Source organism: Microtus oregoni, unplaced genomic scaffold (genome assembly GCF_018167655.1).
Source record: "Microtus oregoni isolate MIOR12 unplaced genomic scaffold, Mior012 000022F_ref0000154, whole genome shotgun sequence".
Lineage (NCBI taxonomy): Eukaryota > Metazoa > Chordata > Mammalia > Rodentia > Cricetidae > Microtus > Microtus oregoni.
In genome coordinates, this window is record NW_024543081.1 from 32,048,585 (window position 1) to 32,336,942 (window position 288,358).

The following is a 288,358-nucleotide window of genomic DNA, read 5'->3' on the forward strand; positions in this document are numbered from 1 at the left end:
GTTAAGACTCAGGAAACAAGTGTCAGGTGTCTTAGGAAGCTCCTGCAACTTAAAGATCCGCCAGGCCCAACCTCAGGGTTATGCAAGCTATAAGGACTTCTGGAGGAAGAGCCTCTCCTGTCTGTTTATCTGTCTATCTGCCTGCAAGGCATGCACGGAGTTCCACAGCTGCAGCTTTCCTGAATCATCAGCACCCATGCTGGGGTGGGTTTTCCCGTAACTTCAGCTGCCTTTGAGTCACCTGTGTTCCTGTAAGTAACCCTTTACCCATACTCCTGTAAGTAACCTCAATAAACAGATGGGGTTTACAAGTAGAGGTCTGGTAGAATCATTGCTTCCGTCTGTCTCTGGTGCCTTGTCTGGTCTGGCTAGATTTTTACTCCTATCTCCTGAGGAAAAATTAGCGTATTATTTTCTTATACCCTATTGACTGCTGAGCTAACATGAAGCCCTATTGCGCTTTACAGTTCTGTACTTCTTGGACCAAAAGGAGCCCCAAAGAAGACAAAGTAGCAGATCTCTGCATAGAAAGGGCATGCGGCCAGGGACCCACTTCTCTGCTCCCGCGTTCCCCACAGTGTTTCAGAACACCTTGGAATCTGGGGAATGAGCAGGAGCCCAGAGCAGGACCCCAGAGACGACATCATGGACTCCCTTGGCCCGCATTCTCACAGCTGTTACTCACTAATGAGCAGGCCGACAGCAGGGGAACCTGAGCGCCACGCTCACTCCGCCTTCCTGGAATCCTTGTGCCCACAGCTCAAGCTGTAGCAGCTCCAAAACAGAAAGCCACCCCAGAAGGTCAGGTTTTACTGTTTAAATTGGATCAGGGAGGGGACAAAAAGAAGGCTCGGCTGAGGACGCTTAGAAGGGACAGCATGGCAGATGCTGATTTTACCTCCTGAAATGATGTTTATGAGAGCTTATCTCGTCAGAATCCATTAGCATCCCAGTCACCATAGGGAACCGTGACAAATGACGGAATGCCAGTGAGTGCTAATCACCTCGCATATATTACACATCTGTTAGTATCTAGGAGAAGGGGACAGAGAGAAGTGAGACTCGGTGAGCGCCTGGGGAAAGGTCAGTTATTTGGTTGACAAGCCATTAGTTGAGGCAGATCTAGAGAAAAACAATAGAACATAGGGAGTAGATAGTGGAACCTTGGACAAAAGATGGTCCAACTTCATATGCCATGTAGTGCAGTGTGGCAGGTTTTAGCTTTGGGGTCATGTAGTGATAGGAGCGGCGGGGCTGCGTCCCCAGCACCCCGGCCGTCTGGCTAGCTTATGCCCCGAAATAACAACACACAAATTGTATTCATTTAAACACTGCTTGGCCCTTTAGCTCTAGCCCTTACTGGCTAATTCTGATATCCGGATCAACCCATCTCTAATAATCTGTGAGCACCGGTCTTACCGGGAAGATTCTAGCCTACGTCCATCCTGGGTCGGTGCTTCATCGCGTGTGTCTGCCCGGGAGCGGGGCATGGCGTCTCTTCTGAGGCGTCTGCTCCCGAGAGGAGAGCTGTCCAGTCTGAGCTCACTTCCTCTTCCTCCCAGCATTCTGTTCTGTTTTCTCCACCCACCTGTGTTCTAACCTATGAGGGCCAGCCAAGCAGTTTCTTTATTTTTTTAACCAATGACCTTCCTCCATCAGGGTCAAGCAGACTGGCTGTAACATCCACTAATATTTATCATGGAAAAGGCAGAATAACTTCTCTATGCCTCAGTTTCCCCATCTGTGTCACAGAGAATCATATGTTATCAACAGAACCTTCTAGTGAACAATGAATGAGATGAAGCATCAGCATTGTAATACATGATGGAGGCTAAGAGTACTAGAAAATATTAATATATGATCTTAGTGGATAATTTCTTTTCTATAATTTCTTTACCATTTTCAATGAACGTTCTGTTCTCTGGAGAATCTTAGACTCCCTATGAAGTACATGGTTCTGGTATATCTGTGCTTAAATGTGGTAGAGAAAGATACTGTGCATTATGATTGAAATATCTAACTAGCTAAGGTACTGAACTTGAGGAAGAATGTTAAGATTCCAACAAAGCAATAGAAGGAAAGCAGTTTATTAGAACGTGACATGCAAGAGAATCAGGCTGCAACAGGAGAATTAGGATGCACACAAGAGAATCAGGATGCACACTGGAGAATTAAGATGTACACTGCAGAATCGGGATGCACACTGGAGAATCAGGATGCACACAGGAGAATCAGGATGCACACAGGGGAATCAGGATGCACACAGGAGAATCAGGAAGCACACAGGAGAATCAGGATGCACACAGGAGAATAAGGAAGCACACAGGAGAATCAGGAAGCACACAGGAGAATCAGGATGCACACAGGAGAATCAGGAAGCACACAGGAGAATCAGGATGCACACAGGAGAATCAGGATGCACACAGGAGGGTCAGGAAGCACACAGGAGAATCAGGAAGCACACAGGAGAATCAGGATGCACACAGGAGAATCAGGAAGCACACAGGAGAATCAGGATGCACACAGGAGAATCAGGATGCACACAGGGGAATCAGGAAGCACACAGGAGAATCAGGATGCACACAGGAGAATCAGGATGCACACTGGAGAATCAGGAGGCACACAGGAGAATCAGGAAGCACACAGGAGAATCAGGAAGCACACAGGTGAATCAGGATGCACACAGGAGAATCAGGAAGCACACAGGAGAATCAGGAAGCACACAGGAGAATCAGGATGCACACAGGAGAATCAGGAAGCACACAGGGGAATCAGGATGCACACAGGGGAATCAGGATGCACACTGGAGAATTAAGATGTACACTGCAGAATCGGGATGCACACAGGAGAATCAGGAAGCACACAGGAGAATCAGGAAGCACACAGGGGAATCAGGATGCACACAGGGGAATCAGGATGCACACTGGAGAATTAAGATGTACACTGCAGAATCGGGATGCACACAGGAGAATCAGGAAGCACACAGGAGAATCAGGAAGCACACAGGGAAATCAGGATGCACACAGGGGAATCAGGATGCACACTGGAGAATTAAGATGTACACTGGAGAATCAGGAGGCACACAGGGGAATCAGGATGCACACAGGAGAATCAGGATGCACACTGGAGAATCAGGATGTACACTGGAGAATCAGGAGGCACACAGGAGAATCAGGATAAAATGTTCATTGTATAACAGTTGGAGGGATCTTTAGGAAGCAGCTAATGTATTTTTTGGTTAGCACAGTTGAGGTTGTTGGAACTCTGCAGGTTGAGTAACTACCTCCTAGGACCTCTCTCAGGACCCAAAGAAACAGAGCAGAGGCTGTGTGAGACCAGAGACTCTATGCCCTTCCCTTTCCTATTGCATGTTTCCTGGGACAGCAATGGCAGTACACCAGTCAGAAACACTGGGCCTAGGAAACCAGACCGTTAACTTTCTGAACTCGAGTATTTTGTTGAAGTGTGTGATCTTTTGAGAAAGATCATGTAGCAAGCAAAGCACATGTGCTGGGAATCGAAGTAGAAAGTAAGAAGCATGATCAGTGTGCTGTGAACTTGATGCTAATTCATAGCAGCAGTTAGGGGGCAGACTGAAGCCTGTCTCAAAGATGGCATATGGGAACAAAGGTCAGACACCAGCAATCCTATGTGACAGCTGAGAGAAAAACTGAAATTATAGACGTACAAATGTTGGAGTGCAGTACAGTTTTGAAAGGGAACTATTTCCTAAACCTTCTCCAAGTGAACCACAGAGAACCCTCCACTATGTCTCGACTGACACAGCAAAGAATCAGATCTTCTGAAAACCCAGGTCTAGACTTCCTGTTTACTTAGGTAATAGTATATCCTTCTGGAGTCTTTGATGGCATTGAAGAATAAATAGATAGTTATAGTTTTCCTTAGTTATAATAAAAAATAAAGTATATATAAATATTGTAACTATAATTCATGCTTGATAACTGTTTTGTTATATGCAATTTTACTATGTTAAAGTTAAAGCCTTCCTTTTTGTTTAAACAGAAAAGGGGAAATGGTATGGGAGGTTCTTCTTTCTATGTATTGTTTGTATTGGTGAATGAATAAAGAAACTGCCTTGGTCTGATAGGCCAGAACTTAAGTAGGCAGAGAAGACAGAACTGAATTCTGGGAGGAAGAAAGCAGAGTCAGGGAGAAGCCGTGGATCCTCCGCCTGAGATGGATGCTGGTTAGAACCTTTCCAGTAAGCTACTGCCATGTGGCGATACACAGATTAATAGAAATGGATTAAATTAAGATGTAAGAATTAGTCAATAAGAAACTAGAGCTAATGGGCCAAACAATGTTTTAATGTACACAGTTTCTGTGTGATTATTTTGGGGCTAAGCTAGCGATGGGGTGTCCTGAAATGGGCTACTCTTGCTGAAGCCTTTGAGGATTTGGGAAGCCTGGATCCTGAGCTCCACTTCATCCCTGGAGCAAATGGATGTGGGCACCAAAATCCATGCATTTGTAAGGGTGGTGGCCCCAAGGATGTCTTTGATGGTGAGCTACAGATCATAGAGAGCCAAGTATCCAACAGATGTACAGATAATTAAGAGGCTGATTTGACCTCTTTTTTTTTTTTTTTTTTTTTTTTTGGTAGAAGCCTCTTTATATAGCCTGACTGTCCTGGAACTGGCCATGCCATGTAGAACAGGTTAGTCTCAAACTCATAGAGATCTGCCTGCCTCCACCTCCCAAGTGCTAGGATTAAAGACATGTGCCTCCACACCCGGCTACTAGGAAACTATTTGATTTGTGAAACTGAAATAAAACCCCCCTTTCCAGGAGACTCGCATACGTAAGTCATTCCCACAACAGAGACCCAACAGCCCCCAGAGCTTAAGAACCCACAGTTCTCTGGATAAATAGGAGGTTGGATCTCCTGAGGAGAAACCTGTGATACCATCATAAATATTTAAGAGACTCTTACTTCCCTTTCTTAAAAGGCCCTGCAGTCATTTATAGGGGTCAGCTTATTCTGGGAGGAAAAATTTCACCCCAGGTTTTAGGGCTTTGACACTGGCTTTGAGGTTATTCCTTTCCTACTGAAGGTTGACTCCCTGTGGCTCACATTTACCCCCGTTCTTTAGTATATATATATAGGAATAGATGGACTCAGCCCCTAGGAGAACCCCATCTGAGGGCTCTAAGGCGAGGACGTTATTGCAGGAAAAACCAAATGGAAGCTCCCAGAGCCACCCTCCCTGCCAGAAGAGTCACCTGAAAGCTGAAACACTCTTCTGAGGGAACTGCAGGGATTTGTGGTCTCATCAGAGACTAGAAATTTATACGTCTATCACCACCTTGGCGCAGACCATCACAGTCTAATCAGAATGATGTTCTTATTGCCCTGATTTGATTCACTTACTGCGGCAGATCAGCACAGACTCTGGTCCCTCGGGGCAGCCACTGATTGGGGAAGCGCATGCTAATCTGACCCAGTGAAAAGACGGATCACGAAGCTGTTTGCTTTGACCTATGAGACGCCACAGGCTGTCCACCTTCCCTGCTGCGTTACAAGGTTATGTTCGGTGCTCTTCCTCGGCCAGGACTCAGTACGCGGGAGACTTGACCATCTCAAGGGATTATATTTTAGTTTGTCACATCGATGGCATGTTGGAGAGTCTGGAGAGTAGAGAAACTTACATACTTACACTTTGAGGCAAGTAACACGTCTTGAGTGTCAGGGGGAGATTCCTCTCCATATGATACCTTAGTCTACAACAATCTGCTTAAATAGCAGGGGTCCGTGTGACCCAAGCTTCTCCTATGACAAACCAAGGGCTGTTGTTTGCCTAAGACACATACTTGGCTTAAGCGGAGGCCTGTGTGTCCCTGGTATGATTGTCCTACCAGGCTCTGTGTCATTTCCAAGAGCCCTCTAGCCCTAGTTAATACACGGGAATGTGCAAGAACTGGCTAGAAGAGCTGACGGCCAGGGCTGCTTATGATGTACTGGGTCATCTAGGGGGCTTCTTTTCTTCTTGAGTGTCATCTAATCTGGGCGGACTTTTAGATCACTAGATAAATAAATCTGGGGAGCTCAAACACAATAATCCAAAGCCACTTTCTCTATCAGTGTTAATTTGCCTTCAGTATGCCTAGCAAAGTAAAGTCATTTCGGTGCGCTGGTTAGGAGAGCACATTTGTTACAAGAGGGATTCGAGTTCAAATCAGGATAGGGCATTATATTAGTTCCCCATTGCCACCCGAGCAAGCTACTAACAAATCTGCCTTAAGACAATACAGATTTATTATTATTATTATTATTATTATTATTATTATTATTATTACCATTCTGTAGCTTAGCAGTACATCATTGATCTCATTGGACTAAAATCCAAGTGTTGGCCGGACAGTGTTCCTTATGGAGACTCCAGGGGAGCTTCGTTCCTTGGCCGCACCAGTTTCTGGATGCTGTCCACTGTATAAACTGACAGCATGATTCTCCGTGGTATGGTTAAGAGAAGATTTTCACTGTAGACATGAGGGAGAATACTTCCAGGGGCATCTGGAAGAGTCTAGATAAGAGAGAAAGTATAGACATGAATACGGCAGCAGACCAGGCCTGGCCAGCAGAGGTGGAGGAGCAGGGTGGAGGTGGGAGATTAAGAGAGAGGGAGGACCAAGAGAACACAGAGAGAGCACACAAAGTAGCAGGGTTAGGAGGAGAAATAAAGAGCTGGTGGTGGGGAGCTGGAAAGAATTTAGGGACAGTGATGAGATGCTCCAGGATGCCAGCATGGACTCTGAAATGTGTAACTGGTACTTGTGATACTGAGAGACACTGGGTCTGGAGGGGCAGCATGTGCTTTGGTATCTAATAGGTACCACAGATAACCATTTGTTTCTTCTGCCTGTGATAAGGGAAATGGCTCCTTTGGTAGAGGAGAACAAACCTCACAAGTTCCTTGGGAATGCTGGTGTTTCTCTAACACCCAGGATTTAGGAAAATGGAGTTTCCTTTGGACCTGATCCCCACCTCTCTTGAATCATGGGCTTTTCCCTACACCAAACTTAGCATTGCTGCGTCTCTTTGACTATTCCTTCACTTCTACAGCTCCCTCCTCCTCTTGTAAAGACACTGCTACTTACCCTGGATGTACTAAGAATATCTGGAACATTCTCCTGATTGTGTGGTCAGGTGATTAGCAACTTTCTTCCTCTCTGCACTTTTTTACTTTGCCACGGAATCTAGCATAGGTTCGTAGATTCCAGGGAAATGATTATCAGAGGGAGGCATTATCTTGCTTACCACGTGCACCAAATAGGTGTATTACTTTAGGCAAATTACTTAACTCCTTAATCCGTAAGCGCTTCTTTCGTCAAGCAGGAATAATAGGGGACAATTCATGAAATGACGTAAGAATTGCTTGAAGCAAATAATATACCTCACACATTTAGCTCAGTCTCTAACACATACTAAACGATCCTTGTAGTGTTCTCTCTTCGTTCTTGTAAACAGGCAATTACTGATGCAGAACTGCCACACGTGTGCTTTAGGCCATGATGCCTTTAAATGATGCTCGCAGACACCGCAGCTAGCAGCAGATTCTGGTTTCTACACCTCCTGCCTGCCTTGAGCCTGGTTGACACATGCCCTCCTTGTGATGGATGCCACACTCACCACCGTCAAGGATTTGGGCACTTGGCAGAGACTGTCCTGGGAAGAAAGTGCTCTTTTGTCCTAAGGAAAAATGGCTCAGTGGATATGAGCCTGGAAAACAGTTTCTGCTTCTGTGAATGGCCATAGACATCCCAGATAATGCATCCAGTGACATTGGCTTGAGACACAAACAAGCACACGGTGACATACACTGTTTCAGGTACCCTCACTTTCTTGGAGTCACTTGTTGTTTCTGACTTTAGCTCGTAGGAGTATGACTCTCGTCTTCTGGGGCAATTGAGGGTAAATCTCCATAGCATGAAGACATAGCTCATCTTGGCCTAATATCCCAATATTTGTTCCTGAATCCCTTTTAATATTTATGTATTTATTGTTTTGGTTTTTCGAGACAGGGTTTCTCTGTGTAGCTTTGGTTCCTGTCCTGGAATTAGCTCTGTAGACAAGGCTGGCCTCAAACTCACAGAGATCTGCCTGCCTCTGCCTCTGCCTCCCAAGTGCTGGGATTAAAGGCGTGCACCACCACCGCCTGGTTCTGAATCCCTCTTTTAGACCACACTTTCGTCATAGGGTTCTCAGCTAACAGAATGGCCTTATGGGAGTAAAGTGGACCATTTGGGTTTCACTTCCCCCTCTAACGGGCCTCCTCCTCTGCCCCCATGTCCAGAGCACAGCAGTCCCTGCCACATTCTCAGGCAGAATCTCCCCCCTTCTCCTAGGCTCCCTGTCCCTCCCACTTATTTGGACCTTTGTTGTGTTTGTTCTTATGCAGTTGTCTGTCCTTGGATCCTGATTTCTTCTTTAGTCTTCGGGATGAAGGGAGTTAGTGGAAAGCTAAGGAGAGAGAAGTTGATAGATAGACGTCTGTGTCAACAGTCTTCTGGGGCTAAATCTTTGCACCAGCTGAGAAAGCACTGCTAAGTCACGTGGGCATTTTGAAATCTTATGGTGTCATAAGGGAGCCCCTGGCATTCCATAGAGGGGACAATCATCCTGGTGTTGCCACCAGAGCTGTCCCATTGAATATGCCAATAGTTTCCATTGAAGGACATTGTTCTAACTGGATCATCAGTCTTTGCACAGTTAAAGGTTTGATGATCCTCGGATAACAAAAAACAGGTAGGTTATCTTTTATGTGCTTTTGCTGCTTTTTTTTTGAGTGTGTGTGTAATATATTCATGTGTATGTATAGTATGAGTGGTATATCCATGTTCGTGAAAAGCTGCATATCTTTCAACAAGATGCCTAACCTCACCGAGCCTTATCTGCTTCTTCTGTAAGGTAAGAATGATACCCCCCCCCCCCCACCCAATTCACTGAGTAATGATGGTAACAAGGACTTCCCACAGTGCCTGGCTCACAATAAGTGCTAATAAACAGTAGCTATTATTAGTGGTGATAGTGAGTCTCTAGTGGCTGCCATCATGGAGATTCTGGAGGGGACTTACTTTCTCTTTTTGCTCACCTTCTCTCATTTGCTACCAAATATGAAACTATGTGTTGTTTTAAACCCACTAGGAAGCTGTAGGCTGCAGGGAGGTGCTGTAGGAAAGGCCCAGTCCTACAGCTATATCCCATCATGACTGCTTGCCAGGAAGAAGGACCAGAGTGCTGACTGGATCGTCCTGGGATTGGTTGGAGTGGCATTGCCCCCAAGGGTCTCATCCTGTTTGACTGAGGAGGCCAGTCTTGAACTTTGGCATGTGTCAGAGTTACCTGGAAGGCAGGTTAGGATATGTGTTGTTGGATTCGCTCTAGCATTTCTGCTTCAGCAGGTATGGGACAGGGCATTGGCAACATTTTCCATAGCTGCTGTTCTTCCCATGAAGCCCTGTAGGCCCAGTAAGAATAGAAACCCGGTCAACATCCATGCAGGGATGGCATGGGAGAAAATACTGATGCTGTCAGTCCGGGGAATATATTTTGAGAACCATTGAGTTGGAGAAATGAGGAGGACACAGCTGGATCTCTCTGGATCATTCTGGTGAATTCTCCTTTTAAAAAAGAGTATCTGTCTTTCCTGTCACCTAATAAGTGCTTTGTGGCCTCTGCAGCTGAACCTTACTGCTAAGTGATATAAATTGAAAATGGCTGTAAGATACTCTTAGAAACATAGTTCCAACTTTGCTGAGCAAGCAGACCCTTATCTATGGGTTACATCCTGTCCTCCCAGGATCAGGCAGAGGGACTTCATTAGTTACTCTCAAATATCTTCCAAGGCAGAGCACTTGCTGGCATTCTAGGGTAACTTGATGCTAGTGTCGAGTTGACACCTTGAAGAATAGACCTGTCTCCCGTGGTGGCTGCTGGCAGGACAAAGTGGCCTTTGCTTACTGTGTGAAGGGCCAGACACTGCTGAGGTCTGGGCCACCAGCAGCTCCGCATTCGGCAGGTGCTCGGCTCCTTCTGGGTGACAATCTTTCTTGCCAGCATCTGACAGCCGCCTGTCAGCTCAGCCTCAGGTTTCAATGTTGTTTTGACTTTCCGTGCCTTTGTGACCTCTGGTCCCAGGTTGATCACAGGCTAGCTTGTCACTTCTGGGTACTCCCCATCGAGGTAACAGAGACTCCTCTGGCTTGCACACCTCCTCCCACATTTACCCACTCTGTGAGCTAATCAGCTCCAAGGACTGTGGTGTTTTTCCATAAACCTCTTCTGTGCCTCATTGTCCATATTAATGCACTTCAGAGACAGCGCTGAAGAAGCCGAATGATGTACCAGTCACGTCAGGGGTAAGGAGGATTTCCATCAGTTTGAGCAGAGCTGTGGGAGAAAATACCCTCTAACTTGAGGCAGATCCCCTGAAGTCCTGGACACAGCCTATGATCAATCAGGAGGACAGAGGGCTGTAACTCTGGCAGGATGCTGTTCTGAACAGTCACAGATAAGCTGCTCTCATTTTTCTCTAGGCTCTGCAGATTGATGCCAAAAACCAGGGCCGGAGTCTGCAAGGACTAAATAGCACAGGAGACAAATAAGCTGATTTCGCATCAATTGCAGCTGATTGGAGCAGCTGCATGCAGTCCCAGGTTCAAAAGCACCCTGTGAAGTCGGAGAAAAGGAAAACAGGCCTGAGCTTGTGTCTGATGGGCAGAGGCTGGCAGAGTGGCTTTTGGGCCGTTGTCATGGTTACCCACTTCTGTTTACAGTCTGCGAAATTAAGTCCTGGTTTAAAAAAAAAAAACGATAAAGGCCTTTGTCAGGTCAAATAACTGGTTGCTGGTGAATGTAAGAACTCATATTACCCAATATTATTACTTCAGTACATTTCCAATGTCTTAGGAAGGGAAGCTGTGGAAACCAGATGACTTCAAATCCCCAAATCCATAATTACCTGCTATGAGGCCTTGGGTACCACTTAGAATCCCTGTGATTCAGTTTCTTTACATGTAAAGTGGAGTAGAAGCATCCATGGCATTGTTGGGAGGTGGCATGTGGCCATGGCATGTGACTCAGGGCTTCATACACTCATGCTTAATGTCTTTCCTTATCCCAACAGTAAATGCTATGGATTATTTGGAAGGCCATTTTTGGAGGTTTTCTGAATATCACAGTGATGATTTGGCTGTGCAGATCTGTTTTCTTCCCCCAGGAGCTGAAGGCTTGGCATTAGATGACCTTCAAGGTTTCTCCAGCTCTAAGATTTTGTCTGTTTGTTTGCATGGCTAAAACCCAGGGCCTTGAGCATGCTATGGAAGTGCTTAGCCACTAAGCTGCGTTCCCAGGCCTTAACTCCAAGTCTCTGTGATTGCAAATGACTCTCAGGACTTTTCTCTGGAGCTGCTTTCATTAGCCCCGGAAGACCTCTGGAGCCTGACCAAGGTCATTCCAGGTATAATGCGTTCTGATCTCCATGTAATAATTTACAGCACGAGACACCAGTGAATTGCTCTTGCATGGTGGGATGGATTTCTTTAACCTTTCAAGGTCAGGGACTGACCTAAGATACCACAGTGTCCCAGCACCCTGTCCAGGGCATCACACGTGAAGGTGGTGGGCTCTATTCCCACGGCTATACTCCCAGAGGTTATCCACAGCTCAGAGAATTGAATTTTGCAGGGGTGCACAACTGGTTTGGCTTGTGAGTTTGAGACCCTGGCCCTGTCACTTCCTCTTCTGTGGCCATTCGACTTCCAGGCATTAAATGGGGAAGCAGAGAAATGACCCTCTGTCCTTGAGGCAGTAGCTAAATGGACAAACAGGAAAGGCTGGCACCTACCTGTGGGGCTGGACTGAGCTGTAACAGATCATCACGAATAGCCGTGTCTCCTCGGAAAGTCATTCCAGGCACAGGTGAACTAGAACATTCTGCCCCTAGGAGGGAGGGAGTGAGGAGATGGGGGTAGGCAGGACCCAGGAGCATGACACAAGAGAGATTTATAAATAGGAACATGGAAACTTGGGGGAGAAGCCAAGCAAGGCAAAGGAGAATGGGCAAGTCTCAGAGAGACCATTCTGAGAAGCAAACAGCTCAGCAAACAGAAGCCAGATTTCTTGGAGGACCGTTATGTAACCACTTCCCCAGCTTAGGCTGGAAGACGTGGATGGAAGTTGCAGAGGGAAGCATCATAGGAGGGCAGGCAAGCTTTGGTGCTTGCCGTGGCTCAGTCTCTATCCAGCTTACATGCTAGCTCCATGTCCCATGTGCATCTGATTCTGGATTAAGTGTAGGGAACACAGCTGTAATTAAGGCTCTGTCTCTATAGCCAGGGAGGAAGACACACATGGCTCATAGTACTATGAATGACATCACAAGCTGCTTTGTCTCATATCATGCTTTTTTCCCTTGAATGGACTGTTTCTCCACCCAGACCACTTCCATTCCTCCTTGAGAACATGCCATCCTTCTTTTGGGTGTATTGTTTTCGATTCCATTCTATTCTGGATAGGAAATGTCTGTTTCCCTCATGGGCCATCTCCAAAGGTGCAGCCATCTGAGTGTCTCCCTAGGATTCCTCTTTAGGAGCTCATGAAAGAAAGGCCATTTCTGCCCCAAGTGAAGCTCTGCTGGGTGAGGTCAAACGTTGCCCAGATGAGTTTCCTGACTCAGAAAGACAGACAGTTGAGAGGAATAAGAGTGGCAGCTAGGGAAAGGTAGAAACCACACACACGAGCATGCACGCGCGCACGCACACACACACACACACACACACGCGCAAGCGCACACACAACACACACGCGCGTGCACACACAAAAGCGCACACACACACAAGCGCACACACACACACAACACACACACACGCGCGCACACACAAGCGCGCACACACACACACCATGGAGAGCTGCAGAGTCTCTGTTGTGCCCCTGTGCTCTTCCCTGGTGCTTACAGTCAGTGCCTGGACTCCTATGTTCTCCTCTACTGAGTATAAAGGGGATGAGGCTTGCACTGAGTTCCTACTATGCCTACAGACCAAACAGTATTCTAGGCACCTTGCATGTAACTCAGTTTAATTCTCCAAACAGCCTGTGAGGTCGGGTCAGGAAGCACTTCTTCCATGTAAAACGTGAGTGAGGGTGCTTGAGCTACTCAAGGTCACAGCTAGGAGGTAACATATGTGTTGTCACTAAGGTAGAGGGGTCACTCAATGACAGGCATCCCCACAGCTGGGCTTGGTGGGACAAAAAGCCTGTGTGGCCGAGGAAGAAGAGGAAGTGGACTGAACTTTAGGTTTCTGTTGAGGGGATGGTCTCCCTTGGTGCAATCGTTCCAATTTTATTTAGAAAAAGAAGACTGGACCCTCAACAAGCAGCTCCTAGCTAATTAGAACCTAACACCATTGCTCCATTTTCATAGTAATCAGGTTCCCTTCAGCAGCTGCGAGAGTCACAGTGACAGGAAAAATCTCTCTATGACTGGTTTTCAATTTGTGGTGATCTGTGGGTAAGGCTCCTTTCAAATAGATCTAATTCGTATAGTGGACTACATTACATATATATATATATATACACATACATATGTATATATATGTTAGATGCAATATATTAATATACTAATTCAGTACACAATATGACAAACGTCTTGGAGATGTGAACAGAGCAACTGAACAGGAGAGAAGAGGGTGAATTTGACCGAGAGTGTGGCACACACCCTGAGGACCGAATGCTTTCTGCTTTTTCTGACCTTGGCCTCTCAAACTGGTTTATCAGGAAGCTAATGATGTGTTCTGGGGAGTTGCAGAAGGTTGTGAACAGCCATGTGGATGCCAGGAGCTGAAGCCAGGTCCTCTGCTAGAGCAGCAGGTTAACCCACGAGTCATCTCTCCAGCCCCCATAATTTTCCCTCCATACATGCACAATATTTTATTTATAAAGAATTTAAGAATAAGTTGTAGAAGTGATGCTCTCTTATCCTACACCCTCAGTATATACTTTCTAAAATAAAGACAGTTCTCTTACAGAACGGCAGCAGGTTATTCATCTGTGAAAATTAAAATGAAATTACTTACATTTTTTATTTATCTACCTTCTATCAACTGTCATCTATCATATTTTCATTAATTCTTCTACCATGCCCTTAATAGAAAGAGTAAATCTTGGGCCATTTGTTGCATTTGGCTGTCTCATGTCTTTGGATTCCTTGGATTTTTTAACATATTTTTTTGAGACAGGGTTTCTCTGTGTAGCCCTGGCTATCCTGGAATTTGCTCTGTAGATCAGACTGGTTTTGAACTAGACAATCTACCTACCTCTACTTCTCGAGCACTGGCATTAATGGTGTGTGCCTACCACTGCCTGGGGCTCCTTGAGTTTTGAGTAATTCTGGTCCTTTGCCACTCCTGACATTGACATTTTTGAAGAGTATGGGTCATTTAGCATAATGCCTCATTGTGGAATTAGTTTGGCTGGCATTTCCCCGTGATTAGATTCAGGTTAAAGATTTCTGGCAGAAATACAACAGAGGTACGTTGTGTTCTTTTTGGTGAACGAGCTTGAGAGGTACATCATCTCTCTCTATTTCTGTGATGCTAACCTTGGTCAAGGTAGACCACTCTTCCCATCAGAAGTTACATTCCCCTTTGCAACTCATGATTAGTTTTAGTGGAGAGCTCTTTGAGACTATATCAAAACCTTCTTGCTCATCCTTTTTTATTTTTTGCTCGCTGGGTTTAACATTCAAATCAATGGACAGTTAGGGGTAAATTATGAGAGTTGCAGATGATAGTTTTATAATTCCATCCATCATTAGTTGATTTTGTAATTTAATTGAGATTTTTTTTTCTGCCCAACTTATTTCTTTGGATCAGTGCGTTTGATCCATGACTTTGACTCTGTGTTGTGAGGCTCAGACTGTCCCAGGTGTTCAGACTCCCAGATGGGAGCATCAGAGAAGCCACTTCTTGTATTTCTTCCCAATTCCCCCTCATCTTCATCATAGGGCAGGGTGTTCTAGAACATTTGAGCTAAGTGTCCACGATGGGGGTTAAAATTCCTGACTTTTTGATTAGTAGGTTTTCATCCAGCCCTCGGGATTGTGCAGACCCCTGGATCCACAGAGCAGGGGACTTCCCTAACTCTCACTCCATCTGCGGGACTCCCAAGGCCTACAGCTTGCCTTTCTGTGAATCTATTTCCTCTGAGAGCATCACATTCCCCAGCCAAATGCATAGTGGGGCAGGGAGCTGCTAAGCAGCCACTCTGCACAAGACGGCCCTCGCAACACAGAACATTCTAACTCTAAAACTCAGAGCTGTTAGTGTTGAGAAGTGCTTTCTACTGACTTTTGTCCAAATGCTACATTTTCCCACTAAAATGCAGAGCGAGAGAAGCAGGAAGGTGGCCTGACTCAGCCCTAGACAATCCTCTAGGGCCGTCCACCTCAGAATGGATACCCTAGCACAATTTTTTTCACCCGATAATCTCCCACAGGTGTCGCTCATTGACCACACTTCAGAAGCTGCTCAAGGGCAGGCAGCTAGCTAAAGTAGTCTTTAGGGGCCAGCTTCCTGGGGTACAGAGTGAACAGAAGAAACAGGGCCAGCAAATTTGGAGGAGGACATGGGTTACCCCTTCTATCTTCACCATCGAGGACAGTGCTATTGGTTCATTTTTCTTATTTATTTATTTATTTATTTATTTATCAAGACAGGGTTTCTCTGTAGCTTTGGAGCCTGTCCTGGAACGGAACTCATTTTTGTAGATCAAGCTGGCCTTGAACTCACCGAGATCTGCCTGCCTCTGCCTCCTGAGTGCTGGGATTAAAGGTGTGTGCTACCACCACCTGGCTTCATTCATTTCTTCATCAGTTGCTTGGCTTCATAGCTGTCTTCTCTTAGGAGCCTTTCCCATGCTTACAGTTCAGAGGTTCAGACCGTTATCATCATGGTGGGACATGGCAGCATGCAGGTAGACATGGTGCTGGAGAAGGAGCTGAGAGTGGAGAAGGAGCAACGTCTTGATTCACAGGCAGCAGGAAGTGATCTGACACATTGGGCATAGCTTGAGCAGAGGAGACCTCAAAGCCCACATCCACAGTGACATACTTCCTCCAACAAGGCCACACCTCCTAATAATGCCACTCCCTATGATCTTATGGAAACACACACACACACACACACACACACACACACACACACACAGAGAGAGAGAGAGAGAGAGAGAGAGAGAGAGAGAGAGAGATATCAGAATCAGAATTCACAAATCTGTATATTCTGTTCCATCTCCAAGTTATCATCTTAGTGAAGCCCGCCATCCATACGTCCTCCCAAAACCCCGTGACTGCTTCCTTACCTCCAACTCATCTCCCACACGGTACCCAGGTGATCCTTTGAAAATGTAAATCACTTTCTCCTTTTAAGGAGGGCATTTCTGCAGAGTAAAGCTCCAACTCTTGATCTGCCTTGGTCTCTAGGTCCTGAGTGATCTGACCCTGAATTCTTAGTATCTGTGTGGGTCACCTCCCTTCCTATCTATCCCCTGGGCTCCCTATACACAGCCCAATGCAATTCCTCAAACCTGTTCTTTCTCCCTGGCCTTTTGCATAGATTGTCCCCACTGCCTGGACAATTTTCTTATGCTCTCTGAATAACTCAGACTCCAGAAAGTGTCTGATACTCCAGAAATACTCCAGAAAGTATTCTGATTGGATACAACTACCTCCAGGAAGTTGAACGGTCTCCATAGTGAGGTTTCCCACATCCTTGCACTCTCTTGTGGGCACCTTGTATTTTATCTGCTTACTGCTTCCCCTCCTCTGACGGACTATGAGCCCTAGGAAGATAACCCCTGCCCCATCACGAGCACCTCGTGTGGCGCACACAGGGCTGTGTTCCTGCTGAGATCAGTCATTGTTTGGGTGGAAGAATGGAGAATGGTGGACTATCGATGTCATGTGACCTGGTGACTTGGCTTCAGAGACTCTTGCTGCCGCCAACCTTAGGGAGTGAAGAGGAGACATGATGGATGAGAAGAGAAGAAACAAGAGGGAAAATTATAGACAACTTTAGCTACTAGAGCTTCCTGTATTCCGGCCTTGGGAACCTACTGCTGCCTTCAAAGAAGTTTTCCTGGGTCAGTCAGCCTTAGGCCAGCAGGCACTGTCCCGAAACAGGCAGAGTTGAGGTAGCACAGGGCAGTGGGAGAGTATGGAGCTCAGCTGGCATTAAATTAAGCAGAGTTTTGATGATCTTTAAACAGGTGGTGTACAATGGGATCTGCACAAGCTATAGATGGCAGGTGGATGCAGACACCAGTTTCCTTGAAAACCACAGATTGGGGTAGATGAGGAATGTTGTGTCTAGGAGTCCTTTGTCTGGAACTATCGCTTGGCTGGACAGGAAGATGGCCTTTTTGAAGTCAACATGATTGAGAGCTTCCGGCTGAGAGACAGATATTTCAGTCTTTCTGATCTCATCTCAGACTGTTGTTCTTGAGAGTCTCTCTGTAAGTGGGAAAGCAGCCGTCGTAATGAGGGGTGTGTGTGTTACTGTGAGTCACCTCAGCCACCCGCCCTGGGAGTCACTGCAGTCCTCTGTGCTGGCCATCTGTCTTATCTACTTGTCTGTCTGGCATGATGAAGGGCCAAGAACATTGTTGCTTTCTCATTTAAGACTGAGTTTCCTTTTCTTGGGGTACATTAAGGCCCTACCTATCTGTCATTTCTGTAACAAGCTACCTCAAAATGGATGCCTTCAAAGGGGAAAATGCAGAGTTTTACAGTTGTAGAAGCCAAGACTTCAAAGCCTGCTGAGGTCTCCGAGGAAGGGTCCAGACCTGCCTCTCTTCAAGATTTTGCTTACTGTCCACAGCTCTTGATGTTGGTTGCCTGGTAGACCTAAGCTGACCATCACAATCATCATTTTTTTTTAAAAAAAAGATGGATCTTGTGAAATTCAGGCTGGCCCAGAACTCACTCTGCAACCAGGACCAGCTTGACTTTCTGATCTTTCTGCTTCTACCCTCTGAGTGTGTGTGTGAGGGACTTTATGTATTTATTCTCATGCTGGTTTACACTGTGGTGGGGATTGAACCCAGAGCTTCATGCATGCTAGGCAAGACCACTGAGCTGTCTTCAGCCCCTTGGTCTTCATCTTGACGTGTTCTTTCTGTGCTTGTCTCTTTACAGGAAGGTCTTCCTGTAAGGACATGTCTCTATTGGGTGAAAGACACACACTATTCCAGTATGGGCTCAGATCAGTTAAGTCAATTACACTCTAACAACAGGATTGCCAAGTGAGATTAAGTAACTAGAACCTCAACCTGCCCTTTATGGAAGACACGATTCAACCGTGAAGAACAGAACAAATTTATTCCTAAATTCTGGCCTTATGAGGATCAGGGCCTCTGTGCTACCCAGGCTGGGCGTTGTTTTGGGAGTATCTCAGGAGTGCATTGGGATCTATGTTTCAGTTTCAACACTGTCCTCACGTGACTTTGCATGGAGAAACAAAAGGCACAGAGCACAAGCTCACCGCACACGCTAAGTCCTGGGTCTGCAAGATCACGTTGGAACTCCGAGATCTGGATTTGCTTGAGGCAGCAATCAGAATCCCAATTTAGGCAGCTGTTCCCTAAATACGCACCCAAAGCAGCAGCGACTCTAAGGACGGGAAGGAGTCAACCTGGGGGGATGGGTTTGTGGAGGCTGATGAGCTGAAGGTTTAGTGCTGGCTGCTGTGGAAACAAGAATGCTGGATCCATCCACCGCAGCTGTGTTTGTGATGCACTGGGCTCGATGTGCACAACACATAAACCCTGCAGGCTTTCCTCATCTGTGAAGTGGAGCTAATGTCTCCTATACCATTGCCTGGTATGAAAATTAAGGTCAAAACTGTGCCTAAAGGATAGAGGAAGGCAGTTGGCATGCATCAGGGCAGAATGAATAGTGACCAGAGAGGACACAGGCCCAACCTCTGATGGGAAGACAGTCCCTCCTGTCATCTGTTCTTTTCAGTATGGAGTCCCCATTAGGTGGGAGTATAGACAGAAGTAGGCACCCTAGTGGCTCATGATCAAGTGGAGGAGACAGTAAGGCAGGTTTCAAGGTACTGCCAGTCTCGTCTAGATCAAGAGCTAATCTTAGTGTGGACCCAGGTACTGAATGGAGCAGTCTAGACCCCCAGCTTGCTCTAGGTGGGCTAAGTCCATCCCCCGCCGCATGATGTCATGCTCCCAGGCTCCTTTCTCAGTATTTTGTTGGAAAGAAAGCGGATGAGAGCCTGTGGGGGCCAGGTTTTATACATCACCCCTCTGTTGTAGAATATTAAAGATGTGCTACATCTGTTTATACTATGGAACTTTTGTTTAATGTTGCAAAGATGTATTGCGTTCTTTTATGTTGCATTTGTTTAACTCTGTGAAGCTGTGTTACTTTGCCTGTCTAAAACACCTGATTGGTCTAATAAAGAAGAAATGAACTGCCAATAGCAGGGCAGGAGAAAGGATGGCCAGGTTGGCATGCAGAGAGAATAAGTAGGAGGAGAAATCTCGGAAGAGAAGATCAAGGAACAGGATAAGGAAGAGGACCTCAGGGGCCACCCACCCAGCTACCCAGCAAGCCACGGAGTAAGGAGTAACGAAAGGTATGCAGGATAAAGATAAAAGCCCAGACGCAAAATATAGATGGGATAACTTAAAAAAAATAAAAATCTGGCAAGAAACAAGCCCAGCTAAGGCTGGGCATTCATAAGAAAGAATAAGCTTCTATGTGATTTACTGGGCAGCTGGGGGGTGGGCCCCCCCAAAGAGCCAAAGCATAAAAGAGTAAATAACCAGCAAGACCCCTCGCCCAACCACCACTGGGAACAAGGCGCTGTCTTTCTAGAGTCCTTAACAGTTCGTGAAGTACTGTGTTAAGTACCGTGACCAGATGACCTCATTTCAGTTTGCGGTCAAACCCTTAGGACTAAGCCAACTCTGATACAAGCAAGGCCAGAACACTGGGCTGCCCAGTGAAGTCACTGTCCAGCTCAACCTTCCTTCCCTTATAGACGTAACGGTGATGGGATCCACCACAGTGCCCAGTTCATCAATGACACCAGCGTCTGGGGAACCAAATATTCACAGTGCCAGCAGCCAAGATCTTCAGCTGTTTTTCTTTTTGGGGTGTGGGGTAGATACCCAGTGTGACCCCAGCTTTGAAAGAGACATCCCTGGCACTACAGAACCACACACATTGCCATTTTTAAAACATTTATTCCAATGCCACTTTGAATGGTGCAGTGACCTGCACTGATGGAGAGACATGACACCACATGAAAATGACGTGGGCACCAGCTTCTGGCTCATCCTGATCCTAGGCTTTGGGAACAATGGAATCTCCAAAAACAGTTGCCTCCCATTTTCTTTCCCACTCCTACACACTCTCCAGCACAGGGCCTGGGAAAGAATAGGAGGCGAGGAAGAGGCCGCTCAAGCTGTGATAAAAGCAATGGAAAGACTTCGCATTATCTCACCCCAGATTTCATCATAGAACTTCTTTTTTTTTTTTTTTTGGATAATTACAGTTTGTTTTCTGCCTCTCCTCCGCCCCACAGCACAATCGGGGCTCATAAATAGCAATGTGCTGGGCTTTCTGCAGGATCCCTGGCACCCTGTACTGTGCCTGGCACTCGTGAGCTCATGCCGAGTAAATGGAATTGAACGATTGACTGATTGACAGCCATGGTTGTTTAAATCCTGACAGCGCCGAAGCTTATGATCCAACCTTCTAGATTCTCTCCTGGAAGTTCTATTCAGAAAGTCTGGCCTAGAGCCCAAGGAAGGGCATCTAGAAATCTCCATGCCTCTGGAAGGAGCTATAAGAAATGAATCACTTGGTGGCATGTGGGAGGGGGGTTGGCAGTTGGTGGCCACGGATAAGATAGGGACTTTTAACAGAGTACCACTTTTCATGACTTTTATTGCGAGTGGGGCATTATGTGCTCATAGAGGAAGAACAGTTTTAATTGAATATTACAAAAAAAAGCCCAGTAATTTTGATATGAGCCAGGATTGAAATCACCCCTGGAGACCAATTATTTCAAAAGAGTCCAAGTCCCAGACAATTTCCTAGCTTCATAGTGATCCTTGGGATGGTTTCTTGTTTAGCCAGTGGAGGGAAGGAGGGAGGTCTTTGGGGTTCTCAGACACACAAACGTGGGGTTTTCTGCTCTTTGTAACTGGGTTTGCCTGGCCATTGAAGGGCGATGAGTTCCTCCCAGGTTCCAGTACCAGCGCGCTAGGCTAGAATTGCACCGCCATGGCGACTTCCCCTCCACGTTGGTATGCTCTGGACTGTATGGACAGAAACAACCACACAGTAACTTATTTCTACAAGTGCTTATTCATTTACCCCGTGTTGGGAGGCCGAGCAAGGGGGCCCGCAACCCGAAGGTGTTCAGATCAGCTCTGACTCCAGTTTCAACACTTTATCCTCACTTCTTTCCATCATCATTATGAGACTTGAAAGGTACCAAGTCCTTTCTGTCTTTTCAAGCCATTGAAAAAGAGCCTGACCTTTGCAGAGCCCCATAGACGTTCAGGGATTCCACAGTCCTTGCGACGACCCAGGGTGAGGGCAGCGTGGATCGTGTGCTGGCTTCACATGTGTCTGGCTGGGCTCAGATCTTGTCTACTCACTGTGTGAACAGAGTAAATCTGTCTTAGAGCTCCAGCTTCTTAAGCAGAAAACTGGTGATTGTAACAGTCTATACCATTTAGAAATGCAAGTCTCAAGTTTGAGGAAGCATTTTCTCTTTTTTAAAGGTTGGCTCTGGCAGGGTAATATTTACAACAAACAAACAAATCTGTATGCATCGTTTGAAACCCTCCTCAAAAATTGCTAGGGCTGGTGAGATGGCTCAGTGGGTAAAGGTGCTTGCTACAGACCCTGACCACCCCAAGTTCAATCCCTGGGACCCACAGGGTGGAAGGAGAGAACTGACTCATAGAAGCTGTCCTTTGATCTGCATCCGTGTCGTGTGGCCAGTGCATGCTCTCTCTCTCTCTCTCTCTCTCTCTCTCTCTCTCTCTCTCTCCCCCTCTCTCTGGAAACTTTTGGGTTGAAGAGTACAGTGAAGCCAAACACCTCTCTTCCAGAAATGACCATGCTCAGTTCTGAGGCTGGCTGGGCAGCTTCAGGATACAGCCATAGGTAGAGCACCTAAGTGGCCGGCCTTGCAGAAGCAGGACGCAGAAACTCGTGTCACGTCTGGACGCCTGATGTGGTCAGCAAATGGTGCTGATGTCTGGAAACCCTCACTGTCCACTGTGACAGCACTGCCAGAGCAGCATGAAGAGCTAGCTGCTGGAGGTGGTCGTCACGTGATCACATCTCCTCCAGGGTGGCACCGAAGGCGTGTGAACAGTGGAGCAGAATTAGGGATTGAGACAGCCAGAAGCTGCGTGTAAAGCTACTGCAGATGCCAGCATTGTGGTATGAAAGTCTGTATTGCTGTCGTTATACCCAAACAAATGGAAGAATTCTCCTGTCAGGACTCAATCCTTTAAGTCATGTATAAAATTACAAATGCAAAAGTGTTCTTTTTATGAAAATTGGACAAAACGCAATTTATGAAAGTGTGTGTTTTTCAAAGCCAAGGGAGTAGTGCCTGTGATATCTCGTGGTTTATGCCTCTCAGGGGACCAGACTGGCTCTCAGTGTGTGTGACACAGCATATTCTGATGAAATCTAAGGACTTCAGATGCCATAGCCTGAAGAAAACAGTGCACACCAAAGACATAGGACCCTAGCTATCCTGAGAAGTTCCCTAACTACAGAACAGGTATCCATCCCCTTTACACCAGAGTCTAGATAGCTAAAGTTAATAAAATAGGAAATAGCATATATCAGTCAGCAAAGTGAAACACAGCAGCAATGAGAGACAGTCACTAGGTCGGATTGAAGGGGTTGGCTGTCCTTAGAGTCCCTGACTTAAGGACTGGAATAAAATACTGGAAATGAATGAAAATTATTATTATTATTATTATTATTATTATTATTATTATTATTATTATTATTATTGTCTTGCCCAGTCATCATGAAGAAAATATCCAAAGACAAAAGGTTACATTTATATATAAGAGGGAGGATAAAAATGCTGGGAAGAACTCTCTCTCCTCTCCTTCCTCCTCTCTTCTCCTGTCCTCCCTCTTAGGTTCAACCCTCATCATCTTGCACTCACCCTACATGACTGTCCCTAGGACCCAACTGCAATACAGGCTAATTATAATTTCCTAGTGACTAATTATAGCAAGGGACAGAAGCCCAGAGGGAATTCAGACTAGAGCCCTATGCGAGTGTGCACGTCTGTGCCTGTCCTCACGTGCAGGTGCACTCGATTTTGTGCTTAAGGAGATTAGTTAAAGTGCAACTATAAGAATGCTTTTAATTCACTCTCTGTGGTGACCAGTATCCATTCTTGATGGCCAAGAGACACTTGGCCTTTAAAAGAGACACTTTGTTATTAAAAGAGACACTTTGCTGTTAAAACAGACACTTTGTAATTAAAAGAGACACTTTGTTATTAAAAGCGCCCCCCCCCCCAATCCAGAAGCGTGAGAGGCTTCATGAATAGTAGCAGAACCCTGGTGGCAGCGAGACGTGAGACATGCTCCCACCGCCCCACCTCTGTCTCTGTCTGTCAGACCAGGCACTCCAAGTTCGGCCAAGTTCGGACCACTGCCTATCCCGGATAAGGAAGTCCCACCACACCTCTCTGTCACCTCAGGTACCCCTCCCAGCCTTCAATTTTAGCCTTTGTTGTCTTCCTTCTCCAGGAAACTCTTGACCATAATCAAACCACTTCACAGCGATGTCTCTTACAAGGAACCACGCGAAGGTTAATTTTTTGAAAATGATATACGATTTTTATGTCTCTATACTATCAACTGGAAAAATTACACTGACATCGAAAGTACAGATTGCTGCTAGTCTTGCATCATTTTCTATAATATTTCTGGATCTCTGAGAAGTGGCTGACTGCATTTTTAGAAGCTTTACTGTATCTACCCTTTTATAGTAGCTGTGTGTGTCTGGAAACTGAGCCTAAAGAAATAAGACGACAGAGGCTGGGAAGATGGTCCAGTGGGGAAAGGTGCTCGCTGTGAGCATGCAGATCTCAGGTTGACTCCCTAGAACCCACAGAAAATTGCACATGGTTGTGTCTGTAATCCCATTTTTCCTGCAGCATGATGGGGAACTAGAGACAGGAGGCTCCCGGAAGCTCAGGGTTAGCCAGCCTGGTCCATGTAGGTCAAACAACAACAACAACAAAACAAAGCAAAGAGACAAAAACAAATGCTGTCTCAAACAAGAGGGAGGGAATGTGAGGCCTGACTTCTGAAGTTGCCCTCTGACGGCTACACATGTTTTCACACACAGATTCAGCAAATAATGCAACAGGGACTGGGTGTTTAACTCAGCAGCAAAGCCTTCTTGGCATGTTCAAGGCCTTGGATTTCATCCTCTACACTGAAGAGACCATGATAAATGCTTAGCCACTTAAGCTACTTAATTCCATGTGTTCATAGAAGAAATCTGTGGGAAGATGCTAGGAGGATCTTGTTCCTCTAATACAGACAATTGGTTTAGTCAAGGCAGTGTATATAGGTACAATGGAATACTATATAGCCATTAAAACTGATGTAATCTATATTTATTTGCAAGAGATGAACTTTCCTTTGAAAGCAGATTATGAAACAAGATGGCAGAGTTTTGCATCTGGGAAGATGGCACAGAACTGGTCTTTTAAAATTATTATTATTATTGCTTTTTCTGCTACTCTCCTACTGAGTCAAACCAAGACCCCACCCATGGTACACAAAGCCAATGAAGAAGACCGAATGGAGAAAGCTGACAGGCTGCAGACGGACTCGAGACTTACAGGGCAGTTTCGCCATGATGCCCCTGTTGTTTTCCTCGTGTTGTTTTGATGCTGATTTGGCTTTTCCTCATATTTGTCAAACAGAAGTAATGAAGCAGCAACCAAGAATCCCCACAGGCAAAGGTATCAACTGTAGGAAGACCTTTCTCATTTTCTCCACAAGGCATCCCAGCAGGACAGAACACTTTCACACCGTGACTTCTCTCTGAGGCCAGATGTCACAGCATAAACTGTAAAAGCAAAGGGAGGGCCTGAGGCCACACCCTCCAGCTCTGTTCAGTTGTGCCCCAAGACCCCCAAAGACAGTGTCAGAAAAGGCCAAGGAGGAGACTTTGTTCCCATTTTATCCTTAAGGATGCCGAGTCCCCCAGAACATGAAGGCGTTTGCCGTAGTCTCGTGGCTGGTACAGTTTCTGTGCTGCTCAACTGCTTAACTCGGTGCCCTTCAGAGAAGTCTCTGTTATTACCACCAGCCTTGTTCTGGGTTATTTAAGGGACAGGAGAAAAATCCTCAGTCCTGGCCATAGGGTGGGGCTGCAGAAAGGCCCCACACATGTTCGTGGCTCCCCGGCAGCATACACACATGGTCCCTTCATGTTCACAGGGTCCTTCTCCATTAGAAGGGGCTGCTATCAGAAAGACAGCCACCACCAGCCCCTTAGCCCTGTCTGTCACTGAGTTCTCTCATCCACGGCCTTTGCAATGGAGCCGTATTCTCATGTTAGGGGTGGCCATGCACTCCATCCACCCGCAGACGGACAGAGGGAGGAGGTGCTTCTTAGGGTTTGTAGAAACACTTGTTTCTAGGTTGTCTGGGTCCAAGAGACTAGCTGCCAGTTGAGTACAGAGGCCAGCATGTTGGGCGCAAAGAAAGCTGGCCCAGACTTAGCAAGGAAGAAATCATACTCCCTTCAGGGAGAGATTGACAATGTTGGCAGGTCCTGCTGAATTTACAGGTGTAACTCCTTGCCCAGTAAGACTCTTACTTCTTTTTAAATTCATTCACCTAAGAGTTAAAGACAGACACCTATGAGAGATAACTCCATTTTTTTTTAAAAAAAGGTTTTTATTTCAATGAATACAATAAAACTCTTGGTTAAAAGTCAAACAGTGGATTTCCAACGTACTGAATTAGAAATGTCAGATCGTAGAAGAAGTCATAGATCAAATTCTGACAACCAAATCTCAAAGCTGAGCATCAGTGTCTTTGATCAAGATTGCCGGGGATGAATGAATGTTGCAAATTTTTAGAAGCTTTGGAAGATTCTGATCCCCACAATGACAGATACTAGTAGTTAGGGTAATTCCTAATTGAATCGATACGCAACATCACACCAAAGGTCCTATTGCTCAATGCATCGTGTTTAGCTTTCAGCAAAACACCATGTGTCATGTCAAAAGTCAAGGAAAAGCAGCCTGATAAGATGAACATTAGAACCGGACTCAGCGACGATGGTTCAGATGTCGGAATGATCAGGCCAACAGCACAAGAGTAAGTGTGAGCAATGCTGCTGATGCTGATGGGAGAAGCAAGACAACACAGGAGAACAAGTGGAGGATGTGAAGAAGATGGCTCGGTAGGGGGAGAAGGAGGCACATGAGAGGGAGGAAAGGGAAGGGAGAAATTGTGCAATTATACTGTAATGTCAAAGAAAAAGAGAAAAAATGGAATGTAAGAAACTCCACTTTGATAGAAACAAAGAGCAGCTTTGACGGACTCATCTGTGGATTGGATGTGGTGTGGGAAGGAACCAGGGAAGATTGGCCAATTCAAACTTTACAAGCTTAAATACGGTAAGGAAAAATGGAGCAAGAAACACAGAATAATGACAAAGTTAGGATAAAATAATTTGAAAATCAGAATTACATTATAGATTAGGAGGGATAATTGAGCTAGCAATAGCAGGAACTTTTCCATGCTATGCCCAGACACCAAATCCCAGATCCAGGAAGTTCAGAGAACAGCAGCAGAATGAAGCGAGAAAGCTCCGTGTAGTTTATTATCCTCAAACTACAGAGAATTAAAGATGAAGAGGAATCTTTGGACCAAACCTGAGGATGTTAAAATATGCCTTGTATTTAAAATACTAGGAATAAATATAAAAAATTTATATAAATAAAAATTGCAGCAAAATTCCCATCAGAACCCTTGCACACCAGAAAAGAACAGTGTTATATAGTGAGAGAGCTGTAAGACAAACCCACCAGTGCAGAATTCTTACCCAGTGAGAGCTTGGGGGAGCAGAGACTTCCTCAGCAAGTCAAACAAAAATGTATAAAATTCATCACCAATAAAAAGTTTCTGCAAGAAACACTATAACGGACTTTACAAAAAGTTGGAAAAAAAATGTTGTATCATTAACTATAAAGGGAGAGAACCAGAGAAAGAAAAAGCAAAGGTAAAAGAAAATATTTTATTGACATTTAAGTTTTATTTTTAGTTATGTGGGTATGTGTCTGTCCCTGCGTGGGTATGTGCGTCTGAGTGCAATGCGGGAGGAGGCCAGAAGAGAGCGTTAGATCCCCAGAGCTGCAGTTATAGGCAGTTGTGAGCCACCTGATTTGGGTGCTGGGGACCAATCTCTGGTCCTCTGGAAGAGCAGTACATGCTCTTAACCACCAAGGCGTCTCAAGGTCCTCCAACGAAAGTATTTTATTTTCCTTATTTTTAATTTATTTTGAAATAACTACTTGTTTAAAGAACTAATAGCAATAGTATATAAGATGATTATAGCATATGGATAAGTAAAATAAGTAACAACCATATCTTAAGGAATGGGCAAATAAAATAAAAACACTCTAATAAGGTATAATAAGGGCCAGTGAGATAGCTCCATAGGTAAAGGCCTTGGCACGCAAAGCCTCAAAACCGGAATTAAACCTGAGAACCCACATAAAGGTGGAAGGAGAGCACCGACTTCGCGAAGTTGTCCTGACTTCTGCAAGTGTGTCATGGAAGTTTAACATTTTTTAAAGGTGTCTACAATGCATAGGGAGTGACATAGCATAAGCTGAAAGGTGGATGCAGAGTATAGAGTCATTTTGAAAAGTATAGGGTCAACATTGCATTATACAATGTTAAACAATAGAATGGCACGGAGTAAGAACCGAGCACCGCTTCTCCTGCATCTCACTGCACGGTTTCTGGAGAGCAGCCATCGCTAGCGACCTACCGCGCACCTGCACGCAGCTTGGAGCAGGCTCACTCCGTGGTTTTTTTTTTTTTTTTTTTTTTTTTTTGTGCCTTATTTTTCTTCACTCGACATTTTTAGGGACATTCTTCTTTGCGTATTTAATAGAAGGATACCAGGTCATGCTGGGAAATCTCTCGGCTGTGGACGGTACAGCCAGAGAAAAACAGCGCACGGAGAAGACAGCGGCCAGGTGGGGTGCCCTTGTTGAGGGTGTGAGTGAAGGAGGCTGGGGTCTGAGCAATGCTCCTAAACACCTGCTTTAGGATTTGTTAATTCACCTCTCTTATCTCTCTGAGTTGGCTCTTGTCTCTCAAAGCAGAAAGCTTTGTGCTGCTTGAACTGGCTTTTTGGAGCCCATTCTCTTACTCAGCCTAGATATAGTGGGCAGGACCTTGGTCCTACCTCAAAGCCGTATGATAGACTTTGTTAACTCCCCATAGGAGTTAACCCTCTCTGAGGAGTGGATGGGTGTGTGTGTGGGGGGGGGGGGAAGGTGAAGGGAGCAGGAGGAGGAGAGGGAGTGGGAACTGGGTTTGGTATGCAAAATTTCAATTAAAAAACAATTTAAAAAAAGAAATAAAAAAAGTTTTGTAATGTTTTAGTGAAGCCCTTTGTGTGTGATGATCCACTAGGAGTCTCTCACCTCTACTGGAGTTAGAGTTAGAGGCAGTACAGACCTCCTCCACGGGAATTCCTTGGGAGAACTCTAGTATTGCTGGAGGTCCGAGTTCTGGACAGAATGTGGGACCAAGAGAGAATACAAAGTCTCCAGCTGTCAAAGCAAGGAGCAGCAAGCATACCTGGAACTCAAGGGCAGGATGGAGGGCTGAAGCTGAGCAGCAAGAAAATGGGGTCTCTTCAGCAAATAAAGGAGCCACCCAAGCCCTTAGGGCTGGATGTGTGGAAACAGCTGCTCCGCGGGGCCCTCGGATGTCCTAAAGCCTCTCCAGCCACCCCCCCCCCCCCCCACTTCAGAGAGGCGTTGTTTTCCGTGGGCGTCAGCCAAATTACAGTGGGGTTGACAGCGGTTGTGCTTCCATGACGTTGCCAGGAACAAAACAAAACGCTCAGCTCTCTGTGCAGGGAATCCTCACCGCCCACCACGTCACAGAGGGGCAGGGCGCTCGCACACCACACAGAAAAGGCATAAAGGCAAACACGGCCTGGGTAATTAGTAGCTTCAGGTTTCCTGGAAAGCACATGGTTTTTGATTTAGCGGGTTGACAGGAAATAGTCTAAATCACTCTTTGCCAAGCAGAGGGGTGCTAGAACAGAATTAGCCAGCTAATTCTGTATTTTCCCAAAGAACTGACAGAGCCAGATTTTTTTTTCAGGGGGGATTTCCAATCCAACTTTCAATTTGTGTTTTAGACTTTCCACACATGGATCTGCAGAACAGTTGTGTTCACTCTGGAGAAAGTAAAGGAGCCTTAAACCCACAATGTACTCTCTCGTTTTAATTTTAACATTGAAACATCACCAAAGCCGGTGATTGTACCAACCCTAGGATATTTTTGAAGACTATTTGTTTCTAGAGCATGTAGTTTTACTTGTGACATCATGGGAAAAATGTGGAATAATTAACAAGGGTTGGGTTTTGGGAAATCTAAATGGGCTGACCGCAAGGCACCTGTAGGAAAGAATTCCGCTGCCTTTTTGAACAAGGGTCTGCTGGGACTTCCTGTAGTGTCCTCTCCTGCCGGGTGGAAAGAGAGAGGGGAGTGGTAGTGTCACGTGACAGCAATCTATTGAACACCTGCTGGACACCACCCACTCGAGATTGATCTCTTCAGTCTTCTGTGGTTTTAGAGGAGATCTTTTGGGACTGGGCTTTACTCAGGTGCTGACTATTGGAAGAGGCCCCCACAAGGATGACATCCCCACAGTGAAGACGAGCTTGCCCTGTGTGTTCCTCTCCTTTCCTGTTATGAAATCTGGAAGGTAGAACAAACTAATTACAGAGAACGGGTCCGCCCCCTTCTAGCCTCTTCGTAGTGGGATGGCTACTCGCTGACCTGGCCCAGGGAACACAGTCACAGGCTGAGCAAGGACTGGCCTTCGTTTTACCTCCACCCAGTTCTCCTGCTGTGTCTCTGATCCAGCTGGCCTGGCACAGTGGCTATTAGATCAGAAGAAGGCACACAGGGACGGAAGCCTGGTGTCCCCAGTGTCTCTTCCCTGAACGCGCCTGAGTGCCGAGGGGGATGACCTAAGTCCTGAGTCTCATTTTTGTTTTGGTTTCCATTTCGGTTTATGTTGGATTGACACATCATAGATGCATTTATTTATTGGATGCAGCATGATTTTGAATACAGTCAAAGCAGAGTAATTATCACATTAATCACCTTGAATGTGCTACGGTTTGGATGTGAAATGTCTCCCAAGGGGTAACGTCTTTGAACACTTGGTCCTCAGCTGGTCGAGCTATTCTGCGAGATCGTAGAACTTTTGGGAAGTAGGGTCTGTTCTTGGAAGAGGACGAAATGGAAAGATGGGCATAAGAAGTTGGGAGGGATCTCACCTCTCTGAGCCCCAGCAATGCCAACATGAACAGCAGGAGACACGGCTCTACTGTGCCCCCTTTTATGACCTGGAATCCAGACAGCTTCCCTCTTCTCCACACTCCAAACTGGAAATGGCATTGTACTAAAATGCAAATTGAGCTAAAATTAATATACTTCTCTCCCCCAAGGGCATCTAATCCAGTTCCTGAAGCAAACAAATTTACATGATTTTATCCTAAGAAGAAATAATCTTTTAGCTTAAAAACAATTGAGCCTCCTAAGTGCATGTCTTTGCCCCTCTCCATTGTCTGTGAGCTGAGTTGTACACGTTGGCCAGGTCTTATGATGCAGGAATGTACTCAGAACACCTCAATGGTCGAAGCAGGAAGTGTGCAAGTTCAATGTGTCAACTGCTCAGTAAGCCTGTCTCAAACAGCCCAAAGGGACCAGGGATGCAGTTCATTTGCCTAACGTTTGTGATGCCCTAGGTTCAAATCCCCGTTAAACAACAGCAAAAATGATTGTGTATGTGAGTATTATTATATTATATATCTTTTCTTTTGGTTTTTTTGAGATGGGGTTTCTCTGTGTAGCTTTGGAGCCTGTCCTGGAACTCATTTTGTAGACCAGGCTGGCCTCAACCTCACTGATATCTGCCTGCCTCTGCCTCCCGAGTGCTGGGATTAAAGACGTGCATCACCACCACCCGGCATTATATTATATATCAATTCAAAATTAATTAGTCAGAGAAGAAACAAAAAAAATCAAGGAATTGAGTGTATAGCAAATACTGTCATGTCCTCTCCCACCAGAGTAAGTTACTGTTTTAATACGTGAAAACCATTGTATGATATAGTTGCCGGATAGAAGCCAGTTTTTATCTCATTGTCTCCAGTCAACAGCAGTCACAGTGTCTTAGTATTGTGTAATCACCATGCTCAAACTTTCAATGACTTAGCCTGTGTTCTCTTACCTCAGAAATCAGGGGAAAGCCCCCGTAAGGGCCCTGAGTACTGTAGATATCATAACTAGTGTTACCATTAATCTTGATGCTATGTACACATTAATGAAATGTTAGTGGGGAATGCACACGAAGCAGGCTGTTGTGCTTTGAATAAGAAATGTTCCCCACAGGCGTGTATATTTTAACACTTGTTCCCTAGCTGTTGGCACTGTTTGGGAAGGTTATGGGACCCTTAGGACAGTGGTTCTCAACCTTCCTAAAGCAGTGACCTTTTAATACAGTTTCTCAGGCCATGATGACCCCCAATCGTAAAATTACTTTTGTTGCTACTTCATAACTGTAATTTTGTTAATGTTATGAATTGTAATGCAAATATTTTGGGAGACAGAGGTTTGTCGAAGGGGTTGTGACCCACTATGATTGTCACCTCTGTTCATTTTCATCAATATTTTCCTCACAAGTATTTGTGATCTTTATATACACACATAAATGCATATATACACACATATATTCACACACACACACCATATATATATATTCACTTAAGTTTATTATGCCTCCTTGGTTAATTAATAGTCTTAATAGTATTTATGATACATGCTTGAGTGTGTGTGTGTGTGTGTGTGTGTGTGCGTGTGTGTGTATGCAGATGCACATACGCATGCACTCCTGCAGACAACAAAGGAGGACATCTGGTGTTGTGTTCTATCGCTCTCTATCCTAATCCCTTGATGCAGGGTCTCTCACTAAACCTGGAGCTGGGCTGGTAGTGCGTAAGGCCTCATGATCCTTCCATCTCTGCCCCCACAGAGGTTCCAGGGTCACGTGTGATCCACACTCTGATTTTTTTTTTTTTGTATGTGGGACTAAGGTTCTGAGCTCAGGTCCACATGCTTATGCTGCAAGTGCTCTTATCTTTGGAGCCATCTCCCCACTCCTACGGTGAGTACTTGATATTTAGAAATGGTCCGCTTCATCTCTAGGAAAACTGTTTATTTTGATATTCTGATTTAGGATGATCATACCAGTTCTCTCCTGCCTGATGTGTTCCATAGTTTTCTAATTTACATATATAATATATATAGTATATATAATATACACTTGTAGAGATAACATAATTGGACTTTGGTTTTTTGAAATACAATTTGATATCTGTCTTTTAATTGGAGTATTTGATCTGTTTTTATTTAATATAAGTATGTATAGAGCTGAGATGAAGTTTAACATTTTGCTATTTCTGTTCCATTTGTCACGTTTGTTTTTGGTTCCTTTGGGTCTTTTTAAAACTAAGCTAAAGGCAGACCAACTGGATCAAATCTAGACTTTTCTTTTTTACAATTTGTCAGGATTTTCTTTTGTTCTTCAGCGGGATGGTTGGTCGAACACAGTCTGGCCAACAACTGCCGAAAGTAAAACTTACCACTGTCATAGAAAAAGACCCATCCACACATGGCGCGCCCCAGCTCCCCCAGGAGATCCAGTCAGTGTAACTCACTGTTATACAACGTGGCTAAGGTCCTGACTTGCATTAAGACTCGAGCTCTTTTTTTGGCCTGCAACTCAGAAACACTTTTCTCCTTTTTGTGTTTTGGGAGGGTATTGAGAGAATGAATCCTGAAAACACGGACGTGGGGTCAGGGTTGAGGCAGTCTCATATCTCCCAGACTGCCTTTGAGATCTGATTGCTCTTCTTTTTACGGACAAGGGCTGGCATTATAGGTCAGCACCAGCACATTCAACTACTGTTGAATATTTTTCTGATATTTTTTCATCTCTGTGGGATAAATCTGCTTCGTCAATCATTATGTAATAAAGCTTCCGAGTCCATCAACCATTTTTATTATCAAGGAGTCTAACTCGTTTGGTTTAATCACAACATATAATCAACAGCCAACTTAATTTGGCTCTGCCTCTCTCTCTAAATATCATTTGTTTGGGCTGTAATTTAGCTTTAGCATAATACAGATTTACAAAAGCCTCCGGTGACGTTTTTAAAGATGAGACTTGAATCATCACCTGTCATCCAGACTCATCAGCTTGGTCTTATTTATGTTGTTGTTTTCTTGGGGTTGGAAGGAGAGGTACGAACTGAGTTATTTATTGGTCTTTAATCCAGTTGGCTTTGGGAATATGTGGAAATATACAAGCAAATTTAGTTTTATGCATCTGCAAAGAACTGTTTATCACTCTGGAGACTGAAATTATGGCTCATTTTTAGTTGACAAAAAGAGAATATAATTCAAAAAAGTATCCAAATCGAACTAGAAGGAGGATTAAGAAGCAAGACGCTAGTGGAGAGGGCGGAGAGGAGGGTTAGAGGCTTTGGGAGACCAGATTTGGAAGGGAAAGTCAAGCAGGCTGCAGTTTAGGAGAACTGAGCTGTACCTCAGAGTTTGGCTCTGCTGCGAGCCTCTGGACTGGTTTCATCTGTCAGTCAGAAGTACAACAAGGAAAGAACAGGAAAGAGAATGAGTCCAAGCCCAAGGGAGGTAGTTGGGAGATCTCTTTCCCAGGTGGCTCAGAGTGTGGATAAGTGGCGGCTGTCCCATGCTTCCTTTAAATGGACTCTCGGGCTACCGGACGCCTGCAGTCTTCCGTCTCTGTATTTCTAAAATGAAGACATTAATGAAACCAACCATCTAAGTCCCCAAAGTTCAAGACTTGAGAAGGGTTTTTAAGGTTTAATCCTGTGTTAGGAGTTGGAAAGTCCTTCCTGCTTCGTTACAGTCTACAATACTTCAAGAGACAGTGAATAATTAATCATAGTAACAAATGTAATTATGTTAATTTAATAGTATCTTGTTGGATCCTTCTGTGTGCTATATGAACATATAGAAGAGTAAGAGGTCATGTGTGCCTTTGAAAAGAAACAGGAAAATCAGCCAACTGTCAGCCAAAGTTGAATTGAATCTCTTGGGATGGGTTGAATTGAGTCAACGTGGGATCCTGGCCATAGTTCTGATGGTACCTTTGTGACATTCACCCTCAATTTCCTCAACCCCCAAATAGCATTAAAAATGTATCTTATTAGTGCTTGAGATTGTTTATTCAAGTCACCCGTGGCTATGTTGGATATGAGGAAGCCATCCATGAATGATCTTAGTCTGCCCCTGTGGAACATATACACTGGTTGGTATTGTGCCTGTTAGTCCTGTGGGTCAGTGTGACAGGATGGAGAGACAGATGGCCTGCACCCAGTGCTTGTTTTCTGTACCAGGGATTATGGGGGAATCTTCCAGGAGAGTGAAGAACTTCTAAGAAGCATTTAAAAGGTTTGGGGTCACATGCGTGAAAGCTTTACATTGCTATGCCTAACCTGTGGATGCAGCAGTCAAGCAAAAAGAGGAGGTTTGCAACTTACAAATGCACGCTATTGGATAAAAGATACTTGAAATACTTTGGGATCCAGAATGAGCCCCTAACTCATGATTGAAACTTAAAATTTAAACACAAGAATTTTCAGGAGAGGCAGCCATGTCTACCATAAATGAATAGTTAAAGAGCTCAAGTCAGTTTTTGGTATACAAAGGTGGATAGCAGAAGAATTATGGCAAAAAAAAAAAATCCACATGCACTGCTGTGTTATTTGTGACCATGGTCATTGAGACTGGTGTGATTTCCGTAGTAACTGAGCATGATCTGAACCCCTGTGAGATAGAAGGCACCATGCTAACCAAACCTTAGGAAGATGTCTCCACCTCTTTCCCTAGTCACCACTGAGACTCCTACAGTTTCATGGTGAGGGTGCTGTTACCATTGTCTATATAGTAAGAACATGGACTTCAGAACTGTTGAGTTACCTGCTGAAGGCCACGCTGTGAAAAAGCACCTTTGCCCAAGTTCCCATGTCATTCTCTCAGTTTGCAAAGTCCCCTTTCTTTTGACTCCAAGATCCACAGACCGAGATGCTTCAGAAAAATAGAGTTGCCTTTCTCAATTGCCCTTCACGAACCCGGTGTGCAGAGACTCCTGTTTTTCTTGATTGCAAAGGACCCTCTGCTGTGATGGAAGGCATTTAAGCATTACCAGCGGCTGATGCTGGATCTGGGTAGCTGAGCAGTGGGAGGAAGGACAGAATCCCAACTGTTCAGCTCCTGAGGATTTGAATCAGGCAGGGAGATGGAGATGGCTCCACTCACATACTCTCTCTCTCTCTCTCTCTCTCTCTCTCTCTCTCTCTCTCTCTTTTGAGCTAATTGTCCTAGGAGTCTGAATAGAGAGGGAAACATCTTGTCCCAGAAAGAAAGATGTCTGTGGCAGCAAGCTCCGCTGTCCTGCTTAGTTTTTCTTTTCTTTTTAATCAGCTTGACACAAGGTAGACTCATTTGGGGGAAATGTTACCAGCAGATTAGCCTGTGGGCAACCCTGTGGGGCATTTTTCTTGGTTAATAATTGATGTGGGAGGGGAGCACTCCACAGCGGATGGTGCCACCCCTAGGCAGGTGGTCCTGAGTGTATAAGAAAGCAGGCTAAGCAAGCCGTGGGGAGCAAGCAAGCCAAGTGTTCCTTCAGGGTTTCTGCTTCAGTTTCTGCATCCAGATTTCTGACTTGAGCTCCTGCACTCAGTGACCTGCTTGTGGCACTTGTGAGTCACATACACACACATGCAAGCACACACTCACATACCTGCATGTACATGATGATATGAGCACACAAACATGTACACACACATACACTCCAAAAGTACCAATTTTAAAAAGTAAATGAAATGTTTTCTCTCTGACCAGGGTGTCTACAATAGAAGTGAAGAACAGAGGCTACCGAATGGTCCCAGGGTGTGATGTCATATTGATATCCAGTCCTATAGGATGCTTGTGATTGCTTCTGGGGCCAATTTTGTCTTGTATTGTTTGTGGGGAAAGAATTTAAATGTTGTTTAAAAAGATAAAAAGCATTCTGAAATGCATTTAAACTATAAAAAAAAAACAAAGGTAGGGACTCATATCAACTTGGGAAATGGGTATTCTTTTTTTTTTTAAAAAAACTGGTTATCTTTAGGACTGGGGCTGCATAATTTGGCAGAACATTACTTTGTTTAGTTTTTCTTTGCAGGGCAGGCCATATGTGATATCCTATGTATAGAACACAAGCCATGGCTGACGCCAAAATTATTCTTGCTTACCAACTCCATCTCACACATTTCTGAAATGCTTCTAAGGCTTCTGCCACCAGGCTTTGTAGCATCTGGATATCTTTTGACACCAAGGAGAAGTTGATGGACTTTATTTCACTTCGAGGAATTACCAGATAATTTTCTTGTTTGCGTTATTAGCTATTTCAATGTTTTGCATCGTTTTGTTGAGAGTATACCTTCCAGAATTCACCAGAAAGCACCTGCCCTTCCATCAAAATTTATCTAAAAATAATAGCCCTCTTTCCAACAATGCCAGAAATGTATGCGTTTTCCCAAAGCCTCATCCTTGGAACACATTCGTTGTTCACTGCCTTTCTTGGAAGAACCATTATTTGAAGATAAAACAGTAATTTGGGGGAAGCTTCTAGAACACAAATCCTATGATAATCTGCCCTTGCATGCTCATCTCTGCTCTATATCCCACTGCCAACTTATGGGAGACAATAAGTATTTTTAAACCAACAGAGGTAAGTTTATGTTCATTAAATTTTTACATTAAAATACTACATACTTCTTACAGAAGCTTTGAGAGAAATAGAAAAATAGGAATGCAAAGAAAAGATTACAGTGCTTAGATAATCACTATTCATGTTGGTACATTTCTCTAGACATAGATGTGTATATATTTATTTTTACAGCATGCTGTACATAGTTTTCTAATAGATATACAAACACTTCTAATGAATCTAGTACATATGCCCTATGGCATCAAACATTCTGACCTCCCCATTAAGGATGGATGTACATTACTGCACTGTGGGAATGAGCCACCAATGATGTAGCCAATCTCACTGGGAAACACTGCCAAGACAGCACGCTCCTATTTCTCAGCACTTCAGGAACATGTGACCTACAATTGCCAGAGAGCATCCACAGCCAGAACTGAATGAGCGGTGCTCAAGTCTAAAACCACAGGGCCTGTCAATCAACCGTAGAATGCTTGCCGGGCACGCAGCAGGCTTTAGGTTTGAACACCAGCACTACAAGTTGGTATTCTTTAATGTCCCAAAGCATACTTTCTGTTTCTTGATAGATCAGGGACATTCTAGAATGATTTTCTTTGTAGGTGTAAGCTCCCTTGCCCTTAGAAAAGTTATAGCTAGCTATGCCATGGTGTTAAAATAGACATAAAAAGGTAAGCATGGAGAGGCGTGCCTGCAATCCTCACACTTGGGAAATGGAAACAGGGAGATCAGGAGTCAGAGTTATTCTTGTCTGCATAGGAAGTTTGAGATCCAAACAGACTATACCAGGATCAATCTCAAAGAAGGAAGGAAGGAAGGAAGAAAGGAAGGAAGGAAGGAAGAAAGAAAGAAAAGATAAGATAAGATAAAATAAATCCATAGTCAGGGGAACCCCAACTTAAACTTAATTTCCCCATTGCTACCCTAAAGGAAGAAAAATTTATGGGGGCAAGAGATCAAGACCAAACATCCCAGTTCTTTTATTTTCTCACTGTGTCTGAGAGAAGAGGCTCTCATTTCAACTCCCACTCTAGATAGCATGGACTGCAGGGACTGTGCTTTGGAGACCAGAAGTTTCTTTTCGAGACACACTGATGCCACTTGTCAAGAGAGTAAGCTATTATTTCTCAGACCGGATCTAACATTCTGTACTTGGGACTCACGTTAGGACCCAGCTGTCCTGCTGACCGGGATGAGCAGAGGCAGCGTTGGTCATACAGATTGTAGTCATATGACCGGTGGGGACTCAACACTTGGTGGGAGGCTGTATAGTTAGCAAATGAGGATCCCCACTGGGTGGCAGCGAGCCTGCCCTGACCCCCCATATACACACCATGATAGCCCATATATCTTATGACAAATTACAAGCACTCTGTTTGGAAAGTGCCATAGAGCGAATTAAAGTGAACTTCTCATAGCTCACACCTGCTACTGCACACGTTTGGTTGACTTTGAAGGTAACCCGGCTGCATCTTGTCTCTAGGGGTGAATTTCAACAATGAAGTGTTTTAGATGATCGATATACATTTTTGTGAAACCAATTTGGCAGCCTGAAGTGAACGTGTTCTGTAACTGTGAAGGTGAAGCCAAGTGATATTTGGGACATGTTAAACAGCTAGTAATTTGCTAAATACTTTCAATCTATTTATGAAGACATTTTATTTGAAATATGATGTTCTTAATAAAATCTTAGACTCAGAGTTTAACCTTTCTTAATAGAATCTAATACATGAAGAAAAGTTTCACTGAGGTCATTGTGAGGTCATTGTTGATTGGCCTGGATGAAAGAGTCATTGATTGTTCCAGGTTACTCATGAGCCATAACAAGATTTGGGACTTGGGGGTTTGAAGGATGATAGCAGGGACTGGGGCAGAGAGAGACTGCCGAGTCCAGTCTTCCCAGAGAAAACCTGGTTTGTCCTGAGACACAGGATGGTTCCTGGGTCCTTTCAGTCTGTCCCCTTAGCATTTGTCATAGCACATGATCTGGAGAACATTTGTGAAAAGAGGTCTGTGCTCTGCGTTGCCCCTACGAGCCTCCCACGACGATCCTCCGGCTGATGGCTCCCGGCAGGGTGTAGATGAAGAGGACCAGGAAGACGATGAGGATGAGCAGAATGAAGGCGATGATGATGTACTTCTTGTAGTTCCGCCAGATGAGGTGGTACAGGCACTTGAAGGGGCTCACGAGCCACGAGAAGGAGGTGTCTGGGCGGCTAGGGAAGAAAACAGGGAAGGGGTCATGTTCAAAACCCAGGAGTCCCAAACTCCCAAGGAATACTTCTTATACTGTCTTTCTGAGGACCCATGGGAGAAGTCTAAGAATAGGGACGACAGGCCATTCTACAGTTTACCAAGTGGTCCACAATGACTCCTTCCTGGGGTTAAAGGTTACTCTGAATAAAACCAGAACCTCATTAGAACCCAGCCCAAAGGCCACACCCTTCATCCCCCATCTGTCCCTCTACGACTAGCTCAAGTCCACCTTCTGCATGAAATCTACCCTAACCACCTCAGTCCATCAGGAACCCCCCTCACTCTGAGTTCCTGCCTCACCTTGATTGGCCCTCTTTCTGAGCATAGTATATTTGTCTTCTATATTCTCATAACTATTTTATGAGTCTCCTAAATAAATGGAAAACTTCTGGAAGATAGAGCTTATGCCTTATTTTTCTTTTGTACCCTCCAAAGTATTTTTTCATTTTTATTTATTTATTTTTAATTTTTTATTATTTAGAGAATACTTTATTAGTTTTTATAATCAAACCCACGTAGATAAGACCTTACATATTTAATACAGTGCATTACCCCTATACAAATGGGAAAAAAATTAAGTTCTAGACCAATATGGCTGTTAATTTCTGTACAATGCCAACTCAACATGGTAAACTGGGATACTTTTTAATTTATTTTTTAATTGAAAAAAGTTTCTCAGACCAATAGGATGATGATAGTTCTCCTCCCCAGCCTCTCCCAGATCCTCCCTGCCTCCCCACCCATGCCCTTTCTTTCTTTATTTAGAAAATAAACAAAAAAGTTGAGCCAGAATAAAACAAAGAGAGAAAGAAAGAAAGAAAGGAAGGAAGGAAGGAAGAAGAAAGGCATGCACAGAAAGCCAGACAGACAGACAGATACAAAATCCATAAAAACACAAAATTGGAAACTGTAATATTACAAGCAAAAGACCAGTAAGACAAAAAAAGTTCAAACAAAGCAATACGTGACCAAAAATTCTACAAAAATACCATTGAGTTGGTTTCATGTTGGACATCTTCTGACATTCATGGGCCTGCCCTGAAGTGTGGTTTATATACCCAGTGAGGCTCCACTGGAGAAAACTACTTGCTCTTTTGCAAGCAGGTATCACTTGTAGATGGCTTCTTGGTTAGGGATGGGAGCCTGTGTCCACTTCCCCCTCTCAGCATTGCAACCCCAGTTTTGCTCAAGCTTGTACAGACCCTGTGTGTGCTGCCATGGTCTCTGTGAGCAACGTAGGTTGAAATGGATGCTTCAATAAACAAGTTGGAGGTAGTGAGTAACTAAACACCTATTATGTTTCTAATGATATGAGAGGTGGAATATGGGTGCAGAGGGGATCCTGCACCCTGGGTCTAGGGAAGAGACAGGGCAAGCATAATTCCAAAAGTCATTTTATACATTTATTTCCTGGACATTCAGTTTTTAATGGGTACACAACCAAGAATCAAGTGTAATCAAGTATCATTATTTTTCTAAAAATTCTGATTCTGGGCATTTAGTTTTTCAAATAATGATGTGTCAGAAAGAAAATGTTTTCATCATTAAAAAAGAAAGAAAAATGGCAAAATTAAGTAGATTATCTGCTTGTGTTGTGGTGACCAAGTTGATGATGGATGGGCACAAGTTAATTTGGAATATTGTGCTATTCTCAAAAACCCTAACTGGAACAGCTATAACAATGAAGCAAAAGTTTCTGATCAAGTGTAAGAGGGTTAAGTCAATCCTGTAAATTTCGTTAGAGAATCCCTAAGCAATTCCCATGCACGTAATTGATGGAAAGGAAGGCTGGCGAGGCACATTACAGGTGCCTATTACTGCCCCTCTGCAAACAGTCTGGGATCTTTAGGGCGTTTTTCAATTAGAGAAACCATAAACTCCACAGGTTAGATGGCACTAACCTGACTCCTGAGTTCTCAGTGTGGTTACAGGAGATGCCAGGGCATTAGAAACCCCAAGGGGCTGCAGAGGTCCTGCCCTTGCCCCAGGTTTCCCACTACAGCCCAATCATACTCACTTGGGCTTGGCCAGGGGCTCGGGCTCCTTCCGGGCTTTTCCAACAGGGTTTTTCTCGGCTTCTTCTGCTGTGACCAAGTGGAACTCAGCTTCAACCTTGCCCTGCACCAGACAGAAACACCAGTGTCTAATCACACAGACCTGTTGTGGCAGAACCAACTCTCCCAATGTGCCATCATATCCAGGATTACCAGCAAGTCTTTTGAGAAGTATCTGTGGGTTTTGGTCCTGGGAGAAACCGTCTTGTGGGGGAAATCATAAAATCCCCAGGTGGGGCTGGAGAGACGGCTCAGTAGGGAAAGCATGAAGACTTGAATTCGGATGCTGATCACCCACATAGAAGCCTGAGCTGGCAGCATACATAACTCCAGTAGTGAGGACCCAGAAACAAGCAGACCCCAGAATCCCACAGGACAGCAAGTCTAGATGAAACTGCAAGTTTCAGGCCGAGTGAAAAGACCTTGTCTAAGGTAGAAAGTGACTATGAAGACACTCCAATGTCAACGTCTGCTCTCTATGCATGCATACCTGGGCACATGCACCTGCATTAGCCGTGCACACCATCACCACCACAGAGGCCCGTAACGACACTGCCCCTGAGTTTTGTGTATAGGAAGGGTCCCACGTGTATAGACAGATACATAGACACAGATATCCCGCGTGGACCACTCTGGTACCATTAACATGGGAATTAGTAAGATTAATGCTAGAAACTGCGTGGTCATCAGAAAGGTAGCTAATGACTCAAGTGGCAAGCCTCTTGTGCCAACTACTTCCTTTTCCATCAGTTCTCAAGAGAATATTGGCGGCTGTGACCCTGAATTTTCAGAACAGCTTCTCTGTCACCCATCATTTATTGTGTGTGTGCGTGTGTGTGTGTGTATGTGTGTTTGTGTGTGCGTGTGTACATGTGCTAATGGTATCAGAACTAACCTTCTATTTTAGAACCATCCCCTCCTCTACGGCAAACAGCCCCTCTGATTTGGAAGTTGTGATGCCAGGTGATTCTCTCAAACACCATGGTAAAGTTATTGACGGTGATGTAAATCCTGGACTGGAAAACTGCGGTGCAGAAATCAAGTCATTCTTTCTTGTTCAACTCTGCATTCACTACATGACAGGTCCTCTGTAAGCCAGTGCCGGTCCAGGCTCTGGGGACTCTGGTTTGCTGGAACTCCTGCTCTTAGTGGAAGAGACTGTTCTCTCCTCCTGCCTCCTTAGATTGTGAGCACTGAGGTCCGAGGTGATGTGACAGGGAGGGGGCAGTGGAGCTGGCAGGGGACTCAGGCATCATAGAAGCATTTTTAACAAATGCAGTCTCTGTCACAGCTTCTCTCTTGGGGTCACACGTGGACTAGAGATTATATGACTATTTGGCTGGTTTCTTATGCCACTCCACCATGTCCTGTGATTTAGAAATGTCTCTTAACTACATGAATATGTGTAGTCTCTCATTCCCATTGAGAAATTATGGCAACCAATGACCTACCTGCAAAGTACTCGGAAACATTTTAAGACTATAGGAAATAAATAATATATAGCTTCTATATGTTAGTCACTCTTCTATACAATTGTCAGCATATACTAATATACTGAATAGCTCAAATTGCGGTTGTACATCTTGTCTCTGGCTCATGTATTCTATTATCTCTGGGTCTGTCTCGAAACGAAGCAAGGTAGCTATTCTTTCTGTAGCTGGAGAACCAAAGCCAGAGATCAAACAAGGTTTCCAAGGATGTACATACAATAAGCCATCCAACTAGAATTTGAATCCTGGTTTGTAAGACAGAAAGACTCCTGATATTTCCATGGTAAGGAACTGTCTGGCAACTTATCCATTCATTTATTAGATACTGGATTAGAAGGTTTAAAATGTTCTCCTCGGATAATTCCATAATCTCTTCGTGATCACCACCTAATGGTGCTTGCCTCCTTCAGTCTTGATTTCCCCGTCTGCCAGCCACTCTAGAGTGAGCTGACTGTAACATCTAGAATGTGCTAACGGCAGAGTTAGGGCTCTGGGGAGCTCCTTAAGACTAGGTGATTGGAAGAAAGCTAAGAAAGCAGCTTAAAATTCATGGCAAAGTGAGTAATCTCATTACATAAGCAGTGCTTTCTTCCAGGCCTCTTTCATAGGCGGCCTAAACTCTGTTGAGCAGTGTTATGTTTTAAGAACTCCATCCAGTTGCTCTAATTTGAATGAGAGTCATCTTGAGAGGTGCTAGCCAATTATCGAGTTCTGGAATTCTTGGAACAGGGTGGAAATCAACAGGGAACACTCAGGATGAGGGTAGAAGAACCATAGCAGCCTTTTTATACTCTACTGCTTAATAATAATAAGCTCAGCTTAGAGCTCTGTAAGCTGATTGGTGCTCCATATGCCTACGATCCATTTAAAGTACCCAGAAAAGCAGACAGCATTTCCGTGTCCATGCTGCAGACAAAGAAAGCTTGGAGATGCTTGTTAATCTCTGTTCCAATGTTGTGATGTGCATCCTTCGTCCACTTATTTCATGACTGTTTGTACGTCCAAGTGACTCCTTGCTGAGAAAAACAGAGAACTCGGAGCAAAGTGCATGGCAGGAGGGAGAGAGAGGCAGATAAAAAACATGAATGAATAAGAGATGCGAGGTGGACTGAACTCAAATTATGAATTCAGATCTTGGGGCTCTCAATCAACCTTTGGGTCAATCCAAAGCAGCACTAAATGTTCTAGCATTCAGAAATGTTATTAGTATTGTGTGTGTGTGTGTGTGTGTGTGTGTGTGTGTGTGTGTGTGAGAGAGAGAGAGAGAGAGAGAGAGAGAGAGAGAGAGAGAGAGAGAGAGGAGAGAGTCAGAGAACAGCTCACGGTAGACAGTCCTCTTCTTCAGTCCCTAAGAGTCTTGGTAATTGCACTCAGCTGCTCGGGCTTGGCAGCAAGCATCCTTACCCACCGAGCTATCTTTAATATCAATTAATAACTGTACCTTTTCTGAAAAGATAGGAAGGGATTTCGCAGTCTTTGCCGCCATTCTGGCGTTAGTATATGTATTTGATCCCAGTTTATGGACTGGAGATGGATAGCTTGAAGATGGCATAGAACAGCACAGCTCAGCATGGACACTAGTTGAAGGAATATAACCTAGCGGTCTGCATTGAAACAATGTGCCCTTGAGTGAGCAGCCTGTCCTTTCTAAGACTCACATTCTAAGGATGTTCGTAGTATGAACGTACCGCCTCCACCCTCCTCCAGCTTCAGGCACACGTAGGTGAGTCCCGCAGGTCCAGAGTGTAACCGGAAATCACAAAAAGAAGGCTGAGCACATAAATTCTGTCCTCAGCATAGAAGTAATTCATATTCATAATCAGCTATTATGAAAAGCCTTGCTTACTCCAGCCTCGGGAAGGCAACAGAGGAGGCGTGCCTGGCGCATTCTGATAAACACTGCTCCTTGCCTATCTCCGCACCCAGAGGGCTTCGCTTCCTACTCTCTCATCAGTATTCAGCCGCGCACCAAACAGAGCTCTTAAGCTAATAATATCCTCCAGATGTAATTTAAAATCAGGGTTAGAAGGAAAGAGAAGAACCACAGACAGTTTGGAGAGATTATCCATTAACCTCATGACATCTGTGGATGGGAAAAACGGCGAGGACAGGTCCCCAAAGAGAGTGTGGATGTTCTGTACCATGGCTACTGCTTACAAACTTCAAACTTCAACAGGCCGGGATTGGCTATCAGGTAAGTGCAGAAGAGACTGCGTTCAAAATGGACACACCTTTCCCACCAATAATTAATTATTATTACTTATTAAAAGGCAACTCCACCGGTATTAAAGGAGTCATGTGCAAAACATATTCATGATGGAATGCGCATTGGTAAAGTACTTTTAAGGAAAAACTATACACTGAGAGTTCTGGCTTGAATCTGAAATGTCCCCCTGTGCGTTCATGTTTTCAGGGCTTGCTCCCTAGCTGGTGATGTGGAAGCTTCAGGAGGCGAGCTCCAGACCGTCCATCAGCCTCATCCTCTGCTTTCTGGTCCACCAGGACGGGAACAACCTTCGGCTCACATTTTCACCACTGTCTTCCCTGCTGTGATGGACTGAAAACTTCTGAAACTGGGAGGCAGAATCAATCCTTCCTCCTTGAGTTGTTTCTCACAGCAAGTCCATGTAGCTCATTCATATATGTGTGCACACTGTACACACCCATGTTCTCAACCTAGGAATCTCATTTCTGAGTATCCGAATTAAATCCTGATTCAGAATTCAGAAAAGGCTTTTGTGCTAAGCGTGGCGGTTATTGAACCAACTGCCCAAGCTGTCCTGTGTGCTTTCGCTAGGTGTCTCAGACTCTTCTTGGATTTTTTTTTTTTTGTAATAGGCCTGAAGTTCCCTAATTCTGGCATAAGATGATATCTCGAGCGATCCCTGCAGCCAGCTTGTACTGACTCTGAGGACGGTGTACTGCACACTATAAGCTGTGTGAGCCTAAATGTCTATATTATACAGTTTGGGCTACCGATAAGCAGTTTTAAAACTAGTCTGGCAGGTGTTGGACATTGTAAACAAATCCCTTCACCCCTGCCAGAGTCAAGGCACAAAACCACCCAACAGTCCCAACACTGTGTGGACATTGCATATACACACTTTTGAGATGGGGTGCAGTGGGGGAGCCCTCACTCTGTAACTCGGGCTGGTATGTAGCCTATGCCAGTTTCAAATTTGGAGCAGTCCTCCTGCCTCAGCTTTCCGAGTGCTGGGAGGACAGGTTGAGTCATCCTTCCCAGCACTACGAATAGTATCAAAGCCTGAGAGGACCACAAAGAGCTGGAATTTGAGAATGTGCCATAAGGACACCCCTAGGGCATCTACTTCAGCCCTTGAGCCTTAGAGGCCTGGAGGCCGACACTCAAGAGACAGAAGGTGGCCTGAGTGTCCCAGCTTTGCCTTTACCTGAGTTTAGAATGAAGTCACGTCACATTTTCCCTTTAGGATGCATAAGGGGAAAGACAGATTTTAAAAGACTTAATTCTTTCTGTTAATGACAAGGGGAAAAGACCAGGCATAGAACCATAGACCTGAAGGGTCACGAGTTCGAGGCCCACCTGGACCATATAGAGTCCTGTGAACAGCAAACAAACGAGATAAACCTGTCAAAAGGTTTCTCCTCTCTTTCTTTTTTTTTTTTAGAGCATTTACTTTAGAAGAGCTATAATTATAAGTACTAACTCTTCTCTTTGAAATGTATGCAAATGCCTTTGAAAGGCCAGTAGGCTTTATCCTTTAAATATTCAGGCTCCATTTATTGAGTTCTTTGGGGTTAAAGCACGCTGGCTTGGGAAAAGAAGAAGCAGGCTAGCTCCGTGACTAGTTGGAGCTGGTACCCTTGACTAAACTTGACCCTTTGGCGCTGGTCTCTGCAGGGGCAGTGACGCAGAGGTCAGAGAGCAGAGGCGGGGACTCAGGCTTCCACAGTAACACGTGATCTCCACACTGTCGGTGTGTATTTTCAGCCCTTCATGAGCTGTCAGGCACAGCCGACTGTTGTTAGCAATACTTGTCATTGATACAGACAGACCATGCTCCACTGTGTCAGCAGGAAGCTAGAGGCTTCCCAAGGGACAGCAAGCTCCTTGGGACCAGTATCAGCTTCCTATTCAACAATCAGGGATACCCCTAGGGAAGCCCGGTCAGGAGGACATTCCTTGTAACTACTGAGATAAAATGAATAGCTGATAGAATAGCTAGATGACCCATACTAAAAAAAAAAAAAAAAAAAAAGAAGAAGAAGAAGAAGAAAGAAAGAAACCTCACAGTAAACAGAAATGAGACACATGTAATTAATAGCTCTTAACTTAATAAAGAGCCTCGATCACAGATTGAAGAAGTCCGTTATCTTGGTCAGTTCACCAGAACTATTGTCCATAAGTGATCTGAAGATCAGGCCCCATGGCCATCTTTTCAGGCCGGGCACTTCCTGACTTAAGACTGGCAGGAACATATAAGAATGACCTGACCTGGATCTTGCTGTTAGAAGTGTGGGATGCCGGGCAGACACTGTAGAAGGACCTTCCATGTAACAGCTTCTTAGGGGATTCTTGTATATATTAAACTTCCTAAATGGGGCTCAGAGACTCAATGGTTTATCATAAGTTCCATGTGCAAGGTCCTGACCTAAGAGCATGTATTTAAATTTGGAAAGCAATTTTCTTTCTATGGGATTGTGGTGATTTGATTGATTGCCTTATAGGCGCTGGCATTTGAGCACTTGGTCTCCAGTAGGTGGCGCTGTTTAGGAAGGTGGTACAGCCTTGCTGGAGGAAGTATGTCACTGGGGGTGGGCTCTGAGAGTGTATGGACTTGCCTCACTTCCAGCACACTCTCTGTTTCATGTTTGTGGTTGAAGGAGTGATCTCTCTGCTTCCTGCTCTAGCTGCCATGCCTACCCCACCATGGCTGACACCTATCCCTCTGAAACCGTAAGCTAACATAAACTCTTCCTTCCACAAGTTTCTTTCAGCCATTTTAACGCAGCAACAGAACAGTAACTGAAACAGTGAAAATTCCAGTGGTCCTATTTAAAGAATTTCCACTCTTGGTTTCCGTGTTAGCCTGTTTCCTCATTTTCTTCCTCCATCTCTGCCTTTCCCTCCTTAGCCTCTCTGTCTGGGATTGATCATCTCAAACAATAGTCTCAACTCCTAATCTCTGGGTCCAGAACCAGCATAGAATTATAGTACAGTTATCTCTCAGTAAGTTCTCCAGGGACGTAGAAGACCCGGGGTGACTGGCACCTCAATTTCCTCACCAATACCAACAGGCCACAGGAAACCAAACTAAGAATAGACAAGAGAAGAAGATGCTTCAGAAAGAGTAGATACCAGGGCATCAGGCCAGCAGCTTCCAAGGGCTCTCTTGCTCACACCCACTGAATGTAGAGCAGAGAAAGGCTAGCAGGGGAGAGACCTGCTGCCTGCCTCAGTCCCTTGGTCCAGCCTACCCGACCACTCACGTCCACAAGCCCTGCCCCTACAAAGGACCAATGGGGTGAGGGGGTGGGGTTCAAAGAATGTAAAATAGAAACACCCTGCTCAATAGCTTTAAAAGATCATAGACTGCAGTCATAGGTGGGCTGATATGAACCAATAAACTGGCCATGCAGAAGAGAGAGAAAATGTACCCTCTTTTGGAAGTTGCAAAAGAATGGGCTGATGTTAAACTGGGGCCCATATTTGGAGATGAAGGAATGAGGAAATTACACCCGACTTGTGCATTAGCCACGGTTTTATGCATCATTTTGAGAAATGTTCAAAAAATTAATGCCAGGGGCATGAGTTCAGGTGAAAAGAGGGAAAATCACCCCAATGGAGACAGCTTATAAATCAAGTAGGCTGTGATATGAAAGGATTATTAATGCATTTATAAAGCTTTAGAAAGTCTAGCTTCTTGACAGAATCTTTGCTTCAAGGGCTCTAAAACGTCACTTCAAAGCACTTAACTGGAAGCTCACAAAATGGCTCGCCAAGAGAGCTCAGGGCCCCTGATCACCCCCTCCCAACCAGCAGCCCACCTCCTACAGCCGTCATTTACCGTGAGCTCTTTGCTTTTGGCAAAAGGCCACCAGCCGCGCACGCGCTTTTGCTGGAATATGGAGATCTTGTTCTCCTCGCTTGCGTTTTCAAACTTGGACAGATCGCAGGCTTTTGCAGATTTGGCTGCCCGAGGGAAGCTGTTGAGATTCATTTCCAGGGAGCCTGCGAAGAGATGTCCCTAACAGTTACGGAGGGCTTTCCTGTCACTGTGTACCAGCACAGACTCCTACGCTCACTGCCAGCCGTCCCCTCAGCCTCACACTGCACGAGAGATGTGCTAGCTAGATGAGCAGGTATAAATGGGATGGACACATGTGGCCACCAAGATTAATATCATGGCAGCGGCTAGACGGCAGACACAGAGTGTCACATGAAGCTTTGGGCTTCAGTTTGGAGGGTTGTGATTACAGGGCATCTTCCGGGCTCTACATGGAGTTCCCTGGATTATGGACCCAGCTTGACCAGGTTTGTCATACTTCAGTACTGATCTCCCCCATAAGAGTCTCCATACAGCATCTTGCAGGTCACAGTCAAAGTTCTTCCGCCTTTGCATCTACCCTGTAGGATAGAAGAGGGCCTCCCAGTTCCCCACAATGTTGCTTCAAGGTAAGAGAGTATCATAAAGGAGTTGTGTCTCACTTTGACGACTTTCCTATCATAAAGTAACATTTTTAAAATGTGAAACTTTAGAGCGTGTACATCAGCTTTATATATTATATATTTTATCTCATATATGTATATGCGCACACACACACACACACATATATATATATTCTATTATCCAATCTCACCAAAGTGACCACAGCTCTATATAGTAGTGCCTAGCCCCAGCCTGCCTGAGCCTCCTGTACATATAAATGTGCATCTTAAAGAAATAAGATTTTCTTCCCACATTCTGTTTTGCTTAGTGCATCTCCAACTTTCCAAATCACAGATGGTTTCAGTGTTTTTATGGTGGCAGCGTTGTTGTTTACTGAGTTTCTCCTGTATGAGGACCTGTAGTAGGCTCTTTTTCTTAAAGATTTATTCTATTACTTTATTTTACATGTTTGTGTACAGACTTGAACATATGGATGTGTACCATAGTCATGCAGGTGTCTGTGCAGGGCATCCAGTGCCCTGGAACTGGCGTTTCAGGTGGTTGTGAGCCTCCTGATGTGGGTGCTGGGAACCAAACCCAGGGACCTCTGCAAGCGCAGCATGTGCCCTTGACTGCTGAGCCACCTCCCGGGCCTCTCTGGTTGGTCATAATTGATCAGTAATGAACTCAAAAGTTTCACTGTTTCTTAGTTAAATAGAGACCAACTTGCCTGAATGTGTTAGGCACCTTTCATAAGCACAGACTATAATTTTGCCAGTTCCCCAGTAATGACTGGTTGGACTGCTGATAGTTTTGTTTTTTTTTTGGTAATCACAAATAGCACTAAAATTATTGTGCTCATAACAAAGTCACACTCAGCCCTCCAAAAGCTAGGGCGACATTCTTAGCATGAATACGTGCTTGAGAAGGCCACGGGCTTACCCAGGAAGTCATCCGAGGAGAGTCTTTCAAAGTCCCAGACCTGCAGCACCAGCATGGCCGGAGTCTTACACTCCATTTTCTCCAGGGAGAAGATGTTCTCCCGCTTGGTGATGACCATCTGCTTTTCAGCTGGAAGATACTGGAAGGGAAACAGGAAACGCCAGTTGAAGTTCCCTTCTCCAGTCAGGGAATTGTAGTGCACATCCGTCTCCTGCTTGTCGTCCTCCAAACCCTTGATCCACCTGCAGAAAGAGAAGGAGTGTGTTACTCGGGATCAAGAGTGAAGTAACCAGCCTGCGCCACAGCCTCCCGTCATAGGTAGCTGGGTTAGACCGGAGTTTCCATTTTGATATGAAAGAGAAAAACTGGGATGAAAAGGAAGACGTTCCAAAGCAGGCTGCGTAAGTGTCTTTGATAGTTTATAGATCAGACGCTCTGTGCAATTAATATAGAAAATAGGACGTGGATGTGCGGCTGGAGCCCCTGTCGTGCCGGGAGTCCTTTTTGTAAGGACGTCAGTCTCCATTCCAGAGTTTCGGAAAAAGATTACACTGAAGCCTCTAAAATTGGGTGGTTAGACCTGCTGTCGTGACTGGGACTCCGATGTCCCTCCTCCCTGGCTCTGGGTCCTGACAGTGCAGGGGGTTTGAGTCACTGTATACAGGGATAGGAGTGTATGTCAGGGAGTAGACGGGCTGCCCACAGCCATTCAGCTTCCAAATTCTGTCTGCACCCACTCCCATGTGGCCACAGGTCAGTCATCTGACCTGTTCGTGTCTTAGCAAATGTTGGGGCTTCTGGTTTACAGGGCTGGGGAATTACATAACACACCTCTTAAGAACCTTGGGGACTCAGATGATTTGTGATATTCTTTCTTCTCAGTATTATCCATTGCTTTTCCTCCATGCTAAGAATAATGCAAGCTATATGTAATATGTTCCCCTCGTCCTTCATCCATGGTTAACTAACTCAGAACACAAGTGTTTTTTATTCAAACTAATTGAGAATTCAAACAACTTGTTTTCTTTTTTTCCTAAAGACTTATGTTCATTGTTTTTCATTATGTGTATGTGTGTGTCTGTGTGTGGGTAAGCACATGTGTGTGCCAGTGTCCAAGGAGGCCAGCGGTGTTGAATTCCCTGAAGCTGAAGTTACAGGTTCCTCTGGGCTGCCAAATGTGGGTACTGGGAACTGAACTCAGGTCCTCTGGAAGAGCAGTATGTGCTCTCAATGCTGAGCCCAAATCACCTGCACACCCCCCCCCCCCCAGGGAAGATGAAAACCCTTCTCTTCACCCAGGAGTGGTACCATTTGGGTTTGGACACACTTAGTTAGCTAAAGACACAAGAAAATGACAGCGAGATAAAACAGCGGGATGAGACAATGCCTTGAACTATGAACAGCTGGATGGAAGGACCCTGAGCTTCCAAACCCTGAGAAGTGAGAGGCCAACGTAGGAGGAAACAGGAAGAATATACTGCTGCATGGTCGAGAGAGAGAGAGAGAGAGAGAGAGAGAGAGAGAGAGAGAGCCTGCAGGAGGAGGGGCAGCTATGCCAGGAGCTCCCTAGAGCACAAGAAAAGAAAGACTAATTAAAAAAACAAATCCAGGTGAACCATTGGAATTAGCAATGGAAGGCCTGTGTTTGTGCCGTGCTGGGGAGGGAGCCAGGCCCAGGCAGATGAGAGATAAGGGAGAGGAGAACAAACATGAACACCTTTCTATACATCTTAGTGGCCAGGACTTGGAAGTTTCCGAACTCTTCCAGAAGCCTTCCATATTGTGAGCAATGATAAAAATACCACTCTACAGAACACATTAATCTTTCCTGAATGTGACTGGAAAGCAATTTCAGACAATTTGAATTCTGTTCTTCAAATACTATTCTGCTACTTCAATTACTCTTTCTTTGTCATATTTTATTCCTCTATTCTCATTCTGAAAAAAAATGACAATTTTGAACCACCAGGCTTTGACTGCCAAGTGTATTTAGAGCAGAAGGTACTTCTTGCTCAAGAATGGCGGAGAACTGTCATCATGAGGCTGTGATCAGTTAAAATCTGATTCTGTCCTCACCTACTCCCTGACTGGAGCCTGAATAGAAGCTGGCCCCAGTTATAAGCAATATATTGAATGCTTCCCCCCAGGGTCCTAAGTGAGGATCTATTTTCAGTAAATAGTGCCAGCAAATGGGAAGGCCTAAATTCTAGCCTTTGCATTAGCTTTACAATCTGCTAAACACATGGCTCCTCCCTCTATAACACTCAAGTTGCCCTGCTTGTTTCAGATGAAAGACAGGTGTACTTTTAAGGACATGCAACTGAAAGATAGTTCAATAAGATTTACTCACTGAAAAATTACTTTTCATAAAATAATTCTTAGCAAAATGAACAAACAAGACAAAGTTCTCACACAGAAAGATGACCTTACCTAACTTGAAACAGGATAGGTCCTTCTGTGGAACGTGGGTAGCAGCTCTCATGAGGTGAGGCACAGACTGGCCAGAGATTGAAGAGGGGGAGATGGAGAAAGGAAGAATGGAACTTGTGGGGGACCTTACCCTTTGACATAAATATCACTTGACTTTTGACCCGTGAAGATATTCTCGTCTTCTAAGATGACATCTTCAGTATTCCAGATGGTCACCCTCAGCTCATATCTGGGGTGAAGAAACACAGCGTTAGGTAAACGACCTTGAAACAGAGCCAAAAAGCATTGCACTTTGTCTGGAAGCCTTGAGTCTGCCAAGTCCATTAGCATCAGCACTGGAGGCTGGTCTGTCAGAACCATGTAGCTCCTCTGGAGATCACATATTTACCAGGATATGGTTAGGGCAGGGTAGCTTCTCCTATGGGCCAGCATCATCCTGATGAAAAGCTTGAAATACAGAACCCACCGCCATCACGACTACCCATGCACCACTGTCAGCGGCCAGGTGGAGAGCGAGGTGTGATTGCTAGCTAGCCTATCATCTCCCATCTCAAACCCTATCATCTCTTACTCCAGGGCCATGGTCTCCTCCCCTCACGATGGGCAGACTTACCCTTTGGGCTTCCTTGGTGAAATGTCAACAGGAGGTCCAAGCTGAGGTGTATCTTTGGGAAATATGTCTACCCACATCTGAAGACGGCCCTTGTCAACAAAAGAAGATTTCCTTTAGCTTTGAGAGAGGGCAAGATGTGAAAATCGACCATTCATTGTTTTCAAACATCCTTTCAAAGAAATGGATGTTAGACATGATTTGGTGTCTTTGATACATGTGGCCTATTTGTTAACAACATCTCTCTCTCTCTCTCTCTCTCTCTCTCTCTCTCTCTCTCTTTCCTTGTTTCCATTCTTCCTCCCTTACTTTCTTCTTTGAGCTAGACCCTCTTATAGCCTAGGCTGACGGTGAACACATTATATACCTAAAGCTTGCCTTGATCTCCTGATACAGCTCCTTCCACCTTCCAAATTCTGGAATTAAAGGCACGAACAACCATGCCTGGGATAACTTATAGTTTCTATTAAGAATTTACTAATGCATTAGTTAAGATCCAAGGAGCGTCTACCCTGCAGCAGACATGGCACTGTGCACTTCATGCACACTGTGTCTTCAACTCTTCCTTATCAGTTAAGTTTCAAAGTTTCTCAAATGTCCAAGTTCTTCCAAAGAACTTTGATAATTCAAATTATAAAAATGAAAACAAAACAAAAACAAAAGCAGCACTTCCCAGTTAAGTTACAGACCCCTTGAATTCTACTAAACTTAAATATCATGCCAGGCTCCTTAAGACAGATTTGGGAGTTCAATGGACCCCTTTTATCACCTTCCCAATGTAGGCACATTTAATAAACCTTTCTCTGCTTTTCACTGTGACTTTGATCGATTTGCCTACTGAGGATGTGTCACCAACCCAAACTCCCTTAAGCTCTGGCCGTCATAAAGCTGGGAAAGCTACCTGCTCCAGTCCCGGCTTATCCTTGTGGTACAATGGTCGTGTTTCTATGTGCTCGGGAACCAGTTTACACCCGACCTCAGGGATGTCCTCCCAGGAGTGCAACACCTTGAGGGCCAAGTGTTCATAAGACTCCACCATCTCCTCTGCAGAGAGCAAAGACAAGGAAAGAGGCTTGTTAGATGCCATTCCTCCAAAGAGTGAGGGCTGCAGAAGCTTTCTTGGTTCTTCCTGTAACAATCTATCCTGGAGTTACTAGGGGATAGGAACAAAGAAAATGGAAAACACGAAGAGCTAGAGGCAGCATGGTATGAAGGAGAAAGACTGAACGAGGACAGAGACCTGAGATAAGTCAATGAATAGAAGACAGAGACAGCAATAACACCCTGAAGTGGGGATTCGGGGTGTGCGTGCGCGCGCGCGCACACGCGCACACAAACACACACGCGCACACACACACACACACACACACACACACAGACTCAACCAGATCCCTGGAGACCTCCCAGGCCAGAAAAGATAGATGCCAGACACTAAAAAGGGTATGCTTGATAACACCATGGTGAGAAGTCCTAGAAATCAGGGTGGCCTTAAATAAAATGGGGTACAAACTGTGTTTGTGGATGTCTTCACTTTCCCTGGGATCTCCCAACTATAAACACCTATACTTCATTCCACCAAAGGAGGCGATTCATGTTTTAAAGGTTAAACACATTGGTGAAAAGAATATCACAAAGCAAGACAAAGTTATTGAAAGAACAAAGACTTTTGACAAAGCTCATTATGGTAAAAATTTGATACAAGATAATTAAACCTGACTTTATAGAAAGGGACCACAGACACAATTGCCTGGTGGCAATAATTACATTGGTAAGAGCTGACAGAGTTAGACAATCGATGAATAAAATCTTTGTCTTAAAGTTTAATCCCTCAGGAACTGACCTTATGAACATAATCTCAGATTTTTAGTGGGAAAATCCTAACTATTCAATCATTGTTTAATCAAATGTAAACTTTTGGCCAAATAATTACATTACTGCAAGAGTATATTGTGAAGAAGAATTTTTTTTCAGCAGAAATCTACATCAGTATGCCGCCAATAACACTGTCTAAACAACAATAACTCCACAGGCAAGAACCTGCGGTGTGTTCTTGGATCCAAAATAATGAAGTAAAAAGAAATAAAATTGGTGGACGCCAATGGTGTGAAGCAGCCTCTACCACCTTAGCTTGACTCTGCAGTAAAAGCGTGGAAACTTTATACCAGAATTGTGTTGTGCCATTAAAAATGCCTTCCCCACTCATCCCAAATCTGTGGTAGCTTCTTTGGGATCTTCATGGTGTGTCCGTGATACTCGTGGAAAAACATGCATCTTTCGATGCTAAGACAGTTGGGTACAGCACTTGTGGGGTAGCGACTGGTACCCAGTGTTTTGCTCTGTATAATGTGGGGGTAGTGGCTGGTACCCAGTGTTTTGCACTGTATAATATTCACTGAAGGTTAATTGTTTGCTTTGCACATTTGCAAGTCCTTAACAATTAATGCTCACATGCGGCAGAGTTAGCAGAACTTTGTGATTGGGAGTGTTTGTCATTAACCTCCTTGGTCTTCCGTTTTTTTCCTTCTGGGAGCAAAATTACTTTTGTAATCAGATGACCCGGTGTCCCCAAGCCTCAAACACTACTAGAACCAGCCTCCTTTTTTCTTTCTTTCTTTTAAAAAACAAACAAACAAACAAAAAAAACCAAAAAGCAAAACAGCCGTGTTCTTGCCAGCCACAAGGTCACCAACCACAAGGTCACTGACCACAAGCACTGTGAGAAGGCGGAGGAGGGAACCAGAGCGTAGTGCTTATGGGAATGTGGGAAAACTAGGACAACCCCCAGGAGGCAGTGTGCAGATGCCTTCAAAGACTAAAATTTGAATTGTTTGATTCAGAAATCATACCCCTGAGCACATACACAAAAGAGTGAAGTCAGCACATGGAGATGGCATCTGTACCCCATGTCATTTGGAACAGCCAAGGAACAAAATCACCTAACCGTACATTAACTGGTGAACTGCCAAAGAAGTGTGGTATGTGTGCACCATGGAATAGTATTCAGCTGCAGAGGGGACTAAAATCCTACCAGTGGTGACAAAACAAAAGAAAAAGAACAGCTGCCATCAGCAGATCTCGGCCGGGAGTTACCAGAGTCTTCCTCTGCGAATGCCGTTTTCCCGGAAAAGACCTGATTGCCAATCTGTATCTTCCCAGGACGAAAGTGCGGCCCGTCCAGCTTGTTGTCTTTGCAGAGCTTGGTTAGGATCTCTGTGGGTTTAGACGTGTCCCTCCAGGCATTGTACCCTTCTCTGAGAAGTGGAGGAAGGACAGATGAAGTGAGGCTGATTGCCCTCTGGGGGATCATCCTCTGAGACCCCCCCAATGAAGGCTCAACTCAAGTGTGAGTGTGTGTTTTCCTTCACACCGGCTCACCCCTGTCTACACCTGGGCTAGTGTGCTTTTGGCCTTGTTCCCTTTTCTCCTCTTTCTAGTCAAGCATCTTTTCATATATATGAATAGCTTGTATGTCAGACAGGGCCTGTAAGCAGCTTGACCTAAGATGGCTTGCAGGAAATGTCGATTTTTGTTTTTTAAAAAAGTGATAACTCTTCTTAAAACAACACCGAAGTGAAATTCGCTCCGGCCAGTCTCTTTTCCTGCTGCTGTGGGTTCCAGGCAAGTTTAGCCGCGTGCGCCATTTAAGAGCAGAACCCAGCTTGTTACCTCACTGTCTCTCCTCCCGCCCTCTCCCTTCCGTCATACAACTTAAAGACTCTTGTCTCAGGCAGAAGGTTTTGAGTTACAGAATGAAACCACAATCAATGTCTATATTTTCCTAGCTGTAATTTGTAAGATTTTTGTTTAAAAATTATAATCAGATTCAACATACTTTAAAAAAAATTAAGCTGGTAGCCTACATTTAAAACTAAAGGAGAATTGCTAATTTTTCTAAAGAATGTTGGTTCCACTCTTCCTTCAGTTAGAAACTCCCCCAGCGAGTTCTGGGGGAACTCCAAAGCTCTGGAAACAGCGGGCACTAAGCGCATACAGCTGTTGTTTATAGAATGCTCAGACACTGAGGTTTGCATTGTATTAACCCTTCATTCTTCATCCAGCACCCCCCTACCCCAGGGAATCCCAACCACCGGACACAAGTGAACACACTTGCAATCTACAGCCTGGCTCTTTACTCTTGAAGAACCCACCCTGGCTTTTAAATCGGAGCTGCTTCCCCAGTCAGTCACATTGGCCCTTCAACACATGGAACAATTTCCCCAACCCAGCTCTGCTGATATGGTCTCCCTTCCTAGAGGTGGATAAACGCATGCACGGTCCAGATCCCCGCAAGGATGCGGCCCTGGGACACCCAGCGAGTCTCCAAGGAGAAAGAGCTTACATTTCATACTGGCTCTGCAGACCACAGATGGCTCTATGTTTGCTGTAGAAACGGTTCTCCAAGTCGATCTTGGTCTCCCCGATGAGGTCGTCTGACCCAATCATGTCATGGTCGTAGATCAGGACGGAGAGCAGGGACTCATTTGGGAAAGTGGCTTGGATTTCAAATGACCTGAGTCCAAGCAGAGGGCTGGGAGTCAGCAGTGTTTGGCAGTATGGAGCTCCACCAGCTTCCTTTCAGTTAGCTAACTCCCAGGGTGGATGCCCTGGCTGGACCAGAAATTCAGTCAGCACTGACAGGAATCTGTGTACTTTATTATCCAGGTACAGGTACTTATGGTTCCTTTGTCAAATTTCGATAGACAATGATCTGCCTTTTTACCAGCCGTATCTGAGAGTTGTTTATTCAGGACTTTGGCCTGATTTTCAATCTGATTTTGGACCTGAACTTTCTGGCTATTAAATATTGGGGATGTTACTTAAACTCTTTCACCGTCCTTGAATGAAGATGAGAAGGAACAGGACTTCTTTACAACACAGTGTAGTGGTTAGATGCAAGGCTGATCATACAACACACAAATCTCACTTCCTGGTTTTCAGCTCAGACCCAGTTAAGAATATCTTCATTCCTTTCTGCCACCTCTTTATCAAGGAATACCAGCAGGAGCTCTCAAAAAGAAAACCTTGCTTATGGAAACAAAGAATCACAGGCTGTCTCCGCAAGACTTGAGAACAGAATAGCATCCTCTGATTTTTGCCACACTGGAGCTTGCGCTTGGCCTGCAGAGACTACATATTTAATGGCTGTTGCTTTGAGAAATCTATAGCCAATCCCTCTACTTTGTAGATAAGAGAGTCAAAATCTAGAGAACCTAAGTGAAGAATCACAAATCAGCCCTTCCTGGAACTTGTGATGGGATCCTGAGTCTAGTGTAACAGAGACTGCAAACCATCTAGGAGACAATTACCAACACCACCATCCCCCCCCCCCCCAAACACACACACAGTGAGAAAAACAGGCGGTTTACAGTGCCAGGGATTATAACTGATGGAGTCGGCTCTAAAAGGCCCAGGCTGCACAGGTGCTCTTCCGGGATGAAACCCAGGTGTTCTTCATCTGTTAAGCATGGAGGTGCCTTCAAATCCTGGCTTCTAGGTTGCCATGGCTATTCTGGAGGTACATCAGGAAGCAAGCACCCAACATCCATCACTGAGTTTTGCTATTACCGTGGTAACCACTGGGAAGGGCTTAATAAGGGCTTCGCGGACCCTGGCAATGATGACAGAGTATGTGATGGCTCTGGGCCTTCTCATCAAGCTGTGCTCATGGTTTAACCTTGCCTGAATTTTAACTGGAGCTTTCATCCAAAGGCTTTGTGAAACCACCGTACTAAGATTGGATTCCTGGTCTCCCTGGAACTCCTAGGTTTACATCATATGGCAGTGATAATGCCATTCAATGTACTTGCTAGAGGAAAAATCACCACATGTGCAAAAGCTGAGGCAGTGAAGGTGTGCAGAGGTTCAGAGGTTCAAAGCACCGATGTCCCTCAGTTCCTTTGTCCCTTCATTCACTTCCTAACTTCTGGTGTTTGTCACACAGCCTCTCTGTGACAGACAGGTCCTAAGAGTGGAATAATTTCTAGTGTGCAGGGCACACAAGAAAGTGACAGAAGATGGCAGGAGCTGAGGTGGAGTCACAGGCAAAGTGTTGTGGGAAAGGGTAGACAGGCACAGAGAGATGTCCCTTCACCTGGAGCTAGACAGCAGACAGTTCTCCTGCCTCTAGACCTGGAACTCAGCCCCGCCCTTCCCTGTTTCTACAGGATGTGCAACAGTGTCATAATCCCCCATTCGTCTTTCTCTCGGTAGTCACAGAATCCCTGCAGACTGCAGAGAACCTGACACAAGATGGAGTCTCCATAACTGGGAGCGGTGTGTGTGTGTGTGTGTGTGTGTGTGTGTGTGTGAGAGAGAGAGAGAGAGAGAGAGAGAGAGAGAGAGAGAGAGAGAGAGAGAGATCTTCGGGGAACCAGGAAAGTGGGCAGATGAGGGTCAGCTAGGACCAAGACCTGCAGAGGGAAGTGAGCCATCAGAGTCAGTGAGCTATTTTAGTCACCCAAGTTCAGTAACCAGGGAGCCCATTGTTTGTTTCCAAGGTGATAAAGATTATGGGAAACTTTGAGAGCTGGGAAGAGCTGCCAAAGACCGTGGTCACACTCAGCGTTAGAAGGATGCAGTCCGATCTGAGCTCCCCATCAAATGAAGGAAGTTTTGTCTGGGTACCTCCTCTTTCCCTCGCTCATCCATTCTTTCACAATAAATACATATGATACAGCACTTAGTGTGTGCCAGGCACTCACTGTCTGCAGTGCTGGGGAGTAGCAGTGGCCTACGCGAGTTCAAGCACAGACAGATCTGACCTGGTAGAGAGAAGAAGATGGCGAACGAACACACACTCAAGTAGACCTAGGCCGGCAACAACGAAGGGGAAAGGGAGGCAGCTCAAGGAGCCAGGGTGTTAGCAGAAGGGGTTGTGACATCCTCGTATGAACACCCCAGCAGGTGGTCCCATCAGGAGGGGGGTCCCTAAGTCATGGGTTAGACACACCACCTTCTGGGACACAGGAGGATTGTGCCAGGAATGTGTGTTCTAGAGTAACTATGAAACATGAATCCCACCAACCATCTACGTCTGGACAGACTGTGAAAGTAGCCCCGTGAAGCTGTGTGCAGGTGGGAGGCACATCCGTCACACAGACCTCCGACTTTCCAGAGGCATAAAATCAGGCTGATGGAACAAGTCTACTTTACATCTAGGAAACCGTAACGGCAAAAAATGTAGCCGTGATTACATAAGTGGCAGATCGCAGTAAAGGTCATCTCTCGATCAGAGAAACAAGGGCACACTTCCCTGGTACTGTCATTTTAATCGTTCCCATTAATCCAGACCGGCTAGGTCGTTTATTGCCTCATTTCCTCAGCAGCAATAAAATCTAAGAAGCTGATGTTAATCAAATGCCATGGGGTCCAAAGCCAATACAAATAGATATATGAATTTATAATATTTCTTGTGGAGATTCATCCCGTGCTCTTCGTTCCTCAAGAAGAAGAATTTAAACTTAGTTAAGCTATTGCTACAGCATCCAAAGAGGAGAGGAAGGTGTGGATGTGTGTTGAACGCTGACTGTGCTGTGGATGTTTCACAGGTTCTTCCAAAGGAATCTAGAGTCAGGTGTCATTGCTGCTTTATAAAAGAGGAAAGCTTCAAGGAGACAAAGTTAGCTTCATAAAGTTCCAGAGTGTACATGACAATGAAACCCAGGTTCCAAGATCAGTGGTAGCCAGAGCCCAGACTCAGACAGGAGACACGTATGATATGCCATTATAAGGTCAACTGGGTGCGGCTGGAAGGATTGTTCAGTGGTTAAGGGTACTCGTTGCTCTTGCAGGAGGACCTGGGTTTGCTCCTTATAGCTCACATTTTTAGCTATTTTCTTTTTCTTCAGCTAAGGCTCATTGTTTCCAAATCAAGTTTCAATGCAGGATGAAGCAGTGGAAGTCATTATACTCTGTGACTTTCATAGACCATTGCAGTGAAAATCATATAATGTCATAAGCTAGGCTTTATGAATTAAAACTGCTTGTAGCTCAATATGTGAATTCTGTAAACAGTTACTGGGCATTTGGTCCATTATTTCAAGCTGTGTTTTAACAGTAATTTGCTTTGGAAATTTTTATGATTATGATCCTTATTACTCATTTAAATAAGCATGCTCTCTCAAGCCTGAACTCATATGCCCCTCTTGGGTTTCAGTTTTGAATACACTTCTTAACCTCTTTGTATTTTAGATGTCTTGATTGTAGGAAGAAAGCTCTCGATACAGAACTAAGAGGTGGCATCTGTGACCTTTCAAGGTACTTTTAAGACCTAGGAAATAGACATAAAACTACTTGCCTAAAGATAACTACATACCAAATCCCAAATAGGAAAACTTCCTACATTTTGTGGCTCTTTGGTGGCTGTTATCATGAGCACAAATCAATATTCAATCTTCAGCTGCTGTTTTACTTAAGACACCCGTCCACATGCACCCCATTTCTGCCCACCCTTCAGGAAGACAGCAGCAGCCAACGCAGAAAGGACAATACAACACAACTGGGATGGCCACTGACCTTCCAAACACTGGATTCAGTTGTTTGGGGATGTATTTGTCCCGGTCTTTGATTTCTGTTTTGCCAAGTCTGAGGACGATGTAGGGGTCTGATTTGCCATCTGGATCTGCTGGGCTGAGATTAAATGCCTGGGGAGGACAAAGAAAATGACTCTAACCCGGTGGCCTCAACCATGGCTGCACGTGGGGACACTTAGGTGCCAGGTTCTGTCTTGAGATGTTTCTGGGTCCTGAGCTTTGGAACTTTTCGAAGTTCCTTAGATTTTTAGAATGCAGCCTAAGCAAAGAAGCCCTGCTTGACATCCTAGTCTTGCTGATAAAAAAAAACCCAAAAACCATATTGGCATCATCTTTGTCTGCTGCCGTCTACCCAGAGGAAACCAGTCGTTGGCTCATGGTAGTGAGGAACACACTGGAGTGGGAGGCAGAAGACATGAGCCCATGTTCTAGCTACAAGTAATTATGTCATTGTGGGCAAGTTATTTTGTTTCTGGATCTTCCTGTGAAGCTATGGCCCTAAAAACCCTGCCCAGCACCAGGGGTTCCCAAAGTCATTACCCTGTGAGTCTTGCCTTTAACCATGGTTCCCTGAATGATGATGTGTTTCAGTTCATGAAGCCTAGTGACAGGCTGGCTGGGCCTGAGGCTGTCAAAAGCGGATGCGGTGGCTTCCATGGTAGGGGGCACTAAGACATGGCATCAAAACCAAGAAACTCGGAAGTGAAGAAAGCTGAGAAACAGCCCCACATTTGAGACTGTCTCCTGCAGACAGAACAGGATAAACACATCAAGCTACATATTTAAGAATGCTCTCTAGAGATTACTGAGAGCCAAAGTTTGTAAACAGGTCACATGCCAAAGCACAATCGAAATAAGTCACTCCCCTGTTTTCCCTTGTTGAATCACTGACGTTTAATTCTCTACAGCAGTGAACTCTAATACAACCTGTGTGCTTTGCTATTCCTTTGTTTATTTTTTAATTTATTTTTTTACTTTTTTATTTTTTGTTTTGTTGTTTTTTTGAAATCTAGTTTCTTTGTGTAGCTTTGATGCCTGTCCTGCAACTAGCTCTTACAGACCAAGCTGGCCTCGAACTCACAGAGATCCACCTGCCTCTGCCTCCCAAGTGCTGGGATTAAAAGCATGCACCACCACTGTCCAGCACCTTTGTTTACTTTTATGCTTCCACTTGGAGCTAGGATGTGGTCTCCATGAGAATGAGAGTTCTGTCCTGTTCATTGCTTTATCTCAAGGACACGGAACAGGGTCTTCTTAATATTTGTTGCACAAACAAGTGATCTTCTATCCACTCAAGAAAACAGCATCTGGCCACCAAAAGGAAAGAAGTCCTGTACTGATCTGGAAAAATGTCTGTGGTATCTTGTGAAGTGAGAGGAACAAAGTAAAAAAACTTTGATTTCTTTTTGTGTGCATTTTCAGTTACTGTTTAAGCACCTTTTTAGTGTTTATTAAATTATTTTAAAATCAGTGGGTTAGATAACCAGCTAATTGTGGTTAGATAACACACACAATTGCCACTAACAAGGTCCGTGCCAAACACCGGCTCTCCATCCTGCAGTAACTTTCTTGCTAATGAAATCTAGGCCAATCTTCTTATTCTGTCCCTTCAAGTCCTCCGTGCCCTCAAACTTCAGCCCAAGCCAGACCTCTTCCATGCAGCCCAGACCTGTCTCAGGGTGGAACCTGGTTCACCGCAGCACTAGACGAGTGAGGTGCAGCAGGCTTGCATCTCAGAGCGCTGCAATGCAGTGAGAGAAAACAGTGGGGGCCGGAAGTGGAGACAGCCCAGAGGACTTAGCAGCTCACTAGATTCATTTCCTGAATTCTCTGGGCCCTTAGTGTTCATATGAACTTTGAGAACCTCCAGAGTTGGAGAAAAAAAGATCAATCACCGAACACAATACTTCTCAAACTTACTCGAACACACACTCTGTTTCTTGAGGGATGTATATTCATCATCTCCCGGGACACCGGGAACTTGCTGAATGACGTTTGAAAAGGCTATTGTGGAGCATCCTGTAGGCGGGCATTTATTATAGGTTGCCAGCACTGTGTGAGATTTATCATAAGCACCGCCACACTTTCCAGCTAGACTGCTTTTATTGAGGCCAAGACTCCAGCACAACACCCCTGCCACATGGCTGCAAAATGATAGGGAGGAGAGAAGGGTACCCAAGAAGTGCACGATCAACACACAGGTCATTTTCTCTTCTCATTAATTGTGTTTTGTTCTTGAGACAGGGTCTCACTGTGTGCTCGCCTGGCCTGGAATTCTCTACATGGGCCAGGTTGGCCTGGAACTCTATCTCCTGAGTGCTGGTACTAATGGCTTATGCCACCACTTTGGGCAATTTGCTCTTCTTTTATGCTTTGTTGTTGTTCCTTATAAAGGATATGAGCAACACAAGGAGAGGTAGCACTGAATACGATTACTACAATCAAAGACCATCACAGAAATCAAATCCAAGCAACAAGTTAAAGACAAATCCATGACCCACTAGGATTTGTATAAGTGAACATCAAGTTCGATTTTCTACTTTCCCTATAAGTCAAAAGTTTCATAATTAAAGTTTTGTACCCATTATCAAAAAGGGAAACCTAGAGAACATAGTATTTTGAGTTTTTTTTTAAAAAAATGAATTCAAAGCTGAGAAGGGGTGGCACATGCCTTTAATCCCAGCACTCAGGAGGTAGAGGCAGGAGAATCGATGTGAGTTTGAGGCTAGCTTGGTCTACAAGAGCAAGTTCCAAGGCAGGTTCCAAAGCTACATAGAAACCCTATCTTGAAGAACAACAACAACAAAATTCACAATGAACCTTCTAACTATAGTAGTGCTTTAGCAAAGACATTTGGGGGGGGGGTGGTTTCAGTGCCTTGTTGGGTCCTGGGGACATTCTCGGGCTCCTCCTCACACTGTCTTCCCTGGGAGTGCTCTGCTTCTGAATTTGGTTGATAAAGCTGCTCAGCGAAGCCCTGTACACCAGGAAGTGAAAAGCCAGGAGATGCCATGTTCCTGAATAACCTTTACGCCCTATAATGGACTGATCTGGGTACTCTTACTGCATATGTTGAAGTCTAAAGGTATTGGACCTATGGTTGGCTACAGGCAGACGACCAAAGTCAATAATGTCATAGGAGTGAAGCTGTAAATTTCAAACTCTGCACTTTCTCCCTCCACCTCCAGAGGAATGGCCACAAGAAGACACAGTAAGAAGGCAGATGCCTACAAGCCAGCAGACACCACCACCACCAGGTAATCATGGACTTACAGTTCCCAGAACTGTGATAAATACCTTTCCATTGTTTAAGTCCATTTGTGGTATTTTGTTATAGCAGCGTGGGTAAGCTAATCCACCCACTTAGACTAAAGGAGGATGGCTCACCGCGACAATGTACACCCGGATCAGCACTTGAATGGGGTGATTGGGTGGAATTCCCTGCTGGATTCTCAGCTGCCCACTGTCCTCTGAGGTAGAATCCTCGGGGCTTTTGTAGATGCAGAAGGAGCCCTGGAACCACAGAACATAGGTCAGAAAACGGAACGGTCACATGACCCACGAAAAACCATAGTGAGCCCAGTGGTGGGAAAATGAGCACATCCCAAGTGTCTGAAGGACATGGGCTAGTGCCACCCTTTGTCACAAGGGAGGGGAGGTGTCCTTGGGCATTATACAAATGGCATGCCTCAGCTCCTATTCGTGGTGCACTAGTGGATGGGGTCAGTACGCTAATCAATGTGTTCATCGCTGGGCCATCGCATGAGGAGTGTGGCGATGGGACCTGAGTGTTCTTAGCTGTGAAATGCTGTGCCCAGGCTTCCCTACTGTCTCCTTCTGCCCTGAGTACAGTGTCCCTCTTTCCAGATACATCAACTGAAGCTTTGGGAGGTGAAATATATTGTTCAAGCTACAAGCTACTACATGCCACTAGCTACTATAATAAATCAGGTTCAAATCCAGGTTGGCAAACCGAGCCACTCCACTCATTTCAACACAAGGTGCAGCCTATTAAAGATCCAGCATGCAGTGGTGAACTAGATATTAGGGGCTGCTTTGTAAACGGAACCTCCAAGTCTGCCAAAAAATGGGTCTGTATTGTTTGATTTTTCTTAGTTTTTCAACTGGCAAGTCTGAATAGATCACGTACTTAATGTGTTATAGATGGGACAGCAAAGCAAAGGACCATGGTCCTTACAGGTAGTGACTATGTCTTCTTACATTCCGCAGAGTGAGTTTAACTCACTGGCCACAAATGAAAAATATCTCCAAAGACTGTGGTTGGTCCTTGTGGGGTTTCAAAGAAGGTGCTGGGTGGGCACTGAGGATGCTTCCCCTGCCCCGCCGTGTCCCATATCACAGTGTCATTGTTAGAACTGAGTTATGGCTGACATTTATGGAGAGAGACAAAGAATGGGGTCCACTTGGGAACCTGCCTTGAACTTTCCTATGACTCTGTCTCCATCTAGGCCGTGATCATCTTCTGTGGATTTGCCTCTGAAGAGTTCAAAGGTCTTCACCCAGTCTTCAAAATTGTTATACTCGCTCTCAAGATCACCATCGTATATCTGTAGAGAGAAGGAAGATGACACTCAGAGGAGGGAAGGTTAGTTACTCCATCACCTTTCATTTGCATTCAGAATTTGAAAACAAACGAAACACAGACAAACTCTTCACCGGGATGTGACAGGAACGGCCTCTGGCTCAGTCCCCAGCAGAGTCCTTTTTCCCATCTGAAACTCATGAGGACAGCCTTTCTTGACTACATCTCACCATTCTGGTCTTCTGAGCTTCACCAGAATGATTTCATTTCTTTGGGTTTCCTCTTCCACAGGCCCCTGACACCATGCTGATCTGTCCAAGCACACGGGCTGAGCACGCATGGACTGAACCCTCTGAAACCATGAGCCAAAACGAGCCCTTCCCCCAAGTTGTTCTCTCAGGTACTTAGATCTGAGTCATGCAAAAGACCTAATACAAAAGGGTTAGTGTTGGTTTAATGAGAAAGAGCAGAATTCTCAAAAAAAAAATGGCCTTGAAATATGCCCCAGGGACAAGGTAAGTATATCTTTAGAGAGAAGGAAGAATATACTAAGAAGATGGAAGGTTAATTACTCTGTCACCTTTAAATTCATTCGCATTCAAGGTTTGAAAACAAACAAAATATAGACAAATTCTTCACCAGGATATAATAGGAATGACCTATTGATTTATTAGTGTTGATTTATTCTTAGCAAGGAAAACATTTGGCTAAACACTCCTAAAGTTAACTACTATGCATTTTATAAAGCCCGTTGCATAAAAATTTTAATTCCAAGAAGCATAGTCAACTGAAAACATTTTGAATAGTTATTTATTTTTGTGTGTATGAATGTTTTGCCTTCACCTATGTATTGTTCTATGTGTATACCTAGTACCTGTGGAGACCAGAAGAGGATGTCAGAACCCCCTAGAACTAGAATTTTAGATGCTTGTGAGCTTCCAAGTAAGTTTTGGGAACCAAACCCAGATCCTCTGCAAGAGTATCAAGTGCTCTTAGCTACAGAGCCAAATTTCCAGCCCATAAATCATTTTTAAATGCATAGGTATAAACACAATAACCCTTTTTATGCCTAATTAATGTTATTGGCTATTAAATATAGACTGTAGTACCTTTGGGAAGTTGAAATCATTAATATTTATTAATTCTTAACACATTTAACATGACATGTTTATTTTTATTATAATGCATACAGACATAAAATTTTTCCAAGTGGAAAATAATATATAGACTTTAGAAATGCAAAGTAGAATTCAATTTGAGGTTTAGAAATATAATTAAAATACTCAAATTTCCTCTCAAAATGACTTACCCAACTTGATCATCTGTGTAAGTAATTGCTGTACTTCATATTTTTGTATCCATCCATATGCCTCTAGCTAATACCCACTCACTAATAGGAAGATTGGTCTGATGGAACTGGCTTTGGTGAAAGCTCCTGCTATTTTGAGTGCACACAAAATTGTGCTGCAAGAGGAGCTGAAGGGAACTTGTACACTGTGAATGACCTCCCGGGCTGAGGCTAAGCAATGTCCATTATACCCTTTCTGACTATAGGGCTGTGGAAAAAAAACAAACGAACAAGCTTCCTTGTCTTGGCTTGCATGCACGTGTGATTTTATTTCCCCACATCGGTAACTATAATGAAGACAGTGTGAGTGAGTGCTTAGGAAAGAGTCACTACAGTTGACCAAAGCACCAAGAGAAGCCTGGTGCTGAGCCCTGCACCCCACCGTGGAGACCCTGGGGCCCACAGACCTTCAAGACAGCCAGATTTGGGATGCCATCATTTCCATCATCTTTCAGCTTCTTCTTGAGCACTTTGTCTTTCTTCTTTTTGGGGACGTCATCTATATCCAACACCACCTCGCCTGGCTTGGCCTCTGTGGATATTTGGCAGAAATTATTATAGGATTGTTAACTGCGGGGTTACTACATACAGCCCTACAGTTTGTATCATCTGTAAATACGGTGTTTGTGGCTGCTGTGGGGCCAGGCAAAGTGTTAAGTGGGCCAGGTCTGAAGGTATGTTACTTTCTCTTTCCCCCAGCTAGCAGAAAAAAAGACCCTGAATTTGTTTTTGTTTTCTTTCTTCTCAGATGTCCTTGGGGTCTTGAGAGTCACCTAGTGCAACATGAGGCTAAAATGTGTTGAGAGTCTTATACAAGGTCATGCTAGTAATGTTATTTAGTAAATTATAGCTGCATTGTGTAAAGACAAGGTGACTAGAGAGGGATGTTGAGCTCTGCTCTTTCCAGCTTTGTGGCCCTGGATGAGTAACTCAACCTCTTTATGTCCCTGTCTCATGTGTACAGTGAAAATGCTATTGGAGATGTCTGGTCATAGGAGGAATGTGAGATGCAGCATGTGTGTATGTGTGTGTGCGCGTGTGTGTGTATGTGTGTGTGCATGTGTGTGCGCGCGCGTGTGTGCATGTGTATGTGTGTGTATGTGTGTGCATGTGTATGTGTGCGTGCGCGTGTGTATGTGTGTATGTATGTGTGTGCATGTGTATGTGTGTGTATGTGTGTGTATGTGTGTGCATGTGTGTGCGCGTGTGTGTGTGCATGTGCATGTGTGTGTATGTGTGTGCATGTGTATGTGTGTGTGTGTATGTGTGCATGTGTGTGTGTGTGCGTGTGTGTGTATGTGTGTGTGTGCATGTGTATGTGTGTGTGTATGTGTGTGCATGTGTATGTGTGTGTGCGCGTGCGTGTGTGTGTGTGCATGTGTATGTGTGTGTGTGTGTGTGTGTATACATGCACCATGTGCACATGTGTATGTGACTGTCCATGCCATCTGAACCATTCTTGGCTGCTTGGTGTGTTACTGCGGTAGTTAGGCTGTGACTTGAACTGAACTCTTGGTCATTTCTCAAGCTGCCTTTGTTGTCCTCGTGAAGTGAGTCTGGATCCTGAATCCAGATCTGTGCACTCAGCATTATTCACATTTATCTTAGTGTGGGCCCGTGCATCTAGCTTGATCCTATTTTTATCCTGCTACTTCTGTATGAAAGCGCTGCACAGGACACGAGCCAGTCATTCCAGAAATTAAACTGAATTACAGGCCAGCTCAGCTCCAATACTGACAAGATTTTCTTTTCTGGTACTGGGGGACTGAACCCAAAGCTGGCCAGGCAGGTTCTGGAAGACCTTCGGCATGCGTTGCCCATCTTTATGAGGACAAAGAAGGTGAACCACAACATGTTTTCCATGACTCCCATGACTCCACTTACTCTACTGGCCCCATTCTACACCCAAGCACCCCCAAATAGCTACTCACCTGTGGCCCCTTTCTCCTTGAGGTTGTTCTCCTTTTCCTTAAAAAAAAAAAGAAAGAAAAAGAAATAATGAGTGTGACATACAGAGAGTATGGACACTGCTCTGTCTAAGTTACAAATCCGGAGTGCTATCTGCCCTAATTGATTTCCCAGCTGTCTGTGTCCCCAGAACTGCCATTTTAAGAATATTAAATAGTCACCAAGAAGTCTCCAGAATGCAGTGTAACTGTGACGACATGGCTCCTAGCAGTTGGGTTGGCCTAACCCTAGAAAACAGGTTTCTGTACACCCAACAATAGTGTCACCCAGGTGGAGACCATTGTTCTCTGTGACAGGCTCTCCTCAGCTATAGGGAGGACAAATCTATCTTACACTTCCCTGGAGCACCCCACAGCCTGCCCCAGGAGTTCCTCCTGCTGCTATAGTGGGCCCTTGGGTGGGTACCAGGGGTTGAGGAGGGTTGTAGAGAGACAACAAAGGGTTAACTATTCATAGGAAGTAGAGACATCCATCCAGCAAAAGGAAGGGGGATGGAGGCAAGGGTTAGTGTTTGATTTGCTAATTCACTGTACACCGTTGTTTTTCAGCAGTCCTGGATGAAAATGCAATCTGTCTAATCTACAGAGTCCCAACAGCCTCAGCTATGAGAGCATGTGACCAATTCTTACTTTCTTTTTAACCTGGTGTTGATAAATCTTAATAAAATTGGTCCCCAAGCTGTAGCCTGAATTTCCAGGCCCATTCCCCACGGCTCTCTAGTGTTAGGACTTGATCCTTGTCTTAGTCCATGTTCATGGGACTCTGGGGCTCCTCTGGTAACCCACCAATTATTGCTATTTGCTGGGCCAAGATTTTCCTTTACTTGGGTCTGTCCCCCTACAAATGTAGACTCCTGTTGAAGTCCTGCTGCTCTGTGACCTGGGTGTCCCCCACTCCTCCTGCTGCTCCCTGTTGAGATCCTCTTCCCCGTGCGGACCTCCCTAAGTTTCTCAGGGATTAGAGCCTACAGATATGGACTGTATTGAATAGCCTTCAATGGTTCAACAGAGCTTCTGTACCACACCAGCTCTAGTCAGGAGGTGGGGATCTTGTATCCAGGAGCCTTGGTCTTCTATGCTTTTCCCTACTGCAGTTAATAGAAGCACATTTTAAAAAGTTAACCTTTTTAAAATTAGTTCTTTGACAATTTCTTTTTTTTTTTAAAGTGAAAACCAGATTTATTCAATGTGATCACATTGAGAAGACAGACAAAGAGACCCAGTGAACCCCTCAACCCCAAATCCATCTCCAGGGTTCTCAAGAGGTTAAAGTTTCAGTAGAGGCCAGAGCTATTATTAGTATTCAGGCATCTGTACTGGCCTGTCCTTGGGGTCCTGACAGGATACAACCTCAGCTGCAGCCACTAAGAGCACCTCCTGTGCCTACTTGCTGTGTTCCCCTATCAAAGGTTGAGTTTTGACTCAGCCCTCACCCAGCTCCATCCAGATCTATCCCTCCTTCTCTTCTCTCCCAGCTTTGTGTCCCTTTTCCATCAAGGCCACTGTGGGATGCCCACACATCCTTGGATGCTCGGCTCTCCAGGGACCACTTATACTGCACCCCTCCTTCAAAGACTCAGGGGTCGTTGTGGAAAAGAGGGGCGAAAGGGTGTAATAACCAGAGGTGGTGGATGACTAGTCATCTACCAAGAGAAAAGTACATATTCTGGACACGACAGGGCATCTGCACATGGCATCTCCTGAGACAGCAAGCAGAAGGCCTGTGCAAGTTCACGTCAGAGCCTTATAGAGAGGATTGGGTCCAATATAGAGAGAGGATTGGGACCTGAAATTCTGCCCCTAACTGAGGGCAATTGTTAGCGGTTAAGAGAGGAAGGACCAGGTTGCTCTAAAAATTTAGCCTCTGATAAGTTGACCAGACCACAGTGGAACACCAGACAGGATCATGTTTAAGCCCTCAGGCTCTTCATACTGAAATCTAAAGGGAGATGCATGGCCTTGAGGGAGGAGAAGAGGGAGAAGATGCCATGTTCTCCCTCGACTATCCCAGACAGGGGAGGCCTTACCTTCTGTGCTTTCTTTAGGGAGGCGTCATATTTAGACCACCAATCGATGACATTCTCAGCTGATTCATCTGCTATGGTCCTTTTTCTCCTTTTGGTGGATCTCCGGGAAGGCTTCCTGGGATCTTGCTAAGGGACGAGAGGCAGGTTACAAGTTGGGCCTGGTTCATTACATGTAGAAGCCAACTGGTTATCAGAGGAAGAGTGTATGTAGATGCCCAGTGAGAGGTGAACAGAGGTATCTGTTGGTTTTGTGGTGGCAGTTCTTGTTGCTTCAATAATTGAACATTTAACCATATCTTCAACCATCCTTGAATTAGTTCAGTCAGCAGTTACAAAGATGCTGTATACTGTGTTTGACTTTAGGGATGCAATGTGACTTCAGCCCAAACCCAGAAAGCTCCAAGTAAAGTGGAGGAGATAGGGTCCTAGACACAGAAGGGGTGTCGGTGGCAGACAGCCTTGGGTCAACAAGCAGTAGGCAATTACTATGAAATAGGTGATTCTCGGTTTTCTCAACTGAAGATGATGACACAAGCCTACTTCACCGTGGGAAAGTTCTAGTGACATGAAGAAGGAACTCCACAGTTAGCTTCATTTCTCGTTTAAGAAGGGCAGGGAAGTGACAGCTAATGCATAAGAGGTGGGAAGTAGAAGAGATTTAGTTATATGCAATGGCTAACAATATATATCTCAGAAAGGAGGCCTTTGAAGAAGACTGGTATCAGCAATTGAGCATGTTCCAGCTGCTATAGCAGCAGACACCTCCCAGAAGCCCACTTAACTGAGGATGGAGAGTCTTTCTCCTCTTTAGAATTCAAAGAACACATCTTGGCCATGTCTGACCTTGTACAAAGAAGGCTCTAGATGTTTGTGCAAGTATTCCTGGATGAAGAAACCTTTCCAAGCTAATGAATTTAGAAGAGGTTCTGTCCCATTAAAGATTACTGTCGTATCTGACTAGCACTTTAATTTCATACATAGTAACTTTCCAATCCTCCAGCAGTACTTTGAGGTAGACATCACAATCTTCATTATGAATGAGGAAATTAGTAGCCAGGGATTTTAAATTGCTGGCTCAAGGACACATAACTAGTGGCAGTCTGGATTTTTCCAGTGCAAATTCCCCTGAGCTTGGCAAACAGGAAGCAGATTACACTGACCCACCTTGACTTTTTCATCTTTCGGTGGTTCCTGGGATACAGGTTTGTGCTCAGGCTCCAGCATCAGAGAGGAGTCAGGGATGTCGACTAGGGTGGTTGTCGGAGCCTGGGCAGAGTCCGGTACCACTGTAGGTGGTGGCTCAACATCCACATAGATGTGATCTTTCGGGGAATCCTGGGAGGAGCTGAGTCCAGAAGACTCGATGGCTGCTAGTGAATCTGAAAAAGATGAATGAGAGAGAGTTCCTTCAGTCATGGAACACAGCTGGCTTCCAAAGGCAAGCTCTTGACATTTCTAAGCCTTGTTTTCCTTATTTCTGGGACTATTTTCCTGCGAGATAAAATGAGACCATCATTTATGGCATCTGTTGTACGATTAGGCAATCAACAAATGGCAGTATTAATTCTTCATCCCTTAGAGAAACTGTGTGGACATAAAAGCCAATGTTTAGGGCACAGGTCCTCTGCATTGATTGTCTCTCTCAGTGTGCAGATCTGCAGGGACTGAGGTTTCAGAAGTCAGTGAGCCCCCAAACGTAGGCAGTACATGGGGCATACGATCACGTGCGCTTAGTGGAAAGCAGGGTCAAACCCTGGGGTTCCATGAGATCCTGACTGGGCGGTTGACTTCATTACAGGTCGTAACACTTTTCCACACTTGCCAAATGTCCTCTGCATTTCATGTTGCACAACTCAGCACTGATGAGTGTTTTCTGCGGTTGTCAAGGTCTTCAGAGGTTCTCGTTCCTCTGGGTATGACTTTCACCAGCAGAGTTAATCCAACAAATTCCCATAGGTATCTATGCTGTGCTAGAACACAGATACCCGCACCGAAGGGGACACCCATAGGATAGCAAACCCCCAATAACCAAAGCAAAACCCAACCTTCCAAAATTGGATAGTAGGAGGTGAAGAGGAGGAGGTGGGGAGAGAGCATGGCGTAAGAAGCGGCAAAGGGGGGCTCCAACGGAGTAATAGGAAAGACGTAGGGTGGTGTAAATCAGCACAGTGCTCCAGAGCGCCCTCTGTCTGTATTCAGTGCAATTTCATGTGCACGTTCCCTGAGACCCCCTAGTCTCACTCCTGGATAAAAAGGCTGGAGAAATTCCCACACAGCATCTTCCCTTGGGAAACACACACAGGTACCTTCATTACAGGATGGCTGGTGAAAGCAGAGACTTGTGAAGAACCTAGGGGTCCAGTGCAACTCAACAGGAAGGGGAAAAGGGAACTACAGCAGATGCAATGGGTTGTCTTAAACCGCTAACGAGCCCCTGGCAATGTGGAGAGATATTAGAATGTAGCATTGAGTGAAAAGAACCAAAAACTGTTACAACACCATATCACGTGTGTAGATCAAATGTGCACAAATTTACAAGAGGGTCCGAAAAAGATTTCTCAGCTTTTGCAGAGGGCCTGAGTTAGGTTCCTAGCACCCACATCAAGTGGCTCACGGCCACCTGTGACTCTAGCTCCAGGGCATCTGGGGTCTTTTTCTGACCTCCAGGGGTCTTACACTTGCATGTGTATGCTTGCACACCACACACACACACACACACACACACACACACACACACAAACACAAACACTCATGAAATCTATTGGTGAGAGCTCTGCCCTGGGGAGAGGTCTGGCAGGCAGGCATCGGAGGAGAGTGGACATGACAGAGAAGACCCGAATAGCTCAATGACGAGGCTGCAGCATGGAACTGGGAGGTGTAATTAACTCTGAACACCTGAGAACCAAAAGCGGAACAAATTAAAATAATACCAAGCGTAAAGCCAAGAAAACTGGCAGAGAACGGGGGCTGGGGAGAGGAGCCTAAGGAATATTCAAGTGTGTCTCAGTGGAGGATTTGATTCCAACACGAGAGAATAAAGGTGTAAATTCACCAGAAAGGTCCAGCCAGTCACTTGAGTGTTCTTTCAGGCAGATGCCACTGTCCATGCCCACAGATACCCCATCTCTACAGTCATTTCCACTCTAGCATCTTGGATGATGCTCTTCCTACCTGGCCTGGCCCGGGCTCCATCCGTCTGTGAGGTCAGGGCAAGGGGCTCTCTGGATTTACACAGAAACTGCTTCAAGCAGTTGATGGTGTAGGTGCCCACAAGAGTGCTTCTCCCGAAGGCTCTCCAGTCCACCACACAGATGCTCAGCGGTGGGTGCAGGAGCTCATTCTCAGGCAGCTCCTGCAGAAGAGGTGGAGGGAAGATACCTGGGTGGCTCTGCCTGCTCGGGCCCCGCGGGCTCCTCTAGAGGTGGGCACAGCTGGATGTCTGCCTGACTTCTCCTTGCCTTGGCATTCTAGTCCTCAGACCAGCTCGGCAGTTTGCCCACACAGGGGGGACTGTCTTCCCAAGTCGGGAATAAGCGCTAAAACTAGGATGGATATGTTCTAATAACAATTCATTCCAGGTACCAATCCCTAAAAGATGTCAGTTGTGAAGCATCTGTCTCCCACTCCTGTATTTCCACGGCTGTGTTGTCAATCCTCCTATTCGCTATTAGTGTTTAACCAATCCCAATATGTGAAACAAATGAAGATCAAGCCACGAGGCATGAGGCTAAGCGGACAATGCTCTACACACTTTTCTTCCCCCTAGTGCCCCGAGAGGATCCATGACATGCATCATGGAGGGGTTCAGATACCACACACACTTTAGTGTCCCCATTGATCCCCTGGAACACATGTCTGTGGAACTGAGTGGGCTGGACAAAGAAAACTTTTCATAATTAGTTCCAAACCAGAGCAAAAAAAAAAAAACTCACGTGTGCTGAAATATTGAAATAAATAAGAGCACAGGTATCAAGAGACATAACTTACACACGACAGTCACTGACATTCTGAACACAGGGGACCTTAGTTAAATGTGGCCATTGAAGTAAATTTCTATAGAGCATTTTGTAGCCAGCAGTTCTCAGAAGCAACTGGAGGGTCTGTGCCCTGCTCTAAACACCTCTTTATTTGGTAGACTGGGCTAGACCTAATGCTGGGTATTTCTTTCTCATTTGGGGCGTGTAGGAGTGGGAGTGGGTGGTTATAGGGAATTGAACCCAGAGCAACACAGAGGCTAGGCCAGCACCCTGCCATCGAACGACATCTCCGACCCGCTCCTTACTTCCCATTTTTAAGACAAGGCCTCACTAAGTTGCCCAGGCCAGTATGGAACTCTCCTTGTAGCCTGTCTGGGCCTTGAACTTGTGTTCCTCCTGCCTCAGTTTCCCTGAGTAACTAGGATGGTAGGCCTATGTCATGGTGCCGAGCTGAGGACGTGCTGCAGGTAAGGCTGGTGTAGAGGAGTTGGGGGTTGTGCTCCAAAGATCCCTGCCCAGGCAAAAGTCTTCTAACTTCCTTTGATTTATTGTACACTCTAGACCTGTACATTTGCACAACAGGTATCCACTGTTTCTAATTCCGGAAGCCTGGCTTTCCACAATTAGGCTGCTCACACAAATAGCATACACCTGAAATCTTGAAGCATCTCCCCAGGCTAAGTTGGTGAAGCAGAGGAGCCCAGCTGTGGAAAGGGGGCTGAGCCGCTGAGGAAGGAAAAGCCCGTACCACGTCAAAGGCCTCTGCCTGCACGCTGAAATTGGGGTTGTTCTTGTAACTCTGGATCACACAAGACTTCACGCCTCGTCCCCCACATTCAATGAGAACCTGTGGCCGGTCCACCGAGAGAAGCTGTACCTTCTTCATTTCTCGGACACCCCAGAAGAGGACCTGAGGAGAGGGGTGGGCAAAGCCAGAGAGGAGCCTGGTGTATGACCAGTGGAGAAGCCAGGGTGTGACTCCTGGGAGGGACAGTGTGGTCTTCCAGCTGCAGCTCATGGTAGACTCCGTCTTGTCTAGTTCGGCTAGTGAGGTCTTCCCTGGGTCATCTGCCCATCCCGCCACACCTCCCCAACTATGCAGGTGGGACACCCCTCCTCTGTGTCCTAGAGGTCAAGCCTCTCCACTTCCTGAGCCATACCTCGACCCGGTATTTACTCAGCACTGGACGGATGTTGGCGGGAACAGGATAGATCTGTGTGATGTCTGGTGGGCCAATGGGAGGGAGACCCTGTAGTCCAGAAGAAGGGACCTGCCATACAAAACAGCCATTAGTGAGAGGCTGGAGAGACCTGAGGAAGGGTAACCAGGCTATGCAGCACCTCCCCAGCAAGACATCTTTGTCTCATCAGGACCCGGCAGCATACCTAACCTTCAATCAACCATTGATGATAAGAGCACTGATTGGCAAACATTAAGTGAGCACTCGGGGTGTGCCATGATATTGGGAAGACATAGCTTCCAATAAGCTCACGGTAGACAAGGGAGAGGCAACACCCCCACAAGTGTATAGATGTTCACAGCTCGATAAAATGACACACAGAATTGCAACAGTGCATGGGAAGGGGACTGTGATCACATCTTGGGCTTCTGACACTTAACTACCCTCTGCCTTCAGAGACTCAAGAGATCATGGCAGCCCATAGTGCACAGCTATGAGATCAAATTTAATGGAACAGAGACTTACTACTAAGTCTTCCGTGAAGAAGAAAGTAAAATCTCCTGAATATGGAACTCAGGAGAAAATGGGTCACTTTTGTGCCCTTGGGCACAATGAAACGACAGGACAATCACTGATCTTTGTAGAACTATCCCACAAAGAACCTACAGAATTCTCCTAAAGACAGGGAATTTCCCACAGGTAGCCCACGTTGCCATCTCTTCAGGACCAACCTCGCTGCCCATATCTGTGAAGAAGGCTTTCTAGACTGGATCCCAGTTGTTGTGGCCATTTTCCTGCCCTGTGACCATTGACTACATTGTGTCTTCTCCATAGGCACAGCAAGTGTGGGAATCGGGTGACCAAATGCAGAAAGCAGGCTTTCTGGAGTGACCCTGTATGAGTCACTTTCCTTCGCTGAGCCTCATGCACTGGGCTGGCCAACACTTCAGGTCTCCAGAATCACATGCTCTACTTTGGAGTCTGTGATCCGCCTCCGTGCAACTCTTGTCTGCTCGCAAAGTCTACAGAGCATGGCCAAGAGGACGTCTGTCTTTACTTCCTCTCATTCTCCAAACCCTCAAGCAGTACCACACATGCAGTGGCTTCTTGACAAGTGTTTACTAGATGACTGAGACGTTAGCTCCATCTGCCAGAAAGTGCCCGATTGCTCATCAAAACCGGCAACGTGCAAGTGTCCCCCATTTCACTGTGGCAGTCATGTTCTAGTTGGCCACGGCAGATGTGGTTAAGCTAATTACACGAAAGCCCGGAAAAAAGACAAGCAGACGCTACAAATACCAAATAGGCTGGAGATAATGAAGCTGCAGATTGAGCCAGAAAAGGAAGCTGGCACCAGGAGGACAAGTACCCAGCTGCCTGGTGGGCCAAGGTGAGTGGTGCTGTCTGCCAGCATGGCCTCACCCAGAAAGCCAGCTGCTCCTCAGACTTCACAGAGCCACACAAGACAAAGAGGCACAAAGACAGACACTGTGTGCTTTCTTTCTCTCGTTTGTATTTCTTTGAGTTTATATAGTTATGTAAAATCCTGTGTGTATGTAAGACTTGAAAGTCGAAGGGAGACTGTCTAGGTGAACAAAGAGGATTATGGGGAGGGGAGCAGGGAGAAAGGGAGGGCACACTGTGTATGTGTATGAAAGCATCCTTACGTAACGGTAGCCCTACACGGAACATAAGGAATAGGACAAAAACAGCTGAAACTGTGGTGGGCGGGGAGCTGCCTGTGGACATGCTTTGTGTTCTATTTTAATTTGATATATAATAACTATGCATACTTATAATGTATAAAGTATAATAGCTTTTTAAAATAACGTGGAATGATCAGATGGGGGGTACTTGGCGTACCTGTCACATTTCTTTGTGTGTAGGGGTTGGATATTCCAAACCCTCAATTTCTGCTGATCGTGTTTGTCCTACTGCCGCAGGGTATTAGGAATTACCCCTCCCACCCAACTGAGAGCATTAGTCATCTTTTCTCCACCCCACTCTAACTCTCCCCAGGCTCTAAGAACATTATGGGATATGCTTTTGTGAACACCTCGGGTGTGGGAGCTGCAGAGATGGTTCAGTAGTTAAAGGCACTTGCTTCTCTTGCCACTTGGGTTCCTGCCACCCACAAGGGAACTTACAACTCTGCATAACCCCAGTTTCAGGGGACCCAATGCCCTCTTCTGGCCTCCATAAGCACCATGCAAGCAGTAGGTGCACGTATGTGGATGCAGACAAACACTCATACACACAAACTAAAAAATAAAATCTTCTTTTTTAAACAGAAAAATATTTTTAAAATTCTTTTTAAAAAGTGAAGTGTGTTTTCTTATCCCAGGAGCTCTGAGATGTCAGCCTTGTCAATCCTCCAAAAGGGCATGCATTTATGATCTTAAGTATTGACCCCCAGCTCATAAGAGAACCCATAGTACGGTGGAGATGGAAAGACTGACAGTCAAGGTTAAGTTTCCTCATAAGTAAATGGGTCAGCGTGGCCTGTAGACATGGTGTGCACTTGCTCAGCACATGGGGCAATGGGAAAATGAGTCCAAGTGAAAATGAAGGTGAAATAACTCAACTCTGGAACAGCTGGAATAATTTGTTGTAAAGGACAAATTGCTCTAATATCCCAGGGAAGATGAAACATGAGAAACTCAAGAAGATCTGGCTGTACAACTAGGGCAAAGGTGAGGCCAGTGGGTCTCTGGCACGAAAATGGAAGAGCTGTTTCCTTTCAGGACCTTGCATGACCCTAATCCGGGCCCTGCACATCTGGATAATCACAGATGTTCAGAAACCTTCCTCCGTCATCCTCTGCTCATCATCTAGCCTTCAACTGCTTCTCCTGCTCGGCACAGTGATGAAGGACCAGGCTTGAGCTCCCTAGCTGTAGGAGCTGGGGAAAGTGACTTTGGATCTCCGACTCTCAGTCCCATCTCCGGTGAAGCGGGGACAATGCTCTCTTAGTCACAGAGTCGCTGTGAGGAGGTGCAGAAAGGCATGTCCTGCTCTGACATGCTTTCCAGTACAGAGAATTCCCTAGGAGGGAGGGCAAGCTGCGTTGGCCCTGCAAAGACCAAGGCTCAACTTTAAGCTATCTCTAGTTGGATAGAGTTGGTTCTGGATTGCTTCTATGTAGGGTGTACATGAAGTCCTGAGTGAGTGTGTATTGTTGGCACAACCACCACCCTGGAAAGGATTCCAGTGCCTTAGGCTCATGGGAATGGCAAGGCCTCCTCTGATCTGAGTATAGATGCCAACGGTATATGAACAAAGTACCAAACACAGCTTCCTCCTCCTAGAGCCTACAGAGTCCAGTCCTCGTGTCTGCTCACTACATAGAACCCTACTAAGATTAGCTCACCTACATCCTCACTCAGCAGTTTGCAACAAACACACTGGCTTCCTAGGCTGCTGCTGTGCCTCAGTCAGATGGCAACTGACTTCAGGGGATCAGCCCATCAGCATGCAAGGCACTGTGGGAGAATCTCAGATAGGCAAGACTCCAGGAGCCTCAGCCCCCAGAATGTCTCTTGCTACTTGGGTGTCTTTGCATGTTTGCAGCTGCTATTTCTCTCTGATATCTGGCATGGTGTGAATGGGTATGGGGAGATCCCGGCTGCCCTTAATGGAACGTGATTATCTCTTGGAAATATCCCATTCTACTGGGCATTTTGACTTGGGGATTATTATAAAGATGATTTCCTCTTAAGCCATACTGTTTAAAGTGTTGCCCCTTCCCCAGTAAAACAGGGGCTGCAGAGGAAAGAAAATAAAAACAATAAAAAGTCACACAGCTAGTTTCTCTAGCTGAGGAGCTGCATAGACTGTCGCTTAGCTGAGCGGTTAATAAAAACAATTCTTTCCCAGAAGTTAACTTAGCTCGACTAATTTTAATCTTAATGTTGAAAAGTGTGTTCACAGGTTAGTGTACTTTGTAGCTGAAACAAAGCTTTAAATATGAGTTAAGGTTAGGTTAAGATGTTTTTGCTAATGGGCATGAGGTAAACAAAACAATTAGGAAGGCACAGTTGAGTGAGGGGCTCGTTAAGGTCAGGGAACAGGAACCAAGTAGCCCAGTTACTATCAGCTGATGCACCTTTCTTGCTAGGATGGGTGGGTGAACAAAGGTGATGATTAATTCCTTGTACCTATGTCTGCCCTTAGCTTCTTGATATTACAGGTGAAAAACAAGTTGTTTGGATATGAACGTATGTGGGTCTTTAAAACAACTTGTTTTTCACCTGTAATATGTAAAATGTTTAATCATGCAAGGGATATAGAAAATATGTTTTTTTTTACTTGTATTTACTGTAATCATTTACTTACAAAATAGAATGTAACCACATTGTAATTTTTATACTTCCTGAAAGTTTTACTGGGTTAGGTAAGCTGTAAGGGAAAAATAAAGCCAGTTAGAAGGAAGACATCAAGATAGACAGAAGGGATACATCTGGATAGAGGTTAGAAAAGAAATAAAGAGAGAGAGATGAGATAGGATAGAGAAAGACCCTAAAAGTGTGTGTGTCGGGGGGCGGGGGAGGGGGCTGGAGTTAAGAGCATTGCCTGCTCTTCCAAAGGTCCTGAGTTCAATTCCCAGCAACCACGTGGTGGCTCACAACCATCTCTAATGAGGTCTGGTGCCCTCTTCTGGCCTTCAGGCATACACGCAGAAAGAATATTGTATAATAAGTAAATTTTTTTTTAAAAAAAGTGTGTATGTGTGTGTGTGTGTGTGTGTGTGTGTATGTATGTGTGTGTGTGTTCCAGTTTTCTCTGACCCTAGAGAGCTAAGTTTGGCCCTCTTGCCAGCCCCAGAGAATTAAGTTTTACTCCCTCAGAGAGAAAATCAAGTTGCGGGATAGTCCACCATGTCCGCTCAAGCTCGAGTTGCTGGGGGCTGGTCCTCACAGCGTCGATACATGTCCCACCCAGGCCTGGCTTTTCTCTGCGTGTGGCTGTCGGTTCCCCCTTCTCTGTTGCCCTAATTACATCAGTTCCAAAGCTGTGCAAGGTGAGACACTGGTGGCTTCAAAATAACTTAGAAAATTAAAAGGAAAAAAAGAAAAGCTAAAAAGTGAAACTGGGTTCCAATTTCACTGCATATTGTTAGGTACAATGTCCACTGTCCAATAAAACATAGTATGTAAGGAGACAGGACAATGTAGTTCACTGTCAAGAGAAGCAACAGCCATAGAAACAGATCCCAGGGGACTTTGGTAGTATCATCATTAGACACAAACTCTATAGTAGCAATACTTACGTTGCCCAAAACAAGACATGATGAAGGATGTCAGGAAAGCTAAAGTAAAATGGAAATTCTGTGACCACACATAGAGCCACCAGAAAACCTTGGTGAGTTCTCACCTTTTCAAGAAGCAATAATAAAAATAATACACTTGTCTCAGAGAAGAGAAGCCCAAAGGCAGAATAGAGTCTTCATAACACAGAGGGAAATTGTTACCAACCCTGGCAAACAAAAAGATCTCAGAGGAAATATATTGGGCCCGAGTTCAAACAGCAAATGTGTGTGTGTGTTCCTGCTAGACAAACACACCATAATCACATGGTGACACTGCAGCTGATCATGCTTCCCAGGAAGGAAATGTGAGAACAATCTCATCACTGTGCCGACATGTTAGCCACCAGAGGAGGCAAGAGTCTGTGATGAAGCTGACAATGAAGTCTCCCGAGGCCGGAGCAGAGTGTTCTGGAAAGTCTTAATAATATGCTAGAATCTTCCTTCTTGTTCTCAGGACAAAAATTCAGATCATTAGATCACTAATTGATAACTTTAGAGCATAAAGAACACACAGAGATGCTATGTAAGGTGAATTAGTTCACTTAGTTTAGGCTCCTAGTGGGGATGGTTGACTGAGCAGCAAACATGAAGGAGACTCTTACTTTGTTCAAGTCAGTGGGACTTAAGGAAGAGACTCTTACTTTGTTCAAGTCAGTGGGACTTGAGTGAAGGCAAGGACAATATAGCTTTTCCTTGTTCTATACCAAGAGACAAAGACTGAAAATAAATGAAAAATACAGACAATGCTCACGTGATGGCAAGTGAAAGCTCCCTGAGAAGCATCAGGATTTAGGAAGGCAGATCTGCCACATAGATTTATAAACACTGCACACTGAACAACTTCAGGGGGTGCTACTCGTGGAATTAGCTAGAAATGGCCCTTTCTTGGGCTGTGTAGTGAACTCACGCGGAAGTAAGACAAGAGAGCACTTTTGGAATTTGAAAAGCATGGTAGACAGATAATGGCAGCAAGATCTGTGTTTTGTCTGCTTAGGAACGTTCCTCGGGAACACACCCACACATAGGAGACACTGAATAAATACATGTTTGAATGTATAAATCCAAGAGTAAAGTGATCCTTGTCTTCAACAAACCGACACAGTGACGAAGGAGGCAAGGGCTGTTTCGATTACCTATAAACAATGGGCACGCATTGCATAGACCAAGAGGCAAAGAGAAGGATGGGCCAGGAGAGAACATCTGAAACAGCAGGCGAGCTTTCTGGAATCTTGATGATTCTCATAAACTGTCTCCGATTGATGGATTTAAGAATGTGTCACTGTAGCCGACTGTGACTTCCAGGCTACAGATAGGAAGAGAATTTGGGTTTGAATGCAAGTATGTTTAACCTAGTATTAACCTTAATATTAACACAGTCTCAGCTTCTTTATCATTTGGATATAGGAAGGCTACTGAGTTTTTTTTTTTTTTTTTTTGAGTTGGTCTTATATCCTGCCACATCACTGAAGGTGTTTATCAGCTGTAGGAGTTCCCTGGTAGAATTTTTGGGGTTGCTTTTGTATACTATCATATCATATGTGAATAGTGAAAGTTTGACTTCTTTTCCAATTTGTATCCCCTTGATCTCTTTTTGGTGTCTTATTACTCTAGCTAGAACTTCAAGAAATATGTTGAATAGATGTGGAGAGAGTGGACAGCTTTGTCTTGTTCCTGATTTTAGTGGAATCACTTTGAGTTTCTCTCCATTTAATTTGATATTGGCTGTTGGGTTTCTGTATGTTGCTTTTAATATGTTTAGATATAGTCCTTGTATCCTTGATCTCTTTAAGACCTTTATCATGAAGGGGTGTTGGATTTTGTCAAAGGCTTTTTCAGCATCTAATGAGATGATCATAAAGTTTTTCTTTCAGTTTATTTATATAGTGGGTTGCATTGATAGAGTTCCATATGTTGAACCATCCCTGCATCACTGGAATAAAGCCAACCTGATCATGGTGGATAATTTTTTGATGTGTTCTTGGATCCGATTTGTCAATATTTTATTGAGTATTTTTGCATCAGTGTTCATGAGGGAGATTGGTTTATAATTTTTCTTTCTTGGTTGAGTCTTTATGTGGTTTTGATATCAGGGTAACTGTAGCCTCATAGAAAGAGTTTGGCAATATTCCTTCTGTTTCTATTGTGTGGAACAATTTGAAGACTATAGATATTAGCTCTTCTTTGAATTTCTGATAGAATTCTGTGCTAAAACCATTGGGCTCTGGGCTTTTTTTTGGTTGGGGAAAGTTTTGATGACAGCTTCTGTTTCTTTGTAGGTTATAGTTCTATTTAAATTGTTCACCTGGTCTTGATTTAATTTTGGTATATGGTCCCTATCCAGAAAATTGTACATTTCTTTTATATTTCCCAATTTTGTGGAGTACATGTTTTTAAAGCTGAGAAAGAAATCCGAGAAATATCACCTTCACAATAGCCACAAATAACATAAAATATCTTGGGGTGAAAGACCTGTTCGACAAGAACTTTAAATCTTTGAAGAAATAAATTAAAGAAGATATCAGAAAATAGAAAGATCTCCCATGCTCGTGGATTGGCGGGAGCAACATAATAAAAATGGCAATCCTACCAAAAGCAATCTACAAATTCAATGCAATCCTCATCAAAATCCCAACACTATTCTTTACAGACCTCAAAAGACCAATATTCAACTTCATATGGAAAACAAAAAACCAAGGATAGCCAAAACAATCCTGCATAATAAAGGAACTTTTGGAGGCATCACCATCCCTGACATCAAGCTCTATTATAGAGAAAACTTGGTATTGGCATAAAAACAGACAGGTTGACCAATGAAGACCCAGATATTAATCCATGCACCTATGAACACCTGATTTTTTTACGAAGAAGCTAAAGTTATACAATAGAAAAAAAAAGCATCTTCAACAAATGGTGCTGGCATAAGTGAATGTCAGCATGTAGAAGAATGCAAATAGATCCATACCTATCCCCCTGCACAAAACTCAAGTCCAAATGGGTTAAAGACCTCAATATAAATCCAAACACACTGACCCTGAAAGAAGAGAAAGTGGGAAATAGCCTTCAATGTATGGGAACAGAAGACCACTTCCTAAATACAACCCAGTAGCACAGCCACTGAGAGCAACAATAAATAAATGGGACCTCCTGAAACTGAGAAGCTTCTATAAAGCAAAGGACACTGTCAATAAGACAAAAGGGCAGCCTACTGAATGGGAAAATAATCTTCACCAACCCCACATCAGACAAAGGACTGATCTCCAAAAATATAAAGAACTCAAGAAATTAGACACCAAAATATCAAATAACCCAATTAAAAATGGGGTACAGAACTAAACAGAGAATTCTCAACAGAAGGATCTCAAATGGCTGAAAGACATTAAGGAAATGTTCAAATGTTGACTCCCCATGGGAAGCCTTATTCTCTCGGAGGAGTGGATGGTGAATGGGATTGGGGCGGGGAGATGGAAGGTAGAGGGAACAGGAGGAGGGGAAGGAGTGGGAAATGGATTTGGCATGTAAAAGGAGAAAAGATAGTATTTTAAAAAAATAAAATGAAAAAATAATTAACACTGTCTAGCCCTCCATTTTGGTTAGAAATCTGTCTACATGGAGTCTAGAGTCTGATCTGCCATGCTGACCACATTTTGCCTTCTTATCCATTTCAATTTCTAAAGTCAATAGTTGAGACCAAAGATCTTGTTTTAATATCCTATAGCATAGAAATATTATTAATAATTAAATAATATGCATGGACTGCTCTGTACAAGACAACTTGGGAAAATTGAAAACATCCTACATTTTTAATCAGAAAAAGCCACATTATGACAAGTGGTAGGTCTGAGATTCATCCCTGTGGGATCCAGTCCCCCACCTTCATGCTTATCCGTGCTGTGTGTGCTAAGAATGCCTGTGAGATTCATCCCCGTGGGATCCAGTCCCCCCTCCACCCTCACGCTCATTCCTGCTGCATGTGCCAGGAATGTGTGTCTTCCTGTTTCTTTATCAAGCGAGTTGAGTTTCATTTTGTTTTGAATTGGGATTTTGGAAAATCAGGTTTTCCTATAGAAGATGCTATTAATCCAACGTCAAGTTTGGATTGTGACCCCACTATGATGACATTTGGAGGTTCAGCCATAGAGAATCCTCATGAGTGTGAGGATTATAATAAGAGAACAAAGGCAGAACATTATTCTCCCTGCCACATGAGGGCACAATGAGAAGGCAGCCATCTATAACTCAAGAGCTGGGCCTCCATCCAATACCAAATCTATCACTGCCTTTTTGGAATCCAGCCTCAACTGTGAAAATATCTAACAAACAGTGTTTGTTGTTGAGGTTGTTCAATCTTTGGCATTCTGTCCTAGCATCCTGCAGGGAAGAAAAAAGTTTGGCATAATCCAAAGGCAAAGTACCACCAGCACCTGGTGCTTAAAGATGTAAGGTCCAGAAGAGGAATTGAAAGATGAGAGACACCACAACCATAATGTCAGGCACAATGGCAAGTACCCCACACATGCTCAAAGCCTTCTTTTTCACATCCTTAAATGGTTTGATGGGATTGAGGAATTCTGCCATAGCTCAAACACTGATGACCCAGTCCTTGAGGGTCTTTCATTTTATCATTCTGGTTTGTGGTGCAGCAATTCTGGGAATAGCTCATGTTATCAAAGTTCCTGAATGTCAGCTTCTAGACCCCCAGAAGAAGACACTTACAGACATGGGATAACAGGGATGGACCAGGCATTGCCTCACTAAATAGCACATCCAAGCGAGCTACATCTTTGGCCAACCAAGGCCAAAAGACATCTGGTACAGATGCCCTGGACGCTTACCTGAAACAGCTCAAACACAGCAAGAAGGTCCCCTCCAGAGAGGTTACCACAGAAGATGGGGTGATAACACAGCTTGGGGGGTTCATAGTCCCGGTCAGCCAGTGTCACAACTGGAGCAGCCACCGTGGCACCCAAATATTCTGGCTTCCCCTAGAGAGGAAAAGAGTTTTTAATTGGCATCTACTTAGTTCTGACCAGCAGCATCAGCAAAAGTTGACAGCATCAGCTTTCCCCTCTTGTCTTCTACCAAGAACCTCTTCCCCAGTCCCACCCATGGCTTGAGGGTTAGAGGGTTCTCTGGCTCCCAGCGAAACACTAAGAAGATATAACTTTGGGGCCTCACTGCTCCAAGACTCCTTCTATGGAGAGCTTAATTAAAGTAATCAACCATGATAGACCATAAGGAAAAAGGAAAACCCAAGATAACAACAGACATTCTATGTCTCTATTGTGTACAGGATTGTGAGCTTTAGACAGAAGTAAACCTGAGTCTGTGGTCTCTAATCTGCCTCTTCCTAGCTTTGTGACCTAAGCCAGGCACTCAACTTTTCTGAGGTTCATAAATAAAACACTTATCTCTGTCTATGACTTTGTAAGAAGTAATGTAATCTTATAAATCATTTATATCATGTGCCCAATCCATAGTACTGGACTATTGATGCTGATGGTCATGGTGATGACTGAGGTCAAGATGTTTAAGTGAGGGCAGTAAAAAGGGGAAAGTACCTGTGTAAGTATGTACATATATGGGATTCAAGTTCCTTTAAGAATTATTGACAGCACCTGCCTCTTCCCCAAGCCAGCTTTCAGGCCCGTGCTCCTCTGGGAGAGGCAGGAGCTATAGAAGCTGCTCTACTTTTCTCTTTATCTCTAGAATCATGAGAATATATGTTTCATATGGGTAGGACTCCCTTCCTTCTTCACATTGCATCGTCGAGCCTGGGAATCCACTGAGTCTGCTGGGTGATAGCTGGTAGACATGATCTGCTTAGTCCAAAGACAGTGCCCAACTTCTATTTCGCTTTAGGTCAGGCTTCAGCAGCCATGCTACATTCCTGTCTTTGGATTCATAAGCCAAAACTCGCAGTGCCTCCAGGGAAGGAGCTGGAAACAAGGCTTTGGCTCAGCCACACTTGAAAACAAACATAACTGCCATCTATTGGGAGAATGGATGGAGTTAGGACAGCCTGGTATAAAATGAGTGTTCTGCTCAACAGTTAGTTTGCTAATCATTCTTAAAAGGTATGGTTAACTCAAAGGAGCCCTGGAAATGTAAGCGTGAGCATAAACCCAAGCAAACAGTTTGCCAAATGAAAAAGCGTTTCTTATAGTGCCAGTCAACACTCAGGGACCCCAAGCTCCTGGAGAATGAGAGAAAGTTCTAGACTGGAAACATGGGCCAGGAGAGTTCAAGTCTAATAATCTGATTGCCATATTTTAGGTTCAGCCTGGGGACATAAACACAGTCTAATGTGTGTCTCCACATACTTCTCCAGGAGAAAAACACAAACTGTCTGTGCTATCTTTCTTTCCAACACAACCCTTTTCCCTTTATATTTGAAAGCATTAGCTTGATTTTTTTTTTCTGTGAAGGAAAGGGCATCATTGAGCGGGGATCTGGGACTGAAACAGATAGTAATGGGGTAGCAGTGTAGCAGGGTAATAGTGTAGCAGTAATAGGGTAACAGTGTAGCGGTAATAGGGAAACAGTGTAGCAGTAATAGGGTAACAATGTATCAGTAATAGGGAAACTGTAGCAGTAATAGGAAAACAGTGTACCAGTGATAGGGTAACAATGTAGCAGTAATTGGGTAACAGTGTAGCGGTAATAGGGCAACAGTGTAGCGGTAACAGGGTAACAGTGTAGCAGTAATAGAGTATTAGCTAGGGTATCAGAAAACTCTGAAGATGTTGGATTCCTTTTCAAATAGAAAACAGACAGCTAAAATGGGATGAGTATTCCAAGGCAGAAGAGTAGAAGCGTATTTACTTTGTGGGTAAAATCTGCACTGCATTCTCAACAGGGAAATTAAACACATTCAGCCCCAATTTACAGCAGCAATGGAGGGGTAGAGGGAGGGGAGGCCATGCTCCCAGCCACCAACTGTATACTAAAAAGTAGACCCAGGAGTTGTACGTTCAAGTCCTGACTCTGCTTCTCTCTGTGATTCTAAAGGAGATACTCAAACTTCCTAGATCTGTCCTCCTTTCTAAAGAGCAAGAAGGGCAGGACAAAACTTTCATGTTTCCCATGGTCCCTTGTGAATCTCATATTCTGTTTCCTCTCTGACCTTGGCCCACCTCAGGGCTCTTGGGAGCACAGTAGTGAGGAGGGTATGGAAAATCTTTTCAGAACAACTTTTGTCCTTTATAGATTTGGGCTTCCTGAGGAGCCAGAGATGTCAAAGAAAAGAAATAAATCTTTGTCATTCGCTATAGACTTCTCCACTTAGAGAAGAATGCTTGTCACAGTCACTTAAAGTCACCAGTCAGCTTTGGAGTTGCCTGAGGTTTCAGAGCACAAATGTCTTTGGAAAGGTTTGGTTCATCACCAAAGAGGGCCGTGATGAATACATTGTTGCAGGGCCAGGCAGCAGAGAGGTAAAAGAAGCGGCCCAGTTACAAGGATGAGTCATGAAGATGCCCATGTAGTTCCCTCCCGCTAGGTAAGAGCAACACAGACCTGTTTGCAAAGGGCTTGGAGGAGATCTGTAAACAGCAGTAATATGGGACCAGCTTGGGGGTGTGTGGCAGTTGTGGGGTGGTTTTAGCAAGAATCACATCCCTATAGAAGTGAGCATTGACTGAATTTTGCTAATTTGATGCACTTTTGATTACAACGTAAAGGGAATTCTAAATAACAAACTGTAAACAAAGCAGCGACTATCATCAATGCATTTCTATATATCATAGCGTGCTATAGTGAAAGCCACCGCTGGGTCCTGACCACTCAGTGTCAGCACTTTGCTGACCTTCGAGTCAGTTCACGCAGTAGAGCATTCAGAAGAAGGGGCAGCGGGTGTTGCCTGGCGACACTTACCACAGCATCACTGTCATAGAGTTCCACCACCACTAGGGGTGGGGACTCCGCCAGCTCCTTCTCCTCGCCATGCAAAACCAACTCATTGAAGAGCAGCATCTGGTTCCAGGTAGGAGAGAGGGTCTGGGAAATGACCTGGAAGGAAAGAACACGGGAACCGTTTAGCTGAATTGTTCAACAGAAACCTGGAGAACAAGGAGGACCCATGGTGACTGTTTATTAAATACTAGGGGGTACACATTCACAGTCTCTGGAAGACTTTGTATTGATAATGTTTTAATAGTGGAGTACTGATTAATGTCCTACTTGCATAAATATCAATTTACCATGGTGCTATGATGACATCAGGTGCCCTTTATTGAGGGAGTATTGTGTGCGACCTATAGCATTGTGCCAGCAGCCAAACCTCAAAATCATTCTGGGTAGTTATTTACATACATGTTAAAGACCAAGGAAAAGGTTCACATGTCCAGAGTCTACAGATGATAAACTGAAATTCCATCTGAATCATCCGCGTTCACCAGGTAAATACCACTGACATCTCCATGTTAGGGTTTCCCTCCACTGTGAATGGGGGGATCAAATATAATCTTGTCATCAAAGGCCATAATGCTAACTTTCAAACCTCATATACTTTATGTAGAAGTCTACAGCTTTGTGGATAGGCATCAACGACTTTGAATAGACCAGAATCTCCAACACCATTTGACATGACATCTTTCTTTCACCGGAGTTGCTGTGGCAGCAAACAGTGACGTTGGTAGTGGACTGTACCCATCATACAGATGGAGAAACTAAACATCAGGGAAGGATGATCTCTTGAAGAACTGGTCCAGAACCATCAGGGTCTCATTAGAATTGGCCCGTAGCTTCCTTCCCAGGAGGCTCAAGAAGAACCTTCAGAAGGGAGAGTGTTATTTTCATTTGAATTCCCTTCTCTGTTTATTTGGGCATTTGGAGGGAGCCCAGTCTCACGGACAAAAGGATGAGTTGTCTGCAGGGTAGGGGATCCCACATCTGGGCAGACACTACCTCACCAGTGTGTGGAGCCTGTGCTGAATGAGTCCATGGTGACAGCTCTCTTCCAAGCTGTGCATTCTAACGGGTTTTGTAAGTGAGTGTGTTCAGCAGCTGCTGGATCCTGGGGAAAATTTCCACAGCACCTCAGAGCTGTAACTTGCCTGCCACTCTCAACTCCAGGAGGGCTGGAAGGAAGAACTGGCCTGCACTAACCCTCAGGCTCCCATAAAACCACCTGCTCAGTCACACATCCAGCCAGCTCCAGCTACACTGTTTGCACGGTGGTTCCAGAAGAAAAGCTTTATTGCTTTTTATGTAAGCTGTAAAAGTATTGTGTGCCTGCAGTCTGCCTCCCTTCTTGAGTTTTTTATTTTAGACTATTTCATGTCTCAGATATAATGAGGCTTTAAAACGCTTCTGAAAAGTCTGACTTTTCTGATATAAAAAGACCAAGGCTCAACCGAACGATAAACAGGTGTGACCCTGTTGCAATGCAAAGTTGTAATGATTTGTGTTGCTTTGGAAGAGACAGGCGAGCCCTCTGCAGCGTGCACCTGACTGACAGTGTAATGTCAAAGCTGTCAATCATCTTCACAGCGTCTTCCCGACAGGAGTGTTTATCACTTCCTCCCCACGTGGCTGGAAAGGCTGAATAAGACCCCAGAGGCCAGCATTCATCCTTCGTTCGTTCATCACATGCCTACGGTGTGCTAGACTGTATTCTCTGCAGAGTGGAAGCTTCATGGCCGTTTTCATGGACGGAGGAGGGGCCACTCACCTGACCTCCACGTTGCCACCATGTATAAAATGTCACTTGATCACTGTAGAGCGCTACTAAATGACTCGCCCAAATAAGAGTCTCCCTCGTCTTTGCTCAACTACCCACAATTAGCCTTATTCTTAAGGGCTTCCTTAAGGAGCCATGCACTGAACGGAGTTTAAGGCCTCTTTTACAAGTTCAGGATAAGGCTTAGCACTGCACACAGTTAGTCAGGGGTCCTGGACAGAATATAGCAGAAGGAGCAAAAACTCTAAATGGAATCCGGGCTTAATTCACTACCCGGGGACCAGCTTGCCTAGATGACTTAACTTCTCCAAGCCTGAGTTTCCCTTCTTTGAATGGACTAACACCCATCTTGTCTGAGGTAAGGAATAGTCACTGTCTGGCATACAGTAGGTGCTCAGTAAATGCTTGCTTCCCTTTTTATATGTACTCTATCTCAGTCCAGATTTGCTTATGAGTGAGCAAACATTTAGGACTGGGAAGTGGCTCAGGAGTAGAGTACCTGTCTAGCATTTGTCAAGTTTGGGGAGTACAATTCCTTGTATCACACACACACACACACACACACACACACACACACACACTCCCCTAAATACCTACTCGATGACAGCCTTGGGACACTGGCTGATCTTGCCTAACCATCCATGTCTTCAGGAATATACATTGGTCTCATTCTTGGTAACCTTAGGCTTAGCAATCTCTACCATCTAAGATGCCCTACTCTCCTTCTCTGCCTATTAGGTCCCCTCACACACATCTGGCTCCTCTCCTCATTAGCTCTCAAACCCTTTCTCTGTAAATTTCTCCCCTTTTCCTTTATCCTTCAAGTCCTATTTCTCCACAGTGTCTGCAATGACTGGACATCCCAGACCGTCAGGTCACTTTGTCAGGGACTGATGTGCAGGCTGCCCTTTAGGGGCTGGCTCTTCTACAGGCCAGGTGTGCTTAGTCCTCCAGGGAACCAGTGCCAGTCCACACAGGTGCTATCTCTGAATACCAGGCTCCGCTGGGCTTGCAGGGCCTCAGACTCAGCTTTCCCCAGTAGAAGTATGGAGGAGGCCTGCCAGTCATAGGCCAGGTCGTCTGATGTAACCCAATACGCACACAGGAGAAGAAAACCTGGAGCTTTGTATCCAAAACCAAGACAGAATGGCTGGGCAAAGGTGACCTCGGAATTGGAAAGACCTGGGTCTCCCTCCTAACCCACCGTCTCCAAGCTGCACAATCAGTGACTCTTACTCCTTTATCTCCAAGATAGGGACAGAAGAGCATGTGTCCCCAAGTTACAGTGAGGCTGGTAAACAATGCACACAAAGTACTTATTGTTGTGTCTGGCACGTGAGAGTCTTGAATAAGTGGCAGCAGTTATTATTAGCAAACACTGGGCCCTTGATTCAAAATTAGAGGCAGATCCAGGGTTCAGCAGAACCTATTTTCCCTTTCAGATGATTATTTGATAAACAAAGTCCATCTGTGCCTTTGAGATATGAATCTAAATTAAACCAGTGTGCTGTATAGAGATGAAAGCCAGCAGGATTGTTATGTGGTAGGCCAGCAAGCAAGCTCAGACTCCCCCAGGGTCACTTCAGAGGGCCCGGGATTGCATGGTTGAGGTGAGTGGATGGCCCTCGGGTCCACCTTCTGAGACTGCTCTTGTTTGGGGACGGCAGTTGCAATAGCAGCCATCATGAACAGTTGGGCAGAAGCTGTTTTTAAGCAGTGGGCATTTCATTTCCTCTCCTTTATGAGGGAGATGTATATGTTATTATCATGCCTACCACAGAAGAAGAAACTGACGCCTAAAGGGAATTCTGCTTAATGTCATATGTCTAGTAAATATGAGATATTGGAGTAGGACGGGGGCAACAGATCTCTACAGTTGTATATGTGTGTGTGTGTTTGCATGGGATTATCATGTGGACATGTGCAGGTACACGTATGCGGAGACCAGAAGGTGAACTCGGGTTTCATTCCTCAGAAGCCATTTATCTAGTTTTTTGTTTTTGTTTTTTTGGGTTTTTTGTTTGTTTGTTTGTTTGTTTGTTTTGGTTTTCTTTTTTTGAGACAAGGACTCTCACTGACCTAGGGCTTGGCTGGCTAGCCAATGGGTCCCAAACATCTGCCCATCTCCATTCAGTTCCCCAGTGCTACACCACCACACCTGAATTTTTTTAAACTGAAATTCTAGCAATGAACTTAGATCCTCATGTTTGCCTGGCAAGTGCTTTATGGGCAGCGCTCCCTCCTGGCCCCTGTCCAGGACCTATGTGCGCAATCATTGCTGTGCACGTCCTTATGTGCACAATCACTGCTGTGCACATCCTTATGTGCACAATCAATCACTGCTGTGCACATTCTCTCCAAAACCAGCAAAGAGGGTGGTCCTCTGCCTTCTTGTTTCCATTGGACAAGAGATAAGGATGGAGACACCTTCCTTCCTAGGTCTCTCTATACTACCTCTGAGACAGACTGAACCACCTCTCCAAGTACTCTCCAAGTAGTTCCTTAGGCCTTTGCACAACCACACACACAGGACTTGGCACAGTACAGCAGCCTGTCCTCCTGGAGGACCACATCTACGCCTGCATCATCCATCAAGCAGGAGGAGGGCCCACGCCACCCATTTTCTCCTAGAGTCCATGCAGAACCAGTCAGTACTCAGCGGGCACTGGCTAAATGGATGTGATGTTGTTTCCCATCGTGCTCTTGGCCTATATGTGATAAATCAAAATAGAGTCGAATCCATAAGCCGGCCATAGGGTTTGTCTTGGGGAAAATGTGTGCCCTCTTGACATCAGCCATGTGACGGCGGTCATTCATCAGTTGTTTATGTACTTAACTTTTCCCTTCTTCAGAACAGCTGTGTTAGAGTGACAGAACTGGGACCTAGTGAGCTCTTTGGAGAAACACAGTTGCTGAGTAGATGAACCAGAAGGTGACCTTATGTCCTTGTTTCCTCCCTCTCTGAGATGGCCAATTCTGTACGATCTTACCCTTCCCTGGCTGACAATAGGAGAATAAGCAAGGCTTTGGTGGGCGCAACCCAGTGTAAGATACCTCCTGCAGGACTCGTGCTGACGAGGAGCCCTTTTCCAACCTACTGCTTGATGTGTGAGACAGGAAGGAAGCAGAGGAAGCCACCATCTGCCTACCTCCTATGACACCGCGCCTGTCACCAAGTGGTGTTCTCCAGGGGAAAGGGGTTGAAGCATAGCTTTGGAAAAGCACCCTCACTGCTAAGTGCAAAGGTTAGAACTTCCTGATCAGAAAGCTAGAGCCTCTCCCCATCCACCTCAAGCAGATCCCCTGAGGTAATGACAGACTAAGTCTCAGGAGGGCTGCCTTGCTGGCTTCTCCTTTCTCATTCCCTCACTACTTTCTGTGCCTGGCACTCCTGCAGGTGCCGGGGACATGATGGGCTCCTCTTTCCGTTCTTCTTTTCTGCCCTGCCTTAGCTTTAAGACTTGCCTGTCTGCTTTAGGACAGTAGCTCAACAGGAAAAAATAGACCTTCTGAGCTCATCTTTCCTGCCCCACACTGGATTCTGAGTCTGGAAGACTGCATACTGGGAGATGCCACGGGCGGGGAGAGCCTCATCTTCCTTTTCTTGGCTGTGCTGTGTATCTGTGATGGAGGAAGGTCATTGGCTAATAAAGGCACTGCCCTGGCCCATTTTATTGGTTAGAGGATAGGTGGGAGGAGTAAACAGAACAAAATGCTGGGAGGAAGAGGAAGTGAGCTCGGAGACTGGACCGCTTTCCTCGCGGGAGCAGACGCCTGAGAGAGACGCCATGCCCTGCTCCCGGGATGAAGCTCGGACCCAGGATGGACTAGGCTAGAATCTCCCCGGTAAGCGCACCTTGGGGTGCTACACACAGATGATTAGGAATGGGCTAAATTAATATGTGAAAATTAGCCTAGAAGAGAATGGGCCAAGCAGTGATTAAAAGAATACAGTTTGTGTGTTGTTATTTCGGAGCATAAGCTAGCCATGTGGGCGGCCGGGTGTGGGGGACGCAGCCCTGCCGCCCCATATTACTACAGTTGGCGCCCAGACATGTGGACAGCCGAAACCCACTTAAAAAACCTGAGAAGGCTTAATAATAAGGGAGAGAGAGTTTAACACAGATTTTTGCTGTTTGTTGGTGTCGTGCTGTAGAGAGATTTCCTGATTCAGCAACAGTAGCAGAAAAACCACTTTGTCATTTTAAATCGCAACTTCCTGGGGCTGTGCCGCCATTGCGATCTCTGTCTGGCTCCTGCGGGAGACAGAGCTTTTGAATAGAGCATTTGGAGTAAAGTGCTACGATTTGTTTGATGGCAACTTGACTCGCTGTGTTCTCAGGTCTGCTCTGCTTGCTAGAGGCAAGCGGGCGCGTCATCTAAGAGAGGCTTCCTGACTCAGCTTTAGCTGCAAAAGCCTGCAGCTCATTAAGAGGTCCTGCCACGAAACACTTAAACGGTTAAAGCTGAATGCATGCTTTTCGGTTTTCAGCCATAGCAGGAAAAAAGCTGCGCCATTTAAAAATGCCGGCTTTCTGGGCTGTCCTGCCAGGACAAACTCTGACTCTTTTACGCAGGCGGTCCCTGCGGTTTGCAAACACAGGCTGCTGAAGCTCGCTTGCTGGCTACAGCCAGTACCTCAGCCATGAGGCTGGAAAGCTAAGGAATGGACTGGATCTAGCTGGCAAAGCCACGCCTTTAATCCTACCCATATTGCTCAGTAATTTAAAGGCTCGTGTGGTCAGAAAAAGAGAGATATATAGTAAAGAGAGATTCAAAGACAAAGAAAATTTCTAAATGGTTTGAAGTGTGTTAAAAATATATGCAGACTAAAATTTAAAGTTCTTAAAGTAACAAAAAAAAAAGGAAGAAAGTTGTGTGTGTGGTAGCACACGCCTTTAATCCCAGTGCCTAGAAGGCAGAGACAAACAGATCTCTGTGAGTTCAAGGTGTAGTAGTGTACACCTTTAATCCCGAATGCCTGGGAGGCAGAGACAGGCGGATCTCTGAGAGTTCAAAGACAGCCTGGTTTACAGAGTTACTTCAGGTCAAAGATACAGAGAACCTGTCTCAAAAAGCAAAGAGTTAAAAGTAAAAATAAACAAAATAGAGGTTAAAACAAAGCTGCACAAAGTTGGAAAATACACAGAGAATCTTGATACTGTATGCTATTATGCTCTCTTTGAATTGTTTGAATGCTGAGGAAGAAGCAACAACTGCTAAAAGATATTTATTGATAAATGCTGCTGAACTAATCCGACATAGATATTTTGATGCCTTAACTTTGAAATTTGGATCTAAGGACATGATGCTTTGGAAAGGAGTTTCTTATTTTGTTTTCACAGAGGATGAGACGCTGTTCATTTCTTCTATTCCGATTTGGTATGATGGACCACGCCCTCCTGAAGGGTTGCAGTGAACATCTTCAGAAAATTGCTTTGCTCAACTGCCAACTGAGATGAAACTAGCACACAGGTTATACCATGAAAGACCTAATTAACGACGCCCCCATTCAGCAGGAAGCAGTTTGGAGAGAAAAAACTGCGCCCATGTTCCCAAATATGGTTTATAAACGTCCTTTTACATTTAAAGGGGGATATGATATAGGTATGAATAATTTGCATTAGTATAGACTTTGCTTTATTGATAGAAATTTAGGGTCAATTTTGTTATATGTATATGTATTTCTGATTTTGATTAAGGTATTGTGATTGTGTAGTTCATTTAAATATGTAATGTATAATTAAGAAATATAGGTTGTTAATGGATAATCATTGTAGTCATGTTAGTTAGATTTTCTAGATATATAGAGATATATTTTAGATAGACATTCTTCATGTCTTTCAAAGATTACAGAATAGGACATTTAATGTTTTAATAACTGAGGACTTTTCATGACAATGAGACACTCTGCTCCTGGCAGCACCAATCTATTTCAAGAGGAAGATGGGCATCGAAGAGGCTCGTTATGGAGTTTTGATAGCCATTTGGGCAAGAAACTGCTCTTGCCTGGACTATTGCATAAACTGGACACAGAGAACCCGCAGAGAGAAGACTACTGAACTTGCCTAAGGTGAGATGATCTTTCGGGGTTCCTGATTCATTTTGAAAGAGTCTGCGAGACATTCTGCAGGACACAACAGATAGTGACTGAACTGACTTTGAATTTTCCTGCTTTATGGAAATGTCTGCTGGATACCATGGGCCTGAAGGCTGAAGATGGATGCCCCAACGGTACAGAGGAACTTTGGGTGACTGTCCAGGCAGCGAGATGTCTCTGTCATTTCTAGAGTTTTAAAAGTTGCTTTTTTCCTGTTTGCTTAGGTAGTATTGTATCTTTCTGGAGTCTTTGATGGAGTTAAGAATAGTTAGTTATAGTTACAGTTTTCCTTAGTTATGATAAAGATTATTGTAACTTTTACTTGATAACTGTTTTGTTATATGTAATTTTGCTATGTTAAAGCCTTTTTTTTTTTGTTTAAACCGAAAAAGGGGAAATGATGGAGGAAGGTCATTGGCTAATAAAGGCACTGCCCTGGCCCATTTTATTGGTTAGAGGATAGGTGGGAGGAGTAAACAGAACAAAATGCTGGGAGGAAGAGGAAGTGAGCTCGGAGACTGGACCGCTTTCCTCGCGGGAGCAGACGCCTGAGAGAGACGCCATGCCCTGCTCCCGGGATGAAGCTCGGACCCAGGATGGACTAGGCTAGAATCTCCCCGGTAAGCGCACCTTGGGGTGCTACACACAGATGATTAGGAATGGGCTAAATTAATATGTGAAAATTAGCCTAGAAGAGAATGGGCCAAGCAGTGATTAAAAGAATACAGTTTGTGTGTTGTTATTTCGGAGCATAAGCTAGCCATGTGGGCGGCCGGGTGTGGGGGACGCAGCCCTGCCGCCCCATATTACTACATATCTGTGCTGTGCATCAGCCTCAGCAGCAGGGGGGAGGTTTGTGTCTCTCTGGTTACCTTTGTGGTCTGGCACTGGGACAGGAATGTGACTTTAGCAAAGGGATCTGAGAGTCCATTGCTGTCAGCTGCGATGAGGCCCCGGGCTTGGTACATGTGTGCTCTCAACTGGAAGACGTGCTGGGCTGTGGAGAATCATGAAAGGGAAAACATTAATAGGCATTTAGGAGTAGTATGTGCGGATGTGTGTCTGCAGGTGGCAGGTGACCGTACAACCACAGAGAGACAACAGTGGCAGGAGCCCTGCTCTCCTCCATGACCAGGTGGAGAGGGACTGGAGCAGAGTCCCTTAGAAGAGCACATCCCCCTGAGGTTTTGCCACTGTGTTTCTTTCTGTTTTCACACTGTGTTTCTTAACCATCATCACAACCATGTGAAATACGTAACTGTAGCCCCACTAATAGATGAGAAAAATGACCCTGAATGAACAAGGTTCTTTCCCAAGTGTGCAGAGACCAGATGTTTCTTCTGCCTAACTCCAAAATCCACTCTCCCACCTAAAATGTCATATGTTAGCATGCTTAAATCCCTAGTAATCTCTTGTTCTCTGTGTGTGTATGTCCACATGAGCTCATATGGGCACAGGCATGCACGGGCTCATACACACGTATAGAAGGCTGCCTTATCAATAGCTTTTACTTCAATAAACTCAATAGACGTGTTGAGTTATGCATTTACCTGCTCTACATTCCTAGCCAATGGAATTTTGTGTGCCAACTACTTAGAATTTTGGTATTGGTCTCTAAGGCGCAATTGTCAGGACTAAGACAGTCCTTGCCTTTGGAAGCTCCCTAGAGAAGACAGAAGATAAGATGCGAACCCAGATCACAGTGATGGGAGGGTGTGGCTAAAGGGCCTGGAGGACAGCGAGCAGGAGTGAGCACTTGTTGCCTAGGACAGAACACAAAAGGACAGATAAGTTGGAGGAGGTCAGAGTTCAGTGGAGGACAGTGCAGCTGTCTGAGTCTTTGGTTTGTGGGTCCTCACCACCACTGGCTCTCCCAACTCACTTCTTATTTTCATAATCCCTTATTCCCTCTTGCCTTCTTACCCCCCCCCCCCATTTCCACATCTCTGAAAGTCACTGTATTAGTATAATCCAGGTCTTTGTGTTGACATGGGGACTTCTCTGTACTCATTGAAATAGTTCAGCTTACTTAAACGAAGGGCAGAAATGCCCTGTGAACATTCAGTTCACTCCAGCAACTTCTAGGCATAAGTCACACATGTTCACACAGGAACGGTAAAATGGAGGCTGACCAGAACTCCTCATACGGCTCTTACAGGAGGCTGAGGGCTGAGGACAGTGCCTGGTACTAGAGAATGGCGAGAAGATGCTGGTGTGCTGTTCCTATTGGTTGTGCCAATGCTGGCAGCAACCTCGGTATCACCACAGCAGGCATGGACAGGAAAAATGTGTGTGGAAGTAACGGCCACAGACAGCGGTAGTCATGTGACCTCAGACCTTGGAGATGAATGGATAGGAGAAACGGCAGGCAGCTTTTAAGCATTTAAAAATAACATGTTAGAAGTGTAACTAGCAAAACAGCAGGATCTCGAGAATCTAGTACATGGTGGGAAGGGAAAAGGCAAAGTAACACAAAACATAGTAAGTTGTTCCTGAGAAATAAGAGGACGTGCACACAAGAGAACAGTTCAGACACGTTCAAATACAAAGGAGCTGATTCTAGGGGTGGTGGCTCTGTCTTCTGAGCAAAGCCCCTCAGGATGGTAGCGTCTGGTAGGCAGCGATGCAAACATCAAGTGGCTGTAACAAGGATACACCCATTATCCTTGTTATAAGGATCAGTCCATTAAAAAAGTCAGTAACAGCAGGCCATTTGGAAACAAAAGTCTTGGCTACTTTATGTGGAAGTAAAAGTCACAAACAGAGATGGTCATGTGACCTCAGACCTTGGAAATGTGCATGAAGTATTCGAAAATGCAGTAGGTCATGTGGAACTCCTGAAGAGGTAGGTAGGTGTGTGTGTGTGTGTGTCTGTCCCCCCCTTCTCTGTGTGTGTGTGTGTGTGTGTGTCCCCCCCTTCTCTGTGTGTGTGTGTGTGTGTGTGTGTGTGTGTGTGGTGTGCAGGAGCAGATGATAACAGAGTAAGAGATCAGGAAAATAAAATTCTAGATCAAGCTATCAAAGGACAGAAGAGAAGATGTCTCTAAGGAGATATCAGCATCCCCTGGAGGTGAAAGTTTGAAAGGCCAGAACACCCCAAACTGGTGGAGGGATTAAAATAAGGACTAGGGAAGACTTTTCTACCCTGTGTGGATGGTAGAGAACTTGGCTCTGACAGACAGGGTGTGACGGGACAGGGAAGGCAGGATGTCGAAGGTAATTCCTTAGGTGACTCTTAGGAAACCTGAACATTTCTGTCTCTCTCCCTTGTGCCACTGTCTGGCTTACACGAGGACCAGTATGGAGCCTAAAAATGTAGCAACCTTCTCAATCTGCATTCTAATCCTGCAGCCAATTAGGAAACTTGAGCTGTGCACATGGCCCAATTAAGTCTGTGTCCGTTCTTACAGTGCAAGGCTCTGCAAACTCCGAGCACGTCAGCGGAATGAGAGAAGTGTTTCTTTGGGGACTCAGTTCTTAAGCCCTTCCTGTCTCCATAGACACCAATTAACTCTAATGTTGACAGGCTGGGCTCTGCCAACAGAGAGTCCCTTAAAATGACAGCAGTAAACAAAGCAGGGAACAGCAGATGTCACAGGAACAGACACAGTGACAGCAGTCAGCTGGGAGACAGCCATGTGCTACTGCACATCCAAGTTCAGCTGTTTTCTCAGGAAGACTTGGGAAAGTCCTGTCCTGGAGAGAATGCCCACCAGTGCCCTTGAGATGACTAACCCTGAGATTTTTTTAACAGCTCTTCCAATAGGTGGCACATTGCACAACCAACTCTAGGCAATGTCATTTACTTGGCCTACATTTTGGGTTTCTTTATGAACCTTGACTCTTCCCACTTCTGATCCTTGGAGTAATCTAGCCAGATTCCTCATGCTGTAGGGGTCAATGTCCTGTCCCCTGTGGTTCTTAAGGCCACATCTGGATGCCCTACTTGAAGCTGGGGTCACCTCTTCTCGTCTCTACACCCCCCGCCAGGTTTTCCACCAGGCCTTCCATATATAGATGCAAGGTAATTATTTGCTGAGTGGCTATCCTCTGGAGCATAAAATTCACCAGTTGGTATGGAAGGCGGCCAATGTCACCAATGCCAGGGCTCAGCAGAAGGTCATTAGGTGACTCTGTGAAAACGACAGGCTGCATGGCACCTCCAGAAAGCCTCTCCTCCCCTCTGGATTATTAGTAGCAGAAACAGTGGACACATCTGGGCCTTTGGGGTCTGTAAAGATGCTTGTATCTACAGACCAGGAGATAACTTGATGTGGGTGTTATTGCCCAAAGAGAAGAGCTCTCAATGGTTTAACAGAAGGCAGATAAGAAAGCCGTGTTTGGATATGATTTGCCCAGCGCTTCAGCCACTGAGCGATCTTGGGCAATTTCTGGGTGTCTCAGAGATGTACTCTCTCCATCTGTGAATTAAACAATCTTCCCGGGATTGAGTGAGCTCTTATGTGTAGTGTATACGACACAGTACTTGGCACTCTGTGTTACGTATTTTCCTCAAAGATAACACACTTGTGTTGACATCGAGTGCAGAATCTATGAGCTGAACCACTGTACACAAATTCCAGAATGCTGTCTTCTCTGACTATGGAACCACGAGGAATACACTAGCAGTTAAGGTCAACTGACGCACGTGACAGAAGCACGGTGTGCCTCTACTCCAGTGTGCACAGCTTTGGCGTGACTCAAAACTCAAGTTCAATAGAATGGAAGGAAAACTGCAGTTGGCTTTGTCTGGATTCAGCAGCTGGAAAAGCCCAAAAGTCAGTGATTTGAAAACAGAGCAAAAGTATATTAATATATACTTTAATATTAAAAGTATATTAATATTAATAATGTAATTGAAAAGTGTGTTGAAATGTGAACTTAATGATACTGGCAAAAGTAACTCTATGGATTAAATATTTTCATAAATACACAGCCTTTCTATAAAGAAGCAGCCAAGCCAGGAGCTGGTCTAGAGAAACATAAGGACCTCACCCATACCAGTTTGCACTGGGACACTGTAAGAATACTGACAAGCTTCAAACCTCAATGCTATGCAAAAAGGAAAACAAACTGCATTGCTCTCGTGAGTCACATCAAGACAAGATCTTTCTGCTCCAACCCAAACTTCTTTGAATGAAGTTCATCTACGAAGAGAATCCACGCTTCTCTCGGTCTACTCACAGAAACGCATAGAATTTATTCCAGGTGTAATACTTCTAAATGTGACCTCGCTTTCCATTAAGGAGGGGAGGAGGCTAGGAATTGTACTAAAGAAGACAGAAAGTAAGGGAGAATACTTGGCAATTGTACAAAAGATGCCAATGGAGTTGATCCCAACTAAAACACCACACGCATGAATGCTGTCCCCACCACTGTTCACACAGAAGCCCGTTAAACTGGTTCCTGCCCCCTTTGCCCTGTGAGTACTGTACCTTGGTATAGCAGGGCTGACGGAGGGTGATGGGTGCCAGATGCTTTCGAGGGCATTTCTGCTTCATAGCCCGCTGGCAAATTGTCCAAAATGGCATTGGAGTATCTGGTGGAACCCAGCCACAGATATATGTCAACTTTTGCCTGGACAGTCCAGCCAGCCGGTCGTTTCCCAGGAAGCTGGGGAGAGGGGATGAGGAAGGCGGTTTTAGCACCAGAAGGCAAGCATGGGCCCTGTTTTGGGAAACAGGATCCTTCCTGGACACATACCTCAAGGTTTGTACAGAGGTCTTATTCCCAGGCTTGTTTATATTATAAAATTTTAAAATATGGCCCCAATGACCACAACGTACAACTCCGGAGGACGGCGCAGGGGTGGGGGCCTTAGCTTTAAACGTACCCTCTGGAAATTACTGTCAGGTTCTGGACCACTTATGCTTAACAGGGGGGTGTGCTTAGTGTCCTGTTCCATGGATGAGGAAAGGTAGACTCAGATAGACTAGTGTCTGCGTCCCCTTAGTCTTTAACTGACACCCAAGACTGGAGGTAGGAATTGATGGTTCCAAATGTAGATTCTTGGCTCTGAGCCCACAGTCTGCCTCTTCACCATGCTTTTCAATTCGCCTTGCCTTCCTAGGACTCTGGCTATTGGGGTTGCAATCCGGGTTTCTGTCCCTTGACTTTATTCAGGAATGCCCTTGTAGTCCTGCCTGTTCACCCAGGCCCTTTTGCCTGGCAGACATTTCCAGTTCGTTCATCGCCTCAAGCAGTGTGGCTTGACACCCCCTAAGTTCTCTGCTTCCTCTCTTGTGATGGCCTCAGATGTAATAAGCATAGGGCATGGGGGAGAGGGAGGGAGTGCTTATGTGTGTGTGTGTGTGTGTGTGTGTGTGTGTGTGTGTGTGGTGTTGTGATGGGAGCAGGGAGTTGTGTGTAGGAGCAAATATATTTGGGGGGGGGTCATATACCCCAAGATCACAAGGACACAGATGGGTTCATCCAATGTGCCTCTTCTGTTTCTTACTCAACAGGTTTGGGATCTTCCTGTACCTTCTTGCCACCACCTCTGATGGTGCTCGGGACCTCTGATAAGCAGAGCTGAAGGCACTTAAGCTGAGTCTGAGCAGAGCCGATGACACTTAAGGCACGGCTACTTCTCCAGATCCTGTTGACTCTTGTAAGTGCCTCTTCACAGCGAGTTCTGGAATTGCCTCTCCGAAACTTCTCTTCTCTCTTACATCGAGTTCTTTCCATGGAGGAAGTTACCACAAGTCAGGACTTGTTCTGACAACTTCCCAAAGCATCCACAGAGAGGTTTTGACTCCAAGTTGAGCATGGCTGTTTGCCTTTGAAGCTTGCTCTGAAGATTCCAGAAGCAGATCTGCCACAACTCAATCAAACAGACATTGCAAGTGCCCCTGGGCTTCAGCCAATGGACTAGTGCCAGGGAGGAGCTTCACAGGCTCTGAGGCTTAGCCGGGTCCTCCAAGAGCTCAAATCTGGACACTGGCACTCACTCAAAAGAAGGATGGGTAATTTTTATTATCATTTTGATCAGATGAATAAGCATCTAACGGATTAATGATATACACCTTTGGGTGTGTCTGTGAGAGTGTTTACATAGGATTCAGTGGTGGGGAAGAGGGTAAAACACACACTGAACGCCCGGCTTCCCCATCTCATGAGCTGGAATCCCAGAGCGCATAAGGAGAGGAAAGAGCTGGGCCACAGCACTCATCTCTCTTCTTCCTGCCTATGGACAGAATATGACTGGACTAGCTACATCATGCTTCCCCTACCCCGCCTTCCCAGCAGGCTGCAGCAGACTGTATGGCTTCAGACTGGGAGCCATAAGCAAACCCTCCCTCTCGAGCTGTTTCTTGTTGGGTATTTGGTTATGGACACAAGAGAAGTGGCTAATACAAGTGAGAAAAAAGAGGCAGGTGGTTCTCAACCTGTGGGTCGTGACCCCTTTGGGGTCACATTTTAGATATCCTGCCTAAAAGATAGTTACATTATGATTCATAACCGTAGCAAAGTTACAGTTATGAAGTAGCAGGGAAAATGATTTTATGGTTGGGGTCACCACAACATGAGGAACTGTGTTAAAGGGTTGCAGCTTTAGGAAGGTTGAGAATCACTGGTCTTTGGGCGATGGAAGGATCATCCACATTCCATTCTTTCTTTAAGATTCAAATGCACAGCTCCCCGTGCTCAGCTTCCATCTCCCCTTCTGCACATTCAGAAGTAATAAATGAGAAAGTTCAAAAATATGTGATCGATAAGGCTTATTGCAATACTGACATAAATGTTCCATTGTATTTATTGTTATAAACTTCTGTTTGTCGATTAAACTTTATTATAGGTATGTGTTTCCAGGGAAAATAATATGTACACTGTAATTGCATGGAAGCCCCCCTCACTGGGTGTCTTGAACACTCTCAGTGGCTAGGAGGGCACTACCACACTTATGAGCATTGGTCAGTACTGTAGAGTAGGACCGGTCAAGAAAGCATCCCAGAAGGAGGAAGGAATGCACACATGGATGTGGTAGTAGGAGGTCATATTTAGTGAGTGTTTGTGCTCTGCCAAGAACGGTACAGAAAGCTTACTGACCAGAAGAGCTCACATCAATGAGCATGGGACCACTGCAGAGGAGTCAGGATTTAACCCTTCGGAAGAAGAATGCTGTTATTTACTCGGCTAAAAAAATAAAACAAACTGACTTTCTTTTAGGTAAAGATGACTATTCTCTAACCTATAAATTTTTAAAAATCGTAATAAAATAAATAACCTTCCTTCATAATTTCTCCAATCATTTGTAAACTTATTCAAGCAGATAAGTATTTATTGAGATGACTGAAGGTCTAATTCAGTGCTATACTGTTTGATCCACATCTGGAAGGCCCTGGGTTTGGTTTAGGGCATGGAATGAAAGAGAGGGAGGGAGGAAAAGAGGAGGAGGAGAAGGATGGGATAAAAGGAAACACGAATGACAATGTGACAGCCTAAGAGCATTTAGTTGTAGTAACTGCATTTCTTATGCTATTTGTAGCCATCACTGGGACATCAATTCACAAAGGCAAGGGTTTTTTGTCTGGTGTGTCACAGTGATGTTTCCAACTCTTAGAAAAGAGTGCTTGGTGCTGGAAGAATGCAGCAAATATTTGTTGAATAAACACTGTGATGCCCCAAAATAATAATACTTGACATTCGTTGAGAACTTTCGCTGGTCTAGGCCCTGGCCTACTGTTTCTTCCTGCAGAATGTTCTGTCACCTGCATGTCATTACAAGCACTGTTTCACTTGGTCTCCCAACAGTGCTGCAATACTTTTAATGAGTATATTTTAAAGATAAAGAGGATGAATGTCAGGGAAATAAACACAGTTATCTAACATCACAGAGCAAGACAGGATTAGAGTCAAGGCACACACAACTCTGTGCAGCCCACTCTGTTCCTCATACATGTTGTGTGTGTCTGTGCACATGCATTGCACATGCTGTGTGTGTCTGTGCACATGCATTGCACATGCTGTGTGTGTCTGTGCACATGCATTGCACATGTTGTATGTGTGTGTCTGTGCACATGCATTGCACATGTTGTATGTGTGTGTCTGTGCACATGCATTGCACATGCTGTGTGTGTGCACATGCATTGCACATGCTGTGTGTGTGTGCGCACATGCATTGCACATGCTGTGTGTGTCTGTGCACATGCATTGCACATGCTGTGTGTGTCTGTGCACATGCATTGCACATGCTGTGTGTGTGTCTGTGCACATGCATTGCACATGCTGTGTGTGTGTGTGTGCACATGCATTGCACATGCTGTGTGTGTGTGCACATGCATTGCACATGCTGTGTGTGTGTGCACATGCATTGCACATGCTGTGTGTGTGTGCACATGCATTGCACATGCTGTGTGTGTGTCTGTGCACATGCATTGCACATGCTGTGTGTGTCTGTGCACATGCATTGCACATGCTGTGTGTGTGTGCACATGCATTGCACATTCTGTGTGTGTGTGTCTGTGCACATGCATTGCACATGCTGTGTGTGTCTGTGCACATGCATTGCACATGCTGTGTGTGTGTGTCTGTGCACATGCATTGCACATGTTGTATGTGTGTGTGTGCACATGCATTTCCTGAGCATCTAGTTAAAGTGCAGATTCTGACTCTACAGTTTCAGGGTGGCATTTGAGCTTCCCTATGTCTTTCTCTTGGTGTTGGCCTGATGACATACAGACCATAGTTTTAAGTATTTAAGTTGTGTGGCTCTTAACATACTATGCTATATTTCTCCCAAGTAGGCTGAAATTCTTTAATGAAAAGAGAAAGCAAATATCATCACCTTCTACTGATAGTAAACAAACTGTGTGTGTGTGTGTGTGTGTGTGTGTGTGTGTGTGTGTGTGTACTTATAGTGAGGACCAAAAATCAACTCAAATCCTGTGGAAGTATTCCACAGGGTCGCTGCTATAGTGTAATGAATTTTCCACCTAAATGAACAAAGTCCCACCAACCTTCACAAATCAGAATTGCTCTCACAATCCAGGTTTGATTTATTCAACCTTTTGAGACTAGAATGGAGAGTCAATAAGAAAAATAAAGAATACTGAGGGGGCTTAAGAGGTGAGTGAACAGCCACACAGCGGGACACCCCACTCTCTAGGACCTCCACAATGGAACAAAATCAGGCTCCTCTCCCAACTCCCTAGGCTTTTCTAGCCAGCCAGCAGGATACCTTCCTGCAGGTAGGCTCCCCCAAAACACAAACCCATCCACCTGACCCTCCAAGCTATTATCCCCACACTGCCCCCAAATTCGCCTATCCTCAGTGGAGCTCTGAAACACAGTTTGCTCCAATACTGAGGGGACTTAAGAGCTCCCTACAGTACTGAGGGGACTCAGAGAAAGGACGATTGTTGGCCCCATTGGCTCTGCTTCCTGATCTCTACCACAAAGGAAGCCTCCCGTACAAGCCTTGCTGTCACAGACTCACACCAGTCACCCTTCCTTCCCCACCATGAAGGACTGTCTGCTTGCTCTGTGAATCCCGGTAAATCCTGTCTCCCTTAGGCTGAGTCTGCGGGCAGAGTGGCTAACACAGCGGTAAATAGATATTCTAGAGCAATGAATAGAAAAACCTGGCTTTCAAAAGGTATTTCCTGACTGTAGACCTTCGAGTCTTTCTCTGATCCGTGGGCACTGTGAAACCCCACGACTTCCCAGAGTGACGACCACAACCTCCAACAGGTCTTTAAACAGGGGAGGTTTACAAAGCCACGCAGCAGACAGCCATACCATAGAACAAACTGTGGGATTTCTGGCTTAGAGACTGTAGAGATTTGCAGTCTATGCCTTTTATTTCCACTTCTGAATTCTCCACGAGGAGCCCAGCATGAGACGGGGTCTCCCTGACACAACCCCGACTCTATTTATTTATTTATTTATTTATTTATTTATTTATTTATTTTCAGGCTTACTGTTTCAGGAAGGGGAAAAATAAAAAGAAGTGGTGGGTGAGAGGGAGGGGAAAAGGAAGGTCAAAGTCAAACCGGAAACAGAAGATGATTTTACTGAGTCATCCTTTCAAGCTGCCTCCTCCTATAGAAGTAACTGAATTCAAGGAGACTCAGAAAGCTACCATCCATGGCTATCCCAGCGGCAAAGGAAAAGGCAGATAAAGAAAACCGTAAACACACTGAAAAAGATAACACAGAGACTGGAAGCCTCGGCAAAAGCGTTTCTGCCGTCTCAACTGTATTGACGCCCTGGCCTGATGTCACAGATACTCTTTGCTCTAATTCCATACGGTGCCAGGATAAACACAATATTCAGCAGAGGGTAACTTTATACCATTTCTAGTATTTTTAGCATGGGGCCTTTGGAAGTGATTTGCTATTTTTAAGAAAAATCTTTCTTGCTTCTGTAGCACTCTTTGAATGGAGAAGGTTAAAGACAGCCTCTGATATTTGGGATGAATGACTTGGGTTAAAAAAATGTTGCCCTTTCTTCATTTACAATTCATAGGAGCAGATTTTAAAAGTTCTTTTACACACAGGACTGAAAGAGATAAGTAAAGCCACCGGGTTAATAAGAAAGGAAAAGCCAAAACCTTCCTTCGCTGCTGCGTCAAATTCCAGCAAGGGCAACTTCAGTAAAGAAGGACTCACTTTGGCTCATGACTTAAGGGATGCTGCAGTCAGCCATGGGTGGGAGGTGTAGAGGTGAGAGGGCAAAGCGGCTGTCCATCAGGTCCCTTCAGGTCCAATCAGAAATCAGAGACCAGAGATGCTGGTGCTCAACTCTCTCCCCCTTTCCTCTTTTCTATTCAGTCTGAGACCCCAGCCTGTGGCATGCTGCCACCTGCACTTCCAGCATCTCAGATACACCCTTCATCCATTCTAAATCCAGTCAGATTAAGCACCGCTAGTTCTGAAGGGGATAACAATGTCCTCTGGGACGCTGGATGCCCATTGTTTGAACACGGCATTTACTGAGTGATTTACTCTGCGTGAGCCACAAGTGTGTGCTCTTTGCTTGAATTTACTCACTCAATCCTCACAGCCGTATCCACGCAGTGGATGGAAAGTAGAATAAACATTCTTCAAACAGATGAAGAATATTAAGAAACTTATCATGTAAATATTTGCCCAGAATTCTGTGATGGGTTGAATTATGTTCCTCCCAGATTCATCTGTTTTAGTTCTTAATCTTCAGCACTTAGATTGCTACCCTATTTGGAGTGGGAGTCACTGCAGATGTAATTAGTTAAATGACTGCACTGGAATAGGATGGCCCCTAAATCTAGTATGACTATAAAAAGAATGTTCTCTGTCTGTCTCTGGCTCTCTCTCTCTTTTTTTCCTTCCTTCCTTTCACTCGTTCATTTTTTATCTTCCTTTCTTTTCAGCACTGGGGGTTGGCCCTAAGGCCTTGCATGTGTTAGGCAAGTTCATTCCACTGAGCTGCATCGCCTCTAAATGTCCATTCATTTTTTTTTAATTAAGAAAATTTAAGACGGTATCTCACTAAGTTGTTCAAGCTGGCCTTGAACTCATTCTGTAGCCAAGGCTGGCCTTGAAATGCCACAGATTCTGGGTATTTGGGATTGAAGGCCCTCATCATCAGGACAGGCTTCAATTTAAACAAATATATTAATTGTATGTATGAATGAGGTTCATTTAAAAATATAGACTAACTCCTGTGAAGAGATGCCTTGGAAAGTTTATACAGAAGAAAATGACAGGAGAACCCGATAGAGAAAATGTCCAGTCTCACTAACAACCAAAGGAGTGAAAATCTAAGCTAGAGAGTTGGGCATTAGATTGAGAGAGAAACCCACATGTGTCTGAAGACCTGATAATTGGAAAGCTAGAAGAATGCTCCGAGCTGCGATTTAGATCAAGAAACCTGAGGTCTCCCAGCTGTCCCCTGTTTCTGTAAACACTGGAAGGCGTTCTAGACATGCTAAACTTCTAAGCCACTCAGGATAAAAGGAATGGGTCGTCCTTTGGCCTCAAGTCAACTTACCTTGAGAAAGTGGGTCTTGATCTTCCCACAATGCTTGCCCATCTGCTCTCTGATCGGGGAGTAGAGCAGGTCTTTGGCAGCAACGCGGGCATACGCCACTCTCTTGTTGTTACTGAGCATCCAAATGAAGACATCCGGGATAGTATGCTGTGGCTGTGTGGAGGCGGAATATGATCAGATAGGTTGGTATTTAATGGATGTGCTTCTAGAGTTTACCTATTTCCCCCCCCCCCAAAAAAGCGCTTCTTCAGCAAACAGAAGACAGATGAAAAAAATGTAGGTATTTAAACACCTGTACAAACTAGGCAGTGAAGTGTCACTTCCTTGAGAAGAAAACATTTTGGTCATGCAGTAGGAATACGTGTGGCTCCCACTGTGCTTGCTGGGCCTGTGTTGGGGCATCTTTGATATACTAAACTACATTTCTTGATATACTAAACTAATGCTTTTCTACAGATTTTCACTGATTCTTTCGGAATGTAGATATTGACTTAACTTCAAAGCATTAGATTTCTTCAGACCTGCATAACATTTCCGGAACATTCAAATGAAAAGACAAGAACAAAAGTGAGCTAATGCCTTTAAACCATTTCCCAGTTGCTTTTAGGAAAGAGAAAACAAATCTAGAGGAACTTTATGCCGGAGATCTCGTTGCCAAATAGCTGACATCCATTTCAGCCATTTGGAGAAACTCCACTAAACTTTACAGAAATTGAAAAAATGAGCTATGCAACAAGAAAATACAGGCTTTCGTTTCAACCATCCCATGATTTTATGTGTGAAATGTACATTTCTTGACCAACATAACTACCAAAATAGGAGGCATAGTGCTTTGAGCTGGAAGTAGATGCTCTGTCTTGCTCACCCTTGGCATACATTTTTGATACTGAAGAGGGGCATCCATCCCTTCTAGCTGATGTGGAACCAAAGGCAAAGGTAAGGGACTCCAGCCAGCTCACAAAAATGGCTCTGGCAGGCCTTGCCCTTCTCCCCCATTCCCTCAGCCTTGCTAAAATCCATCAGATTACACCCCTAAAGCTAGCTACCAATGTCTGTTCTTTTGTTTTTGTTTAGACTACTACCAAGGTCCAGATAACAAAGTGCTGAGGTCCAGCAATCAAAAACCTCCTTTGACTCACCTAATTAACATGCCCAAATAAAATCAAATGCCTCTCCTAATACAGGCTTTCTCCTTCTACTTTGGTAAACTGCCATTTGCTTATTTGCCACGTCTGTCTCCAGAGGCGGTCCTTCGCCCCTCTATGACAAACATCCCTGTCCCCTCTCCCTTGTTCCCTTCCCCCTCTCTCCCTTCCTCTGCCTCCTGTCTTTGTCTCTTATTCCCAGCCCTTCATCCCTCTGCAGTAAGTAAAGCTCTTTGTGCTGAAAACTTGGTCTTGAGAATCCTTAGCCAATACCTTTCCTTTCAAAAGAATTGTCTTCCAGACACACGGCTGGTTAGTGACAGACAGGAAGAGCCAACCCCGACTCAAACCTTCCATGTTCATCAAATCCTCTTGTCCACTGTTTAACATTCCCTGCCCCACTACTTAATACGCTTCCAGGGAACAAATGCTCAAAGAGAGAACCATGATGTTCAAGAGTCAATGGAGCAGAAAAAATTTCAAGTACCTCTCCCCAACACCATCCCCACAACACCCAAAGCAGGAAGGGTATCCACACCTGTGGGCCTCAAAAATGATTCTGTATATGATACCTTTTAAAGACCATTCTAGAAGACACCAGAAAACATTCCTTACAAAATTCATTATTGAACATGAGTTTAAAATCTTTTATGGTTGAAAACCTATCAATGTTCCCATGTTCTTATTTGGAGTTCTTGTGTTAAGGGACATGCTTTTTATTCTGCTGGATACTCTGGCTCTATGAAAAATTAATATGCTTATTTATGTTTGATTTTATTTAAAATATTTTTCTTCCCATCACTAAGCAAATGTTCAACTCATTCACCACCCCCACCCCGGGAAGATTTCTTCCCTGTCTTCCCAAAGAGCTTGTCTGAAGGGTTGATTACCTCATCCACAAGAAAGCGGATCTTGTCCACAAAGCCCTGGGCTTCACTGATCATCTCCGCGAGAGATAACTTTTTCTTCTGTTGCTGAATGACCCCTTGGGCCTCCTTGAGCATTGCACCCTAAAAAGAAAAAGAAAAGAGTTGGTATCGATCTTTCTAGAAGTCTGGGGAACAAACATTGCTTTATGGCTGGAGTATACTGAAGGTGTTTGCAAACTCCATACAAGGACTGTTCTGAGTCTGACATTGTGCACATTGACCACTGACCAGAAATTACACAAGACTGTGGAGACGGTAGACACTTTCTTTGTTAGATAGATGAGACACTGAGATCTAGAAAGTGCAGAAACTTGTCCAGGCCATATGCGTATGAGACAGCATCTGAACTAAGCTTCCTAGTGTTTAATAATAACTGCAATCATGGCAACTAAAATTGTGTCGAGTTGTTACTCTAGGTACTCATGCACTATTCTCTCATCATACCGACCTAGAGATGAGTCTATGACAGTGAACTTGATTAGATTAAATACCATGTGCGTGAACGAGATACAACTTCGAGTGTGCACGCGAGGGTGTCTGTCTCTGTAGAGGTTTAGCAAAGAGAAAAGATCCACCCTGAATGTGGGAAGCATCATCTGTGGAGCTGGGGGCCTAGACTGAATAAACAAGAGGAAGCCCACTGAACACTACCATCCCCCACAGCTTCCTGATGCGTGGAGACGTGAAGAGCCCCAGCTGCACGCTCCCACAACCACAAACGCCACTGCACCTGCCCTGCCGTGACTGAGCGTTATCCCTTCAAATCCTGAGCCTAAATAAACTCTTCCTCTTGTAGATTTGTCCACTGTGGCGAGAAAGGAGACAGATACAAGGCACTATGAAGAGGGTGCCCTTGAGGGTTCGGTCCAGGATGGACAGACAGGATGGAGAGGAGGCACAGACAGCCTCTAGAGAACCAGAGCAGAAAAGTCTTACAGATGATGGAAGCCAGCCACCTGGGACATCCCGGGGGACAGAAAAGAAGTCATCTGGAAAGAGAGATGAAGGAAGTGTTTGGGCACCTGTGTTCACTCTCTAGAACTGGATTAGCTAGTTGTGATCTCTTTTTTTTTTTTTAAAAAAAAAAAGAATCTTCCTGAATCCTGTTCATATCTTTAAAATGCCCCCCCACCCCCACCCCGCCGCCCAAGTCAAAGACGGAGAGATTTTTCTTGGCAGAACTGTCACATGCCACAGTGCCACCCTGCTGTCCCTTAGAGTTACTGCTGGAATTGAAAGTTCAAGGTCAGGTATTTCAGGACCCGACTCAAGAGTGGCATTTCTCGGCTGTCACTCATTCCACAAGGACTTTAACCATCTTCAGGCACGGTGCTCCTGGGCCGTAGCTCCCTGTCCTCAAGAAGTACTAGCATCGCTTAACACGATTCTCAGTGGGAACCCGAGGAATTGTTACTTTTATTTAGCTACTCGGTTTGTGAGAGAGACATCAAGGTAAAAGAGTCTAAAACAGCATAGCCCTAAAAAAGAAGCGTTTTTGGCTGTATGTGTCTATGCGCCATGTGCAATGCGGGCTGAGGCCAGCAGGGGGCAACAGATCTTCTGGAGCTGGAGTCACAGACAGTTGTGAGCCTCCATGTGGGCGGGTGCTAAGAATCGAACCCGTGTCCTCTGGAAGAGCAGCTTTTTTTTTTTTCTAATCACCCAGCTATTTCTCTAGCCCGGGTCTAACAGTTTTAAGAAACTGCAAATTTCAGAAGAAATAAGGGTGATTCCGTCTGAATAAGAAGTGGAACTGCCCGGCTTCCAGCTCATCTCTGTGAATGTTCGATAGACGCCAGTTCCGTTCCTACCAACACACGCTCTTTTCCCACTGCTGCCTCTACCTCATAGAAAAACATGTTATTTAAACCTTGTCCTCGTCTGGCCTGTGACCTATGTGTCATCCGTGAGGTTTATTTTTAAACCACATGCTTTAACTCTGTTCAAAAATATAAATAGCTTTTCACATACCAGCTCTTGCCAGCAGAGCGTGAGCCGTTTCTTATCTAACGCAGTTTGGTTCAGCATCTTCGGTTTCTTTTCTGCTTCAGAGATAAAGGCGCTGAAAGAGAATATCCGTTTTGCAGCCTACTTAGTGAAAACCCATTTGTGTGATTCCAGAGATTTGCAAAAATATCTGCTTTCTGTGGCACAATGGAACGCTGATAGAGCCACAGAACCGAGGCTTTTAATTTAGGTTTTAACAATGGGGTGCTAACATTTCCAACAGATAACTAACTAACTAACTAAATAAATAAATAAATAAATACGGAAATGATACCCAGACCCTGTGTCTGTGTTAGTTTGGGGGAATTTATGAATTTTACTTTCTTTCAGTACATACCCATTGTAACTGCTATCAAATCTCAGAGCAAATTTGCATGAAATAATACAATCCTCTGCCTTACATATTTAGAGCAAATAACGGCTTTTCTAAAATGTTACATATCAAACAGATATTTTAGAATTAAGACTGTGATATGTGCCCATCTTCTTGAAGAATAATATTTTTGGAGATGAAATTTAAAATGTGTCAAGAAGGAGAATAATAAAGGCTTTGGATGCAATTCAAGAAGAAATGTATAAAAATTTGCAGAAGTAACATATTGTCTTTACTGATGACTTAAAATCAATGGTACTTCATTTGCAGAATTAATGTTATGCAAAATTAGTGGTGATATGGGAGAATATGGAAAAATGTATGCTGCTGTAGAAGTAACTGGTTATTTCTTACAAACTACCTGATAGCACCTATAAACATTCTAACATACAGATAATTTGATTAAAAAATTACACTAAAATTCTTGTTCTTTGCAAATAGGGGAATGATTTTGCAAGAACGTATTTGCTTTGGTGATTACATAAATGGAGCAATGAGCTATGGTTAAAGGCAAGTTGAACTTGTTATGATCTATCTACGTGTGAAGATGCCTGTGCTATATTTCTGAGAGCAGCAGCGACCTGCCGGACAAATGTCCGCTATCACTGGGAAGAAATAGGGTTTTATAACTGTGTGTATGTGAGGATGTGTGTCTACAAAAGCAGAGGAAAAAAACCAGTCCAGGAGGATAAATCAATCTCTTTTCCCTGAAAGCAGCAATGTAGAGAAAATGGGAAGTGTACTTTTAATGTCATGTCCATAACAGAAGTATGGGATATGGAAATAGACGTACATGTTATACAATGTGTATGTAATCCTTCAGCAGTGAAAACTAGCACAAAGGAAACCTGTAAAGTGGACAATAAGATGAGCAACCCCACACCCATGCTCTGCCAGACTCTCTGTGGGGATACTACTAATGCTGTATTTCCTATTCCTTTTCACATAGAATAGGAGAATTATATTTGGAGATGGGAACCTACTCGTTGCATCCCTGTGTTTACTAGAAGAACAGGGAACCCCGCCCCACTCTCCAGGATGGATCAGCCCGAGGAGACATGCTACCTTTCTAGGATCTCCCCTATCACACAAAGGCCAGTGGGGATACATTTCTTCCACATCCAAGTTTAGGGGAGTAACAAGGTGTGTGTGTGTTTCATTCATTCTCCATCTGTGAGACCCAGCCTGCTCTTTGACTGTGCACAGCCTCGTCACCCCTCCACGGTGAGAGGCTCGTCCTTGCTGTGCAGGAGACCACAGGAGACAAAGAAAGGAGCAGGAAGCAGGAATCCCATCTGACCTCAGATCCTTCCTGCTTTCTCAGACCTACCAACTACACAACCACCATTTTAACATCGACATGCATGCATGTTTTTCCAGTTGACTGGAAACATGAAGAAAAAGAGGGACCGTTAATTGTTGTCCTCAAGCAACCCCCAATGGAGAAGAGCTATTGAGCTATTACTTGTTTGCCAATACTTTCCAACATGAGAGATGAGGTTCTGAAGCTTTTTAAAGATGTTCCAAGGAAATTGAAGGTGGCACTTGGCTCACAGCAGGCCTGGTGATTAATATTGTTTTGTATTGAAAAATGAAGGCAAATAAAGGCAGCACAAATAATACATTTATTTCTTTGTTTACATATGTGTGTAGATTATATGAAGATAGATACATACACACAAATGCACACACACAGCAGACTATCTGGTGTATCTACTGCCTGACTACTGGGTTTTACCTTTGATATAATTTCATCTCCATTTGCTTTTTAATTCCATTTTTAGAAAATCCTTCATTTTTGCTTGTCTTGGCTGAGTTAATTTAAGAAATGGTCCAAGTTGCTTCCACGTGGGACAAGTTGCCTCTCAAGGCCCTGAGAGAGCACCTCCTACCTCTACAGGATCCCCCTGCTGCTAATGCTGGCTGCACTAGGGACTGGGTTCAAAGAGGATGCGTCAAGAGCAGTTAGACGATGCTTCGGCTGAGGCCCACTGTGATTTCCATCTAACCAACGTTCTCTCCAATGCTTCTCGTCTGTGCATCGTGGTGAGAGCAGCTTGGATACACCTGTGCAGCATTGGATGGAGGATGACCTCAAATCGAAAGCTAGCAAGGAACTGAACTGCCCATGAAGCACTGAATCCCATAGCTAGCCATGTGAGTGATTGGGAAGTGGATTCCTCCTGGCTGGGCCTAGAGATGACTTTAGTCCCAGCTACTCAGGGAGTCCTGTGCTCAAAAACCACTCCTGCATTTCTGTGAGAAGACTGTGACAAGCCCCTCGATGAGGGTAAATTGTTACTCAGCTAGGTCACTATACCCTGCTTTCAAAGTCTCTTATTATATTGTCTGCCACCTAAATAATAAGTTCTTAATTGGGTCTTTGAAGTCAATTAAGTAGCACTTGATGTAGCATTATGGATCTAACTGCCACATAGTTGCTGAGTATCTACCAAACGTCAAATGTCGGGCCGGGAGCTGATCCTGAGGACTTTTGTTCCCTGAAGAATCTTAGCAGTTGGTCCGTCTGGTTTTGGGTCCTCTCCTTTGGCTTATGTTGTTTAAGTGCCAGGAGGGGATACAACACTGTAAAGTGCCCACCCAAATGCACACAAGAGCAGCTGATTTCTCAAGGTCACTAGAAGCTGAGTTCACCGGAGCCGCCTGGGGTTGTCACCCACCTGCTTTGACTGATGAAGTCACAGAACACGGTCTTCATCTTCTCTTCCGGTGCCTCCTCTGAGACCTTGACCAGTTCCTTCACTTCTTCTATGCCTTCTTCCTGAAGACAGACCACAGAGCTGTGGGACTTGTGGGAATCCCTGATCTCCACATTCCAGAAACAACATTTGCCTGTCTTTGTCGCTGTGGGTTTTGAGAGGCAGGAGGAGCCCCCTCACTTTCTTGAGCTTAGCCAGGAATCACTGCGGCATTCCCACTTTGAGCCCCACTTTCCGTGGGTCTAGATGAGTCTTACTGAATTACTCAGAGCCATTGAGTCCCATTCCTACCTAACTAAGCAGCTTTCTGTGTCTCCCACCTTGTGGAAAACCTGATATCATGAGAAATATTTCCCAATTTTAAACTTTATACATAATTATAAAAGATTTCTAAGTCAATATTTAAGTCATCTTTGAAAAGTAATGTAACCCTACTGACATTTAAAAGCGATTCTGAGTATACCAGGCTCGGGGGCAGGGTAGGTTGGACGCAATAGTGGCTATATGATGATAGACCTAATAATTTTACATTTTTCTCTGAGCCAGAATTCTAGGATTCTGTTCAGCATCCCAGAGAAAAGTGGGGTCTGTAGGGAAATGCCAATGTTCCTCCTGCTCTGCTAGACTTTACAAATGCCGCATCTCCTACCACCTGCCAAAGGCTGGCGCCTGTTCAAGAACTCGAGAACTCAAGCTCTGTTCTGTGCACCTCCGATAAACAAAGAACAGGCATCACAGTGGGGTAAGCAGGCTGAGGATTTGGGATATGGCTTGGGACACCTGGGTTCAAGTCCAGGCTGCCACTAATTGGTAAAGTAATCTCATTATACAGAGTTTCTCATTTATAAAATGGGAAATTAATAGGAACCATCTATACCACCACCATAGGGGGAATAAACCTAATCATAGAAGCCACGAAGGGCTGTTGAGACTGAGCAGGGAATTAAAAGAGAGCATTAAAGGCTATTGCAGCCTCTAAGGAATATCTGGTGTGTTCTGTCATTACTTTTAGGGATAAACTATATCTATTCTGTCTGAAGAAATAACAAGGCCAGCCTTGCAAAGTCTGTGGCCTACACATTGTGTGAGCCTAGTCCAGGCCTCTCGGGCTATTTTCAGAGTCCAGCTCCCCAACACCTAGAATTCCACAGCCTGAATTACTTTGCTTTACAGAAGTTGGTTTGTGAAGCTAAGAGTAGAGAGATATGCATTCTCTCCTTAGTGTAGCTTCTAGTGGACTAGGAAGTTAAAATGAGAGCCGTCAGGTGAGCCTGAGGACAGTGAGCAGAGAATAAGAGGCTGTCCCTCCCCATGACCTGTGGGCGGGAAGGAAATGTGACAGCAGGGAAAGGACTAGTTGAAACCAGCATTTGTCAGCATTGTGAGGTGTCTTCCCCGCCTGCATCTGGGAGATAAGGAACCAGCCACTTGTTAGGTCCTGGAAGAGCAAATGGCAAAGAAGGGATTCTGATTTGGATAGTTTGATTTGCATTCCAGGGGTTTTGCAAAACGTTCTCATTCCTCTGGGTAATGGTGATAGAAGCCATGAAATAAGTACAGTAGCCCCAATTCAGGGATGTTTCACCTGAGGTCAAGACCCTGGTTGAATATAAAAGCATATCTTTATCCCAGTTCCCCAATATGCCACCTACCAAGAGCTCAGCCATTTTCCCCAGCATGTTGGACCAGTGCAGTCTGAATGTCTGGTCTCCCCAGGAACTGATGAAGGAGACACAGGGCTTCTTGGCACCAAAAGGCAAATAGTTGTAATTTCTGTGAAGGCACATGAGGTGTGGAAGTCAGGTATAATCAGTGGTTTTCAAGCAATTCCAGAGGTTTGTTTAGATTTTATGTGTCCTTCAGGGGTGCAGAAGGGTGGGGGCAAAGCTGCTAGTGCCATCCTTAGAATATAATTGGAGATCTGTGGACAGTGAGTGATGAGTTAGGTGCTGCCATGGAAGGGATTGAGAGCTGCCACCAAACCAATGCCGAGATCCCAAGTGCTGTGGAAGCTGGAGGAGAAAGAGTTCAAAACCATTCTCAGCAACATAGTGAGTTTGAGCACAGTCGCCCGGGCTACATGGAACTCTCAAAATCAAACAGACAGAAGACATTATTCTCAGACATAGGGTAAAACTTAGAAATCGTCACCAGTGTGTAGAATATGTTGGACAAATCTTCCTTAACAAGATTACTTTTGTAAAATGTATATTCTGAGCACGTTGTATTGTATATATTACTAAAGGGGATACAGGCATACACCCCAATCTAAACCAGTACTTGGTGGCTTAGCACCATTCTTTCATCTGTTTGTCCATCCATCCATCCATCCATCCATCCATCATCTATTCATCCATCCATTTATCCATCCCATACTTGGTGGGCACTGGTGTCAGTAATACAGGTGACTTGCTTGGCTAGCAAGTGATAAAACATATAGCCAACCAGTAAAGATATGGAGCCCCAAGGAATGCCTGAAGGTGACCGTGGAATGAATATCCTTTAATACTGATAGGAAAATCTCATTAACAGAATTAAATGAAAGCCAGAAAAGATAGGACTGCTGTGTAGAAGGGGGTTAGGTGGGTGTGGAGGCAGGGTCAGTGGAAGAGGCATAACCACCTGGGGAAGTTCCCTGGCTAATGACAGCTATTTTAAGGGTCAGAGTTTTCCTAGTCCCCCTGTAATTTTCTCACAAGCATACAGACTGTAAAGAGAAGTATGGATGGAAGGCAGGAGCAAAATGCTTGGGGTGGGTCTGGTGCTGACTTTTGAGAATGTGGACATCGTTTAGAGAAATATATTTATGGTAGTTTGGAAAGAAAGGGACAGAGAGAGTGGGGAGGAGAGAGAGGAGCAGTGAGAAGAGGAGGGGAGGGAAAGGGGGAAGGAAGGGGAGAGGGGAGGAAGGGAGGTAGAGAAAAGGAAAGCACTGTAGGGGGGAGAAGAGGAGAGAAAAGGGGAGGAGAGGGGAACATCTTTTGTTATCCTCTCCAACAAAAGCCCTTTAGCCTGAAAGACTGGATGTTCATTTTTAGCTCTCCAACCTAAATTTTTCCGGAAGTGTGACAGAATTAGCAAAGGCCCCCTGTTCTACTCTGTAAAAAAATAAACAATCCAGCAGGCGATCACTCAGGAAAGTAAGTCAAAGAGGTTCTTGGCTGGAAACAGAAGTTGTTCTTTCAGCAAGAGGACAGCAAAGACAAAAAGTCAGAAACCAAACTACTCTCTGCTTTATCTCTCAAATCATTCCACTGAGAACCCTGCATCTAAGCAAGCGGCCACACGCTGTTGTACTTCCTCTTGGGTGTTTCTTTGCTTTGGGTTAGCATGCACTAATGGCACTCTGAGCCTCTGTCTCTGTGGTCCTCAGAGTTTTGTTGCTGTGTCTCGAGGATCAGGCAGTCGAGGCTCATTGTGTAAACCATAGTCCAGATGGAAAAGCAGCAGATGAGAGGGTACCCGGTTGCCCATGGAAAGTGAAGACTGCCAGGATGAGCGAAGGGCCAACAGAACAGCAGCTTGTGACAAACGTGCAATCCTGGGGATGCCATGATGAGCCTCCACTGGGCATCACCTACTCTGATTTAATCCTCACCTCTACCCAGCACAGACTGTGTGCAAACACTTTGTAAAAACAGAAATCCCGGAACACACGCACAGTGGAATTTTATTAGGAGTAATAGACATGCATTGTGCGTTCATGTTTGTGTGTACCTATGTGTACCTGTATCTCTGTGTGTGTACATCCATAGGACTACTGTAGATATAAGATCTTCCAGTGCCTCTGCTGCCTCCTTGGCTCACTACTATATGGACAGAGAGCCTCAATACAGGCTAATAAAATAGAAATAAAAAGAAAGCTCAGTTACACACACACACACACACACAGAGAGAGAGAGAGAGAGAGAGAGAGAGAGAGAGAGAGAGAGAGAGATCCCTCAACATCACATCATAACTTAGACCCAGCTGCAGCCAATTGCCCAGCCCTAGCACAGAATCCGTCCAAGGGCACCTGGAGACCATGCTCTGTAAATCCTTCCCACAGAACACCCCCCGGAGTCCCACTGGCAATCCACTGGGACAGCCCATCCAGGTGGAGAATGTCTGGGGATGCTGAGACCCTTGGAGTAGTCCCAGAAGGTCTTCCTGAGCTGCCGACCCTAGGCGCAGGGATTCTTCCCTGGCACTCTCACGCTGTAAGCTGGAGTTAAAGCACAAGGAAGCTCCGGGTTCTTTCCAGTGTGTGTGGAGATGGGGAGCCCTCCAAAGGTGACCCATGGAAAAGGGACAAGGTTTAGAAAATGCAGAGAATACAAAAAGCCAAGAAAGTAAATAACTTTAAAAAAATAGTGGTATTTTTGCAACAGAGTTTCTCTAGAGCCTATTCTGGAACTAGCTCTTGTAGACCAGGATGGCCTCAAAACTCACGAAGATCTGCCTGCCTTTACCTCCCAAATGCTGGGATTTAAAGGTGTATGCCAGAGACGCACAGAGGCGCAGCGGCGGCGGCGCCAGACGCAGTGGAGCGCGGCCAGACCCAAGCGGCTGGGACAGGCATGCAATAAGGAGAGCAGATCGCCCTACTACAATTGAATCAAAGAGGTAGGCCTTTGGTTGGCCAGGTCACTGGCACAAGGGGAGCCTGGTCCTGTCCTAAAGATCCTTCGGAGGGGTGAGAGGGTTCTTGGCCTGCAGCAGGTACCACGAAAGAGAGTGAGGGCATTTTGTAAGCGGAGCCCTTGGCCAGCAGGGAAACCTGATCCGGTTTCTAAAGGATCCATTGGATAGGATCAATAGGAGGAGATGGGCAGGCGCCAAGGCAAGAACTCACCCAATAATCCGAAAAACAACATGAAAACATCAGAACCCAATGATCTTACAACAGAAGTATTTGAACAACCTAACACAGAAGAAGTGGAAAAAATCGACTTTATGAAGATAATAGAGTCCCTTAAACAGCATGTAAAAAATGCCCTTATAGAAATGGATGAGAAGTATAACAAAAAGTTTGAAGAAATGAGTAAATACGTACATGATACCCTGGGAAACCAAGAAAAAACCATCAAACAGGTAATGGAAACAGTTCAAGAATTGAAAACTGAAATGAAGGCAAAGAAGAAAATACAAAATGAGGACCAGCTGGATATGGAAAATCTAGGCCAACGAGCAGAGTCTACAGAAACAAGCATAATCAATAGAATACAAGAGCTAGAAGAAAGACTCTCAGATGCTGAGGACACCATAGAGAAAATAAACGAACAGATCAAAGAAAACAGCAAAGCCAACAAATTCTCAACACAAAACATTCAGGAACTATGGGACACAATAAAAAAACCAAACCTAAGAATAATAGGAATAGAAGAAGGAGAAGAGTCACAGCTCAAAGGCCCAGAAAATATTTTCAACAAAATTATGGAAGAAAACTTTCCCAACTTAAAGAAAGATATTCATTTAAATATTCAAGAAGCATACAGAACACCAAACAGACGGGATCAAAGAAAAACATCTCCTCGCCATATAATAATCAAAACACAAAATATACAGGTTAAAGAAAGAATATTAAGAGCTGCAAAAGAAAAAGGGCAAGTAACTTATAAAGGTAAACCGATCAGACTTACACCTGACTTCTCGATGGAAACTATGAAAGCCAGAAGGTCCTGGATAGAGGTTCTGCAGAAGCTAAGAGAACATGGATGCAAACCCAAACTACTATACCCAGCCAAGCTATCATTCACTATCAACGGAGAAAACAAGACATTCCAGGATAAGAACAAATTTAAACAATACGTAGCCACAAATCCAGCCCTACAGAAAGTAATAGAAGGAAAATCGCAACCCAAGGAATCCAACACTGCCAACACTGCCTACAATAACCCAGGCATCTAATGACCCTTCACGAGCACATCTCAAAGAAAGGAGACACACAATCTCTACTACCAAAAGCAATAAGAATAACCGGAGTAAACAACCACTGGTCATTAATATCACTTAATATTAATGGGCTCAATTCACCTATAAAAAGGCATAGGCTAAAAGATTGGATACGAAAACAGGATCCAACATTCTGCTGTTTGCAAGAAACACATCTCAACCACAAAGACAGGCACCTACTCAGAGTAAAGGGTTGGGAAAAGGTGTTTCAAGCAAATGGTCCTAAGAAAAAAGCAGGTGTGGCCATACTAATTTCTAACAAAACTGACTTCAAACTAAAATCAATCAGAAGAGACCGAGACGGTCACTTTATACTCATAACAGGAACAATTCATCAGGAGGACGTCTCAATCCTGAATATATACGCCCCCAATATAAAAGCACCTACTTATGTAAAAGAAATATTACTAGAACTCAAGGCAGACATCAAACCACACACACTAGTAGTAGGAGACTTCAACACACCTCTCTCTCCAAGGGACAGGTCAATCAGACAGAAACCTAATAGAGAATTAAGAGAATTATTGGAGGTAATGAAGCAAATGGACTTAACAGACATCTATAGAACATTCCATCCAAATAGGAAAGAATATACCTTCTTCTCTGCAGCTCATGGAACCTTCTCAAAAATTGACCACATACTCGGAAACAAAGGAAACCTCCACAGATACAAAAAAATATCAGTGTCCACCTGTGTCTTATCAGATCATCACGGATTAAAGTTAGAAGGCAACAACCACGCTGCCCTCAAAAAACCGACAAACTCATGGAAACTGAACAGTCAACTACTGAACCACACCTGGGTCAAGGAAGAAATCAAGAAAGAAATTAAAGTCTTCCTTGAATTTAATGAAAATAAAGGGACAACATACTCAAACCTATGGGACACAATGAAAGCAGTGGTAAGAGGAAAGTTCATAGCACTAAGTGCCCACTTAAAGAAAACGGAGAATGCATACATTGGGGACTTAAAAACACACCTGAAAGCTCTAGAAAAAAAAGAAGCAGACGCGCCCAGGAGAAGTAGAAGACTGGAAATAATAAAACTGAGGGCTGAAATCAACAAAATAGAAACACAGAAAACAGTCCAAAGAATCAATGAAACAAAAAGCTGGTTCTTGGAGAAAATCAACAAGATCGACAAACCCCTATCCAAACTAATTAAACGACAGAGAGAGAACACGCAAATAAATAAGATCAGAAATGAAAAGGGGGACATAACCACAGACACAGAGGAAATTCAGAGAATCATTAGATCTTACTACAAAAGCCTGTATGCCACAAAACTGGAAAATACAAAAGAAATGGACATTTTTTTAAATAAGTATCATATACCAAAGCTAAACCAAGACCAGGTGAATGATCTAAATAGACCGGTTTCTCGCGAAGAATTAGAAATGGTTATCAAAAATCTCCCTTCGAAAAAAAGCCCAGGACCAGATGGTTTCAATGCAGAATTCTACCAGAACTTCCAAGAAGAATTAATACCTATACTCCTTAAGGTATTTCACAATATAGAATCAGAAGAGTCATTGCCAAATTCCTTTTATGAAGCTACAGTTACCCTGATACCAAAACCACAAAAAGACCCAACCAAGAAAGAGAATTACAGACCGATCTCACTCATGAACATCGACGCAAAAATCTTCAATAAAATACTGGCAAACCGAATCCAAGAACACATAAGAAAAATTATCCATTATGATCAAGTAGGCTTCATCCCAGAGATGCAGGGCTGGTTCAACATACGCAAATCTATCAATGTAATCCACCATATAAATAAACTGAAAGAAAAAAACCATATGATCATTTCACTAGATGCGGAAAAAGCATTCGACAAAATTCAACACCCCTTTATGATAAAGGTCTTGGAGAGAATAGGGATACAAGGGTCCTACCTAAATATAATAAAAGCTATTTACAGCAAGCCAACAGCTAACATTAAATTAAACGGAGAAAAACTCAAAGCCATCCCACTAAAATCAGGAACACGACAAGGATGTCCACTCTCGCCATACCTCTTCAATATAGTGCTTGAAATTCTAGCAATAGCAATAAGACAACATAAGGAGATCAAGGGGATTCGTATTGGAAAGGAAGAAGTTAAGCTTTCATTATTTGCAGATGATATGATAGTGTACATAAGCGACCCCAAAAATTCTACCAAAGAACTCCTACAGCTGATAAACAGCTTTAGTAACGTGGCAGGATACAAGATCAACTCCAAAAAATCAGTTGCCTTCCTATACACCAAGGATAAGGAAGCAGAGAGGGAAATCAGAGAAGCATCACCTTTCACAATAGCCACAAATAGCATAAAATACCTTGGGGTAACCCTGACCAAGGAAGTGAAAGATCTACTTGACAAGAACTATAAGTCTTTGAAGAAAGAAATTGAAGAAGACACCAGAAAATGGAAAGACCTCCCTTGCTCTTGGATTGGGAGGACCAACATAGTAAAAATGGCAATTCTACCAAAAGCAATCTATAGATTCAATGCAATCCCCATCAAAATCCCATCAAAATTCTTCACAGATCTGGAGAAGACAATAATCAACTTTATATGGAAAAACAAAAAACCCAGGATAGCCAAAACAATCTTATACAATAAAGGTTTGTCTGGAGGCATTACCATCCCTGACTTCAAACTCTATTACAGAGCTACAGTATTGAAAACAGCTTGGTATTGGCATAAAAACAGAGAAGTCGACCAATGGAATCGAATAGAAGACCCTGACATTAACCCACAAACCTATGAACACCTGATCTTCGATAAAGGAGCTAAAAGTATACAATGGAAAAAAGAGAGCATCTTCAACAAATGGTGCTGGCAAAACTGGATGTCAATCTGTAGAAGAATGAGAATAGATCCATATCTATCACCATGCACAAAACTCAAATCCAAATGGATTAAAGACCTCAATATCAGTCCGAACACACTGAACCTGATAGAAGAGAAAGTGGGAAGTACTCTACAGCACATGGGCACAGGAGACCACTTCCTACGTATAACCCCAGCAGCACAGACACTAAGGGCATCATTGAATAAATGGGACTTCCTGAGGCTGAGAAGCTTCTGTAAAGCAAAGGACACTGTCACTAAGACAAAAAGACAACCCACTGACTGGGAGAAGATCTTCACCAACCCTGCAACTGACAAAGGTTTGATCTCCAAAATATATAAAGAACTCAAGAAACTAGACCGTAAAAGGCTAATCAACCCAATTATAAAATGGGGCACTGATCTGAACAGAGAATTCTCAACAGAAGAACTTCAAATGGCCAAAAGACACTTAAGGTCATGCTCAACTTCCTTAGCGATCAGGGAAATGCAAATCAAGACAACTTTAAGATACCACCTTACACCTGTCAGAATGGCTAAAATAAAAAACACCAATGATAGCCTTTGCTGGAGAGGTTGTGGAGAAAGGGGTACACTCACCCATTGCTGGTGGGAATGCAAACTTGTGCAACCACTCTGGAAAGCAGTGTTTCGGTTTCTCAGGAAATTCGGGATCAACCTACCCCTGGATCCAGCAATACCACTCTTGGGAATATACCCAAGAGAGGCCCTATCATACAACAAAAGTATATGCTCAACTATGTTCATGGCAGCATTGTTTGTAATAGCCAGAACCTGGAAACAACCTAGATGCCCTTCAACGGAAGAATGGATGAAGAAAGTATGGAATATATACATATTAGAGTATTACTCAGCAGTAAAAAACAAGGACTTCTTGAATTTTGCATACAAATGGATGGAAATAGAAAACACTATCCTGAGTGAGGTAAGCCAGACCCAAAAAGAGGAACATGGGATGTACTCACTCATATTTGGTTTCTAGCCATAAATAAAGGACATTGAGCCTATAATTCATGTTCCTAGAGAAGCTAAATAAGGTGAATCCAAAGACAAACACATAGGCATCCTCAGGAATATTAACCTTCATCAGGCGATGAAAGGAGACAGAGACAGAGACCCACACGGGAGCACCGGACAGAAATCTCAAGGTCCAAATCAGGAGCAGAAGGAGACGGAGCACGAGCAAGGAACTCAGGACCACGAGGGGTGCACCCACACACTAAGACAATGGGGATGTTCTATTGGGATCTCACCAAGGCCAGCTGGCCTAGGTCTGAAAAAGCATGGGATAAATCCGGACTAGCTGAACATAGCGGACAATGAGGAATACTGAGAATTCAAGAACAATTGCAGTGGGTTTTTGATCCTACTGCACGTACTGGCTTTGTGGGAGCCTAGGCAGTTTGAATGCTCACCTTACGAGACCTGGATAGAGGTGGGCAGTCCTTGGGCTTCCCACAGGTCAGGGAACCCTGATTGCTCTTCGAGCAGATGGGGGGGGGGACTTGATCGGGGGAGGGGGAGGGAAATGGGAAGCAGTTGTGGGGACGAGGCAGAAATCCTTAATAAATAAATAAATTAAAAAAAAAAAACCCAAGTTTTGAATACTCAGAGCCACAGCTAGATCACTGAATACCTGGTGTGGTCCCAGCTGGCTAGAATAAAGACTTTTGATTAAATAAAACAAAAAAAAATAAAAAAAAAATAAAGGTGTATGCCACCACCACCCTACCTAAGGTGCCCCAGTTTGCTCTGTGTTCTCTATCCCTGAAATCCCCTCTTCTCTTGTAAGATGTTAGCTTCTCTACGACTGTCCCAATTCTTTACGTCCTCCCAAGTAGAGTTAGTCACCCACTCACTCTCTCTGCTCCCATAGCACCCTGTGTCCACAGCAGCTCCTTAACTCTCTGAAAACCAGATAGAGTGTGTCCAGTGCAGAGATGGGCAAAGATGAGGTCCCTGCCCTCAGGTGCTCAGTCTTACAGGCGAGAGAGACAAATGAAACCATTGTAACCTGGCATGATTGGGGCTTGCTAAATCCCTAAAGAGTACAGAAAGCTCAGTCAGACTTGTTACAGGGAAAAGGATCCTGAAAGACAAGGGAAGCCAATAGCTAAGGTGTGGGCTTGTTGCCAGGCCAAGAGAGAAGTGTGTTCAAAATCCCAGGAGCAACAAAGAACAGTATACAACTGGGGCTCTTTCAGGAGCGTTGAACAGCTGGATGAAAGGGGTATTTGGGGGAATGGTGCCCCCAAGCCAGGTAGGGGTGTGTGTGTGTTTGCTTGTTTGTGTGTCTGTGTATGTTTGTGTGTCTCTCTCATGTGTGTGTATGTGTGTTTCTCTCTCGTGTGTATGCGTCTGTCTGTCTGTGTATGTGTGTATGTCTGTTTGTATATGTGTGTGTCTCTCTCGCGTGTGTGTATCTGTGTTGTCTCTGTGTGCATGTGTGTGTGTCTGTGTATGTTTGTGCGTCTCTCTCATGTGTGTATGTGTGTTTCTATCTCATGTATGTGTCTGTCTGTGTATGTCTCTCATGTGTGTGTGTGTCTGTTTGTATGTGTGTGTCTGTGTATCTGTGTGTGTGCTTGAATACTAGGTGGTTGCCAAATGCTGATGCTGTTTTGAAAGGTTGGAGACCTTTTAGGAGCTGGAGCCTCATTGGAAGAACTGATCATCAGATGTATTGCCTGGCCACACTTCCTGTCCACTCTCTGCTTTCTGACAGTAAACACAACATGACCAGCTGCCAGTCCATCATGGTGGACTGTATTGCCAGAAATATAAGCCAAAATAAACCTTTCACCTCCAGTTATGTTCGTCATGTATTTTTGTCACAGCAATGACAAAAACATGGCCAGAATTAAGAAAACAAAAAATACCTAAGATTTATACTGACCAGGTCTTGTCATTAACTGGCTTTGGACAGAAAGGAAAAGCAGAACTTGGGGCTAGAGGGATGGCTCGGTCAACCGAGTGTAATGTTCTTGCAGAGAACCTCACAACCTTTCCTGTGGCTCCAGGGAACCTGATACCATATTCTGGACTCAGCAGGCACTTGCCTTCACATGGGCACCCCCCACACACACACACAGACACACATGTGCATGTAATTCAAACTAAATCTTTCGGATATGGAAAAGAAGAAGAACTGACAACCCTGAGCTGTGAGGTGGAAGACTCCGAGTGGAGGGTCCTGTCAGAGATGGGAGCCTAGAGAAAGAAAGAAGTCTGGGAGTGGTTTATAAACTACCCTAATGGGGCATCTGCTCAGCCTTTTAGGAACAGGACTGTCTGAGGGAACAGACTGGGAAGTCGGTTCCTAGGGGAAGCATCTGGGCTGAAAAGAGTGGAGGCCTGAAGAGCAATGATGTGGCCTTGATGCAGCGGAGAAACATTCTCTAGATTCCAGTCTCCTCCCGTGCAGAATGGGCACGGCAATGGGCTACCAGGAGAATCCACGGCAGTGGAGATTACTCACGCAAATATCCCAAGACGGGGCAAAGCAAGACCCTTGCACGTGTGCTTTTGCTTCTTCTCATCAACCTCCTGTGCCATGCTTAGCGGTGCTTTCTCTAAAACACCTCTATAATTTTACTCTTATTATTGGCTGAAAATGAGCATGAATTGAGGAGTCCCAGCTGCTAAGATGCTCATTGCTAGGGTCTCACCATCATTCTTTAGTTTGTCAATTACCGTGGCAAACTTAAGGTCAGAGATTCCATGTTCAATAATCCTACCCAGTCGAGTTTACTTGGTAGGGCGCTGACAAGAATGATAAGCATCAGCTGGGTTTGGGCTGAATCTTGAAAGCCTCTTCCTAGCTTCCCATGCTTCTAAGTTAAGAGTAAAGGGGGCTTCGTGTCTGGTAGCCATCGTGACTGCTCTGTCGTTGGAGGGATTCCCTGGGTGTGTTGTTAGAGGGTTGAGGTTATAAGATAGAGTGATGGTTATTCTTGCTCCCCCTGTTCGTGATGTGTTCCCAGCACTGTGATAAAATTTGCGTTTTTTTTTTTTTCTGAAAAACTGAATGAAACAGTCCCAGGAATTGATAAAAGTCCCACCCAGTAGAAACTTCATTCTCACTTGCTCTGTTCCTTTTACCTGTTCCCTTCTGTCACCAGAGGCTTCTCTGGATGTGTGGTGGAGGCCATGGAAATGGCAGAGTCGTGGGGCACGTCTTTTTCTCCTTCATGCAACAGAGGAAGCACATCCTCTTCAGTCGGCTCAGCCGATTTCTTCTTGCTCCCATGATGAGAGCCTCCATCAATCAGGTTCCCGAAGTTCCCTGCAAGAGATGGCAAAGTTAGAGTGTCAGCAGGTGGGACCAGCCAGCTTGGCATACCACACCCTGTCCCAACAAGGAAATAAGGTCTCAGGATAAAGGCAGAAACAACAAACGACGGAGAACAAGAAAATTAGACTGACGAAGCCAACCAATCTTATCTTCTTGTTTGTAAAAGCTACACAAGTTGCAAATTGAGAAAGACAGTTAAGGAAAAGAAAATCCACTGGAGATTTTAAGTTTTTAGAGCCGTGCTATTTTTATCGATTTTAACTTTATTACATTATTTTGGTTATGTGCTTATACTCAAGAGCAGGTATGGAGGGCGGAGGACGCATGCAGGAGTCGGGTCCGCTCCTTCCACTCGGTCATCAGGCTCAGCAGCAAGTGCTTTGCTCTCTGGGCTATCGGCCCTTCCAACACCTTAGTGTGTATTTCCTACCAAAACTCATCATGGAGACTTGATAGGCTACCATTGGAACCTTCTCAAAACTGTTTTGTCTCTAAGAAAAGACTTCTTGTCTGAGTACCCAAAGGCTACATCACATGTTAAAAAGTAAGAGGGAGTGGGTATTGACAGAGATAGAGAATGGTGGCAGAGGTGGGGTGGGGGTGAGTAAGGAGGAGTTCCGAATAGGGCCCCCTTGTGCTATACACATCTCCACATAAGATAAAGTCTCCCCAGCATTCACAGGACCTGCACAGGTCTGATCCAGTTGGGGGTCCTAGACCTGAAAGAAGTGGACATGGGCCCCCATCCCTAACCCAGAAGCAATCTCAAATTGATAACCACTTTCTCACGAACATTTCATTTCCTCCAAGTAAGTCTTACTGGGGAAACAAACTAAGTACTCATAAGGGTACTGCGTGCCCAGGTAGTACATCTCCAACAGAATGGGAGCTCGGTGGCATCATTGGAACTTCATTTGTATCATAATGACATATCAGGACATTTTCTTTTCTTTTTTTATTCACCTTACTATTTTTATTTTTATTTATATATTCTTATTCTCTGTTTTTGCTCTACAGCCCTTTGTTGTGTGTATATGGTTTAGCGTTTTACGGATTTTGTGAGCATGAGAATGAATGGGTCTCTGTTTCTTTGTGTCTCCTCTTAGACTCTTTTTTTGTTTTGGCCAATGCTGATGTGTTAATTTTTGCTTCATTATACCATATCATATCATCATGTCATATCATATCATCATACCATATCAGATCAGATCAGATCACTAATCCCTTAGAAGCCTGTTTGTTCTCTAATGAGAGACAGAAAGAGGGTGGATCCAGATGGAAGAGGAGATGGGGGAACTGGGAGGGGTAGAAGGAGATGGATCATAATCAGGATGTGAGAAAAAAAATCTATTTTCAATAAATCAACAAAAGGCAAAAACAAAGCAAAAGCCTCTCTTGTCAGAACTAACTTCCACAGATCTAACAGACATCTGCACCCTGTGGACATGCAGACAGGGGACTCTGTGCCAGGACTCCAGCTGTGTGGCTCAGAAGGACTGAGTCCCATGGTCTCCAGCTGTGTGGCTCAGGAGTGAGTCCCTCTTTACTTCCCTCTGCCCTGCTGCAACAGAACTGCTCGAATGTGACCCTCTCTTCACTGATGCCATGAGTCCTTTCAGCTGAGGTGCACACTACCTAAGGACGATGGCAGGGAACTCTAACCATAGCATCTATAACCAAGGACGGTGGCAGGGAACTCTAACCAAGCACCTATTGAATGTGTCATGTTTCACGTCAGTTTATTAAACTCACAGCTCTGTGAGGAGTTACTGTAGCTCCCATTTTATACATGAGGGAAACCAGACCCAGAGAAATTAAGTCAGCCCAAAGTAATGGAGCCAAGATTAGTCATCTAAGTCCCTAAACCCAAACCTATAATTACTGTTATACAAACAAAGCAACCAAACCAATAGGAACACATCTACTCTTTATGTGACATTGGGTAGAAGAGGAACTACCATTCCTAGATGAGGTGTCACCTGCCATCTCCACCAGAATATAATCACCTTCATGGAAGGCATTGATCATTTATTCAAGAAATGAACACGTGTCTGCACTTACCAACAGAAACTTCAAAGCTGATGGGCTTGTCTCCAATCTTCCGGTCAATCATGGTAGCTTCAAAAAAGGCTCCAAAGAGTAAAAAGTCCTCATATTTTTCTGGTACAATCTACAGAGAGAAAGAATTGCTAGACAGAGCTGGCTTCCTTTTCACACTAGAAAGCCAAGTTAGTGAAACTCATCTGGTCTAGTGTGATTCATTGATGCCTGAGTCTCTGCTTCAGCTGGAAATGCCAGGTCTTGCCACTAAGCAAAGAGCTATCATGGCCAATAATCATAACTCCAAACCCACTGGTCTAAAATGGCACAGAATTACCCAATGAACTACTAACTTAACATGCAAAAAAAATTCTCCTTTCATGGCAAAATATGAGCTTGTGTGTCTTCCCAAGATGCTGGGGAGGACTCAGCATAGAACAGGTTTGTAGAGCCAGAAAAATCAAAGATGAGCTGCTGAGTGTCACCGCACTAAACCCTTACACGTGACCTAATTGCATTGGGGGCTCACGTACATTTATTATTCGTTCTGTGTAACAACTTTGGGAGTTTGGACTCCAGACCATTCCCATTTCACAGAAAAGGAAACTGGAGAAATGGAAGCTTGTGTTGCTTTCTGCTAGAATTTCTTCCTTCAGGAACCCTCAGCAAAACATTCTAAAAGATGTTGACTCAGATTTTGAAAATCTTATCGAAGCTTCTTTCTTCTTGGATATCCCTATCCAAGCTGGCTCACAGCAAGAATGGTTTACCAGACAGGCAGATGTAGGACATATATGCTTGAGTGACCACAGCATGCCACACAAGCTACCCACAATGTGCAAAGTCAAGTTTCCAATGTTGGCTTATATTCTGAACACACACACACATAGTCCCATGCAGACAACACCAACTCCAACCCCAACAAACTGATAATACACATCTCCAGAGAAAGTATCCCAGATGTGAATCCAAAGAGATGTGTGTAGGTGCTGAAGAAGTCAAGACACAAATAACAGGTGGCAAGCTCTAAATAGCCTCTCCTTGGTGGAGAGAGCAAGCCAAGGATAACAGCCATAAAGACACGGCAAGCCTCACCATGTGCATGCTAAAAGATCTGAGACAGTTTGTATACACGTTCTCATCAGCCCTCAGAAGCTGTCTATGACAGAGCAACCTATAAGACTTCAGTTAGCTAGAGAATAAAGGGCAACCTAGGGCAGTAAAACTAATGCCAGGGTTTTCAACCCTGGCTCTGAGTTGTCCCCGGTGATATCTTAAGAACCGAGGTGGAAAAATAAATAGCTCTTCTAAGGTAAGGATGACTCTCATACTGCAGTGCTGGGGTCTGCCCAGCCTCCCTAGGAACGGACAACTCCGGACGAGCAGCTATCATCCCCCTTGGATTGACCCGGGAGATGACATCCCCCTTGTGGTGACCTGGGAGATGTCCCCAGACACAGAGTTAGCTAGGTTCAGCTGGAATCAACCCTCTTCTGTTACTGAGGACACGCAGAACTCACTCACTTGCTTGACTTCAAATCACACAACTAGGATTAAAAAAATGAGAGGAGAGTCGTAGCTGATGTTCATCTTGACACCCCAGTCTCTTGCCTGTGCTACAGAGCTGGGCTGGGGAGATGCTGATATTTTAATGGTGGGAACTAATCGCAGATCAGCATTCTGTGGGATTGTGGTTTCATCCTGGGTAGATGAAGCTTCTCCAGTTCTTAACACTCAGCTTGTGGCCTATTCTTCTCCCCTTTCTTCCTCTTTCTATGTGGTCTCACATCCCCCAAAAATGCTCCAACATAATGCAGCTAAACAAAGCTAGACAGCAGAGTTTACTCATCCCTCCTACTATCCACTCCCTCCAAGGTCTCCGACTACTTTTACGTTTCCTTTGAGTTCCCACAGGATCCACACTTGAGAGATTTTGAAGTCTGTCATGAGCATATGGCCACACCACTTGCAAGAACAGAGGACACACCCCAGGGCTCAGTACTAGGCCAGCACAATTTTGCAGGGAAGATGAGACCTGGACAGGAAAAGGCCTTCTGGATCCCTGGCAAGTGTCTACCTCTGGCCTGAGCTCTCCTACATCAGGCCCAGAGGAGCGATGCTCACACCTACCTCTGGGGGCACAGCAAAAGATTCCACCTCCACCTCCATGGAGTTAGTCTTGTCCGCAGCCTGCTGGGCTTTGCTGTCATCTGCTTTGTCAGCCTTGTCCTTACTAGAGCCTTTAGATTTGGAGTCTTTGTCTTTGGAAGACAGCTTCAGCTCCTTCAGAGCCTTGGAGAACTTAGACTCCTGGGCCCCACCAGAGAGAATTTCCACAGCAATTTCCACCAAGATCCGACCCCTGAAGGCCACACCTTCCCCAAAGCCCTCATTCAACTCCTGGTAGTCATCCATCAGACTCTGGTTCCTGGGTGAGCCATACAAGTTGATCCAGGCGGGCCCAAAGGTGGGAAGAAAGCCTAGGGAGAACCCAAGCATTAGGTATCTTAGTGAACATTCATGTATATCATATGTTTGTTTTATAAAAGTTGTATATAAAAATATATGACATACAGATAAAAGAAAATATTTAAAAGGCATCCTCTCCAAAGACAATATTTTGCTCAGTTTCCATCTGATCTTTCTTTTACACGTTTACTCTTTCCCCTGCATACTATAGAGGGCACTACGTGCCATTTTGTCAACATTTAGTCATCAGATGATTGTTTATTCCTAACATGAAGTAAGCAACATGCTAGGTGTTTACATTAATATTTACACTGTAAACACTCTGAAGGGGCTACATGTGGTGTTGCAAGAATAAAGAATGGGCTGATGAGCACAGAGGAACAGGGTAAAGAGGCTGTGAACCAGCTGCAAAGAGTAGTATGGAGAAGGGTCTATGAGAATAATTTGGAAAGGTGAGAGGCCTGGACTTGTTATAGATTTTGCTCACTATCTTAGTGTACTTACATGATGTGGGATTTCCCTATGTATGCTATGATTATGTTTTATTACCATTGGTTAATAAAGAAGCCGCTTTGGCCTGTGGCAGGACAAATCTAGGTAGATGGGAAAACTAAACTAAATGTAAGGAGAAAGAAGGCAGGGTCAGGGAGACACCATGTTGCTGCCAAAAGAGAAAGACACCAGAAACTTACCGGTAAGCCACAGTCTAGTAGTGATACAAAGATTAATAGAAATGGGTTAATTTAAGATGGAAGAGCAAGCTAGAAATATGCCTGAGCCATTAACAAAACAGTGTTACAATTAGTATAGTTTTGTGTGATTATTTGGGTCTGGGTGGTCGGGAAACAAAAAAATCAGTCTCCATTTACATCAAAAATATTTTAAAGGGATTTTTACCAAATAGATAATGTAACCATGTCTCTTAAGACCATTATGGCTACCACGTGAAGGCTTGCCAGAATGGATTTGGGCAAACTGCTTTGGGACCCATTTTATCCTGAAAGCTAAGTTCACTGTAGCTTGGACTAGTAGGGTAGGGTGGTAGAGATAGTAAGAAAGGGATGTTCTAAAATATTTCCTAAACATAAAACTGAAAAGACCTGGTGATTTTAACTTATGCCTGTCATAAGTGGTTTTTCTTCTAAATACAGAACATCTGGGAAGAAATATGACATCCGTGAGAACATTTGTGAGCACAATGTCCCTTTATTTTTCAGTGCTGGGAATCAAACCCAAGGCCTTTCACTTTGTAGGCAAGTGCTTTTCCACTGGCCTGCCTATACCAATCCCACGCATGTTCCTTTGTGAAAGGCAAAACAGCAGATGTTTCTGAAGACTCGCCTGGGTGGGTCAAATCCCAGCTTTGGGACTCTTCAGCAAATTTTGAAGTATTTTGTGCCTCAGTTTCCTCATCTGGAGGAAAAGCTAATAGTGCCTACATCAAGATTAACAGGATATCTATTAAGTGCTTCATCTGGACTCTTAGTTCATGCCCCTACTATGAGGAATAAAGAGGGAGTCATAATTTGCTTATTAACTTGCCCATAGTTGCCAAGTAAATGTGTTCACATATTCATAGATATCAAACCTCTTTCTGCCTAACTGTCTCTTTTCTCCCTGACTTCTCCAGACTAGATTGTATCCTTCAGAGTCTGCTCTCCTTTGAGAGAACTTAAAGAAGCAGGGAAATTATTGTTTAAAAGGATAGAAAGAGTTTATGGTCCCCGGCGTCTACTTCTAAAACACAAACATCTTTCTTTCTGAAAACCATCAAGAGGCTCCTAAAACGCTGTGAATAAAAACATGTTAGCATCTGGTTGAGAAAGTGTAGATGGATGGGTGTGTTTTTATTGTGCTGCCGCAGTATCAAGAAATAGACAACACACGTTCATTGAGGCTTTCCGTAATGTCAGTCTGTGAAAGACGTAAAAATATACCAGTCTCTGCTCTTGGGAAACATCCATCTAGTTGAGAAAAAATAAAGCAGTTAAACTAATGTCATCTCTACATGACATATGGTTAGATATACTTAACATATGTGTGTGTGTGTTTATATTTCACCATTTAGTTATATGTTTGTGATATGTATATGTAGGTACATATGTATATATGTATATTTTTCAATAGGCATACATTTGCGGTGCAGAGAAAGATTGCTATGAATTTAAATGGGGGTTTATTTAGGAATTCTTGTACACTAATATAATTTGGGAAGTGGAGTCATATACCAAGGAGGAGTTCTTTCCCTGCCCGCCACCTTCAGTACTTTGTGAATTACCCGAGGTTCTCCCAGCTCACTGAGGCAGCAATCACCACAGCCCCTGCCATTCTCATGCTGCTGTGTTCCCATGTGACTGGGGACATAATTTTTATGTAGGGGGAAAACCCCAATCATAGAAACATGCAAAAACTGTTCATACAGAACCATACAAAACCATGTAACAGGATAGATTTGGCCTATAGATTTTAGTTTACTAAACTTGGGTTTTATCATAACTCCATTTTCTTAAGAGAACAGTGACACACTCCAGGTAACTAGCAATGGTCATGGAAGACCTAAGACCAGAGCTTAGTTCCATCCACTGGCTTAACCAAGCTGGGCCACAGACCTCAGAACCATAAAAGGTGCTATCACATGCCTACGTGGCCCTCTCTCTTTATTTTTTTATTTATTATGTATATAGCATTCTGCCTCCATGTATGCCTGCATGCCAGAAGAGGGCACCAGATCTCATTATAGATGGTTGTGAGCCACCATGTGGTTGCTGAGAATTGAACTCAGGACCTCTGCAAGAGCAGCCAGTGCTCTTAACCACTGAGCCATCTCTCCAGCCCCTGGCCCTCTCTCTTTAAAGGCGACTGTGTCTTTGAGACCTCCAGCCAAGGCAGACACGGGCAACGCTACCTTTATCTCCATCCTGCTCATTGGAGATCTTCTTCAGGTCGATGAAGTGGGTTGCCAGGGCCACGTCGTTCATGCTCCCCTCATCCCACACCTGGATTTTAACCCTCCGGCACAGGGGAGGGAACATTTCCTTGAAGACCACCTGCTCATGCCACACGGGGTCAGCACAATTCTTTTGCACCGAGGTTCGCCCCTAAAAGGACAGCCAGGAAGATGTGAGCCATGAAAATAAATACCTAAAAAAAAAATGCTTCAAACCTCCTGGAGATATAAAGGGGATATCAAAGATGGCCCTGCTTCCCATGACACCTGTGAAAATCAACTATACCCCCATTGACATTATTGATGTCATTATTGATATGCAACATTGGGGCAAAGGTGAATGATTGTCCTTGGGAATTTCTACTTAACAGACCAGTGTTGGGGTGAACGCCTTTGTTAGGGATATGAGCTGTTCTATGCATCTCCAGGAAAGTGTAGACATAGCTAGACCCTGAGTTCATGCCTACATACAGACCCAGGTGCATGTCACATAGGACCTTGAGTGAATCAATGCTGCAGCCTGGGCTTCAGTTTTCTGGTGGTAAATTGGAATGATGTCCCATATGGCCCCCAAATTCAACTCAAGATAGAAATTCTCCAGCATTCACTCCTGCTGTGGAAAGGGACAGGGGCATATTTTAAAAGTATAAAATACATTCAAAGTTTCTAAGTCCAGGAAGGCAGAACCCAGCGTTGGCCTTGAACCTAGGCCTTGATTCTTCCAATAGCCCTTGAGAAAGGAACAGAGGTATCTAGACATAGAAGAAAGACTACCTCGAACATTGTGAAATGGGTCAGGGGAGAGTGGCAATTATTCTACAGGGCCAAGGGCCTGGTACTTGCTTAGAGAAGTAGCCAGATGTAAGGAAAGACATTTTTCTACCTGGCCCTAAGCTGCAACATGTCCAGCCATAGCTGCCTTCCACAGTGTCTAGTGAGGCATGAATGGGCAAGCCTCCTCTACCCCAGTGAGGCGAGAGTGTGCAAGCCTTCTCTACTCTAGTGAGGCGAGAGTGGGCAAGCCTTCTCTACACTTCCCTTTTGTGACAAGTTTTCTCTGGGCACTTTTAACCCAATTTAATTTGATTAAAATGTTCTGTATGCAGAGCAGGACCTACTTGTCACTATTGGTGACAAAGTTTCCTCACCGTCTGCCCAGCAAAGGACACCTCCACGAATGGATCCACAAGGTCCTTGCTGTCACCCACAAATGCTTTGGTGACATTTGCCATAATGCTGGAGTTCATTTTGGGTAACCCTTCTGCTCGATAGAGCCTCACATAGAATCTAGCCCAGGGTCTCTCTGATGGAAATCCTTGAGGGATCAAAAGGTTCCTAGAGGGAAAAAAAAAGATTTTTAAAATTAAAAAGGTCTGTCACTCAAGAGTAGAAAGAAAGGGCAGGTGTCCATTGGTGGCAGAAAGAAAAATATGGATATAGAAAAACACCGGAATTCATTACTAAACCAAGTTTTCTTTCTAGTTCTTTCTAGAATTTAACTCTTCCCACCTCATAAACCAGTGGTTGAAAGTATAATTCTTTTGAAGAAAAAACAGCTACATGTGGATAAATCATATAATCACAGAATGACTTATCTACATAACGCATACACTTAAGACTCAGGAAATGTGGAAAGGGGCGGGGAAAAATACCCCAAGAGCCAGAGGAAAACTGCTGTGGAAGTTTTCTCTTTAAACAGCAACAAAAAGGACACAAAGTGGGAGGCATAGGGAAGAGAGGTTTGAAGTGGGAGGGTTGGGAGTGAGGAGTGGGGGCTAAATATGAACAAGATATAAAATTCTAAAAGAATTAATAATAGTAATAATAATAACAATAGAATGGTTTGTCTAAAATAAAGTGTCGCAGGGAAACAGTGTTCTTGTCCCAGAATCAGAACTCCCAAAAGAGCCACAGCTTTGAGAAGATATATTCAGGGGTCTCTGACAGAGAAGAACCTCTGAAAGATGAGGCATGAGCTTGGCAGTGCTCATGCACCCATATGGAAAGAGGTGGACCAAGAACACATCAGAAAAGTCCATCATGATCAAGTTGGCTTCATCCCAGAGATACAGGGGTGGTTCGACATACGAAAATCTATCAATGTAATCCACCATATAAACAAACAAAAAAATGATCATCTCATTAGATGCTGAAAAAGCCTTCAACAAAATACAACATCCCGTTATAATAAAGGTCTTGGAGAGAGCAGGGATACAAGCGACATATCTAAACATAATAAAGACAATATACAGCAAGCCAACAGCCAACATCAGGCTAAATTGAAAGAAACTTAAAGCGATCTCACTGATATCAGGGACAAGAAAAAGTTGTCCACTCTCTCCTTATCTATTCAATATAGTTCTTGAGGTTCTAGCTAGAGCAATAAGACAACAAAAGGAGATCAAGGGGGATACAAATTAAAAAAGAAGAAATCAAACTCTCCTATTTGCTTACATAAGTTTACATAAGCAACCCCAAAAATTCTACCAAGGAACTTCTACAACTCATAAACACCTTTAGTAATATAGCAGGATACAAGATTAACTAAAAAGAAATCAGTAGCCCTCCTGTACACAGATGATAAAAAGGCTGAGGAAAGAAATGAGAGAAGCATCTCCCTTCACAATAGCCACTAATAGCATAAAATATCTCAGAGTAACTCAAACCAAACAAGTGGAAGACCTGTATGATAAGGACTCTAAATCTTTGAAGAAAAAAATTGAAGAAGATACCAGAGAACGGAAAGATCTCTTATGCTCTTGGGTAGGTAGAATTAACATTGTAAGAATGTCAATCTTGCCAAAAGCAATCAGGAGGTTCAATGTAATGCCCATCAAAATCTCATCAATATTTTTCATACATCTCAAAAGAACAATACTCAATTTCATATGGAAAAACAAACAAAAAAAACCCAGGATAGCCAAAACAGTCCTGCACAATAAAGGAACTTCTGGAGGCATCACAATCCCTGACTTCAAACTCTACTACAGAGCTACAGTACTGAAAATAGCCTGGTATTAGCATAAAAACAGACAGGAGGACCAATGGAACCGAATTGAAGACCCAGATATTAATCCATACACTTTCAAACATCTGATTTTTAACAAAGAAGCAAAAAATATCAAATGAAAAAAAGAAAGTATATCCAGCAAATGGTGCTGGCATAACTGGATATCAACATGTAGAAGAATGAAAGTAGACCCATATCTATCACCATGCACAAAACTCAAGTCTAAATGGGTCAAAGACCTCAACATAAAGTCAACCACACTGAACCTCACAGGAAAAGTGGGAAATACATTTGAATGCATTGGCACAGGGAACCACTTCCTAACTATAGCCCCAGTAGCACAGACACTGAGAGAAACAATTAATAAATGGGACCTCCTGAAACTGAAAAGCTTCTGTAAGCAAAGGACATGGTCAACAAGACAAAATGGTAGCCTACATAATGGGAAAAGATCTTCACCAACCCCACATCAGACAGAGGTCTGATTTCCAAAATATGCAAAGAACTCAAGAAAATAGTATCAAAAGAACACATAACCCAATAAAAAACAAAGTACAGACCTAAACAGAGAACTCTCAACAGAGAAATCTAAAATGGCAGAAAGACACTTTAGGAAATATTCAGCATCCTTAACCATTAGAGAAATGCAAATCAAAACAACTCTGAGATTCCATCTTATACCTGTAAGAATGTCCAAGATCAAAAACACTGATGACAACTTATGCTGGAGAGGTTGTGGATAAAAGGGAACACTCTTGCATTGCTGGTGGGAGTGCAAGCTGGTACAGCCCCTTTGGATATCAGTGTGGCGATTTCTCAGAAAATTACGAAACAACCTTCCACCAGACCCAGAAATACTACTTTTGGGTATATATCCAAAGGATGCTCAATCATGTCACAAGGACAAGTGCTCAACTATGGTCATAGCAACATTGTTTGTCATAGCCAGAACCTGGAAACAACCTAAATGCCCCTCAACAAAAGAATGAATAAGGAAAATGTGGTACATTTACACAACGGAGTACTACACAGCATAAAAAATAATGACATCTTGAATTTTGCAGGCAAATGGATGGAGCTAGAAAACATCATTTTGAGTGAGGTAACCCAGACCAGAAAGACAGTTATTACATGTACTCACTCATAAGTGGTTTTTAAATATAAAGCAAAGAAAATCAGTCTACAAACCACAATCCCAGAAAACCTAGACAACAAAGAGGACCCTAAGAGAGACATACATGGATCTAATCTACATGGGAAGTAGAAAAAGACAAGGTCTCCTGAGTAAATTGGGAGCATGGGGACCATAGGAGAGGGTTGAGGGGGAGGGGAGAGAAAGGAAGGGGAGTGGAGAAAAAATATATAGCTCAATAAAAACAATTTTTAAAAAATGAAAGGGGTGGAGAGAGGAAAAGAGACATAAATTAGGGCACAAAATTTCTTTCAGGGCTCTGGATGGGTTTGTCTCACTTCTCTATCTGCTCATCAGCATCGAAGATTTTGGGGTTGGTCTTTAAGACGTCGCCTTTCCCGGTTACACTGATGTCACACTTCAGGTAGCCCTTGGTGCCAGTCCTGATGTCCCCAGGGTCGGTAAGCTGTGCCCACTTGTCACAGAACTGATGACCTATGAACACAGCTTGTGAGTCGTATTCTTTGCACATGGGCAGCGACTCCCTCATCCCTTCCCACTCCAGCAGGCTCTTGGTCCCCTCTGTCATCCGTTCTAGATAGTAGCCATTCCTGGATGTCCCCAGTCAGTCCCCCAGGCTACCCCACTCTCCTCCTTTCTCTCCTCCTCCCTTCCTTCCAGCACTCTTGTGTGACTTTCTTCTCCACTGACTGTGGGTATTTGAGAGACCTTTGATCTAGAGAACCACACCGAAAACTCCCAGCTCGACAGATCAGAGAGTAAACCGAAGAACGGTAAGAAAGCAAGATGAGGGGAGGGGCTCACTTACCAGGCTGGTTGTACACTGTTCCCACATCCACTCGGAAAGAGCCAATCAGGATGCTCCCTATCAGCTTGTGATGTAAGACCTACAAAAGATGGAGCATCTGTGAAAAGGACCCATACTCCACCAAAGGGGCTCCTAGGACTTGACCCTTGTCTTGGTTTAACCTTGTCTGGAGCACACTAAAATTAGTCATTAAGGCACAGGATCCTAAGTGACTTCGAGAAGTGTCTCATCTGTCCTTTCTCTAGTGGCTTTTCTGCTTATTTGCTGAAGGATGGATGGCACTCTCGGTGCCCCAAAGGTTTCTTTAATTGAATGGATCATGGTAAGCAACCCTTCAATGCCCACTTCTTCCTACTCCAACCTGACCCATCCTTCAGTGGCTAGAGCCAGTTTCACCTCCTTCAAGCATCGTCCTTGATCTCTTGAGCTGCCTACTGTTCTTTCTTTCCTCAGCCTCAGAAATATTCCCCACAGCTTTCTTGAGAGATTATCATGCACAGCCAGGAGCTGATTTAGTGCTGAACAATAGCCTAAGCTCTAGACAGTACAGAGTGTGTTTGTCCTGATTAGAAGTCAGCAGAATGTCTAGCTTGGTTACGGCGCATGCGGAGAGGCTGGCATCACCAGAAGGAAGTCATAAAGAAAGGTGATATAGTTGGTGCTATATCCAGACATCACAGTGTATGAGAAGCTGATGGAAAACCTGGAGTAGTTTAATCTTCAATCCAGAAAAGGGGAGCTCTTAGGAAGAGGACAGTGTGACAGAAGTGTCCTCAAATTTTGGGAATGTCATATCCAAGAAAGGGGCCAGGTTCCCCGCATGGTTCTTAAGTAACAGGTTGAGATTTCAACTCAACTGGGGATGCTATTTCTTGTGCTCATTAGACTCTCTCAGCAATGAAGGGCTCATTCTCCAGAAGTAGTGACATCCCTGTCACTGGAACTGGAGGGTCCCAAGAACTCCATATCATCCTGGAGGTGCCTCTGAGATTCCTACTAACTATAAATCCTATTGTTGCCTTGATTAAGGGTAGTGCCCCTTTGCATTCTATCCACTATGGCCTCATTCATAATGAATATTCAATGCATATTCAGTGAGTTAATGAATGGTTTGTAAGAAGGGTGAGTGGCAGGCCCTCCTGCTGCTTCTGAAGAGCTTTTTGTCAGAATCAGAAAGAAAAAGTAGTCAGCAGACCTCAAGAAATGACAGCCATTCCTATTTCTCTCCTGTCTCTCTCTCTCTCTCTCTCTCTCTCTCTCTCTCTCTCTCTCTCTCTCTCTCGCTGGGATTTTCCAGTGTCATTGTCAACAGAGGGGAAGCAAGGACAGCTTGGCTTCAGCAGAGTTGCTATTTAAGACTGCACACAGAAAGCTGTTCCCTGCCTCATTTTCTGTGGCTAACATGACTTCCCGAGGCCTGGTTCAAGTTCCATGGTGAAAATGTCTCTGTGAAAAACAGAATGCAAGACCCTCAAGTGGTTTTTCCAGTCACACAGGAGACCTCTTTAAGGCCTATGCCTACTGGCTGAGGGCCAGCCAAGCCTACAGAAGTTGGCTGTGAGATTACTAGGTTCCTGGAGATGCACCATGCTCAGCATGCTGAGGTCCTGGGTTCCCTGGGCAATTGTTAAGGAAAATAGTCTATGGTACCACCAGGCCTAGTATTATACCCTGGCTGTCCCAAGAGCATCTAATTATAGTCACCCCTACCCCACCCATTTTTAATAATATCATTAATTTATTATTATGAGAATTTCATGCAAACATACAATGATTTTGTTCATATCCACCTTCATCCTCCTCTGACCATCTCTTTCTGGAACCCTCTAGCATGTCTGCCTCCCAAATTTATATGTTGCCCTTTTTTATATCCCACTGAGTCCAGTGAATGCTGCCCATATATGCTTGGGTTTGGGGTCATCCACTAGAACACACGCCACCTATCAGTGGCCATACTCGCAAAGAATAATAACACTGTCTCCTCCAGAAGCCTTGGACCGCCCACAGTTCCTCAGCTGGAGGCGGAGCCTCCTGAGTCCTTCTCCCATTCACACTAGAATGTGACTGGCTGGCTCTTACCTACACAGCAGTTTCACGACTGTGATGGGAGCAGCCAACATTTTCTGATTGAATTTGAGGACTGCTCCCCCGGAGAGTATTTATGCCTAATAATATAAACCTGGTCAAAAGTCCGTGGATGGGGAAGTGGCAGGCCCTAGAGCAGAACCTACTGCTGCTGTTTTGCTAAGCCACCATGCTGTCAAACTGCCTTCTAAATACTTAGGATTGTACATATAAATCTGTGCTGCCCTCTGCCCTGGTCAGATAGTGTTTTTGCAGTGGGCGGTGGTTGATACAAGGACTCATAGCTGTCAAAGTGCTAAGAACACATGATTACGGGTCATCTCTCTTTAGCACTGAATTCATTCTGGGCACACTGGCTTCCAGTTAATGAACCAGCAAGAAAACTGCATTGAACATGAGAGGGAGGGTTTTCCATTAACATCTTTGATGTCTCCCCCTACGAGTCATTTAAGAACCACACAACTGTCTTCTCCCAAAGAAGAGATGAGGCAGGCAAATCAGCTTCGATCCTATGTCTAAAAATGTGTGTCCCTCCCTCATACAGTCCTGACTCTTGCCTATGATGGGGCTTAGAGGCCTGGTGATGAACTTCATCCGTAACCTAGCAAGTCCCCTAGGAGCTGCGACAGGGCCAGTGTCGTCAGGTGACAGCTACAGTGATGGCACCATGTCCTGGGAGCCATCCCAGCTCCCAAAATATCCTCTGCATCCTTATCATCACACTCAAAACTCAAATGCTAAGAACGTTTGCCCAGCGACTTTCCATCCCTCGGGAGTCGTGTTCTTCAAGTGCTCCTGGGCAGTGTAGTGTCACACGGCCAGAAACCATGCCTGACGAGGGGACGTTGTTGACGTCCAGCTGCAGTTAAGGCCATATCCCATAGGCATTGATCTAGTGTGTGAGCAAGTGACAAAAAGACAGGCCAGAAAGAGAAGAACAGGAAGGAGACTTCCAAGACAAATGTCAGCCTCACGATTCCCATCAGAGTTGGTTTGACTGTTGAGGGAAACATTCCCCTCATTCTCCACGCACTTTTACATATAAAATACGAGTTCTGTTCTTTGAGAAGGATTTGGAAGACAGCACCTACTCACTCTCGGACACACCCAGCCTCACACCCCTCTCTGTGGAAGATGTGGCCACTTTCTGAGAGAGTGATAGACGTGATCACCTGCCACCCACTGTCCTCTGTCGCTTTGCTGACGGCTGTGCAGTTGGTAATGGGCCCAGTCTGCCATTTCCACTCTCGTTTGGGACAAGATGACTTCAGCATTTATACTTCGTCTTCCCATCCCTGCTGTCCATGTACCGGGTAAGCCAGGGGAGTTCACTCTTTCTACTCTGCGGTCTGCATTTGCGCATAAACTTCCTGTCCCTGGAGAGGCCGAGGAAGGTCTGCGCAGCAGCCAACTCCCCCTGCAAAGATCCCGAGGTCCACCCTCGTGGGTAACTTTGAAGGATTCCAGAATACTCCAGGTGATTCCGCTGCTCCTTAAACGTTATCAGTAATGAGATGAACCTATGCTATCCTTCCCCAGTTTCTATTCCTGTTTCTCTAATTACCGCTAACTAGGAGAAGAGATGGTTGTGGTTAATTAGTGTAGATCTCATCCAGATAGAAAAGCATCACATTAGCATGATTAAAAAAAATAACTGAAAAACGGAAGTCAATGAAGATGTCAATTGTAACATATGTTTCGTATCCCATATCCAATTAGCAGAAGTTCACTGTCGTTTATTGCTGGCTTCCAAGAAGCAAAGGTGGGAATATCGAGCTTTAGCCTGCTACTTCTGCAGTCACTGGCCCATATTTATCCTCCTAAACCCAGGTATCCGGAACGAAGCTGAGCTGTCCCAGAAAGTTCCCTGTGCCCAGAGTCCCCCCTACCTTCTCCAGTACCACCACCTGCAATGGTCTACTTACTGAGATTTTGATGATCTTGTCGAAAAGATGCACTTGGGGTCCAATGAAGTCAAACACAAAGTACTGTAAAACATGAGGTTCCGCTTGGTCATCAATCCCCAGTTTACGTCTAAGAAGGTTGTTGCTGGAGTGGGTTAGATCTGCCTCTTTCTAACCCAAACCCGCTGCTGCTGCTTAGACCTTATTGGCACCAGCAGCTCATCGTTTGATTGGCTTGTCCTCTACTGAAGATCATTTAGGTTGTTTGCATTGTTTTATTTATTCTCTACATATTATATTCAAAATGCCACCAACTGTATTCTTGCATAGGATAACTATAATTATTCCTCTAAATTACGTATAAGTAGAATTTTTGGATCATGGATTGTATGCAGGTAAAGTTTTGATAGTATTCAAAGTTCCTTCCTGGGAGACTAATAATACTATTAAAATTTTACATACACATAATCCGTGATCCAAAAATTCTACTTATGTCTATGAGTGGCTTCTCTGATTTTATGGTAAAATACCATGAGCAAGGCATGAAAAAGGAGTCTATTTTGGCTTACAGTTTCCAGGAGAAGAGAATCTGTCATTGTGGGGAGGCTAGGCTCTGGGGCAGAAAGCTGAGAGCCAAGGCAGAAGGACAAAACTGGAAGTGGCACCAGGATGTTCATCCCAAAACCTGTCTCCAGTGTGTGTGTGTGTGTGTGTGTGTGTGTGTGTGTGTGTGTGTACATCAACTGAGGACCAACTGTCAAATATCTAAGCCTATGGGGGACATTCTCATTGAAACCTCTACACAAGGCATTTTACATCTGGCTTTTGCTGTGGCTTTCCCAACCCTTAATATTGTTAGCTCTTTACCTTTTTGGTTTCTTATAAGTGAAAACGGTATCATGGAGTAGTTTTGATTTTGAGTGAACACATTTAAAACATTTCTCAGGTTTTTTCTGTTTCTAACATTCTTATAAAATTACCAAGACTAACCATGGGAGGAATGAAAAATGATTTTTCCCATACTTAAATTCCAGAGTTAAAGAATTACCCTGGGAGTGGCAACGTGGCTCTGTGGTAAAGGTATTTCTCTAGAGTCCTCAAGGTGGAAGACGAGAACTGATCCTGTAAGCTGTCCTCTGACCTCCATATTCATACCATGAAATATGCACACATGTGTGCACATGCTTGCACACAGATGTAAGAATTGTCTGTATGGATATCCACATTTGCATATGGGAAGGCTGATGACCAGATTCATAATCCTAGTTATTTCTGGCTCTGGAGCCTTGATTTGATTCTCCTAAAGAACAAGAATCTTCTATAGACGAGAGAGTGGAAGTTTTGTAGAGGCTGAGTCACGTCCCTCTCAAATGAGGTTGCAGAATTTAAATGTACAGAAGACTGGGGAGGTGTCTACGTGAGGTTATTGTATGGAAGAGGAACAATGGGGTGGGCTAGGAAGGATTGGGACACTGTTGTGTCCTAGGTTCTTGACTTTGCTTTGAGGCAAAGATATAAAAGAGATATAAAAGAATGATAAATTATGGATGAACATACCAGGGAGAAGAAAAAAATTGACAACACCTTTCTTTCCTGGAGTAAAATAGAAAAACAAAATAAACTGCCATTGCTGTACTAGGAGATCTTCAAAACGGTAGTCGCTGGGGCTGAGGTGTGGCCCCACCATAAATTCTTGCCTCGAGGCTGAGCTCCCAAAGTCCAGTTGAAGACTGGAAGGGATGAGAATATGAGCAAAGAGGTCAAGACCATGATGGGTACACCCACTAAAACAATCTACCTGAGCTATGGGAGCTCACCAACTCCAGCCAGACTGGAAAGGAACAAGCATAGGACCAAAGTGGTCTCTCTGAGTGTGGTTGACACTTGCATGGCTGGGGCAGATTGAGGGGCAGTGGCACCAGGACTTATCCTTACTGCTTGTACTGGCTTTTTGGGAACCTATTCTCTTTGGATGGATACCTTGCTCATCCTAGCTATAGTAGGAGGGAGGGCCTTGGACCTTCCCCAAAGCAATGTGCTTTACCCTCTCTGAGGAGTGGGTGGGGGTGGGGTGGGAGGATAGGTGGAGGGAATGGGAGGAGGGGAGGGAGTGGGAACTTGGATTGGTATGTATAATGAAAAAAGATTGTTTTCTTTTTAAATAAATAAAAGAATTCTCACCTCACATATGGTTTGAGCCCTAATGCTACAATAAATAAATAAATAAATAAATTTAAGGATGATCTTGATTATATGTTCTTTAATAAGAAAACAGGTATAATCTTTAAAGAAATTTTTCATATATAATATCCACACACACTATACTTAGTACTTATTTTGCTATTTAAAAAAATGTTTGTAACTCAAATTTACATGGAAATGTCACTGTAGTGAAATTCTTCAGTCTGATCAGGATGGCTCTCTGAGGGAATCCTTTGGGCTGATAAATCCGTTCTAATATTTGTTGCCTTTGGCTCAGTTACATTGTTACGCTCTCTAATGCCTTACAGACTTCTACGTCTGCACCTGCTTTTCTAACTAACAAATATTCACAACCCCACTTCCTCCTTCAACCCCGATGGCCTCTGCCTTAAAGGTGAAAAGTTGTGGTAAATGTCCTTGGCTTGCCTTCTGTTCTTTTTCTTGGTTTCCTACTTGCTACCCTTGGGCTTAATTTAATATCATTTAGAGCCAAGACTTGCAGGCATAATTATAACCTTTGACAAGTAAATGGGGCTTTGCAGTTTTAGAGAATTTGCATACATGTTCTCTAATATCACATCTGTGCCAAAGAGATGAGGGAAGAGTGGGGATGGGAGACATCTGGAAGGCTCGGGGACAATAATGACGACGAGGAAAGGAATTAGCAGCTCCCATGTGATTTGGAAGCTTTTCAGTTAATGTCATTATCCACGCTGTCCCTGCCTTCCTTGTAGATTACCGCTAGGGTGGTAATGTCTCCGCAACACTTCTTTTGGTAATGCATGTTGTCTGGCAATTTGATGAGAATCAAGTTTAAACGTTTATGACCTGTATCGTCAGTTAGACCATATAAATACATTGTAAGTACTAGCCAAAGGCGCAAAGTTTTAGTATCCGTAGATAAGAGACTAAACAGTCAGTAAATTACGGCATATAAAAGCAATGGAAAATTCCCCAGTCAGAAGTGAGCTTGACCTGTGTGATACCTCAAAGCCCGTTGTTTTGTAACAAGAACAAAGCCTAGGCCAGTGGTACCGAGTGCTGCCACTGGGGCTTTGATTTGTATTCCTGTGTGTGCTTGGGAACTCTCTGGAAGATTCTGGAGTATCGTGAAAATGGATCTTCCCACAGATGAAATCTAGGTCATTAAGATTCAAAAGGTAGAGGGAAATGAGGTTTTCTACCCTATATTATTGTATAATCTGTCATATTTTTACCAAATAATATTTTATTACAAAGAGACTATTTAGAAACTTCTCTCTTTTGGGGTCTTCTTTTAAAATTTCTATACATCTTAGAAAAACACAAGTGTTTTGCTTTCCAACAAAGTATACTTATTTCAGATTCAGTAATTCGATTTTCAGTGTTGTTCCCGTGCCGTCTCTTTAACCAGCATTCGAGATTCACTGGATGTAATCTCAAGGCTTATGAAGAACAGTAATAAGCTCATAATAATAATAAGAAAGCGGTAGTCCTGTTTACTGTCTTGTTATCAGCACCTTAGGGATGTGGGTGGAAAGAGCTCAGATTGTGATGTGAATTTTGATGAGAGACCGGGAAGGAACACTGAGGGGCTCTGATTTCCTACTTGGCGGAGGAACCCTTTGATGTCAGCGAAGGGATGCGGGTCTAGAGGGTGCTCTGTGACTTACTTCGTTATAAAATGGGCTGTTCGTGCCTTCCTTCACCGTACTTTGCTTTTTCTCATCCCCGATCTCAATGGTCACAACTGGGTCGATGTTCTCGCCCACCAGCTGGCGGGCCTCAGTGATGGTGACGGTGATCTAGAACACAAAGCAGCACCCATGTGCCTCTGGTCATTGCCCTTCATTCTCATGAGGAGAACTGGGGGGTGCTGGGTAGGATGAGCCACTCACTTACTTGATAGTTTTGAGATTTGACCTCCCCATCATGGATCTTAGTCAGCAGCTTTGCTCTATTAAAGTAAAGTTTAATATATTGTTTTATATTTGTTGATAATATTGTATGCAAGTATGAAATAAAAAATAAACAATGTAACAGCAAATTAATATATCTCAAGTAAGAACATACTTCAGACGTGTAAGCCACGGTAACATTTTCCCAAGAGTTTCTAAGTGCCTTCACTTACACTCTATCACAGAGTCTCTACATCTCCTGGGAAATAAATATAAGTAGGCAAGAGACTTAAAATTCCTATGACTCAGTTTCCCTGTCCTAGTAGTGAGGCTATTAATATCATTTATACCACAAGGCAATTGCTAGAATGAAATAGTATGTATGCAGGCATTTAACCTAGTGTCTAGCAGGAATTCTGGTAAACGTTAGCATTTTTTATATGTAAGGTTTTCCGTATTGTTTGCGTTATAACCTTTATAGAAATAAGGATTCCTTAGAAAGTCAGAGGCAAAGATGGGTCAAAGTAAGGATCTGCCCTTCGCCTGACTGGTTTCAGACCCAGGAGCTCTTCATCCCTTCTAGATGATATAAAAATGTGAGTGTTGTGATTGCTTTTGAAAGGATTGGGAAAGAAGAAAATTGGAAGGGATGACCAAAATGCCATCTCACTGAGTTGCTCAGTCCCAGGGAATCCATTTATCTGGACTGGTTTGGGTAATTGAAAATAGATGTGCAACACCTGGGCACTTTGCTATTGGATAATCATGGGCAGAGAAGGATCCTTGTTGTCACAGAAGCAGCAATGGGTGGGAAATGAACTGGGGTGTGTTTGATTGAATTTTGCTCTTCTGGCTTCCAACAGTGACTTCGTTTTCCTGCCTTCATTCACCCCATGCCTGCTGACTGCAATTCAGCCCAATAGAAAATGCTGTAAGCTGTGAAAAACATTCTCAAAACTTTGGGATCAGATTGGTCTGAGTTAGAATATTTATTCTCCTCAATTTTAAGCTTTTGCTTTAATCTCCTTATCTGAAATAATAATTCCTCCAGGGGCTGATGGTGAAGAAAGCATATATATCGTTCACATGTTCATCAATCGAATGGCAAATTCAATCCAATTACTCATAATTTGAAACCTTGTGCTAGGCTTGGTTAAGGGAAAAATAAAGACTACTAGGCCATCATCTCTGCCCTTGTAGAGCTAGCAATCTCTCCAGGGGAAAGAGAGCCAAGGCTTATAAGGAAAGATCTAGATTGTAAGTGTAAAATGTCCCGTGGGGGTATGTGTGTGACAGAAGAGCTGTAGAGAAGAAATTCCCCAGGGCTCTGTGAGCAAGAAAGACCTAAGTACAGAGGTGGGGTCTGAACTAGTATTCATGGGGGGGCAGAATTTCAGTCCATTTCAGCCCATGGGGAATGCTCTGATCAAGGAGGAAGAATAGGCCATTGCTCCTAGCTTCTCCTTCTGCTCTCCACTCTTCTGTAAACAACCTGGGACACCATGGAAGATACTCAGGAATAGCTGAAGAGCCTGCTCAGAGGCCACAGGGAGAGCACTGGCAGTTGTCAAGGTGCAGTGTAGAGAGAGGTGTGACAGTGTGCACACAAAAATGTCATGTCTGCTTCTCAGTGGCACCTCTGGGTTTGTCCTATCCCTAAACCCATCTCCTGCTTCCTTTTAACCTTCCCCTACATATACCATGAAACACCAGTTCAAGGTCTCCCACCCAGAGAGGTACCAATTTGTATTACTGTTAGTAACTCATCTGTGTGGAAAGAGAATGGAAGGGCCTGAGGCCCCTCATCAGATAACGACATAAACCACAGACAGAAAACACCAGTGACCCCAGTTACTAGCTTCTCTCCTGGATCTGCACCTTATTGTTCCATCCTGCTCCAACACAGACTGTCCATGTAACTTGCATTGGTCAACTCAGTGCATCTGAAATGGCCTCTGCCAGCTCTGAGCCTCTAGAGACCTCACAATGCTCCCACTGTCCTCAGCCCTGCTGTGGCCAGCACTGGAGCAAGCTCTCTGCCCTGCGATGAGTGCAGTGGTCCTGGCACTAGATCAGCCTGCCACCAGCCCTGAGTTAGAATCACTAAGCTGCCAAGTGACTATACACATGTGAATTTAATAACTCTGTGGGGCCATTAAAACCACCTAACAGACCCACAGACACAAGGACCGTAATAAAGACTTCTATTAAGCCACTGATTAAGCTTTGGTTTAGTTTCACAATCCCAGCCAGCTGGTACAGCTTGCAGAAGCCAGTTTCTTCTGACTCCCCTCTGGTAGTTTAAGAAACACCTTCTCTTTGGGAGAAACACAAAACCAAGGTAATTAGGATCACTGTGAACTAAAGAGAAGGTTATGGGTCAGCTCCCAAACCTGCCTTCTGCTCTTGTGCTTTTTCCTGAGCTCCCAGAAATGGAACTAGAGTCATCTAAAGTCTGAGGCTAGTGGGACCAGAATTCTGCTGAAGGTTGGCACTCAGAGAGAAGCTGAGTGGACACAGAACTCTCTTCCTGCTTTAGACCTTTGGCTCCTGGTGGACAGTAACTGTGTCTCCTTTCTAATTCTCTGAAAGCCTGGCACACCCAGGTGCAAAGGGGGTGCACTGACCACCTGTAATAACACCTTACCTCCTCTTTGGAGGAGCCGAGGGGCCAGGAATGATGGAAGCGTCGCCATGAATCGCATCTCCTTCTGGTCCTTCCTGGTGAGAAGGTCCTTCCTGCAGCACTTCGGAGTCACTCTGACCATCTGTAGACACAAAGGAAGGAAGAGAATCTTGTTAAATCAAGGTGAGGTGGCGAGCAAGCCTCCACTTTGCGCCTACCACCGTGGGAGGCCCCGTAGCAGTGGCTGTTATTGAATTTGACAGTGTATTGACAGAAAAACCAGGCAAGCAGACACATAAGTGTGTGTACGTGTGTGTGTATGTGTGTATGTGTGCGTGTTCATATGTAAGAACAAATTGAAGGTTCAAACAAATTTACAAATTAAGGGAATCTATCCAAGGCCTTGACCAGATAATCTCCAAAGGAAATGAGACAGTCAGGAAACTGAAGGCAGGATCCCAAGTGAGTGTTATTCCTGGGTGTGCTGGCCAGGTTTGAATGACACATGTGTTGTGTAATGGTGGGGCCTCGTACTTGGACACTGCAAATGGTTCCCCTGTAGTGAAAACAGAGCAGGGCGGGACCACGGAGATTAGGCTGGATGAGCAGCTGGGTCCTAATTGCATTCTCGTATATCCTCACCAGAGGGGACGGAGGGAGATTCTAAAGACAGCTGTGTGACCCTGGGGGCAAAGATTAGACTAACCAATGTCACAAAGTGAGGAACAGCACAACTTCATCCGCCAGCTCCCCAGGCCAAGTGTTGACAGTCTGGTGGTCAAATTATGCCACAAGTGGGAAGTGGGAGACCTATCAAGTGTGGGGCCTAGTGAAAGGGAGTTATGTCACCAGCGGTATGTCTATGCAGTGGAAACTGGGACCCTGGCATAAGTCTCCCCCCACCTTTCCCAGCCTTTGCTCTAGCATGAATTCCCTATCATATTGGTCCGAAACAAGCAACCATAAACAGAAACCATGAGTTAAAAATACACTTTTCCTTCCTATTATTAGGTCTAAAACAAAGGGCTAACTGAGGTGCCTATTAAACATTTCAAAGCAGACCTGGCTTTGAAATTTCTCCCAGAATCCCTCAGTCCCTAGACGTTATGGGGTATGATAGACTGGCATACCTGGCTCCCTACCCTGAACTCTCCAACCCAGGGGCTGGGCTGCCCTTTCCCAGCAGCTCTGCCCTATACAATCCAGCCACTTTGGCTATGCTGGTTCTTCTTACCCTTCACCCTCCTGGCCTCCTGACTCTCCCCTCCCCCATTCTCCTCAAGGTCATGTTCACTCTGGACCCTCCCAGGCATCTCTGCCTCTGCCTAGGAACAGTCGCATGCTCCTTTTTATTATTATTATTATTATTATTATTATTATTATTATTATTATTATTATATTTGTTGTTGTTATTCACTTATCAGATGATCTCCTCAGGGGTTTGTCACAGTGATAGAACCCTGACTGAACAGAGGAAGGAGGGAGGAAGAAAAGTTCTTGAGATTTTTGACCCAGGGATGCTGAGTTCAGGCACCCAGTCTTCATAACTGGGAAAGAATAAATGTGTGTTGTTTTCAGTTACCACATTACCTACTCTAGAAAGGACAGCTTTCTAGGAAGCCAGAGGAAACAAAGTTATAAGCCCGTAGCAAACCCAAGTGAGTGGATGGATGGCAGTCGTATCCTTAGATTCTTCCCCTCTAACCCAGATTCTGGTTTAATTCATGGGAACATTGCCTAGATGTCAATACTATTTCAGTTCCCCAGGTGATTATCAAAGTCCCTGCACACAAACATGTCACTTACCTTCTCTTGCTTCTATATTTAAGGGATGCTGATGCCTACTACACCAGAGAGTCGTTAGGAAGATAAACTAAACAGTGTCCCCACCCTGTGACTGCCACAGCCCAAGGAGGGTGGCTTACATGAGTCATGAAAAATTCCTGATTGTTTTTTTTTCCTTCAGTGAAATGAAAACTGAGGAAGGAAAGTATCTCTAAAACATTTTAAAGGACTCAGAATCTTTTTATAGATGTAATTGCATTTTGTATTTGTAATTGTATGTCTCTTTCTTTCCCTCTCTCACCCTCCTTCGTGTGTGTGTGTGTGTGTGTGTGTGTGTGTGTGATGTTTAAATAATCTTGTCTTCCAGGCATCACTCCATGAATCAAAGCAGTAGAGATGATGAAGGGAAAGGCCTCAAGATGACAGTTTATGCCAAATGCTCATTTGTTCCCAGCCTTCTGGGTGTCATTTTGTAGGGCAGATGTGAAGCCTTCCACAGGGCATTACCTCGACCCTGTTCCGACAGCCCAGTTGCTGTTCCCAGGGCTGATGAGACTCAGCTATAATTACATCATCAACTGAATTATTTCTAATGTATTCTCCAGCTTCAGCAGGTTTGGGTTCTGATTTTAGCCAGACAACTATGCCCAGCAACCTTGAATCAGAGAACACTACCGAGTCTTACGGATTTAGACCTGCTGGCATAGGGGCAAATGTGCAGTGAGCACCCTTAAGTACTTCAAAAAAGCAAGAGACCGTGCAAGCTTAGATGCTAGAGAGGCATCTAACAGACCGCGGGCCCCTGGGCCATGGGGTGAGAGACCCCAGAGACCATAAGGTGGAAAAGTCACCAGCTGCGCTTCTCTAGCAGGAGGTGATCTTCACAAAACAAAAAGGAAGGATAGCAAGTGACTTCTCTTAACTCCTCCCAGTGGCTTCCCATCCTACTTAGTAAACAATCTGAAGTTCACACCCAACTCAGGGTGGATATTTTCTTCCACCTGGCTTCCACCAGCTCCTCCTGACAACCGGGCCCTATCACCGGCGCATTCTCTGTTCCTTCTGACTTAATTCTGACACAACCTGCTCTTTATCCATGAGATTTATTCCTCACAACACACACACACACACACACACACACACACACACACACCCCACAAACCCTAGCTTCCCAAGAAAAACCAAGAAGGAAGGACCAAAGATTCTGCTCTGACACCCATATTTGTCCCTTCCCTACATGGCCATCCCCTCCCAACAGAATGGATACCATTTACTTTCTAGGAGGAGCTGATGGACGTCCGCCCTGTTTGTTTTGTGGGCTGAAGACTCTAAACAAGGACTAGTCACAGGGCTAGTTCCCCTGACATGCCAGTTACTGACCACTCTAATCTCCTCCCTCCTGGTGAGGAAGGGGTTACTCTCAATCAGAGGCCATCACACCAGTCAGGAAAGCCCAGGCTCCATGTCAGCCTTTCTACTTACAGGCTGTGGGACTCATTCGGGGCAAGCCACTCACCCACTGACACCTCCGTTCTGAAACACAGACCACAACCTACTGCTCACGGTCATGAACGATGCATGTCAAGTAATAGACACTTATTAAATATGTCAAACGTGTAAATTCCATAAGGTCCTGAGGGAAAGGGAACATCTCTTAGTCAACCGGTATCCCCAAGACTTAATTTCAAAGACCAGGAAAAGATCCAGAGCCTTTTAAATCTTCCATCCATATTACCAATTTGATTGAATATTTTTCAATTTGATTGAAAAATAAAGTATTTCTTTTAAGTTCTTAGGGTGGGAGAAATAGGTTATGTATGCATGCGTGTATGCATATATGTGTGTGTGTGTGTGCATACATGCATACGTGTGTGTGTGTGTGTGTGTAGAGGTCAGAGGTCAACTTTGGTGTCTTCTTCAGTCATTCAACATCTTGACTTTTGAGACAAGGTCTCTCACTGGCCTGGACCTTACTGATTGAGAAAGGCTGGGTTCCCAGTCAGCCCTGGGGATATGTTTGTCTCTACCACCCCAGTACTGGGACTGCACACCACCCTAGAGGCTTTTCCAAGTGGGTTCTTAGGTTCAAACTCAGGTACCCATGCTGGTGTAGCGAGTTTAATGACTGAGCCTCCATCCTGGCCTTCCTATTAAGCTTTAGGCACGGTAGCCACTGAAAAGATACTGTACCCTCTTTCCACCCAAGGGTAACTTGGTCATGACCACCAACATCTCAGGATGAATGAGTGGCCATCGCTTTCTCTCTAAGACAGCGTTTTACTCAGAGCAAAGAGTGTGGTTAGGTGGGGCTTCAGGCTACAGGGAAGCTATGGAGGATGACAGTGAAATACTTCCAGATGAGTGAAGATGGGTTCTACCCACCGTACCATGTGGGTCTAGGTATGGTCCAGAATGCCAGCCTTTAACTGGCTGTTATCAAAGCCACTAGGTAGATGTCACTAGGCGGTCACCCCAGACCTGTCCACTTGGAAACCGCAGATCCAGTTTGATTTCATCAGTGCTGAATGTCTGCCCAATGGGAGTCTTGGTCCTCACTTGGCAGAAGGAATGACCCATTCGAAGCACAGAAAGTCAGGGAGCCTGGACTGATCTTGCAAAGCAGCTGCTTCCCAGCAGGCTCCCCAGTGCTCAGGACAAGCTTCCTGACAGGCATTCTATGCAGAGAGACAGAGCCCTCATCAGAAGGACCCTTGTCCTGCTTGGTTTAGGTACTACTGTTGCCATTTTGAAAGCCCTCTTAATTTCTTAACAATGGCTTAACGTTTCCACCCACTCACCCCCGCCTGACAGTTCTACAGATAGCCTTTGCCACACATGATTTGTATTCTCTCTGTTGTCTCTGGAAGAGGCGTTAAATGAGATAATGTACAAAAAGCACTCTCTCATCTTACTTTGAGAATCCTAACTTTTGTTTTGAAAAATGTCCTTGATCCCCTCCAGGATGGTGTGGGGTCAGCTTGGTTGCCCGTGCCCTGTCCATTTGATAATGACAGACTTGAAACTCCTGAGCCACTTATCCGGTAAAAACAGAAGGCAAAAACTGAGCTTGAACCTGTCATCACTTTCTCAGATGGCCCATTCCATGGTCCAGCAGGTGTCCACCCCACCCCTGTTTGTCGATGATGTTGGGCCTTGGGATGATTTCCCTGAGGCCCACAATCGTGTTCAGGAGAACCTGGGAGTCAGCAGGCAGATTACTGCTCCCTGTGCCATAGACATAGAATCCCCGACCTGAGGTCCTTTGGCCTGGGTAGTGAGCAGCACCCCACCTCACACCTCACCTTGGGCACCCTTGTTGGTGAGGACCAATCCCTTCTCCGCTTTATCTTTCTTCTTCTTTTTCAGCTTCAGTCCAAACATTCCTTTCCTGCAGAGAAGAATAACTCATCAATACAGTCATGGAAATGAATTATCACCCCTGCTGGAAGAAAAAAAGCATACAGAGGAGGTAGGTCTTACTGACTGGTCAGCCCCCTCATCTACCCAGAGTGGGGTCAGAAGACCTCATGAGTCTCCAGGTTATCCTCCTTGTCCAGAAACCACTGCACACGACTGGGGCGGGCTGGGGTTTCTAATCATGCAAGCTCAGCACTGCTCATGTCTTCTGGCTTGCCCATGCCAGGTGCTGTGATAAACTCTTCAGGAATGACATCATTTGCTGATGGCAGCAATTGTCTCCAGCCAGAGAGGGTGGCAACAGTGTCTCCGGCCACACAGCTCCTAGAGATCTGGTTAGGCTCACAGTCCACTGTGACTGCTGAGAAACCTGAATCTCCCAGTTCTCTTGGCAGCCATCACTTGGCCGGAACCAGGCCCTCACACTGCTTCTAAGGTCGTGAAGCTCTGGTACCCACGGAGGCCAAGCCATAAGCACATTGCTCAACAGGTGCATGGTGTGTGCCCCAAAACTAAGCCTAATAGAGGATCTTATGGCTTCTCATTTCACACATGTTGCTTTGGGCTGTAGAATGTCCCCTGGACAGGGAAGCAACCCCACTTCTCTCTCCCTCAAGTGTACACTTTCTAGACCCTGGGTTGCCCTGTGCTTCTGAGTGTGGGACCAATGAGGAGGTGCGTTCCATGGTCAAGGTTACCTGCTCCATAGTCAGCCTGTCTGTCTGTCATCCCAGTGGGGTCTTCACAACCTCAGACAGCCCCTGAGCTCTCCCAACTTCAAGATCCCATTGGGTAACAAGGTAACAAATTAAAAGTAGTTATCAAAGTACATAAAGTATAAGTTGCTCAATGAGCTTTGTTATTAATAGCTATTATTGTTGTTCTAAGAGATAGTATTAAGACCAACCAACAGAAGAAACAAAGATCCATTTTATCGATGTACTTATTTATCTCTCAGACTTAGGTGAGGAACTAAGGCACCTGCTTACTAATGATGAGCAATGGAATGCACTTGATCAGAACGGAGAGAGTTCCCTTCCCTGGAGGTCTACAAGCCAAGGATGCTCTTAAAGGACCGTGTGTCCAGGACAAGCATCACAATGGAACTCTGACCCAGGGGATTTGGGGGTTGTTGAGACTGAGATGCCAAGAATGGGCTTCGGTAGCACCCAGACATGGACTGGACTCCTCCCTCCTTGGGAAAGTCAGAGCCCCAGGTTCCTCCTTTGTGTGATGAGATAAACCAGGGTGCCTGCTTCCCTGCCCAACCGGGAAGGAATAAAATGAAGCAAAGTAAACAGAGGGCTTACGCAGGGCCTGGTAGACAAGAAGTGGCATTGAGTGCCCTCTGGGAGGGAGTGTCATCATTCTAAGTCCTCTTAGGATCGCTCCAGAGAGCAAATACATGGGGGAACCTCCCCTTTCTGGATTTTAAGCGAGCATTCTCAGGAAAAGCTTTAATTAGCCTTTTTTTCCAATGGTAACTACCAAGCAGGGGACCCACACCTGGTACTTTCCAAACCCTGAACCGAAATATGCTCCCCAAGAATTCAATGTCATGATTGGCTCATGAAGACAGAACCTCATATCCCAGGAACTTGGCCAGTATCTACTGGCTGCTTGTCAACGCTGAGTTATTTCCATCTGCAAAAGGGAAGTTGCTACTGTCAATGACAGTGGCGCTGGAAAGAGACCCAGCACACACAACATGAACGGCTGGGCATCCCGGTTTCTCGCAGAAATGCCCATGACTAAGCAATGGGCATGGCTGAAGGGCAGAAGAAGAGAGGGATACTCATCCTTTGGCTCAGGTACCTCTTCTCTTTTGTAACAACGAGCGCTTGCCCTTCTTGACCCTGCTGTCCATTGGAGTCTCCTAAGGGTTTGTGTCTTCAAAAAAAAAAATACAGAAACAATACTGGTGTCTTGAACTACCTGCAGAAAGTTTTACTTAACCCAGGGCATGGGGGGGGGGGGGGAGTTCAAAATCTCTTATCTACAACTCAAATCCCTGCAGAATAACTAAAGAAGCCTTTTGGGAATGCCCCAGGCACTTCAGACAGTTTGCTCCTCGCCTATCATAATGATAAGCACACAGCACATCTGCCTGAAGCTGTATGACAGTCATCAAGCCTGCTCCTGGCACAAGAGAGTTTCTCCGTGAAAACTGAGAAACGCTCCTCCACCACCCTGTGTCACCCAGGGGCAGGGAAGAAATGTGGCATGCTGGTCTCCACTGGTCGTGGCACTGGAGGACAGAGCAGAAGAAACAGGATCGGTGCTGGAAGGTGAAGCTTCGGGAGAAGCTGCGTGACTCTGGCTCTAGAATGGGGGACTGGGTACTTAGATGAGTTTTCAATTCCCCAAATGACACAAAGACATTTCTCACTCAATTAAAAATGACATTAAAATAGGAGGTATGTTTGTAAAGTGGAAGAAGACTTGCTACAAATTACTATAGTATCAATGAAAAGGTGACAGAAATTTTAAGTTTTGTACGTATAATGACAGAAATACCATTTCATATGTGGTCTCCTAATATCGCTACAATATACCGTGGAGTAAGGACTACTGTTACCATTTCTCCTAAAGAAGAATTGGGGGTGTCTAGTCAATACATGGGAATTAGCTACCAAATCAGAAGGACCGATGTGGTAAGCCTCCATCATGGCTTCCCTCATGCTAACAAGAAACTCCAAGAAGATGAGACCTTCCAGTGCAGGATCTCTGATGGCGCCTCCCAGGCCACCCCAGGAAGAGTCAAGAGACACACAGACATACCCATACCAACCTGGTCTCCTCAGGGTGAAAGCTACCATGACTCCGATATCTGTGTCCAAACAAGAAGAATGTTAAACACGGCCTGGATTAGACTAGCTTCTGCCCATCTTCTTGTAGCTTTGGTGCAAAGCATCGAGAATGCCAGGCACAGCTAGTGTGGCACCAAGGAGGAGGTGCTGGACTGGCATTAAAGGTTTTTTTTAGTCACTTTCTAATGATTTCATTGATGGTGATCACAGAACTCCTCCAAGCCCCAGGCTCGTCTTCGGAGGGCAATCCTAAGTTACCTCTGCTTCTCAAACTGGCTCGTCATGCAGATAACTCTACTGAACCTCCTGATGAACTATTTAAAGAGAGTCAGAATCATATCTATACGTAGCTAATTTCATATCTTTTTTTATGACTCCAGAATTGGAAAACTACTCGAAATTAGAGTTGTATGGTTTCTTAATTGAGTCACCAGGTTCCCTTTCGGCACCAGCTTTTCTATCTTCAGTGCAGAATAGTAGCAGCTTGGACCAAATGGCCAATACTGGGATAACTGTGTCAATGGTATGACCTGTGCAGGTCTATGCTGCCTCCTCTCTTTCTAAGTGGCCATAGGGATACAAGTTGCTCAGGTATCCCACCTTCCAAACTCTCAACCAATAGCCTCCAATATAGGAAAAGAACAAAAACAAATCCCAAGCTAAACACTGAATTTATCTCCAACACCTTTAAAAGTTAAATTAAATGTAATTATATTTTTGGTAGAATCTTGTTATCCAGAGAATGGATTGGTATACAATCAGGTCTGTCTTAAGAATAAGTGTCAGCACGATGGTACAGATCTGTAATTACAGCACTGAGGCAGGAGGATGCCAAGTTCTGTGTCAGCCTGAGCTACATAGTGAGACCCTGCTCCAAAAACAAAACAGACAACAACAATAAAAATCAAAGTGTTTCCAGCATTCTAAGATTATCCAAAAATCTTAGGAAAAGTCCTAGTTTTTGAAAATGATCATATCAAACAAATTAATCCAGCCTTAAAATGACAACTGCATTTTTTCTTTCTCTTCTGAGTCCTAGACTTTATAAAGGTGCATGCATATAGGTATGTGTATATAACATGAAAGTAGAGTCTAAACTGTCTAGTGGAACAAAGGAGACAAATAGGAGTGTGGGGTGATGAAGGGGAGGTGGGGAAGGATGGGAAACATGTGCTATCAAACTGCATGCTATGGACAATAAGCAAACACTACTTAAAATATTATCTAAGAACTGGAGAGATGGCCCAGTCAATAAAGTTCTTGCATTACAAGCATAAAGACCAACATTTAGTACCCAGGGCTCCAGTGGGCACAAAATAAGGTCAGGGATAGTGGCACGCACTTGTAATCCCAGTAGTGGAGATGCAGAGAGACACTCATGAGTGTGTTTGTGTGTGTGTGTGTGTGTGCGCACACGTGTGTGCGTGCGTGTACACATGCCAGAGGCTAACCTTGGGAGTCATGCCTCAAGAGCTATTCACTTTTCCACTTTGTTTTTGAGACAGAGTCTCACTGGGTGGTGGTGCTCTGCGATTAGACTGGGCTGACTGGCCAGTGAAGCCCAGAGTCCCATCTCCACCTCCTGAGGATTATAAGCACACGTCACCACCTCCACCTTTTTGCATGGATGCTGGGATTGAACTTGGGTCGTCATGCTGGCATAGCAGGGATTTTTTTTTTGACTCCGTTTTCTATTTCTGTTAGGGAAATTTAAAAGAATGTTCTTAACCAAAAGGAGAAAAGCCATTGCATTCAGAATCCCTGATGCACACACTTGTTCAGGATGCATCTCTAACTCAGTTCCCCACCCTTTCCATTCACCTCCATTACTTGAATGGACCACAGTACTGACTATCCTTGCATCTTAATCATGGGATCAGTCCAGCCATGAAGGAGCATAATTCTCAGGTTTAAGAGAAAACAGCCAGTCTGCTATGGGCTCAGAAAAGGTCCATAATGACCAACTAATGACCTGAACAGATTGAATGTCAACTCTTAGTCCAGAGAGAACCAATTAATGCTGGCCTATTATGATGTGGAATCTCAAGTGCACAATCAAGGCAAATGGACATGCTTTTAACACAGCCCTAAAGGCCCTTGTTCTACACATTCCAGCCCCAAAACTCATCATAACGAGAGTCAAATGTAACAACTTGACTGACGGCCATTAAGAGCCTGGATATTTTGCCTTCAAGAAGTCAGCTGAGTCTAATATACACCTCCAAGGTCTCTAATGAGCACCCTGCTTCTTGTGAGTTCTCAGAACCCGAGACAACCAGAATAATCCGGAGCTATGGTACAGAGAGCTAGGCCAGGGAAGCCAGCCCCCCATAATTCATCAAGTGTATTTCCCAAGTGTTTAATTGCAAAGTGGCAGGAAGGTGTAATGGGGGGGGGCGTCCCAGGAAAAGGAGGACCTTTTCTTGCTTGCCTGCTTCCCACTCATGCCGCTGCATAACAGCAGAGATTCCTATAAATGCCTTCTTCCTCGGGCAGAGAGCTCCTTTCAGTGCCTGGGTCTGTGACTCCCTCCTCCCCTGCTCCTCCTTTAATGGGCATCCTCCTCCGCCATAGGCATCAGCACGTCTCCCATGGCTGAGCAGGCTAGAATACAAGGAAGCTAGAGAAACAGATTCTTACTGTGTAGTTAGAGCTTTACTCTTTCCAGCCCAAAGCCTTCCCTTGCCTGGGCCCCTGAGAAATGGTATATCTTTCCCATCCTGCATCTTTACAAGTTTCTCAGAGCCCTGGCCTCCATGCTCTTAAATGCCAAGGAACCAATCCGGTTTCAGCCACGCTACACTGCAGGTAGCTTCTCAACATTAGAAACAGCTGCCTTCTCCCTTTGTCTCGGCACAGCTACCGTCAAACTTCTGCCCACTTCAGCTCTCTGCATTCCTTTACACCCTAAGCCTTCTGCCTCCAGTATATTCCTCAGTTACTTTCTGTAGAGTGAAGAGTATGGCGGTTGGCTCACATTCCTTTCTTGGGATCATTCCTTTGGAAGTGGCGGTTGTCTGCCCATCCACAAACATCTACACCTGTCCTAATGTTAAGTGGAGGTAAGCTGCCAAGGCAACTGGACCCCCCTTTCCTATAGCTATGGAGGTGACCCTATCTGGTTCAGAAGAAAGCATTTGGAAACCAATCTGGACTCCAGTCTAAACTGTACTTAAAGCTAATCTTTCTCAATCCAGCTAACCCGTACCAGAGACTATATCTTGATACCCATTTGATGTCTAGGTCTAGTTTTCCATGGAATTTGACCTGTTGTGTGTTGGTTGGGGATCAGGGTATGGCCACAACCCTAAAATACTGTCAAGTACACTAATGTGCCAACTTATAACAGATCTATAACAAGTGACGGTCATGAAGCTTTATCCTGAATAAAGAAGATCTTACAGCTTGTGAAAGGTTCTCCATAGGGTCACACGTTCAAAGACTTAATCCCTAGCTGATGGCCCTGTCTTGGAAGGCTGTGGAACATTTAGGAGGTGAAGTCCAGCTGGTGACAGTAGTCACTTGTTGGGTGCAGGGTATAAGTGCTGGTTAGTTTTTGTCACTTGACACCAGCTGGAGTCACCTGAGAAGAGGGAACTGAGGGCTGTCTCCATCAAATTGACCTGAGAGCATATCTATGGGGCATTTTCTAGACTGACCATTGATATAGGAGAGTCCAGCCACTATGGGCGGTGCCATTTCTGGACAGATGGTCCTGGGTTGTATAAGAAAGGTGCCCAAGTAAGCCTTGGGAAGCAAGCTGCACTTCCCCCACTGGTTTCCCTCAGTGATGGGCTGTGATGGCGATGTATAAGCCAGGTAAACCCTTTCCTGCCCATGCTGCTTTTGGTCATGTTTATCACGGCAACAGAAACCAAACTGGAACAGGGGAACTTCAGGATTTGTAACTCTACTTGGTATGCTGCTCCCTCTCTGCCTCCTGCCTGGCCCATAATATGACCAGTGGTCTCATGTACCCCAGACAAGAGCCGATTGCACCAACGTGAGAAACTGTGCACTCCGAGCTACAATTTTTTTTAATATTCTATTTCACACACACACAATCACACTAACACACATACACACACAGCCTCTATCAGCACTTTGTTCTTCCCTTCCTTACATACTTGTCATGCTGACAGAATAGCTCCTGAAAAGACATCACTCACCTTCACCATATGCTGAGCGTTTGAAGGCAGTGGCCATGTCTGGCTTCTGTCTGAACGCCAGATAGCAATCACAGTATCTGGTGTGTACTAAGGGTGCTGGAATGTTAGATTAGAGACAGACAAATGTGGATAGAACACACATATAGAAAAGCTTTACCACAAAAATCTTCAGAACTTCTTTATCCCAGTTTTAAGCTGTATTATACGAATCCCAAAGAAGTTAGAGGTGGTGTGGGACTGAGGGCAGGAGAAACGATCTAAAGTGTCAGCTGCTGTCTGAGCCTTGCCCCGTGCTTGCCCTGAAACTGGGGAGAGAAAGTAAATGATCCACTCTGGGACCTGGCAAGCCATTAGTGCTCTGTTAAATGGGCCATCAGTTCTGGCTGTCATCAAGCCTCCGTCCATTTCCTCCACCCACCTCCTTCACTAATGCATTCTTCTTTCTCATTCTCTTTCCCATGCTCGAATGTCTTCTATTGGCTGGCATTTTATCTCCTGTACTCAGGGAGAGCCTATGAGGTTGTTTGTTTGTTTGTTTGTTTGTAGTACTTGGCTACACATAGGCTTGCAAAGATAAATGCTGCAGTTTCTTAGCTGGGTCCCTCACGATGCCGGTGAGGACACAGAAACCCAAGTGTCTGAAAGCACAATGCAGGAAGTGCTCTCTCAAATATGGACTAAGGGCTTTTAGAGAATGAAGAATAGCTTACATGGGCCTGGAAGGGTCAAGAGAGATACTAAAAGGAGCTTACACTTTGGGTCCTAGAAGAGGAGTAAGGTAAGCAGAAAGTGACTGGGAAGGATGAACACGCATAGTAGGAACTAGATTCCTACTGTGTGTCAGATTCCATTGCATGAGACCGTTCATATAATGGCCACAGTATTGGAAGAAGCACTAGCACTCTCAAAACATTCAAGACATAGATATTAACTTAAAGAGGCTAAGTCACTTGACCAAAGACACGGGTACAGACAGGGTTCAGATCCCCAAGCCAGACAAAAGGAACAGTATACATGGCGGTACCACCAGGACCCTCCACCAACTCCTGTAGGAAGCTGGAGTGGTCAGAGAGGCCCTTTCTTCTTAACTAGCTAGGAGTCAAGCTGTTCCCTTTGGCTGGTTCTCAGGAAGGCCTACATCTCTCAGGAAAGCATCTTGTACCAGTGTCTGATACTACCCAGGAGTCAAATTAAAGCCTTTCCCGCAAGCTCCTGACTCTCCACTCAGAACACAAGGCCTTCCTTCATAGGTTTTCCCACAACTCAAACCTCCTATTAAAACAGTCAGTGTCGGGTCTGGGGAAATGACTCCTCCAGTCATGGTAGACATCTGGTGTCTTCAAACTTCTGCCTCCACCCCTTCCCCACCATGACGGGCTGTGACCCTGGACTTGGAAACGAGATCAACCTTCCCTTCCTTAAGTTGGATTTGCCGGATATTTTGTCAAAACAACAGGACAAGTGACCAGTACTGTAGAGAAAGGGTCAAGCATTGTTGTAATTGGATGCTTTGTCGGCCTCTGCTATTTCTGCAGCCTCCTGAAGCTCTAGAGAATGTAGCTCCAAGGTTCCTTTTGCAGAGGTTGGTGGTAAGGAGTCAAGGGAGGGGCCCCTTTGGAATAACAGGAGTTGGCAGGCCTCAAAGGGGCTCAGGGACTCTTAAGGTTAGCAGCATCCTAAGCGATACTAACCTTAGTTAGCTTTGTTCTGGGAGGTCTCAAACTCCAACACATTTAGGCAAAGGATGCACACCAGCCTTCAGCCAGGCTATTCTGCTTTCCATAGGCCCCAGACAAAGCCATTCCCTGGCGTTCCTTTCTACGATGCTAGAATTCTTCATTGTAAAAGCAAAGGCCGTCTAAGGAAATCCCCCTTCTTGTGCCTGGAGTGTGGAGTGGAGGGATTTCATGTCACCCTGTTCAAAAGGACCCTTACAATTATTTTTTTCAGAACAGGATGGGTTTGCTGGTACACAGCCATGGATCTAAATACCTAGGAGCTCAGGAAGATGATACATTCAAGGCCAACCAGGAATATCTAGTGAACCATTTTCTCAGAAAAAAACACAAAAATGGGAAAAATAACCTCCCCGAATGCTAGCAAAGATACGAGAAAAGGGGAACTCTTGGTGAGAGTAACAACGCAGCCCCTATTTAAAAAAAAAAAAAAACATCACACGATCCTGTTATTCCACTACTGGCATGCACCTGGAGGATTCTATGTCAGCACAGCACAGAGGTAGACATCCATGTCTAGTATAACACTTCCACAGTAAGCAAGTCATGGACTCCACATGAGTGTCCATGCGCTGATGAGTGGATAAAGAAAACGTAGTCTATGCACAGAACAGAGTATTACTCGGGCATAGAAAACATTAAAATCATGCCATTTGCAAAAGAGTAGAGAAAACTAGGTATCTAAATGAGCAAAGTAAGCCAAGCTTGGAATGAAAATATGACGTGTTTTATATGTATATGCTCTAATTTTTAAGAAACTACTAGGGACAACCAGGAGACTGTGTAGAGGGAGAGGAGAGGATGAGATAAGGTAGTTGGAAGTATGGATAGGTCTGAAACATATTATATATGTGTTTATAGAACTGTTACAGGGAACCCCATTAATATGTGCAATCTACGTGCATTAATAATGATAGTAAAAGCGAAACTTTAAAATCAGAGTATGAAGGGAAAGACAAGAGGTCCATGAACAGAGAGGTAGGGACAATACAGAACGGGCAGAAGAGGGGGGACTTAGCTTTTAAGAACAGGAAGGAGCTATCAATGAGTGGTAGCAGGCACACATCCTTCTCACCAGCCTTTGAGACTTCCTTCCACTCCGCAGCAATCACGCCTTCCAGTACTCCGCACACTAACTGAGCACTCCACCAGGTGAGAGCCGCTAATGTTCCTGTTGTAGCTCGCCAGGGTCTTGGCTACTTAGAGGTACCTGCATTGCTCAGATGGCCTTAACATTTACAAAGAAAAGATCCTGGGCAGGCCAGAGAGCTCATGTTTGACAGACCTTATGGGCAGCCTTCTCTCTGGCGGGACGTGTAGAACGTACCTGGATCTGCTTGTTCGGGGTTGTTTCATTAATCCTTTTTCATATAACTGAGAGTTGGATTCCCTTATAAAACATTTAGTTGTGTGGTAGTTTGAAGGAGAATGGCTCCCATAGGCTCATATATTTGAATACTGGGCCACCAGAGAGTGGCGCCATTTGAAGGGATTAGGAGACATACCAAGAGGGGCTAAGGGGAAGAGGTCATTTTGTCTTGACCAAAATCCTACTTTCTCATGTCTGGGGTACACGGGTCTCAGAGGCTGACTGGGAAAGAGGATGTACATTTGCATAGGGACCTCGGGTTACCCTGAGAAAATGTCTAGGAATCCACACACCTGTGTTCTTCTGCCAGGATGCTAAGACCCCAACAAACATGGCTGCTGCGGGCTTTTTCTCTGAGCTCAGGCCAGATCTGCTCCATATAACCCCATCTCACTCACCCCAAAACTGGCTTTTTCCTTCAACAGAGCCTTGCTTAGGGATCTTGTGCCGTACATAAAATGCTCCCAGGGGTAAAATTTAGTATCTAATCTAGTTACCTTTTTCTACCTCCTGAGAAAAGCAAAAAGAAGTTCCCACTCTTTCAAAGCACAATGCTGTTTAAATTCAGTGTTGAAAAGCAGCCGTCAAGGTGTTTCACCCACGACCTCACCTCCTTTGCAAACCTGGGCTGTCCAATCACTTCTGTGGCCAAGAGGAGCTGATTAGATCCAAGAGTCAAACTTTAATTAGTGCAGCCGAATGAGGCTCTCTAAATCCCTCGAATAGAGCCAGCTCAATGCAATTACTCACAAGCAGTGCCCAGTCAGCCGTACCCCAGACATGACTCAGAAGGAAAAAAAAAAATCCAACTAGAAATTTGGTGCTCCAGCTTTTCCTGGGTGGCCTGCCAGGATGAAAACAAAGCTGGAAGCTCACCTGTCCCTTCCCATGGCCCTCTGCAGGTGTGTGGAGGGCATTTAGGACCGCTTCTCCTGAGTGGGACTTCTGCAAGAGTCCCAGAGTCCCAGAAACAGGGCCCCGCCACACCGCCTCTCCCCAGCCGGTGCAGCCTAGTTCTGGAGGGTTCTGCTCAGGTTCCTGTTACTGACTTGAGCAGAAGCTGTTGGTTGAGCCTTGTGGACGGGAGGAGACCCTCGCAGGCCTGCCCACTTCTTCAAGACTGACTGTCCTTGGAATTTCGGCCATAGCTCAGGATTAAAACAGAACAAGTCCCCAAGTCACAGAGAGCCCTTCCCAGACTCATCCTAAAATCACCAAGGAGAAAGGTCTAAAGCCATGCACACTCCCGGGCCATGAGTTCAGAGGGCTCAGAAAAGACTTGTGGTTGATATGGACTTCCAATTCCAGAACTGTCCGATGAGGAAGGCTTCCCTGCTTTCCAATGCATGGAGAGTGAAATCATATAGGAGAACTCCAATGTGCATCCATCCATATACACATACATCACTTCCCACACCTGCCTGAAACCTCGATTGATACAGTGTCTTAAGCCATTCGTTAAGCATGGAGAAGGGTGGAGCCAAGCCCCTGAGTATGTAAAGAAGAACTGCATGTCCTACGTGTATGATGCTCTATTCTCCTCTGAGGGCATGACCATAGAGTCCTAGGAGCGGAAGGAAGGCTGATAGGGTTTCATAGCATACTGGGTAAGATTCAGGCTATGGTCTAATGTTGCCCTCATTCACTGTGTGACCTGGAGCAGACTGCATAACCTCTCCGTGTCTTCATTTTGTCATGAGTATCAAGCACCGATGGGTGCCTTCCTCTCAGAGTGCTGAGGACTAGGTGAGTTTCTGTGGGGAGAGCACCAGGCAGGCTCCTAGCCCAGCCACTGTTACTCTCAGTACTGAGGCTCAGAGGAGCTGACAGATGTGTCCCGAGTGCCCTAACTACACGCTGACCACCGGAGACAGATCTGTACCTCTTGCTGCTGGCTGAACGCTCCTCCTCCCGCGCTCTGCTGAGACTGAGCCAGTCTGCTGTGATACAGACACACGTCAGTACGTATTATGTATTCATTCTATACTGCTGGTTCAAAGTGCGCTGAGACGGTCGTCATAGACTCTGCTATACTGAGCACCTCACTGGCTTCCCAGCAGCCTTCGGTAAGGTGCTTGACCTCTCTTTCACATGAGGAAATTGACTTGCAAAATCTGGCTAGGGGTCAAAAGGCTAGGTGTGGTGGCACAGGCCTACAATCCCAGCACTTGAGAGGCTGAGGCAGGAGGATCAGAAATTTGAGGCCAGCCTAGGCTACATAACTAAACCTTGTAACACACACACACACACACAAATAAGAAATAAATAAGCAAATATTTAGAAGAAAATGCAAAGCCAGGTATCTACCTAACATCCCACTATCACCAAAACAAAAAGCACCCACCCCACAATCCTGTCTAACCTTCACAGCTACCTATACTCAAATGTCAATCAGAGCCACCAGTTTTTCAAGCCCCCACTAAGAGTTAGATACCATGTAGTTCTCGCCAAGTTCAGAGCACTTCGGCTCAGAAAGGTTAAGGAACCTGGAGCCACACAGCAACCTAACACTGACCATTTGCCTCTAGTCCATTTGAAGCCTCACCCTCCCTGACCCAGGTCTCTAAGGACAGGCACAGGAACAGCATCTCCAAGGACCTGCAGCAGCCCAGCCTGAATGGAACAGAGCTCTGGGAAGAGAAACAGAACCCTGGGTCTCACCTTGACCTCCAGGCTCCTGAGCAGGCAAAGGAGCCCACACTCACGGACTCCCTGAACCAGGAGGTGTGCCTGAGGAGGGACGATACCCAGCACTCGTCCTGGATGGAAGAACGCTCTACTTGGGAACCCAGAGGCCCAGCAGCGGAGGTGAGCGATACCAGCTGCCCCTCCCGCTGGGTGGGTATCGTCCCAGGAAGTGCCCTTCTGTGTGTACTTATGGCAGTGCCCTATCTCTGTTCAGAACTGCTGTGCTCAGGTTGGTTGCCAAGCCCAAGGGCTCTGATCAGCAAATGCAGAAACCCAGGACAGGTCCAGAGAGGGAAGGCTGTTTGCGTGTTTTTATCCAGGATCAGGAAACCACAGGTAGGTCAGGACTTGAAAGGGAGCTGGGGGTGTAGCTCAGTAGAAGAGTGCTAGCCAGCATGTGTGAGGCCCTACCTTCTACCCCCAGCACCAAACAAAGAAAGCTCAAGAGAGCCTAGCTCCAGACAGTCCTGCCTGCATCCAGTCGTCATGCTGGTATTGTTAACCATGCTCACTGCCCCTGTTCAATTGTAAGTTTTCATTGTTAGAATAATAATTATTATTAATATATTATATATTTTATATCATACATCATATTAATATATGGTATATGCTTCCACCGTTAGGGAAAATGCCCCCTTAGAGCATGGCTTATTTCCCCTCTGTCTCCCCAGGATCCACCATATAGTGGGCACATGGGGTTTGTTCCTTAGTTCAATCCGCAGACATTCATTGTGAGAAATGCTGAGCTGGTGCAAAGAAATGCACAAATCAAAACAGAAAAAAACAAAACAAAACTATCAACCCTAGGAGCCAGACAGAGAGCTATCTCAACTCTAAGAAGCTGTCTAGCTACAAATTACCTCGCTCTCTTAGACTCTCTCTTTCCCAGTTTTTATCCCTGGCTGGATCTTCCCAGGGAGGAGGAAGAGCTGTCAACACTCAGGCAGTTAGTCATGTAAGCCGCTCAGGGACATGAGCTTCAGTGGGGCGATGCTGTACAGTCATTGATGTGTGACCTGCTGATACAATTAGCTTCAGATTCGTTTCCAAAATGCTAAAGAGGATGTACTGCAGAGCAATGTCTGAGACTTTCTCCTGGCCTCCCCACTCTGAGGAGAAGGCTACCGCCACAACAAAGGCTTGCCACCCACATGTGAGATCATACAGACAGAGGTCACACGTGCCTCCCCTATGCTCTGCTGCCCACCAGAGCGAAGGTTCCTCAGCGTCCACATCGTTACTCCACATTGAGCCTTGGTTACGACCTGTTTCCTTGGCGCTCGCACAAAGCTTGTAATCATGACTCTGCAAACCCAAGTGCCTATTAGATGCCTGGCCCTGTGCTAAGACAACTGGCCCTGTGCTAAGATGCCTGGTTCCATGCTAAGATGCCTGGCTCTGTGCTAAGATGCCTGGTTCCATGCTAAGAGGCCTGGTTCCATGCTAAGATGCCTGGCCCTGTGCTAAGATGACGGGTTCCATGCTAAGATGCCTGGCTCTGTGCTAAGACACCTGGCCCTGTGCTAAGATGCCTGGTTCCATGCTAAGATGACTGGTCCTGTGCTAAGATGCCCTGGTCCTGTGCTAAGATGTCTGGTCCTGTGCTAAGATGCCTAGCCCTGTGCTAAGATGACCAAGCACTATGCTATGCCTGTAGGAAATTGGGAAAATGAAGCAGACAGAGCACTGGAATCATTTCCGCAGCTGATATACCTGTCACCCATAATAAGAGCCCCCTTAGGGGGTTAGGGATAGGATCGGGGATCAGGGATCATAAAGAGCTTTCACGTGTGCATGTGTGTCACGGCCGCTAAGTGAAATAGAAAAGACAGGTCCCCCTGCAGGATAGAGTGACTGCTTACTTGCCAAAGCCTTGACTAAATTGTTCTAACAATGGGCACAGCTGAATATGATGGAGGGGGAAAACTGTGCCTGAGCCCCAGCTGCAGGGAGGCTGTTGATTGACAGCCTGGCTGCAGTGTGTGGACCCACCTCTGTACCTGCATCACACTGAGGCCACACCCCGAATGGGCTGAGCCTAGCTTAAGAGTACAGCAGGGAAAAGCGAATTCATTCAGGCTCCTTCTCTAGGGGGCAACTTGGGACATAAGACACCTCCTTCCTCTATTCGTCTAGAATTGCCTCAGTTGCCTCCTCCTCCTACTTCCTTTGGGTCACAGAGGTTGGAGCTGAAGCTTGGTTTGAATGTTCTCCTTGCCGTCCATTCTTTCCACAATGCCCATCCCAAGTGTTTCCCAAATTGATCTCCTCAGCACACTGATGCTATACTAGCATCTTCCTCTCAGAAGACCCAAACTACAAGAATCTGATCCAGACCTTGCTAGTCACAAATCCATCTTGCCACGTATTTCAAAAAGAAGCTTCCATTTTGAAAAGCATATGGAGAGAATTGGGGTAAAGCCAATAGCTCCGTGGATTCCATCTAATCATCTAATGTGTAATAAAAGTCTCCAAAAACACCCCAGAATGTGGTGAGCCCTTACCTGATTTCACAACAAAGCAAGGTATTCAGGCTGCTCGTTCAGTAGGAGCCTCAACACAGTCAAGTGTCAGCTCTGCACAGACCACACTTGCAACCCCCTTGACAGCACACGCACACGTTCATCCTGTCCTTAGCTTGCTAAGGGGTCTCAAAAGAGATGGCGTGGTTTGTTCCTTTCTCATGCAACACGGTCGTTGAAAAGCAATACAATTGCTGAAATCCAAGCTACCATCTGGCAGTGCAATCTTCTCTGGAAGGAGAGGAAATCAATTATTCTTTACGGTAAAGCTGGTTTCCTCACTTTAGGAAATGACTTTGGATTATGTAAAGCTTGTTCGATTTATCTGCTTCCTGAAAATGACCCTGGCACAAACAATGTATTTAATTTGTCTGCGAGTTTTAATCCTGGGCTCATTCGGTTGGCATTGCTCAGAGAATTCATCTTAGAAACAGTTGTGTTCAGTGTCAAGTGTCAGCAATGGGACGTCAGCTCCTGGGGACAACTCAACAGTTGAATAGAAGGTGACTGGAGGCCATGAGGCACGGCATCCTGCAGCCTCTCAGTAAACAACCTAAGGCTTCAAAAGCCCTGCATGAAGGAAGCTTGGTGAGAAACCGCACTTCCACATGGTAGGGCCCCAGATAGACGCAGCTAACGAAGAGTCACCTGACGGAGGGACCACCTGGGCACCTCTGAGAACCAGCAGCCAAAGACTCACCTCTTCATGAGTTTGGGTATTGTGAATCCTATAGGTTTTGCCTTTCTTCCTGGGAGAGGGGAGTAGCGAGGCGCACATGGATAGAATAAGGGTACCCTTCCTCTGGTGGAGGAGGGAGACTATTACAGTTTACCACTTGGAACCCTATCACTGATCGCTCACAGATGGTATTCAGCCTCTATGGTTTTCAAAGTAACCAGAACCATTATCCTCCCTTTTCAGATAAAGAAATATGGGCCTCGGGTAATAAACTTACTGGTAGAGGATCATGGAATTTGTCGTTGACATGTCTTTCTTCTATCTTATGGCTTTTCAACAAAGCTCATTGCTTCGAAAATTATGGAAAACATCAATAATATAAAAAAATTAAGCTCGTTAGTAAAAAAAGAACCAGAAAGAATTAAATTTCTCTCCTAAAGCTGCTGCTGTTCCAGATGGGGAGATGAAAAGCAATTAACAAAGCGTGTAAAAGTGGATTCTAACAGGCTACAGCTTCCCAAGATGGCTTCTGGATTTGGAGTTCAAGTTACTTTGTGTGGAGGCCTCTGTTCACCCCTCTACCCACAGGACTGAAAGACCAGGTGGAGGTTGCATGTGACTCCCAGGGTCCTCTTTTCAGGGTTAGAACATCCCCAAAACATATTACATCATTCATGGGCCATGACTGATTGGACCATAAGTGAACTAACATTCTGGAAGAAATCATGACAGCATAGAGTCAGGTGGGCAAGAGAATTCACATTCAAGTTGGAGACACCTCAGAAGCTGGTAAAGAGGCAGAATTGTAGAATTCACACAGGGAAAGGCAGTCTTCTGGGACCACAGTGGGCAAGCAAAAAGATGCCTACTGTCTCTACTGCATGTTGGGTCGACAGAAGAGCGCCGGTAGGGCACGAGCAGAAGAAGGATCATAGCAGCAGGCGAAGCTGAGACGGAGCAGCTGGGTCTTCATAACCAAGCAACAAAGTGTCAGGGGAAGCTGATGCACCAGGCCACTCCAGGAAAACCAGAGCCCCTCGTGTGAACCCCAAACAGCACAGGAGCTCCTGAGAGGTACTCTCATCCCTGAGATGCACACTGTGATGACGTTTCTGGCCCCCCAAAAGCTACTGTAGAAGATTAAATGTTAATGATGAAAACAGCAGTCTGTGCTCTTGTGCCTGGGAACTACAGCAAACACTTGTATGTACTTACTTCATTTTGTCTCTGAAGCTATTCTACGAAGCAGGAGCAACCATCTCTATTTTCCAGAAGAAGATGGGAAGATGATAGATAGATAGATAGATAGATAGATAGATAGATAGATAGATAGATAGCTCAAAGTACTTTCCAGGACTCAGTCAGCCTTAGATGATGGGGCCAAGACATGACTCCTGATCCTTCGCTCTTAGCCTCTCTATTTTACTGCCGATATTCAGTATGTCCACTGAACAAACTTCCACCAGGGACAGTGACTTGTGCATTGCTTTTCTGTACAATCTAAACCCAAAGCACACTGATGGTACATGTCCCAGAGAAACTGTCACTGAAATTGACAGGAAGGTGATTCTCATTCTATAAAATAATACCGTGTTGTAATCCTCACTCAATTATCGGTGCACAGTGAATGGCGGGGATGGCTTGTGCTGGTGCATTCTGATCAACTAAGGAGGCGTCAAACCCATCACCATCACCCTTGGTGTCTTCCCAAGCACACTGAAAGCGTCTAGAAGATGGAAACACCACATATTCGTTCTCCTTGCCTCCAGCATCACAAAAATCCCATAAATATTGTACTCAGACTCTTAATAATGAAGAATATGCTGGAGAAAGCTTAGTAATTCTATTCAGCTATTTCACTTAGGAGACAGACCATAAACCAGCTTAGCCCTGAGGCATCTGGGTCAGGTTGGACAAACTTGGCATGAAACCCGAGAGACCCACCTATCATTCTAGTGCCGCTGGGATGTCAGCATATGGTTTTTCTCGGTGCGTGGAATGGCGTTGTGGGGAAGGTTCAGTGACAGGAGTTCTCGTGGGAGAGGGCCCGAGTAACCGTAAAGCTTGTGCACAGCGCGTGTGGGGGCATCCTGACGTCATTCACCCCTGTGTAGTGCCAGCTCCCTGGGCACACAGTGAATGGCCATTCTCGCTGTATTATCTGCCTCCTATAACAGACGGCCTCAGCCACTTCCACACACTCGGCTACACAGCTATTTGAAGGACCCTTGACAAGTAAATGTAAACCATCCGGTTATCACCAGTGTCCTAGAAGGGTGTGTGTGTTCTACTTTGAGAGTTTTTTTCAAAACCATATCATCTTCTCTGTTTTCCTTTTGTGCGTTTTCTTTCCTATAACTTCTGATCTCTACAGACTTGAAGGCAGAGGAAATTAAAACTAGTGTGGACAGATAATTTTATAATTGGTTGATTATTCCTGTCATATTTTTCATGGGGCAGAGCAGGGATGGCTGAAACAAACCATTTTCCTCTTTGTAGCAATTAGCAGGTGCTTTCTGTCTCCTGTCACCATGGATACCAGCACCAGAGGTTGCTGCCCCAAAGCCTAACATGGCTCTTTCTAATTTGCAGACCTATCTGTCCTTCCCCTCACCAGATTCTCTAGGCTACACCTGCATAGGCTTCTTATTCCAAATCTCAAAGGTGAGCATCTGACTGACGGACAGAGCACAGATCACACGCCTGCATCCCAGCTGCCAGTGCTTTGTACCTTGAGCAAATTTACGACTCAGAAAGGAAAGTCCAAAGGTGTGGAACAGACAGAAGGAGAAAACAATGCCCCCCTCCATCACCACCAGGCGGCAACAATATTAGTTAACCCTATGGATACAGTGAGGCCAGGTCTGCTCCGAGGTATGCGTGAGGGGAAGGTTTTTGTTGTAGAGATGAGGAGAATACAGCCAGAGGCATCTGGAAGAATCCAGAGCAGGGAGCAGAGCATAAAACACAGCCCACGTGATGGGGGCTGGGGAGGGCACAATGGGAGAAAATAGCATAAGAGAGGGGCCAAGAGCTCACGGAAGTGTTATATAGGAATCAGAAGCTGGGGGAAAGAGCTGAAAAAATTGGGGGTAAGGAGCAGGTGGGTGAGAAGAGTCGGGATGCCAGCATGGACTCTGGTCAGGGATGTGCAGTGCTGAGAATCTGGAGCCAGCATGGGCTTTGGTATGCTAATAGACACTACAGTTAGCCATTTATCCCCAGTTTCTTTTGGACCTGACACCCACATGTCCTTTTTGGTCCCCAGAGCAAGCATATAAGCATATTGGAATCTTCATCTGTTACTTCCCTATGCAAAATTAGCACTACAGAAAAAACAAAAAACAAGAAAAACTTTTCTCCAAATTTCATTAAAAGATAATTTACACATCTTGATCAAGAATTGGGAGAAAATTAATATTCCTGTCTAATAATCCTTTGTAACAGTTCTATAAATAACTCTTATCATTATTCATGATATATACAAGATTTCTATTTCCAAAATGGAAAAATCAAAACTGTGAGAAAAGCCAGCGAGCCGGAAGTCCTGTGATGGACAGATGCAGGCACGGCTCCAGGAAGCAGCCATCCTGCCCGCGGAATCTAACCTGGCTCTCTAACCAAGATGAGTGAGGAACACTGAGAGGCAGCAATAAATGTGGCCTATTTTTATTTTGTCAGGGCTTAGGATTCTTCGCTCCGATAATGCGGGCATCAATAAAGGAAGACGAGAGCAGCCATCCCACCCAGCCATTAACAGAAACACAGTTTCCGAGGGGAAAAAGGCACCGAAGGAAGATTGCCACCGTGACAAATGGTGCTGTCACCACAAGCTGCTGTGAAGATTTTCAAAAGTTAGTGTATTGATTACGAAGTGCAAGCAGCCAAAATTCCAATTTAGTACCCGAAAAACTGAGCTGTCCCTTGGACATTTCGACAAGGAAGTGTAATTATTGTCAATGAATCTTTTCTCCCAACAATCACGAGTTTTCCCAACAGGTAAAAAGGTTCTGTTGGTGGTGACCGCTTTTATTAGAGTCCCAGAGAGGAGGAAATAAAGTCCCCTCCAGGAAAAGCCCTGTACCTCACCCAGCTGCTGGATCCAGAGTAGCTGCTTACCTGCCAGTGGTTTCAGTACAGTCAAATACTGAAGAGTTGTCCCCAAATAAGGTTGACTGTTGATTCCTCCTGAGTAAATTGATTCATTACTACGCCTCCAAACTCTGCCCTTTCATTGCCTGTCATGTCTACAACCCTAGGAAAATTACAAAACTCCTCAGGGTTCTTGCTTTCTAGTCAGTCAAATGGTTCTCAGGTGGGCATCTAGGTCAGAAGGTATCACAGACGCCAAACAAACACATTAGCGTAAAGCAAGGACATGGTGCTTGTCATATAAATAATGAATGGGCTATGGCACGGCCCTCATCTCTTCTTATTTTAATCATTTGCTTTCATTTTTCGTGTGTGTGTGTGTGTGCGCCTGTGGAGGCCAGAAGAGGGTACTGGATCTCCTGGAATTACAGGTGGTTGTAAACTGCCAATATGGGCCCTGGGTATCGAACTCTGGCCCTCTCTGAGAGTGGAAAAGTACTGTTAACCCCTGAGCCGTCACTGCAGGCCCCAAACCCACGTATCTCACCTGCCATCTCTGGAGCTGATGTATTAGGAAGGTTGAAATATCTCTTATTTTAGAAAGACGAAGTACCTAATTCTCCCCCGCTAGAGTTCAAGACGGCATTTTACAAGCAAATGGGCTAGTGTTCCTATAGTAAAATACACAGATAGTCACACCAGCTGGGACGAAACAATAAAGAGCCATGTGTCCATTTCCAAAACAAGATTTTGTGTCATGCTTAAAGAAACAGGAGAATAGGGATAAAGGAAAGGTGGATAGGGGAGCACGGAACCACAATTCTTAGTTAAGGGAGCCACTTTAGGGTGGGCAAGAGACTTGACCCTAGAGGGGCTCCCAAGTGCCCAAGATGAGGTTCCCAGTTAGTTCCTTGGGCAGCTGAGGATTGGGAACCTGAAATGACCCTATCCTAGAGCAATACTGACGAATATCTTGCATATCATCATAGAACCTTCATCTGGTGATGGATAGAGATAGAGACAGAGACCCACACAGGAGCACTGGACTGAGCTCCCAAGGTCCCAATGAGGAGCAGAAGGAGGGAGAACATGAGCAAAGAAGTCGGGACCACGAGGCGTGCACCCACCCACTGAGACAGTGGAGCTGATCTACTGGGAGCCCACCAAGGCCAGCTGGACTGTGACCGAAAAAACACGGGATAAAACCGGACTCTCTGAACATGGCGAACAATGAGGGCTGATGAGAAGCCAAGGACAATGGCACGGGGTTTTGATCCTACTTATGTGCTGGCTTTGTGGGAGCCTAGCCAGTTTGGATGTTCACCTTCCTAGATATGGACAGAGGGGGGAGGACCTAGGACTGACTTACCACAGGGCAGGGAACCCGGACTGCTCTGTGGACTGGAGAGGGAGGGGGAGAGGAGTGGGGGAAGGGGGAGAAGGGTGGGAGGATGGGGAGAAGGGTGGGAGGAGGGGGAGGGAAATGGGAGGCTGGGAGGAGGTGGAAACTTGTTTTTTGTTTATGTTTTGTTTTTTCTTCTTTTCTCAATAAAAAAAATTTTAAATAAAAAAAAAGAGGTGTATGGCTTTAGAAATTGTATGCAGGTGGCTAAGCCTCAGGGTGTCCTCCGTAGCGCTTCTTGCCCCAAGTCTCCCCTGTTGCCAGATTTTTCCAAACCTGATGAGGTTCCCTTTTTATTATTTATTTCGCCCCATTTTCCCTATGTATTTGTAGGGTGCATGCGTGTGTGTATTCACACTTTTTTGTGTGTGCATGGGCCCATGGGTGTGAAGGGCCACGTGAATGCAGGCCCAGGACTGCTGTCAGGAATCTGCCTCCACAGCTCGTTCACCTTCTACCTTATTCACTAAGGCAGGGTTTCCTGCTCAAATCCATTGCTCAGCAGCGCGGTTAGTCTTGTCAGCCAATGCTCTGCATTCTGAGGCTGAAAGTACAGGTGGCATACCACATCCGCCTGGCGTTCACGTGGGTGCCTGGGGTTCTGAACTCTGGTCCCAAGGCTTGTACTGCAAACGCTTTAAACCCCAACCATCGTCTCAGCACACCCATTGGGTTTCTGATTCACCCCTGTGTTGTCTGTTGGCAGCCATGACCTCTTGCTGCATAAATTTTCCATTCTTAACCATAGTACAAATTATCCTACTCCACCTAGCGATCTCTGCAGCGACCGCCCCATGCTGCCCTGCTTCTTCTGGGCAAGACTCCCATGAAGTCTCTGGGCAAGTTTAGGCAGAAGGTTGATGCACCAGGAGTGTTTGCTGCAACTGCAGGATCCTCCTTTCACTGAGTCTCCTCTTTTTCCTGCCTCCTTTGCGACCCCGTGGCCTCCTGTGACTCAGACACAACCCTGCTCAGCCGCAGATGTCACCTTCTGTCATGCAAAACAAACACCCCTGTCCTCAAGTGGCAATCAGTTTGAGAACCAGAATCTCAAGACTTCCTATACTTAGAGATGACGTCATAGGAGTCAGCTACTATTGAACCCAGGTAGCAAATGCTCAATGCAAGGGCCACGGAAAGTTATGACAGGTGGGGGGGGGGGGGGGAGGGATTGGCTTGTTTCAAGCTGGCCACAAGAACGGTTGCATGCAAAGGACCAGAAACCCCAGTCCTTATGGGTTTACATAGAAAACAACTCCCGACCTCACCCACCAGCAGAAGTGACTCCTCCCAATGCTGTGGCAAGTCCCCAGGAAGGCAAATATCTATCTACACCTTAACTTTGCAGGGGGCGATCCCCCACTCTACTGACAGCTATCCACTATTGATTACAACTCCAGCTGATCCCATGTGGACCCCCTAGATGAAGGATCCCTCAATACCAGGGGCTGGTGTGTTAGCAATATTCCACTTCCAGCATCAAAGGAGAGATCACAAAACCTGTGTTGACTGACCAGCATCTGACCCTCCTCTCTGTCTTGCTCAAGGGCCTCCCACAGATGCAGCTTTGATGAGATGAAAGCTATTTTTAAGAGCTCCAAAGCATGATTACTCGTGTCCTTCAAAACTGCACCCAGTATTTTCTGTCCCTTTTCATCTAAAGCAGCAGCTCTCAACCTGTGGGCTGCTGCCCCTTTGTGGTGGGGGAGGGAGGGTCAATAGACACTTTCACGGGGTTCGCCTAAGACCAGCAGAAAACAGAGATATTTACATCACAATTCATAAGTGTAAAATATTACAGTTATGATGTAGCAACAGAAACAATTTTACGGTTGGGGGTCACCACAGCATGAGGACCTGTATTAAAGGGCCACAGCAAAAGGGAGGTTGAGAACCACTGCTCTAACGATTCCCACCCTTGACCCTCTCCAAAACCCAGTCCACACTGCACAACTCTGCACATAAACAAAACTGAGTTCATAAGGATAGTTATTATGTAATTGTTACATAAGAAATAACTCAAACATCCAGCAACAAGGATCTGAATAAAGCAACACTGTGTACATAATGAAAAAAATAAAAAGCAGTCATTGGTGACGGCTGTACAAGTGCGTGTTTGTTGAACTGAAAAGGTGCCCATAGCTCAAGACTCCCTTGGTCCCAGAAGAAAACGTAAGAAGTTTTAACACTCACAGTGTCCTAGAATGCGGAGATGAAAGAAACCAGAGAGATCACAGGCTCTTTTAATGTTAAACGCTGTTCATTCATCCACCCAGTGATAAAGCATTCGGTGTGTGTTAAAAAGTTGGTTTGGGAGCAGCGTGGGGAATAGGATGCAGTTTCTGTGAAAGTCATGAATATATGCATAGAAGGGTATCTGGAGGGAAGTTTCATCAAAAGTGTTTCTCTCCGGGATGTATAACTGGATTCGTTTTATCTTTGTCTTTATGTCTATGTTTTTCTGTATTCTTTTCCCTATTTATAAAGATTGTGTGTTACTTTTGCATTCTGAAAGTATTGTGGAAGTTCATGTTTTGGCAAAAGAGGTAATACCTGAAGCAAAGAAATTCTCATCAAATACTAGTTAAGTGGAAACTTCCCAGAGTCCTTTGGGTGCTGTGCGTGATTTGCACACATCTCATGAATAAATGAAGCTCTGAAGGACCATGCTAAAAAGTCAGAGTACATAAAAAATACCCTTCCTTGTTTTCTAAAAAAGTGCTGAAGATCACTTCAGTGTTACCTTGGTGCTTTGCACTTTCAAATGACTTTTACTCTCAATGTCTCATTTGACCTTCAAACAAGCTAGTTGCCCAAACTGAATCTTTCCATGTTTCTTTGGTCACCATCAGTTTGGCACCACTCTTTGCTGACTGGCTGGCTGGCTAGATGAATGGATGGATGGGTGGATGGTTGGGTGGGTAGATTGGTGGATGGATGGATGGATGGATGGATGGATGGATGATTGGGTGGGTGGGTAGATGGGTGGATGAATTAGAGGGTGGGTGGGTAGATGGATGGATGGATGGATGGATGGGTGGATGGATGGATGATTGGGTGGGTGGGTATATGGGTGGATGAATTAGAGGGTGGGTGGGTAGATGGATGGATGGATGGGTGGATGGTTGGGTGGGTAGATTGGTGGATGGATGGATGGATGGATGGATGGATGGATGGATGGGTGATTGGGTGGGTGGGTAGATGGGTGGATGAATTAGAGGGTGGGTGGCTAGATGGATGGATGGATGGGTGGATGGTTGGGTGGGTAGATTGGTGGATGGATGGATGGATGGATGGATGGATGGATGGATGGGTGATTGGGTGGGTGGTTAGATTGGTGGATGAATTAGAGGGTGGGTGGGTAGATGGATGGATGATGGGTGACTAGAGGGATGGATGTGTGGATAGATAAATAAATAAGAAAACAAACAAAAGAATTAGCACACTTCTTTTACTGACAAAAAAAACAAGAATCAGAAGTAAAACAATATGCCTATGGGGATATAACCAGCAAATTATGAAACCACCAGATTGGACTCATTATCCTTACTCTCTTCTACACAAAAGGCTACCCCAGTCCCATTATTTTTCAGAAGGACATACCTCAATGTTATAGATACCACTGATTAAACAGGAGTCATAGTCAAAACACCCATAGCAGAGGTGTTGACCTACCAAAACACTACCAGCCCCAGCAACTGCACAGACTCTTAAAGGCTCCCTGTCAGGCCAGACTGTTGCATGCAAGTGGGTCCTAGGTATCAGAAGGGAACTGTGTGAGCTTAATGAAGACGCACTTGCTTCCTGGTGCAGAAGTATTTCATTATTTTAGCAGTCAAGTAGCACCACTATGCTAAAAATCCCTCCACACCGAGCAAGGATTGCTGCTCAGAGGAGAAGCTGCTTTCTTCACTCAGAGCTTTTACACAGCCACTACAAACACCAGCATCCCGGTGAGTCCACTGTGCATGAACAGAGGGAATCAAATACTGTTGCCCTCTTCTAAACATTATTTTGAGAAGTGGCAGCTGCACAGTTTAGGAAATGAAAAAAATACAACCAATCCTTAAGAAATATGCAAAATGCTGCAAGACCCATCCTCATCGGGAGCCCTGCATTCTTTGCATACATGTTCTGGAAAGCAATCGGAGCGCCCCTGATTCTCAGTGCGCTATAATCCAAGAAGGAAGGGGATCTGTCCTTGAGTGATAGATAGATTCTAGGTTATAACAAGTGGAAGGTTTCAAGAAGACAAAAACAGTGGGAAATCTGAAGGAGACTTTACTCCCAGAAGAGGAAATCTAGAGTTTGCTTGAATGAAGTGACCTTGACCTAGATCTTCAGGAATAGGTGGTGCTTGTAACCCAAAAGGAAAATGGGCCCTCCACTATCAGTACAGAAACACTATTATCAAAGGTATTTACTGACGAAAAGCACAAGATGGACATAAGTACACACTCATCGACCGCATTCTGTCTCATCTCCACACATCTTGCAATCTAGATCTTCCTTCTGGAACATTCTCCTTCACTCCAATCTCCATTCTCCATGCTCAAGAATATTATTGACTAGTCCTTCTTCCAGCTTACAAATGTGTTCTCTAAGGACACTCTCTTCCCCCAAATGGAGGCACTCCTGCCCAAGCTCTAACATAATTCTTTGATATCGCTACCATATTATTTGTAATGCATAAGCTTTCATTATCTATCAGCACCACCAATCTGTAAACATCAAAGAGAAGGACTTCTGGCGGACCCAGTAAAGCACTAAACTCATGATATAATCAATAAGCATTCCATAAACAATTGTTTAATTTTTTAAGTTACTCATTACCTCAATTCCATACCAGAATTCAGATCCTGGCCCTGATTTAAACTTTCATATACTGACATGTTTCTTCACTATTACTTCAAGGATGAAAGTGTACAAATCAGCTCCTCTCATGCAGATCCAACAAGGCTTTCTCGGAACCACGAAGCTAATATCCTCTGCCCCATGAGGACATTGTCATCGCCAGGCCCATGTTTCAGCCTCCTCACAGCTTTCTAAGCAAGTCTATGAGGGAAGCCAGTGACTAACAATACCTGAGGGAAGGTTGGGAAAGTCTCAGCCCACACTGAGCGACTGAGAGAAGAAATTTGACAGAGAAGAATGATGACCACAGGCAAAAAGGAAGCCACGGGCGGGGAAAGCCAACGAGTTTACTTCAGTACCATAAGACAAATCCCCACTTCCTGATCAAAGGCATTTAATAACTGCTACAGTCCAACTCAAGGGATGAAAAGAACTGCTTTTGACATTAGCAATGGCTATCTCCAGTGAAAAGTGGCTACTAAAATGATATTTATTTTCTCATCACGTAATGAAAAGTGTATCTTTCAAGTGCATGATCAGCACCAGTTGTTCCTCTGGTCTACGGCCTTTGCCTGCTAAGCTTTAAAATCTTAGTTATTTAGGGAGGGAGCCCCTTACTCCAGGCTCCCCTGGCTATGGCCACACCCAGAAACCATCAGTAAGAGAAAGCAGTACGTTACTTGGCTTTAGGTGGCTTCTCCATTCTTTCTTCCTTTTCTTCGTGGCTCCTCTGGTCTGGGAACTAGCAAAATCCTGGTGTCTGGTTTTATCTAGGTTCTGGACACAGGCTTTTGAGTTTCAGAGTAATCTGGTGGGTGAGGCTATTTGGGGTGTGGCTGAATCAACAAGGCTGGCTGTGTATGGCTGTCTGTAAGCATCGTGTTACCCAGAGCAACCAAAGGTACAAGATAAACTGTCCCCTAAGAAAGAACCAAGCTGTCAGGCTTCTCGGTCACTCTTGATGTCTGGTGTGCTCCTTGAGTCCCTTCAGGGATAGAACCAAGAAACAAATGCCTTCAATTCTCAAATATTCCTCTCAGAATTGCATTAAGACCATCTCATCTCTGTGAGAGAATTGGTTGTAACCAGACCATGCAGTATTCCCAGAATAAGGATGTTGGCATGAACCCTTTTATGGTGATGTAATATTCTGTCGCCTGCCCTGTCAGAATATAACTGATGGATATTTGAAATACGGCTAGTGCAGTAGGATAAGTTTGTGTAATTTAATGCAAATGTAATCAGCTACCTGTGACTATGGGATACTGTTTTAAAGACCACAATTAGGGGGGAAAACTCATGAATTTTACCTAGGAGAAAAAAAAACTAATAAATTGTTGGGGCCCATGACTATACTGAAAATTATCTCCTTTTCTTCATTCTATTGGATATAGGGGAAATAAAAGGAGCAGAGTTTCTAGATATAAAAGTGTGTAACGAGCCATTAGCATGAATATGTCTGTGGGAGGGGACTATGAGAAACTGAACCAGCTCCATGGATGTCTTACTGGAATTCAATAACTTCTGAGATTTTATGTTAAAGCTTTCATTATTTTCCAGCTCTTTATGGGTTTTGCTCATATCCGTGGGTATTATCCTAGAAATAAGTAATAAAACAGAGATAATTTCTTTAAAATAAGTCAGCTTTAAATTTTTTTTTTAGATCAGTTCTTTGAGAGGTTTTGGGTTTTGTTTTAATCAGTTCTTTGAGAGTTTGGTATGTGTTTCTCATACACTCGGGGGTCTTGCGGATACAAACGCTATAGGTGCGGCACAGGTTAGCGTCATCAGTGTTGACTTCAAAACATACCAGGGCATCAAGGCTGGGATTTGGCCCCTGGAACCATCAGGATTATTCTTAAACATCGACAAGTGTCTCGATGTGCCTGGGTCTTAGATTTCTTATGTTAAATGGGTTTAATCTATCATCTCACAGTTCGTGAGAAACCAGTGTCGTTGCACGCCATAATGCCTTCTCTGAAGACCAGCCACTGTGAGCGAGCCAAGGCGTCCTCCCAGCTCTCACCTCGCTGAGGACTCTGTAATATTGATGCTGGAAGCTACTGATAAACAGGAAGCTAGGAGCTGAGGCTCAGTGGACGCCCTTGTTTGTTTACTGCATGTCAAACAGCTTCTCTGCTGCCAGAAGAAGCCAGAGGCAAGCCCACCATAAAGCTAGGGTGTGAGGTGTAAGCAGAGTTCACCGTGTACCTGCCAGCTGTTCTCACTCCCAGGGTAAATTTGCCCTGTGGTTCTCTGGAATGAAACCAACAGTCTGTTTGCAGAAGAGCATGGGAATTCAAAACACCTGTACTCCAGCGAAGCCGCCTAGTATAGGCAACAACTACCGTTCTCAGCACCAGGAGCCCTGAGTTGGAGGGTTTGATCTCTGCGTTCATAGCTATGCGTCTCTGGGCAGGCCATTACCCTGCCCTGGGCTTCTAGAGTCCTTTTCTCCTTAATAAACAAAATAAATTAGGTAATGTCTAGCCATCACAGGAGCTGTTGCTGCTACAGCATCCCAGGATGGACTGATTAGACCAACAAGAAAATGGGCACAGAATTCAGAGCTCCAGAGATGCCTGGGCTGTTTGACTTCAGTCATTCTCAGCCTCCAAGCCTTGGTTTTCATGAGGATAATGAGCAAGGCTGTTGGAGGATTTTCAATAGTTAATGTAGATTACAACTCCGTGACTGGGCCACCGCAGATGCTCAGTAAGCGATGGCTGCCACTGCTGTTATCATCATCCTTGTCGTTCTTGTTACTTCTGTCCTAAAGGCTTAAGTCTCAAGGATGTTTTTACCACATAGCAATCACAAAGCATCCAATAACAGTATCAGCACGTTCTTAACAATTTTTCTGAAACTCGTCGACTTTTTCCTCCTGTGTGTTAATTGTTATTGCTCTTCATTTTCTGCCCAAGATCATTTGTTTCTATCACTTCAGCTATTTATTTAACCACAACAAACAATGCACATGTGACATTGGCTCCCTCATGACCATCAGCATCTCCAGTGTCACCATCACCACCATCATAGTTACCGTCATCCCCATTTCTCATTTTACAGCACCCGAGGCCGGCCATACTGAGCCCCTTACCCCTCTAACCCTCAATGCCCTCAACGCCCCTCCAACCAAAATATCGAGCAAAACCTTCAGACTCTGAAGTTCACGACTCTTACATCCTGTCATCAATTTTACAAATTAACTCAACGTTTTCCTCGCTGCTGCTGCCCTAACGAGTCTTAATACATTCCTTTTCAGAGCAGGGCATTTCCTCCACATGTAGAACGTGAAAGGCATACTCCTAAATCATTTCTCTGCTGTAGACAGCCATTTTTGTTTCTCCCATCAGTGCCGGAGAAATCTTTTCAGCACCATTTTCAACAAGTCCTCCCCAGGATCACAGCCCTCATTTCCTGCTCAGTAGAGTGTTGTGAAAGAACCAGTTCCCTCTACTTCCTGCTGATCACTCAGTCCCAGCCACTCATCATCCTGAGGAAGGCTAGACCCCAAGCATGGTTTGCATCTTTCTCCCTCTGAGTCTTTACCTGAACCTCTGCCTGCACAGTAGAGTTATCTGAAGGTGTTATTTTGATCACAGTGGTATCATAGTTTGTATCTTCTAACCTACTGAAAACGTTTTAAAAGATCTCGGGCCAGGTGTGGTGGTGCTCACCTGCTGGTCGAGGCCGGCCTGGGCTTCATAACAAGACCACACATGAAGAATTCTCTAGCTCCCCCTGAAGAATTCATACACTACATGGTCAACTGTGCTGAGAAATGAATCACCCGTTTTCAATGGGCACAGATTCCTCTATGCCCACAATTTCTCATTGTCTTATATCTGACTAGACTCCCTCACAATTGTAACAAGCCAAGTTCCTCATACCCTGCAGCTTGTAACCTTTGCCTTCTAATCTCCAGAAATGTTCTATCATGCAAGCTTCTTTTAAATTCACAGGGGGCCTTTAAATCATGTCTTCTCCGTGAGTTTACATTGGTTCCAGGATAGAATTAATCTCTTCGTTCTCTGTCCTCCTTTGAACTTATTAGCTGGAGCCTCTTCCTGCATCCACTTAAAGACTTTACCAACTCTCTCCCTCTCACTGGGTTAGAAACCAAGGCATTCTGATTCAACTTTGTGTCTCCCATATTGCCTAAGACCACACTTTACCCTTGGTAAATGTAAAAAAAAAAAAAATCTTGACTTGGATTTGGTTTACTTCAGTTCAATTGACAGTTAGATTTGCTGGTAAATTCCAACACAACTCATCTCTGATAGTGTTTTCCAGGTCCACGTCTAGCACTGACAGCACCTCCTTCTCACGCAGGGCCTTACCTAGTTAGGAAACAAATGGTTTCTCTAAGTTCTATTGATGTCAGATTTAAGCTCTTCAATCAATCATCATCCAAGGAGAAGCAAGAGCAGTGTATTGTCTTTGGCTGTGAACCAACACTGAGCCGACTCAGAGTCTGCTGCAGAGACTTCCTGAGAAGAGAGAGAGGTGGAAAAAGGAAGGGAGAATGGGGAGAGGAAGGAGGAAGAGAAGGAGGGAGAGAGAGGTTCATTCTCCACCTTCAGATGGGGTTAAATTGCCCTGCATTGTATTCTATTCACAAACTCCACCCTGCTTAAATGGTAGATGCTCCCCCCAACACAATATTTACTCATAAGAACCCATTGTGCTCCCATCGCATGCAGGTTACATTTTTGTGAGTTACTTCCTCATGGTTTAGCATTTCCTCTTCTCTTAGAACACGGAGCCTGGATCTGATTTAAGCAGGTAGTGTTTTATCAGGATCTGTGATAAATTCTAGGATAGGAAAAATGCATCTCATTCCCATCATGGGATGATTCCAGCCTATTGTGGGAACAAATAAAGTATTTGGATAATTGGTGTCAAATGCTACATATAAACAAAAAATCAACCTTCACAGCCGCACTTTCTGTGCAGAATTGTGTGCACCGTGGAACCTTCTTTATCCCCAGTCTATGGAATGCTCACTTGTGACACCATGCCCTCATCTGAGCTTCCTTTCAATACACTAAGTGTAGAAGACAATTCTGGCTTAGTCCTCCTCTGAATAAGGACATGATTAAGGTGGAAGGGGAGCCCCTTAAGACACCATTATTCCCTGTGAGACAGTGATTAGGTGACCACTCCAAACCATACTGGAAGAATTACCAAAAGAAAAGTTGGGTTGTCTAATCAAATAATGAGCCATAACATGTTGAAGTACTAAATGACCGAGAGGGAACACAGCACAGGCCACGAGGAAGGACAGTGGTGGAAGCGGCTGTGACCATGTGAAATGAAGCCCAGAGTCCCATCCCCAGGTCTCTTCCTTTTCTGTATTCGGTAGTATTTGTATTATCCACAGTGACTGCCCTTCTTCTCGCCTATGTCACGTGATTGTTTTGCAGAGGTGTGCTGGTGGTAGCAAGATTTGTAATCTAAGCCTACACACTGTAGGCTACAGCCCTAATATAGCCCCCTACAGGATTTTTATGAATAAAGTTTTATTGGAATACAGCCACACACATTGATTTACATACCGTCTAAGGGTGCTTTCATGCTACAATGGCAGAATCAATAAGTCTAGACAAAACTACATGAACTACTGCAAAGCCTAAAATGTTCATTACGTGGCCCTTTGTCAACCCCTCATCTAATCCGAGGGGACCCACAATATCAATCAGTGTCTCTAAATCCTAAAGGAGGAATGAGCATCAAGTATTAGACCCAAGACTTGGAACCCAGTATTTACTCAGCAAAAGTCATTGGTTTCTGAATATGAAGAGTTTCATCATATTAAATGGGAGCGTGTTTTATCTTCTGTTGAAGTTGTCATTGAACACTAAACACAGGAGAAAGATGTAGAGTTTCTAAATGAACAAGGCAGACTGGATCTGTCACTCAGATATTTTATAAGATAGATTTGTCTATAAGATAGATTTATTTATAAGATAGATTTATCTTATATTAGGAATCATGATGTGGGTTTTGGTGGGAGGTAGAGGCCATCTTCTAGAACAGATCCTAAAAATAGTTGGTGTTTGTTTTTATCCACACTCTAGGAAATTAAGGTTCTGGCACCTACCAGAGGTTGGCACATTTGCCCAAGGCTTTGAATCTGAAGCTCGTGATATACACAGACAGAGAATTCATCCTATGAACATTCAATATTGGTAACCAGGGCCAGTAGCAATGAGTGCCACTGAGGACATGAACAAGAGACCTCCCCTCACATGTCCCTGTGACCTAATCCTGCCTGAATTCGGGCCTTGTTGTTTCTCTCGGTTTCTGTTTCCTTTCTGATTCTAATTTTTCTGCATTCCCACCAACCTTATCAAACATGCAAAATACTCTTTAAGTTTTTAATTTCATCTTCGATGTACTAATTTATTGATTCTAATATGCACGGGAAGTAAACATATTAAATGAAGAAAACCACAATCATATAGCTCTATGAGTTTTCCCAGAGTCAATACAACCACATACTTCCATCCCTGGTTATGATGAAATGGAGATTTATCTACTTAATTGGTTTTGGTCCTGGGAATTAAACTTAGGACCTTAACATTTGAGGCAAACTCTCAACCACAGACAACATCCTCATAGGGAGCTCTTGGTCATGTCACGTAATACAAGTTGTTCTCATTGTTTAAACCCAAGGCTCTTCTGCTTTAATAACACAGAAGGAAGAAAACCGCTTCATGTATTAAGAGACTGCCATGCGCTGAGAGCCACATGACTCTTTGTACATACGTCAACACATGTAGCACACAAGGGCACAGTTCCTCGGGTGTTCCGACCGTGTGGCGGTCATTGTACTCACCCAACAGAACTATTAAATTCCCAACTTATCGACCTAGGAAGGTCAAGTGCTTTGCTGAAGGTCACACAGATCAGAAGTCCCAGTTCCATCTACATATGTAACTGGGAGCCTAAACCTAGCAAACTTCTTCCAGAATCTGTATATTCCTGCTGAGTGGATTGAGTTCATTTTTATGAATTCTAGCTAAGATGGAATTCAGCAGGTAAACGGACTATGTGTTTAAGCATGTGTAGGTAAACCAGCTATCTTGGAAATAAAAACTGTTCTTAGTTACAATGTTTGCCAATTTCCATTGTGTAGAGTTTAAGCTACTAATGATGTAACCATCTGGCCACAGGTTTCCTAAATGCTTAACAATTGGCTCTTGCAAATCAAGTGAACTGCTCCACCTGGCTGCCGCTCTGCCTCTGTCCCACTCCGTAGTCTTTCTCTCTGTGTGGTTTGCTGCCTTGTTTTAACTCATATTGTAGAACTGAGTTGAAAGAGATCGTAGGGTCCATTTCATCTCTGCGTGGGCCAATGGAAGATTCCTTTCCTGGCCTCCTTGAATGTTATGTCTACCTCGGGCTCGGTATTTATAGAGGGCAGGAACTCACTGCTTCCACGATTCTTGTTTGTGTGAATCCTCGTCTGTGTTCTGAGTAACTGGCATGATTAAGGGATGGGTTGTTCCACTCCTGGCTTCAGCAGTAGACTGATTTTCCTCTTGCCCCAGGAACACCCCGCCCACATCTCCCCATGGTGTGTGGTCCTCACAAACATCAGCTTTCCCCAGGACCCACCTTCCTAGCCCCGGACTCAGGGCTGTGTGGTGTGGACAACTTTGCCGTGCCGTCATCCTGTGCAGAGCGGGAACTAAGTGCTTTCAGAGTTTTTGGTGCTGGCCCTGGCAGCCACAAAGGAGGCGGCTACTTTGGAGAGAGAGATGGATCTGAGTGGCAGAAGTGCTTAGGTAGGAAAAAAACGCTAAGTTCATTAAGTTGTCAGACCTCTCCTCTCGGAGAACATCAGAGTCTTATGTAACTAAGCACCATTTCCCAGCAGTGCCCGGAATCATTGTCTCCATTCCTTTTGTTCTGCAATTTGCCATCCCAGGGGTGTTGAGAATGAGCGCTGTATTACCAACAGAGGCGATGGTTTCTAGAGAAGTCTCCAACACTGAAGGACGGACTCCATCTTACCCTTTGCTTTTTATATAGGTCAACAGACACCTCACAGCCTGGTGCATTTATTTATTATTAGTTTAGTTTTGTTGGCAGAGACAGCAGGTGCTAACCTTCCTGAAAAGTTCCTTCCACTCACGTGTCAGATAACACAGGAAACAAGTTTCACTCTGACATCTCCTTATGCACATGTCATTGCGTTTATTACTATTTACTCCCCCCGCCCTCCCCATAACAGATCTCTCTAACCCCCACAAATAGTCCCTCCTTTTATGCAAATGTTTGATTTGACTTAGTTCTGTCTTCAAAAAACTAAATTTAAGCCGGGCGATGGTGGCGCACGCCTTTAATCCCAGCACTCGGGAGGCAGAGGCAGGCGGATCTCTGTGAGTTCGAGACCAGCCTGGTCTACAGAGCGAGTTCCAGGACAGGCTCCAAAGCCACAGAGAAACCCTGTCTCAAAAAAAAAAAAAAAAAAAAAAAACAAAACTAAATTTAAGTTTTCAAATTTTAGTTCATTTTCCCTTAAAGTTAGAATGGTTGTTAATTTTATCTGGGTACCAATTAAATTGTTTTGAACATTTCATAAGAAAACCTATTAAATGTGTAAAAAATAGATTTTACACTTTTGGATTGACTTTGGATTATGTTTCTACTGAGATACATTTAAATGTCAGTATCTTGAACATATCATATTCTATTTTTTAATCCTTTACAAATAGGAGATATGATGTGCAGAGCCAACACAGCTTTTTGCTTGTTTTTGCAAATGCAATGAGACGGGGATGGATTCAAAGCGTCCTCTCCCGTTTCCCCAGCTGAGTTGGACATTTGCAGCAGAAAGGAGTGTTCCATAAAGCTTCAAATATTTCTCATCTGGCCCTTCACAACTCCGTCAACTCCTGCCTTCCTGCCAATGTCATGTAAATTATGAGAAAAGTCTGCTTCTTCCGATTGAGTTAGTGATTCTGCCTCAAAGCAGTCAAGAAATACAATGCTACTGAGTAAATACACAGTCTGCTACGAGTGTGTAGTCTGACCATCACCCGTCAATCACTGAGATGGGACTGGCTGTCAACAGAACATCTGGGCAGGCAAAACTGTCACTAAATTCAACCCCCTTGACACTGTGTCGGCTTCCAGTCTGTAAAAAAAAAATGATGGTTCTGCCTATTTTGCTGTTGCCATCACGAAGGGAAATTTATCAAGACCTGTTTCACTAAGCTCAGTCTGGGCCTTTCAAATCTTTTCCAATACATTTTGAATTATTTATTTTGTGGACATGTGTGCATGTATGTGAGTGCGTGTACAGCTTATGAGAGTCAGGCCTCTCCTTCCATTCAGTGGCTGCTCGTGGGAGGGGTAAGTGGAGGTTCAAATCCAGCCTCCTCAGGTAGGCAGTCGGTAACTCTATACGCTGAACCACAGAGAGAATGTGCCACCTCGGTACTTTTCGTCTAAAAGAACTGAAATTTCAACTAAGCATGAGCTGCAGTAAAGACGAGGGCATGCTTAGTGCTGGCTCAGGAAGCCTATGCCCTGAGCATGGCTCCTCTGCTGCCCACAGCCCTCCAACTCTCCTTTTCCCCTGACTGGTAGCTTCCATGTGCACCTTCTGGGACCATGCCATGTCTTATGTCTGCCTTCTCTCTCCCTGGCTGTTGCCCCGACAACAAACCCTTTACTCTTTTGATCCCAAGACCTTGACTCAATGAGCTTGGCCTGAAGACAGCCTGGGTGGTGTGTGTGAGATCCTGTCCCCTGTCGTCTTGAAGCGGGCATCGCTGAGGACAAGATCCCACCTTCCCAGCCATAGGGCTCGCCCTGACCGTCTTGTTTCTAATCACCAGCACAAAATATTCCCGTATCCTCTGGGGCTCTGATACTGCCTGTCTTATTAACACAGATTGCCCCATGAGCAGGGTCAGCAGGACTACTTTCTGCCATTCTCCTAAGAGAGATTCATAAGAGAGAGGAAGGATCTCAGGGCCTTTCTCCAGCCCCTTCCTGACTAGTAATCATGCCAGAAAGAGCTTCATTGGGCCCTATTGTATTTTAATTTCAAGTGTTTACTAATCTCACCTTTCAGCAAAGAAGGGTCCTAGTTTGGAGTCTCACACAGATCACAGAATACTCCTGGGATTCAGGAACATTGTTTTGTCATCAGATTTCTTACTTTTAATTAAGTATCTTCTCTTCCAGGAAGAAAGACCTGTGTCCTATTTTCAGAAGAGGTTTTCTCTCAGTTCCAGTTTCATTAAAAAAAAAAAAAATAAGTAAAACGTAAATTTTGGGTACAATGTTCTGGAGAAAGTTCTGGTGTCTTATGGCACGGCAAGTTGAATAACTTAACAATTATGTATTGTATATCTTAAAATAGCAGAGAGGAAATTGAATGCATCATTATAAAGGTAAGTCAATTTCCTTGAGTTGATCTCTACTCAATGTGAACATTAATTAAAACATTTAATGTGTCAATCAAAAATCTTCTAGATCTTCTACATAGGAGCAGGAGGATAACTATAAGTTTGAGGCTAACTTGGTCAACATAGCAAGTTCCAGGCCAGTCAGGGCTACATAAGGAAATCCCGTTTCAAAAAACCAATTCCCAAAAACTAAATTCTAAAAAAAATAAAAACAAAATAAACAGTACTTGGATGTTGTCTCCTAAAAGTACATTATTTAAACACACACACACACACACACACACACACACACACACGGCTCTTGTTCTGTGCCAGGCACTGTTCCAAACAACTCACTAATCAGAAGAAGTCTTGTTGATAAGGACGTCTACTCCAGGTTTCCTAGCAAGGTCTTACTTGGAACACTCAGGGTCTTCTGGCTCCTGAGACATGGCTCTTACCCCTGCCTGACACAGCAGAGCAGCCCAAACAGAAGCATTGAAGTGGAGGGGATGCTGGCAGCTCTGGGAGAAGGTGTGTAGCTCAGTGGGTTGGACTTCAGTGACGAAACTGAATTTTAATCAGATGCCCAATATTTTAACTTAGCCCTCTCCAAAGCCTGCTCCAGGCTTTGCCTTTCATGCTTAATGTTCCTTTATATTTGGCCTTGAAAGACTTAACATTCAGGAGCAAAGTGTCTCAAATGAGTCCCTTCAAATTCCCCTGTCCCAGTTCTCAGTGGAGCCTCTTGTCTTCCCTGTGTCTGTTTTGGGAGGCTCTATAGTTGGAACAGACAGCGTGGCTGCAGCAGCCTTTCTGTCTCCCAGATGTCTGTAATTCCTTCTAAGACTTGCTGTCTTAGAGAGAGGCACAGTGTGACTCAACAATTTTAAGCCATATTTCTTAAAGGAAGCCCTCTGTGTATCCGGGAAATAAATAAAAACCATGTTAAAACAATGAGAACAACAGACTTCTCACAATGGCAGGCATGATTCCCATTGTGCCATCTTTCTCATATTCCTGTTCCCTTTTTGATCAGACTTAACAATGACAAATCTGCTCAAAAAAGGACCAAACCAATTAACCAGCCTTAAACATGGCTGTTTTTGTTGCTGTTGTTGTTTCTTTTGGTTTTCCATTATGATCGAAGTTTTTCTAGGCAAGGGTACTGGCTGGTTTTGTGTGCTAACTTGACATGAGCTAGAGTCATCAGAGAGGAAGGAGCCTCAGTTGAGGAGCAGCCTCTATGAGATCCAGCTGTAAGGCATTTTCTCAGTCAGTGATCAATGGGGGAGGGCCCAGCCCACGGTGTGTGGTGTCTCCCCTGGGCTGATGGTCTTGGGGTCTGGGCAAGCCAGTAAGCAGCTCTCCTTCATGACCTCTGTCTCCAGGATCCTGCCCTATCTGTGTGCTTGCTTCTTAGTCATAGTATTTCATCACAGCAACAGAAACCCTAAGACAGCAATGGAAAAACCCAACTCACTGAGATATAAATTTTGTTTTCTTTATGAGGGCAGGTGGAGAAATCAAAACCAAGGGTCATTTATTTCTTTACATACTCATTCCAGGAATTATTTTAAGAAGCATTGTTATAGACTTTTTGTATTTTTTTAAAAAAAAATAACTTATTTCATTTTATGTTTATGTGTATTGGTGTGCTGGGATTTGAACCTGGGTCCTCTAGAAGAGCAGCCAGTGCTCTAACCACTAAACCATCTCTCCAGTCCCCCCCCCCCACTTTGATTTCAACACTGAGTTTGTGTAGCCCTGGCTGTCCTAGAACTCACTCTATAGGCTAGGTGGGCCTCCATCTCAGAGATCTGCCTGCCTCTACCTCCCGAATGCTTGGGTTAAAGGTGTGGGTCACCACAGCCTGGCTAGACTTTCCTGTCATTAGAGAAGTTTCACGAAGACGCTGGTGCAGATCCTGGTGGCACTGGTGCAGAGGCAGAGGCGACAGGACAGGTCCAGAGACTGTCTGCCACAGCAACAGAGTCAGGGACCTTGACACGCTGGCTTTGGTCGTCCTTTGCCACCCCTCCCCACTTCGTCCCATTTAATGCCAACCCTACCAGCTTCTGGGGACTGAAGAGCCCTTCTGAGCCCACCTGAACCCTGAGGATGCTGGGGATGAGCCCACGGCCTTCGTTGTTTCTTTTCGAAAAACAGCATCAAGCAGAAAAAGATCATATTGCTATTTAGGGAGTACAGAAGAAATAGGACGTGGGAAAATATGTTTAACAGATGAGGCTTGGATAAAACCACATGGTGAACCAAAAAAAAAAAAATCTAGTAGTTACAGGCAAGTTCGAAGCACTGATTTCAGCTACAAAGCAAAGAAATAATGGCTGCTGGGTAGATGAGCTTGCTAAATGCTTTCATATACACTGTGTCGTTCGGTCCCTTCAGTGAGAGTTTCTGTGTTGTGCTGTGATGGGCACCAGGAATATAGTGTAGTCTCAGACCAGTGGGGAGAAAAGTGTGGGAGGGAACTGGACAGAGACCAGCACATGGTCACAAGGCTCTGAGGGCAGGCAGCTGAGGAGCAGAGAGGAAGGGACAATGGAGAGTCAGGACAAATGACAGACAGTAGTGTCTTGGCCCAGGGGTGGGGGAGGGGGGGCAAGGGTGATGGTGTTTAGACTCGGTATAATCTGAAGACAGCCTGCAGGATTGGCTCATAGATGAGATAGGGAATACAAGTATTTGGTTCGTTATTGTTTTGATTTTGTTATTTTGGTTTTGTTGTTTGGTTGGTTGGTTTGTGAGTATGTGTTGTTTGTTTGTTTGTTTGTTTGTTTTGACCCTGGCTATCCTGACTTGCTCTGTAGACCAGGCTGGCCTGGAACTCAGAATTCTACCCAGTGCTAGGATTAAAGGCGTGTGCCATCACCCCCAGCTCCCTAGCTTCCTAAATTTTAATATGAGCGATCATTGGATCTTGCGCGTGCCTTCTCTGTATTATTTGGCGTGATCATTTGACGTGGTGAGGCACATTGATTGGGGTTTGAATGTTCTGCCAGCCTCACAAACCTGAAATGTCGCTTGGTGATTTAAGATCACTCTCTGTAGACTTTGTTAGACTCACATCCTTTAGATCTGAATCACATGGCATCACTCTTCAGATTGCAGTGATGAGACAGGACCCAGGAGAACACATGTCTGTCTGGGAGTCCATTAGCCTAATTAAATTGAGAAGTAGAAGCCAGAATGCTCTGATGACCACGTGAACTGGAGAGAAGAGCAGGGTGAAGATGCGTTTGGAAGGTAGACTTGTCACGGTCTGGCGGTAGGAGGTTGATGTGCAAAGAAGAAGGCAGAGGCTCTTCTACATCTGGAGATTAAGCTGGAGACAGCCAGCTGCGTCATTCATTGAGTTAGGTTATTCAGAACGAAAGGCATTTGGTACAAAAGATGTAGAAACGGGGAGGTCAGGGCCAGACGTTATGATGGCCAGACATGTTTGGAAAGAAAAGATTTGGAGGCTGCCTAGGTAGTACGATGGTTGGAGATGTGTGTGTAACACACAAATGAGATCGCATCTGGGCAATAATAAAAACACTCAAAATGTCTAATTCTACATGAAGATAGGGCAGTTAAAAATGTTTTACGAAGGTGAGAAAGAAACCGGGCTAACCATTTGCTTCTTCTGCCTTTGAACCTGACCCAGAAGCGCTTCTTCCAGGTCTTCAAGGGAAATGTCCCTTCCTGTTGTTTACCGGGTCGCCTTGAGCAGCCATAGTCCCACTCGGTGTCAGTCCTAAATCCATACGTTGGATTCTGATACATCACTGACTGACTAATGGGTCTCAATGTTTCCTCCCTCTCTGAGCTGCTATTAAAATAATTTGTGAGGCGCTCAGAAGGTATGTGTGTGAGGTCTGTACCCTTCATTTTCTTTAGTTAAGCCTCCCTTAAAATGTCTGGCAACTCTCTGATGACTTCCTGCCTGACTGGACCATTAACTCAGAATATGTTTTTGCTTCTCCAGTGGAAGTCAAAGAAAAATTATTACCGCTATGTCCCGAAAACAAGCAGACAATGACTCCCCCTGGAATATAAGACTAGAGATGAAAATCAGTTCCAGTTACCAGATTTTTCTTTATGGTTTTTTTCACAGACTTACCAACAGGTCTGCAGGGAGACAGGTTTGAGGATGTGGGAGGGGCGGTATGGTCACTGGGGGGCACCTCGCGGTATATGGGCAGCAGAGAACCATTTTGCTGGGAATGAAAAACAACTTGTCCCTCAGAGTGTATTTCCATTTTGTAAAGAAATGAGCCACGGTGATAAAGTGACCAGGGAGAAATGCGCACAGTCAGATGGGAAGCTGTGCGGAGCGCAGACGGCCCTCCAGCGTCATCTGCCCAGAGTCACTGCCCCAGAAATGAACCTGTGTTCTTGAAGCTTTATATATTATTATTTCCTCTCTTTGGTCTGTTCTGGAGGGTCCAAATCACTAATTCAAAACTCCTTACCACACCAGATACTGATTTTACGCAGGATTTTAATGAGGTGGCATCAAAAGTTTACTGAATCCTTTTCATTGGCATGTTTTCCTTTTAAAATATCTTACTCGGTGGCCCACCCAGGTATTTGCCTCTACACTGGCACTGACTGATTCTGATAGTGAGAGGGAGATGGGGAAAGAGGACCAGAGGAAGGAGACAGCTCACAGAGGAACACTCAGTGGGAGAAAACACAGAAAAGCACATGCTACATAGTTCCAAGTATATAAAACAAAGACAGGCCAAGAAAGTCCCGTAGTGTTAGAGTCTATTCTTTGGGGCACAGCGTCTTGTGGTGGGTGGGAGTGGACCTCGTGTATGCTAGTGCCATTCAGCTCTGTGCCCTGGGTGATGCTGCCAAGAGACGGTGCCTTTGCAGATATTTATGAAGCAGCACACATAAGGTACATGATCTTTTATATATATATTATACCTCAGAAAGAACTTTAAAATAAGGGGAAATGACATCCCTCCTACAAACAGCTACATGCAAATATTGAAAAAAATGACATTATTTAATAAATATTGCCCACGTGACAGGTGCTATTTTGAGTGCTTACCAGATAAATTAACCATTTTTTTTTTATTCTCAAAACAACCTTACAGTGTAAATACTCGCAGGCTTTTGAGGACAAAGCTATGGAAACAGGCAAATACATTGGAGTCAGGATTTGAATCCAGGCTCTCTGGCTCCTGGGCTCCTAACCATTACATCATGGGTGACTGAAGTCAGATACGAGAGTCAGAGCTGGCAATTTCACTTCTTGTCCCCAGGTCACTGTGTGTCTGCAGAACAATGTCTTCCCCACCCGAATTTCCTCTTTATGTCAGGCCTCCCTTATGGTATCTGACCAGCTGGCACTATTTGTCCTTGTGTGGACCTGAACCACATGTCACGGGGTATTTAGCATTCCTGGCCCCTGGCCATTTGTGCCAGTAGGTGACGCAGCGATTGTCATAATTTAATACAATATCCCAGACTGGGAAAATAACTCAGTGGTTGAGCATTTACCTAGCATGACAGACCTGTCGTGATCCTCACTCTCACAAAAAGGAATTATTTCCAGGTCATCTATAGACAGTACCACACTGCTCCAAATGTATGGTCCATAACCAGGACAGTGAAACAATCTCTGTCACCGCCACCCCCAAGAGCCAGCACTCTACCTCCCTCTAACTGTTCAGATTGTTTTCCTGGAGGGTCCCAGAGACAATCACTAACTGGCTGTTTAGTTCCCATTCTTCCTGGTTGTGTTCTAACCCTGCATTTTCCAGCCTCCCTCGGCTGTCATCCTATGACTCAGTTGTGGCCAAAGTGTTTGAGAGAAGTGATGCTCATACCTGCCTGGGAGCCCCCAGGCTTCCTCTTCTACTGGTATGAAACAACATGGTCTTCATCAAAGCAGGACCCATCCTCACACCACTGATGACTGAACTCTTAACAAGAAATAGCAGCTGGCCCATTAAGTCACTACAGACCCAGGGTGTGTCTGTGACAGCTGCTAGCCTTGCCATGAGACGTCTTCGAAACTATTTGTGACCTATGAGGATGTTGAGATTTACTGTGTCTCAAACATTTGGCTAAAGCCTCATGGGTTTCTGATCCTACTGCACGTACTGGCTTTGTAGGAGCCTAGGCAGTTTGGATGCTCACCTTACTAGAGCTGGATGGAGGTGGGGGTTCCTTGGACTTTCCACAGGGCAGGGAACCCTGATTGCTCTTCGGGCTGAGGAGGGAGGGGGACGTGATTGGGGAAGGGGGAGGGAAATGGGAGGCGGTGGCGGGGAAGAGACAGAAATCTTTAATAAACAAATAAATTAAAAAATAAAAAAAGAAATAATGTCCCCATATTTCAAAATTGAGCAGCAAGCAGCTGCCAAGAACTACCTCTAGGATGTTCTAGATGGTACTAAAGTGGCCTTGAGAAACTCAGGCCACTGTTCTTATCAGCCATCTAAACTTTAAAAGTAATTTAAAGAAAATGAGGCAAGAGAGGCCGACCTGCAATATGTACCAAAATCAGACTCTTGGGTTTGACAAAAACAAAATGGTACTAGATTCTACCATTAAAAGAAATTGAGTGAGAGACTTATCAGAAGTCTGTCATTTTTGTAACTTTTATGTAAAAGAAACTGTTACTTTAAAAAACGTTTTTATGCAAAGTTTATGTTTTTGGTTGAGTTCCTGGGACAATTTTCTCATTCTGCTTTTTGCCTCCATAATCCCCTGTCCTTTTACCAACCTCTCCCTCCCCACCCTTATACACACACATGCATGCATGCATACACACACACACACACACACACACACACACACACACACACACACACACAAGCTTGGTAACATTAACTACCAGTGTTCAAGGCCAACCTGTCTAATCTGCTAGGAACAGGGACCCACAAGTCTCCAGTATGGCACTGTTCCCAAGGGTGGTCAGCAACCAACTGCTGGCATCTTGGCTCCATTGGATCACTTCCATCCTGCAGGGGGCAGTATTTCCTCCTTACAAGAATAGATACAGTGTGAAGAGCTCATCGGATTAATCTGAGATGCGTTAATTCAGATGAATATAAATAAAGCACTTGTGGGTAGAAGAAACATCTGAGCAGAAGATTTGCATCCGTGAAATTGTTGCAGGGCAGCTATTTACTGCCACGGCCATCCTTAGAGTCGCGGTGACCTACAGAAGGCCCCGGTTCGTGGTTACGGCAGCAGAACAAGCAGACAATAGAGACAGCTCTGTCTGGAGTAAGGAGGCTGGTAAAGGAGGGGAATCAGCAGAACCTCACCTGAGATACACAATCTCTCATCACCCCTCAGCTGCGTGTAATCCTGTCCCGGCTGACTTGAAAGGAAGACGCAGAAGATTGACTAGTGTTGGGACTCTTTTTGTGAGCTGTCACCCATGATACAGTGGGGTGGGACTTTTCAAGGACTCTGCTGCTCATAAGTCACTCACGCCCCCTTAAGTAACCCCTCCCACATGCCCCGGTAAGTAACCCCAGTACCCTCACTGCTTCACCAAGCTAGACTTGGATGGAATGCTTTCTTTGCTCTATGAGGGCTCTGTGGGATGAATGGAGATTTCTTTACACATCCCCAGGTAAAATCAGATGACAAAGATCCATCTAACATGCCGGGCTTTCATAAAATGGGAGGGCTATGCCCTGCATCCCACAATTAGGAAGAAGTCAAAGATTCCTAAGAACAGAAACATGAAGGGGCTCTTCAGGTTCCCTGAAGAAAATGGAATCTCCCTCCCTCAAAGCAGCTCTTGACAGCCATTCACCGAGGGGCAGGGCCTTTAGAAGTGTTCTCTCATCTATGTTGGCTTATTGACTGGCATGTCACTGTGCAAACAACCAAACTGCTGAGATTTCATGGGTACAGTGTGAAGACAGCATCTAGAAGCCACTATCTCACAGGTCCTTAGCACTCCCGGTGAGAGGCAGATAAGGAAGTCAAGGCTCAGAGAAGCAAAAGAGCCCCTTCAAGCCAAACTGCCTGATAATAGTTGAATGTTTACACTGGAGAGACATAGAAGTTGCTTAATTCCTTGTTTAATGACACTGGGGGATTTATTTTGCCTACTTGAGCTTCAGTCTTCCAATCTAATGCATGCTTTTATAACTTAGGGTGATTTTAGCTACATATGCTGAAGGTGCAATACGAATTGCTTAAGCAATAAGGACACATTATCATCTCATAAAGTAATACTGTAGAGTTGGGTATCTTCAGGCTTATTAAGTTAGATGGATCAATGACATCACTAGAGATCAGGTCATACCCAATTTTCTGCTGTGCCATCCTCAGTCCTGAGCAATGCCTTAGAATCCATCTGCCCTAACAGTCCCAAGATAACAGCATCAGGAAGCCATCTATGAAATGAAAAAGGAGGAAGGAAGGTGTCGGTGCCAAAGCAAACTCCATTTCCCTACAGTCTGGCAATTAGACACTCCTCAGGAACTTATGAAGCTGGTTTCCCTCCACCGAAGGAGCCATTTCCCTTATCACTGGCAGAAGGGACAAATGGGTCTCTGCGGTACCTATTAGATACTAATGCAAATGCTGGCCTCCAAGGTCCCTCAGTACCACAAGTACCTGCTACACATTTCAGAGTTCATTGTGGCATCCTGGAGTATATCAGCTCTTCTCACCCAACCCCCTACCCTAAACCTTTTCAGCTCAGGAGCCTCCTCACCCTCTGCCACTCATTTCTCCCTATACTAAATATGCTATTTATTCAGCTCTCTCTATCCCTCCCCCTCTCTCTATCCCTCCCCCCTTCTCTATTCCTCCCCCTCTATCTTTCTCTCCCCCTCTCTATTTCCCCCCCTCTCTCTTTTTCTCTCCCTCTCCCTCTCCCTCTCTCCTTCCTTCTCTCCCTCCCTTCCTCCCCCCTCTCTCTCTGTGTCTGTGTCTCTGTGTGTGTGTCTCTCTCTGTGTATGTGTATGTGTGTGTGTATATGTGTGTCCTCTCTTGGTCCTTTATTTGTCTTCCTCTCATGCTCTTCCCTCCTCTCTCATTCATTCTTCCCCCTCTCTCCCCTCATGGCCAAGTCCACTTTGCTGGCCATTTTCAGCCTGTTACTTTCGCTCTCTGCTCTGGACTCTGTCAGATACCTCTGGATGTTCTCTCCCTCATATCTACAATTTAAAAAACCTCCACTCAACCACACCTTGGAGTGGTCATTTTATTGCTTTATACGTCTGGTGGCAAATCCCTCGGTTTGTACAGAGGGAAGTGTGGAGTAAATGAGGGATGGATGAAGAAAGAATAGAAGGAAGGAAGGAAGGAAGGAAGGAAAGTAGCCAGGTGTGGTGGTGCATGCCTTTAATCCCAGCACTTGGGAGGCAAAGGCAAGCAGATCTCTATGAGTTTGAGGCCAGTCTAGTCTACAAAGTGAGTTTCAGAACAGCCAAAAGATGCACAGAGAAACCCTGCTTTGAAAACAACAACAGCAACAACAAATTACATTTGGGTAGTTCATGCCTGTAATCCCACGACTCAGGAATAGTAAAGAGCATCATAAATCATAGCCAGCCTGGGCTACATAGCAAGACATATGATCAGGCTATACCAAGCCTGGTGTGAGCCTAAAGAAATCAAAGTTAGCATACATTAGAGATACCGGCACATAAATGTTTCTTGTGGAACTCCTCACAATAGCCAAGTTATGGAATCAGCCTGTGTGTCCACCAACAGATATACAAATAAAATAAACTTGGTTATATATGCAGTGGAGTGCTATTCAGCCATGAGAATGACAGAAATCATGTCAGTTCCCGTAAAGGGCATGGGACTGTAGAGTGTGTTAAACCAGGAACAGAAAGACACATATTAAACATTTCCCTCAGTTACAGACTCTAGACCTTAGCTCCCAAGGGGAGAATGCTTCTGTGATGGGATGGCCATTGATAAGAGATCAGAAGAGAGATTCCATCCAAGTTGCTAGCAGAAGATGCTGTAACTGATGCCATAGAATTGCAGTGATGCTGGGTCACCAAAGAGTCAAAACTTTTCTCCAAACAGGTTCTTAAAGGCAATTCATTGGGGTTTTTATTTTTCTTTGTGCTCCTAATTTTAGACATGAAGTAATTATAAATTTTTTTCTTTAGTACATAAAGCATCAGTGTTTCTGTTTAAGATAAAGTGAGCAAGCAATACAGTAAGTAGAGATCAGATGTGTTCATGACTCATGTTTTACTCAGCTGAGCACTGCTAATCGCCATATGGTTTTGATCATAATAGTTTTAGATTGTTTTTCTTCTTAGTCATAGATGATGTCATTCCTGCTTCTGTGGACTGATGACTACAGGCACAAAGAATGAGGAACACTCATTTTACAACACAAGAGGGTTAATGAGGGGCATAAAATAGTATGAGTATTGGCCCTGAAAATGATCTGCATGCATCTTGTAACTCATAATCTTCTTATCAGAGTGTATATTTTATAAATGTAACAGTCTCTAGGACTACAAGAGACTATTTAAAAAGCTAACTGCTGGACTCTGTGGTAGAGTGCTTAACATACAGAAGACCCTGGGCTCCATCCCCAGGATGGATATAAACAGATGACAGATCAACAGAGGGATAAAAGTAGATGAATGGATGATAGATAGATAGATAGATAGATAGATAGATGATAGAAAGAAAGAAAGAAAGAAAGAAAGAAAGAAAGAAAATCAACTTGGCTTTTCATCCTTTGGTCTATCTATACTTCACAATACCATGCAGAGAATTGCAATGATTTTAAAGTTCAGAAGGTAATTCTTGATCTTATATATAATTGTGAATGTGGTTTAAGCCAGAAAAGGTAAGAAAATACCACACTGGACAGAAAATGTCACTGTTAAATTTTCACTCCTCCATTTATGTTAATAAAGAGAACCCCAAACTTTCAATAGTCTTAACCAAAAACCCACTGCACAGTTTTCAACCCCAAATACTGAAAGCCTCACCTGGGAGCCCTTGAAAAGCACCTGAGTCCTGAAAACCCTAATTCAGTTCCTTTGGGGTAGAGTCTGGGGAGAATATTATTGTTTCATCCAAGGTGATTCTAGTGCACCCATCCTAACTAAGCAAACTGATCCTTTTTTTGATAGGAGAGTTACATATCGACAAACAACATCAACAAAAATATATTTAAATCCAAGTTTATCCTGAGAGTATTTAGGAGAAAGGAACATTGGGTTCAAGAGCTGAGAGCCGGAGATGCCCTTTTCTGGCTGCCAGCATTTGAACATCAGCACCTCCCTGCCTTTAACACCAGTGCCAAGTTCTCTCTAGTACCACCAGAGCCCCTTTTCACCGTGGTTCGGTTCACTAGTAGACATTGCCATGAGTCCTTTACCCAAAGCTTCTGATCAGGCAGCAGTCAGAAAAACAGCTTAACACTGGTAAAAGTAAATAAGCAAGGAAGAGCGGATGGAGGACAAATGGCAGTCTTTGCCAAGAGTACAGACAGAAGATGAGGGTCAGGATAAGGAAGGCTCAAGACACAAGCAGGTGGAAAGTTTCTGCTGGCCTCCTTTCCCCATCAGTAACAGTTGGGACTCCGTTTTTGCAGGAATTTGGAGACTACCTGTCTCCCTACTTCCCAGCACAAATGCAGCCTCATTCAAGGCCAAGAAGCAAAGTACTCCATCAAGTTCAGTTGATTATTTCCTTAAATAGAAAGGTTGGTTTTGTTTTTGTTGTTTGTTTTGTTTTAGGCCATCTCAAAATGTTCCTTGCTTTAGACTATTGAAGATTTCACTTCAACTCATGCATGTAGGTTGATACATGGCCATTCTGTAAGTCTCTCGAGGTGAAGAGAACAGTTCTAGATTCTTAATGTCATGTCAGAAATGTCTGGCTTCACTGAATTAGTCAGAAGTGGCAAGAGAGGAAAAAAAAAAGATCTGGAACGGCTGGTTTCATAGTTTTTGCTTTTTTCTGTAAACTAGCTGGACACTCTCTTGAGTGCTCTGGACTGTGAGAGCCCACAGAAGTGGGTCCGTTCCACCTTAACTAAAGGTCAGAGAGTTCTGGCCTATTCTTGCTCCTTCAAGGTTATAGACGAGAATTTGACTTAAGGTGTGGCCACTAACAAGGTATCTTGACTTACTGGGTGGTTACTTGGTGTTTTGGGTATTAAGATGGCCCACAGAGATGGATCCCATCCACCTTGACCCAAGGTCAGAGAGGTCATGATTATTCCTACTCCTTCAAGGATATGCTGGAAGTTTGACCCAGGGAGTGACGCCTACAGGATGTTTGGCCTAAGGTGTAATTGCTGCATGCCCTGCCTAAACAACAGAATACTTAACTCAGGGTTGATGCTTCAGGTATTGAAGAACCCCGTTGTGGCTGGACCCCGACACTGGACACAATGCTTCTCCAACACCTGCAAGCTGCCTATAATCATGGCAGCTATGTGAGGTTTCTGACTCTTAGCAGAAGTCATGTCTGATATGATGAAGACCCCAGTGCTGTGTCTCCTCCTATTCACTCTCAAGATTGGTCAGGCTTGGGGCTTGGGAGAAGAGTTGGTTTGTAAAGGGCTTTCTGTGCAAACACGAGGACCTGAGTTCAGATGTTCATCACTCAAGTGAAAGCTGGGCGTGGTGTTGCATGCTTGCAATCCTAGTGCTGGGAACGCAGAGACAGGAGGATCTTCTGAGCTCCTAACCGGCTAGTCATGCCCATTAAGCGAGCTCCAGGTGCAGGGAGAGAACCCAAAAATAAAGTGAAGAGCAATAAAGAGAGACACCCAAGGTCAACTCTGGCCTGCCTACCCATGTACACACACACGCACATTAAAAAAATAATTAGGCTCAATTCAGACCAGGCCTATGGAAAGTATCTAATAATTATCACCTATGCTTGTTATTAGCACAGCTGCTTCCTGGAGAACCTTTAGAGCTTATGAAATACATAGCTTCATATTCTCTCATTTCTGCCTCCTCAGCACCTACTATGGGTCTGGGCTCACATCCAGTGCCATTCAACCTAGGTAATGATGCATCCATTATGTGTTGCATGCCAATACGAGTCCTGGGACTCAGTGATGACTCAGTCCTTGATTCTTGCTGAAGAGCTTAGAGTTCAGTAAAGGCTCCCTAAAGATCAGTAGAAGGAAGGAAAAGAGAATGAATGGGGGAGGAATAGAAGGGAGGAAAGGACAGGCTTGAAGTTGGATCCTAACTGCAAAGGCTCTCACAGGCATTGTCTTAGCAAGGGCTTCTATTTCTGTGATAAAACACCATTGATGAAAATCACCTTGGGGAGGATAAGATTTATTTCAGCTTACAAGTCTTGGATCAAACTTCTCTGAGGGAAGTCAGGGCAGGAGCTGATGCAGAGGCCATGGAGGGGTGCTGCTTACCGCTTGCTCATCCTAGCTTCCTCGGTTTGTTTTCTTATACATCCCTGGATCACCTACTCACAATGGGTGGGGCTCTCCCACATTAATCACCAATCAAGAAAATGCCCTAAGGGGCTGGAGAGATGGCTCACTGGTTAAGTGCACTGGCTGCTCTTTCAGAGGTCCTGAGTTCAATTCCCAGCAACCACATGGTGGCTCACAACCATCTCTAGTGGGTTCTGATGCTCTCTTCTGGCATAAAGTTGTCTATGCAGATAGAGCACTTTTACACATAAAATAGATAAATAAATCTTTTAAAAATGAAAACAGAAAATGCTCTACTCAGAGATTCTGACAACACATAGAATACCTGCACAGGTTTAAACCAGACAAAATCCCAGCATGGAGAAGAGGAAGTTAACAAAAAGTCCCACCCCTAACCAACAAGATATTTGCAATTGATACCTGCTAGGAAAGGGAGAATCGGTTTTCTCCAACAGAGTGTCACTAGGCACCTCAGTCATTCTTTAGACCGGGCCCAATGCCTAGGAGTAATTAATTGGTCACCACAAAACACATTCGTGTTTTTCTGTGCTTTTTGTTTTTGTTTGGGTTTCTGTTGTTGATCTTATTGTTGTTGCTTGGTTCTTTGTTTTGTTTTATCTTATTGGATTCCTGTTTGTTTGTTCTATTTTTGGATTTTTGCTGTTGCTATTGAGAGACTGAGATAGAAAGAGAAGGAGAGGTAGAGAATATGAATTTGGGTAGGTATGGAAGTGGGATGAGTTAATCTGGGAGGAGTTGGGGAAGGGAAAGAGTATGATCAAAATATACTGTATGGAAAAATTTCATAAAAGAGAATTTTTTTAAAAAGAAAATTAACTTAAAAAGAAATGAAAAGAAAATCCCCATTCCAATCCTACAGGGGCATCTTCTCAAATAAGATCCTTTCTTCCAACTGGAAAAAAAAAAACCTAAATGTCTGTCAAGAGATGAATGGATAAAGAAAATGTGTTATATTTATACAATGGGATATTTCTCAGTCATTAAAAAAATAAATCATGAAATTTTCAGGTAAATGGGTGGAACTAGGGGAAAAAATCATCCTGAGTGGGGTAACTCAGACACAGAAAGACAAATGTGGTATGTACTTGCTTATATGTGGATGTTAGCTGTTATGTCATTGATAAGCAAGCTATAATCCATATAACATAGAGGTTGGGTAGAGAAAGGGACTGGGGGAGGGATGTGTCTCCCTAGGAAGGGCAAATAGAATACATAGCTATGGAGGTAGGAGGTGGGAGGATTCTATAGGGAATGGGAGAGAAGGGGGGGGCTAGGGAGGAAACATGGGGAGGGATAGCTAAAACTAAGGTCCATTTGAGACATCATATGGAAACACTTCTCCCTGGGAGCTCAGATGGTATCTGCTGAACCAAAAGTATCTGCATGAAGATTGGGCACAAACATCCAGCACCTTGCAGCACACCTTAGCCAAACATTGGTGTATTACTCTAAGAACATGGTTACAGCCCTTGGTGTCATCAAAATGAAGCCAAAGTCAAGAGAATATAGATACACAGCAGAAAAAAAAAGATCTACAACTCAGTAAGCGTGACAGAAAGTAGTTTGTGTAATAGGATAGGCCAACTATTATGACAATCTCAAACCTAGGGTCATGGTCAAAGCCTAAGGCAAGAATGCTCTGTGGTTTTCAGTGATACAGGTACTCCATCTGTCTCCCCGGTCCCTTACAGCTCACAGCTTCTGCCAGATCTGGCTGGTAGCTAGGAAAGGGAAAAGAACATGGAGAAGGCTTTCCTGCCCCTAGCTTTCTTAGCTAGAGCCTAACACCTTTCCTACCCATGATTCATAGCAAAAGGACCACATCCAGATGCAAACGGTGTGGAAAACAAGTTTATCAGTTTTGTGTTGAAGCAGTGGGTTTGGGAAGCATTTAATGAGCTCCTGCCAGAGAGGGTTTGAACTGTTTTTAGTGTGGCCAAAATAAAATGAACTCATGGGCCTGTGCAAAAAGGAAGTAAAGGCGCCGTGTGTAGGAATAGCCCTGGGTGTCCTAGAACAGGAGCTGTCTGTGAGAAAAGTCCTAGTGAGTGGGCCTCGTTCATTCTCCAGAACCTCTCTGGGCACCTACTTCATGCTGTACTATCTCTGTGGAGACAACCCTAGAGCTACGACTCCGGAGAAGCGCATGCATACAGGTGGAACTCATTGTGACAGGTTCCGGTGTGAACACAGATCATTTCGGTCACGGAGGAGAGCTGTCTGGCTCAGCTGGGTAACTGAGAAAGGTGTATGAACACTCATCCGCCTGGCCCCGCCCACAGAGCTCTTACCTGGCATGTTTACGGTGGGCATGGCAAGGTTGCACAACGCCGCCCGCCGAGCTGGGACAATACCATTTCCTGAGAATATAGGAACGGGGATGGAGTCCAGGTTCTCCCGGGGCAGCTGAGTCTGCAGTGTGTAAACACTGGAGTGGTTAGAGACCAGGTTTTCCACATTCCAGACTGGAAAAGCCAAAGAACCAAGTGTGAGAAGGCGCAAGTGTGAAGCAGCCTTGCTAAAAAGTGGGCTGGAGAGTCCCAGTGTTCATTGTGCTGCCTCTGAAGCTCATCCAACCTCTTCCTTGAGCTCCATTAACACTGTAGGACCCTTTGTAGCCAATGACTCCTTCAAAGTGCTCAGTGTATGTATTGGTTACTTTATACGGTGCTGTGGTAAAAAGCAAAAGCAACTTCAAGAAAGAGCAGTCTCTTTTTGGCTCACAGATTTATGGTGCAATCCATCATGGTGGGGAAGTCAGGGGGCAGAGGCTCCAGACAATAAAAAACAGAAAAAGAATGTGAATCTCCATTTCCTTTTCATTCTGTCTGGGACCCCAGCCCATGAGACGGTACCACCCATGTCAGAATGGGTGTGCCTAACTCAACTAACCTAATCTAGAAACTCCACAGACACTCCCAAAGGTTTGTTTCCATGGGGATTCTCAGGTTGACAATAGGATTAACCTTCACAGTTTAGGTGCTTCTCTTGCCTCTAAGCAATCAGGAATCCTGATAATCATGGATGTTGTCAACCAACATCTTTCCCAGGCAGGGTGGAAGGGTCAGCAGGAGACGGAAGCCGGTTACAGGGCACATGAGCCTGAAGCATGTGGCTATAAGAAAAGATGTAGGCAATGTGCCTTTAAGAGGGAGGGAAGCCGGAGGCACACAGAGACGTATCTAAAAAGCAAACACACAATTTTGTGTGTTCAGGGAACGTTTGTAGGGGACCTACAGGACTACCTAGAGTGTGGGTCTAGGGAACGGAGCTAAGCATTGTGCGATGGTTTCCCTCTCATATTTTATAATCTTCTGTTTTTTTTCATGCTAAGCGTGTGCATTACTTTGAGGGTTATGGAGGGCAGAAGATCATACCAGCAGAAGGAGCAGCATAAAGAATAGAATCCAGGCCGGGCAGTGGAGGCAGAGGCAAGTGTGTCTCTGCGAGTTCAAGGCCACCTTGGTCTACAGAACAAGTTCTAGGACAGGTTCCAAACTGCACAGACAAACCCTGTCTCAGAAAAAAACAAAACAACAACAAGAAAAACACAAACAAACAAAGGAGTCCAGTTCATTAAGACTCGGGTAGATTTGAGCAAGTGGGAGCCACTTTTTTAGTCAGGAGCCCCAACACACCCTCTGTAAACCCTACATTACCAGGGGCATCTAGCCCAGAATATGACCGCAGCTCCTCACTTTTCCACCTACCCTCATGGGCAGTTTAGAAAGCAACCACTCCTCCTAAAAGCTGCAGGCTACATGTGCTATGAATTTTGCTTCAAGGCTCAAAGTCAAGTTCTAGGGATTGAGAAGAGTTGTGCAGACACCAGACAGTCAGCCCTTGGTCAATAACTCACAGCGGGGGAGGCAGGACTTTCTGAGAGCAGGGAAATGGGGCAGGAAAGAGAACAGACCATAGACTGTGGCTGGATGTTTGTGCACAAGCAGAAGTAGAGACAGCAAGGACTGAAGGAAACCTGCTCAGGAGCAAGAGTGTGTTTACTGAGACCTGCCAGGTCAGACTTGAGCTAAGTGAGCGCTCACCGAGCTCTGCTGTGTTTTCTGGGCTTTGAGACCCATGGCTGGAGTTAGGGAGCAAAGGAATATAGAGAGGCTGCCACCCATTGGAGGCCTAGTTGTCCCTGTCCCTTTCCTGTCATTGTTAGCCCCCCCCCCCCCCCACTGGAAAACAATGTCTGCTACTCCAGTCTGATTGGCAACCTCGTTGATTGGCTCATTGGTGTCTGAGGTGGTTAATTCTAGCTAGAAAATGGCTGTAATTTTAGGTTCAGAGAACTCTCATTTACATAGCTAAAAATGAAGTCTCTTTTTTTCTTGTTTTCTTTTTAGGCTTCGTTTATATAAGGAAGCAAATGTCGGGGGTTACATTATCAAGCAGACAAACTGCTGTTTACTAAAAAACCTGCAAGACGCTGGGCAGGATAGTTTCCAAGGTGACTGCATGCATTCAGTCGCTGTGAGAACTAAGGATGGAGATATTTTTAATGGCACCACAGGGCGAGCCTCCAGCCTCCTTTGGCTGGGACCTCAGAGCACCCAGATTTTATGTATTGTTCTCCTCGCTGGTAAGGCTCGGCACACTCTGCTGATTAATGGTTTCTGCAAAGCTTTTGTCAAAGGGGGGAAATTGCAGGCCTTGCAGGATTGCTGTCCAGGTCTAGAGGCCACAACTCAGCCGGGCTCAGGACCCTCTAGAGCCTGCTGCCAACAGCAGAAACATGACTTCATTAACACATTCAGGCTCCGGGTTCTGGCTTCAGTGGGTTTCTCTTGGCAGCTTTATGCTTCTGTGTCTATCAAGTTATCTGCAATTACTTTCACAATCCCAAAAGATATTTGGGACTGTTTTCTACGTGCTCACTTCGCTTAATTCACTAGGAGGTGATGTGGGCTATTAAGACCTGCGGCCCTTTCCCATGACTAGAGGTTCAGGCAGGAGCCTCCAAAGCTAATACTCCCTGCATTTGGGAATGGGCAACAGAACTGTCCTAAAAAGAAAGGGATCTGTTTTTCTAATGCCATGGTTTTGCATTTCCTCTCATAGTAACAAACCCCAGGGATTATCTACAAAGTGGTTCGTTTCAAGTCTTCTGGGTTGTCTGTTTGCTTTTAATGGTAAAACCTGAGAGTATTAGTTTCCTATCTCATTGTTGTGATTAAAAAAACATCAGACAAAAGTAACAGAGAGAGTGTTTGGGTTTCATTGCTGCTGCTGCTGTTGTTTTTGTTGCCATTTTACCCACAGCTCAAAGGTACAGACCATCGTGGCAGGGAAGCCACGGCAACAGGAACTCAAAAAAGCTGCTCTCTCGGCCTCCACCACAGCCAGGAAACAGAGAGACAAACGCTGATGCTCACCTCACTCTCTCATGTTTATGCAATCCAGGATGCCAGCCCACGAGATGGTGCCAACCACAGCTTGGTTGGGTCTACTCACCTCAATGAACCTCATCAAGAAAATTCCCCATAGACTCCTTTCCTAAGTAACCGGGTCACATCAGGTTGACATCCGCGTAAACCTTCACACTGAGCAGTTCACGATGCTCTATGCCCGAGAAATGTTGACTCCCAGCAAAGCAGATGTTCACCGGGTGAGCAGGACAGGCCCTCATGCCTGCATCGAAGAAGGCACCAGAAATGGCCCCTTAATGGAACTCTATTCGGACAGCAAACAAAATCTACTCAAAGGCGGTAGCAAGGTTTAAAGTCAATTTTGATCCTATTCACAAGAGCCAAATGCTAGAACAACCAACAGATGATGCATGAAACAAATGAGATATATGCATGTACAACAAAGTGCACTGATACTCCTTCACACTGACGTCATGGCTGAGCCTAGAAACAGTAAAAGTGAAAGAAGCCAACCACAGACATACAGTCACAGACTGTATGACTCCATTTCTTTGAAATGCCCAGAATAGATGAATCTACTGATCTACTGAGAAATGGAGAGGAAGAGAGAGAGAAAGAGATAGAGATAGAGAGAGAGAGAGAGAGAGAGAGAGAGAGGAGAGCAGATTCATTGTGGCAAGGGAAAGAGGGGAGGAAGAGGGTTGTGGAACCTCCTTTGGGACTGAGGGAAATATTTTAGAACTAGAGAGACAGAGACAGTGCTTGCACAGCCTTGTGAATGTCCTCAAGGCCCCTGAAAAGAATTATGTATATGTTGACAAAAGCAGGTCCATTTTATCTTGTATTTAACAAAATATGAATTACATACAGCTATCCTGAAATGAAAAAACAAAAGGCAAGATGCTCCTTGTCAATTTTTTTGTTTTTGATTTTTATTCCTTTTTTTTTTTTGTCTTTTTCTGAAAGAAAGAGCTGTATGGCAAAACACCCAGGAAATAAAGTTCCTTGGTTAGCATCTAACTTTGAGACTACAGACCCAGGTCCTTTGTATTTTCCCAAGATGCAGAAATAAGTATTAAAGATGGCTATCGACTGAATTGTGTAACACAGCTCTTGTGGACCTAGATAATCACGGTTAGACTCAAGTGATGAGGTTGTATTCTTACAGGGCTGGTATCCTAGGCGAGGGGCAAGCATGTTCTCATCTATCTATCTGTTTATCTATCTGTCTATTCATCATCATCTGTAACCTATCATCTATCTATTTATCATCATCTATCACCTATCATCTATCTATAGATCATTTATCTATCCATCATCTACCTATAACCTGTCATCTATCAATCTATCTATCCAATATCTATCTGCAATCTATATATGTCTATCTCTAAAGTCCTGCGCAGAGACAGTAATAGCATTGGCCTCAATAAGCCAGTAGGAGAGCCAGCACTATCACCATGCTGTTTAAGTTATGAAGACTAGAGTCTTGTTTTGACAGCCCTAGCAGACTAACACAGATACTGCATCCACTCCCCTCACCCCACCCCACAGCTGCTTAGAAACTTTTAATATTCAAATCATGTTTGTTTACTGTCTCATTTTGTCACTGATTTTTTTTCCTCTCCCAGTAATTGTCCTAATGCCACCAAGTCCTCATAGGTCAGTGGCTTTGTGTGGTCAAGCAGGTTCAACAGCACTCATCATCTACTTCCTGAAGTCTTGTCATCTACTTCCTGAGGTCAGTCATCTACTTCCTGAGGTCAGCCATCCACTCATTCACTCCTGTGAGCGGTAAGCACCTACTATGTGCCAGGCAGGATTTGTGTTTACATTCCACAATAGCTATTCATTGAATTTGTGGTGTTTTTAACTCAAGTCAATCCTGCACACAGAACTCTGGCCCACTTCTTCTTTCCCTCTGCTCTTCAGTCCCACCTGCTCTCACTTTGATCCTGCACCAACTCACTGCTCTGCACACTCAAACACTGTCTATCCACGTCCCTTCCTAGCGGAGAAGTCTCTGGGGCTCTTAGAGTTAATGCAGTCTTTTTTTTTTTCATTTTTATTATGTGATGTATTCAATGTTTTGTCTTATTCTGATGTTCCTGAAACATGCGGACATGAAATCCTCATGCTGACAATTGTTCAACAGGTTTTCAACCAATGCATTAACAAATTGATACCAGCAGGTCTATAAAACCATAAACTTCAAACCAGTAGCACTCACTGCCTGTGACAGACAGTGTTGCTGTGTGGGAAAGACACCGCTGCTCATTCCATGGGGAACGGGCAGGAGGTCCCTGCTCTTTGGGGTTATTCAGTTGTGCAGACAGCTGGCTTCCCCACCATTTACCATGAGCAGATTCCCCAGGACCTTTCTGCACAGCCTGCAGCCTGGATGACCTCATTCTGAGTTCACTTGGCTTCTGTTCCTTTCGCAATTGCACATTCAGATTAAAAGAGCTGTCGCTGACTTGATATCCGCAGGCTTACCACTGAAGTCAAGCTCCTATCGGTGGTTATAAAACAAAAGCAGCTGGATATAAATGTTTAGATCAACACTGAAGTAAAAACAAAAGCAAAATCAATGCTTATTTTTCATGAACCTCAACAGGATGCCCATATCCCCATAGAGACAGCAGCTCTCACACTGAAAGACTCTGTTTGCCGCCCCAACCCGCAAGTCTCCACCCTGCTTTCTGCAGAAAGCCCTTCAAAGGGTGATGTTGTATGCACTAACTTGTTCCTTGAATAGGAGAAGCAGGGACCCCATGATCCATCCACAGAAGGGGGTGGGAGAGGCACAAATGTTACCAAACCCCAGTAGGGACTAGGGCAGGGATTCTGCTATGATGCTGATGGAGTCAGAAGGGTGATTTCAAGTGTGAAAGGACCATAGCATAATTCAAAATGAACCCTTGACCATGTAGCCTTCGAGCCCGGCTCTCCCTTCCTGGGGTCTTAGTGACATTTAGAGATTTTGCTTTCCTCGGTTTTTGTTGCTTGGATTAGCCAGGTTTGGTCTCTGTCCCTTGTAGATTTAAAGATCCAGATAGATTGGCATCAACGCAAATAAGTCTCCATAGCAACAGGGACAAATGGATTCTGTAGCAGAAGGTGAGATGGGGCCGGGCGGTGGTGGTTGGTGCACGCCTTTAATCCCAGCACTCGGGAGGCAGAGGCAGGCGGATCTCTGGGAGTTCGAGGCCAGCCTGGTCTACAAGAGCTAGTTCCAGGACAGGAACCAAAAGCTATGGAGAAACCCTGTCTCGAAAATCAAAAAAAAAAAAAAAAGAAGAAGGTGAGATAGGTCACCTGACCGTCCACATGCATAGGTGGTCTGAGGATAGGGGCTCACCAGCTGGGCCTTGGGTTGGTGAGATTCAGTACCATACTCCTGGTACATCCACCCCACCAACTAGCCACCCCAGAGAGAGATGGACAGCGAGCAGACGTCCTTCCTCATCCTGCCAGTGTCAATCATGACTTAGGCTGGGGACACACATTAATGTACAACACAAACACCTTCTCTGAGAGTTAAGACAAGGAGCCAAGTGATCCAGGGACCTTAGAAACAAACACTCGAGACCAAAGCATTGGCAGGATATCAGAATACACAGCCCCCTTCTCTGTTCTAATCCCCTTCCTCTCCCCTTCTTTCTCATTCCCTCCTTTCTGTCTCCCCACTCCTTTCCCTTCCTTCTTCTCCTCTCCCCTCTTTCCTCTCCTCCCCATTTCCTAGACCTGCTCTGAATGGTTCCACATTCACTCTCTGGGCTTCAAGGCCAAGTCTTTAGATTCTAAAGGATGGTCTTAAATTGATATTCCCTCCACACCATGGGCTCAGGGCCCCAACACACCTTCTATAGCCCCCTGAGGTCTTTTGTCTTAGCCTCCAAGTTCATGTGTTTAGCCAGTAACTGTGTTAATGCCAGCTGCCAAGCCCAGGCGCTTGCTGCTCCCAGAGTCAAGTCCCACGTGGTATGGCTGTCTTCCCCTTTCTAGTCAACACTTGCAGAGCAGCCATGTGTCCTGTTGTACCTAGTGCGTATCCCTGCAGGAGGCACAGAGCAGCTGCCAAGACTCGGGTGTCAGCACTGCAGGTCCATCACTGAGAAAAGTGGTCTCTGGGTTTCCTTCCCTGGCTGTGCCTTGGAACTTGAGATCATCACTGTGCACTGTGCACTGTGCAAGCTCTTCACTGCCTGCCAAGGCCCCTGTAAAATACATAGACTCCCCTGGTGCACAGCCCACCAAGGACTTAGTGAACTCCTTCTCCAGTTTCGATGACTCTTGCTTGAGCTACAGAGGATTCAGTTTGTTTCTTTTGCTTCCAATAATCCCACAGAAACAGCCAGTGGGGATTGGAGAGATGGCCCAGCAGTTAGTGCTTGCTGCCCAATCATGAATGCTTGTTGTCAGGATCCCTGTGCCACAAAACAAGCCAGGCATCCTGCAAACACCACAACTCCAGTTCCAAGGTATATGGCGCCATCTTCTGGACTCTATAGGCACATGCACCCCCTCCCCCACCACACGCATACTTACACACACACACACACACACCTGTGGGAGAAAAGTTTTTTTTTTTTTTTAATTAAAAAAAGAGATTCCATTGGTTTTGACATACCTGTCCATTGTAGGGCCACATGACTCACGATAACCTATCAGATCACCTCATCACTCTGGCCAAAGTTCAGGTACAGAGGCCCAAACTTACTTCTTCACTGGGGCTTCTAGGAAAGCAGACTTGGTCTTTGGGAAGACAGAACAACCAGGACACAGAAGATGAAGTAGGTAGGGAGAAAGAACAGGATTTCTATCACTTGTCCCCAAAAGTTGCCAGTTGCCTAGCACGAGGCTATGGGTCCAAGAGTCAGACCACAAAGAGAGCCGATCTGCAGGCCAGCCCAGTGCACACACACGTCCAGGACCATGAGATCTGCAGGCCAGCCCAGTGCACACACACGCCCAGGACCATGAGATCTGCAGGCCAGCCCAGTGCACACACACGTCCAGGACCATGAGATCTGCAGGCCAGCCCAGTACACACACACATCCAGGACCATGAGAACCACAGCATGCCTATCTCTACCATATGCCTGTACCCCTACCATCCTTCCTATTCCTATGACCCACCCTAATGTCACCTGCAGCTCTATGTACCTGTGACCCTGCTGTGACCTCTCCTCTGGCTAGGAAGGATGCTTAGCCTGCTGGCAGGACCGGTAAAAATGCTACCGTTAACACCTCTTGGAGCAACTCAGCCACAAAGAGGGGGCGAAGGTAAGGAAGGAACTGCCAGGTCCCTGCTACTCAGAGGGGCAAGGCTCAGGTGACCCTGAAACTACCTAGGGGAGCATTCGGGGACCCTCTTCCTTATCCACTCTTAACGGGGTTTCCCCCTCCCTTCCCCCACTCAACGTTCATCGTAAAGACACCTCCATAATGAACTATTTGCACCCAGTCCTTGGCATCTGGGTCTCTTTTGCCACACACCCCCCAACACCGAAGTACATCTTCAAATTCTAACTAAAACATAAGACGTCAAATTGAGATGGCATATCCCCTCCACTTCACAGAGACTCACAGCTCTCATCACGTGACCTGAGCTGAGGACAAGAGGATGGAACCCCGGAGCACACGCGGGAAGAGGAAGCAGGCTTGCGAGGAGGCCACTCAAACACATTCCAGCCGCCTTCCGAGAAGGCTGTATTGTCTTCCTTCCTGGAACCTTGACTCTCAGAAACGTATTCCGAAGCAGCCTAGGCTATGAATCCTGATGCTCTTGATGTTGTTTTCCAAGTGAACACAACAAAAGTTAACAACAGTAGTGGTGGAAAACCAAAGAGAAGTGTGACCGAACCCTGCTTATCCTTTTTAAAAGAAAACATAGGCGATTTCCCACTAGGAACAAGGGTAGAAAAAGGGAAACACTGCCACCCACGGGGAGAGAAGAGATTGCCTTGGAAGACACAGCCCGGAGAATTCTCCAAGCCTCCCAAGCTCACAGCAGCTCAAGGACATAATGCCAGGGAGTTGGACAAAGGTCTTTTACAACCCAGTTGTCCATCATTGAGAGATGAAGTAAAAGAAAAGTTTCCCTGGGTTGCCATGCCCTCCTGGCGTCTGGTTTTCCTGCAGTGATGTTCAAAGGACAGAGAGCAAACACTGCACAAACAGCTGCTGGGGATTCTGCCAGGGGCTGAGTAGAAGCCTGTTTGGAAAATGAAAAGCACTCATGGTTTTGGATGGGCAAAACAAAAGCAACAAGACACGTGAAAGGACTCCTAACATGCTACGAAGCGCTCATCTTTCCTCACACTCTAGGAGAAAAACCACAGGTGTGCTGGCTGGCTTTAATTGTCGACTTGACCCAATCTAGAATCACTTGAGAATCTCAATGCACTATTGTCTATATCAGGTTGGTCTGGGGGAGTATCTGTGGATGACTGTCTTGATTGTATTAATTGACACAGAACACCCCACCCACTGTGGCCAGCCCCATTCCCTGGCTTTGCATCCTGCAATTGGGTCATTCTCACACTCTAGAGCCTGAGGCAGGAGGCCAGCCTGGACTACACAGCCAGACCTTGAATCAGAAAGAAAGAAATATTCAAACTATAGCTGATCCTGATTTCATCCGGTGGTTTGCTTTGAGCCATCTGCCGGTGAGCTTAATTTCTTAACAAGCGACTTTTGCTTTATTCCATTGGTATTGGTGTGTCACTAAAGACTTTTATCAAGATCTTTTGAGACAATGTATTTGCCTGACGCTCACCAACTACACAGGGAAATGATTAAAGTGCATTTTAGAGCACATATTAAACATATGAAAACGTTTCTTAAGTCTTTTGAACTGCATCCTTTAATTCTGCGAAATGAAGACCAGCTTGAGCCCAGGCTCACACAAACTAGAGTGCTGAGCTGTGCCCATGTTGTGTGTGTGGGAAATGAGTGGGAAAGCCTACCAGGAAAGCCCTCTGTTTTATCACCAAGCAGTGACATTTGCTCGACATCTTCTTCCTCTTTTTTTCTTCCAGTAGTTTCCAGTTGACTACACTGAATGTCAGGGCAGAAAAGAAAGACTAATTCAAAACTATTTCCTAACATAGAAGTGCTTTAAATGGTTATACAGGCTACAGCTGGTAGCACTTTTTAAACATCCATCTCCTTAATCACACTTAGGAAGGTTGGTAGTTAGTTCTCAAGCTCAGAGAGCTTTAAATACATTGTTCTGACGAGATAGCTGGGTGGTAAAGGTGCCTGCCGCCAAGCCTGACGACCTAAGCCCAATGCCCAGGAGCCGCGTGGTGAAAAGAACTGAACCTTGGAAGTTGTCCTCAGACCCCCACACAAGGACACACACACACACACACGTTTCTGAAAATGTTAAGGAGTTTTTGAATGTATTACATTTATTGATATTGACTGCATTGGAGAATAAAAATGAAGAAAAGTAAATGTCTACTTATTGGTTCAGCTCAAATTACAAGAACCTTACTGCACGTGAACATATTTTACAAAAATAGCTACCTTTCCCCGACACAAAGGAAACTGGCTGCAAGGAACAGCATTGTTCTCCATGTTCGTGGTCAGCCGAGTTCTTATCCACGTCTTCAATCTGTCTGTTGTGCTACCCTATTTCGGTTGGTACATATAAGGTTGTCTGGCCTCACAATGCATGTGTGGAAAGGGAGGAAAGACTTCACATCTGTGTGGGAACTCTTTTCCATGGCACCGTATGAGGCCCACTGTAGATACATGTCCGTCACAGACCAGGGGAAGGTAGGCCTAGTCATTGCAGGCGCCCAGGGTGATGGAGCCCCCCATCTTAAATGTTAGCCGCTTCACTAGAAAACAGGAGATGTAGGTGGATCTTTCCAGAATGGATACCATTAAATCTATTGACCCTTGGCCAGATGAGTCATAGGACCCAGTCCAATCACATGATAGACCATGTGATTCTCCTATGGTCTAGGAAGGACAGAAACTGGAAATAGTTGGCAGCTAGCCTTATGGCCTACCTCAAGTGTTAGAGAGACAGCTCTGTGGTTAAGTGCACTTGCTGCTCTGACAGATGACCCAAATTCAGTTTGCAGCACCCACAATGGAGAGCTTACAACTGCCTGTAACCCCAATTCAAGGGATCCAATGCCTTCTTCTGGCCTCCATGAACACTGTACACATAGGGCACACACAAATATACTTAGGAGTACATATATACACATGAAACAAAAACATTTAAAGAGAAAGATCAGAAGAGAGGACATTGAAAGTTCGCACCATGTCAGGGGTGTCCCAGAGACCATGCCCACCCACCCCCATTCCACACTGCCCAAAGAGCACAGCCTATTTTGCCATTGCTCTTGGTTGTTTACCACAACTTGATGGTAAGAGCCTATTGCTGAAAACATCATACCAGAAGTGTTATGTAGGCTGCTGGGGTGAAATGCCATCAGCAGTCTCACCCCACTGTGAACACGTGAGCTACAATAAAGACCAGCCTGACACAGACAAACACATGAAGCAACAGCAGCAGAGACCTTATGGAGATAATAAACCACATTGTGGTTGGATTTAAGGCCCACCCCACAGGAAGAAACTCATATTCGATGCTGTAAATCTGACCAAAAATCCATGGCCAGGGAACTCATATGCCCCAGGGATGAACTATTATTTTGTTAAGTGAACATGGCATCTAGTTATCCTCTAAATATGTAGCTCTGTACCATAGATTGGTGCCTCTCTTAGAAGTTAGCAGAGATGCTTCTCTCTGAGTGGATGGTGATTAACACAAACTCACTTGTCCAAGTGCAGAAAATAAGTGTGTGTGGAGTGCTCATCTGTATCACACACGCCCACACAAAGGTTCACACTCACACACACACACACACACACAGGTTCACACACATTAAGGATCACACACACATATAGTCACAGCTCATGGGACATTATGGAAGAAGGTGGTGGAAAGATTCTAAGATCCGGAGGTAGAACAGGACCAAACAGTGTCTTCTGGACATGATGGGACCACCGCACCCCTGAATTCACAACGGCTGTCTGCCTAAGTCCAGCACAGGATCATGGCAGTCAGCATTCCAGCACAGAGAGGCGGTCACAGCCCCCACCCCCAGCTGAGAGTTAATGACAGTTGTGGGTTGGCTGCTGAGGGAAGGACAGTCCATTTCCTTAGGGGTACAGTACCCAGGATGTCAGTTATGCACCAATGGATGGCCTCACATCTGTGAGTGATGCGCAACACAAATGGAGATCCGTGGGGGAATTTAAAAAAAAAACAATAAGTGCTAGAGGGTGGGGAGTAGGAAGTACATATGAACAAAGTACATTGTGTGTGTATGTATGTATAAAATTCTCAAAGAATTTAAAAGATATTTTTAGAAATACCTCTGCACAGCCCCTTCCCCAAAAGTTTTTCCCATGATGCTTAAGACTGGTGTTAGTCACACATATGCATTGGGTACTGCCCACAAATATCAACACTAAATAAATGAAATTCTATTAATATGTATGCTTTACATTTTATGTGTCAACTAAAGGTCTAAAAATAATTTAGAATTCTTTTCTCATGATATTCATAATAAAACAAGTTGTAAGTCATTCCAGTCTTATTTCTAATCTTGTTTCATTCATCTTTGCATTTTCTTGGTACACAAACATATCTGATAATTTAAATTTTTCCCATCCCTTTAAACGTGACTATCTCTTATTTGATGCTTTGGACTGATTTTTGGCAGACTTTAATTCTATTGTCAGGTCAGTAGTGGTGGTTTAAGTGGGGTACATGTGTCATTTCTAGCTGTGGGAACCATTGCTTCCAGCAATTCAGTAATAGTATAAATTATGGAATAGATTGTATAGTATTCAGGTTTTACCTTAGAATCTATTGGTAGGGGACAGAACTGTTTGCTCACGCATATATAAATAATATATATGATTTGTCTGCAGTAACCGGGAGGGCTAAACACTGACCACAGTCAAAGCGGAATGAGCGTTCTACTTTGTGCATGCACCTTAATAAAATACAAGGCTTTAAGAGTTCTGATTGGAGAACAATGAGTTTTTGTTCACGGCAGGAAGCCATTAAAATCACAGAGATGAAAAACAAATAATCCATGAAAAAAAACTAAGAGGCTTGCTTGCAACCCAAATCGCTGGACATGAAGATGAAAGATTATTCGCAACTGGCAGATGGCTTTGCTGAGCAGAGGGATCTGGTAGTAAAAGAAAAAAGCAAACCCAACCACCCCATCATCTTGCTGGGATACTGTAGAGAAACTGAACCAGAGACTGGAGTAAGACAGGGAACCTATACTCTATGCAAACTTTTTTTTTCTTTCTTGTTTTTGTAATTTTAAACATTTTTATCAGCTGATAATCTCATGTGTTTTATGGTACTCAATCCCCCAACTCTTCTCAGATCTTTGGTATAGAAAGCAGGCTGAGTAAGCTTCTGGTAAGCAGCACTCCGCTGTCCCTGCATTAGCTCCTGCCTTGTAAGAGCTCCTTCCCTGCTTCCCGCAGCAATGGCCTGTATTGTCACAGCAGCAAGGACCACCAGGCCAGGGTGGCACCACCCACAGTAAGCTGGGTCCACCTACATCAATCACTAATTAGAAAATGTTCCCACAGACGTGCTCACAGGCCAATCTGGTGGGGGCATTTTCTCAACTGAGGTTCCCTTTGCCCAAATGACACAAAACTAGCCAGCACAAAGACATGAAATCCATGGTCTGGCAATTTCCCTGGAAATCTGATATAAGGACATTTAAAAGTTAGTTGAAAAAGTACAGGAAAGTCAGGCTGAAAAGCACAGGTGTATTTAATATTAAGAACAAAAGTCTCAAAAAATTAGACACTCTCCATGATAACTTGATCAACACCACAGTTTATTTGTAAACATGTTATTTGTGTCAATAATCAAATTGACAAGACTTTATACAATTTTATTGTATAATATTAACATCATAACAGAAAACAATCCACTGTATTGAGTTACAGTTTTGGTACTTTAAAATCCTTTAATACAAAGTGTATTTGAAACACTGAACATAAAAAATGAAAGGTGAATGGCGGAGAAAACAAAACACCCAGAAGAGAAATCACTTCCTTCAAACAAACACAAACCATCTGGTTACATATTTTAAACAAGAAAGGCTCTAAGGCAGCGGTTCTCAACCTTCCTAATGTTGTGACCCTTTAGTACAGTTCCTCATGTTGTAGTGACCCACAACTATACAATTACTCTTGTTGCTACTTCAGAACTGTAATTTTGCTACTGTTATAAACTGTAATGTGAATATCGGATATGTGACCTCTGGGAAGGGGTCATGACCCACAGGTTGAGAACCGCTGTTCTAAGAATTAACTGCCCCTAACTTCTTTAGACACATCTGTGAGGTGAAACTGGGCCCCACTAAACTGTATGCCCTTTTTGATATTAGCAGCTCTTTTCTCTTGGTTTCTAAATGTTTGCTTGCTTTGTTCAAGTTCCAGTAAGGGTGAGGCATGGAAAGGAGGGGGTGCAAAGCCAAATGAAATTAAACATGTGCAAAGTAACAAGCTACAACCTCTATCCATTTTCTTTGGCAAAGAACAGAGTCTATGTACATTTATCTATTTTTAATCGACTTCACAGAGGTGTCTATCTCTGCACGAGCTAACATGAGCGGAACAGGTCATATTCATAAAGCAAAGCACAAACACTCACAGCATCTTAGCTGCTCTAAAAATGCAAAGAATTCCCTCACGAGAGAGGGGACATCAGCTGGGAACCTGACGGTTTCACTCTCCCCATTCACACAAGAAACTAGAGATGAAACATATCTTTTTAGAACTGTCCCTGAAGTTCATGATCATGGTTAGGTTCCATCTCTTCCTTCAGTGTTTCGCAAAGGAATTATAGCAGCAAATCACTCCCATATTTTAAGCTATAAACTCAGCAATAACTGGACTCATTGTCGTAACTACAACTGTTCAATTCTTTATTAGTGTACATATCAGTAGAGTTGGCGTTCGACTGCTAATACAAGGATAAATACCTACAGGAAACTCAAACAAAGCAAATGAGATTACAAAGCCCTGATCAAAAGAAATACTCTCACCTTGCAGTTGAAGCTGGCAAAGTCACACACACACATATAACCAGCAGCACTAGGAATGTACAGTATCAGTTATTGGAAAAATAAACGAGTGATTCACAGTCGTAGAAATCATTTTAATATTACTATGTACTTTTCCTTCTACAGACAAACATGACATACACAGTTCTACCTTATACAAGACAAAGTAGAAAACTAAACATTACTGCATTTACTCCAAACACAGCACTAACTGTGCTACAAGTAACCTGGTCCAAAATATTCAATTCTACAGATAGGCCATGGTATTAAATACATGGCCACTTTAACAGTTTCAAGAAAGGCATATACTTCCAGAAGTTTGTTAAATACACAAATTTCAGTTGCATAAATAACAAAAGCCATCAGCAAAACTGTTAGGCTCAAACATTCTCAAACAGTCTAATGCTTCGAGTGTTCCAGGTACACTGCTTGACCAGTTAGCTTGGTTAGTCAGTCTCACACCAGCAAGCTAACAGGCACCCTCTAGGGGGAGTTCAATTAACACTGCACAACCCAAGGAAGGTGACCTGAAAAGTCTCCATGTGTGGTTCCACATAGTCTGACATCTGAGACACTAAAAGAACTAACTCCTAAAGAAGCACACGAAGCTATTCAGTGCTTCCCCACTGTCCCAGAACTGTGTCCCAGGCTTTGGGTCCAGGTGCTATGTATGCAGAATCGCCTTCCCATGGAGCTGAGCCCAAAGACAGCACTGCTGCTACTGTGCAATTCCCAATCCCAACCCTTGCTTTGAAATCAAAGTCAAGTGTCCTAACAGTTCATTAGTAAAGCTACAAGACAAAAGGAGACATGCAACAGCCTCAACTACAGTGGAAAATAAATTCTGTGTTTCCATAGACTCCATGAAAATATAAAGCCCAAAGTTGAGTGACAACAGAAGTCCACATACAAACATCATTTAAAAATAGAATGTTTTTCAAAGCTTTTCATGAGATGCCAATGAATAGTCAGTTAAGTTCACACCACTATGCTGATGAGGAGTCACTATGCATGACTCAACCATGTTCACTCGGCATACATGATTTACAGACATCCGCAGGAACCCTTAATGCCCTGGTATAGACCTCTCACTGCTGGGTGCTTGTCACTTTCTAACGTGACGACCTCAAGAACCAAGAAGCCTGTCAGAAGAAGAGTTCTATCTCCTCCTGTGATCCCCTTAGTGTAGGTAACAAAATATAAAATCAAACCAGGTTTATGTCTGAGAAACTAACATATAAAACTACCACTGCAATATTCATAGTGACTGCTTATAAACAACAGTCATCTAAAGCCTATAAAGTATATCCTTAGTTTTATAAAAGAAATGCAGATTGTCTCAAGGTAAAAATCCAGAGCTGGCTGCTGAAAAGCACTTTGCTGCAGTAAGGTGTGCGACACCACGGCTTCAGAAGACAGGCGCACATTCTGAGCATTTCCTACCAGTGAACACGGCCCGCTCTGCTGCAGCAGCAGGATGCTCTGGGTGGCTGACACTATAAAGCCAACATTAAGAAAGGAAAAAGGCATAACGTGTGAGCAGTAAGTAGTGTAATCAAATTATTGCAGATGGAGATTAGCGATGAGAAGGGAGGAAGGTGAGCGTCCACTCCACTCCGATAAGATGCCATCTTTAAAGATTAAGTTTTTGGCGGGAAGTGGAACTCCCATATCGGCACAGGACGACTGTGAAAGCACACTTGGGAAGCCGGGCTCCGAGTGAAGATCCAGAGCTGAAGCACCTTCCTAAAAATCCAAGTTCACGTTAGTTTCAGCGAAGAAACAGAACAGATGAAAAACACGTGGACCCAATTACCTGAGAAATGTTCATAGCATGTAAAGTACTAGGGAAGGCAGAGAGAACAAGCAAAAACAATGGCAGATATTAACATGTGCAAAAATGACAAGCACTTACAATAAGCGCTTTTAAAACAATCAGAAACGGCTTATGAGATGATGGGGGGAAATTAGTTCTCAGCAACTGGAGCTAGACCTAAGTATCACCTAACAGGAGGCCAATAAAAATGCTGTCACCACACTCCCCACCTGAACAGGCTTCCCAGATGAACATGTTCAGACCCACATTCCCAAGCACGCCTAGTACCCAACCACAGTTCTAACGCGTCCTCCCTGCACACTCTTACCAGGCCCACCCCCCACTTCTTCCCCAGCCTTTCCCATTCAACTCCTCTCGCTAAACAAGCATGAGAATCAGTCTTGACTTTTTCCTACTTACACCCTCATTATTTCTTTTATTTAATTCATCAAGTTTTATAAATCTATCTTCAGAACATAGTTCAATGATTCAGCATTCACCATAGCCAAGGCTAGTGGATTCCAAAGTGGTGCACAGTATGGAGAATCTCAGAACGTCACCACTGTCTATGAATCCTTACGTTATACTTTTGTATAACTGGTGTGATGGTCCATGTACAGTACACAGCCCTTCACTAGGAGCACACGCACTTTTTAGTGAAAAGAATGCTCAGTCACAGCATATCTTCCTCGGGCATCTGACTGATCCTGCTCTAGCCTGTGCCTCTCCAAAACCAGCACACAGTTACAAGCCTGCCCAAATAGTCTCTCCCTTCACCAGCCTTTAGCCATGGCTCTTGGCATTTGATATAAACACGAGCTCTTCCACAAGCTCAGGAAGGCCTGCCCCTCTTCAACCTCACCTGCTGTCACTTTCCTTTTTTTAGGGTGCTTCTACCATCCGGTTGCCTTTTGCTCCTGTGTGCCAGCGCTGTCCTGACACTAGGATCCCTGCACCTCCTGCCTGTCTGTAACATTCTCTTCTGCCCCACAGGCTTCAGTTTACATACTAATCTTTTAAGGTCAGGGCCTCCTTCAGACCCTATCAGAGTACAGCTCCCTCAAAGCACAGACTGAAATCTGTAATTACAAACATTAATGTTTGGCTGAGTCTACACAATACCACATGCTTCACTAATGTCTTCCACATCAGATTCCTTGATACTTGGTAAAGGGCCTGGCATAGGGAAGACTCCAGTATTTATTGAATGAATGAATGAATGAATGAATGAAAAAAAACTTCTAAAATAGTGTGGTGTGGGACCATGGTCTGTATTCTGTCAATTATATTTTAAATAAATGCTGATTGGTAAGTAACCAGGCAGGAAGTATAGATGGGACAACTAGACAGAAAGTAGAGGCGGGTCAACGAGAACAGGAGAATTCTGGGAAGAGGAAAGCTTTCTGCAGTCCTTTACCCAGCCACAGAAGAAACAAGATGTGACTGCCTCACCGAATAAGGTACTGAGCCACATGGCTAACACAGACAAAAATAACGGGCTAATATATGTTATAAGAGTTAATAAGAAACCTGAGCTAATGGGCCAATCAGTCTATAACTAATGTAGACCTCTGGGTGATTTCGTTGGGACTTAGTGATTTCGAGAACTGGGCAGGACAGAAAACCACAGTCAACAATATTGACTTCAAATTGTTGAATCGGATATTCTGAACAGAAATATTCTATTCTCCAATTTTATTTATGAATCTATAAAGTCTAGGATATCCTTTTTCTCCACACCATTGACCTTAATTTGCACAACGCCCCCTACCACCCCTGGCAGTGAAGCAGGATCTCGTTTTTATTGCATCAGACAGAAACTTATATAGGGCTGAGATGGGGGGTGGGCATCTTGGGATGGGGAGAGGTGGAGTAAGGAATAAGGGCCAACAATATCCTGCAGAGGGGTTTAGGTCGGGCTGTGCTGAGCCACTTATATGTGGACGTTATAGCCAGAGACAGGTCACCAAACTAGAGCTTGGCTCAGGAAGTTACACCGGGCCTCACATGGGACCTCTTGAAGCCCAAAATCTCCCTCTTTTGTTTTTATTAGAACAACGGAAAACATGGTCCATCTTAGTTAATGTCTTAAATCATGCTGATTACATATCTTGCTACTGAGGGGACTCAAAATCAAACAACCAAAAACAAAACAAAACAAAAAACTTTCCACATGTTATAAAGCTCTATATAAACACTATTTGCATGTTTTGGATTGTGTTACCTGGAATGAATGAACAAAGTTAAGGACTTGTAGAGAGAGCTTTCTACTGGAATGCAAGAGACTCTGAAGGCTGGAAAAAAAAGAGAAAAATATTTTTAACTAAATGTAATGATGAAAAGTAAACTTTTACAAGTTAAATTTTATCATTTTAAGTAACTTATGTATAAATATGCAATGTAATAAAGCCACAAAGTTGTTTAAGTAACTGTGATGCTTTATAAAAAAAATTTCTACATTTTAATAGGAGCTAGCTCTATATTAAAAGGAGGTCATTTTGAAATAAAATATCATACTTTAAATCTAAGTTAAAATATAAGTTTATGTGGTGGTTTGAGTAAGAATGACCCCATATCATTCATATACTTAAACAGTCACCAGGGAGTGGCATTATTTGAGTCAGAACAAGGTTCAAGAATGAAATCTCAGTCCAAGGAGTCATGTGAGCAGAATTCTGAGTGCTTGTGAGAAAACTCAAAAAAACAAACAAAAGTCTTGTGACTTCAGTTTCCTTAAAACACAGAATTGTTCTTAGAATGTGCTCTGTGTCCTTCCCAGGGGTGGCCAACAGGAATGAGTTTACTGTAGATCATTTATTATAGCTGGCTAATGCTATTGGTTTATTCGCCTCTATGGAAAAACATGTTTTCCTACATGCAGCCTGTCCTTGTGATTGTATACAGCTTGAGCTCATGAAAACTTTACGTGTGTGATTCTTTAACCTGCAGAGTACAAACTGTCTGATGCTCTGAATAAAGCTGGCTATAGCATGAGACTTCTGTCCACCTCCCAGGTTCATACCATCAATTAAAATGGTAAGCAATGTGAAAGGGTAAGAAGGTGAGGAGCTGTTGAAGTGTGTCACTGCGGTGCGTTCACCAGGATGCTGCTCCCGTCCACTTCTCCAGCACTGTGACTGCGACCGTGCTCCCTGCCATGAGCACAATGGACTGAGCCTCTGAAACTGTAAGCCAGCCCTCAATTAAATGTTTTCCTTTATAAGAGCTGCTGTGCTCATGGTGTCTCTTCACAGTAAACAGAACAGTGACCAAGACAGAAGTTGGTACCAGGAAGTTATTTTTTCCAAAAGAACTATTTAAACTGTTAAAACATTTAAGCTATTTAAACATACAAATATTAAATAAAACAAGCTTAAGTCTCTGACACATTTAACACTACTTACCCATATATAACTTTCCAGATGTGAATTAGTACAAATTATAGTGATAATCTTTGAAGTTTCATACTTAAAAATTCTGATTACTCTCTACTCATACCTTCCTCCCTATCACTCTTATCTCCTTTCCATCTTTATTAACCCTCTCTCAATCCCTACCTGTTCCTTTCCCAATTTCATGACTTTGGTGACTCATCAAGTTTACCTAAGGCCATCTGTGTAGCCACTGAACTGTAACTAAACGCTGGAGCCTGGAGGGGCCACCAGCTGGCACACAACGAAGGCAATGCTTTCCCTCTCCCTGAATCTATCAGCAGTAAACAGTCCAACAGTGAAGGGTGGGACCCTCTCTGCTCCTCTTCCATCTATGCTCGACTGTTGATGGGTTCATCCTTTTACAAAAACAGTGCAGATATCTAAAATGATATTGCCATCAATTGTGATTACAATGGCTGTCTTGCCCAAGAGATGGTATTTTATATTCAGTTCTCTTCTTCAACATCCCTTGACCCTTCGGAGCTACAAATCTGGTTACTATAAATCTGATCAAAAACCACGGCAGAAGTAAGTACAGGTCTCAGAGAAGAGTGACTACTGCTTAGTGAACAGGTAGTGTCAAGATGCTCTTATACCCACAGACATATGCTGCACCCAGCCTTAAAATCGCAGAAGTTTCTCTTCCCAGAAATAGTAGTGCATGCCAAAATTCGTGGGTGCAGAGAATAAGTAACAGACGGTCTCAGCCCCAAACTAGTATTTATACTTTTATTTTTACATGCTATTTTAGAGAATGATTGTTGACATTATCAGTTGAACACTCTTTTACTTTAGAAGTCAACTAATTTAAGTTTATCTGCTGGCCAACTTTGTTTTCCTAAGTTTAAAAAAAGAGGACTCTATGAGTACCTCTCTTCCAAACCACCCTTTGTGACAACTGGGCTCAGTAACTCTTTCCTTCATTGCCTTAGGAGCCACTCTCTAAGGACTGGAGCTGCCATGAGGTAAAACCTGCCTACCATCTCTGAAAAGCAAAACATGATTTATTTATTTATTTATTTATTTATTTATTTTTTAGTTTTTCGAGACAGGGTTTCTCTGTAGCTTTGGAGCCTGTCCTGGCACTAGCTCTTGTAGACCAAGCTGGCCTAGAACTCACAGAGATCCGCCTGCCTCTGCCTCCCGAGTGCTGGGATTAAAGGCGTGCGCCACCACCGCCCAGCACAAAACATGAATTTTAAAACAATATATCAGATAGACAAAAAATTTAGAAAGTCACCAGAATTCTAATGTAAGTTAGCTGGAGTAGGAGTGGCCTTGTTGGAGGAAGTATGTCACTGTGGGGGTGGGCTTTGAGGTCTCCTATGCTCAAGCTATTCCCATTGAGTCAGACCACTTCCTGTTACCCGCATATAAAGATGTAGAACTCTCAGTTCCTTCCCCTGCACCATGTCTACCTGCATGTTGCCATGTCCCACCATGATGATAATGGACTGAACCTCTGAAAGGTAAGCCACCCAATTAAATAAATGTTTTCCTTTGGAAAAGTTGCCGTGGTCATGATGTCTCTTCACAGTAATTGAAATCCTAAGACAATGTTTGGATTAACAAAGATTCAAGCTAGAGAAACAGAGATGGCAGCCTAAAAACTAAGATGGAGAAGACGGCCCCTTACCTCTCTTTTCTGCAAAGGCCATGTGTTGCTATTTTCTGACAAACTTTTCGGTTTAATTCAGAACTGAACAACGGAATCCCAAAACACAGTTCAAGAGGAACCCAATCTGCTTCAGCTGTGGTTCCTAAAAACAACACAGACAGACTGAAAATTATATACTTACATATTCTGTATGAGCAGCAAGGTCTTCTAAACTGAGCCCCCTAGAGCCCTCCTACCCTCATGGCACCCACTAGTGAATTCGACCAGGGATGGACTTAAACAGGGTCATCAATCTCAAAGTGGAAGAGAATGTCTTTTGATTATGTACATATGTCTGGGGAAAAGATACATAGCTTTTCATTAAATGTTCCAGATAATCATTTGCTCAAAAGGGATATAAGAGGACATCTGCAAGATGATAAAATGAATCTGAGTATTTATCATAAAAATAGTGAAACTGAAGTCACTGTTCTCAGCTATATTATTTCAATTATTCTAAATGTATAAACATGTTTCTTAGAAGTATCACATTAACACAAAACTCCACTAGAAATAATAAAACAACATGCAAAGAGTTTAGCAGAAAAGGTAAGCCCCAGAAAGACACCTAATAAAGTTGCAGAAGATTTTTAACATCTTACCAGAGTTTTGTTTTATTGCTGAATCTGTAGTAGCTTCCTCAATGACCATTTCAAATGACTCTGTACTCCCATTTACATCTGAACCAGAAGCCAAATCAGGTTCACCTGATAATTTAAAGGATATAACACTGTGAGGATTCTAGTACTCAGCAGAAGTCAATACAAAGAAAACTCCAAGAAATAATGACAGAAAAAAAAAATCAATTATCAAACAATAAAAAAGTAAAACTAAAAGAAGAAAAAAAAAATCTGTTAAGGGCAGCCCAAGACACAACAGCTCTCCACAGTCAGCCACATAATCTATATAGAGTTACGACCAAAAGTTGTTACACAGATACCATTTACTCTTTCTCCCTTCTCATTAAAAGATTTTAAAAAATGGGAAATAGGTTAAAAAGCTGACTCATCTTTGGTTTAAGCGGTAGACATCTAATGAACATCTAGAGAAAGTTTGTGAGTGTGAAAAGGATGTGACTGATACCCAGTGACACTCTTGGTAGCCATCAATACGAAGTATCTTACCCAGTGATGCTCTTGATAGCCATCAATACTAAGTATCTTACCAAATGTGTAAAATTTCCCAAGGGTAAAATCAACCATGACCTAAAAAATCCCAAGTCACAAAGCAGAACACAAGTTCAGACTTCTACTTCCTTTATCCTTAAGGTCATGCCCAGAAACACACAGTCTACATATCCTTCAAACTTCCTTTCTGAACCCCTCTATCCTTCAAAAACACACAGTCTAAATATCCTTCAAACTTCCTTTCTGAACCCCTCTCTCCTTCAGAAACACAGTCTACATATCCTTCAAACTTCCTTTCTGACCCCTCTCTCCTTCAGAAACACAGTCTACATATCCTTCAAACTTCCTTTCTGACCCCTCTCTCCTTCAGAAACACAGTCTACATATCCTTCAAAGTTCCTTTCTGACCCCTCTCTCCTTCAGAAACACACAGTCTACATATCCTTCAAACTTCCTTTCTGACCCCTCTCTCCTTCAGAAACACACAGTCTACATATCCTTCAAACTTCCTTTCTGACCCCTCTCTCCTTCAGCAATGAGATCCCTAGCGACCTCCTGTACTCATCTATTCACCAACAACTCCCCTCTTTCGGCTAAAAGGAACCACACTATTTCCTGCTTCCTAATTCCCTTAAAACAACAACAAAAACAAACAAACAACAAAAAACCCCAGCAATCATCTTTTGACTAACTTCTCACTTTTCAAAGTTCAGTTCAAACTCTGTCTTTTTTAAGATGCATTCCCCATGGCTCCCGAGGTGGAGATAGCCTTCTCTGTCTCCCACATATATGCCAAGCAGTCCCACCCTCTCAGCTTTTAACTATGCAGTACAGACAGATTCATTAATTTTCCCTAGTCAGGTTTTACTCTTTGAACTGAAATTAAACTTAAAAAATTAAATGACTTCAGAACTTAAAACAGTTAATTGCTGTTTAAACATCTGTGGAATAAATGACTTTAAAAACTGAACTGTAGTACACCCATCCGAAACTCAAAAGGAGACACTGGCTGACCACTAACCACACTTCCTTGGGATTTTAAACTGAAAGAATCATGAATACAGTCAACCAGTGACAGTCACTTGATATTTCCAGGGTCGGTGATGAGAGCTGGCACCATGGCAAGCAAAGCTATACACAGCACCATCCAGAGCAGAAACAACTGCTAAGCAAGAGCTGATCTGCTATGGACATGCAGGACGATCTAGAGGCAGAAGAAGGAAGAAAAACTACACGGGAAATGCTTGCAATGTGTGCTTTAAGATATCAAGATTCAGACTCAACTGAGAACTAAAAAAGAAGGGGGCTGAAGAGAAAGGTAAGGAAACCCAGGTACATAGTCACAAGAAAAATGCTAACTACTAGGATCTGACCTGGGTTCGAGTCCCAGCACCTACATAAACTCACAATTGCCTTCAACTCCGATTCCACAGGAACCAACATTGTCTTCTAGCTTCCCCCAGCACCCAGCTATAATGCACACATATATGCACATATAACTTGTTTTCAAAAACAAAGGAGACAGAAATTAATATAAGAGTCATTTCCAGGATGGAGGGGGGAGGACCTTGGACTTCCCACAGGGCAGGGAACCCTGATTGCTCTTTGGACTGGAGAGGGAGGGGGAGGGAAATGGGAGGAGGGGGAGAGGAGTGGAGGGAGGGGGAGGAGTGGAGGGAGGGGGAAGGAAATGGGAGGCGGGGAGGAGGCAAAAATTTTTTCAATTAAAAAAAAAAGTCATTTCCAAAATTTAATTTGTGGAATCTATAAATTATTAAGCCTATTTTAGAAATGTTTTAAAATCATTACTTCCTAAAGCTAATTTGATTCAATGTCTATGAACATAGAGGCAACGGTAAAAGGCTGAGCCAACAGCCTTTCTGTATCCCATACAAGGTCATGTTCTTATCTCCTCATGAAAACTATTAAGTAACTCAACATTTCCACAGAGATTTGCTGTGGTTTACACATAAAGACTGTGCTAAACTCAAACCCAGTTGTTTTATCCAGAGACCCAAACAGTGACTGACCTCTCTCATCAGAAGCATCACTGAGCTTTCTACTTGTGAGCTGGCTAGAAGCATTCAACATGGTGACATAGCCACAGAAATGTTGTAAGTCCACTTTGTTCCTCAAAATCTGCAGTGCTTTATGAACACCCATACTGGCACGGGTAAACTCTAGGAACAAACCAATAACAACACATTAATGAAGCTTTATCATACAACATAACACCAAAAAACTAATGCATATTTTACTATTTCTGAACTACTTTTAAATATTAAATAAGACCATTCCAATGAAAAAAATATAAGATAGTTCTTTTCTGTAAACATTTAATCAAGATGCCACACAAGCTCCCACTAATCAGTTCTTGAGCTTTTGCAAAACAAAAGATCCTGATGTCAGTGTCTGGCATCTGGCATCTTCAAGACTAAAATTTTGTCCTTAGAATTTAGAGAACTAGGGAGCTGGAGAGATGGCTCAGCAGTTAAGAGCATTGGCTGCTCTTCCAAAGGTCCTGAGTTCAATTCCCAGCAACCACACGGTGGCTCACAACCATCTGAAATGAGATCTGATGCCCTGTTCTAGCTGCAGGCAGACACACAGACAGATTATTGTATACATAATAAATAAATAAATATTTAAAAAAATATTTAGAGAACTAGAGGACTAAAGAACAAGGTCATCTATACACACACACACACACACATACACACACGTAGAACCATGTGCACACAGCATAAACTTTGCCTCAAGTACTCTGAAAAAGAATGTGTTAAACTCTCCAAGCATAAATTGTTCCTGTAGCTTGTCTTCTCTCCCAGTCTCTAAATAAACCAACGATAAAAGAAAACGACTAAAAGGCTCCACATACAGAAAATCTTCCCCTAGAAAATTATGTGCTTACTCTCTTCATCTCTAAGGCACACGGGCCTTTCAAAGGCTCTAACTGGCTAACAGTTCATTGGCAGAAACTCACACAACTGAAAACTACCAACTCTTGAGCGGCAAAAGGGTAAAAACACAGAATTTAAAATTTTTAAAAACACACTTCCTGTCAGTTTCCACCAATTATTGTCAGGAATAATGATAAAGTCAAATGGATAGAATTCAAAAGGTACCTCCTTGCAGCTCTGCTTCATCGAATGGAAACGGTATATGGACAATTTCTCCTACCCCATGCAAACCATGTCCCTACAAACAGAAAGAAATGCACGTGGAAAGGTGTATGAGAAACCAACATTTCTAATAACTGAAGACAATAAAGAAAGTTGTGCCACATCATGGCACATTCTACAATGACATTTTATAGAGATGTCTTTGGCAATCTTGTATTTTTCACTTCTTGGACAGTATTTTTCAAACAGAATAGGAAAAGAAAAAGGAATTAAGAAGGCTAACTAATTAACAGGCAAACCAGACAGGCCTGAGCCAAGTGAGAACTGGAGTGCATGCTCATAGCTCAGCCACAGTTCTGAGGAAAACAGGAAGGCAAAGACTCTAACTGGGATACAAAACTCAAACTCCTACACAGAAAGGATAGGCTTCCAGAGATACTTGCTAATAATTACATATACCAGAGCAACCAAAATGCCTCACAACAGAGGACTGGTTAAAATTATGGTATATATTTTCAGTTCAGCTGCAAAAATGAAAGGAGAACTCTCTACAATCTCAACTGAATCTCAAATCACCAAACAAAGAAGTACAGGGAACATCTAGCTTGCATCCGCACATCGGACACAGCTGAAGATAAAGGAATCATCTTATATGAAAGACGAGATTTGGAAACTAGGTAGAGAGGATGAAAAGGAAAGTGACTTTTCTCTGTGCATCTTTACTGCTTTACCACTGAAGTGTGTGAGTGACTTAAAACATTTAAAACCCATTTCCTCTGTTGGGGCACAGTTTGTCCCCTCATCTCCGGAACCAGGAATGAGTTACTTCTTTCTGAGTTCTTGGCTAATGGAGTCCCACAGATCCCCAAATATAACAAGTTACCACCAATGCTCTTGGTTACCCTCTAGAAACTGACATGAGACCCTATTGCTGAAGATACTACTTACTTAAATCATAGAGCATTGAAAACCCAAGTGGGTACAGACCCAGAAGTTTCAGCTCTACTGGAAAGGGCTACACACCAAAAGATCCTTACCCAGATGTGAATACTGTGGGTTACAGTAATGACTTGCCAGGCATGACATGCCCACTGGTCCAATAGTGTCACAAATGTTAGGGCGTAACCAACCATTTTCTGATTGGATTTAAGTCCTGCTTCATGAAATGGAACCGATACTTGGCACTGTTAATGTGGTCAAGAGGCCAAGGTCACAGACTTTAGGAGAGAACTATCACTCTGCTAAATGATTAACAGCAACAAAACAACTCCTTTGACTTTAATGCATATCCATACAAATCAGTGCATCTCCCAACCCTCAGAAACAACTTCTTGCAGTAGATGGCAGTAACACGGAGACTCTCAACCAGCCAATGTGAGAGAATAAAGACTTTGGAGGCTCAGTCCTAAGTGGGACATACATATTACACACCTCCCTTCAAGATTCAGTGATCTATGTGAAAAAGGGGTTGGTAAGAGCTAGAGGTGGTGAATGACTTCAAGGAAACAGTGTTTTCCTTACACAACAGGGCAGTTGCAGATATAAAAGCACAGCAATTGTTACAGCATGCAAGAAACCACATAACAAATTATTCATCTATCACATTCAATTAATCATTTGTTTCAAAATTTTGTCTTGAGTTCCCAGAGTTTAAAGTGGCATAAGAACAATAAACATGAAAATTTTAATCTTATATTAACATATATCCAGCATTATTATAATGGAGAATTTAAGTAAATATTTGGGATATATACATTTTTTTTTACCCTCAAAGGAGACCTATTATTTAAACTAAAGAAATACTGATGTAGTTGAGCGTGGTGTTGTGTCGGTTTTTTTACTATTGACCTGACACAACATAAAGTCACCTTGGAAAAAGAAACCTCAAGTGAAGGACGGCCTCCACCAAACTGGGGCATTATCTTGACTGCTAACTGATGTAGGAGGGCCTGGCCCACTGTGTAAGAAAGCTCGCTGAACACAGACAGTGAGCAAGTCAGTACTCAGTGTTTCCCTACGTCCTCCTTTTGTTATTACCCTGACTTTCCTCAATGATGGACTGTGACCTGGAAGTGTAATCCAAATAAACCCTTGCCTCCCCCAAGTTGCTTTTGGTCAGTGTGTTTAATCACAGCAACAGCAAAGCAACTAAAACAGATGCAGACACCTGTGATGCCAGATTTGGGAGGCAGAGAAAAGAGGTGCACATCAAGTTAAAAAGGCCACCCCAGGCTATGTAAAAATGGCTCACAAAGGAAGAGTGAAGAAAAGGAAGTGGGAGAGAGAGGGAAAGTCTACAAAGAGTACAGAGAGGAAGGGGGATAGGACCGGTACATCCAAGAAATTACACTCCATTGCAAGCACACTAACTATGAAAGCACACTCATTTAGACAGTTTATAATGTGATTATGACAGACGTCTCATCTATTCCACAGATATTTATGATTTAACTCAAAACTACAAAGTTGTAAATAAAATTGTAGTTTTATTAAAAATCTTAATTGTAGTATTTTTCAAATTTCAACAAGGGAAATTTTTCTTTAAAGGAGGTGTTCTTTTCTAGCAAGAGCAAAACTTGTGAACAGATACTTTACCAGCAAATGGTTTACCTACAACAATAGTTTCTATCACCAGTCTGACAGGACCGAGGAGACAACTTTGGGAGCACATCAGTGAGGTTAACTGGGATGGGAAGCCACGCCCCATGAGAACAAGCACTCACCTCCCACTAGGGGTAGTGGGTGGTGTGATCAACCTCCTGCCCCCGTTACCACAGCTCCCGGCAGCGCACTTCCCTTCAAGCTGTGAGCTACAACAAACCTTTTCAGGTTGCTTTGGCCTGGCACTTCATTGCAGCAAAGAGGAAAGTAACTAACAAACCCATCTTTTCCTATTCATATTCTATGATACCAAAACAACAACAGCAAAATATCTATTATTTGCCCTGACTTATTAAATATTACATGTATAATGGACCTTGGCAATCATGCTTACTTCATAGATAAGGAAAACAACACTCAAAGAAGTGAGTGGTAGGTCACAACAGTAACAAAAGAGGAAGCAATGCCCACAGCTGCCTCACCTCATCACCACCAAACATGACATCCTCACAGCCTGCCCTGTGTCAGGCACAGTGCAAAGCACTTTATGCCAATTATCCATCTCAGGCAATTTCTTCAACAACCTGAGAGAGACAGGGGTTTCTATCACCTCCAACTGACAGCTACATATCGGAATTCAAAGAGGTCATTTACCTTGCCTGAGACAGCAATCAGCAGTGGAACCGAGAGGTGAATTTGGACAGTCTCACTTAAGTCCGCGTCCAGCACATCCCACCGTTTGTCACCTCCTCTCACCATCCCTACCACACATTTTCCCTAATTTTATGTTCTCAAGGATTCATCTACCACCTATATGCTAATACGTCAGTCATCTCTCTCCTGCGGCCTGTTATTTGAATTTCAGAATATTTTCAATGACCTGATTCCCAACATGTCCAAAATCCAGCACATCATGGGCCATATATATAAAATGTCCAAAATAAGCTATGCAAATGTAGAGATAGCAATGTTATTTAGGTTTAGGAAGAATGGCGGACAGGGGTTAGAGTGAAAAACAGATGAACAGAACAGGGTTCATTTCTGAGTGGATAAAAATACTCTAAAGTTGAGTTGATAGCTATATAAATCTGCAAATAAACTAAAATCCACTGAACTGTACAATTTAAACTGCTTAATTATACCATGTGAAATACATATCAATAAAGTATTTTTTAAAAAAACAAAAGACTGCTGTAGAACAATGAAGCTTCGATTAAAGTGTTCAAATTCACTTTGTTCTACTACCTCCACAAAAATGGTCCTGCACACAAGTCCTTGCGACTCAACTTTGAAGTAAATGTCATCTAACTACATTTTAGCTGCACACGGACTGTGTGATATAAGTGATAAAAACCTAAGTTTACTTTGTCGCAAACGAGACAAAACATACCTGAATGAGCACTGCAGAATGTGTTAAAGCATCATTCAGCATCGTAAGCACGTTTGATGTAGGAACTACCCCGGGATCATGGCCCCAAGAAGTTATAAGTAACCGATCATAACCCTAAAACATAAGAAATGGCACTTTAAAAGAAGGGGAAAATTAAGAAAGTGACCTAATACTGCCCAGCAATTTCTATTTTCCCTTAACACAGCTCACAGTGCTTTCCCAACATGCATGAGGCCCTGGGTTCAATCCTCAACAGAACAGAATGGCATGCAAGAAGAGGAGAAAAACCTCACACACGTACCTGGAATATATCTGGCAGTTTCCGAAGTCTTGTACCTTTGGACAATAAAAGAGATGGTGGTCCTTGCCCAGTGACATGGTAAATATACAACTTAAACCAGACAGAACTCACTTCTGGGATAGCTGGTCCAATATGCTATAATCATAAAATAGGTAAGATAAAGCTATAATACTTATCTAAAGAGTCAAATTTCAAAAATGACCAAGTATAATCTTTTAAGTAGCAAATGCTTCATACATATTTTAATGATAATTTTCTTATGAAGATAAACACTAATTAACCCAGTAAAATAGATTTTTCTTCATACTGGGATTACGAAGACACACCACTATCACTGCACTGTTGACAGACTGAACTTTGGAGTGGCCTGCCTCGGGCTAAGGCTAGGTGTCATCCCTCCAGATACAGCACCTTAGTGAAGTTCCTTGCACTCTGAAAGTGCCTCACTTGCTCCAGCTACAAAGGCACAAGAGAGTAGCCACCACATGGAGATGCTGTGCAGCTGCTTAAATAGTGCCTGGTAAATAAGTTCTGCATTACATTAGTAGTTCTCATCATCATCAACCACATGGTGTTTTTTAGAAGCAGGATGATGTCCCCTCCATCCATTTTCCCATTTGTGCCAACAGTTCACAGATTTCTACTGTGTGAACACACTGAGTTAATAGAAGGGAGTGTAAAGAATTATATAAAAGGTTGGTAAAAAGCAAATCCAGGACCATTGCTGTTAACACAAGAACAAAATTTTGGCATGGAGTGAATGATCTGTGGCAGCTAGAGCACACAGGTACCAAAAACAAATTTGGTACCAAAACTCCTTCCTCCCTTCTCTATCACCGAGCCCTGCCCACTGAGGAATCCAGGCAGGATGGACTACTGCACAGTAGTATGACCTCCACTCTCTGAAAATGTTACAGGTACATCTTCCTTGCTGAGTATATAAAGACACACATCTTCAAAACCAAAGACCAGTAGTCATTCTGAAGAGTTCTATGGTTAACTACAAAGTTTTAGCTTGCAAGGTCTGTCTTTTCTTCTCAGCTAACTTAAGCATCACAACTCTATTATTCTGAAATAGCTGATTATTTTCCTAATTAAATTCATGCAAGCTTTCTGGAGCATTCAAAATGTTCTCTTAAAATACTTCACATGGATACATTTTTAATCTAATGTGTCACAAGTCAATTAGTGATAAACAAGCTAAATATACCAATTATACTTCACAACTTGACTATGGCAGCATCTTACAACAGAAAACTGACCTGTTTCCTTATAAAATAATGACATTCCCATCTGGGTCCTCAAGTGAGTCATTACCTGAGGGGTGCAGCTGCTGACTGGCCGGATCTCATTGGTAAGAGGAGCCATGGAAACAAGCAGTGAGTAATTTTTGTTTAGAACTCTGCTGCAAGTTGCTGGATCCAAACCAAGAAGGCTTTCGCAGCGTAAGAGATCCAGGGGAAAACCTAAGTTACAGTTAAGCACATAAGGAATAAAGATTTGACCATGTGAAACAAAAATGTTGAAGATAAACTGCTGATCACTACTTTAAGACTTGTTTTTTTCCTTTTTATTGAAAATAGGTTATTTCCTCACATAATATTAGTGCCTACTCCTACTCCTCCCAGTTTCTCCCCAAATCTCCCATCCACATTCACCCCCTTTCTGTCTCTCAGTAGAAAAGAATGGGCTTCTAAGAGATAATAATAAAACATAACAAAATAAAATATAATAAGATAAAACAAAACCTATCACATCGGAATTGAACAAGACAAAAAGAACAAAAAGAGTCCAAGAGAAGGCATAAGGATCAAAGACTCATCCAGGTGGCGCATGCTTTTAATCCCAGCACTCAGGAGGCAAAGGTAGATGGATCTCTGTGAGTTCAAGGCCAGCCTGGTCTACAAGAGCTAGGTCTAGGACAGGCTCCAAAACTACAGAGAAACCCTGTCTCAAGAAAACAAAAGAGCATTAAAGACCCACTCATTTGCACACTAGGAAATCCCATAAAGACACTAAAACTGCAAGCCATGATATTTATACAGAAGACCTGGCATAGACTTCTGCAGGCCCTGTGCATGCTGCTTCAATACTTACAATTTTTTAAAGGTACAATAACTACCCTAAAGTACCAAGTTTCTAACAAGACCCACCAAGACATTTTTAAGATTTAAAGCTAAAGTTTTTGGTCTAGAAAGATGGCTGTCTTCTAGTGGAGTTTCTCTCTTTAAGGAACCGTGCTGTTCATTCTAGTCCCACCCCAAGTGCTCTGCAGTTTATTCTGAGAGCCAAAGTGCCAAGGAACGCTGGGTCTTCTCTCCCCCAGACTGCAATCTCTAGAGCCATGGTTCTCGACCCTTTCACAGGACTGCCTACGACCATCAGAAAACACAGATATTTACTAACAGTAGCAAAACTACAGTTATGAAGTAGCTGTGAAAATGATATTCTGGTGGGGTCACCAAGAGAGAAATTGATTACAGGGCTGCAGCATTAGGAAGGTTGAGAACCGCTACTCTAGAGAGACTCACAGCTCGGGTCTGATCCTAGCATGGAGTAAAGCATCCCCCAGTTAGAAACTTGTGCTCAAATTGCTGGTCCATAAAGCAAGGGCTCAGCATGCACACCCTATTGCTCTCTAGGGCTAGAAGACAGCTATGCAGGTAATGAACAGTACCTGCTGCATAAGCCTGACTACCTGAGTCTGACCCCAAAGCCCACAAAGGAGGACAGAACTGACTCATGAAAAAGTTGTCTTCTGACAGACACACTTAAAAAAATCCTACTGCTCTCTGAAGGACATATTTTAAGAGTGAAACTAACTTCAGAGGCTCAGTGAGCCACTTCCCCCTTCAAATAAGAATGCTTCTAAAGAAGTGTAGAGCCCACTGAAAGTACAAAGATGCTCCGAGCATAGCTAGTACCAGGACCCTGGTCTCTCACACACTGGAAAGATGCTCCGAGCATAGCTAGTACCAGGACCCTGGTCTCTCACACACTGGAAAGATTTTTTTTAAATAGTTTTTTTGTTCATATAATATGTTCTGATTACAGTTTGCTCTCAACTCTCTACCCACCCAAATCTACATCCTTTCTATGTAAACAGGCATCTTAAAATAATAATAAAATAAGATAAAAACTGGAATAGGACAAAACAAACTAAAAGAAGAAAAAGCACAAGAAACATATAGACACAAAGAAACACGTTCACACACACAGAAATCCTGTAACAATGTAACATTGGAAACCATAATATATACGCAGAAGACTTGTAAGAGAAAAAAATATAAAAATCACATCCAGACAAAGCATTATGAGCTGAGGAAGCTTCAAAAAACACTGAGCTTGTTTTATGTCGGTCAACTAGTGAAATTTAAAGTCCAACAGCTTCTTGAATGAACACTAAGTCCAAGCAGATTCAAATACAACAGGTTAGTAATTAGAAGAAAGCAAAAGGAGGACAGAGACGGCACAAGGGCACCAGAGAGCCAGTTCTAGCTACAACCCTATCTGCTGGCCACAAAATGTCTGAAACGTGCTGATGAGATGAGGAGCACGGTCTGCTAACATCTGGGAAAGATGTTCATGGTTGTGTCTTCACAATCAAGTTGATTTTCCTACCGTAACTGGGCTGGTCTGGCTGAGAAGTCTGAGCAACCAGATCTTTATTATGACGCAGAAAGAGGATTGTGTTCCTCAGAGTAAGCGCATGATCAAAGTATCTCTGTGCTTCTCCTTCACCAGTACTCTGAACCTAAGCCAAGAGAAAATAGAATTTTTATAAAAATACCATACCATCTACCCTAATAATCATGTAACATGTGTATAAAGATACTACAAAAACAAAACAAAACAAAAATCCCAAACAAAAAGTAATTAAACTTGCCCAGGAAATACTGAAACAAATCACCTTAACCAATTTTGCCTAAGTTTCTATGGTAGTTTGAACATAACTGGCTCCCCCATAATCTCACAGGGAGTGGCACTATTGAAGGTGTGACTTTTTGAAGGAAGTGTGTCACTGTGGGGGTGAGGGCTTTGAGGTTTCCTATGCTCGGGATACTGTCCAGTATCTCAGGCGACTGCCTGTTGCCTCAGCTACTCCTCTAGCACCACATCTGCCTGCATGCCTCCATGCTCCCTGCCATGATGATAAAAAACTGAATCTCTGAACTGCAAATAGTCCCCCCAATTAAATATTTTCCTTGTAAGAGTTGCCATGGTCACAGTGTCTCTTCACTGCGACAGAAAACCTAAGACAGTTCCTCACATAGTCCATCTATGAAGGTGATGGGAAGGATGCTAAGGACAACAATTTTAACAATTAAATAAACTGCTAAACAGCACATTTATAATCTCTACATCCCCTATATGATTCAAAGAAAGAAAAGTTCTAAAAGCTAGCTCTGCTTCATCCAAAACATGTACAAGAGTAATCAAGAGATCGTAAAATGTACAGTGAGGCAATAAAACAATAACTACAACACATCTGGAGGAATAAGAAATACAGACTGAAGACATGAAACTAATTGGTAAGGATTATTTCATATTTCTTTACAGTAATGAATGCAAAAATCCTATAGAATAGTAAAAAACTATGACATAAAGAAATTATAAAATCGGGGCTGGAGAGATGGCTCAGAGGTTAAGAGCACGGACTGCTCTTCCGGAGGTCCTGAGTTCAATTCCCAGCAACCACATGGTGGCTCACAACCATCTGTAATGAGATCTGGTGCCCTCTTCTGGCTTGCAGGCATACATGGAGGCTGAATACTGTGTACATAATAAATTAATAAATCTTAAAAAAAAAGAAATTATAAAATCACTACAAATTCTATAAATAGAACATTTAAAATACAAAATGCTTAACTAAATCATAAAAACCTACCAAAACTATTAGCCAAGGAGAGGTCTGATAACACATCATGCAAAGAACAGAGGACAGAATAAAACATTCAGTGAAAAGAAGAACCAACAAAACATGTGAGGCTGGGCTTACCAGTAGGGAAAAGGGGGTTAAAAGCAAATACAGCTGATGTCTTCAAGACACTAACAGGGACAGTGACAGCAGACATATCAGGGGCACTGTTCCAGATTGAAAACAACAGGAACAAAGCTTAAATAAAACTGCCTCAGAGCTTACTTACCTCGGTCATACCAAATTTTAAAAAATGAAAGATTAGAAAAAAATAAAGACATTACACATATTAAGATATCTGCTGTGGGACAATGGTCTTGTCACCTGTATTGTTTTAATAAAACACTGATTGGCCAGCAGCCAGGCAGGAAGTATAGGTGGGGCAACGAGAACAGGAGAATTCTGGGAAGAAGACTCAGTCTGCAGTTGTCACCCAGACAAAGAGGAAGCAAGAAGAGCGTGCCTCACTGATAAAAGGTACCAAGCCATGTGGCTAACACAGACAAGAATTATGAGTTAATAAGGAGCCTGAGCTAATAGGCAGGAAAACTGCAGACATGCCACCCTGGTGCACTGACCTTCTCTAGTTCTATAAGGAAGCTGTCCAGAGACTCATCCGAGAGTTTGCCTACTTCAAACATGGTGACTGCGTGGCTTTTCAAGTTCTGCAAAAAGAAGCACAATAGTAAAGCTCTGGTTCTCCTTCCTTCTGTATGCTAGTAACATTTCTTATGCTTTCTGATCTATTTAAACTGAAAGAGACAACATGTGCAGCTGGTTCTTCCACCTACAACAGCAGTCCTCACTTGAAACTCTCACTGTTCGAATGAATCTAAGACACAGTTGGTTGCTTTCAGGAGAGCTCTGAACTTAAAGACAGTTTTTACAAAGGACTGAATTATTTTATATCTCATCTCTACTTTAAACATCATTATACTGAAACAAACATTTGACTTACTGGTGAAAGATTTCCCATCATTAAAAACGCAGTAAGAGTGGAGTCAAATAAGAATGCAATACGCTTTGTATATCCAGTGGACAGACTCAAACTGCTTATACTGGCTGTGTCAGCTGAAAAAAAAATCAGAATACAAATCAAGGCAATGAATGCTTTGTTTTGCTTATCATCTAAAATAAGTTTTTTGCTTCAGGTTTATCTGATAGCCAAATAAACTTAATTAAATATATATTTTAGTGTTAAAACATTCAAGTTTTTTTTTTTTGAGTAAATATGGTTTATTTGGGAAACAATCCCTGACAACACAGGCAGTGTTCTCAGTAGAACAGTTTGTCAATTTTCTAACTTTCTTTAGCATGAAGGGGGACTGGCAGACCACTGAACCCAGGCATCTCACAAAGTAGGTGGGTTGCCTTGGGGGCAACCCTTATCTGATCAAAAATTCTTCTCACATCAGCAGTGAGGACTTGGGTGTCACCCCAAATCTATGTAGCACAAACTGGCCTTGAATTCCAATCCTCCTGGATCCAGCTTCCCAGTACTATGACTACAGGTATGTAGTAACATCTGATGAGGGGAAATTATTTTAATTTTAAAAGTCATTTAAATTTGTGTTAATGTCCTAGTTAGTCAACTTGACACAACCAGAATCATTGGGAAAAGAGAAACCTCAATTGAGAAAATGTCTCCCTTAGACTGACAAGTCTGGGGCTTATTTTCTTGATTAATGACTGACGTGGGAGGATTCACCCTGCTCAGGCAGGTGGTTCAGGGGAGTTTAAGAAAGCAGCTGAACATAAGCCTGAGGAGTAAACCAGTAAGCAGCATTCCTCCATGGTCTCTGCTTGAATTCGTCTGCAGATTTCTGCTTGAGTTCCTGTCTTCACTTGTTGTAGAATATTAATTTAAGATGTGTTACATTTGTTTATGCTGTGGAACAATTGTTTTAATGATGCAAAGATGTGCTACATTCTTTTATGTTGAATCTATTTAATTCTGTGAAGCTGTGTTTACTGTGTCTGTCTAATACACCTGATTGGTCTAAAAAAAAGAGCTGAACAGCCAATAACACGACAGGAGAAAGGATAGGTGGAGCTGGCAGGCAGAGAGAATAAATAAAGGAGAAATCTGGGAAGAAAGGAGGAGCAAGAGAAAGAGAGGAGGACAACAGGGGTTAGCTACCCAGCTACACAGCAAGCCACAGAGTAAGAAGTAAAGAAAGATATGCAGAAATAGAGAAAGGTAAAAGTCCAGAGGCAAAAGATAGATAGAAAAATTTAAGTTAAGAAAAGCTTGCTAGAAACAAGCCATGCTAAGGCCAGGCATTTATAAAAAAGAATAAGCCTCTGTGTGTATTTATTTGGGAGGTGGGTGACAGGTCTCCCAAAGAGTAAAGAGTAATAAAACAATCAACTACATTGGATTCCCTTCTTGATGAATTATAAGTTGTAAGTGGATATAAACCCTTTCCCTCCTCAAATTGTTTTTAATCATGGTATTTTATCACAACAACAGAAGGGCAAACTAGTACAGCTAATTTCCTTGAAAACCAGGAATTAAAATTCTTGACGATAGCCAAATCAATAAGTGTGAGTCTTGGGTAACAAGCAAAACAGGAGAAAAGCTACCCCAGGTTCCTTTTACACTCAACTTTAGAGCCTGTGTGTCTCCCTTTGGGCTTAGCCTGCACTTTCCCCTGCACTGAAACGGCCTTCCCTAACTGGCCAGTGAACTTGCAGTCACTCTAATCCATGGCCTCTTACTAAAGGTAAAGGAATTTTGGGTTTTTGTGGGGGTTTTATTTGTTGTGGGTTTTTTGTTGTTGTTGTTGTTTTATTTTTTATTGTTTCTTTGCAGCCCCAAACACCACAATTGCTTGTTCTGGGAGCTATGCTCACCTCCTCCCCCCTTAACTTAATTTCTAGAAGGCAAGTGCCATATTCTTATTATCTTATCCCTTCAAGACTTACATAGTGTTCCCAGTATCTGAAGGACTCAGACTACACACTAAATAAGAAATCTGGCACAGAGCTATAAAGGAGACGGAGAGCTGTGTCTGGAAAGATGGCAGACCTACAGATAAGCTCTAAGTTAAACTGAGTTGCTGCTAACCTGGGTCTTCTTGACTATTTGTATCAGTGTCAGTAGCCGAAGAAGCTTCTTGCACAGGACTCCTACTTTCCCCGCCATCCCATGATAAAAGCATCTTTTGTGGGTCTAAAGTGCTCCTATTAATGAAGAATACATTCACTTTTAAAAAAATCACACAAATGATCTCACATGAGCATAGCTACTGAAGCTGGTATTTATAACTATGAACAATCCACCAGAACAGAGGCCAATACACAAGTGTGAAGTTGAGAGATGAGCTCTCAAATTGCTTTGGACGCAGAGAGGAAGCTTTATAATTAGAGCTCAAGCATAGGCTTCAGGGAATCTAAGCTCTCCTAACTTACACATTTTATAAAATATCATATGTACTATTGTCCTAAACAAAGCGTTCTTGATTTTCATCAGATTATACAGAAGGTCCATCACACTGAGAAGACTGAGAGTCACCTCAGTGGCATAGTGAATAAATAAATTTCCTGCATACAAAATTCTTTTCAAAAGGAAACTATCATATTGAATAAACGAATTACTTTAATCTGTTCACAGATGGAACATTCTTCCATGATGAATGAAGTTGATCCAGATTTATTACTTGTCCTTTCTTATGGGCAAAACCCAATCGACAATACATTGAAACAGCATTCTGAAAGGAATATAAGGAAAATTAGCATTAAAACAAACATCAGAATATCTGTAGAGAAAAAATACACTGTAAGAGACTATGCCTCTGGTGACGTGCAAGAATTTCCGTATCTTAGCTGCAGAGCAGTCTGGCCAGGACCGCCATCCCTAAACCCTCTTCTACTGAGGACAGAGGTGCAGTGTGGCCACTGACCGGGCCACCTCCTGCTGACCACATTAATGTGAGGACTCTATTCTACCTGGTGGAAAACAGACTCAGGGCTTCTCATCTCCCCCTTTCTTTCTGCAACCATCTTTACCATGCAGATTTCCTCATGCAGCCAATAAGGATCAGTAATGTACCATGGTAAAAAAAAAATCAACTAGCAAAATCCACCCAGTACTCACACTATGAATAAAAGGTAGAAAATAACATACCTTCACCAGTGATAAGTCTATCTCAAGGACATTTGCAAGCTAGGAAACAAAAGTGAAAATTACTGTTCCATTCTCAGAATTATCAAGCATATCCTTTCAAAAATGTTTTTGCCACACTTACCTCTGCAACATTAGTGTGCTCATCTATGGACACAAATATCTTATAGAGTAGAGTTTCAAAATAATCCCCTTGTACCCGATTCATTACAAAACCTTCCAGAGGAGGAACTGAAATAAACGAAACAGACTTTTCTCAGGCACTAGTTTTCATAAAACAAAAAGTATAACTCAAATGCCTATGCAAAGAGAGAAACCATTCAGACAGAGCAGAGCTTTTCTGCACTTCTTCCGCTCCATAGCAACCTTTCCAAAGTTCCCAGGCCAGGCCACACACGCCATCTACACAGAGCTGTCTAAAGGGTTCACATGGAACTCTCAGAATACTGAGGAAGGAAATACTAGACAGTGCAAGCCTGGTGAAAACACATGGGAACAGAGATAAGCCTACAAAAGGTTTGTGATGTATGTGCTTTTGATGCCTCATAGGCCAAGAAAGTGAGCAACAGAAGACTGTTGGAAAGAGTTTATACTCCTTGGAAACAGTGGAGTCCGCAGAAGTCACTAACATCTGCTCCTCCTCAGTGGCCAGAGGTCAATCCTTTCTTTAGCACACAAAGCGGCCAACCATGGTAGAATGCTCACCCACTCAAGCTATCTCTCTCATCTAGACACTTTGATCTGACCAGCAAGCTCTGCCTAGTTAACAGTCAAGGAGCACGCTTTTGTTCGTTCACATCCTTCCATGTGTACACTTCTCCTTTAAAATACCCCGGGGAACAGGCTGGCAAAATAGCTCACTGGGTGAAGGCACTTGGTGCCAAGCCCAACAACCCCTAAGTTTAATCAGCCCCACAGCAGAAGGAGAAAATAAGAGTCCTGAAGGCTGCACTTGTGACTTCCACAGCATGCACCTGCGGCACATGCACTCGTGGACATAAAATAAAATGTAAAAAAATAAAACCTCATGGAAAAGTGGGGTGCATAGGGCACTAAATTATTCCCAACAATAAACACTAAAGGTTTCTTCTTAGAAATATTTTAGCAATTCCCTATTTGAAAACTTAATTCTTATCCTACAATACCACTATGTGCAAGCATTTACTGAATGAATGCTTGCTAGGTGCTAACACCCACCAAGTAGATTACATACACCATTTTGTCTTCTAGCCCTACAAGTTGTACAGTTTTGTAATTATCCCTTCCTTGGAGATACCAAGGTACCAAGAAGTTAGGAATTTCAATATATAATTTATATCTAGGATAACAGGATGAGACAACTCCTTATAGATATATAAATCCATTTCTAACATGTATTACATTAAAATAAAAAGTACGAACCAAAGCCCAGCTTCTTAAACTATGGGTCAGAATCCAGGGTTGTATTTTTTTTTAAGATATTGGCCATCCAAAGAGAATGGAAGTATTATTTCATATCAAGTATAAAAATATGTTCCAGACAGACTACAGATGTGACAAATTATTACAAATTTTTAGTGTGCATATATAATTTTTTGATATTATTTAAGAACTTCATTAAAGAGTTACAGAAAAATATAGGCATTGAAGCATAAAATACACACGTAGAAAAAAAGACTCTAAGAGCCAAAGAACCAGGACATCTGCTGTTAGACAGTATCTTCTTTAAAAAAGAAAGACAGACAGACAGACAAGTGGGGGAGAGGGAGATGATCTGGGAAGGCTTAAGGGGTGAATGTGATTAAGTAAAATTGTACAAAATTCCCTGAGAATAAAACAGTATTTTATTTTGGTATTTCGAGATAGGGTTTCTCTGTAAGTTTGGAGCCTATCCTGGAACTAGCTCTGTAAACCAGCCGGTCTCGAACTCACAGAGATCCACCTGCCTCTGCCTCCTGAGTGCTGGGATTAAAGGCTGTAAAACAGTGTTTCTTTAAAGCGGAATAAATGTGTTGACACTGGAGTCCTCCACAATCACCCCTCTAAGAGTGTTCATTCCTCCGCACTTGACTGTCCACCTCCCACAGGGCCAGATCTTTGTGGACCATCTGGAATGCCTCTTCTGAAATAGCTTGCGAATGTTTCATGCTGAATTTGATGGCTTTACCCAACTTTACCTTTGTGGGTTATTCCAAGAAAAGGACCAGACTAGAGAGGTGACATGCAAGCCGAGTCAAGCATCTGTCTGCACCAGCTAACTGCCAACTACTGAGTGAGGCAGAGCAGAATACGCTGCTGCAGTGAAGAAGCCATCCAGTCAACCCTCCTCTGCTCTCTCCAGGGAACTGAAGAGCTACTATACAGTCCAGTGTCATGGCACACAGGAGGCAGAGACAGGAGCCAGCCTCAGCTACATCCAAGTTCGAGGCTATGGCTATGTTAGAACCTCAAAACAAAAAGGTGCTAAAGGAAGTCAATGTTAAAACTGTAAAGTCAATATTAAATCATCAGCAATTAAAACAGACTGAACGAACAAATCCACTAATACAACTTCTGAGTGAATCTCAAATCAAATCAACTTATCGGGTAAGAATAGGGACTAGAATAAATCTTATACATTTCCAATAGTGAGAAAAGTACTACCACCACTTCTGTCTCCAAGGACTCATTTCCTTGTTAACAGTCTTCAAGTTCAAACCTTATTCCACTTGATACATCACCAACTTCAAACCTAGATTAACTAAGCTAGTGTTCCACTTCTTTTTAACTGTCTCTCCAAGCTTCAACAGAATTCACAGAAGCAGGGGGCTGGAGAGATGGCTCAGTGGTTAAGAGCATTGCCTGCTCTTCTAAAGGTCCTGAGTTCAATTCCCAGCAACCACATGGTGGCTCACAACCATCTGTAATAAGGTCTGGCGCCCTCTTCTGGCCTTCGGCATACACACAGATAGACTATTGTATACATAATAAATAATAAATAAATATTAAAAAAAAACAAAAACAAAAAAAAAAGAATTCACAGAAGCATACAGTCTACAACGCATTACTGGGCTGAGGATGAATCTCCTGACATGCTAACTCAAATAAAGATCAAGATGTGCCCCAGCCTGAAAAACAAGAGGCAATATTTCTGGGATCAGCTCAATTACCATCTGTTTCTCCACATCGAGTCATTCTCTGGAGTCTGACCCTTCACATTCTTTCTCACTAATATTAATCATAAACAGTGACAATAGCTGAATGACACTAGAAAACATATTACAAACATCTAACTATAAGTTAGTACTACAAAATTTAAAATTTTAAAAAAGTACTTTTACTTGGGATTGTAGAAAATTTATTTTGAAGTTCTATTTTATTACAGTATATATATCAAAATAATGTGAGAAATAAGAACTTATAATAAAACCACAATGGGTTAAATGTAAAAATAAAAATCTTCTTTAAAAAGTCTAAATATCTAAAATTACAGAATGATTTGTGTTAAACTTATTAGGTGATATATACCATTTGACTTTAAGCAGTATTCAAAATAAAGTACAAAACGGCAGCCCAGACTTACCAGCTATACAACTGTCATCTGATATGGGCACATCCAGATAAATAAAGCCTTTGTTATACAAACCTACAAAAACAAAAGCACCTTATTTTAGATGGGACACTATAAAATAACGTTTTTTTCCTACAAGTCTGATTACTGGCTTTCTATGTCTTAAACTGAACACTACATAAAGAAAAAGAAAATAGTATAAGAGAACTAACTAGATTTTCTAAATCTTGAATTCTTACATGGTTTCTGAACTACAAATCTCTTACCATTCATTTGTGTAAGTCTGTAATTATAAGGACTAAGTCTGTATAATAAAGAACTAAGATCATATTTCAAGTAACATGACTTAGGTAACAGACTCAATTTGGACTAGTACAGCAATTGGTATTAATTACCAACTGTTTTTTTTTTAAGACTTGCACTTTTTTTTTCTTATTTATTTCATATGCATTGGTGTTTTGCCTGCACATAGTTGTCAGATCCCCTGAAACAGAAATTACAGACAGTTATGAGCTGCCATGCTGGTGCTGGGAATTGAACCCAGGTCTTCTGAAAGAGCAGTCAGTACTCTTAACCACTAAGCCATCTCCTCAGCCCAATTATCAACTGTTTAAAACAAGGTTTTGCATTGACGAAGACCATGCTTATAAGCACTTACTGTGTACTACGTTGTAATCTAGTGACCCAGCGAGCTGAGGGCCTGAGTCAATGATCTTATCAATAGCGCCTTTCTCAGGAAAAGTGCATATCTAAGAAAAAAAATAATAATTTCAATTAACTTCTGTCCTAATTAACTGATTTGTAAGTTTCCTAAAATGTAATCCACATTGGAACCCATGACTGACTAGTGTATGAAATGAACCTTATCATTGCCATTCATCACCTTAGAATTTAAACAATAAAACTATGCACATAACCATCACTTAAATTGCCAAACTAAGGTGCCGACAGTTTAGATAACAAAATCACCATAAATACCAACATCTGCCAGTTGGTAGTAAATGCTCACTGATAAACCAATGTTTATTCTTTTTCTTTAAAATGGAATCAGATACATGAAAGCAAATCCTTATCAAAAAGTTCACTGAGAAAAACTCTACCTGGACAACAATGGTGCAGTTAGGACAAATTATGACAGGCTGACAGCTCTATTGGGAAGGGCTTCCAGCGAAGCAAAATATCCCACTTTAAAATGCCCTCCAGAAGCGCAAAGACAAATAAATAAATAAATAAATAAGAGTGAAAAGGTCACATTATATCCTTCAACCTACACAGATATTCCATGGTCTCTACCCTTTCTTCAATTAGCTTGGATGAACTTCTGTGGATAACACTGCTTTTGATCTTGATACTACTACCCCAACAGGGACTGGACTACCTGAGTATCTATCAATTTGGACCCTTTCTGTCCCTATAACTGGAGTCATTTAGTTAACAGCTTTGTGTTCACTTTCCTCATCTGCAAACTGGAGCACAAACAATACTTTCTCCTTGGGTTGTCATGAGCCTTAAAGGAGTCAAGAACATAGTCACATTAGTGTGCAGCACATGTGCACAAAGTCAATGCTCAGAGTTACCCATATTATTGTGGCTGCTAGGTATGACATCATGTCCCTTTACACGAGACCATTAATTAAGAACCCAAATTACTGTACATAAACCAAATAATGCCTCCTGCACCATTATAGATTTTGCAAACTCCATCTAATCTACTAAGATCATTTTGAATTACTTTGATTTTCTGCAGGAAAATCAAATGTTACCTTTTAAAACATTATGTAATTAAAAATTGTAAAAATAAGTTAAAAAATAAATATTCTGGTTTTAATCTTTTCTTTTTCCTCTGCTTTTAGTCTATAACAATCTCTACCTTGATGTCATCTTCTGTGATATATCCAGCCTGCACCACCCACCATGCCTCGATGGCAATTTCCACTGGCTTTATTGGTAGAAGATCACGGGCAGTTTTCCTTCTGAAGAATTTCTGCAATAGTACAATATTTAAGTATTTACAACCAATCCAAATCACCACTTTTTTCTACCATCATAAGACATTACAACAGGCTAAATCTTTTCAAATTTTCATGTTTGAATTGCTAATTCATCTAGATACTGTAGAATCACTCTTAATTTATTTTAAAATAAGTTACTTAAACCTAGACTTCAATCCAAAAACAAATGAAATGAAACCCCAGAAGCTAAAACTGCATTTGAAAATGTGAACTTATTTTACCCATTAAATGAATTCCGGAGCTAAAATGGACAAAAACACAAGCAAAAAGACATTAACTTCTAAAAATAAATGTTACGTGTTAGAACTCATTAGCTGCTTAAGCTACAACCTGGTGAACATTGAAAATCTGTTCACTGCTCCTATGAGATGCACGCTAACTGGTTCAAGTTAGAGTCTATTATTTCTACCACTCTAAACCAAACTCTGGGTATCTAGTTCTGACAAGGAAGCTCTAAGAACAGAGGGATGACCAACCTTTGAAGATCTACACTGGTTCATCAGGTCAATATACTGGTTTCTTCCTATGCCAAGAAGCCGCAGACCTGAAAGTAAGTCCTTCCTTTAATACATCTTGAAATGTGAGTATACACTCAATGACATTAGGAAAACTTCCCTGTTTATAGTTTTAATTGCTGACTGGCATTATCCATCAATATCAAAAAGAATTCATCACACAATACAGATGAAACCTCAACTTTGGGAGAGATGAATCCAAGTTGTCACGTTTGACAATGCTAACGAGGACATGTTGAAAAGCAGAAGTCCTCCCAGTTTTAAGAAGTAAAATTATGCTTTTTAGCAGAAGTTTCTTGCGTACAGAACAACATCACGTGTTAAATAAAAATCTCACTAAGATAAGCATAGTGAAACACAGCAAAGCATGTTTGTGGAACTCTACACGCTACTGTAAGGTAAGATTCCTGTGAGCAGGCTGTCCTCCTTCCATGAGCAGACAAACAGCCTATAGAATAGCAAGAATGTCATTCTCTAGAATAAAGGTTAGTGTGGAGCCTATTCTATCTACTACTGGACAGAGAGTTGGAACTCACTTCTGTTCCTTCAAGGTTATTGTCTGTTTCTATCTCAAACAAAGGTCCCACCTTGACTGAGACCAGAAAGTTCTGCTCTCTCAAGGTTATTGTCAACAGGTGTGGCTAACATCCAGGTATTTCAGGTATTAAGAAGTAGATCTGTTTAACAAAGGTCTAAGGATCCAACTAAGTCCCTTCTCCCTTAGGAAGATAACTATGGATTCCACCCAGGGAGTGGTTTGCCTACAATTCTATTTTGGTCTAGGGTGTGAGCATTAGTCTTGTTCTGGCAGGAGAATGTTTCACTGAGAATGTATTCCTTCAACTGGTCTGTTCATCTCTTTGTGTTGTATTAATGAAGTTTTTATCTTACTCCTACCTTTTGGAGGTCAATGGCAATTAAACACCAAACACCAGTGATTTCGGTGTTCACTGGAACTCCTTTCCCGGTGCATCCTATGTCTCTGTTTTATTACCTTCACTCGCATCTTCAATCTCTATACTTATTATTCTAATCCTCATGTCCCTACCCTGGTAAGAGGTACACTAGTTGAAGCTGGTCTCTGACAGGTTAGTCCTAACTTTCTGACTGCAAAATATTCTTCCCATTGATATTAGGCTAAATCTCACATCTGATTTATTGTGTTTTTCTTTCTTTCTTTCTTTCTTTTTTTTTTTTTTTTTTTTTAGTTTTTCGAGACCGGGTTTCTCTGTAGCTTTGGAGCCTGCCCTGGAACTTACTGTCAACCAGGCTGACCTCCAACTCACAGAGATCCGCCTGCCTCTGCCTCTGCTGGGATTAAAGGCATGTGCCACCACGGCCCGGCACCTCACATCTGATTTGTATTGTGCAATGAAGTTCTCATTAATAATGTTGCTCTCAATTTTCATTCAGGTCAGAAACACAAAATCCTAATAGACAGCATGCATACACAAAGTCATAATCTAAATGTTACTCCTTAACAAGTGGGTACTCACAGTCAGCAGCAGTAAAATTAGGCAACGAATCATAACTTTTCTCACTGTTCATGATGTCCTTTGAAAAAGAAAAAATATAAAATATGAAAGGTAACTTTCCTAAATAAAAGGATATATATTGCTACAGCCAAACAGAGCAACAACTATTATAACAGGAAACAGTGGGTCACACCTGACATCCTAAAACACGCATGCACCACTGTGGTACTAAGCCTATGGCCTCAACATAATAAATGAAGGTTGCACTTTTCGGTCTAGGTTTCTTAGAACACTCTGAGTCCCAAACAGTTGCCCTGTAGTCTCTATTAGAGCTCAGGGTTCTAGTTTTTCCACACTTCATATCCGATTCTACCTACATTCCTACCGTGAGAGAAGGCCAATAGTGTGTCAACTCTATCACCAAGTATCGAAAATACACATTCCCAAGCAGGATTCTAAATTACCTCCAAGTCTTTGCTCCTATTTCAGTTAGTATCAAGTTAAACTTAGTATCTGGCTTTTTCAACTCCAATCTTCTCCAACACCATCCAACTATTTACTGTTGGAGAAGACCCATTTTCAACCCAGACTTGACAATCATTTCAGAACAAAGCCCAGAGAAGAGTAAGCAGGTGAATGTAATTGAAATGGAAGCTGGTAAATGTACAGAATTCTATCTGCTCTACCCCAAACCTCGTGGAAAGCGGAAAAAGAAAAAGAGACAGGGGGAGGAACTCATCAGTTACTATTTCATTACACTACCACGCTACAGGGACCATCAGAACGCCAATGGAGAACCTGAGAAAGACCAGACTGTACATGTGCCACAGAGGAGGGGCTTATAGAGCTAAGGAAGGGAGCTCAAGTCAAGGGCACCAGACACTCACACAAGGCACCAGCCTCCTCACTACTGCAGGTGCTTAGCCTGTCTGTGCATACGCTTTTCTCTGCTCTTCCAGTGTCCAGAGAGCCCAAAAGCAGCACTCAAATATAAACAGTCAATAAATACTGCAGATGTGTGTCCATCTTTATAGAAAGTTCACTTTTTTAAAAAAGTGTTATTCAACAAGAACCAAGTACAAACCAGCCAAAAGTTAATAATAGACTAACAGCCAGGACAATGGAAACAACTTTCCTTCCTGACATGTATTATATCTATAAAGCTGGGTCTGCACTGTCACTTTTTTATACAAGGTGGACAGATAAATACTATTTCCTTGATCTTACTGGCCAAGTCTGCAGCCCATATTTTCAATCTTATAGATTACAAGCAATAAGTGTACCAACTGCTGGTATAAACAGCTAATTAGTGACCTAACTGCACAAAGGGTAAACAACACCTTCAAATACATAGAATACAAGCAGCCTCCCTTCCAACATAAAAGCATCAATAATGGCAACCCTGTGTGTGCCTCAGCTACCTTGTGACTAGCCATCCTTGATACACACTAACTGGACAGACAACATCCATGACAGCTGAGAACGGGGAAGCTGCTGGTCTACTGCAAGGTGTCCCAGACCCAGAGTCCCACCCCACCGTAAACTGTCACTCCCACTAGAAACTAACCTCCATGATCCCAGTGTAGTATGCAAACGGTGTTATCCTCAGGCCCTTCACCATGATGTCAGATAAGTGGTAAGGGTACAGCATGAGGTGATCGCGACTGTACTTCAGCAGCTCTTCATAGTATTTGCGTTCATCTTTCTTGACATGTTTAACTGCAAGAAAAGGAAAATGTCCAGCTTTCTCAGGTTTCTTACTGTTGTTCTGGTGACAAAACAAAACTGAGTCTTAAAAAATGGTCAAGAACCAGTGTCTTTTTCCTCCTCTGGCATTCTCTCACTCAGATAGAGAAGACACTGAATTAAGACTAAGATATTATAGGGAAAACAGACCTATAAACAGCAATCTAAAAAGGAATTTTCCTCACAATTAGAAAACTCCACAGTATGAATTGTTATTATGTGGAATCAGTACAAATGTTGTTAAAGCCGTACAGTACACACGGAAAACCAAAATGAAAAGACAGCAGCAGTCATCTCCACCCGGCACAAGAGCATCTCCACTTACCTAGGTTATTTCTGTAGCGCAACTGGTTGCGGATACTGTATAAGACAACCTGCTTTTCATACTCTCGCTGTGAGTTTCCAAGACTCTAAAAGAAATTACACATGGCTTTTTAAACAGTTTCCAGATGAACAACAGTACTCTGTCTACCATAAAATTACACATAAACAAAAAACATGACCCCTAATTTTACCCTGGCATTTCTAATGGCCAGAACTGAATAAGGAATACTTTCTTAAGTTTTATTATGTTAACTTTACTACTATGATATTAAAACAAAATCCCGCATGTTCTTTGTAGTGTGCCTTTCTAAAATGATTTACTTAAATTACTCAAAATAGTTACATAAAATAAAAAAGCAGTGTAAGAATACAACTATACTGGTTAGCAAGGCTGTTAACAAAGATTTCCTTCCAGAAAATCCCAGACTGAAGTGGGACAGAAAGATGGATAGATGGACCGATGAGTGGATGGTAGGGGCTTCTCACATCTATACCTATGTGAATTTAAGAATATAACCCAGTCATTTTGAAATGAACCGTAATTACCGGAGATAAAGATTTCTACAGAATGTCCATTTCAAATGTGCTAAAACTGTGTCTGTAAAATGCCATTCCCTTACTTCTGCTCTAGAAAACATCTGGACCATCCTGTCATTCTCAAATACAGCTCTTCACTGGCACTGAAGCACCTCACAGCACTGATGCTACGACCCTAAGAATACCAAAACCCAGACATGATCCAGTCCTTACATCAAATAGCGTCTGTACACATCACATGTTCCTGCATAGTTTTAATCATTTTGAGATTACTTCTAACATCTATTAACAAGCTGACAGACTCTATTTCCATGGAGTAATAGTAAGAAATAAGTCTGTACACATTTGGGGTAAACCATCTCTTTTGAAATATTTTCAGTCAGTGGTCATTGAATCAGCAATACATATCCTACAGACAGAAACACAGAACTGCACGGAGTAAACAAAATACTTTCTAGCTGTGTCCACAGTGTTTTAAGTTCAAAGTTGAAACTATGAAAGCAAAGACTAAACATGCTTAATCATAGTTAACATTACATTCATGTGTGACCATAAAGTTAATTTAGTATCTGACTGCTCTCTCACTTCTAATCACCAGGTACAGTTTTTTTTCCTAGCACACTATAAACCTAAACTAGACCTCTTTAATGATAAAATGATTAGAGGATTCAGCTGGTTATTTTTTATAGGTTTGTAAAAGCCAAAGTAAATGTCCATACACCTACATTTTGCAATCAGATAAATAAAACCTCTAAATTTAATAAACTGTTCCACTGGTGAGGATGCAGTGACATGATGTGAAAATTGCATTAGTCTATCACAGCTGGAGAGACTCCAGCTATTTCCACCTGTAGCACCCCAAGTGTTGAAGGAGAGTGCGCTGTGGAGAGACTACCCCATCACCCTCTACACAGAAGCTCACTTAGGGTTCAGAAGGATCTGCCAAGGTTCCTGCAGCTCTGATGCCAGGTCAAAACCTCTCCAGGAGACACCACACACGCTCGTTGTACACAAGTGTGCCATCCCACTACAATCACAGCAAGTTCCAAACTGGAAGCTTTGGCCTTCTGGTTCAAAGACAGTCTTTAAGTTACCATCACATTTACCGGGAAGTGTCACTGGAGACTGCAAACTCCATCACCATGTGAGCTCAGGACTAGGTGTGGAGCACGATTAACCCCATCAGTCAATATATGCTATGCACACAAACCCCTAACTACAGTGAACTAAGAGTACATAAACATCTGTTCAGCAACTCTTTGACTCTACCCTTCTCCAAATCTCCCACCACTGTAAAACATTGTTGCCACTACAGACCTAGGTGACAGAACAGGGACAACAGCCATTTCACTAGGACAGTTTTGGTTGCAAATGGGAAGGCCTAGCAGACAAAGCCAGGCGTCATAAAAGAGGAACTACAGGAAATGAAGCAGTGATGTGAAAATGAGCACTAGCTACAGAGCACACCCCATGCAGCAGATAACCCTGACAGCAGGCTTTCTGCAGCCAGGGCTCCTACACACCTCAGTGTGTGCATCCTAACGGGTACCCTTCTACTGGATGGACGGACGGACGGATGGATGGACAGATGGATGGATGGGTAGATGGATGGATGGATGGATGGACGGACGGACGGACGGATGGATGGATAGATGGACAGATGGATGGGTGAATGGATGGTAGGTAGATGGACAAAGATAAAAATAACCACGTCTTAAAAATTGATCTATTAAAAGACTTCACTTTAAATAAAAGAACTACACATTGTGTCAAACAATGAACATCTGATATTAGCTAACTACAGAAAAGTCCTAAAAACAATGGCCTGACTTGCATTTTTTTTCCTGTGCTAGGGATGGAACCCAAGGCTCTCTGTGTACGCTCAGGCCTCATCTACAACTCTTTAACGTTTCTAAAGGTCAGTGTGACCAATAGAATAAAACGAGTATTTTCCTCATCTCATCCACGTTGGAAAACAAAGAACAAAAAAAAAAAACTGGCTTGTAAGATTTTTTTTTTTTATCTGAGTCTCCTTCCTTCAGCTTTCAGAAGTGGGAAATGAGTCATTTCCAAATGAAGCCCACCAAAACTTACTGGAAATCACCACATAAACATACTTAGTATTTAAAATACCAAAATACACATTCTTTCCACACAGACTAAAAAAAAAAATCCCCATTTTTAGTACATTTGAGATTTTTATAGCCATTTAGGAAGTATTTCAAACTGATGCCTCATTCCATCTAACAGCTACTAACAACCAACCATGCATAGAGATGCTTAGGGTACAAAGCCTAACAAAGAATCTAACCAGAAAATGCACATGGCAGGGTGACCACATGACGGATGAGAAATAACAGTAGGATGACAACATGGCTGAGGGCAACTATTGTGAAATTAGGGGGCTAGGAAACGCCTTAGTGATGACAGAAAGCGGAAGTGCAGTGAGAGGACTCAGTGTAGTGTGAGGAGGGGAAGGTCCTGCCAGAGACCAGACAGAAAGCTGGTGTGATCTGAAGCGGACCTTGACTCCGGGAAACCATGGGAAGGCTGGGGAAAGTCTGTACAAAAGAAGGCCACGCTTACTCTGAGTGCTTTCAGGGATTTCACATACAAAAACAAATCCGTTTACATTGGGACTTAAGTTTTAGCACTGTCCTATAATTACATTTAATAATCACATTTGAGTTGGAGGAGGCTTTTGTCAACACTAATTAGAGTCAATTGTTTAAGTTGGGTATAATCTAATGACTTAACACAGAGGACAATTTACTCTAGTTGTCTGCAGGTTTGTCTCAGACATATTTACCTAAAGCACAAAACTGTCTGCCAAACCCTCATTCAAACTTAAGAGCAACTTGTTCCTAAAGGTTTAGACTTGTCTTTTCAAGTTTCAGAAACCGACTCTTTGACATCCTAGAGACCTTTACCCCTGAAACACACCTTGACATTCTCTGTCATGCGATACTAACCAGAACCTCTTAACTCATTCCCTAGAACGGGGACTCAAACCACATCAAACAATCATAAAACCATTACCACCACTATTCCATATATTTTCCAAAACCACATCTGTTGCCCATCACCAAGAGGAAACAGAAATCAATAGAACTGAGAGACACAGCGGCCAGCGACAGTGCGTCCCTTACAGGTGGCACATCCCTTCTGAAGACTTCCAGCCACCTGTCGTGTTTGTACTCATTTATCAGGCCGTCTACTGGCTGGCCTGGCTAAAACTAGTACACTCTGTGGGGAGGCAGGCTTCTTGGCTGCTGCAAACTCTCTGTACCCCAAAGCAGGCATAACATCTTAGGAGGTGCTCAATAAATACCCGTTAAACAGCTGAGCAAAACTGCCAGTCAACGTAAGCGTTAGACTTCAAAAGTCTCAGGTCATGCTCCCGTCGACACATTCCTTATAAAGTCGGTCTGTCTAAAGGACAAAGTCCACCAACACAAAGCACACATACCCTTCCGAATCAGATCCTGACTGCCCCTGGCGGCCTTACCGGCGACCACCCTCACACATTCAACAAACGCCACCCGATGCATCAACACACATACCTCCAAACTTTGATGACTCGCTACTCGGTGGAGACCTGCTCTTCCCTCTCTCTGGGAGAGGGGTGGTCTTCATTCCTTATCTTGCACGGTCCAATTTAAATGCTTCCGGTTATGCATACGACTAAAGATCCGCACCCTACCTCCCACCCACACTACAGAGGAGTTTGAACTGTCACCCTGCGTTGAACGCACTGTTCCCATCCTTCTTCCACCACCCTTACAATTTTGGAGCCCAGGGGCTTTCTTTGAGATCTCAGGAGCGCAGGTCCCTCCCTAGCTCATAAAGTCTGCAAGCCGAGGTAACCGGGCGAGTCCGGCAGGGACATCACTCCAGCCTTCCTGGCGACCGAGCACTCCGAGCCCAGGTTTTCCCGATCCCGGGACGGTCCTCAGGGCAGGCGACCGCTGGGCGGGGCAGGGCCGAGCCGTACCTGTCTCACGTTAGCTGGCAACTTGCTCCAGGGGTAGTTGTGTCGGATGTGGAACTCAACGTCGATGTTCATGATGCCGGAGCCCAGGCCAGCAGTGGCCGCGGCTCTCACGCCGCCTCCCGTCCACACGCACCCGGCCCGTCCGCGGAGACCGTACGCCTAGGCCGTGCGAGCCCGGCGCCGCCCCATGGCCAGGCCTCCACAGCTCCGCACGGCGCCGGCCACGGGGCACGGTGGCGGCAACTACGACCCGCACCTCAGCGGCTCCAAGTTTCTTCCTAGTTTCGGCCTTCCGGAAATGGCTCTGCGCCGACGTCACTTCCGATCGCAGGCGCGATGCCGGGGAGCGGAGCTCCGGGTGGGCCTGTCCCGCCCCTGTCCCGCCCCCTGCACGTGGTTGAGCCGGGCGAGGAAGGCGGTGCCCAGAGACCCCGGGAATCTCCGCCGGCTGCTCCTGCTCCGGTCCGGGAAAGAGCAGAGCCGCGGCGGTCGCTGAGCTTCTGTGACTCGGTTTCCCAAATGTGCGTTCCTGGGGCTCTGGATAGGCGGCCGAAGGTACTGCGGTCAGTTGTCCGAGCAGAAGCGCTGCTGGGGAAAGACTACTCTCGCCACCCCGCCGGGCAGGACAGGGTCACCGAAGCACCGACTGTGACACGGCACCTACCCATTGGGCGAGCGTCGCTAGCGGGTCATCCCTTCCAAGCATTGGCTGTATCCTGGGGATGGAGAACGTTGGACTCCTTCCAAGATCCAAATTCTTAAGATGTGGGAATGTGGAGAGCAGAAAGTTTAGCTAGCTTCGGTCGCTTTTTAAAAAGGCAGAACTCGGGAGTTATTGTTATCGCTTCAGCTCTCCTTAAATCTTTGGGAATGGTTTCTTCAAGAGCATATGGTACGTCCTAAGCAAGCGCATTGATGGTGCCAACAACAAGAAGACCCAAGTTCAATGTTTTTATTTTAAAGCAATGTTTTTAGGTCACGTTTCGTTATACACTACAGCTACGAACTGAGAACATTTAAGACACCTAATCCATACCTCAACAGCTGGCAAGTCTGAGGCATACTCATTGGATCTAATTAATTGAAACTTGGGGTACACACTGCTCTTACGTGGGCGCATTGTCTCTGGTTATATGATTGTAGTAGCTTCATGACCTGTTGTGACCCTCCTCAGCATAACTAAAATTTACTGAACTTTAACAACAGGTCAGTATACAAAAGTACAGCCTGCCTGCTGGGTATCAGTTCCTTAACCTTGCAATAGACCGCCATCTCTCTGCATTCTGTGAAAGATTGCCGCAGCTACTATCCCTATTAGAAGAATAAAGTGCGGCCTGGCAGGGTCACAAGATTGCTCAGTGTAAAGGAGCCCAAGGAGCTTTGATATTAATTTATATAGAAGAGTGTTTTGTCTGCATGTATGTATGTGCCTTGTGCCTTCAAAAGCCAGAAGAGAACATTAGGTATCAGTTCCCCTAAAACTGGGTTGCAGACAGGGGTGAGCCTCCACCTGGGTGCTGTGAGCTAAGCCAGAATCCTTCACAAAAGTCACAAGTGATTTTAGCCGCTGAGCCCTCTCTTTCCTGGCCCAGTCCAAGACTGTTTAGAACCACCCTTGAATTTCCCAGGGACAGCCTTCCCAGAAGTATTCCGCCTCCTACTCTAGCTTAGGAAGTTCGCTTAGAGTCAGTGACATAAATTCCCCTCTACATCTTTAAGGATTCTACATGTGGACCAAACAGTATTCTTCAAAATCTATGTATCTAGTACAGTGTAAGTAACAAGAACATTAAAGACATCTTCGTCCTAAAATCCCTAAAAATCTTTATTTCAACTGCGGGTGCCAATTAAGCTGGCGTGAACTTAGGAAGTTCATTTTTGTTTGTCAAATTATGTTAAATCTAGCTGGGCCTCAGCAGAAGCTGGTTATGGTGGACAGATGCCTGCTAAATCAGTAAGGTACAGACCCACAAAAAGCAGATATGTGAAGGAGGAAATAATAGTAGGTCAAAGCTGTGTGGACAGGAAGGAGACAAACAGCAATTCCTTCAGAGTCAGAACCAGCAACAGTGCCATTGATGAACACGAGATGCCAGTGGCAGAACTGGACTGCCTCCATCTCCCTCAAGGAGACTGGGAAACTAACCCACAAGGTCCAGTGACTGTCACGTGGGAACTCAAGGAACAAGAAAGCTCCCTAGGCATCAGGAAGGAGGGGGGAAAAAAAAACAGCTGCTAATTGGGTTCCATGAACAGCGCTGGTGATTTCATTGGTCCTTTTTGGAAAACAAAAATATCCATTCTTTTAAGTTTTTTTGTTTTGTTTTTTTAATTGGTTTTTCGAGACAGGGTTTCTCAGTAGCTATGGGGCCAGTCCTGGAACTCACTCTGCCTCTGCCTCTGCCTCCCGAGTGCTGGGATTAAATGTGTGCACCACCACCACCTAGTTTTTTTAAGTTCTTGACTGGGGCCTCTGCCTCCTCACTTGGCCTCTGCCTTTCAAATTTTAAAGAGATTGAAACTACTGGAGCTATTGCCAGAGCCTTTTCACAAAGACACCCTCTAAGTAAACAATAAATTCAGACATGCAAATGAATAAAATTCCTTCCTGCTAGATTAGATCTGATAAGGAAAATTACCCAATTGGTTTTAGCAACCTGAGATTGTTTTTAAAAAGTATTGACTAGGAGTTCTGTGAGTTCAAGGCCAGTCTGGTCTAGTGGCGCTAGTTTCAGGATAGCCAGACTGTCACACAGAAAAACTCTGTGTCTACAAACAAACAAACAAAAAAGTAAAGTAAATAAATAGTGATAGGCCTCCTGTGGTTCAGGTTAGTGAACAAACTAAGGTCTTTGGATTTCTGACCCTCCTGCTTTTACCTCCCTAGCACTGGGATTATAGGTCTGTGACTCCGCACCTGGCCTGGCAGTCTACTCTTTAGAAAGACTATCAAATTATGGTATTCCCAAAATGTCAAGAGAAATAATGAGACGTGGTAAGTTTTAACAAAGGAGCTGGTGGAGAGCCGCACTCACAGAGCCCCATGGAGGGAAGAATGATGGCTCCGAGGATGCCCACGTCTAGAACCGTGAAGTGTTTGTGACAATGTGATTAAATTAAGATACGCTTAAGATGGGGAGATTGTCTGGGGCTGGCTAAATGGGCATAGGGTAACCACAGAGCCCTTAACTAGGGAAGCGGAGAGTCTGGGATCAAGAAGGGATGGATGGAGGATGGAAGCAAAGTCGTGATTTAGAATCACAGCCAAGGCTGTGGAAAGCTACTGGGAGCTGAAAAAGGAAGTGAATTCTCCCCTAAACCTCAAGAAACACCCCTGTCAAGACATCTCAGTTTCCGGTCTCCTAGACTGCAAGATGATAAATTCTTTTTTTTTGTTTTTATTTATTTGTTTGTTTGTTTGTTTATTTATTTATTATGTGTACGACATTCCTCCCATGTGTGCCCGCAAGCCAGAAGGGGGCGCCAGGTCTTATTATAGATGGCTGTGAGCCACCATGTGGTTGCTGGGAATTGAACTCAGGACCTCTGGAACAGCAGTCAGTGCTCTTAACCACTGAGCCACCTCTCCAGCCCAAGATGATAAATTCTTAATTCCAAGCTTTTAGTGTGGGGATTTGTTAGGAGAGAAATAAGACAGTATTATAATCTCCCAATAGAATCTTGTTAGCTGTATTCCTCGGCCCCCGATCTGCCAAGGTGCTCTTTCGATGCTAAACCCTAACACTACTCCCACACCCAAACAAGTGGTGTGTATAGTTCTGTAACTACAGTCCTCCAGTTCCATATGCAAATGCCCTCTGGAGGACTCATCCTTTCTTCGCATTAATATTTGAGGAACAGATGAGTTATATCCTTTTCAGAGAATATTTTGAAAGAAAAAGAACTACTCGGGGATTAAATGGGGATCAAGAAATAGTTTCTAAAACAAAAAGAAGGAAGCCACTGCGTGTATTTTAAATTTCACATTTTTTTTTCTGGGCCTACCCTCTGTTAGAACAGAAGCCTCCCAAAGTCAGAGGCTTTATTTAGTCTGCTTCAAGTTCAAGCTTACATTAGCTGATAGTAGGCACTCAATTAATAAACACTGACGGAATGGGCACGTGGAGCAAACTACTAATTAAAATCCAGATTAGAGGGCTCTCTTGAAAAGTCCTCAGCATTTCCCACACCAGCCAGGGGAACTGGACAAAGGCTACCTTTCTAAGACATGTGGACCAGAAACACCCCTCAACCCCCACCACCCCGTGGTTCCTACTACCCTCTGCTGTGGTGGCTGTTCGTGGTGGAAATCTTCTACACTCTGTGCTGAAGTGTAGAAATGCTTCTGAACCTTTATCTGTATTTAAAAGAGAAGACAATGACAACTGGACAGGACATCCCAGCCATCCTCTCCTGCCTCCCGTACATACCCTCTCTGGAAATATTAATACAGCTGCGACCCCCTTTACTGGCCCTACTGTTTATTTCCTTTGGGGTTTGGGGCATAGAATGCCCATCTCTGTGATGCTCGTTCCCATTTCTTTACCTGGAAAACTGCATAGTGGCACTAAATGAAATTCTTAAAAAGCCAAAGGCAACATTGGAGAAGGTGGAAAGAGCAGAGTAATGTCTCTCTTTGCATTAATCTGTGAATAGCAGGGCACTGTGGTTCACTTCTGCAATCCGAGCACTCAAGGGGCTGAGACAGAATGGTTGCTGAAAATTCTAGTGAGTTCAAGTCTCGCCTGAGCTAAAAATGAGACCCTGTCTCCAAAAGAACAAGCAGAGGATTTTCTGGGCCATTTCTTTTGCAAATGATGGTCACTGCTAAGGAGATATAATTTATTTTAGGGAGAAGCGGGTAGGTGCTCCGCCATACAGCCTTTTCAAGAAGTCCATACTTCATATCTATGTATAATCAGGGAATGCTCTATTTCTGACATCTGGAGTCAGTTTATGTTCCAAATATTCTCAATCTGACGTGAAAAGGGAGGCTCAGGGCTCCTGTGCTAAACCAAAAGGCCTCCTCCCCAAAGCAGGGCAATTGCAGTAGTGAAGGTGTCCACCAGGGGCTGATCTCACACAGCCTTTCTACATTGAAAACCCCTGGCTTCTGCTTTCATCTAAGGTGTTCTGATAGGCCTGGCAGGCCTGAAACTCCTCCTCTAATTCATCTTCAGTAGTCATTAGCACCAAATACTGTTGACTGTCTGCAAAATCGCGTCACCTGGGCTCCCTGGGCAGTGATCTGGCTGAAGTCAGCCTGGTCTCAAGGTCCCCGTGCATGCCTTTAAGTTGCTCCCGGCCACAGGACAAGCTAGCCAGCTATAAAGCTCACGTTATTCTTAGCTGAACATATTTTCACAGTATCCACGATGAAAAGTAAAGTCACATTGAGTATGAATGAATATCCTGTGATGATTTTGGCTTTTTGTGTATGTGTGTTTTAATGTTGCTTTGGTTCTGGGTCCTGGGTTAGCTTTGAACTTGCAGCAGTCCTTCTGCTCTGTCTTTCAAGGGCTGGGGTCATGGTGTGAGCCATGATACCTGTCTGGGAAAATGGAGACAAACAAGATGAGGTGTTGAAAGCAGTGACAGTGACGTAGTCTCGGGGGAAGTTCCCCTAGTCTGTCACCATTCCTTCAGCAAATTAACTCATTTAAATAAGTAGATAATGTCAGTGGCATAAAACACAGAATGTTAAAATATTAATACTATATTTAAATACAGAGGTAGTCCTAATAACACTGGAAGCACTTGGGAAGTTTGTTTTGTTTTTAATTACCAGCGTTCAGACCTCACACCAGATCAACCAGACTTCAAACCAGAAGGCAGCTGTCAGAATCCCGGAGGTTGGAAGCCAGGAGCTGCATGTTTATAAAGTAGCTCTGGGATTTCTGGTGTACAGGAAGGGTTGGCAACCACTTGTAAACATCTTTGTGTCTTTGTTACATGAATTTGTAAAATGAGGAGAGATTGGACAAAAATTAATAAGATCCAATTCTAGTTCTCTAAGTCAATAATTCTATTGATCAGATATAATAATCAAATCTATCATATAATGCGCAATAAGAAATTAACATCTTCAACACTACTCATTGTTCAGCATCCTGTGGAGAGCAAGGACATACTTTTTCATCCTTTGATAGCAATCAGGAGAGACGTAAGTCATAAGTGTACACTTCTGAGCCAACATGAAAGCCACCTGAGTTTGTTTTATTTACACACCGGTCTGTTTTGTTTTGCTTTTTTTTTTTTTTTGGCTTATTTGGATGTTCTGTCACAGTGGCTTAGGGCTTGTTGGAAATATATTTTATTTTCTTCTACTTATGTCACTCAAAGTTTACCTTTAGCACTAAAGTCACCTTTAGCAACAGGTAAATCTCCAAGGAATGCAAGTTCGTCTACTAATGTGAGCCGCAATCAGAGATCAAGTTCAAGCAGAGCAGGATGGCCCTGTGATCTCGCTAAATGAGATGTGGGGACCGATAGGAAACGCTATGGTTACCACGAACTCTGGGAAATGGCAGTGGTTGCTTCTTGTATGGAAACATCTGTTCCCCACTTCATAGAAATATGAAACTCTCTTTCCTGTAGGTTTACTAGTGACTATGTCCTTTAAGGAACTATACAACCATAATAGACAATAATTTTTATTCTTTTCTTTTTCTCTTTTTTTCTGATATAGGAAGTCTTTTGACTGACATACCTAGTAAAAATATGCTCAGGGGAGCAAAACTATCAGCTAAAAATTAATTTAAAAGCCTAGAGATACTTATATTGCCTTCGAGAAAATATGAATTGTTATAAAGGTCAAATTCTGAATATTAAATAGAGTTTTTGAGTCTTGGCCAGTCATGTTGAAAGTTGGGCTTGGCTAGCAGGGGGCTTTCAGAATTCATTTAGCTCCTATGTCAGATCTTGAGAGGAAGCAGGAACATGCATGAAGCCTTCAGGGCTTCCCAAAACTTCTCAGCAGAAGTCACTACACCAAAGAGATAACAGCCTTTTAACAGAAGGGGCCAAATTTAGTCTTTCATCTAGTAGGGTTAAGTCACACACAAGCACACAAATGCTCATGTACACCCACCCAGCCCACTACCCTGTGGGGTAAGGGCACAAGGAGAGTATGTCAGCCCCAGTGATGCAACAGCAAACGTTCTTATGTGTGGAAATAGTCGCATGTGGCTGTCACCAAACCCCACATAATGGCCTGTTTTGATCTGAACAAAGCCTATTTCCTGCATAGGATATAAGGGGTGAGACTGAACCAAACTGGCAGTCCTTTTGCTATCTGTGACATCAGTGCCATGAGGCAAGACCTCAGGAACATCAGGGCCTGCCAGCGTTGAACAAGGACAGTTTCCATGGATACACGGAGAAAGAATAACTCAGAGGACCCCAAGTGTGATTTCTAAATGAGAGGATTTCACATTTCTAAGTCTAAAGAGTCTGTGTGGTTCCTTCAGGCAGAGAATTCTGACCCATCCTGGGAAGAGGCTAAAGATCAAGACCATTTCATGGACACCATTAGTGAGATTAATGTCAAATATATGATTAATTTCCAAGTGTAAAAGAAGCACATTTATTTTATTTATGGATAAAAGGGAAATATTTCAGTTCACAAACAGAAAGAAAATAAAAAGCTCTATATCAGAATTCTATAAGAACCCCAAGCTTCACAGGCCAGTAATAGAAAGAGTATTAACAACTGATTCTTCTCTGCTAGCACATACTGACTTGAGTCTAGAAATGAAACTCAGCTAAGAAGCATCAACTTAATTAATAAAGTTTTTCAGCCAATGTGGTCCAAGTAGTTTGAATATTATGAATTTAGGTAGGACACAGAGCTGAGCAAGGCAGGATGCTACTTTCAACTAAGGAACAACCTAGTAGTGTTGAGAATCTAGGTACACAATTTAGTATACCTAGTATTTATTTAGTAAAGTATAATGTAGGAGTGGGCACAAGACACTAGAGCAAGGAAATAAATCTCATTAGGGACTTAGAGAAATCCTTTTCTGCTGAATATCAATGCTGGGATAGATCAGAATCATATATCAAAGGACGTTTTGTAGCCAGGAATTATATAAAAGATATCATGAAAGGCAATAGGACATAAATTTTTTAAAAAAAATATCCAAGTGTGGTAGTACATTCCCATAACCACACAACTCAAGAGGCTGAAGCAGGAGGATTATGAGTTTGAACGAGCTTGGGTTACAAAATGAGACGCTGTGTCAAAAAGACAGAAGAAACAGGATGATGTCGCTGCTAGACTCAGTTCAGTGTTCTTGGGAACAGAGCCCACCTGGAGATAATTTGTCGTTTATTTTTGACAGAGCTTCACGTAGCCCTGGTTAGCCTTGAACTACTGACCCTTATGCCCCCATGACTCAAGTGTAGGGATTATAAGCTTACTACTAAGTATTTCCTTTAGTAATTCAACTGTATGCACACACACACACACACACACACACACACACACACAGAGAGAGAGAGAGAGAGAGAGAGAGAGAGAGAGAGAGAAAGAGAGAGACGTGCATGCACACTGATTTTTCTTTCCTTTAAAAACTTATGAACACATTCAATAGAACAAGTCTAGTTTATAATCTGTCCTATATTTACATGGAGCTAACAGCAGCAGCAACAACAACAACAACAACAACAAAAGCCCTTGATATGTCCACACATCAAGAAAGAAATATTTCTGCCTTAAATATTTACAAAAATTGATGATACTGAAAGTTTCTTGCCACGCTATAAATGCCAAATATGCTTGCTTCTAGTGTGGCCACTGGGTTCTAGAATAATGAGGAGCTGGCATTTCGGTTTATAAGTAAGCCAAAGTTAAAGATTGACTGCATATTGCATGAAAACCCAGTAGCTGGTACAAGCTGGTACCATCATCTATTTATTACTGATAGGAGAGACTAGACACGCCTACTATGGGCAGATAATGACACGAAACTGTGGGCATATTCCTGAGCTGGTTGGCCACGTCGCTTCATCACGATGACGATTGCAGATAGGTTCCTCGCTAAGAGACCACAGCATTCCCTAGACAGGTATTTCTTCATGGGTGGAGGATTTGTTCCCAGGACACAGTTGACAGTATTTGAAGATGTTCTCTGTTGCCAAAACAGAGAAAGTGACCATGTCTTGTAGCACACATCTGTAACCTCAGCACTTGGAGAGAGGCAGAGGAAGAAGGATCGTGAGTTCAAAGTCATCCCTGGTTACATAATAAATTCAAGTTCCCTGTAAAGCATTAAGTGCTATTAGCTGTTGAATTACCTCTGTAGACTGCCCCCCCACCTTAGTTTTTGAGACAGACTCTCTCCCTGGGACCTGGAAGTCACCAAGTAGGCTGAGCTGGCTTACCAGTGAGCCCCATAGATCTGCTCACCTCTCCAGCACCAGCACCAAGCTTTTAAGCATACACCACCATGCCAAACTCTTTAAAGCCTGCACTCTGGAGGATCAAACAGGGGTTACCATGACTGCAAGGTAAACATTTTACTGACTGAGCCACCATCCCAGCCCAAACTTCAGATCTCCAACTGCCTCCTCTCTCACCCCTTGTCGCTGGGAGGCTTGTTCGAGAGAGAGGGTAGAGCAGCCTCTGCCTGCCCCCATGTGATAGTAGCCAGATTTCAAGACCCTCTCTTCTGCTAGCTTCCCAAGAGGCAGCCTTATTCCCTTATTTCAGCAAGCTATCTCTGCTCAATATTTTTGCTTGTGTTGTTTTAAAGTTTTTAAATTTTTATTTCTATATGTATGACTGTTTTGCCTGCATGTAAGTAAATGTACTACTACATCCATGACTAGTGGTGCCCCTGGAGGTCAGAAGAGGGCATCAGATCCCCTGGAACTGGAGTTATAGATGGTTGTGAGCCACCATGTGGGTATTGGAATCCAACCTGGGCTCTCTAAAAGAGCAACAATTGCTCTTAACACTAAGTCATCTCTCAGTGGTTTTATCAACCCTTGATGTAGGATTTCCCTCTGTATGCTGTGTATATGTTTTATGACCATTGGTTAATAAAGAATCTGTGACATCTTTCAAGAGCAGTATAAAGCCACTGTACTCAAAACAGTTACCTAGAAGAGAAAGGAGAAGGAAGGTATCTATCAATTGGTTCTTTCCTGCCCTCAACCTCCTATTGGTCAATATTTGAGTGCTGAGATGTTAACCTCCTGCCCAAATGCGGTTCCTGGTCTACATAGGCCGCCACAGAGCTGCCTCCACCACAGCACCACGTTGCATTCAAGTCTGCTGCTCGGCATTATCAGTGGATGATGGTGACATCTTCATCACTTACAAACGTGGCATTCTCCTGCTCCCAGCATGGAGGGGAGGGGGGATGTAGGGTTTCTCGACAGTTCAGCAGGCAGTCCTTGGCCGGTTGTCAAGGGACAAGGAACACAGAGACGGGTTGTTGTGACAACTTTGAATATCAAACCTATCTTTTGGATCAACGCCACACTCTTACCAACCCAAGGGTACACTGACCTCTGGCCTTTGTCTGGATCCCAACCTCTCCTGGCCATCTCAGTGAGTGTCACAGGACAAGCACACTCTGGACAGGTGGCGTAGACCAAATGGCCTCAAGTTAAAGACTCAGCAAGTGTGTGTACTATCTAAAATCAGGCATCTGGAATCATCCTGCTGCTGATGCTCAGGGCTGGTCTCAGGCTTATACTGAGCACTTGATTTTTTTTTTTACAAGGGGTTTTAACATATCACTTCAATCACAGCTATTACTCCTAACAGTCTTTGGTGTACAGTTCACTTCTAGTGATTCTTGCCACCAAAACCCTCTACAACGGAGCTGAGTCAGCAACAACCGCTGTACAGAGAACGGTCCAGAGGTTCTTAACAGTGCTGCAAACAAGATGCCCTTCCTTGTCTTTTTAAGTTTGAATGATACTCCATTAGAGATATTTATAAATTTATGTGTGTGGATGTAAATTTCTTTACATTAATACACTGGCAAGTACTGAGGTTGTTTCCCTCTCTCAGATGCTGTGAATATGGAAGTAAAAATTTCTTTATGTGAAATAAGCCAGTCACAGGAAGATCACTGCATGATCTCACTCACATGTAGGTGTGTGTGTGTGTGTGTGTGTGTGTGTTTGTGTCTTTGTATGATGTGTGATGTAGACCCGAGGTCAACATGTCTTCCTCAGTTGCTCTCCATCTTACTGTTTTTAAACATTATTCTCTTGCCTAACCTGGAGCTCTTCAGTTTGTCTACCCCAGCTGGCCAGGAGTTAGGGGACTCATTTGTTTCTACTCCACCCCCAGTACTGGAACCCCCAGCACTGGAGCTATAGGCACACACTGCCACACCCAGCTTTTACGTGGGTTCTGAATATCCAAGCTCATGTCCTCATGCTTATAGAACCTTTTGAGAAGCCAAAAAACAAATAAACAGAGACCGGAAACCTAATTATTAAGTTCAAGAGAACAGAGAGATGAGAGGTGTAGGTCAAAGGTTACAAAGTTGTAGTTTTGTAGGATGAATAAACCGAGAGATGTCATCGATGTTCAACACGAGAACCAGAGCAAACCCTGTTGTGCCACCCTCTGGAGCTCATCTTAGGAGCTCTAGCTACACACAGATGTATAAGTGTGCGAGACGGTGGCTGCATCCGTTGCTTACTGCAGTAATCCTCCCCCTGTGCTTATGCGCGTCAAAACATTGCGCTCTATACTTTAAATATATACCATAGAAAGACTTCAGACGGACTGGGGAGATGACTCAGGGATTGGAGTACTAACCAGACCAATGGGAGGACTGGAGACAGAAGCCCCAGAACCCACTTAAGTGCCACTTGGGTGCTGTGGCCAGTTTATAATTCCAGCTTCAGAAGGTGGAGATGGGATCCCTAGAGAAAGCTCTCCAGACTAGCCATATTGGTAAGCTCTGGGTTTAACTGGGAGGCCCTGCCTCAATGAAAGAGGTGGGAGAGCAATGAAAGATGATCCTGACTCTAACATGGACCTCTACATGAGCACACACATGCGCATGCATGTGCACCCACATGCAAGAATGCGTAGACACACATGCTCACCATCACTCTGACATGTGCATGAAAAATGGGGAGAAACATATTTAGAAAGGAAGAAAGAAGCCCCTGTCCACATCTTTGTATTTGCTAGGAGTACAATTATCTTGTACAACGCCTTAATTCACAAAGCAATTTTTGTCCAAGTGTGTGTGTGTTTGGTCAGCTGTTTGTCAAGCATGGCAGCAGGTTAGACATCTTCACCCACCAATGACTTTTAAGGGGTTTCGTGTTTCTAGTCACGTCCCATGCACCCCAAAGTAAAATGCGAGGACCTTCAACTTCCTCCTTCCAAGGTGATGGACAAACTTAGAAAGAGGACTAAAAGAGGAATTTAAGAAATAAGTTCCGAGAAGTAAAATAAGACATGTGTCTGAATTATTATTAGTAATAATCATTAATAATTATTCCTAGTAATATTCGATGCATTTGTTGTTTCCGGCATTGACTCTGAAAGTCTCCACAACAGAAACAACAGGAAGCCGCCTTTATCTGTGGAAAGTGATGATTCCCCCCTCTTCATTGCACCATGTGGCAATGACATTTCCATCAGCACATTAGTCAGCAGGTAATTTATTGCTTCCTGTTCTATTAATCATTTATCTGTTATTGCTCTGCATGCTGATATTATAACTTCCTCCAACCCCCATTGAAAGAGCATCCGGGAAGACACGTACCGTCTAAAGCAGCTACCGAAAGACTTCTTTGACGCTGTAGGACTTGGTGTTAATGGTTTGCCATTTGTGGATGATCAAATCTCAGCAGGGCTCTTGAGTGGTGCCCACACAGGATTTGTGTGTCATGGGGAGAGCAGTGGCCTCACGGGGACCTTTCAACGTGTGCCTTCTTGACAAAGTGCTGAGGTCGGGTGGGCCAGCGACACAGAGCCAAGGAATGGGGAAGTTCAAAAGACAAGCAACTCTTTATCTCAGGCATTCCAACCCCAATGTCCCCTCATAAAGTGAAACATTTTGAACATAGATCAGGCTTTTAAAAGCTATTAAAAAAATCACAGGACTCTGCAAATGGGGCTGTTGCCTCTCGATATTGGCATTACTTGCATAACATCATGAAACTAAAAGTCAGTAATAAAAATATTCTTCCACACAGCACTGCAGGCGAGTAAGCACGGTTCCGGAACCAAACGCAATGCTTTGTATGGATGCAAACGCATCTCAGTACGACAGGGCTCCATGAGTGCTCCTAGTTGGGATCACAGAACCTGGAGACGGAAGTGGGCTCACGCGCCGCCATATGGTCTGTTCTTTTGCTTCAGACGTATCAGCGTGGATGATATAAATAGAGTGGGCGGGCCGGTCATCAATCACTCAGCTGACGGCAGAAACTGATGGAGGTGTAATGAGGTGGCCCAAGACAGAGGGAGGGCTCCCCAGGGACCTCTGACCAGCCACCTGCTCTTCCTCCTTCCCACCGAGCCAACACTGACTCTCATCAAACCTCTTTGCCTAAATCAAATCAAACTGGCTGGTTTTTAAAACTAAATCAATTAAGGATTTGTTTATCTTTATTTAAAAAATAAAATTGCCCGAGAAGGGTTGGTTTTTGTCCAAATGATACGTGTATTTCTAAGAAGCAGTAAGGTTAGTTTTGAAAATAAAGTGTATTTTGGGTGCTTTGCTCTCTTCACAAGACTTGAGTACTGAATCCCACGAGCAACTTTCTGTCTCCTCTCGTCCCCTCGCCTTGGTTTCTAGGTGCCACGTTCTTCTCCCTTTGCCCCTCCTTTGTCTCCTTTGCAGTCTTCCCACTTCTTAAAGTACATAAGCACTGGCAACTGAAGCCTGTCCCCAGCACTCTCCCCTGAAGGCCTTCCCTTTCTCACCTTCCCCCCTTTTCCAGAGCAAAACCAACCTAGCTTTTGATGTACGCACGGCATTGACTCCCAACTTATCTCTAACCTTATGTCATTCCCACTCAATGACCAGCTCGACGTCTTTCCCTGAGTAGTGTCTAATAAAAGCCTCAGACTTAACACAAAACCAAAGCCTTTATCTCTGGGCTCCACAATCTTTTCCCTAGCTGTCTCCCTTGCTACAATTAATGTCATCACCTCCTGGGAGAAGCAGGGACACCCTTGATTTTCTCTGGTTTCTCTTTGATCATCTTTCTTTCCAAATGGAAGCATTCTTATCTAAACAAATTCCTCAATTCCATTTTGACATCACCTCAGATCCCCTCAACATACCACCTGACTAACCCCCCTCATCACTTCAGGAGTATTGGCCACTCCCAAGGCCATCCTTCCTCACGTCCCTCCCCACCCCTACCACTTCACTAATCTCAAGTTATGGTACACACACCCCGCCCCCAGGAACTCTTCTTTCACTATGGCTACTAGTTCTCCTTTCCCAACTCTGCAGTAGCTGTTGCCTGGAACAGTCATTTGATACTTGAGTTCTAGCCTGTCTTCTGTTACACGCTTTAGTGTCTTCTACCACACAGGTGGATCTAGACGTCCTGGTGGGCAAGCACCCTTGTTGTTAGCTTCGTTTCTTCTGCCTACCAATTCTGAACACAGTGTTTGCTGTAGCATCCCACATCATGTGTTAATGGGATTCTGCAGTGTGGGCCAGAAGTGTTTTCCTGCCTCCTCCTCCTCCAGTTCTCTGATCTCTCTCTATCTTTCCTGTTCTTTTCTCTTCCCTCACCTCCCTAACACTGCCTTTTTTTTTTCCACTTCTGTAGTAGATACTTCTTTATCAGGCCTACTTGCGTCACATCCACCCTTCTGTGACTAAACACGAGGAGATGGACTCAGGAATTGCCGAGAGACCATGCAGACTGAGACATTGTTAGTTGATTACCTAAGTCCATCTATGCCTCTCAAATTTTAGGAGCCAACAATTGCTTGTTTGCTTAAATTATTGAGGGTTAAGTTTCCAGTCACTAGTAACCATAAGAACCATACTGAGTATGCCTTCTTCTGTAGACCAGGCAGACCTTGAACTCAAAATCCTTCTGTCTTAGCATCCCAAGTAACAGCAATGGCAGGCATGTGTCATCAGGCCCTACTCTGATATACCTTCCTAAATGCAAGTAGTTCTTTGTGTTTTAGGCCTGCCAGTAAGTGGCAAGATGAAGCCTAACTCTTAGTTTTTTATAATAAAAACACGAGAAGCCAGGTAGAAATGACTTTGATATACTTATGGGTCCCAAATCCAGAGCTTTGTGCTCTTAGTGTTTCTTTCTGACACTAAATACAGTTTTGATTGAGGTGCCTTTCCCCATATAGATGTGTTATTTCCCTTCTGGAGCATGAGAATGGCAGGAACCGTCACATCCCTGTCTACCTGTCACATGTCCTATAGTCCAGCAGTAGCATGCACGTAGGCTAAATTCCCATTCACACATGCCGCCTGAATGGGAGGAAGCATTCCATTATGTGAGATTTGGGGTTGATGCTTGGGCGAAGCCCGTGTGACTTGCAGGGTGTTTATTGTTGGAAAGTGTAGAAGTAGACATACGTGCTGCTTTTAACAGCTACATTCCCTTCCTGCCAATGTCAGCATTTTTGTCCTTGCCAAGTAACTGTTTCTATGAAGAAACCTCTGTCTGCAGACACGTGGGTACCAAACATGTCAAGCAATAGCCTTGTCTCCACTCTGGGGACTTTATTAACTACCATGAAGGCGGAAAGTGTAAACAAACACGACAGAAACACTAACAGTTTTGCTTTTGTTTATGTGGAGGAAGATGTCAGTCCAAAAATCAACACCACATAAATGAGATATTTTTTATTCTCTCTGCACTGAGAAAGACTGAGCAAGTGTTCAGCTTTGGAAAATTAAGAGTCAATGTACATTTTTTCTATTTTAACTAAGACTAGATGACTGGGAAAGAGCCTGAGACATAAGTGGTCTTACTGTGGTAAGTTGAGACCTGCCCCTACTTAGTGAGAGACAACGCTGTCCTAAGTACTGAGGGGACTGCAGCCAACAGAAGATCTCTGTGCCCTCTTTTGTTTAAACTTTAATTTATTTTATTTATTTTTAAAAAGAAAACAAACTATTTTTTTTTCATTCTACATACCAATCCCAGTTCCCGCTCCTTCCCCTCCTCCCATTCCCTTCACCCTACCCCTCTTTCATTCCTCAATTAGAGGGTAAGGCACATTGCCTTGGGGAAGGCCCAAGGGGGGGGGAGGGAGGAGAACTTGAGGACACCGGATAGTCGAGATGGAGGAAGGACAGAGATGAGAGCAAGGAAAGAGATATCTTGATTGAGAGATCCATTATGGGGCTAGCAAGAAACCTGGCACTAGAGAAATTCCCAGAAATCCAAAAGGATGACCCTAACCAAGACTCTAAGCAATAGAGGAAAGGGTCCCGAACTGGTCTTGCCGTGTAGTCAGATTGATGAATATCTTAAATGTTACCATGGTACCTACATCCAGCAACTGATGGAAACAGAGGCAGAGACCCGCATCAGAGCACTGGATTGACTCCCAAAGTCCAGTTGAAGAGTGGGAGGAGTGAGAATATGAGCAAAGGGGTCAAGACCATGATGGGGACATCTATGCCCTCTTGAGGCTTGTCCCAGTGAGGGAAATACGCACAAAGGAAAATAGTGTATTCGGTATTTTTACCATTGCCCTGACCAAAATTCCTGACAAAGCACCTTCAAAGGTGGATGGATTGATTTGGTTCAGGTTCAGAGAGCTCATTCCGTCACGCCAGGGAGGGCATGGAGGAGCAGAGGAGCTCACATTGTGACTGACAAGAAGCAGAGAGGAGAGAATACAGGAAGAAGCGGAGTAGGGTACAGCACCCCCAGACGTGCCCTCAGTGACCCATCTCCTACCTTTAGCCCCTTTCGGCGATACCACCGCATCAAGGCTCCCATAGGGGACTAACCCACTGAGGAGGCCAAAGCCTCCTTATCTAATCAGATCTGGAAATGCCCTCATAAACACACCTGAAGTTAGCTGCACTAATAGCCTAAGTGTCTCACAGTCTGCTTCACTTGACAATAAAAATTTACTCGCCAATCCACTGAGGCCCTCGTGTTCTCTCTCACGTGTGTAAAAGGGGTAGAGGTGTGGGGGAAACTCATGATCTGAAAGGGAGCTTTGGTGGATGCAAAGGTGGGAGGAAGGAGAGTTTACAAAGAGTAATAGGAAGGAATAAAATCAAAATACCGTACGTAGAGCTGGGAGGTGGTGGTGCACACCTTTAATCCCAGCACTCGGGAGGCAGAGGCAGGCGGATCTTTGTAAGTTCGAAGCCATCCTGGTCTACAAGAGCTAGTTCCAGGACAGGCTCCAAGAAACCCTGTCTCGAAAAAACAACAATAACAAAAAACCCTGTATGTATCTGTCATAATTAACTCCTTTGTTTTAAATAATATATGCTGAAAAACAAGGGGCTCATGAGTATTATGTAAATGGCACCGTGTTCCATATCCATTACCATAAATTAAAATACTGTATACTGATCTAATGATAGGTAAGGGGGCGCGGGGGACGAAATCCACAAAGGAGTAGGAGCTTCAGAAGGGGCGACAACACAGAAGCAGGGAGGGCTGCAGATTTTAAAAGATGGTCAGTAAAATCTATTCTGAGGTAACATGTCAGCATAGAGGAGGGGAAGTGCACACCATAGAGACCGTTGACTGCAGGAAGAGCTCACCAGGCAGAAGGGACGGTGCATGCAAAGGTGCTGAGGCCGGAGTGTGGTTGCTGCATTTAAGGAACAGCAAGGAGGCCACTAGGCCCAGAACACAGCATAAGGGGAAGAGAATGGGAATGGGAGAGGATTTAAGAGAGGAAATGGGAATAAGGGAGACACCGAGCATTGGAGGGGCTGAGGGGCAGGTGATTGTAAAGATTGGCTTTCCCTGGCTCTCAGGAAAGCCACCTGAATGTAATAGCCAGGAGAGCCATAAAACCTAGGTTGATCACCGGCTCATTTGTACTCTAGTGACTAAAGACAGAAACCGGGAGACACATTAGGGCAGCAATCCTGGAGGACCCCTGTGGTATTCGGGCTGTGGAAGTAGAAAGGTAGCCAGATCCCCAACTCTACTAGTCACCATGACAACCTAGATATTCCCACACATTGCCAACAACCCTCTCAGCATGTGTACCTCCACTTTATGAACCCTCAAAATCCAATACAAAAACCAAACACATCCTTTCTATTGTGCAACATGTATTACAGTTTATAATAATTAATTATTTATGATGATGCAGGGAAACCATCATCACTGGGCCAGTGACCTTTACCCCGGCAGAGTATGTTCCCTCATTCTTATTCTTCCTCTCCCCCTGGAACCCAGCAATCTCAGAAATGCCTTCCGTCCCCAAGACTGCAGCTGCTGGGTGTATCCCAGCTACTTCCCACCCATCTTGGGAAGGAGAAGCCACCTAGGAGAGTTTAATTCCAGCCAGATGGAAACCTGACCTCGGGAACACGCAGAAAACCAGTATTGCTCTTGGTGGTAGTGATTTTGAAAATTAAAGGCTGTGTCGACTATTTCATTTTCTATCTTTCGCCTCCCTGGGGCCATAAATTCATAACTGGGTATTCACGTGTTCAATAACGAGGCACCCTTGAACACAAGTTATCTCCACAGCAAGATTTGTATCTAATCGCTATGCTCATTCTCCTGACCTTTGAGTTTCTAGCGTCAAACCTGAAAGGGGGGGAACCAGGAACCAACACGGATTCTCTGGAAGTTTCTAGGAGGGGTAAGTGATGCATAGGGCATGACTCCCAAGCAGTGCAGAGGTGGGGCAGGGAGGACTTGGCCCTGGGAAGCCTGGAACTGCCAAAAGAGGTGGAAATTGGGCACAAAAAAAATAGCAAGGAGCCACTGTGTGAGATATTTTTGTCTTCTTGTCTTCTTCCCACAGTGAGTTCTTGGAGACAAGAGACTTTTGTACACTCACCACACATCCCTACAACCTAACACTCTGCCTGGAACCCAGTTAGTCTTTGAGCTTTGATTTCCTCCAATTTGTAAAACTTTTGCCTATTTCGAACTTTAACACAAGCTACTACCATACAGTCTGGAGTATTTTCAAAGGAGAACACCTTGTCCTTTAATTCATAGCTTAAATATTAGCTATCTATCTGGGTAATCCCAGCACTTGGAAGGTAGAAGCTGGAGGATTTCCGCTAGAGGTACAGAAGGATGCGCCTCTCACCTCAGAGGTAATAAGAGACGATACCAGACTCTGGAGCCAGATGAACATCACCATGGTCTGGGAACACCAATTTAGGGTCTCCTAAAGACTGTGTTCTATATGGTAAGGAGTTTTGGACAGTGTTTATAGCTACATAAGATAAGAAAGTCATCAATAAAGGTGCTTTTGAAATACCATAGTGGGAACATCAGGTAAGCAGGTTATAGCAAAGAGGAGACAACGTACGTCCTAGCCTCTGGGGCTGGTGGACCAGTGGAGATGTCTCTGTTACGGGCCTCAGATGTCATTTGATGATGCATGCCCTAGTCTTTGGGTTGGTGGACCAGTTACAAAGATATTAGGTCGGATGTAGAGATGGGCAATGGGTAACCATTAAGGAGCCAGATCTGAAACATTCTAAATCTCCATAATTATGAAGTTCTACCCAGGTAGTCAGTCCTGTAGAATCTTTAGCACAGGTTAAGACACTTTAAAAAAAAATCTAGAAACTTCAATTCACAAGATTACCCTGGGCTACATGGAAAGACTATCTCAAATATATGTTAAATAAATGTTGGCCCCTCTAAAATCCTGTTCCCTTTAAAAGGAAATATGACACACACATGGTAATCTCTAATATGACATCCTTTCTTTATCTAAAACCTTTTTCTGATACTAGCAGATACCAGGGTTTATTGGATACCTACCAAGATTCCTGTGACTCAGAACAAGGGATCGGTCGGAGACACATGGGTAGTAGCAAGCAAAGCGAGAGGATTTATGAAGAAAGAACTCTTCAAAGAAAGGAAGCAGGTCAGAGCAGAGAGGAGGAGCCTGGAAGCCCAGGAGCGCAGTGCACAAAGGAACCTAGACTTTCTGTTACACGCTGCGTGCTTCCCGGCTCATTTGCAGGTGGACTTTCTCAGGCCTACTCCATTACATGTTGGTCTCGGTGGTGGTGAGGGGGTGTTTCCAGCCTTCCTCTTTGCCAATGGGCTGTGCTCATATGCTAGGCCTGTAACCCTTGTCTAAAGCTTCTGAGCCTTCCTTTCCACCCTACCTCAGCCTCGTGTGTACCCCATATAACCCCTTGTTGGTACTTACTTGTTTGTTTCTTACAGAGAACTGCAGCCACGCATTGGAGGAAGAAAAATAAACCCTTATCCATCTTTCTCAATGCTATTGTCCCAGAAACTAGCATGTCTATGACCACAATCTATAAAAGTTAAAATATCAACAAAAGTGAACATATTTAGAAGCAGGAATTAAGAAAATTGCATAGAATTTTAGTTTTAAGTTGTAAGAGAATCTAGCATAAAATAATGGTGGTGTTTTGTACCAACAGAAAAAAAATGAATTATTAACAAGTTAGTAGTTTCAACCACCTAACCAAAAACTAACCCCGGCTATAGTCACAGTGTTTCCTGGCTGGCTAGGATTGGGACAGAGTGGGAAGCAAGAGTTGGGGTAAGGCTGTACATATTCCTAGCCCCAGAATGGGGGCGTCTTATCATCTGACACAAATGATTTTTTTTGTGTGTGAGGAAGGGTGTCATGTAGCCAGGGTGTTGTTCTCAGACTCACTATGTGGCCAAGTGCTGGCCTTGAACTCTGTATTGTCCTGCTCCTACCTCCCAAAGACCAGGATTAAAAGTACGAATCACCTGAGGGAGAGGGAAAGACGCTTCCCCTTGCCCCTTGCCCCTTGCCACCTGTGGTAGAAAGAGAGCTGCCCCTGCCCCTCACCAGATGTAGAACTTGGGAGAGTGGGCCCTGTACCTCTCCTGGGCAACACAGTAGAAGTGATTGCTTGATGGAGGCATGGATGAGCGGACCCTGAGAATGTCAACGTAAAAGATGGAGCCCCGTCCCTTATCTACCATATGGTGGTGTGGGCAAGAGAGGGAAGACCCTTCCACATGTCCCTCTAGGCCTGTGGTAGGTGGAAGAGCTGTCCCTGAGGTCACTGGAATGAGAGAGCTGGCCCTACCTCTCACCAGCTATAACACTAGGCAGAGTGACCCCTACACCACAAGTAGGCAACATAGCAGCTGGCCCTGGTGTTGTAGGTTCAGGGGATTAAACTCCAGGACATGAGAGCAGGAGAACTGGCCCCGCCCCTTGCTGCTTACTACATAGGATGAGCTCTCTATGGCAGTATTGGAGAGCTCACCCTCATGCTGAGGATGAAGGAGAGCTGAAGGGATGACCAACCCAGCAACCACCCAGACCCTGAACCAGGGCTATGAGTCAGTCCATCCCAATATCTGTCCCATCTATGACCTGTTGGAGCACATGAAGAGGCAGGTCCTGTAGACCCAAGGATCCCCATGACACAGGACAATGGCAGAATATCCAAGAGGACTCCCAGTGAAGGCCCCGTACTGGTGAGGTAGCAAAAAACAGAGACCTCAAACCAGACCAGCAACTCAACGCCATGAACCCTTGCAAGGAACAATGCATGGACTGAAGGGCTGTGCGACTCACTGTGTACACTACAGCTTCTAACAATGGGGTTTTTCTTTTCTTTTTCTCTTTTCTTCTAAATTTGATTTTGTTTTATCCTGGAGGGGTGGTTGCAAGGTTGGAGGGCGGATGAGAAGGGACAGGGAGACGAGTGGGATCGAGATGCATGATGTGAAATCCACAAAGAATCGATAAAAAGGAAAATTTGAAAAAAAGAAAACAACACTGTGAAACACCATGCCCAAGACAGTGACCTGCACTCAGGACATTTGGGGAGGGGACCTAGATCATGTCACAGTGTTGATGGAGGAAGGTCATTGGTTAAATAAAAAGAAACTGCTTGGCCCTCATTGGTTAGAAGATAGGTGGGAGGAGTAACCAGAACAGAACGCTGGGAGGAAGAGGAAGTGAGCTCAGACTCCACAGCTCTCCTCTCGGGAGCAGACGCCTCAGAGAGAAGCCATGCTCCCAGCTCCCAAGCAGACGCACGCGATGAAGCTCCGACCCAGGATGGACATAGGCTATAATCTT

The 288,358-nt window shown here is 44.1% G+C and overlaps 2 protein-coding genes and 1 non-coding gene across 3 annotated transcripts; all 3 read right to left on the reverse strand.

The window, feature by feature from the left end:
- Positions 1–38,164: 38,164 nt before the first annotated feature.
- On the reverse strand, positions 38,165–186,917 carry Fer1l6 (fer-1 like family member 6). The gene is made up of 43 exons (XM_041672085.1): positions 186,842–186,917; positions 162,632–162,670; positions 161,656–161,730; positions 159,726–159,811; positions 154,660–154,780; positions 152,017–152,071; positions 151,788–151,919; positions 147,955–148,017; positions 143,945–144,023; positions 143,454–143,610; positions 140,122–140,308; positions 138,932–139,124; positions 135,688–136,037; positions 133,579–133,687; positions 131,325–131,508; positions 120,079–120,199; positions 118,388–118,488; positions 115,298–115,388; positions 113,288–113,407; positions 111,253–111,405; positions 103,716–103,893; positions 99,153–99,277; positions 90,374–90,508; positions 87,334–87,483; positions 77,173–77,283; positions 76,761–76,922; positions 75,207–75,387; positions 73,200–73,414; positions 72,036–72,161; positions 69,973–70,009; positions 68,449–68,573; positions 66,587–66,718; positions 65,538–65,663; positions 62,134–62,261; positions 57,959–58,129; positions 56,710–56,870; positions 54,521–54,663; positions 53,623–53,711; positions 53,140–53,238; positions 50,580–50,821; positions 49,056–49,219; positions 41,482–41,582; positions 38,165–39,424 (listed from the first exon to the last, which is right to left on the reverse strand). Exons 1-43 carry the CDS (start codon positions 186,862–186,864, stop codon positions 39,238–39,240), a joined length of 5,727 nt encoding a protein of 1,908 aa, XP_041528019.1. The 5' UTR covers positions 186,865–186,917; the 3' UTR covers positions 38,165–39,237.
- A 39,344-nt stretch (positions 186,918–226,261) lies between these two features.
- On the reverse strand, positions 226,262–266,424 carry Fam91a1 (family with sequence similarity 91 member A1). The gene is made up of 24 exons (XM_041672276.1): positions 266,140–266,424; positions 261,610–261,694; positions 261,106–261,257; positions 259,560–259,617; positions 258,025–258,092; positions 257,407–257,520; positions 256,195–256,285; positions 255,549–255,611; positions 252,132–252,238; positions 252,011–252,049; positions 251,482–251,594; positions 250,952–251,067; positions 248,840–248,952; positions 248,460–248,546; positions 246,585–246,717; positions 244,281–244,429; positions 242,964–243,098; positions 242,663–242,776; positions 238,675–238,747; positions 237,580–237,729; positions 235,025–235,129; positions 234,402–234,525; positions 231,556–231,625; positions 226,262–229,261 (listed from the first exon to the last, which is right to left on the reverse strand). The coding sequence occupies exons 1-24, from the start codon at positions 266,209–266,211 to the stop codon at positions 229,076–229,078; spliced, it is 2,517 nt and encodes an 838-aa protein (XP_041528210.1). The 5' UTR covers positions 266,212–266,424; the 3' UTR covers positions 226,262–229,075.
- Positions 249,207–249,335, reverse strand: LOC121461573. Its single transcript, XR_005976189.1, has one exon. It is a non-coding gene; the product is annotated as a U12 minor spliceosomal RNA (small nuclear RNA).
- Positions 266,425–288,358: the final 21,934 nt, after the last annotated feature.

Coding starts and splice junctions, on each gene's coding strand:
- Fam91a1 (XM_041672276.1), bottom strand. CDS start 266,211: ATGAACATCGACGTTGAGTTCCACATCCGACACAACTACCCCTGGAGC. Junction 251,595..252,010: donor TAGACTTATCACTGGTGAAG/GTATGTTATTTT, acceptor TATTCCTTTCAG/AATGCTGTTTCAATGTATTG. Junction 251,068..251,481: donor CCATCTGTGAACAGATTAAA/GTAATTCGTTTA, acceptor CTTCATTAATAG/GAGCACTTTAGACCCACAAA.
- Fer1l6 (XM_041672085.1), bottom strand. CDS start 186,864: ATGGAGAAGCCACCTAAAGCCAA. Junction 72,162..73,199: donor CGAAAGATGAAAAAGTCAAG/GTGGGTCAGTGT, acceptor CTCGTCCCTTAG/CAAGATCCCAGGAAGCCTTC. Junction 53,239..53,622: donor TCACCAAGGAAGCCCAAAGG/GTAAGTCTGCCC, acceptor TCTTCACCCCAG/ATATGAGCTGAGGGTGACCA.